Consider the following 288,358-nt stretch of genomic DNA (forward strand, 5'->3'; position numbering starts at 1 on the left):
ATTTGGAATAGACTTGAACTGCACACTTAACATTCTTCTTTAATTATGAAGTTGGAATAAACATCAGTGAATGCCAGACCCAGTTGCTGATAGGGACCAAAGTGCACAGCCAATGGGGAGAGGGGAGTCCATCTTTCTGTGACCACTCACCACATAAAATAAAAATGATGGATCACCTACATCCTCACCCTTTGAGAGGACAAGTTTCCATTTTGGCAATTGTTTTGTTTACAAAAGAAAAGGAAAGGTGGGAGAGGCTTGGGTTCCCACAGCACACTCAGTGTTTCACAACCTCTTTGCAGAGTTGCAAGGGAACCCAGACCCTTGTTCCTAGCGAAGAGTCCTGAGGAGTGGAACCCTAGTGTCACTCAAAGGGCAATGCCAAGCGCTTGCTGAACTCTGTGTTGGCTCTGGGCACTGGCTGGAATGAGCATGGGTAGTCAATCCGCCATGAGTAGTTATCAGTCTCTAGTTTTAAAAGTTGGGGCATCCCTGTCCTCCATAGATAGCATTCCAGCTCCCGCTATCACCCAGCCACGTGCCATCTGAGCTCCTCCTTTGCAGCCCAGTTCCTTACTCTGTGCTTACACTGCCCTGATAGAATGGTCTCCTTTCTCTCCCAGGTGGAGAAGATTAGTCTTCCCCTGGATCACCTGACCCTTATGTCTGCTGGACTCCTTCCTCCATTGCTGCAGCTGCCACACTGCTTGGTAACAGTTACATGTGGAGTTGTGTTCCCATGAAAATCACAGAGGGAAGCCTTAACCTTTTACTTATATCTACAGACAGGACCTTCGAAAAGGTAAGACTGAGTAAGTTATGAAAGGGAAGGCCCTGCTTCAGTAGGACGAGTGGCCCGGTGAGAAGAGAAATGTTGCAATGGGTGCTCAGAAAGAAGATCATGTGAGGACACAGGAAGAATGTCTACAAGCTAAGGAGAGAGGCCTCAGGAAACCAGTCTGCAGACACCTGGCCCTTGGATTTCCAGACTCGAGGCCAGTGAGACAATAAGCATCTGCTGGTGAGGCCAGCCTGGCTGTGGTGCTGTGAGAGCAGCCCTTGCCCACTCCCATGGTAACTGTCTGTTTCCTCCTTCCACCAGTACCAGTGCATCAGCGGCTTCAAGCCGTGTACATTCTATAGCCGTGGTGATGCAGAAGGCCAGCAGCAGCACCACTCCTTGCTAACTTTCTTGTTTTTGTCATCAGTAGAGAAATCAAGTCCTCCTTGCCTCTCATGTTTCCTAAGAATCCCGGGCAGTGAACTCATTTCCCCCCACTCCTCCCCATCATCTGGAAGCCTTTGTTTGATGTGACATATGACAAAAATAAAAAACCCCAGCAGATGTAGAAGAACAAATGTGGCGTAGGGCGTGGAGTCTGAGAGTACAATGGTGTGAACAAATTCCCTGCCTGCCTGCCAGTCAGTAGGTGCTCAGTGGGTGCCATCTGCCCATCAAGACTCCAGTGAGATCTGCAGCAAGACAGGTCATCCCTTGTTTCTTTGGAATGCGAAGGCCCTGTGCTCACTGAGGAAGCACAGCAAGGAATGAGAAACAAGAACCCAGTAGTGAATGAATGTAGTGTAGGTATTGGAGATGAGCAGCACTAGGAAGGAACATGAAGAGGGATGTGGGATGGAGCAATGTTGGCCCTCCCACCCCTGCCTTGTGCCAGGGAGCCACACTGAGCATTAGCTGACAAAGATGAGCTAACCAACTGCTTCTCTCAGAGAGGGCCATGGAGGGGTGGGGATTTCTGTTCCAGGTCCTCCAGCCTCCAAGGCGTCCTGGACACATCCAAACTCAGGGCTCTCTCTATAATTGATCTGCCGAAGCACAAACTTGGGCTAAACAGACCACATTTATAATTTTTAATTTTTTTTTTCATTTTCTCTCCTTCTTTCTCCATTCACAATTAGACCTTTTTAAAATCTAGTATCAACAGCCCTTTGCAGACTAATGATATTTAGGATGGGATATTACAGGATGGGACATGGATAAAACATCATTTTTTTTCATAACCTTTCCCAGAGCAAACAAATTTAATCAACAACAAAGAATAGTCTAATAGATACTTATTCATCTCTTTTTTCTTTACTTTTTTTTAGGATACAGAACTAAGCAAAGATTTAGAGAGTACCCATCTCAATAAGCCAGGCCTAGAGGCACACCCTATTATCATCCCAGCTACATGGAAGGGTTAGACAGGGGGATCATGTTCCAGAGTCAGCTCTGGGGAAAAATTCAAGACTCTATATGAAAACTAAAGAACAACCATGGGGGCATGGCTCAGTAATAGAGCACTTGACTAACAGGTGTTAACACTTGAGGTCCAGCCCCAATACTGCCCCAAACAAATGTGTTTTGCCCTAGTCATAGGAAAAAGGTAGAAGCATTTCAAATGTATAACTACTTGACTTCATCTCAGCTACATGAATGTTTCTGTGGATGCAACCAAATTCAAGACTTCAACAGTGAGTGAACACTGGGCAGTCTCAAGGTAGGAATCTCGTGTATCCTTTCTGGCTTGTTAGGCATTTTTCAAATGAATACCATCCATGGCTGCTGCTATCAGAAAGGCTAACATTTCCTCACAAAGTGTCTTCCTCCTAAACATCTGCTTTTGGTGTGCTCTGGGCCTGTGCTTCATTCCTTCCCTCTCAAGATGGCTTGGTCACAACACCCTCTTACTCCATACAACATCCCTCCCCCACCCCCGCTCCCTCCCCCCACCCCCTCCCCCTCCCACCCCTGTGCTTCCCTTCTTTCTTCATGGGTTTACTTACCACACTTCAATGAGATGCATGTGGGGAAAATTGAATACTCTCTGGAGCCTAAATTTTTCATGATTGTTTCTCCTGGTTTCACTCTTGGGTAGTGCATTGAAGAATCTATTTGTGGAAGCTCTTAAAAGATGCACATTAAACACAGGGTAATTGTCAGCACCGGGAAAACAAGTGGGTGTGAGCCTGGCCAAGTAGATTTGAGGCTCTATGTGGAGTGCACAAGTGAGAATATGTTCAAAATAAAACTGGAAGGAAACTGTTGGCTCAGAGCTTTGTAGCAGCCAATGCAAATAGGCATAAGGTCAGTTATAAAAGGCATCAGGAATGGCCTGCTGGGTCTCATATGACTCACCTGATTTCAGAGGAGTCTTAGGTGACTAGCTGAGGAATGTTCTGTCCTGTCACCCAGGCACTCTTCCCCTCATCTTCCTGGAGACCACTGTCCTAACACGGAAATCTGGACTCCAGTGGAGGGGACCTGCTCAATCAGAGCATTCTCTCTGATCACAGCTGGATCTAGCATTAGGTGACCCCTTTGATACCAAGAATTAAAGGAAATTTGGACTCCAAAGCAGACAAGTCTCATGCTGGGGGAACTGGAATGGAGAGAATGCAGGATCTACACAGCTGTGGCCATATTGCTTCTGGCCAAGGCCCGTATGGACTGGCCAGAACACAGAACATGAAGCCAGACAGAGTTGACAGCAAGGACAGGCTGGGCCTGACCAAGTCCTGACTAGATGAGGCAAAAGAGCAAAATAACTTGTGATGTGGTTGACCCTCCACAATTTCTTCTAACTACTCCTCTTTCTTTCTCTCTTTCTCTTTCTTTTCCTTTCTTCCTTCCTTCCTTCTTTCTTCTTCTTCTCTTTCTCTTCCTTTCCTCCTCCTCCTGTTCTCCCTTCTTTGCTTTCTCCTCTTCCTCTTCCCCCTCCTCCTCTTCCTTCTAGTATTATGATGATGATGATTAACTTTTCCCTCTTTCTAAGCTCACTTGTAGTAGTTTTCCCCAGTAGGCCTTGGAAAAGCACAAGGGCCATTGCATGATAGTGTACAATTATCACCCACGTGGTATAAGCAGATTCTGCCATTGTCTTGTGGAAGGCACCGGCTCCCAGCCCTGGGAAGGGGACTTTTGCCGCATGACCTGTTGTCACCAATGGGCTGTCATTATCTAGGAGGGAGGCTCACGCCTGTAATCCTAGTTTACTCAGGGGCTGAGATCTGAGGATCATGGTAGGAAGCCAGCACTAAGCAGAAAAAGACCATGAGACTCATTTCCAATGAATCACCAGAAGACCAGCCATGGCACTGTGGCTCACAGTGGTAGAGCGCTAGCGTGGAGAAAAAGAACTCAGGGACAGTGCCCAGGCCCTGAGTTCAAGCCCCAGGACCAACAACAACAACAAAAAAAGATGGGACAAGATAGATACATCAGCTTTCAAAGACACCGTCACTACCATTTGTCACAAAGCTCTGCTGCTTTCTCTTCATTTCAAAAGCAGAATGTCCTAACACCAGAGAGGCCCTGTGTCCTTGACTTCAGAAGGATGGACGAAGTGTGGAGCTGAACTGCGTGGAGTGGAGCTGCCATCGCTGTGGTCTTGCAGGGCAGAGGTGGACATTCTTGGTTGGAACAGAGCTTTAGTGAATGATGGCATTGATTGGACTATTTCATTTTGTGCAGCCCCTCCCCACAAGTGGGGGTCCTCTGAGTGCCCCTCCCCAGAAGCGGGGTCCCCTGAGTGTCCCGCCCCGGAAGTGGGGGCCCCTGAGTGTCCCTCCCCGGAAGCGGGGGTCTCCTGAGCACCCTCCCGGAAGCGGGGTCCCCAGAGCGTCCTCCCCAGAAAGTGAGGTCTCCTGAGCGCCCCTCGCAGCCGCTGGAAGCCAGCCGGCCACGGCTCTGTCTTGGCTGCCTACCCTGTCTAGGCAGCAGCCGCTTTCAGAGCCGCATCAGCCGCGGACACTTTCCAGAAACGGGTCGTCAAAAGCAAATGGCTGACGCGTGTCCAGCCTCTCCCTCCCTCTTTCCCGCGCCGTTTTTGTCACGTGACACCAACTTCTGCCATCCTGACATGGGCTGTGAGTCAGGAAAACCGCAGGGCGGGAGAATGGCCGCCGTGAAAAGCCTCCGGAAAAGGAACGTGGCGGCCTGCGGGAGAGGGGTGAGCACCGCTGGACAGAGCCAGGCGGCCTCACGGAACCCTGTTTGGTTCCTTAGCATCAACGTGGTCATGAGTACAAAGCAGGGGAAACCGAGGTTTTGAAGCGGAACAGAGCTCTAGGAGGGCACCGGGGTCATCCGCTCTCAGTCTCAGGACTTTTTCTCTTTTTCTTTTGCCAGCCCCAGGGCTTGGACTCAGAGCCTGAGCACTGCCCCAGGCTTCTTTTTGCTCAAGGATAGCAGCACTCTGCCACTTGAGCCGCAGTGCCACTTCCGGCCTTTTCTGTTTATGTGGTGCTGAGGAATCGAACCCAGGGCTTCATGCATGCTGGGCGAGCACTAAGCCACATTCCCAGCCTCAGGATTCTTCCTTCCTGTGTGCCACAGTGGGGAACCCGGGTCACCGCACTGCTGGAACACACACAGCCTGTGCTCTGAAGAGCTTCCTGAGCAAGGGGCTGAGCGAGTTTTTACAAGTATCTGCTACTACATACAGCCCACTGCTCAGGTGATCATTCATTCCTAGGCACAAGGAAGAGGCCAGAGCTCTGCTTATCCTCTCCTCGCTCCTCCCCTCAGGTATCAGCTCCTTCAGTCTGCCATAGATCCCTGGACTCTGTACAGCTCAGAGTTCCTGGAACTTGGACTTGCTTGCTGGCTCGGCATCCCAGTTTTCCTGCAAACTCCTACGAGTCTGACCCACCATGCCTGGAGTGAAGCAAGCCAGCCATGTGGATAGTCAGCTTCCTGCCACAGGCAGGCTCTGCCTTCCTGTCTTACCTTATGGCAGTCTCTTCTGGTGGTTCAATTTCCCAGCATTGATCTCCTGAGACCCTGGGCCCTGTCACCGTTGCCCTGGTGTGCAGACATGCTCCTCAATAGTGATGGCTGGTGTCTGAGCTAGGTGAAGCCTTCCCTCCTCATGTAGCACCTGGGCTTCTGTGCCCCAGGCTAATGCTTCCCGTTGGGAGCACAACCATTTCTACTCATGGTCCTGAGCTACCCTAGGACCCAGCTGTCTTCTCTCCATGGACCAAGACACCTGGCCTGGCCACACTCAGTGTGTCTTCCTCTCTATTCAGAGGCCTTTGGTCATGTACCATGCTGCTGCCCTCCTGGAGTGCAGCCCATGAATGCTGAGAGGAGACTAGAGATCAACTACACATGGGTCCAGCACTGGGGACAGCCTGGTCTTACCTGTACCCTGCACTAAGGCTGTGAATCCACCTTCAGAAGGCCACTCCATTCGGTGAATGTGGAGGCTCTTGGCCAGGAGGGGCAATAGCAAGGGTAAACAGAGGGCTGGGTGCTACCGGGGAAGCTCCCAAGAATCTCTAGGAAAAGCATGGTAGTAGAAGAACTCGGGAAGATGAACCTGCAGGCAGCTGGCCACAACTCATGGCTTGAGTCTGCATAGGCCAGGTGAAGTGGTTCTTTAATGTCAGGCTGATGGAAAGCCAAGTGCTGCTGACTCATGTGTGTGTTTCTAGCTACTTGGGAGACTGACAATAGGAGGATCGAGGTTTGAGGTTACCACAGGCAGAGATGCTTATGAGATGCCTCCTCCTCTCTGTTCTTAAACCAAGCTGAGAGCAGGGGCATACACCCATCATACTAAACTAAGAGGGAGGCTGAGATACAGAGGATCACAGTTCCAGGACAGCCTGACAGAAAAGTCTGTGAGGTTCAGCAGAGGGAAGCTGAGCATGGTCACACACACACCTCTCACCCCAGTGAAGATGAGAGGCCTAAAATAGTCAGATTGTGATTTAGGAATAATGTACCTGGAAAGGATGCAAATCTCTGCCTCAGGAGTGGAAGTGTGGCTCAGTGGTAGAGTTCCTTCCTAGCAAACAGGAGGTCTTGAGTTCAAACCCTAGGACTGACAAAATAAATAAATTCACTCTAACATACATCAATCTCTCATCTCACCAGACACTGGAGAGATTCATTCTACATGATGGAGATCCCCTCCCTACATGCCAGGCAATGATTTCAGGTACTTCTGGTGGTCCAGGACACCTGAGAAGCTTCAGCTCACAGGTGGTTTGTGCCGATTCTGCCTCCTAGGCCATGGCCCCTTGTAGCAGCTGAGGCACAAATGCCTCAGGCTGAGTCCCCTACGAAACTCCAGCATCTTCTGCACTCAGGGGTAGGAGAAAGCACCAGCTCTGCACCAGCAAGGCCGCATCCACACCTCAAGCTCATCCAAGACTCCTCCAGGGCCAGCACCTTCTAGAAACCAATTCAGACATCCCCTCCTTCTGCCCCCCCCCTTTCTGGGACCCTTGAATGCTATCAATCTAAAGAAGCCACACTCTGAAAGACAAGTCAGCAAAGGAGTATATGCTGTGAAGTGTGTTTGTGCACATGTGTGCATCTGTGAGTGCATGCATGCACTGGTCCTAGGGCCCGAATTCAGGGCCTGGACTTCTTTTTCTCAAGGCTAGCGGTCTACCACTTGAACCACAGCTGCACTTCCGGCTTTTCCAGAGTAGTCTGTTAGAGATAAGGGTCTCACAGACTTTCCTGCCCTGGCTGGCTTTGAACCATGATCCTCAGATCTCAGCCTTCTGAGTAGCTAGGATTGCAGGTGTGAGCCATCCGGGCCCAGATTACAGTGAAAATTTCTGCTTTCCATTTCCCCATTTGAACTGCCCTGAGCACAGGGCACCAATGTGACAGTGAGGGCCCAGAGGGGGGAAAAAAAAACATCTGTAGCAAAGACAGGAAAACATGGTGACGGCTGGCTAAAGCTCCCCAGCCTATGCTGTCTTCTACCTGTGGCCACAAGAAGGCATCCTGGAGCCACATAGAACATGACCCAACACCCTTCTGATAAACTAAGTGCCTCACCCATGCAAAAGTGTGAGCAGTGTGTGTCACTTGCAAATACTTGCAATAAAACTGTAAAGTAGTTGTAGCTAAGTGAGTTCACTTCTGCAAAGATTTCTCTTCAGTGCACTTTAAATCCATCCGGCTAATTGGAAATTGCTTTCTTCCCCTCTGCAGAGCTGCAGTGCTCAGACCAGCACCCAGGAAAGGCTCGCACGCCCCCTGCTGGCCATATGCAGGGCTTTAGGCATGCAGGGCTGAGGCAAGGCTGCAGACAGGTCTCTTCATTCACTCACTCACTCATCCAGACCTCAGGGTGCAGATGCACAGGGCAGGCTCGGGCACAGGAGTTCTGTGACTAAACTCACGGTGAGCCTTCAAAGTGCCAAGCAAGGGATGAACCAGTCCTCTCACTCTGACCGTGCTATTTCTGTCTTCCTTTTGTGCTAACATATCATGGCAATAATGGAGAGACATCTGCAGGAGTCTGCAAATCTTTTCTGGGAATGACCACACAGAAAAGACCCTTAGATACTGGGCTGGCAGATTGAGCTGATGCTGACCCCAGGAAGCCACTGGAAATTAACAGCGCCACTTCTGGTTTTCCAGTGGTTCATTGGAGATAAGACTCTTATGGATTTTTTTGCCTGGGCTGGCTTTGGACCTCAATCCTCAGATCTCAGCCTCCTGAGTAGCTAGAATGACAGGCGTGAACCATTGGTGCCCATTGGTATTCTTTTTAAAGTAAATGTGACTCCAAGCTTACCCTATTCTGATCTGCATTAGGCTCAATCTCTGTCCACCATTCCTTTTGCTGCAGCCCTGCCCAAGCCACACAGAGGGCCTTGGGTCCCCCACTTCCCCCAGGCTGCGGCTCAGTGTGCACTCTGCCGTGAAGCAGATGAAGGTGCAGACCTTGAACATTGGTGGCCACCATTGCTCTACATCCACCACTTGTCACCAAGCCTGTTACATCTAGACAGTGATAAGTGTGAGCACGCACGGCACACACAACACACACACAGTAGAGCAGGCCCTCCGACTCTGAATCCCACCCCTCATTGGTTGAGAGGAAAGGAGAAAGATGAACCCCAAGTACACCTTGCAGTGAATGCTTACCATTTTTTTTGCCACTCCTGGGGCTTGAACACAGGATCTGAGCACTGTCCCCAGCTTCATTTTGCTCAAGGCTAGCACTCTACCACTGAAGCCACAGTGCCACTTCTGGTTTTTTCTGTTTATGTAGTGCTGAGGAATCGAATCCAGGGCTTTGTGCAGGCTAGGCAAGCACTCTACCACTAAGTCACATTCCCAGTGCTTATCATTTTGTGTGGTGCATAATGAATCTGGGTTTAACTCTCTTGTGCCACAAGCAAGGTGTTCACCCAGGACAGTTCCTAGTTCTTTCTCTTTGTGTGTGTGTGTGTGTGTGTGTGTGTGTGTGTGTGTGTGTGGTGTGTGTGTGGTGTGTGTGTGTGTGGTGTGTGTGTGTGTGTGTGTGGAGAGAGAGAGAGAGAATGTGTGTGCTAGTACCTGGGACTTGAACTCAGGACCTGGGCACTGTCCCTGAGATTTTCCACTCAAGGCTAGTGTTCTACTACCCAAGCCACAGCTTCACTTTGAGCTTTCTGGTGTCCAATTAGCAATGAGAGTCTGTCTCATGGACTTACCTGCCCAGGCTGGCTTCAAGCTGTGATCCTCAGATCCCTGCCTCCTGAGTAGCTGGGATGACAGGAATGAGCCACCGGTGCCAGCGTACCTAGTCCCCCACCACTTCCATATTCTTATGCATGTTCATCCTGGACATCTGCTAATTCAGCCACCTCCTGGTGGCCGCATGGGACAGTTACAGCCTCCCAGACTCCTCCACCGACCCCGCACCCCATGGGCCATGCACAGGCAGCTCAGTGACTGCGCTGGCATACAGTGTGAAGCCCTTTGGTTTCAACCCGCCAGTCAGAATTTCCCATGGAAACCCTGCTCAGACAATACCCAGCACAGGTCTCATCCTTGGGTCCTTCTCTCTTGCTCCCATGGGAGGTGAGTATCCCCGACTGCTCTTCCTCTCCTTGGCCCTGCCAGGCCTGCTTCCCTCTTCCTCTCCATCCTTAAGAAAGACATCACTTCTGTCACCTGAGCTTCTCTTCTGGTCCAGGATCCCGAGGAGTAGCCATCTTGAAAGGAATAAGGCCAGGGGACACGTGGTGGCAGGCATGATAGAGATCTGAAGAAATGAGTATTTGTGAAGGTTTGTTGTAGGAAGCTGTGCGGAACGCTAGGGGGCAGGCGCGCCTCACTGCGTTCTCAGCCACCGCCTCCAAGAGCACAACTCCGCTGATGGCATTAAGGACCCAAGTTCAGCCCTGAGTCTCCCAGTCAATCCACCAGCAGAGGGAGGGGCTATTTGACAGGAAATGGGATGAGAGGAGCTGTGGGTGCACAGGTGTCTCCCTGCTTTAGCGTAGGTGTGGGACCTGCCGTCCAGTGGGCTCTGTTCTTGGAGTTGATTGCTACTGACCAGGTGCCTTGAGACAAATTAAACCTAGCTACTCAGAAGGCAGAGCTATGAGGATGATGATTCAAAGCCAGCCCAGGCAAAAAAGCCCAGGAGTCTCTTATCTCCAACTAACCAGCAAAAACAAAGCCAGAAGTAAGTGAAGATTGGCTCAAGTGGTAGAACACCAGCCTTGAGCAGAAAAAGCCAAGTGAGAGTACAAGACCTTGAGTTCAAGCCCTAACCGGCACGCGCATGAGCGTGCACACAAACACACACACACACAGGAGCAATTATAAAACAATTGGGTTTTTTTCCATGTCTGCTCCCTGCCCTTTTCTAGCCCCGCCCTTCACAGCCTGTGCAGGGGTGAGGTGAGTCATGACTGGGCAGCCTGTGAGAGGAAATGTGATGTGGGCACGGTAACTTCTCTCCTCAGAGAGAACTCTGCCACCTACAATTGTTCCTGACCAAGCAGCTAAGGTCACCCAGCATGCACGTTAGGAGCACCACTGAGGCTGTAAAAAGTTAATCATAAGCCTGTTCCTGTCTCCCAGGCTGCATTGTTTGCAACTTTATCTGCCTTAGATAAACAGGTAACCATGCTGATTTGCACGGTGGGGCCACAGACCTCCCCCAGAGGAGGGGAGCTGCTCCAGTGCACTGCTTCCCACCTGGCTGGAGATCTCAAGGCTGTTCTCAGCAGGGGCAGTAGACACAGACATCCCACTAAACCCACAGCATGAGCCCTAAATTTGGAAAAGAATAGGCTCTCATCTAAAGGTTTAATATGGCCTATGAAACCCGGGAGGCCTACCCAGTTAAGAGGTACTTTCCAGTATCTGCCCTGTGCCAACTAAGGCCCTCTGTAGGGCCTCACCTTGCCTTGCCCTCCTTCCCTCCCTTCCTTTGTCTCTTTCTCTTTTTCCAAAATGGTGACAATCAATCACTTGCCTGCGAGAGCCTTGAACCTGGCCTTGCATGGCAATCTTGAAGACATTTCCAATAAGAAGTCTTTAAGAATAAAATAAAGCCAAACTAACTTTTCTTTTAATAAATGAGCTTAGTAATTAAACACACAAACAAGTGCACACATTAGAAGAACTAATTTTCAGTCAACACACTCAAGAGAATAGCATTAATGCCGTGAGTCCCACCCTGTCCCCTCCCAAAAAGCTTCCTGTCTCTCTTCCTCAAAGACTGCCAGTCTGCCTGGTCTCTGAGATTCTACATAGTCAAATTACATTGGAAGCACTCTTTAGCATATGGCTTTTCCAGTTCTTGGTTTCTGTCTAACTTTTGTTTTGTTGCACGTGGCTTAATTGAGTGGCAGTACCTCAGCTGTATCTCAGGTCTCAGTAACTCCTGATAAAGTGATGGGGGATTTCCCAGCCTCTTTCGCTGTGTTTCTGCCAGTGAACAAATAGGTCATCCACTCCTCAGCCTTGAGATGCAGGGTCCCTCCCTCCCTCTGGCCACTCACTGCCATTTATATCAGTGGTCACATGTGTAGCCATCATGTCTCTTTGGACGCCCTTAAGGATGTTTCTCTGCCTTTGTGAGATGTATCATCTTAGTGGTTGATTTAGTTTAGTTTACTCATCTACTTGAACCTACAGATCTGTCATTTACCAAACTTTATTTATTTTTTATTTTTTGGCCAGTCCTGGGCCTTGGACTCAGGGCCTGAGCATTGTCCCTAGCTTCTTTTTGCTCAAGGCTAGCACTCTGCCACCTGAGCCACAGCGCCCCTTCTGGCCGTTTTCCATATATGTGGTGCTGGGGAATCGAACCGAGAGCTTCATGTGTAGGAGGCAAGCACTCTTGCCACTAGGCCATATTCCCAGCCCTACCAAACTTTTTTTTTTTTTTGGCCAGTCCTGGGCCTTGGACTCAGGGCCTGAGCACTGTCCCTGGCTTCTTCCCGCTCAAGGCTAGCACTCTGCCACTTGAGCCACAGCGCCGCTTCTGGCCGTTTTCTGTATATGTGGTGCTGGGGAATCGAACCTAGGGCCTCGTGTATCCGAGGCAGGCACTCTTGCCACTAGGCTATATCCCCAGCCCCCTACCAAACTTTTTAATTGAGTTTATTATGGTACTGGGGATTGAACCTAAGTAGTCATGTTTTGCTAGACTGATGTTCGACTACTTGAGCGATACCTCTAGCTCGAGTACATGTTGTCAAATGGAGACTCTCTGGCTTTTTTGCTCAGACTGACTTCAAACCATTCACCTCTTCAATTACAAAACTGATTTTCCCCATTGCTCAGATTGAGTAAATTCTATTGGTGTGTCACCAATCTCATATTCCCTCACCTCCACTCTGCTGCTGAACACATCTAGGAAGTATTTTATTTCTCTGATATTAGTTCTGCAATTCTGCCTGGTTCTTCAATTTTTTTGTCTTTTTATAATTTAACATAAGTCCTTCAACAGAATTTATATTGGTTTGTGTAAGCATTTTTTTAAAAAATCTATTTAAAAATCCTATCTGGGGGCTGGGAATATGGCCTAATGGCAAGAGTGCTTGCCTCGTATACATGAAGCCCTAGGTTCCATTCCTCAGCACCACATATATAGAAAATGGCCAGAAGTGGCGCTGTGGCTCATATGGCAGAGTGCTAGCCTTGAGCAAAAAGAAGCCAGGGGCAGAGCTCAGGCCCTGAGTCCAAGCCCCAGGACTGCCCCCCCCCCCAAAAAAAAAAAATCCTAGCTGGGTACTGGTGGCTCATACCTATAATTCTAGCTACTCAGGAGGCTGAGATTTGAGGAGCACAATTCAAAGCCAGACTAGACAGAAAAGTCTGCGAGACTCTTATTTCCAACTCACCACAGAAAATCTGAAGTGGAGCTGTGGCTCAAGTGGTAGAGCACTGGCCTTGAGCACAAAAGCTCAGGGACAGCACCCAGGTCCTCAGTTCAAACCCCATGACAAAAAAAAAAATCTTTACCAGATAATTCTAGCATTTGTTTTATCTCTATTAGTAACAAGATATTGATCACAATACTGGCATCAGCCATCTTGTACTCATGTTAAATGTATTTTTCTCAGAATCCCAAATGGTGGTTCCTACTTTTTTTTAGTACCAGACTTGGGGCTTGGTCACTGTGTCTGAGAACTTATAACTCCCTTTTGAAGTGTAATATGGAGGTCAGATCTGGCCAGCACCATCATTGCCCACATGGGGATTTGTACTATCTGGCATCTTGTCTTGATGGGTGTACCTGAATTCCTAGAGGAAGGGAAGTCCTACCCCCAGGGGATGGGTATTCCTGAATCCCTAGAGACAGGGGTGGGCACTTGACCTATAGGTTACTAAACCTCCCAGTAAAGTGCTTGGGACTGGGAGCTTCCTGTGACCCTGCTCCCCAACCTGACCCTATTTAGGGTCAGATCAGCCCAAGCGCCATTCCACCATGCCACATGTCTCCATGTTCATGTCCGGTGTCCTGCCTCCTGGTTCGTCTCTCATCACCGTAGTGTCCCAAGTCAGCTCTCCATTGGAGCTGGATTGGTTTGTTGGTGTTTTTGTTCTTTCTTTCTTCTCTGGCTTGTTTCCTAACAGTGTTAAGTGTATTTGTGGGCTGCAGGCCTTTGTAACAACTGGCAGCCCGCAGACTGCTATTGCTCTAATAAAAACTCCAAGATTCGATCCTTCGATATGTGGCTTCTTGGATAATTTACCTATATAACAGAAGCTGGTGGCAAAGCCTTGTCCAGCGGAGTCCAGCTCACAGCCACTGGGATGTTGACAGTCTCCTGGGGAGCTAAGTCCATTCAGGAGCATGTGGGTGCCCTATGATGCCCAGTATTGTGGTAGACGGTTCCTGGACATCACCTCCGTCCGGCCAGCACTACGTCAGTGCCCTACAGGCCTTGCTGAGACCATGGCCAAGACTCAGGCAGGCAGTGGCCAGCTGTGTGTGGGTGGGAGGGAGGAGTCCACTGGTCCACTATTGCTGTATCTGCCACTGTCTGCGTCTAATGCTCTGAGCACCACCACTCACCTAGACATCCCAAGCTTGTGTTCCTGGGGTAGAGATGAAGTGGGAAATGTGAGGTGAGAGTGTAAAGGGGATCTGGGTCTCTGGGGTCAACAGTGCCAAAAGAACACTGACCGCAGAGATGAGCAGCTAACTGCTCATCAGTTAGGGAACTGGACCCCACCTGTTACTTCTTCCCAGAGCTGCAGGATGACTGGATGGACTATGGACTGCCACCAGACTCAGAAGGGAGGGGAGCCCCAGCAGGCAGAGCTAGCAGGACCCACAAAGCCCTCCACAGAGGGTGAGGAAAGGCCCCACGGGAGGAAGTCTCCCACATCTGCTGAAGGCCAAATGCACTGAACTCTCAGGGTTCTGAGCCCAGGCCAACACCATCAGGGAACATCCTGTCATAGGGGTGTCCTCCAACAGCCAGTGTGGACATGCGGGTCATAGAGCATCAGAATTCATCATGGCCAGGTACCGGTGGCTCATGCCTATAACCCTCACTATGGAGGCTGAGACCTGAGTATTGTGGTTCAAAGCCAACCCAGGAAGGAACGTCTGTGAGACTATCTCCAATTAACCACCAAAAAGCCAGAAGTAGAGCTGTGGCTCAAGTGGTAGAGCACTAGCCTTGAGCTAAAGGCTCAGAGACAGTGCCCAGGCCCAGAGTTCAAGCCCTGGGACTGGTGCAGACAGCCCCTCCCCCCCAAAATACCATAGTTTTTATCAACAATGTAGGCTATTTTTTTTAAATACTTGGATATAGTTTTTCAAAGGTATCTGGGCAACCATCTTTGAATTATATATGTATATGTGTGTGTGGTATATGCATGTGTATGTGTATATATACATATATGTGTACCTGCACACACACAATATACATATGGGGCGGGGAAGGGCCCTGCGGGAGGAAGTATATATGTGTGTATATATATATATATGTACATATATGTATATTGTGTGTGTGTGTGTGCATGTACACGTACACCAGTACTTTAACATGGGGCTTGAATGCTGTCCCTCGGCTTTTTTGCTCAATGCCGAAGCTCTACCATTTGAGCCACACCTCCACTTCCAGCTTTTTATTGATTATTTGGAAACAAAAATCCCACAGATTTTTCCTGTCTAGGCTAGTTTTGACCCATGATCCTCACATCTCAGCCTCCTAAGTATTCAGGATTACAAGCATGAGCCACCAGTGCCTGGTTGTAAATATATTCTTGAACGCCATATGTGAATCGATTAATTGATCACACTAGTCTTTTAAAAACAAAAAACACTAAAAAAAAAAAAAATAGGCACAGAGAAAGAATTAAAAACAAAACAAAGCTTGAGGAGCTCACACATCTAATCCTAACCACCCTGGAGGTTGTAATCTGAGGACCAAGGCTCCAAGTCAGCCCAGGAAGAAGGGTCTGTGAGGCTCCAGTTAACCAGCAATAAACCCTGAATGGAACTGTGGCTCAAGAGGGAGAACAGAGCAGGAGAGCAAGGCCCCAACTGAGTTCAAGCCCCAATACCAGCAGGGAATACAACGAAACAACAACAGGCACACACACAAACGCACACACACATTTAGACATATAAACACGTACATAACACACAGCAGGGGGTCACACAAATGCCTGTCTCATAAGGCTTACCAAGGTCATAATTTTTTATTATACTCTGAATAGAGATGATATTTAAAGAACAGAGAAAATGACTATACAAAGGATTTATAGAACAGTAATTTACATACTGGATATATATTCTTTACAATATCAGAAGAGTAAAAATAGATGCTACCGAGTAAGGCAGGCGAGGACACAGTACAGGGTCTTTGACACTGAGGGTAACCATAGTGAACATTTATTTAACATGGCTATAGCTTAACACTGAAGGAATATGCACTTCTTGAGTAGGTTAATAAGGTCCCTGGCTAGTACAAGAGTTGGCTGGACATGGTTATTTTGAACTCGCTGCATTGACTCCCAAGACAGTGTTTGATCAGGATTGAAGCTCCAGAGGCAAAATGCTCAGGAAAAGGTCCTGAGCACATAAAGTAGAGTCTGAACAACACAGATTTGTCTAACACAGCAGGAAAACCTGCCATACCACCGACGAGGCAGCTTCCTTTGGCTCCTCAGAGGGAGCTGTGTGCTTGGAGCAAAATCCTGGATGGCTTGGACCATTTTACCTTTGAATCAAACTTGCAGGGGGGGTGGTCAGTTGGAAAGGCACAGCAGGGGTACGTCTTGATTGCCCCCAACAAAGGCCTTCCCAGAGGCCCTGGCATCTGAACACAGCTGTGAACGCCCTGCCTGCTCTCATCTGTCACCGGGCCTCATCCATTCAGAAGGATACGGGACAGGGCCCCGTATCTAATTTGGATAGAAACCATCACAGCACTGTTTCCCCTGCAGTGGAGGAAAAACTGAAATGCTAGGAGCCTCAGGGGAACACATCAGGGACTTGCAGAGAATGCCAGAACATTCTCTCTAATAGCCACAAGGTGGTCTGTGAAGACCAAGGCAAACATTTGGCACAGAAACGAGGCACTTGGCATATGGTGCATCAAATAGGAGCTAAAAAGTGGAGTGGTCCTCCAGTTCACAAACATCCTCACACACACACACTCACTCACACACACACACACACACACACATCCATCAAGATTCGATTGCTTCCAACTCTGCCTGAAGTTGCACCTTCCTCTGCCAGCACAGAGAAACTACTGAGCCCCTGCCCAAGCCCAGCTTGGTAACCTGTGTGCCAGGAGTGGCCTTCTCAATGCTGGAAAGAATAGGAATTTCAGAATGGGTCATGATGGGGGGGACAACTGAAGCCCCCACAAACCACAACAGGTTGTCAGGGAAGGAGCCTGAAGCTTTGTCTTCACGTGGCCCGGCTCCATCTTCCAACTCTGGAAAATGCCAGGTTCGGCTGAGCGGCAGCTCCCACACCTCAGAGAGCTGCAGGCGAGCAAGATGGCTATTGGGAAATGTGCCCGAGTGTGAACTGTCGCTGTCATACCCAATTTCGTGGATGACACAGAGAAATGTCACCGTGCAGGGCCTATAAGGCTGGGATTCCTGTTCTCTCCCATGGGTGTCACGTGATTCAGGGAGCAGCAGGTGCTGCCGGAGCAGCAAGGGGACCCCTCACAAAGGTTATTCAGGCCTGCAGATGACCCCAGCCGGGACCACTGGGGGTGCCAAGGCTCACCCCAGAATTCCCAGGACTCCATGGAGGCCTGCAGCCCAGAAAAGGCAAGTCCATGTCCGGAGCACAGGTGGGCTGTCGGGGCAGAGCCACCTGTTGGGAGTACCGCAGGTAGGGGACGTTAAGGTGTCACCCTATAAACCACTGCTTTTCTTCTGGATAGGAGTTGGGGGGCCCACCAAGAGGCAAACATCCTGAACACTGCAGCTTGGCCACTGCAGCATAACATGGTCCTACAGTCCAGCAATGGCAGCCTATATAAATAATTTGGCATAAGTAAAATATAAATTATATAGAAATGGTATTTTTGCTTCCGTCTTCTCCCTTCTTCTCCTCCGGGTCCTTCCGGGCTCTCTCTGGTCCAGCGCTCCACTGGTGCGCAGAGACAGTCTTCCCCACCAGCACTGGGGTCTCTGGCATGGCTCACTCTTCCACACCAGAGGTCCACCAACCCCATCCTCACAGCCCATCGCTGTTCCCCTCATTCATGGCCCCTCCATTTCTGGAAGGACCTGACCTGCTCAAACCTTCTTCCAACATGCGTCCCTTTCTCAGTTTCATCCGCATCTCAGTGGTGGGAAGATCACGGGGAGGGAGATGCCAGCCTTGGGCCTCCATGTACACGATGGCTCCCGCTGAGTGGGTTTGGTACTCTTCGCCCTCCCCGATCCTGGTGTGCTGGAACACAGGGTACCTGGTGTGCCACACTCTCTCCTGACATAGCCTTTCCCCCTGGCTTCCTGGCCAGGAACCCCTGGGTCAAGCTCCTTCTACTCCAAAGTGCTTCACGGAGAAGTGGCAGACAAGAAGTTTGTTCAGGAAAAGGTTGACCCTTGCTGTCGTGACATTGTCCTTGTTCTTGTAGAATGTCAGAGTTATTAGTTTGCCTCACCCCACTGCCATCATGAACATCTATCTTGAGAGGCACCTGGTGGGGGGCTGGGCTATGAGGGGCTCTCAGATCTTCTTTGGGGAGCCGATCATGACCTTTGACACAAAGTTGACGATGGCGCTGGCTGGCTGCTCGGGGTCATGTTCTGCAAACAAGTGGCACACATTGTCTGTGGCACTGCCCTGCTTCCGGGCCACAAATCCGAAGACTCTGCAGGAAGAAAATCTCAGATTAGGAGGACCATGCATGCACACCCACAGGAGGCTGCCCCCTCCAGCCTCCTGCGAGACTGGAGCAATTTCAACCATCAGATACTGAAATCCTACCACGTGCCAAGCCCTGGCAGAGGCCTGTCCATACAACCTGGACTGAACAGGTAAGAAACCTAGGCTGCAGTGGAAAAGCTGGAGCTGGGGAGAGCCAATGACAGCCCCTGCCTGAAATCAAAGCCCAGGGTCACCTTAGTGTACTCCACTCACAGCGACCCCATGGGGTCGGAGCCCAGGTTCCTGAGTTCCAGTGCACATGGGAAACCAAGGTTCAAGGGTGGGGGCCCGACAGGCTTAGGAGCTGACACAGAGGTCCTGGCCCACCCAATCTTGGCCATCTCACCCACAGGGGCCAGAGGGAAAAAGGCCAAGCCACCTTCCCAGGTCGCTGAGCCTCTCTGGCCATGCATAGCCAGTCAAGGACACTGCTTTAACAGAATAGAGTGACTAGTTACTTCCCAAAGATCTGAAGCCCTCGGCTTCATAGGCTTTAAAAGTCTTAAGCTTAACACAATCAGGATCATTCTCCAAAACACAAAACAATTTGGCCAAGATCTCTCTGCTTTTTCTCAGAAAAGGGGGGGGAAAAAAAGGACTTTTGTTTCAGCTTAGCAGTGTCGACACCACAGAAGGGTCAGGTCATTGACACCACAAATTCCAAGCAGATGAAATCCTGCGTTCCTAACAGCCAGAGGCTCAAGGGTGCTGGGAACACAGTCCTTTGGTCCTTCAGAGCTCAGGGGAAGCTACCAGCACAATCCAGACTAACAAGCAGTCTGGGAAAGGATCCTAGGGAAGGAGAGCCCCCACAGGCAGTCCAGCCACTAAAACTGGGCAGAGGACAGAACTGTAGGCAGAACCTCCGATGCGAGGGGAGGACGGAGCCCCTCATTCAGAGGCACACATGGAGGGAATGAGTCCTCTCAGCACAATGCATGAAGAAAGCACACTTCAATCGATGCTGTCTCTCTCATGCTCTTCTTCACAGCACCACTCCCCACACCCAAACTCCCACCCACTGGAAAGGCCAAGCGATTTGTCTCATTACATATGCCCCAGCCAACGGGCACAGAGAAGCTAACCCCACCCATCCATCCATCCATCGATTGATTGGGTGCCAGACCTGGGACTTAAAAATCAGGGCCTGCGCGCTGTCCCTGAGCTCTTTTGCTCAAGGCTAATATTCCACCACTTGAGCCACAGCTCCACTTTTGACTTTTATAAGTTCATTAGAGATAAGAGTCTCATGGACTTTCCTGCCCGAGCTGGCTTTCAACTGCAATCCTCACAACTCAACCTCCTGAGTAGGATTACAGGTTGGAGCCACTAGTACCTAGCCTGTTTGTATTTCCAAGCAAACAATCTTATTGATCTGACTCAGTGGTTTTATTATAAGGAATCTGTTTTGGAAAGCTGGGACCAAATTCAACTTTGGTCTATGATTCTAAACAGAGAGAAAATGTGAAAAATAAAGGCTGTGACTTACTTGGAGGAAGGACCATCTTTGATCCACCTTAGAATTAAAGAGAAAAGAGGTTAATTTTTTAATTAAAAAGGTAAGACAAAGGATATGTCTCAATCAAAATGCAAGCTTCTTACTTCCGGTCTTGCGGGTCCAAAGCACAGAAAATCACGCTGCTCACGGGGTAATGCCTCCGGAAGAAGAGCCTGTGGGGTACATTGAATAGAGAGTGCTCCTGTTACTGGGGTGCTAGGGGAGATGGCACTCCCCGCTTCCCCAGAGGTGAAGATCAGTGAGATGGAAGCTGGCTGATACCTCAATTTGTCAATTGGGGAGAAAGACAAGCTATGTGCTTGGGAACTGTCATTGGCAGAAACGCAGAGGATGCACCAGCCATGTGGGCATGTGGGATCGCGTCAAGGAGCGCCTAGGGACTTCAGGGGAAAGACAGGCACCAGTGAGGCCTGGCCCCCAGGCCCCTCCAGCCTCCTGCTCTCATAGCTGGCACCCATGCCAATCCAGGGAGAAGCCATGTGGGAGCCTCAAGGCCACTCACAAGGCCAGGCCAGGTCTGGCACCTTCCCTCAGCTCTTCTTATCTGTATTGCTGAATTCCCAGGTTTCCTTTTTTTTTTTCTTTTTTTCTTTTTTCTTTTGGTGCTGGTACTGGGACTTGAACACAAGGCCTGGGTGCTGTCTTAGCCTTTTCGCTGAAGGCTGGTGCTCTTCCCTTTTTGAGCCACAGTTCCACTCCCGTTTTGGTGGTTAACTGGAAATAAGAGTCTCATGGACTTTCCAGCCCAGGCTGGCTTCAAAATGGAAATTCTCAGATCTCAGCCTCACAAATAGGATCACAGGTGCAAGCCACATGCACCCATCCCCAAGTACATTAGAGGGAAGACATTTGCCCATGGTCACCGCTAATAATCAGGAGGAGGGAACACTGAGCTCTGAGTCAACCAGCTAAGCCTAAGACTTGCCCTTGGTTCCTGTCTTATCAGGTAAAGGAGTACAAGCAAAATCTGCCCAAACTTGCTTCATCCTAAAACAATGGATGGAAGACCCTGTATTCAACTTCACCCAGTTTAGGCAGAATGCAAGTGACCACTTAGGGAACAGGCCTAGAGCACTGCTGGGGAAGGAACCGCAGGGGGAAGCTCTGTGCACAACGCACATGGGTCTGTGCAGCGTCCTGTGGTGTGTCTGTCTGTTCCTCAGGGGTCCTGCCACCTCCTCCCTGTGACATGGCTGGCAAGCTGCCTTCCTTGTTAATCACATAGGCTAAGACCCTAACTAGCACCTGACAGTTACATTGAAATATCCTGACCTCAGACCAAAAGCACCCCAAAGATAACGGGGGGAGGGTGGGGGCAAGCCTATGACAGTGTGCTCCCCACAGCCTGGGGCTCAATCGATGTCTGCACCAGCAGAGCCAAAGCAGCAAGCTCAGAGAACAAAGGCCTTTATGTCTGGTCAAAGGGAACAATGTATATGAAGGTCCTACTCTTACCTGTAAACTGTGGGCATCAATTACTCACTAGATACTATGTTGAAAATGAACTACACAACTTGTGAATTGGGATGGGAGGGAAAAACTGGGAGAGAGTAAGGGAAGGGATTACATTGTCCAAAAAGAAATGTTCTTTTTACCTGACCTATGTAAATGTAACCCCTCTGTACATCACCTTTATAATAACAATTTTAAAAAATCTTAAAAACAAACAAAAAAACAATGCTAGCTAGGCATGCTGGCTCACATCTGTAATCCCAGTTACTCAGGAAACTGAGATCTGAGAATCAAAGCCAGCAAAGGGAGATAAAACCACCACAAGACACTTATCTCTAATTGACCAGCAGTTCTGCCATAAGGCCAGAAATGGAGCTGTGGCTCAAGTAGCAGAGCTCCAGTCTTAAGCAAAAAAGCCAAGCTAGAACACTAGGCCCTGAGTTCAAGCCCTAGTACTGGCACAAAGAGGAAAAAAAGTAAGGATGGTGATCGGGAAAATAGATTTAACCAGTCTCACAGTGTTTCTAAAACAGTGGTTAAAGTCAGGTACTCGTGGCTCATGCTAGTAATCCTAGCTATTCAGGCAGCTGAGATCTGAGGATCGAGGTTCAAAGGTAGCCCAGGCAGGAAAGTCCATTAACCAGTTAACCATCTACAGTTAACCACTACAAACTGCAAGTAAAGCTGTGGCTCAAGTGGTAGAGCGCCAGCCTTAGTGAAAAAGCTAAGGGACAGCTCCCAGGCCCTGAGTTCAAGCAACAGTACAATATGCATCTGCATATGACATGTGATATTCAGAACCCCAAATACTTTGGATTCCTAAGATAAATGCCTTTAAGTGTTAATGGATTACATGTGGCTCCTAGGACCTGCATAGTAACAGGGAACAAACAGCCTAGAGGAATCAGGTCACTGAGGACCTCAAGGGCTGCTAATGACTTACCCAGACAACTATTCACACAGGAGAAGAGCAAGCAGCAGCCTTGGCCTGCAGAGACCAGCGCAACCACCCCCACCCCCCGGGCTCACCCCTCTCAGAGCCACCCTGAAGCTCCCTCTCAGAACTCACTTCCTCTGATTGTCCGTCAGCGTGATGCCCTGGGTAGACACCTTGAAGTGCACCACCGTGGACACTGGGGCCGGCTCTTGCTCCAAGGTCATGCTCAGGGCCTTCTGCACGGCCTGGTGGCCTGTAAGGGACTCCATCTCCACAGAGTTCAAGTACCATACATTGCAGGCTGTAAGACAAGGGGAGAAGCGAGGCCATGTCAGCCGTGCCGGCTGGGACACCCGTGTCTGCTGGCACAGCGGAGGCGAACATGCAGGCGGTGGGCTCATCAATAGCCTGGCAGGGTGCATTTCACAGCAGGTGTCGCTGGTCCCCAAGTCTGATGACATGGGCAGTAAGAACCAGAAGTATTTGCTCAATGGCGAGGTAGAGGAGCCGTTCTAAGACATTTTCAGGGAGGTGGTGTGTGGTAGAGTCTGCAAAACTCCAGGCCCCAGGTCCTATGAGGCCATGTGGGATGTAGATGCGAATGCAGATACAGGACGCAGAGACAATGCTGGCCTGTCAGAAGCTCAGAGTTGATGCTAGGTCTGTGGGTCGTTTCCTTTTTTTGTGCCAGTACTGGGGCTTGAACTCAGGGCCTCACACCCTCATTTGTTTTTTATTTTTCTCAGGGTGGGTGCTCTACCACTTGATCAATGCCTCCACTTTCAGTAGTTAGCAGGTGAGTGGACTGGCTTGAAATGGCAATCCTCAGATCTCAGCCTCCTGTAGAGCTAGGATTATAGGCGTGAACCACCACACCTGGCCCACTCTCTCTTTTAACCCACCAACCTCCTAGGTAAACATATAACTAACGTGGCATTTTAGACATGGGTGAGGTCAGTTTCACAATCCAAAAGATGCTTGTTCCCAGCAAGAAACAAGGCCCTGAATGGCCAAAAATGGTGAACGCCCCCTCCCCTGGAAGTATACCCACAGAGAACTCTAATAGAATGTTGGTGTCACCGGGACCAGTTTTGGCTGGTAATGTGGCCAAACTTACCAGAAGGATCCGAAGCGCCTAGAACCTACAGGTCCCAGTTTTGAGAAGACTGAGAAGGAAAACATCCCACAGCCAAGGGCGTAAGTGAAACTACAGAAGCTGCTGGGACCACACAGCCATTACAGAGGGAAAACACTGGAAACACATTCTGTCCAAAAAGAAGAGAAGCTTCAATTTGTTCTCTGGGGGAAAGACCAAGGAAACAGCAAACAGCAACCAGGAAAATTATATAGCAACACGGAAAAACAAAACGGCTCACAGGTAATTGGAAAAGCAGAGTCAAGAGTCTCTACTATGAATAGAACTATAAAACAAAGCATGTATGTCCATAAAACCCCCGCTAAATTGAAAGCAGGTTTTAGGAGGGTAAATATTCTACCTATAATTCTACACAAGGCAAGTTGTACAGAAAAGAGATGGAGCTTGGACTCAGGGCCTGAACACTGTCCCTGGCTTCTTTTTGCTCAAGGCTAGCACTCTACCACTTGAGCCACAGCACCACTTCTGGCCTTTTCTATATATGTGGTGCTGAGGAATCAAACCTAGGGCTTCATGTATATGAGGCAAGCACTCTTGCCACTAGGCCATATTCCCAGCCCAAGAAGAGAGATGGAGAAAGAGAATTTTGACAAAACTACCATGAAAATGGCCCCACTGGCACAACCTGGAATGCTGTTCACATAGACCCCACTGACAGAGCATGTGTGTGTGTGTCTGTGTGTGTGTGTGCCTGTGTGTGTGTCTGCATGTGTACACATGCATGCTGGGATTGGGGCTTGAACTTAGGGCCTGGGCACTCTCCCTTAGCTTTTTCTGCTCAAGCTGGTGCTCTACCACTTGAGCTACACCTTTGGATTTTTGGTGGTTAATTGGTGGTGAGAGTCTTCCTTGCCCAGGCTAGCTTTGAATCATGATCTTCATACTTCAGTTTCCTGAGTAGCAAGGATTAGAGGCCTGAGCTACCAGTTCCCTGCCAAGGAGTGGATTCACTAACTGGTGCTGCGGCTGTCCTGCGAGCTACCTGAGCTAGGCCTAGTCCAGGCACATCCAATTTCACAGATGAGTGCTGGCGATCTGGGGGGCTGTGCCCCTGAGACATTAAGCAGGACGGTACCCACCAGGCCCACAGTGGGAGCTCTGTGAAGCAGGGGGCCCACGCAACAGTGTGGCTGACATACTCTAACCTGTAGTCTCACTTCTGCCATTTTACCTCAAGACAACGATGCAGAATGAAGAAAAACAAAGCCAGAGACAGATGAAATGGACAACCAGGAGGAAATGAATTACATGATGGACCACTATACAATGATTAAGAAATGTCGCTTAGATCATGATCATAAAAAACAATCATGCAAAATTTGAAAGGGAAAGTGAAAGAGTGGTCTAGTGGGGGGGGGGGGGGGCGCCATAGGAGGCACAACCCCAACAAGCCCAAGAATGAAAGGAGGCAACAGGACAGATCTGTGATACTCTTCCTCCCGGTATGAGAATGGGAGGGGTGACCCAGCTACGAGCCATCGTTCTTTTCTTTCTTTCTTGTATTATCTTACAGAATACACAACACTCAGGCCAGGTACAAGACCCACAACTGGCACAAAAAACCACACCACATCTTGGGTACTTATGGCACAGGCCTTTAATTCTATCTATTCATGAGGCAAGATCCCGAGGATCTCAGTTCAAAGCCAGCCTGAGAAGTCTGTGAGACTCCATCTCCAAAGTAACCAGCATGACTCAGGTAGGAGAGCACCAGCTGAGCAAGCAAGCTGAGTGAATGGAGGCTCCAAGTTGAAACCCCAGTATCATGCAAAAAAACCAACAAAGAGCAAACAACAACAACAACAACAAAACCCACACAAAACCACAATATTTACAGGAAATCTTAGAAGTCTGGTAGAAGCATTTTTCTTTTCAGGATTATCCTACATTCCTCGACCACAAGAAGAAACAATTAAGAACTGAAGCTTAAAACACAAACAGAAATTGTTATAGAGAGTGGATCAAAGGCATCGTGGCCTCCTCAGTATCAAATGACGAGGGATTAACTGAGTAGGATTAAGTTCATTTCCATCCTATGAGCATCTGACTGCTACGATTTCTGGGTTGTGGCTTCTACGGCCAGTGAGGCTGTGGGACCAGGGGACTTCAGGGGACTTCCTCTCCTGGAGTCTGGGATCCTGAGTGAAGCAGAACGCAGTTTAGCAAAGAACACTCACTTGCAGTGGCTGCATGGCCCTGACCGGGCCCAGCTACAGCCAATCCCGCAGGCAGCATGGGCACTGACTGGGGTTCAACCGGCCCATTCTTTCCTAGAAGCTGCTACCCTATTCCTTGCCTCCACAGTGTAGTTTTCAATGTGTTAGAAAAAAAAAATGAAGATACTAGAACTGGAGGTGTGGCTCAAATGGTAGAGTACCAGTTTTGAGCAAAGAAAAAAAACAAGTGAGAAGTGTGAGGCCCTGAGTTCAAGTTTCAGCACTGGCACAAACAAAACAAAACAAGGAGATACATATAGGCTTATTATAGCTTATCAAGGAGTTGTAGCTATGAAGTAGTGCATAGATATGTAATACGACATGGAAGTATTGCTAATCCAAATTCCCACCAGAGCCAGAACCCCTTTCTCCATCTCTGCACCCACTTGTGTAAAGAACTCCTTTGCAACACCCCTTCCCCCCATCAACAAAATGGAAAACCTTCCAACAACACAGCCACAAAGCAGCCTGGTCTCGCAGAGCTGGCTGGTGCCTCGCGCAGGCTGAGGTGACTCATGTCTACTGATGGCTGGGAATGTTGTTATATCCACAGCTGGCAGGGCAGATCACCACATCCTGTCTTACTGCACACACACCCCCAACCCCCACCCCAAACTAAATCCAGAACTCGCCACTATTCAACTGGATTTGGTCTGGTCCCAAAGTCATGTTTCCAGGCTGTGATGCCCTGGGCTCATCCCCAGACAACTGCACCCCACCCAGCTCTGTGCAGGCTGCTATAAAAGGAAACTTCCTTCAGCCCACAGGAAAGAAGAAAACCTGATAAAAATGGGGCACAGGGAAGGTGTGTCCCTAAATGCCTGACTGCCCAGTCACCAGGAGAGGAAGCCACTTCCACTGACCTGCCCCCTGCTTCAACAGCTCGGCTGCTGAGTTGGTTGCGGTCTGGGGAGAATTCTCCGCCATCTCCTCCATTGGATCTGCAGGAAGGGGCAAGGAAACATAGATGTGAGTCCTCAGGAGAAACTCAAGCCACTCTGAGAACAGAGGTCCCAGACAGTAACGTGAAACAGCTTTGCAGAATGACAAAGAGATGCTCAGAGAAACCATCTGAACCAAGAGATTAGAATATGACCTCTGAATTCATGCTTATGCACAGGCAGCTTTTACAAGGCAAATCACAGCTGCACAATATACTCTGGGGACTGAACTCAGGACCTTGTGCTTTCTCCCTCAAGGCTCATGCTCTACCACTCGAGTCACACCTCCACTTCTGGCTTTTTGCTGATTAGCTGGTGCTAAGAGTACCACAGGCATTCCTTCCTGAGCTGGCTTCCAACCTTGATCCTCAGATTTCAACCTCCTGAGTAGCTAAAATTACATGTGTAAACCACCAGTGCTGGCTTACCTGTATTTTTACAGAAAATTATCTTTATATGGAATTAAATCAGCTTTAGAAAGCTGGGCCAGAGAGCCAAATCACTAATGATATGCTTTTGTTTTTTTTAAAAAACATTATTATAGATGTTTCCAAACAAACATAAAAGAGAACTGTGGACCCATCACTGGCATTCAGTGATATCCACATTTTGCCCATTTTTGCAGAATGATGACAGTCAAATCTCAATGGCGTATGGCAGGCCTGCTGCATGGATGTTTGATATTGCCAGCCACAGAGCATCATCCCCTTGGGACCCAGGAGGCAACCCCAGGTCATCTTCTTGCAGCTCTTTGGCTCAGCAAAACTCCATGGCCCTCTTCGAGCTTACTCAGAGGACATGTCAGAAGATAACATCTAGTCTACTGCCTCACAGTGGCTCCTTAAAGACCCCCTCCTCCCACAGCAGTGTGCAAGGCTGCACAGGCCAGGCAGTGCCCGGGTCACGCAGAGTACCTACCTCTCTCTGGAATAAGCAGCTTGCAGGGCAAGGCCAAGGGCGTGATGGAGTGCTGACACACCAAGGCTGTCAGGCTCCCTGTGAAGGGAACAGAGGCACACAGCATCAATAACCTCTCCTGGTGTGCTCCCCAAATGTAGGTGGGGCGAGGAGGTAACTCCAACTCTGTGTGTGTGTACGTGTGTAGATACATGCATGTGCCAGTACTGGGGCTTGAACTCAGGGCCTTGTGCTCTTACTTAGCTTTGTTTGCTCAAGGTTGGGGCTCTACCACTTGAGCCATACTTCTGATTTTTGCTGGTTAAAATTTTTTTTTTTTTTGCCAGTTCTGGGGCTTGAACCAAGGGCCTGAGCACTGTCCCTGGCTTCTTTTTTTGCTCAAGGCTAGCACTCTGCCACTTGAGTCACAGCGCCACTTCTGGCTTTTTCTGTTTATGTGGTACTGAGGAATCGAACCCAGGACTTCATGTATACTAGGCAAGCACTTTATCACTAGGCTACATTCCCAGCTCTTGCTGGTTAATTTGAGATCAGAGTCTCATGTTCTTTTTTTGCCAAGTCTGACTTCAAGCCATGATCCTCTGATCTCAGTCTCTTGAGTAACTAGGATTACAGGTGTGAGACACTAGGCTCACTGGGCTAACTAGGACTTTGATCAAGTACATTAGCCCTGCTCACCAGAGTTCAGGGCTTTGCTAACAAGGATGCTTGAAGGGTGCCCCTGGGCTGGGTGGCTCTGCCCCTCCCGGGAAGGAAGGGTACCCTGGCCCTGATGAGGCTCTGGGCTCCTCCTTGTGGCTGAGTTTGGGGTCTCCTTGATGGCACCTTGCTAGCACACACGTTTTCTACTCCTGACATGTTGCTGTGCATCTGGTTTAACAGCCTTTGAAGAACCGCTGGCCTCTTAAGGACAATACTTCCAATCTGAGGACTCTCAGTTCTGGGAACCCAAGTGAGTGAATCACAAAATGTGGACGGTAAATCTCAGGTGGGCCAGCAGAGGTGATAGAGTGTGGTGCTCCAGGTATTAAGAGCAACTGTAGGGACTCACCAAAATAAGGCTCGTTGGAACAGCCTTTCAACCGCACTCCTTTCGGGGTACACTCGATCAAGAAGTGCCGGACAAGTTCATTAGACAAATCTCCAGCTGTGAACAGAAATTTAATGATTTTATAGCCGATGCTGAGGGCTTCTACCTATAATCCTAACTACTCAGGAGGCTGAGATCTAAGGATCAAGATCTGAAGCCAGCCTGGGCAGAAAAGTTCTTGAGACTCTTAATCACCAATTAACCAGAAAAAAAAGCCAGAAGTGGAGCTGTGGCTCACGTGGTAGAGTGTCAGCCTTGAGCCAAAAAGGAGAGCAAGAGAACAAGGCTCTGAGTGTGAGCCTCAGTACTGGCAAAATTTAAAGAGAGGGGAGGGGAGGGGAAAAGCTTATGAATTCATCAGATACCTTCACTGGAGAGACTTGACTACAAAGTACTTTGTGCTCAGTTCTCTTCTGCATACCACTGTCAGGCACCAGATGTGGAGGGAGGGGGGGTGGGGGGGAAGCTGGAGTGGGGGGAGAAGCTGGGAGGCAGGGAGAGTACAGAGCAAGCCAGAGCAGATGGGACTGCTCACAATCCAGTGCCAACACACCCAAGGGCACTGGGACAGCCTGAAGGGCACCAGGGGGCCAAATGTGGAGTTTCTAAAGTTTCCCCAAATAATGTGGACGATCCTAACCGGGCTGGAAGGGGTGTGGGGAGAGGGGAGGGTATTTCAAGGTGGGTTTGCTCTCCTGGGCTGCGATTACACGTTTGCCTCACAAGTAGTCACATGTAACTGGCCGTGTTGCGTGTGTGCTTTCAATGCTTATAATTAAAACTCATAAAGCTTTTTATACATCTTTATGAATGTAGTTGTACTTCAAGACATAATGCGGCTTTAAGAAAGGAAACATAGAGGACTGCCATGCTGCTGGGTTCTTCTCGAGTCGATGGTGCAGGAGCAGCAGGCCAGCAGCTGACCATCTCAGGACTTGAGTCTGCTATTCTTGCATCCCTGTTTTTCTGTGTTTGTTTTTATTTTGAGAACTAGGGTTTGAACTCAAGGTTCTGCATCAGTGAGGCAAGCTTTCTACCATAAGAGCCACTGGTCCTTCTAAAACATCTTCTCAGTGTTCATTTGGGCCTGTCTGGACTGCAACCCTCCTCTTAACACTTCCTACTAAGGCTGGGACGATGGGAATGCAGCACTATGCCCCTGTATTGGTTGAGATGGGGTGGTCTCAAGAACCTTTGGCTAGGGATGGTCTTGAATCACGATCCTTTCAGTCTCTACTGAGTAGCTAAGATGACAGGAGTGAGCCATTGCCACCTGGTGTTATATGGCTTTTAACTAATCTGAAGTACTCTCTTGGGAATATATTCGAGTAGCATATACAAAGTGCTACTTGTTCTAGAGTAAGAAGGAGACTGGCTGTTTGTCTGTATGGGCACCCCCAGTGCCTGAACAGCCCCAAGGGAGCAGGGCTGGGGAGGTGTGCTGAATCAATTACCCACCCACTGCAAACAGATTTATAAATCGAACATTCTTCCTTGGACAAAGAGAATACTTGGGAAAATATACCTAAAAATAAGAGATACCGAAAATAAAACCTGTAAGCATGGCTGTTAGTCATTTACTAGCTTATCCCAACAGGCCAGATGGGCCCACCCACCATGCAGGGCCCTTACCTTTCTTGTTGAGCTGCAGGACGGAAGGAGGGGGTGTGGCCACCTTCATGGCCAGCCCATAGGCCCCTCGGAAGGAGTGGCTGTCCCGCACAATGAATGAGCCAGGCTCTTTGTCTTTCAACATGGCGATGGCTAGAGGGAGCAGAGGACAGGAGCGTGAAGCAGGCTGGATGGACCCACTTAGATCCCTGGCATAGTTCCTACTGTAGCTGGAGTATAGCTGGGATGATAGCTGACAAATCCCAGTGCCATGATGGACAGATTCCGCAATCTGGGCATCTAAAGATGTCCACTTCCGGGATTGGACTGGTCATGGTGAGTGACTGGGTTTTTACAAAGCCAAGGTTTCAGTGTGCTCGCTCACTCTCCCCCTGCACATGCTCACCCAACTTGATTCTCTACAAAACACAGCGAACATTTCACAGTCCCAGAAGCAATAGCCTGAGACAGAACAACTGGAACTGTCTATGGTCATTTCTATTTTACTTTTGCTTCCTAGAAGTGTTTCTATGTTCACCTTACAAGACTGTAAAAAAATTAATCTTGGAACAGTAACATGTGACCAAACACAGTTCCTTTCCTTTAGTTGTTGGCAGTACTGGCATTTGAACTTGGGGCTCACACGTGCTAGATAGGCACTCTACTTATTGAACTAAGTCCCTAGCCCTTTGTGCTTTAGGTATTTTCTTTTTCAGGTAGCCTTGCATTTTACACTTCCTGCCTGGGACTCTGATCTTCATACTTGCACTTCTCAAGCAGCTGGGATTATAGGCTTGCACTACCATACCTGGCTCTTAGTGTTCTTTTCTGTTTTTTTTTTGTTGTTGTTGTTGTTTTGTCAGTCCTGGGGCTTGAACTCAGGGTCTGAGCACTGTCCCTGGTTTCTTTTTGCTCAAGGCTAGCACTCTACCACTTGAGCCACAGAGCAAGTTCCGGCCTTTTCTACATATGTGGCGCTGAGGAATCCAGCCCAGGGCTTCACGTATACAAGACCAGCACTTTACCACTAGGCTATATTCCCAGCCCCTTAGTGTTCTTTTCTATCTTTTTGCACATCCCTAAAATGTTTTTTTTCCAGGATTAGCAAATCACATAGTTATAAAAGAAAAATCAAAGAAGCCCAGGGATTGCCTTGTGACATTCAGAGAGGCTGGAACACTCCATAGAATATTACTCTAAGACATGGAGGAACTGTGTTCTAGACTATAACTGGAAAAATCACCATCTAATTAATGTACACACTGGGCACTTAAGATGGGAACAATGCTTTCTAAAATGGGTGCTAAAGGTCAGACAAACAAAGATACCATTGTCTGGATATCAAATCTTCCTCAAAGGCCCCTGGAGCAAAGGACTGGTCCCCAGGGCATGCTGTCCCCAGGGCTAGCAGTTTAAAGTGCTAGAAACTTTAAGGGGCAGGCTCTTCGGGAGGTGCTTAGATCACTGGGTGAGCTCTTGGACGCTGTAACGCAAGCACATTGCTTTACCCACACTTTCTGGACGGTGGACCACCCATGCCGGTTGTGAAACAAAGCAACAAAACAGTATGATCTTGGATCTGAAATTCCAAAACCAAAAGACAAAACAAACCTTTTTTCTTCATAATATTTCGCTAATAGTGATGGAAAGCTGACTAATGGAGATGGCGGGGTGCAGCACTATTTCGTGTTCATCTATCAAGTACCAGCGCCAGCCAGTGCTCTCCACTCAGCACCTAGGAGGCAGGCTCTAGTGCACCCACCATCACGGGGTTGCTCCCTGGTCTGTCTGCTTGAAGAGGCCCTGGCTGCTGTGGTCCTTACACCGCAGCAAAGAGCCGCTCAGCCCAGTCCAGCCCAGCACCATAATCTAGAAGACTGGTGCTACCAAACAGGAGGGTGTACACAGAACCTTCTAGTCCATCCCCCTAGTCCATCCATGGTGGACTCCTCCAACATGAAGCTGGGCAAGTGGCCAAGAGGACTCAGCCCCCAAAAGCAGGGAGCCTGTAAACTTAGTAAGCAGATTTTCACAAAGGCCAATTCAGAGAAAGGAAAGGCTAGGGGCTGCTTTTCTCCCTTCCCCTCTCTTCCATTATCTAACTGAGTGGCAGAATTTCAAGGAGAAAGCTGGACAGTGGATTTTCCAGCCACTTCACTATTCATCTCTGGGCATTCCTGAGGCATGAGGAATGAGCATAAGGAGAATGTGATAACTTGACTTTCATCTGACCTTGAGACACCTGTGCACAGACTAGCCAGGTGGGCTCCTGCTGACCACAGCTACAAACCACTCACCCCCTTTAGGGCCCACCAAGCAGCTTTCGGTTCCCTTCCTTGCTGCGGGGGCCCAGTCTGACTCCTAGTTGCTGTGGACATAGTTAGGAGCCTCCCACACCAAACCCTCCCACACCAAACTCTACCCTGGGACCAGAGCTCCAGCCCAGCCCACAGCAGCCTTCCCAGGAGCAAGTGAAAGGAAGGCAGCTTCAGAGGCAGAGGGTGGCATTACAGTCACTTGTGAGCTCAAGTGCTGGTCACCGGGATGGGAGCCGCCTACAGCTCCTACTGGGTCATCAGAACCTGGCTGAGCAAAAAGGAAAAGGAAGTGGCATGGGACCTTGCTGCTCAAAACTACCAGCGATGTCAAAGTGAGTGTTTAGTAAGGCAGGGAAGCTACTTGCCCCCTTGGATCATGACACATGACAAGGCATATTCATTATAATCACCCCCCAAAACTCTAGGGATATTAGGTATCAATTTAAAAAACACATTCAAGACAGCAGTGATTTCAAAGTTTAAAAAACTGTCTCGAGTCTGAATTGGGAAGATGGATGCTCTGTCTAGTTTTACACTGGTGAAGTCCAAACAGATATTAAGTGCTTCCCCATAGAAACCAAGGGTTTCCCAAGGGTTCAGAAATATGGGGTTTCCAACTTGCTCCAGCACGGCAGTGGAGGGGGCGGGGCATCTCCCTCTCCTCTCTCCTTCCTGACCCTACGCCACATCCAAGGTGGTGACATGGGGGGTGTCTCCCTCCCCCCCCCCCAGGCAGGCAGGAATGAGCTGGCCTTGCTGGCAAGCTGGTAGCTGGTGCAATCAGCTGGTGATTACACTCTACACATGGTTGGTGCCATTCCTCACCAACTTCTCATGAGCCCCAAGGTTCCGGCACTCCCCCAGAGACACAGGATGACCTACACCGCAGCCTCAGTTCTCTGACAGCCCTACTGCAGGGCCCCTGGATCTAAGGTGCCTGTGCCCCATCCCGCACAGCAGAGGTCCCAGGCCGCTGTGCCCCCTCACCTACCTTGCTCCCTGGAAATATCTGCCTTGTACCAGAACTTGGATGTGTCTTGAACAAACTTCACCATCACGAGCTTATCACTTGGACTATCTATTGAAGCAAAATTTAAAAAGAGTGACTGGAACAAGTGTGTTTGGAACCCCCAAGCCTGTGAGGACCCCACAAGTCTGAATCCCATGCCCCCATAAGGGAAGAAGGGAATGTAACAGAAGGAAGAAAGACTATACCTGACCTGGCTGGGTTAGAGAGCCAGCTATAGGTTTATTAGACAACACCGGGTGTGGGTGCTTTACAGCACACTGTTATTTATTTATTTTTGTCTTTTCTGTTTTGGTACTAGGGTTCAAACCCAGGAGGTTGCACTTGCTAGGCTAGTGCTTTGCCACCAAGCAATATCCGGGCCCTGCAACACACTTCTAAGTACACCCAAAGGTGGGTGTCCCCTGATCGGTGTGTCTTAACATTCCTACACACTTGAAACAATTCACAACAAAAGTAAGAGAAAAATCTGTTTGCAAGGCAAAGGGAAAAGGGAGCCGTTGTTCCTTCTTCCACCAAGATGGATCTCAGGTAGACAGTGGCAGAAGTCAAAACTGAGGGGGCACAGAAATGGAGGGACAATGGGCGAACAAATGCAGCAGAGGTACTTACTGGACACTATGCTGAAAGTGAACCATACAGCTGGTAGGTGGGGGTGGGAGGAAAAACTGGGAGAGAGTGAGGAAAGGGGTGACTGTCCAAAAGGAATGCACTCTCTAGCTGACGTATGTAACTGTATCCCCTCTGCACATCACCTTTATAACTAAGAATGAATGGGAAGTACTGCACACATGTCTAGCTTTGGGCCAGCAATAGGGCCAGGCCAAGACCCTTGTAAGACCCCTGGTCCAGCCGTGCAAATGCACACACAGGTCGGTTCACGCAGCACACCCCAGGCCCTTTCCTCCCAGGTGGATACACAGGTGGCAGCACATACCTGGCAAAGCTGAGGCCACTTCGGAAGACTTGGAGAAGTCCGGAAGGACATTCGGGAAGGGGATGCTGATGGTGCTGCCGCTGTGGGGGCTGGAGAAGCCGCTGGAGGAGGGAGAGACGGAGCCCAAAGAGCGATCCCCCTCCGAGGCCCGCTTCTTCTCAGGGAGGGGGGGCTGCCCAGGCAGGATTACCCCCTGACCCTGTAGGCCCGGGCTGTGGTGGCTGCTGCGTCCAGGGGACACCGTGAGGAAGCTGTGGGGCAGGAAGCCGCCATCCACAGCCCCCGCTGAGGCCAGTGGGGCACCGGGGGCCGGCGATGTCCCGTGGCAATTGGCCAGCAAGGCCCCTGGGTCCTCACCAGGCAGAAGGCTGCCTCCAACAGGGGCAGCACTGAGGCCCAGGAAGGCCTGGCTCCCTGAGGGGGGCAGAGCATCCTGGGGTTCCGTTGCAGACAGCTCATGGCTGTGCATCGAGGGCTGGGGTGCTGGCGATGAGAAGCAGGGCTGCACTGGAGAGTCCTTGCCAGGGCTGGAGAACTCGTTGGTGCCCAGGGGACTTCCTGAGGGCCTACGGGCCCCCAGCAGGACGACACTGGCTTTGGGGCTGCTCTCCACCCACTGGCATTCTGCAGAGGGCAGGCTGTGTGAAAGACAAAGCCAAACGGCCAGAGAATTGTGAGCTGTGCTAAAACACCTCAAAATTACCAACTAGCCTTGTTTGTATCTGTTTTATTTATTCAAGGCCAACCACAGTCTGAAAATATTAGGTGGGAAATTACAGAAGGAAGTTTCAAATCACATGCCCTTCTGAGTACTGTGAGGAAATCTTACACCTTGTCACCCCCATCTGCAATTCCATGTCCCTTAGCGGGCACGAGGGTGCTCGTAGTGACCGGGACACTTTGGATATGCCAAGAATAAGCCCTCACATGCTTTCTGTGTAAAGTTTATCACAGAGGCACAGGAGAAACCATAGCTGATATGGGATTTGGTTCTATCCATGGTTTTAGGCATCAACTGAGACTCATGGACTGACTACCTTCTCTGCAGATGTGGGTGGATGACTAAACTACAAATGACCACCCATTTACGAGTACAGAAAGATAAGTAAACTATAACCCACACAACACACACCTATTCAAATTAGCAGGTAAATAATCAGGTAAGTCCTGAAGAAAATCCTCCTTAGTGTAATTAGGAAGGAGGAAGAATCGGGGTGGGGAACAAGAAACCAGGTGCCCAGGAATAAATGTAAAGGAATTGACTTTGACTTTGGCCAGTGGGCCTTGCGCACTATGGACCCTGCCAGGTAACAGAGGACATTCTTGTCTGACTTTCCATTCTTGTCTGACTTTCCATTCTTGTCATCAATCTCTCTGCTGCTGGGCTTCCCATACTTCCTATAAATCTTGTGTCCCCTGAGCAGCTGGGGAGAGCTGCTCCCTGCCCCCAGGGCCATGCCCCGCTCTGGGCAGGAATGTCCCTGCTGGGCTGTGATCCAGAATCCTGCCTCTCCTCTTCCTCTCCTTGAGCTTTGAGGCAATCTGTACACCAGTGTCACTCCTGGCTTATGCCATTGTCTTACCTCTCTCTCCTCTGGCCAGGGCCATTGCTTGAAATTGTGCAGGAAGAGGCGAACACCTGCTGAAAGCTGGGTGTGGTGGGCACGTCAGCCCGAAGCATGGCAGCTCTGGGTCCAATAGGACTCTCTGACATCCCCACGGCGTGGCTGAGAACTTCCGGGCAGCCTCGTGGCTCTGTGGGAAAAAGGGAAAGCAGAGACTGACTATGTGATCCAAAGTATAAAAGCTCAACCTTCAGCATGTGCTATAAGGAACAGCTTCAGTGTCTCAGGCTTTCTGGGACTACAGGGAGCATGACACTACTACTCCCCATAGAAGCTGAAAGGGGTAGCTCTACACCGTCATGCAGGATTGCCATCAGTGTTTCCAAGAGACAGTGGCTCCCTTAGACCCTATATGCAGTGCTCCTCATGCTACCTCAGCTGAATGAGCGAATTCATGAATTCATGAATGCGTGAATACACAGGGTAAATACCCCGTGACCACCCCTGGGTCACACCTGGTCTCCTTAGAGGAGAATGTTTATGTCCTGCTGAGATCAAGTCCATTTGTTTTTTGTGTCTGCTCTGGGGCTTGAACTTGGAGCCTGGGCACTGTCCCTAAGCTCTTTTGCTCAAGGCTATTGCTTTACCAGTTGCACTCCACTTCCAACATTTTTTGGTGGTTAATTGTAGATGAAAATCTCATGGACTTTCTGTCTAGGCTGGCTTTGAACCTCAATCCTCAGATCTCAGCTTCTTGGATAGCTAAGACTACAGGTGTGAGCCACTGGAACCTGGCTGAGGTTTTCTTACAATGATTTGACAATCTCCCAGGAAGACTACAATGAGCATTTTAAACTAAATGGTGAATTAGATAAGTGTCTTCCAAGCTCAGCCTTCGTTTTTTTTCCCATGTAGCTGGGGTAGGAAAACAAAAATATATGGTATTTCAAACCATGCTCTGTATGACTTATTTTCTTTCATATTTGACCTTTTTTCTCAGCTTTACAGGGGATGGAACTCGGGGCCTCATGGTCCACAACCTCAGTCAGTTAGTCAGTATTTATTTTCCATCTAAAATGTATTTGCTCAACACAAACTCTGCAAACAAGGTTTAGATCCATGAGAAGATAGAGAAAGAAGGAAGAGAGAGAGCACTCAAACATGTGAGCACGAACAGCACTTCCTGCCCTTGTGGGTGAGAATCTGGGAGGCCTGTGGCCCGCAGAGAGATTCATCTTCAGGAAATCCTTTCTCCCTGGAGAGGCCCTAGAAGGCTTCTGGGAAGAAGCAGGAAGGTCAGGATGGGTGGGCTTTTGACAAACACCATCCCGCAGGCCCTCACCATTCACTGTGGAGTTTCAAGCACTGAGGGGGCCAGTAAGGCTTGCTGTGTCCGGAGGTAATGAATGAATGAATGAATGAGTGAATGAGCAAATGAAGTCAGCAAAAGATAGCTTAGAGCCTAAGAGGGGGAAAGTTCAAAGCACGGTGCCCTGAGGCCTGGCTCTGAGGAGTGAGCAGAAGAACTGGCCACATCTCATTTCAAATCAGAAGAGCTGTTTATCACTCAAGTGTCTGGCACCTGTGGGGCGGTGAGGATCAGAGAAGTTCAGGTAGGTGAGCAGCTCCTCTAATGACTGGGGTCTCACCCAGAGGTCCCCAGCACCTGTTTGTTTGTATTGAGCCCCAGGGCCACTGAGATCAGAGGAACCCATGCCAGGACTCGGAAGCCCAGGACACATGCACAAGGCATGCCAGAGATGTGCACCAAATGCAAAGAGGCCGGCTAAGAATGAAATCCCACTTTGTTCCAATTATCACACTGTTTGGCCCAGGAATTAGCAAGCACAGCACTTCTCATGAAAGTGGCTTTGTTACCGCTCTGTCAGTACCAACTCTGGGGCAGGCACTGTGGCTGTGTGGTTCTCTCTATTCCTGGCCCAGAGTCAGGACTTAACCCTGCAGGGGAACAAGGTAAAAGCACCAGGCAGGCCCCACGCCGATGCCCGGCCTTTAATACAGAGGCACCTGGCTGTTGCTTCTGCTCCATCTGCAGAGCCCCATACCTGGCTTGTGCTCACAAATGTAAGTCGGTAAAAGCAACCCTCAACCGGCCCAATGCCACAACAACTGATCCTGTGCTGGCTGGACTCAGAATTCATAGAAAAGTGGGGTGCTGGCCACATTTTCCTGTCAACAGTTACTAAGGGAGATGACATGTCGGTGGGTGACCCCACTCCACACAGCATGGGAATCCGACACCCCACTTCCCACCAGGGGCTGCAACTCTGCCTCCCATGTGAGGAGGGGGAGGGGCAAGGGTTGGGTCCAGTCTCTGGTGGAAATGGAGAGCAGAGGACAGTAACCCACAGGCATGGGAAGTGCCTGTAAATCTTACTGACAGAACTGGTCTGTCGGGCAGGCTGCAAGCCCTACCGCACAGGCTGCTAGAAGTCCACTTGCCATGGGGGGGAGCAAGGCTGCTGTGGTTTGAGCTTGTACAGCTGAGGATGTAAGATGTGGAAAGTGAGACAAGTGGGCAGGCTGAGTGGGCTGTCCTAGGGACACAGGAGCCTAGGAATGATCTGGAGTGGAGGCAGTGGGCACACGAACAGCTGTGACCTGCAATGCCGGGTGCAGAGCAATCGAGAGCCATTAGATGCACTGCCGCTTTCAAGTGAGAATGTGGTAAGGGGCCTCCTCCGCTCCAGTCAGCAGGGGACACGGGGCCAGGACACAGGGAAGGGACACGGGGCGATGGCTCCTTACTGCTACTATACAAAGGCTTGGGGCTGCACTTTCCTTCTAAAGCCACACTCTGTAAGACAGGTTTCCACCAGCAATGCGGGCACCCCTAGGTACATCATAGGCAGTGGGTGCCTCAAGCCCCCCACAGATCATGAGTCCTGAGCAGAAGCTTCCTGGCGCCCTCCCGACACAATGTCCTTTCTGTTTCTGGTTGTCACCATCATCTCACTTCTCACTACCCAAGTCCAGAGGCTGCACCACACCGCTGGGGTTAGGAAACCCAATCCCATTTCACTTTCAGGATTTCTGTGAAGCCAAAGAGTGTGTCTGGCACCCCGTGGGCTGGAGATGAGATACCCAGCTGAGATGCTGCACACAGCAGAGACTCTGTGTTTCGTCTGGCGGCTCCTCCAAGCCGGACTGGAACTGGGGGCTGGGGTCCATGCCGCTCTCCTGGGATTGCAGGAATGCCTGCACTACCCTGCCCTCTGTTCCCACTTCCTCCCCTTCCTTTACCAGACACAAGGGTCAGAGGGTCACCGGCTTCCTTCCAAAGGATCTATTTTTGTGCTTTCTTCCAAGCCTGGGGTGGAGGGCTCCGTGGGAAGCTGGGCACGGGTGGCTCCTGGGTAAGTCACCAGAGGAAATTGCTGCACATACACAGCCCCTACAGGCCGCTCACTTGTGTCCCTGCCAGCTGGGCTGGAGCCCCACAGCCTCAACAGAAGGAACCTGCCACACACTAAATCACAAGTGACTTAGAGACATTAAAGTCCGTCCTTGGAGACTAAAAACCTACACAACTTCTGGAACAAAATTTAGACCCTGCAATGTTTAAACACACCCACAAATCTAACTTCTTCTTGTCTTCTTAATTTTATAAAAACACTTTATCAAGACATAAATATGATTCATTCATGGGGCTGGGAATGTGGCCTAGCAATACAGTGCTTGCCTCGCATACATGAAGCCCTGGGTTTGATTAGTCAGCACCACATATATAGAAAAAGCCAGAAGTGGTGCTGTGGCTCAAGTGGTAGAGTACTAGCTAGCCTTGAGCAAAAAAAGAAGCCAGGGACAGTGCTCAGGCCCTGAGATTAAGCCCCAGGACTGGCATGCATAAATAAATAAGTAAATAAAGTACTCATACATCTATTAGGCAGTAATGACAAACTGCCTTTAAATTGTTTATATCACCTTCAGTGAAAAACTAAGTATGTTTAGCTAGGGGTCAGTAGTAGAATTGACTGTCCCGGTGAAGAAATTTGTTAACTACCTAAAAAGTCATTCTCAGCTTACTGTAAGCCTCGCTACTCAGGAGGCTGAGATCTGAGAGGCACAGTTTAAAGCCAGTCCAGGGAATAAAGATGGTGAGACTGTTCTCCAATTAACCACCACAAAAGCTGGAACTGGAGCTCTGGCTCAAGTGGGAGAGCACTGGTCTTCAACAAAAAAGCTGAAGGACAGTGCCCAGGCCCTGAGTTCAAGCCCCAGGACTAGAAAAAAAAAAATCTTTAGTTTATTATTCTTCTGTTATCTATGACAAACAGGAATTTAGCCAATCTTTCTGGAAGAAAAAAAAAAAGAGCAGACAGCCAGACCCAATGAGAATGAGTTCGTGGGGACCCCAAAGAGCTGTGTGCTCTTCCTTTGCTCCTTCTGCCTTCCCATCTCTGGAACTTGAACTCAGAGCCTTATACTTGCTAGGCAGGTACTCTACCATTTGGCTCATAACCCCAGTCCTTTATATTTTGGTTAATTTTTTTTTTTCAGGTAAGGTCTTGTGTTTTGTGTCCAAACCAGCCTGGGACTGTGATCTTCCTATACCTTCACATCCCACAGTAGCTGGGATTACAGATATGTATACCAGCTTGTTTACTGAGATGGCCTCTTGCCAACTTCTTGTCCCAGTTGGCCTTGAACTATGATCCTCCCAACATCCTTCCTGAGGTGCGGTCTACCCTACCTGGCCCATGCATGTTTTTTGATGAGAAGCCAAGTCCTGTATCTCAGCTCTACTGGTTCTCTACATACCCAGGAGCAGCCACTTGTAAGTGGGTAAAAGCCCACTTTTTTGGTGTTGAGCCTCATTTTGTGTGTGTGTGTGTGTGTATGTGTGTGTGTGTGTGTGCGCGCGCGTGCGTGCATGCATGTGTGTGGCCTGGGCACTGTCCCTGAGCTTCTTTTGCTCAAGGCTGGTGTTCTATAACCTGGGCTATAGCTCCACTTCCAGCTTTCTGGGAGATTAATTGAATATAAGAATCTCTGGGACTTCCCTGCCTGGGCTGGCTTTGAAACTTGATCCTCAGATGTCAGCCTCCTGAGTAGCTGGGATTACAGGTGTGAGCCACCAGCTCCACCTGGCTTGAGCCTCATTTTCTGTTAAGTCCTAAGGCCCATAACCCACGATATGCTGTCTCTGTCCTCTCAAAGCAAGCCAAGTTCTCAGTCCCTCAGTAGGCCAGGGGAGTCCAGCCATCACTGGAGTGTCACCCTCATGTGTCAACAGCATCACAAAAACTGGGCCATCCCTTTGCGCTCTTCACCAGCAACACAGAAGGAAGCCAAAGAATGTGAATCAAAGTTCCTTCGGATCAGGGCCCTGCTTTCTCCGATTCTTCAGAGATGTCCCATTTACTGACCCAGGCTTTGATCCAGCAAACTGGAAGGAAAACACACACACACCCCTATTCATATGGTGGTGTGCAGGGAATTTTAATGTGGAGACACTGAAAAGTTGTTCCCTTCAACAGTACTGTTCCCAAGGGAGTTCTGCCCTTGGGGACAGGGCTTGGAGCCACCTCCCTGTGAGGGCTAACAAGCAAGGGCTTTCAGGAGCTCGTCATGCATTGGGAAACCTGTGCTTCAGTTCTGGTTCTCAGGAAAACAAGACCTCAGAGAAAGCTGGCTGCTGACCTCAGAGAGGAACAAGTGAGGTGACGTGGAGTGCACAGAGCCGAGGCTGGGGTGAGGGTGGCAGGGAGAGCTGAGAGACCCACTTGCTTTGTGACACCACACTGGAGGCCCAGGACCCAGGACGCTCAGCTACACCTGCACTACGACAACTTCCTACGATGGCAAGAGACATAACTGAAAAGCAGCAGCATTGCCACTTTTATGTGCACCGTGTGAGTCTACCCACACTCCTGTCCAGCCACCACCCTGACCAACAGCTACAATATCTGTGCTGGTAAAACTGTCCCTACTAAACATCTTCCCCCCCCCCCCCATGGACCTTCCTGTACCCCGTCAACTCCTGTTCTGCTCTATGGGTTTATTCATTCCACTGCTTTAGAGACCCCATACGTGGGATGGCACACACTGTACCGCTCCTGGCACTTTTCACTGTATTATTCTTGGTGGAGATGGGCAGATAGGCTAACTCCAAGTTAGCCTCAAACCATGGTTCTCCCGATCTCTGCCTCTCAAGGAGCTGGCATCTGAGATGGGAGCCACCACCAAGCCTAACCAGCTGGTCAGATGCCCAGTCAAATCCCTAACAGGGACTTGCGGCTCTTATGGTAAGTGGCAGTGTGGTGCAGTGGCACCCTGCTTAGGCACACTCAAGACCTGGGCTTCCATTCACCCTCACTAACAAAAGGGGGAGTCTCACTATGGTCAGGCCTCAGCTGATGAATCTCAGGTGGATGAGCAGGAGTTGGAAAACCAGAAAAGCCCCCACCACCACCCGCCCAGCATCCCCGACAGCAGCCATTCCACGCCTCCTTGCACCTGCAGAGAGCTGTGTGCAGCCCTGGGTGGAACTCGAACACACTCCTCTGGCTTCTCCTCATGGGCCTGGTATCAAAACCTTGAGCCTGTCCACTCTAGATGCAGCTCCAGAGGTGAGGATCCTGAGAGCTCATCACTTGGCACCTTCGCCAGCTCAGTTACTTGTTGAATTTGTTACAACTAATCTGTGGTATCTGATATATTTGCTGTACATGCATGGGGAGGAGAGGGACAGGAAACAGCTGGTGTTGCTCCTGGTCCTGGAGGTCAGAACGCTACAGCCCGGTGCCAGCGGGCCTCGTGTCTCCCGAGGCCTTTCTCTTGGGCTTGACATCTTCTCTTTGTGAGTGCCATTGGGCCATCCTTCCGTCTGTGTCCCCAGCCGTCCTGGCAGGTGCCAACCTCGCAAGGGACCAACTGCTTCTGTGGTGACCCCATCTCCAAACATCACACATCTGGAGGCCGACTGACGGCAGAGTGTGGATCTTGGCAGCTGTGACGTGGGGTAGGATGTGAGGAAGGGCAGCTCATGGTCAGCAGCAGGGGATGGCAGGGTCATCAGGAGACCTGCCTGGCCTGAGTGGGCCCTCCAGCAGCCCTGCCAATGGAAGGCCTGGCTGCGTGGGGGCAACCAGGGTATAGAACAGACCACACAGAGCTTCTTAGGTGTCTTTCCCAGGAGAGTGGTAAATTCTGACCAGGCTGTGGTAGAATTCCCAAGGAGTGAAGTGTGCCAGGAACCTGTGTGTCCCAGGGGGCCCTGGGGCGCCCAGAGGAGCTGGTGACCCAGTGTCCCACAGCACCTTCCTTCTCACTGGACTCTTATGGCTTCCTGCCATAAGGCTGATGAGGAAGCAGAGGAGGCCCCGAGCAGTACATTTTGGTTTTCTACGTGCCAGCTGCTTTGATTTTGGTGTCCAGTTCTGCCTATTTCTAGCACGTGGGCTACTTGTGCTGAGTGCTATGTGACTGGTGATCTGAGCCTGTGTTCCTGTGCGCAGCGCCTGGTCAGCGGCCATGCGGACCTGCCCTGTTCTAGAGCCCACAGAGTCCCCTGGCTCCGGGCAGTTCAAACCTCATGGCAGCACAGGCCCCAGCGCTGTGAAAAGCCATTGGGCTGTGTCAGCATCGGGCGGGACTTCCGATGAAGCTGTGAGCAAAACTGTCCCACAGGCAGCAATGAAGCTAGCTGACAACAAGCTGTAGCTTCTACCACAGGCAGTGGTGCCCCTGCCAGCCTGTAAGGCCTGGGGCGGGGGGGCGGGGGGGGGGGAGGGACCTCCACAGCCCATGCGACAAAGCCACTCCTTGGACTGGGTGCTGGTGGCTCAGAGCTGTATCATACCTACTTAGGAGGCTAAGATCTGAGGATCAAGTTTAGAAGCCAACCCAGGCAGGAAAGTCTGTGAGTCTCTCCAGTTAACTTCCCAAGACAGAAGTGGAGCTGTGGCTCCAGTGGTAGAGCACTAGCCTTGAGAAGAAAAAAAAAAAAAAAAAAAAGCAAAACAAGAAAGCACCTAGGCCCTGAGTTCTCACACCAGGTACCAGCCTAAAAAAAAAATAAAACACTCCAGGGAACTTTGAGGGGGAGGGGAGACAGAGGCAAACAGACTGCCCAGAACAGAATAAACTGCCCTGCTTGCACCTATACTCTTCTTTTCTACAAGGGCCAGCCAATTAAAAGCCCACAGCAGAGCTTAGAACACTTGCTGTCTCGGGCCTTGTCCACCCAGCAGCTCGGGGTGGGTAACCTGTGCTCAGGCCCTGCAGCTCATGATGAATGAGAACCAATAGGACTGGTGCTCCCAGGAGAAGAGCGCTGCCACATTCCACAGAGGATGGGTGCATCATTCAGTGTACCGGCGCATCCTGTGATCCCCAGAATGGGTCCCCACCCAGGAAGAGATCACACACACACACACACACACACACACACACACACACACACACACACACACACAGCATGGGAGGATGGGAGGGGCCAGGAGGAAACGGGTAAAATGAAGTCATGAAACAGACATTAAAACCCATCTCCCTCACCGTGCGGAGTACTTTCAGAAGAGGGAGGGGAAAGACGAGGGGAAACGTTTGTTAAAAAAATCTATCTGTTGGGCTGGGGATATAGCCTAGTGGCAAGAGTGCCTGCCTCGGATACACGAGGCCCTAGGTTCGATTCCCCAGCACCACATATACAGAAAATGGCCAGAAGCGGCGCTGTGGCTCAAGTGGCAGAGTGCTAGCCTTGAGCAGGAAGAAGCCAGGGACAGTGCTCAGGCCCTGAGTCCAAGGCCCAGGACTGGCAAAAAAAAAAAAAAAAAAAAAAAAAAAAAAAATCTATCTGTGCAGTGCGGGGACGACAGAAGGGGTGGAGTTGATCAAGATGCATTGTACTCATAAACTGGCATCTTTAACTGAAACCACTTTGTACAACTGAAAATATTAAAATTTCTATTAAGAAAGAAAACCCATCTGCGGCTAGGTGTCAGTGGCTCACTCACATCTGTAACCCTAGTTACTCAACAAGTGTGAAGCCAGCCTCGGCAGAAAGGTCCGTGAGACCCGGATCTCCAATTAACCAGCAAAAAACCTGAAGTTGAGCCATGGCTCAAGTGGTAAGATGCCACTTTTGAATAAAGAAAGCTGAGGGAGGATGCCTAGGCCATGAGTTCAAGCCCCAGTACCAGCACAAAAAAAGTAAATTACAAACTAGCCATTGGCAAACACGCAGCTAAGGGCTATGGCTTAATAGTCTAAGGAATTTATAAAAATACAATCTGTGAGATAGCTTTTTCCAATCCAAAACCTGGAGGAGCCCTCATCATCAAGAAAACCCTGCTCAAGTAGGGTAGGGGCCCCCCAGGCTGAGGCTGTAATGCAGCCACAAACCTGAACATGGTCACAGCACCCACCACAGGAGCTGGGTCTCATCCACTGACTGACACCCCACTAGGCCAGCCTCACCTGCTCAGGACACATCTGCACGGAGCCTGCCCAACCGCTGCACGCCTGGCTGACCTGCAGCTGACCTGCATTCTCATTTGTGGCACCTTGCACTTCACCTGGCAACACTTCCTCTCTTCATGGCCCCTGCTGGGTTGGTCTGTCTGACAATGTGCTAGCCTCGGATGGTTCACACCTATAATCCCAGCTACACAAGAGGCTGAGATCTGATTATCACATCTGGAAGCCAGTGCAGGCAGGAAAGTCAATGAGACTCTGATGGCCAATTAACCACCAATTTTTAAACTGGAAATAGAGCTGTGGCTCAAGTGGCAGAGCCCCAGCCTTGAGCCAAAAGCTAAGGGATAGTGCCCTGGCCCCAGGACCAGCATCAAATAATATAAATAATTATTTTTTTAATCACAAGGAGGTCAGAGAGAGGAAGCACTGTTAGACAGCACATGGGTGATTATATATTCAGCAAAGCACTCCTCAGGAAGGAAGGGAAAATGAAGACATGATGAAGAATTTGTTGTTTGCAAATCCACCCTTCAGGAACAGCTACAGGAAATTTTCTAAACAGAAAGGAAATCCTAAGGCTTGGAACTTCCCAAAGGAAAGTACTTGGGATGGGTAGTCAGGGTAGATAGGAGAATCTCCTCTGTGTCGCTTTTATATATAAGTTAAAGCACAACACTGGCCTGGGGGAGGGGGAGATGCGCCTGTAGTCCTGGGGATTCGGCTTAGGAGGCACTTGAACTACACCTCTAGCCCTTTTACATACTGATTCTTTTTGAAGTAGGGAGTTGCTTTATGTCCTAGGTCAGCCTGGCCTGGGGTCCTCTTACCTATATACTGCTGTGTATCGCTGGGGCTGACAGATGTGCACCACTGAACCCAACTTCTAGTTGAGATGGAGTCTAAGGAGTCTAGATGGAGTCTTGACCAGCTGGCTTCAAATTGTGAACCCCCTATGTCTGCCTCTTATGTACGATTCCAGGCCTGAGCTGCCCTCCAGAGTTAATCTTATTTTTGATGTGGGAGGGACTGAAACAAGATTTCTCACTCTATTGATACCAGTAGATTAGAATAAGTAGCATGTGCATGTCATAAGCTACCGCTAATAAAAGGTAGATCCTACCCCATCTCCCATCCATATTTAGAAAGTCACTCAAGGCAAGACAAGACATAGGGGGAGGAACAGAAGAACAAATACAAAAGCACAATGCCCTTCCTTTCCATGAAGAACTGAACTTAACATCAAGTCCTGATCCACTTAGAGTCCATGCTGGGTGGAAAATTTCCCTTTTCTGAATGGGGGCCCTTCCCAACTAAACTGGGAAGATGTAGGGGATAGCTTTTCCTCTCTCCCACAGATCAGCTCTCACCATGTGTGGATCTGTTCTACACGTTCACCTGTTTATTGGCTGCTATATTTTAGATCCCAAAGGGCTGAATTCCTATGGGAGCTCCTGGGAGAAGGTAGAGCCTTTAAGGGGTGGGCTAGTGACAGCTTTGCTCATTAGGAGCTTGCCCTCCAAGGGGACTGTGGGTCCCTTCCTCTTCCTCTCTCTCCTCTCTGTGTTTCAGATAAAAAATGAGATGTTCTGCTCCACCAGGAGCTCCAGCTGCCATACTAACTTGCCATGGGCCCTCAGGCAACCCAGCCAACCAATCAGCCTGGAACTCTCAACCAGTACTACCCAAATAAACCTTTCCTCCTGTATGCTTATCTCAGGACTTGTTATAGACAGGAAGCTGGAGACACACTGTCTGGGGGTGCGAGCTCACAACATGTTGGATTCTCTGCATTCACAGCAAGTCCTGGCATCTCCTTACATGCATCTTGGTGACTTAGATCTTTATTTTTGTTGTTAGTGGTGGTCTTGGGGCTTGAACCTGGGTGCTATCCCTGAGTGTTTTCACTCAAGGCTAGTGCTCTACCACTTTGAGCCACAGCACCACTTCAGGTTTTCTGGTGGTTAATCCCTGCCTGGGATGGCTTTGAACCACAATTCTCCGTTTTCAGCCTCCTGGGTAGCTAGGATTACCAATGTGAACCAACAGTGCTCAGCTAAGATCTTTATTCTGTAAATTTTGAATCACTTGACCAAGTTCTACCTCCACAGAAGAAGTTGGTGGATTGGGACTGGGAATGTGGCTTAGTGGTAGAGTGCTTGCCTTGCATGCATGAAGCCCTGGGTTCAATTCCTCAGCACCACATAAATAGAAAAGGCCAGAAGTGGCTCTGTGGCTCAAGTGGTAGAGTGCTAGCCTTGAGCAAAAAGAAGCCAGGGACAGTGCTCAGGCCCTGAGTCCAAGCCCCGGGATTGGAAAAAAATAATAAATTGGTGGTTTTATTGGAAATGAATTGAATTAAATGCACAGATAAAATTGAAAACAGAAAAAAAAGACCTCTATGATACAATCTTCTGATCCCTGAACATTTGTTTATAACTTTTTAAGTGTTTCTTACTAATAAGCTTTGACAATCCCTCCTGTAGCTTCTCTACCTCCACCCAGTAGCAGAGACTGGACAGAGGGGCATTCCCCAGGTGACCACAGTCCGTGGAGACCAAAGGGACATTCCCCAGAAGACTATGACCTACCAGCCCGAATTTCAGTTCCTGATTGCACACCAGCCACCCCTCTTTTCCAACTGGACATCAATCTGCTCTAGGTGAGGCTCAGCAAGAAATCACATAGTTTACAGAAGCCACCACTCAATACCATGTGTGGGGCAAGACTGAAAGTTGAACTACCCCCTTCCTGGCCCTTCTCAGGTTTTGTCCTGGCGAGACGACAGCAGGCTATGGGACAGAAGAACCTGGCCAGTGTGTGACCCGCGACTTAGGCATGCCTTTAAGTCAGTCTCAGATGGGTGAGATGAAAGCAATGAGTGAAGGGGTCTCAAGAGACCCTAGGATGTGGGGCCACCCCAGACCCACCTCCTGTGGGCCATAGGACCAGCTTCTACTCATCACTGGCCCTTGTCATCCCTGACCAGATCCCGGCTCAGGGGCTGCTTTACGCCTTCAGGTGCTGTTATCAGCTTGTTGGTTTACTATAGCACAGGGAAGAGACAAACAGCGCAACCACCAATGAATCAAACTCACTGCCAGTCACTGCAATCCCCGGAATCAGGAGTTCCCACCTCCCACCTCCTGGGGGAGGGGAGTGCTCACCAGTTCCCACCTGAGGGTGGGGGCAGGAGTGCTCACCAGTTCCTGCCTTCTGGGGGTGGGGGGAGAGTGCTTACCAGTTCCCACCTCCAGGAGGTAGGGGGGAGGAGTAAGGAAGAGCTCAAATCTGAATTCTGACAACTTTCAAAGCACACAGTCCTCAGAATCACTAAGAAATTCTAGCATTACACAGTGAGAGAGCAGCCGTTGGGTGAGAGTGTACATGCAGACACAGTCTGCACTCTGAACACCCTCTGGGAGGCATTTCCATGTGCTAATGACAGCTTCTGGCATATGGACCAAGAGTCAGAGCCTGAAAGGCGAGTTCAACTTGTTCAGAGAAGCCATCTAGATCTTTGTCTCCCATCCGTGATTTCTTAAAATCAACCCCCACCAGAGCTAGCTTCCCCCCCCCCTCAAAATGAGATACAATTAATATGTCTCGGTGAGGACAAGAAGCCTGTCACAGAGGCTTGTCCCGCGTACGGGGAAGATATGGTGTCCTCTTATACGATTTCTGGCCCTGTAAGTGTGGGTGCCGCTCAGAAAGGCCCAACAGAACACAGTTCTCAGGATGCCTAGCATCATGCTCTTACAGGTCAAAGCAGAAACTACAAAACTTCTCTGTTGATACAGGGGGACCAATATTTTCTTTCCATCTCCCTTGGACACAGAATATGATTCCCATCACAATCAGACTATTTCAAATCCACTGATACGCGTGTGGAATCCACAGAAAATAAGGACTGTATATATAAGGCATAATAAACCTTACCGTATATAAAGTCACCAAAAGGACAAGAAGTCTGGCGCTGGTGGCTCAGGCCTGTAATCCTGGCTACTTAGGAGTCTGAGATCTGAGGGTGCAAGTTAGAAAGAAGCCAGCTCAAGCAGAAAAGTCCATGAGACTCTTAATCTCCAATGAACTTCCCAAAAGCCAGAGTGGAGCTATGACCTCCAGTCTTGGGAGAGAGCAAGGCACAGCCTTCCATCGGGGAAGAGCAGGGTGGAACCTGACCCTCCCAGGCTTGCCCCAGATTCATGGCTGAACAGAGCTCACCAAGGACAGTGGGGTCTTCTCCTCTCCCTGAACCATCTCCTACCCTTCCCACCGGGGCCACAAACCTGCTCCCCAGGGGCCAGACAACAGCAGATGCCCTGAGCTCACATCCATGGAGAAGCAACTCCCACCCCGGCCCCAGGAAGAACCAACACGCTCGGCTAGGGATGCACAGTCAGTCAGTTAACATATTCTGAGCAGGTTATTTTGGCAAATGTCAAAGCCTTGGACTTAGAAGGATTCCCTTCCAGGGCTCCAACCACAGGAAAGATGAGCCAACCTCACTGAAAACCCACCACCTGCTTTCTGCCTCCAGGAGGGCAATGGCTTCTGAGGAGCCCTGCTCCAGGAGGATGCAGCCTCTGGGCCCAAGAGGTGTGCTGCAGGGTGCAGGGCGGGCAGAAGCTCCTGGCCCTGGCACAGAGCAGGAAGCGGAGCGCTGGCTCAGGACAGCTAGCTGCACATCTGTAAACCAGGCTTGAGCCCCCTCCCCCGGGAATCTTCAGGAAAAGAATGCTTTGTCTTGAAGAAGAGTGGCCTCCCCTCCTCCCCTCGGGGCTCCCTGGGACTCTGTGTCCCAGGGCCTGGGACAGAGATGCCACTAAGTGATGGGGACTGGGTGGTTCCTGAGCCCTGAGCCCTATTCGGGAGGCTTCAACCCCTTGCCACCACCCAGCTGCATCCTCGCCTGCACTCCCACCCCACCCCCACCCCACCCCCACCCCAGATCAGGTTTCAGCAACCCCCCTTGTTGTATGGGAGGTGGGGGCCCAAGGTTGAGACACCAGGAGCAGGATGCGGGCAGAAAGATCTGCCAAGTTCCTCTGCCTGGCTTACCTGGGCACCGGGGGCCTGGTCAGTCCATGGGAGCGCCGGGGAGCTGTGGGCCCAGCAGTGGTGGCCCTGGAATCTGTCCCCAGCAGCCTGGGAGGAGAGGTTCTGTCCCTGCAGCGTCCCCCCACCCACCCAGGGTGTGCTCTGCGTCCTGGCCGGTCCCTAGGGGCCTCAGGGCTGGAGGCGGGGCAGCCACCTCAAAGAGGCCCATTCAGAGGGGAGAGCAGGGCGAGAAAGAATCCCGGGATTGTGGGGCAGCCTGCAGCGGGCTGCTGTGGGCTGTCTGCCCAGTCAGTGCCTCCAGCGCTGGCCCCGCCTGCTCTGCTACTCAGCTTCCTTTCATTCCCTTTCCCTTTTTCCTCCCTCCCCACCCCCCCAACCAGCAGTGACTCTTCCTGCCCCAACCCACCACTCCAACAGCAGCTGGGCCCAACAAAACCACACCCCTTTCCGCCCCCAACCCCCACCCATCCTAGGTCAGGCCTCCGGGTGATCAGAGAGGCCCAAGGGTCTCAGGCAGCTAGGAAAGCCCTACACAGCACAGCACAGGCCTGCCCCAGCCCCAGTCCCTCCAATGGGCCACCCAGCCCTCCCCAGGCCTTGCACTGCAGCCCTTCACCAGGCACCCCAGGGCAAAGCCCACAGGTCCAGTTCTACAGGCCTATCTCCTGACCACAGTGGAGCCAATCCAGCCAGGTCACCCCTGTACCCAGCAGCTTTCTTTCTTCTCTGCTCCAGTGCTTCCCTCTATCTTACAAATTAACCTCTCAGGGAAAGGATCTTTACCAGCACAGCAACAGACAAAGGCCTAATATCTGTCATCTACAGAGAACTCAAAAAACTAAGCCCCTCCAAGCCCAATAAACCAATTAGGAAATGAGCAAAAGAGCTAAAGAGAGACTTCACAGAGAAGAAATAAAAATGACAAAGAAACATATGAGGAAATGTTCAACATCCCTGGTAGTAAAGGAAATGCAAATAAAAACAACCCTGAGATACCACCTCACTCCAGTTAGAATGGCCTATACTCTAAACTCAGGAAACAACAAATGCTGGAGGGGGTGCGGCGAAAGAGGAACTCTTCTCCATTGTTGGTGGGAGTGCAAATTAGTACAACCACTTTGGAGAACAGTATGGAGGTTTCTCAAAAAGCTCAATATAGACCTACCCTATGACCCTGCCATACCACTCCTAGGCATCTATCCTGAACAGCAGGTCCCAAGATATCAAAAAGACATTTGTACTTCCATGTTTATCGCCGCACAATTCACAATAGCCAAAATATGGAAACAACCCAGATGCCCCTCCACAGATGAATGGATCCAAAAAATATGGTACCTATACACAATGGAATACTACATAGCAATTAGGAATGGTGAAATATTGTTATTCACAGGGAAATAGTCAGAACTCGAACAAATAATGTTGAGCGAGACAAGCCTAGAACACAGAAACCAAAGGGGCATGATCTCCCTGATATATAACTGTTAAGAAAGGGTGACGAAGAGACAGTAGAGACCAGGTCTGTGAAACCAAAAACTGCTTGTCAACTGGTATTTCCTACAGGATTGGGGCAGCGACCCAACATTATGTAACTAAAACCAAACAACTACTCAATATATAAAGGTCAAAAATTGACCTCTCAGTGGAATACAATAGCTCAAAAGCTATGTATGTACGTTCATATAAGACTACTGCCGACATATTGTCTAATATGGACATTACATTTAAAGCCCTAGGCGAATTTTCTTGGGCTTAGGCCATGTGGATACTGTATATGTTCTTGATACATTGTGTATTGTATATATGTCTACCTGACCTAGGGAAGGGTAAGAAAAACAGGGTGTAAGATATCACAAGAAATGTACACACTGCCCTACTATGTAACTGTACCCTTTTTGCACAAAACCTTGTCAAAAATTTTGTGTTCAATTAATAAACAAATTTAAAAAAATTAACCTCTCAAGATAACTAGTAAACTCCTTTGCGTTCTTCAAAACCCCTTGCAAGCAACCTCTTTTAGAAACATGGAGTGTTTGGAGCCTTGCCTCGGTCAGTCAAGTGGAAGTAACCGTGTGGTTTCTGGGGCCCCAAATCTGACACTGACAGGTCACACAGCAGAGCACAGGGGCCTGGGAAACATGCTAGTCACTCAAGGTCGTACCAGGAATTCCCCCAACTGGAGGGTCCAGCACAGTCCCACATGGTCTTCCAATACTAGTGCTGACATTACTTCTAGACTTCCAGAAAGTTCTCCCTGCAGAAGGTACGAAGTACAACTCTCTCTCTTTCTTACACACACACACACACACACACACACACACACACACACACACACACACACACGATGCTTCCTGTCCTGCATGTGGGCCAGCACTGTTCTTAGTGGATCGTGACGTGGGGTGACCACCTGTGCAGGCCTCAAGCTCCCCCCCCCCATGCGCACCATGCCACCTTAGCACCCCCAGCCCCCGAGGAGCCTGGGCACACTTACCAACCTGGAAGACACAGCCTGCCCAGGTTCATAGGGCCCATGTCCAGGGCAAGGCCAGGAAAAGCTCAGCGGGACCCCTCCCCCCCTCCTGCAGCCTGCAAGGCACTGGGCTTCCCTCAGCTGTTTATGCATCCACTGGGCAGCTGTTCCCACCGGCCGGAAAGGCCTGACCCCGGATAGAGCACTGGCCCCAGATGGAGCAGGCTCCCCAGAGGAAGATGGGCCAGCCTTTCCTGTGGCCTACTGCTCAGGAACAGAGGGAGGCGGGAACACAGGGAACCAGGCCAGGCAGGGCGGTTGGGGGGGGTGGGCGCGGCATCCCTCCCAGGCTGGTCTGGCCCCTTCGTAGATGCCAGGCAGGGGGAAAGGCTGGAAGAGGCAAGCTCCTTGTGTCCAGATCCACATCAAAGCCGTGACCTGAGCAGTTCTGTGTGGGGCATGAGTTCTACACAGTCAAGGCTGTCCTACCTGCCCCCCCCCCCCCCCCCCCGCGCACTGCAGCCCTGGGGCCCTACCAGCTTTCCAGGCTCTGCCCCAAGTGGATCTATTCTACTAGGGAAGAGCAAACTCCCAAAAAGTTCCTGCCTGTCCCCCCTTCCCCCACCAGTCAGGCCCTGCAGCCTGGATAGGACATGGCTGCTCCTTACCTGCCAGACGCTGGCTACAGTGAGACAAAGCCCTGTGCCAGTGCCTAGCTACAAGCCAGCCGGAGCAAGAAAGTCCCGGAGACCCTTAACTCCATTTAACCACCAGAAAACCAGAAGTGGAGCTGTGACTCAAGTGGTAAAATGCTAGGCTCAGGGACAACACTCAGGCCCAGAGTTCAAGCCCTAGGACCAGTAGAGGGGTGGGGGGGGGAGAGGGGGAGAGGAGGAGAGGGGGAGAGGGAGAGAGGAGAGGAGAGGAGAGAAGAAGAGAAAGAGAGAGAAGAGGCAGTCAAGGGCTGACAAAAGCACATCCAGATCCCCAGAGGACTGAAGTCCCAGGACAGGGCAGGGTCACCCTCCTCCCCCTCAAGAGAAGAGGGGTCCAGTCCTGCCCACCTGGGGTCTTTCTCCCCACACTGAAGATTGGGGCCCTCAGCAAGGCTGATGCACTGGTTCCTAGCAATGAAAGCCAACTCATTCTATTCCTCCTTCCCCTCTCCAGCCCTACCTCTTCCCTTCCCCTCTTCTCCTCCCTACTCTCCTCCTCTCCCCTCCCCTCCCCTCTGCCTATTCTCCAGAAAACAAGACCCCTCTAATCTTGCTATGTGAATCAGGCTGGCCCTGACTCAGCCTCCCCAAAGCTGGGATTATAAGCAGACACCACTGCACCCAGCTCAAAAGAAACTTTTATCTAGAAGCTTCTGTGCTAGATGCTGGAGCACAATCACTGCCCTTGGGATGTTATCAGGCTGACAGAAAGGCTGGGTGCAAACTCCCCTCTGAGGTCACAGCCATCTCCCCCACTCCCCCAGGTCGGTCGGCTGGAGTCCTTTGACCCCAGAAAACTGGAGTAAGTAGCCAGAGGGGCCACAGGAAGTGAGGCCTGGGCCAGGCGGCCTTGCCCCTTTCCGGAACTGGTTAGGGAGAAGGGAGGAGGAAGGAGAAAGGCCAGAGGAGCTTACTTCAGTGGGGAGAAACCAGCCCTGGCCGACCTGGATGGGGCAGCAAACAGCAGGGAGAAGGACTCGCATGGCCAGCTGCCAGTGCAGGTTCCTGAATGAGCATGGGAAGGAGGTGCACCTGGGGCCTGCCTCCCCAGCCCTCAGCGTGCCTGTACCAGGACACGAGCGCGGGGCCTGGGTGCTGTCCCTTAGTGTTTCCATTCCAGGCTGGCTTTCCACCACTTGAGCCACAGCTCTTCTGGCTTCTGAGACAAGAGTCTTACAGACTTTGCTGCCTGGGCTGACTTTGAATCTGATCCTCATATCTTTGCCTCCTGAGTGGCTGGGATCACAGTAGTGAGCCACTGGTGGCCAGCGGAGCCTGTCCCTTGGCAGCTAGCACACATCCCAGCACCCCACCCTGCTGAACTCTAAGACATCTAGGAAATAAAGAGAACCCTAGCTGTGTGCCCACCATTCATGCTGCCAAGTTAGCATGATGCCTTAAGCCTGGATGCTTGGCTTAGCGTGGAGTGGGGGTGCCTTGCATACAAGCAATCATGACTTTGTCTGTGGGTGTCTCTGTAGACCGGGGTAGGCAATGTGGAAACAGTTGTCAAGGGCTGCAGGCCCTGTCTGCAGCAACAGGCTTTGCCCCAAGCCACAGCACCATGAGGATCTTGTAGTGTCCAGAATTACAGACATAAGGGACGGAGGACCTAAGTCTGAGGCCCCTTCCTGTTTGCCTTGGGAATCATTTACCACTAACCCAGGGAAAGGCCCTGGGTCCCAGCCCCACAGAGAATGGGCATGTATGTTTTCACAGAAGATAGAAAGCCAAAGCCAAAGCCAGAGAACAGTGGCTCACATTTGCCATCCTAGCTACTCAGGAGGCTGAGATCTGGTGGACTGTAGTTTGAAATCATCCCAGGCAAGTCCAAGAGACTCCATCTCCAAAACAGCCAGCCATCAGCCAGGCAGGAGGTGTGGCACAACCAGCAGAGCAATAGCCAGGCAAGCACCAAAGCCTTAGTGCTTCAAAACCAGGCACACTCAAAGCCAACCCCATACCTGTCTCCTCCTCTCTTGTGGTCCTCAGCCAACAGTGAAGTCAGAGCCCCATCAGGGCAATGTGCTGAGACCCAGGGGGCACCACATTCACCTCACAAGCTCCCAGGCACTAGGTCATTCCTAAAGCACCAGGAATGGCTTCCTTCTTTCCACACAAGCACTGTCTGTTCCTAAGGTGTAGACCCCCAAGCCTCGGCCTGACAGGGGGCGTGCCTGCAGAACCCTAAGCCTGGGGGAGGGAACCCCCAGACCCCCATGCCAGACAGGCCCCTCCAAGGCCACAGGTCCAGCAAGTGTGGAAATGTTTTAAATCACCTCTCCTGAATATGTTACAGGTCATTTTTCTCATTTTTCCCTCTTTTCTTACTTATCCCCTACATAAGACAGTGTAATAACTCAGGTATAACATCATCCAGACATGACTTAAAGTCCACAGAAGGAGATAGATACACACAAACACCACACCAGATTATAGGAGAAACCAGTGTGCCCAGACACTGGGTCTGGGGGGCAGTCCCCAGAATTAACCCCATAAATACTGAGGGACAGCTACATGCACCAAAATACGATGGGTTTTAAGCTAGGTGGTGGTGGCTCACATCTGTGATCCCATGCCACTCCGAAGGTTGAGATCTAGAGGACTGTAATTCCAAGCTAGCCCCAGCAGAAAAATCCAAAAGACTCCCTTCTCCAATACATAAGTAAAATGCCAGACTAGAGGTATGGCTCAAGTGGTAGAGTGGCAGCCACAAACCAAAAGTTGAGTGAGAGAACAAAGTCCTGAGTTCAAGTCCCAGTCCCCCCCAACCCCCGCAACACAATAGGATTTAAACAAAAGATAGTAGCTTCTAAACACAATCAGGCTGGCCACACCATAAAGGTTCTGATCCTACTGGCTCCAGTGGAAAGCCAGGGCCATGCAGAACGTGAACCCTGTCCTCACATGTCATGGTCCCAAATCCCATGTGTCCAGTTCATCAAGACACTCTGGCCGGGAATACCAACCTGCAGGAGCAATGGCAACCATGTTAGAGAAAGCGGCAGAGATTTTACTGTCTGATACCTGCAGGGTTGGGATGAAAAGCAAGCAAGCAGCACAGGTGAACATCCAGCAAGCACACCTAGGGCCAACTGTGTTCCACTGGGTCCCGTGGGCGCTCTTCCAAGGCCACCCCACCCTGGGAGGCACTGCCTTTGGGTACCACCCTTCCCTGCCCAGTCCTGGGGAGTGAGGATATGTGTTCCACGCCTGCCACTCCAGCCCAGGGCCTCCCCTTGGGGCTTTGGTATGTGTTGGTGGGAAAGTGCATTTTGAAATGAGAAGCAAACTTTCAACACGAATGTTTAGTACATTATCATCTAAGCAAGTCAAAATCTACCCTCAGGCTAATATGGCAGCTGCACATACATGCATGGTGCACAAACACTATGTCCCAGAGGTTAAAAAGACCTGTCAAGAGGTTATGTGACTGGGCAAACTCACAGAGGCAAGAACATAAGTCACCAGGCCTTCCTAGGGCCAATGAGACCTGAAGGCTGTTGGCAGCTCTCTGTCCCAATAGCTGTGACAGGATGTCATTCAAGAACAGCCCACCAGGAGCAGGTCAGGAATGGAAATCCTTTCTCTGAACCCAAAAGCAAGTAAATCAAAGGACACATTCAGTATGGACCGGCTCCTAGCAACTGTGTGTGCGTGTGTGTATGTGTGTGTGTGCGTGCACGTGCACGCGTGTTTAAGTGCCAGTAGTGAGACTTGACCTGGCTTCCTTCTAATTGGCCTGCTCTAGCTGGGTGTCTGAAAAGTTTTCTGAGCAAAATCATGTTCTCATCTCACCCAACTCCTAATGGCGCATCCACCAGCCAATTCTTTATCCTGACCCCTGAGAACCCATCCCTGAGATTTACTGTTAAGCACATTTAAGCACAGTCTATGTTTCTCCATTCACATTTCACAGGAGGCAGGGCACAGAGGTTTGCAGTATCTTTCACACGTTCTCCTTTGTGTGTGTGTGTGTGTGTGTGTGTGTGTGTGTGTGTGTGTGCGCGCACCAGCCAGTCCTAGGGCTTGAACTCAGGGCCTGGGCACCATCCTTTAGCTTGTTTGCTCAAGGCTAGTGCTCTACGATTAAACCACAGCTCCACTCCCAGATCTTTGCTGATTAATTGAGATAAGCATCTCACAGACTCTTCAGCCTGGACTGGCTTCTAACAGCAGTGCTCAGATCTCAGCCTCCCAGTAGCTAGGATTACAGGTCAGAGCACACAGAATACCCCAGGCATGGATACAGACACATCTGCTGCAACCTACTCCTGTACAGCATGTGTATACAGCAGTCCTGGGGCTTGAACTCAGGGCCTGGGTGCTTCCCTGGGATTTTTTGCTCAAAGTTGGCACCCTACCATTTGAATGTCATCTTCACTTTTGGCTTTTTGCATTAATTGGAGATAAGATTCTTGAGGGCTTTCCTACCCTGGCTTGCTTTGACCCTTGACCCAAAGATCTCAATCTCCTGAGCAGCTAAGATTACAAGCATGGACCACTGGCACCCAACTGTCAATGCTTTGTTAAATAAAAATAAAGGCACTGCTATGAGACAATCTGCCTTTCTGTTCTCCTGTTCCTCCTGTCTTACTTTTTGTCTGACTTTGTGTCTCTCTCTTCTTTTGTCAGTACTAGAATTTGAACTCAAGGCCCTGGACTTGTTAGGCAGGCATGCTCCCCTCAGCCCTTGACTTTGCTTGTTTTTGAGATAGGGTCATGTTTTTGCCCAGGCCAGCCTGGATAGTGACCTTCCTACTTTAGGCTTTCTGCTGAGATGGTGGGAGTGCAGTAATGAGCATAGTTTTTTCTGTTGAGATGACATCCTTTGAACTTCTTTGCTGAGACTGACCTAGGACCATAATCTTAACAAGCTGAGCCTCCCAAGCAGCTGGGATTACAGGCATGAGCTGTGGGTATCGCGCGCGTGCGTGTGTTTGTGTCTGTGTCTCTGTGTGTGTGTGTGTGTGTGTGTGTCTGTCTGTCTGAAGAAAAAAATTCCTGGACCCTCCTTTTCTCTATCCTCTGTCAAACCACTTCCCTTTCAGACATTTGCAGGTTTCTGAATGCAAGGGTCCCCAGGAGCAGCCCTGAGAACCGAGGCCCTGCTCTGAGCCAGGATGGAGTACTGCATGCTCCTGTGCCCCCACGCCCTGCTCAGCAGAAGGACTGTCTACCCCTCGGGCCTCCCCAAGGCCCACCTACACCAGAGACAGGAGGATTAGGAGCCACTTGGCAGCAAAAGCCAAAGCATTTTCCAGAAATAAACAAACACTGACAGCAAATCATTTTCACGGAAGCCAGCAATCCTTAGCCACATGACTGTGAAGCTGTTCTGTGACAGGAATGTTCTGGAACTTACACAGGGGCCATGGTTGCAGGACCTTGTCAATGTACTCAATGCCTCTGAATTGCTCACTGTCCAGTAGCTAATTTTAACTTGGGATTTTTGCCTCCACTTATAAAAAAAAAAAAAAACACACAACAATTTTGCAAGGGTCAGATATGTTAGAAACAGATTTTTTTTATCATGCTTTACCTTTCTGATGCAACTATTTCATATTTGGAAACTATGAAGGCTAATTATGAGATACAAAACATTAGGGAACAGTCGGGAAACAGGTCTGGGGTTTGACCGTTCTACTTGCTAGACCCTACCTTGTACTTGCTAGGCCTTTTGCATGTGCTAGTGCTCTCCCACTTGAGTCATGCCTCCAGCTTCTTCTATTTTTGTTTTTCCAGATAGGATCTCACTTTGCTCTTGCCAGCACCAGCCTAGACCAGACCCTCCTATTCACACTTCTCACGTAGATGGGGTAAGAGGTGTCTACATCACAGGCCTGGCTTTGTTGTTGCTATTATTCCTGAGATGAGATCTTGCTGACTGTATTGCCCAGGCTGGTCCAGTGTTATAATCTTCCCAATCTCTTCCTCCCAGGTTACTAGTATCACAGGCATGAATCACTCTGCTTAGCTACACATGATTTCTGTAAGTTGATATTATCTCTTATAAACATGTTGAATCCACTTATTTATTCTAATTTCCTATTCAATTTTCTATGTTATCATAACATAGAATTCATAACATATCATTCATAAATCATGTCATTTGCAAAACAGTTTTATTTCAGATTTCCCTTCAATCTGTGGTCAGATTTTCCTTTACTACATTCTTGCTCTGCAGGACTTCCAACATTATACTGAATAATAGTGGTGTTGACTATAGGAATTTTTAGATATTCCTTATCCACATTAGAAATGTACACGAGGAAACTCCCCTCCTTCCAATAGGAATTTTTAGACTTGAATGTGTGTGAATTTAGCCAAATTCTCCTCTACTCCAAACATTGATTGATATAATCATGGATTTTCTTGTCTAGTTAAGATGGCAGAACACATGGGCAAATTGTCAAATGTTGAACCAGCCTTGCATTCCTCAAAAAAAGGCTACTTGGTCAAGATATATGAAAAATTCTATAAATGTGGGTTCTGTCCATGGTGTTTTATTTACATTCATGAAGGATATTAGACTTCTATTCTTTTCCTCTTCTTCCTCCCTCTTCCTCCTTATCCTTTTATTTCCTTTCTGGGGAAAAGTGGGGGGAAGGCTCTGAAGAGCCAGTCTTCTCTGAGGGTTTTTGAGATACAAATTTAGGAGACTCCTCCTCCTCATCATCATCATCATATCTGTTCTTACATTTAAAAGCAAAAGCCCTATCATCTATGCATGGATATTTATGTGCAGAAAGTATTTAAGATGTGGGGTATACTACTCTATGCTGGCATGTAGGGCCCCACCCAAGTCTCAGGAGAGGGCACAATAGCTCATTGCTAAGCCAGCATAAACCAGGCAGATCCTGGGCACCCCAAAGCTTTTTAGACCTATCTACAGTTTGGAGAAGACTCAGTATTCTCCGGATACTGGATACCAGGGACCCAGAGACCTACAACATAAACTGTTACTGAGCTTCAAAGTTCTTTCTAGTATTTTCTCTCCTTGAGATCATGATTCACCTTGTATACATGTTTGTGGTCTGGTGATGAATGGAATGAAAAAAATTCAAACCACTCCACTCCAGTCCAATGTATATGCTGCATTTAGGAGTCAAGTGTGGTTAACTGAATGAGGGGGAGAATGTGGAAGGTGGAGGAATGCAAGAGAATACATTTCTGTTAGCCTCCACTTACATTGCTGATGATTAGAAGAACACACATGGCCCTGTGTGTGTGAATGGCATGAACAAACCCACATCAGAGTGTCCTCCCTCTTCCTTAGGTCACTCTCAGACAATTCCCAAACAGAAACAAAGCAACGTTCATTGTACACTTTTTTCCCCTTAAACTTCAAATCATTCCTGCTAAAAAATACAGATAACTAACTGCTAAATGCTGTAGGTAACATAAGAGAAGCACTATGGTCCTATGCAAGGAAACGTTGAAGTTTCACTAAAAGTCCTTTAGATTAAACAATCCACACAGTAGATCTGCTGTGAACAGAAAGGCCAGAGGAACTCACTGACATTTCTGTGGCTGTTTACACTCAGAAATGGGTGGCATAACTTAGTGGAGAGCCCTCATTCTCAGAACTAATGGAATGGGATCTCTTACTTGCCCTCCCCTGGCAGCTGCATGAAGAATCTGCAGCGGGGCATTCGATGAGCCACGACCCTCCACCTATCTACACTTGGCTTCCCTGGAATGCTGAGGAAGTTGGCCTTCATGCCTGTCCCTCTTACCACTCCCTTCCAGGGCTGGCTGTGCAGATAGACACAACACACAATGACAGTGTCCCCAGGTTCTGCTGGGAAGACCCAGGCTCAAGGACCATGCATCTAGGGATCAGAAGACCCACACCAGGTACAGACAGGTGCATGGGCAGTTCCAGCAGGAGGCACACACAAAACCTGTCCCTGAGACCCACATGCTCAGTGAACAGGGTGTCGTGCTTGCTCCTCACACCAGCTCTGGCTGGGCAGCAATGCCATGTGGAGGTTACCATTGCCTCTGCCAGTGGGAACCTGCTGATAGCTGAAGCCACCCCTGGTCTGGCCACAAATGCACATCTTGGGACACAGATGGGAAGTGTTGTGCAGGAACACTCCTGCACAATGCTAGGAAGCCACTCCATGTCCTATGGCTCCTGTACACACACTCCATGCCTCCCATCATCATCCCAACACCTTTCCCAGTGAGACAGGACCTCACCGAAGCTATGCAGCCAACACAGAAATGTTTGCACAAGGCAATGCCACTGTGCCAATGACAATCACACCACAGCACCAGGGCTGTGCACACCATATTCTGAGGGCTCCTTACCAAGTCCTTTGCACAGACTGACCGGGCCGCTCAGCTGCATGTCAGGTGGGCTGAATGGAGGGTATCGTGGCGGTGTCTTCACTGGAAAAAGAGAGCAGAGCTGCCGTCACTGGCCTCTTCGCAGTGGCAAGTTGTATCCGCTTAGATCTACTGTGTTCTTACCATACGGTGTTTCAGGAGACACTGGAAAAGCTGGGGTCGAACACGCTGATTCTTTGCTATTTAAAATCCTGCCATCAATCAGATCAAGGTCTGGAGGGTAAGCGGCAACCACCGTCTGGAATCAGCATGGGGAGAAGAACAGAGGAGTGAGGAATCAGTATCTCTCAGTGCCACGCTCCTCACATGGTCGATGGCTCACAGCCCTCTGAGAGCAGGGACATGAAGAAATCAGTGCCTGTGTCTTGTGCTAAGACAAAGGCTTTTATGGTCACTAGTGAAGGGAGTGGGAGAATTGATGCCTGTCTGGCAGGTGACGCTTACAAATGGGCAGCCAGCATGCTCCACTGTGACTGTTCACGGGGAAGGTAAGCCACAGTACAGAATAGGAGATGTTCTGAATAGGAGTGATGGGTTTGTTTGGGAGTTAAGGCCACCAGTGACAGGTGGGCACCGATGGCTCATGCCTGTCATGCTAGCTACTCAAGAAGCTGAGATCTAAGGATCTTGGTTTAAAGCCAGCTCAGGCAGAAAAGTTCATGAGGCTTTCGTCTCCAATTACCCAGGAAAAGGCTGGAAATGGAGCTGTGGCTCAAGTAATAAGAGTACCAGCTTTGAGTGAAAGAGCTAAGGGATATTATTCAGGATCTGAGTTCAAGCCCCAGTACTGAATGGCACAAAGACTACTTAGTTATCATTTCCCACAGTTCTGTAGGTTTTAATTCAACAATGTAGCTCCTATTTGGAAGTGCTAGTGAGGCTGACCTAATGTCTCCTTCTCATTCTGATAAGAAGCCTTAGCCACGGCAGAGGAGCAGGAGGCGCTCTTTCCTGTGGACTTCCTGGGGGTTGCTGTCCCAGATGGGGAGCTTGGAGCCATGGAGTCATCCCACTGAGGCTCCCCGAGAGGCAGCCTCTGCAGTGCCATCTCTGGAGTGCAGTGGGACCCATGCTGGCCCATCACTGACAAACTGTGTCTGGAGTTGAGGTCCAGCTCAAGATGGGAGGGTGCCGGGCCACTGCCCTGAGCCCAGCCCGTACCTCTTTCATGTCTGCTGGAGAAGGAAATGGCACCATGTTTGGTGCTGGGTCCACAGCTGCTTTTCCCCATCCACACTTGGAGAAGGACAGCTGGCATGCAGTGTCGTTGTCATACTGCCCAAGGCTCAGCTTCCGGAGTCTTCCTCCCAGGGGCTCATCACCAGAAAGGCCTATGAGGAGAGAGGGGTGGGCATGGCCATCACAGTGCAGTGTGGAGACTTTCAATAGAAACCCACCTCAGCCCTTCTCCATGGCTGGTAGTGACCACAGTGGCCACCCCTGAGCGGACCCCAAGGCTCTATGAGCAGATCTGAGAGCCAGGGGCGTGTTCCGATGCACAGTGAGCCACTGCCCCAAGTGGGCACCTCCTTCCAGAGCAGGCGTCAGGGGGCAGGGCAAGGGAGCAGGACTCACCCCACAGCACTGGGACAGACAGGGCTGAGCCTGGAGGGGACTGGCTGTCACCAGCCTCAGGCCCTGGTCTGAGAATTCTAAGGACCATGTATCTGCAGTGTCAAGCAGCAAACCCATGGACCTCACTGGATAACCTAAGTCTTCACAAGGAGAACGTTGAGGAGAGCCCAAGGGGAGGCCTGGGGTCACCACTGTACCCCTGAAGAGGACAGTGGGACCAGTCACTAACAACCCTGAGCCAACACCACAGCCACCACTTGACCGAAACACCACAGGCTTCACACAGACACCCACGCTGCCCAATTTTAACCAAATCTGATTCTCCTCACATGTGTGGGGACCGGGGGCTGGGTGCAAGAGTGATAGGGACTGGTACCTGTCACCATTTTTAATAGGTACACTGGAGTTTGAATACTGGCCTTATGCTCGCTGGACAGGCTCTCCATCACTTAAGCTACACCTCCAGCCTCTGCTACGGTAACTTCTGGAATAGTCACAGTACCACCCAGATTGTTCTATACATAGGTCTTCTTATTTATGTGGACATAGCTGAGGTGACAGGTGCCCACTTCTCTGCCCAACTTTTTAATGACTAACTTTTTGCTGGGGCTGGCCATTAACTGCTGCAGCCCCTCCAACCTCTGCCTCTTCCGTGGCTACTGTTATAGGCATGACCACCATACTTGGTTTGTTTGGGTTTTGTTGTTTGTTTGTTTGTTTGTTTGTTTTGGCCAGTCTTGGGGCTTGGACTCAGGGCCTGAGCACTGTCCCTGGCTTCTTTTTGCTCAAGGCTAGCACTCTGCCGCTTGAGCCACAGCGCCACTTCTGGCCATTTTCTGTATATGTGGTGCTGGGGAATTGAACCCAGGGCCTCATGTATACGAGGCAAGCACTCTTGCCACTAGGCCATATCCCCAGCCCCTGTTTTGTTTTTTAAAGCAATTCTTCCAGGGAATTCTTGTCATTAAGCAATTGGGGAAAACCTGGCAGGCTAATAAGATGATAGTGTCTCAAGTAATACTGTAGTCTGAAAAGGTACATTCAATTCATGTTGCTACAGTTTAGATTTAAGTTAGGGATACCTAGTCCTGCTGGGCATCGTGGCTCACGCCTGTAACCCCTGCATGCAGAAAGTGGAGATAGGAGAATAGCAACTTCAAGGCCACCCTGGGCTACACAGAAAGGCCCTGTCTTAGGAAAATAAAAATCTGGGTGTGGCAATGCAACGCCTGGAATCCCAACTATGTGTTCGAAAGACAGGCAGAATGATTTTTATTTTTATTTTTATTTGCCAGACCAGCCAGATTCCAAGACTTTATCTGAAAAATAAAGCAAAAAGAGCAAGGCACTAGGTGCAGGTGACTCATACCTATAATCCTAGCTACTCAGGAGGCTGAGATCTGAGGATCTCGGTTAGAAGCCAGCACTGGCAGAAAAATTGGTGTGACTCTTATCTCCAAGGAACCAGCAAAACTCTGGAAGTAGAGGTATGGCTCAAGTTGTAGGTGCTAGCCTTGAACACAAAAGCTCCAGGATAGCACACAGGCCCAGAGTTCAAGCCCCAGGACCAGCACACACACACATACACACACACACACACACACAAACAAAAAAACACGAGTGTGGCCCTCCCTCACTGACAACAGTGAGCACAGATGAGTGGGCACACAGCCCTGTGTGGTCACAACCACACCAGGTGGAGCCCGGCAGTGGAGCTGCCTGTGGCCCTAGCCTTACTCCCTGCCACCATTGCCTGCCACTTGGTGCTCAGCACCAAACTTAGCATGAAACTGCCAGTACCAAAGGCTGTCAGTGCGGTTTGGTGGCTCATGGAGAGGAGCCTTTCCTGGACTGGGTCAAGCTGCCAGTACCAAGGGCTACTGGTACGGTTTGGCCTTTGCTTGGACTGGGTCAGTGGCAACAATGACCCTGTGGGATCATGCACAGACCTCTTCCTCCCAAGTCCCAGGCCTCTCGCCCCACTGTTGGAGCTCCCCAGCTGCTTTCTGAGCCCTGGCACCCCTTCGGTGCTCACGTTTAGATCCTCTGGTTGGACGACAGCCCACACCTCAACAACGGTCCGCAATGGATGCCTCTCCTTTCTGACCTTTGTAGGCTGTGGAATCTGGGAGAGCACCAAGGAAGTGGACGCCATGTCTGAGGAATGCTGCAAACCCTCGGGGCAAGAAGCCCCTGGCTCTCCGTGGGCGCACATCACCTGCCAGGTTCCTGTCATTGCAGGAGTGATGGTGATGGAACATGAATAAAATGTTTTGACAACATGAGGCCAGAAGCCCTGAGGGCATAGAAAAAGCAGCCTGCTTTTTTGCTTCTACAGAACTATCCATTCCATAGGCCGAGCCACTGTCTCCTGTCTCAGGTGTCATCTGTTGAAATCTCCTCCACTGAAAGCTCTTCCCACCTGACAGCCTCATTCACGGGTGGCTGCGCCAGAGCCGTGAGGCCTGATGGGGACCCTAGAGCAGGCTGGGGGATGGACAACACAGCAGGACCTCCACGGGGGCCAGAAGGGGAAGGAAGCAGCCCACCAGCTCCCAGCCCTCACCCCCTCTTTTATGGGGATATCTCGCTGTACTCAGCAGCACCAAAGGCAGTGGCCGCAGTCAGTAAGGCTGGTGCCCAAAGTTGGCCTCTCTGTTGCCCTGTGGTGGGGATGGGAAATCCTACCCTGTCCTGTGGTAAATGCCACCTCTGTGCCCACATGCAGCCACGTGGGGAGACACACACACTGCCACCTGCCTGGGGGGCCCTTCCCACCACACACCAGGTAAGGTAATGAGGAAGTTATGGGCACTGGTCTCAAGGTGGAAGCAGGGCTGGGCATCAGTGCTCATGGCCCGTAATCCCAGCTACTCAGGAGGCTGAGATCTGAGAAGATCTGGGCTGGTTCAATGCCAGCTCAGGCAGGCAAGTCCATGAGACTCTTATCTCCAATTAACCACTAGAAAAGCAAGAAGTGGAGCTGTGGCTTAAAGTAGTGGAGCACTACCCTTGAGCAAAAAAGCTCAGTGATAGCACCCAGACCCTGAGTTTAAGCCCCACGACCACCACCAACAAAAAAGATGCAAGAAGGTGAGGATAGCAGAAGCAGGGCAGCACTCTAGAGTGGAGGGGTAGAGGTGGGCCAGAAGACAGACTGTGAAGTCAGAATGGCATGGTCACCACCATTAACCCCATTACCAGAATTTTCTATAGCATCCAATCAGCTCAGATGTCACCCTTTGTCATCCGGTCATTTTTCTGCCCAGGCTGCCTTAAGGACCAGATGTTTCTGTTCATTCCCCAACTTCAGACCACCCAGTCACACTGAGTAAATACTTCCACCCCCTGCCTGTCCCTATTCCTCAGTGAGGACATGTTCACCATTAACCCTGTGCCACAGAGTTCCGTGGAAACAAAGGGCTGAGAGAGCAATCCACCTCATGTGGTCTGGCTCCAGACACTCTTCACGGATGGCCTGTGTATGAAGTGAAGGCATGGCCAACCTCTTTCAGCCAGCTGGACACAACCGCTGCCCTGTGCCAACTTCATAGCAAGGCTCTGGGCCCCATTCTTCACCCCTTCCAAATCTGCCGCTCAGATCCCCTGGTGGCATGGGTGCCACACTGATCCAAAGACCCCGTGTGTGGAGAAAAGGCAAAGGAGGCCCCCCCCACCCCGGTGCCTCCAGCCTATGCTAATCTCCTGGCTCCTCCTTGATTCCTCATTCAATGTCCACATTCCCCAGAGTGCCCGCTTACCTTGCCTCCCAGGACTCCTGCCAGGGCCGTCAGCCACGCTGGGCAGCCTGCCACCCGCCCGGAGCCCACTGCCCACGCTGGCTGGACACATGGAGCCGTTGGCCAAGCTGCCCAGGGCATTCATATGGGTGGGGATAGGCTCAAAAGTGGGGTCCAGCTCTAAGATGAGTCTGTTGAGTTGCTCGATAGACTGGTCAATGTCCAGGGTGGGTGAGCCTGGGGAGGGGCCGGAGCTGGGCTCTGAGCAGGCCCCATTCACAGCTCTGTCCTCTGGGAAGGCAGCATGGAGCGCTCTGCTGGGGAAGGACGGCTGCGTGTCGGGAGGGCTGGGCCCATTGCTCATGCCCCTCTGGACAGCCACTCTGCTGCTGGCCCCTCGAGAGGGGGTGGTGGGGACACGGGGCAGGGGGGCTTGGCTGAGGCCAGAATTATCCGTGGTAGCCTGGCTGCACAGCCTGGCCTCCCCATTGGGAGCAAAGCTGTACTGGTGCGCGGCCACCATCTGCTGCTGGCGCACCCAGGTCTGGGTGGAGTAGCTGCTCTGCCCATAGGCCGGCCCCTGCGAGGGCACTGAGGGCTTTCTCAGCACAGGCGGCTTCGGCTCTCGGCCCCCAAACGTCTGCTCCCGCTCATACAGGGGCTCCACACCAAGGCCCAGGTCAGGCGCCAGGGTGCCACTGGAGTCATCACCCACATTGCTGTTGAAGCCATCAGACAAGAGGGAGTTCTGGCTGCTCTGGTGGCAGGTGAAGGGCCCTAGCTGGGCTGACTGCGGCCCCTCCGATGAGGACAGCGTACCCAGGCTGTCAACGCTGTGCAGGTCATGGTGTGGCACCTCATCGTCCAGGATGTCCGTCTCCCGGTCCTTCAGGGCGGCATCTCCGTTTACATGGACCTGGGCTGGCACCACATGACGGGTCCCGCTGTATTTGCTGCGAGCATCAGTCATGTCCTTGAGGGAGCTTCCAGAATCTTCCAGGCCAAAGCCACTGAGCAGCTGGTCCAGCTCAGCCTTCTCCTGGGGGCTGAGGCCCCTGCGTGTTCCAGGGGCTGGGCGTTCTTCTGTCTTATCGGTCCTGGCCGAGGCAGTGGAGTGGCCTGAGTCGCTGCTGACGGATAGCGTGTGGTCGCTGTGGTCGGGGCTGCTGGTGGCTGGCACGGCCTGGGGACTGCCAGGGCCGCCAGCATCCGAGGAGCTCTTCTTTCTCACCTTGGCATAGAGGCTGCCATCCACCGGGCCCTGTGTGTGCAGCACTGTGGGAAGGAAGCAGGAGACAGGCCATGAGCCAGGAGAGAAAGGCAGCGTGAGAGCGCAGAGCAGCGGAGGGCCCTATGCTCATGCAGGAATTACAACCAACAGGGACAAAGACTTCCATCTACCATGTTCCATGATATTCTGCAGAGTGACAGCAGAGAAAATGAGTCAAGACCAACTGACAGAATCACTTCTACCTCTCCATGTTGAACACACACACACGGGGAAGGTGGATGTTTTTTGGTGTGGGGGGGTGTTGTAAGTGTGTGAGAGAGACAGAGTTTATGTGTGTGTACACTTGAACTCAGGGCCTCTTGTTGACCCTTAGCTTTTTCGCTCAAGGCTGGCTGGCTCTCTATTACTTGAGCTACACCTCTAATTCTGGCTTTTTGCTGGTTACTTAGACATAGGAGCCTCATAATCTTTCCTGCCCAGGCTAAATCTAAACCACGAACTTCAGATCTCAGCCTCCTGTAGCTGATGACATGTGTGTACCACACTGCACCTGGCTTCAGACTCACAATCTTACACTGATGCTCTGAGAGGCGACGCTCTCTGAATCATGAATGCCACAGTATATCAAATGCAGAGATCATAAACCCCCAAGAATCTACTGCACTAACCCACTTGTGCATCTACCATTTGCTGAGCAGTGGCTCCCCGCACAGCAACCGATTCTCTTTTGATGGAATGTCACATGAACAAACTTGCTGTCCACTCAGCATTCTTGGATCTGTTAAAATTCCAACTATGTAACTCAACCAAAGAGGAAAGGGGTGGGTGCCGGGTTTTTCTGTTTAGCACGGGTTTTTCTGTTTAGCACCGGGGTGGTGTCCGTGCCTGACGCTTGTGGCTGGTCAGAACCACACACTCCCGCGGCTGACCCACATGCGCTGACCTCCATTCATGCAATGTCAGGCAAGCAAAACCCAGTCCTACAGTGTGGGCAAAAGATGCAAGCCCTCTGCCGCTGTTATTAATTAGGGCCCCAGCAGCGGCCCTCAGCAACTCCCCAGCCACAATCTGCTGACTGGCAGCCCTTTATGGCTGTAGCCACATAGCGCCTCACAGCAAGAGCTGCAGAAATACATTGGAGCAGAGGGTGCAGCCAAACCTCTCCCATGACTTCTGGATTGTGACACTGCATGCATTCCACAACAGGGAACTGCTGAGGGCTGCACACCCAAGCTGAGGGGGAAACATGAAAGTGGAAGTGGAGAGACAGGAGCCAGAGTAACTGAGCCAGAGTCTACTGCACTTGGAGAGAAAAAGCACCAGGACAAGACAAAGGCTTGGACTAGACTCTGAAGCCACCTTCCACCAGCAGCTACCACAGGAAGACGCCACCTGAGGAGAGGCCCGAACATGTCACATGCTTCCCCACAGCAGGACCTAGTGAAAAGTCCAACACCAAGGACACAGGTATCCCACGTGGAAGGTGGAGGTTTACGATCTGGAACAGAACCAGAAGGAAGAGAATTGGGGCGGACCTCTTCACCCCTACCTGTGGAGACCACCACCTCATATTCAACCCTACCTTTAAAATGCGGCGCTGACTGGATGCTGGTGGCTCATGCCTATAAACCTTGCTACTCAGGAAACTGAGATAGGAGGGTTGTATTTCAAAGCCAGACTTTTTTTTATTTCTCCATTTCCTGGAGTTCATTTTGATTAATATTATTTAATATGATCTGAGGTACAGAGGCATCATGCCTTTGTGTTCCTTCCCTAAGAGTATCTTCCTTTTCAATGAGACCCTTATTTCCAATTAACCACCATAAAGCCAGAAGCAGAGCTGTGACTCAAGTGGTAGAGCGCCAGCTTTCCTACAAAGAGGGTAAGAGTTTGCCAGTGATCAAAGAAAGTGGAAAGGACCAAAAGTAGGATGAACAAAGGTGAAAACATCCCTTCCACCATGCCAACCTATGCTCACAGGCACGAGTCTTTATTTCTAGCCAACACAATCAGACAATGGAAAAAGATGTAACACTGGTTTACTACAAATTAAGCTACCCACTGACCAGACACTGGCAGCACACAGCTGCAAATCCTAGCTAATCAGGAGGCTGAGAACTGGATGATCAGTTAGAGACTCCATGTCCAAAATAACCAGTAAACAGGGCTGGGAATGTGGCCTAGCGGTAGAGTGCTTCCCTAGCAACGAAGCCCTGGGTTTGATTCCTCAGCACCACATCAACAGAAAAGGCCAAAAGTAGCACTGTGGCTCAAGTGCTAGCCTTGAGCAAAAGAAGTTCAGGGACAGTGCCTAGTCCCTAAGTTCAAGCCCCAAGACTGGCCAAAAAATAAAAATAAATAACCATCAAAAAAGCTGGGCTGGAGGTGTGGCTCAAGTGGTAGAGCATCAGCCCAGCAAGCCATCAGAGCAAGTTTGAGGCCCTGCATTCAAACCCTGGTACTGGAAAACACACACACACACACACACACACACACACACACACACACACTTGAAACAAAGGAAGAATAACAGTTTCATGAAGCTGCCAAGCATCTTTGTTTCCTTTAATTATACTTTATGGGTCTTAAGTTCTATTTTTGTGATAGATTTGCTTAAAAAACAACCTTTCCAGTCCAAAGAGCTAGTCCTTACAAGTCTTCAGTGGAAACACCAGAAGCTTCTTGTCCATGAGAGTGAGGGCTGACTAAATGCATGCTCACTGCCCGCTGGAGGGGACATACCAAGATTCTCACGTTGCCCTACTATGTGCTGGGAATGGCCTGAGAAGTGGAGGGTGGATGGGGGTGGACACAGGAACCGTGGACTGATCCACAGAGGAGAAAGCTGGATGAAGTACAACAAGTGCCCCAATAGGGCCATCCACCCAGTCTGCCTATCCACCACTGTCCTGCTCAGTGACTCACTCAGCCGAATCAACTCCCATGTCTTGTGAGGAGACCATGCTCTGGCAGCAAGTAAGCCTCAACAACAACCACCAGGAGATCCAGGCAGCTCCCTGGGAACTCCCCCCTCCCTCTGCCCTTTGACCCCTTTCCCTCTTCCTCCTTTGCTCACCTCCCAGAGCCCTCCTCCTCCTACATTCCTGAAATTGTAGAAATGTTATTCTCTCCAGATAGCTGCCCTGGCCCCCTGGGTCTCCGCACTTAGGGGCCCAGAGCCTGGGGGAGGGGGACCACTGGAGTGGCTTTCTTTCCCTCCCTTCTAGACTGGCATTATCCATCAAGACTTAAGATTCTTGGCTTGGCCACAGCCCTGTGACGTCAGATACATGGCTCAATCTCTCTGTGCCTCACTTTTCTTGTGCCTAGATCAGGGACTGGAGAGGAGGACAGTCAGTCAGTGTCAGCTCCTGAGACCAGAGAAAGCAGTGCACAGCACATTGCACACACAGGCGCTGGCCCACATGAGGTTCTGCACTTTGCTCCTGGCTGGCCAGAGTGAAAAACTCCCAGAACTCACCCATGATTCATGGCTGTGCCCCACGGGGCGAGGCTGGGGCAAAAGAGTGTTTGCTAAGTGTGTGGTTAGTGAGTGCTCCCAGCTCAGGTCTACCGATGGCATGGTTTGGTAATAACATGGATGAAATGTTTTCTAAGATAAATCTATAGTAAAAGATGATTTTACTTTTTAATTCATCTAAAAGCTCCATATATCATCAGCCAACGTGACTGGAATTATTCCCGGCATCCATGTTTCTGTCCACACTATTTAACTTTACTGGCAACTAACTGGGCTCTATTTGCTAGGGCAGCTACTACAGGCACTCAAGGCTAGCACTCCACCACTTTAGCCATGTCTCCACTTTTGGCTTTTTGCTGATTAGAGATGAGAGTCACAGACTTTCCTACAGGAGCTAGCTTCAAGCTGTGATCCTCAGATCTCAGCCTCCTGAGTAGCTAGGATTACAGGCATGAGCCACTAGCACCTGGTTCTAACTTCATGCCTAAGGCCTCATAGAATGACCCTACCTGTTGACCCTGTGAACTCAGAGGGACCGAAACCATGCCTGGGAACAGGAGCAATATGTTCCAGAGTGCCTCCGTCACAGGCCAAGAAGCCGTGTCATCTGACCTCTCTCAAACAGAAGCCCTTTCCCAACAGACCAGGTGGCCGATGGGTCCAAATCTGCAATCCACGCAGCAATTGAGGGCAGCATGGGAGCTGGCAGGCCCTGTGCTGCCATTTCTGCCTATGGAAAAGCCACAACCACACCAGGTGGGCTGAGATGGAGACTGCACCCACAGTACAGGTCACAGCAGGGAGTGTCAGCCCAGGCCTTCTTGGATCTGAGATGGGAGGTGATGTGTAGGTGGCTCTGGTCATATTCCGCAGGTCCCTAATCCCCAGGGCCTTTTGAGGGCTGCAGGTGGCAGAGGGCTAAGGCCTCACCCATAGCCATCAGGAGATGCAGGCCAGGGCAGGCCAGGAAGTCTCTAGAAGGGAGGCGATATGTCTCACTGGTCTCACTCATGGAACTCTTTTACCATGTGAACATGTATAGTGAATGCCTTTACAATCACCAACAAACAAAAAGTTGCTTTTATTTTATAGCAATAGGATCCAGCTTCTGTACTAATTAACATTTTTCCCATGTGTTTGAAATGTTTTCCATTCTAGAGAAAAAGAAGGAGCAGCACTACTCCTGAAAGTAGAGACATGGCTCAAGTGGTAAAGCCTTGAGCAAAATAGCCTAGCTGGAGTACAAGGCCCTGAGTTCAAACCTCAGTCCTCCTTACCCCCCCAAAAGGAGGATTCTATCTTTAATCTGGCAAAATCAGACAAACTACAGCTTTGGTGCATTTCAGGCCAGATGAAATGTGCCCTTTCTCTTAACTCGTTCACCAAGACTGTAATAGACTAAAGTCACCTCTACTTCTCTCTGGGGCACAATTCTAGGAATAACTGCCTTCTGAGACCTCTTTCCGGGGGGGGGGGGGGGGGGGGGAGGGGGGAAGGGGGTCAACCTTGCTCTCCCCAGCCCCCGAACACCAAGCTACCCCTCCAAACTGCAAAGCAGGAACAGGGAGAGGGCAAACAAAAAGACCATCCCAAGGGCACTGGAAAATTCCTCCACAGGGAGCACAGCACAGCTTCACACCCACAGGCAAAAAACCAGGCAGCCTGTCAACTTGTGGAGAAATACAGACCAGGAAAAAGGTAACGAAAGCAAGGTGTGGGCCTTCATGCAGACACGCCCACTCATAGCAAACTGCCTCCCAGGGCTCAGGCTCCAGGGCGAGGTTCTGGAATGTGACCTTAAAGGAAGGCTGTGGATACCCGGGGCCTGGAGCAGACCAGTCCAGAATGTAACCCAGGGAGTCCCTGCTCAGTGGTACGTGCATCTAGGCTGGCCAGACCATCTCTACTCTCCCCCCCCACCCCGCCCCCTACACACACCTGGTCACCAATGCATGCACGCTGACCACAGAGCTGTGGCACCTGCTCGGACACCTTCTGACCCTGCAGCCCAGCTCCCACAGACACTCCAGCTGCTGGAGTTCCTCCCAGCTTACGCAGAGAAGCAAGCAAGACCTCTTTCTGTCTCAGGAAAGGCCACTGGAGCAGGCCAGAAGATCCCAACACACACTCTACTCCAAAGAGAAGCAGAGAAGTTGGCCTCCTCTGCATGAAAACAAATAAAGCATTCCCAAACCAGTCCTGCAGGTGTGCTGGCCCCAGCGCCGGCCCCCACCCCTCATGTTCCATGCTACAACCCCTACCGCACCATTCCAGCCTCATTTCTTCTGTCTAGGAGTCTTGGCAAGTCTAAGAGAGTGTGAAATTTGGTTTTAGGCACCTGGAGCCTTTCTGAAGCCACACGGGTGGTGTGCCATGGGCACAGGGGCACACACGTGTGCATGCGTGCACTCAAGCACATGCTCGCTGTGCTGGCTGCTTACCTTCCTTTCCAACACCCAACAGCTCTCCCAGTCGAGATGGTCGGCAGGTGTCCCTTGGACCAAGCCTTCAGCAGCATCCTGGGTGGGGACACCCACCTCCCTCCCCTGGGTGCCAGCCTCCCAGGTCCAGCCAGTACAAGGAGGAGGAGATCTGGCTGCCAACACAGGGACTTTGAATCAGCCAAAAAGGAAAGGAAGGAGAAGAAAAAAAAAAAAAAAAAAAAAAACCAGCCCCGCTGTGGCAATGTAAACACAAGGGCGGGGTTTGATGCAATCAGGTTTAGTGAAATCTGAACCCTGCAGGCTGGAGAGGCGGGGCACAGGGCTCCCAAACACCTACAGCCAGACTCCTGCTCTGCTCTTCACTCTTTCCCTCCACCTAGGAAAAGGTGCTGGAGCCAGGGCACAAACCAAAGTGCTTTTGTGGTTTCTATAAAAGGCATGTGTGTGTGTGCACGTGCGTGTGTGTGTGCTTATGTGTGCCAGTACTGGCTGAACTCCAGGCCTGGGCAGAGCTGTCCCTTAGCATTTATTCTGCTCAAGGCTGGTGCTCTATCACTTTAGTCACGGCTCAATTTCCAGCTTTTTGGTGGTTAACTGGCCATGAAAGTCTCACAAACTTTCCTGCACCAGCTAGATTTTCAATCCTCAGATCTCAACCTCCCAAGTAGCTGAGATCACAGGCCTGAGCCATCAGAGTCTGGCTGTATAAGATTCTTTTCCTGTCAAGCCTCATTACGTGCAACTTTGGTGGGCTCCAGGCAGAAATGGGGATACAACCCTTTACTTGACCTGTCTATCAGTCTCAGGACCTCCACACACTTGAGTGAATAGAAACTGACACAAGAAACAAGGCACGCTCTCTTCTAATATCCATCAGCTTCCCATAGCTCCATTAAACCCTAGTAAAGGTTACCACTCTATCAGTAAGAACGGGAGGAGCTGCCAAGGCTATAAAGGAAAGCAGAGGACATTTTTTTCAATAAATCCACCCGAAACAACAGAGCAGTACACACTGCTCGCAAGATCACGAGAGACCTTCCCAGACCCAGGAGAAAGTCTCTAGTGGGCTTCTTAGGCAAAAAGTTCTGCCTAGTTGGGAATCAAATTTAGCACCTTGCAAGTTACAGCTTCCCACTCCACAGACAGGAAGGCTGCATTAAAGGCAGGTTCTAACTCACCACACATCCTGTTTCTCTTCCAAAGAGTAAGTGTTAAGAGAGGAAACAAACACAAAGTTGGGTATCACTGGCTCATGCCTGTAACCCTAGCTCAAATCTTGAACACAGACTTGAAGACTTGAACACAGATCTTAAAAACACTTAACTTCTGAATCTCAAGACTTGCACAAAACAATAGCTAGAGTACCAGTAACACAAGAGAGAAAAAAAATAGTCTTCCACAGACTGACAAGCTGCCTCCTCTGTCCACCTCCAGTGGAAAGGAATATCAGGGTTAGCTGTGTTTTCTGAATGGGGCGTTTTCCTTCCATGTCAGCTGGGTTGGGTTATTTCAGGGTTCAGAATTTGTCATGTTTTTCAGTACTGCTTTCATGGAAGTGCTTGAACTCAGGGCATCCAGTTCTTGCTTATTAGCTTTTAGGCTCGAGGCTGGTGCTCTACCACGACTCCATTTCTGAAGCCAGTTGGCTTCAAACGGTGGTCTTCAGATCTCAGCTTCCTGAGTGGCTAAGGATTACAGGGATGAGCCACAGGCTTCCATCTTGAGAACGGTTGTATAAATGAGGTACCATGGGTCCACATAAAGTATTCGTCAGCTCACCCGATCTGGGTTCAGCTCTCGCTGCTTATGTGGCTGCATCACATGCAAGTGCTCTCAGTTTCCCTGTTCCCATCAGGTGGGCTTTGATGACAAGGGCCAGTCCAAGCTGTTAGTATTAACTTCTCATGAAACAATGTGATCTTGTGAAGCTTTGCTCAAGTTTAGCCAGAAGGCAGCTTTGTGGCTCAGAGGTTTTGAAAGCCCTCAAATCTTTTAACCCTGAAAAATTATCATTATGTGCCTGGGATTATATACCTAACGTGGCGGGACTGCTTTTCTCAACTACCTCTGAAAGAGGCTGAATGAGGAAGAGACCTGCAGTGTGTTCAGTGTGGTTATTGTTTGGAACTCTTGAAAGGCAGGAGAAAACAACTTGACAGGTGGTCAGAGATGTGAAATCTCAGAAAGTGGTAGGAAAGATCAGAGGTGTGAGTGTCTCCCAAAGTAAACTCCTGTAGAAGAACGTGCAGCCCCAACCCTATTCATATTAGTCCAAAAGTTCAAATGCCGGGCTCTGGTGGTTCATATCTGTAGTCCCAGCAACCCAGAGGCTGAGATTCACCATCTAGGCAGACAAATTAGAGATTCTTATCTCCAGTTAAACAGAAACAAACAAACAAAAAATCCTGAAGTGGAAGTGTGGTTCAACTGGGAGAGAGCCAGCCTACAGTATGTGATTTTTTTTTTGCAGGGAGTTAACTAACCCTGTTGCACACCAGGTGAAGAACACACTGGCCCGTGCACACAAGGGAACATTATTCAGGCATAAAAAATTCCCAGCGGATGCTGACCTGGGCCCAAAGCAGTGAAAGGAGCATCACAGCAGGAGAGGCCATGGGGGTCCTGATTTCCTAGTCAACAGTAAGTCTCAAGCTCAGAGCAGGGTGTGGCTCATGCAGCCATCAGGAGTGGAGATCTGATACCTTCAGCCAGTGTACCAGTATAGACGTGGGGCTTCCCACCCAGCTCCCAGATGCAGCCTCTGGGCTGTCCCAGCTCCCCCGGAGAGGGAAGAGGAAGTCAGGATATCTGGCAGAGCATGTGGCACCAAGGGTTTTTCCCAGATCTCTTTCCGGGGTGGCCTGCCTACATCCTTGGACTCTCCCCAGTCCAACAGCAAAGTAGGGCAACTATGATGTGTCTAAGTATGGCAGATTTCTTATTATCAACACCCAAAACTGCTCTGTCCCTAACCATTTGTCCCAACTTCATTGAGAATAGATTCTAGGTAACAAATCAGTTCACTGGTAAGAAGAAACACTATTCCATTTCCACACAATGTTCTCATCATCAAGCCTAAGTTATTTTAGTTTCCCATAATGAAGACCCAAACACCACAACATCACAAGGCACACCATTTTTGCTACCCATGCATTACTACATTCACAGAAAGAAACATCAGCCATATCGCTGGCTCTTGGTATATAATAGAAATGTCCTGCCAGTGCCAGTGGCTCATGCCTGTACTAGTACTCAGGAAGCTGAGATCTGAGGATCGAGGTTCAAAGCCAGCAAGGCAGGAAAGTCTGTGAGACTCTTATCTCCAGTTAACCACCAGAAAAACCAGAAGTGGGGCTGTGGCTCAAAGTAGTAGAATACTACCCTTGAGCCAAAAGAGCTCAGGGACAGTGCCCAGGCCAAGTTCAAGCCCCATGACCGACAAAAAAGAAAAAAAAAGAATCAGTTCAGCGACAGCACCTAGGCCCCAGAACCAACACACACAAAAAAGAAAAATGTCCTGTGGGTAAGTCTAGCCCATCTGGGCCAGTCAAATGCACAGAGGTCATTGGATTAGGCACCTACCCTGGGAGGTTTGGGGCAAGAAAAACTTGAGTGTTTCTCAGGACACCTCCATCCCTTGTTCATGCTTCCCAATCTCTCCTAACCAATGCCTTTCCCTGCTTTTCTCCTTCAGGGCCTCACTGATGCCTTGACTCTCAGTTCCAGCCAAAGCACCTGCCTGGCTCCAACACCAGCTGTTCCTGTTCCCTCTCTTCTGGCCCCGAGTGGTCCATGTACCTACATGCCAGGCCTCTCACTAGGGAAATGGAGACACACGAGACCATGACTACTACACTGGGGCCATGTAGCGGGGAGGGGGGCCAGGGAAGGGAGGTTTGCACTGCTCTGTCCAATGTGCACCTTCTGAAGAATTCAGCACCCACAGGAGAAAAGAATCCTCTGGAGAAATACAGCTTTACTCACAGGGCAAAACCACTTCCATAGCGTCCATGTTTCTTTGGGTCTGGCTCACTTCTCTTAGTATAATTTTTTCCAAGTCCTTCCATTTCCTTACGAATGGGGCAATGTCATTCTTTCTGATAGACACATAAAATTCCATTGTCTATATGTACCACATTTTCCTGATCCTGATGTACCACATTTTCCTGATACTGAGGGGCATCTAAATTGGTTCCATATTTTAGCTATGACAAATTGTGCTGTGATGAACATTGTTGTGCTGGTGGCTTTAGTGTGTTCTTGTTTGTGGTCTTTTGGGCAGATGCCCAAAGTGGGGCTGCTGGGTCATAGGGGAGCTCTATGTTTAGCCTTCTGAGGAATCTCCATACTGCTTTCCAGAGTGGCTGAACCAGTTTACATTCCCACCAACAATGAAGTAGGGTTCCCTTTTGGCCACATCCCCTCCAACACTTCTTATTGTTAGTTTTCTTGATAAAGAACATTCTTACTGGGGTGAGGTGGAATCTCAATGTTGTTTTGATTTGCATTTATTTTATGGCCAGTGATGTAGAGCACTTTTTCATATGTCTCTTGGCCATTCTCATTTTCTCATTAGAGAAGTCTCTTTTAAAGGCTTTAGCCCACTTGTTGAGGGGGCTGTTGGTTCTTTGTGGTTTTGTTTTGGAGGAATTTAATTTTTTTAGTTCTCCATATATTTTAAATACGAGGCCTTTGTCTGTTGTATGGCCGGTAAAGATCTTTTCCCAATCTGTGGGGTCTCCCTCATAGGAAATAATTAGCACAGGTTTAGGCTAGTCACAGCAGAGGATCACAAGAGCCTAATTGCTATGCCCTTATGAATGCATAAGATAATGCAAAGTGAAATGAACTCCATGTTATGGAAACGACAGTTATATCACTGTTGTAATTACATTCAACATGCCATGTGAAACCGTAACTTTTATTGTTGATGATCCTCTTGTAGCCCCTTCCTGTGGTTGTACCTGCACTATCACTGTATCTCATCTGAGTACAATGGAAACTGTATATACTGGTATTAGAACTAAGGAAGTGAAAGGGAATATCAAAACCGAGAGACAAAGGGTAAAAAGACAAACGACTACAAAAGCAATACTTGCAAAACCATTTGGTGTAAACCAACTGAACACCTCATGGAGGAGAGGGAAAGGGGGAGGGGGGAATGAGGGAGGAGGTAACAAACAGTACAAGAAATGTACCCAAGGGCTGGGGATATAGCCTAGTGGCAAGAGCGCTTGCCTCGTATACATGAAGCCCTGGGTTCGATTCCCCAGCACCACATATACAGAAAATGGCCAGAAGTGGCGCTGTGACTCAAGTGGCAGAGTGCTAGCCTTGAGCAAAAAGAAGCCAGGGACAGTGCTCAGGCCCTGAGTCCAAGGTCCAGGACTGGCAAAAAAAAAAAAAAATGTACCCAAGGCCTAATGTATGAAACTGTAATCTCTCTGTATGTCACTTTGACAATAAATAAGAAAAAAATACCACTTTCATTCACATATAAACCAAGCAGGTCTAAAGAGCCCAGAGGCTCACTTTTCTTGTACAGCATCACATAATGCTATTAAAGTCACCTGTTTTTGCAAGAAATAGTTGATTGCTTTACCAAAAAAAAAAAATATATATATATATATATATATATTTTCTACAGTCTATGCTGATATCTGTTCAATCATTCAAGTAAGCAGCTACCTCCCTTGGCTGTCCTGCTCTTTGTCTTAAAGTCTCAAACCTTGCCAGCCCTTTAAAAACATCTGTCCTTCAGGGGCTGGGAATATGGCCTAGTGGTAAAGTGCTCGTCTCGTATACATGAAGCCCTGGGTTCAATTCCTCAGCACCACATATCTAGAAAAAGCCAGAAGCAGTGCTGTGGCTCAAGTGGTAGAGTGCTAGCCTTGAGCAAGAAGAAGCCAGGGACAGTACTCAGGCCCTGAGTTCAAGCCCCAGGACTGGCAAAACAAAACAAAACAAAAAAGTCTGCCCATCAAACATTTTGCAGAACAGCAGTGGAATAAAGTACTATTCATTTCCAAGGGAAATGAATCTGGGAAGATAAGACTATTTGTATGTAATTGAGTATGTCTGACGTCAAGTGTGTGTATGTGTGTGTGTGTGTGTAAGCACACGAGTGCACGTGCTATTAGGCTCACACTCTCACTTGGCTTCCCCCCCCCCCCTCAAGCAAAAGTGTGAGGCCCTGAGTTCAGGAAGTCTCAGTACCAGCACACACCCAAAAGAAATAGCGCTTGCCAGGTACTGGTGACTCACACCTGTAATCCTAGCTACTCAGGAGGCTGAGATCTGAGGATCAAAGTTCAAAGCCAGCCCAAGTGGGAAAGTCCATAAAACTCTTATCTCTAAGAAACCACCAGAAAACCAGAAGTGGTGCTGTGGCTCAAAGTGGTAGAGCATTAGCCTTGAGCAAAAAGCTCAGGGACAGTGCCCAAGCCCTGAGGTCAAGCCCCATGCCTGGCAAAAGAAAAGAAAGGAGCCCATGGCTGGATCAGAGCTCCAGATTCAGAGGGTTAGCTTCTTCTATTTGGCATAGAGGAGGCCTGTCACACCACACCACACCACACATGAAATCTTGCTCAGGTGTTACTGCTGGAGCCAGGGCTCACTGGAGGGATCTTTGTGGCTCCAGGAGCAGTGGTGTACAGCTTTGAGTCACAACTGAGGGAGGAAAGGGAGGCCCGGGGCAGGGCAGAGGGCCCTTGGGCCCAACAGCACTTCCCATGGCATAGATATATCAGGATAAACCATTTCCCCTGCACTGAGTCTCTCATCACCCAGCACCTACGGAGCTTGCCTGGGAATGTGAAAGTTGTTCAAGTCAAAAACAGCCCCCGTGAAAATGGTCCTATAACTAAAACCACGTAGGAAAGCGAGAGGCTGCAAAGAAAGAGATGCTCCAACCTGCTGTCTCCTTCCTCCAGGTCACCAAAAACATTCTAGAGCAGTCCTCAAGGGAATCTGCCTGCCATTTCTGTTCCACTTCAGACCTGCATCACAGCATGTTCTTAACACTCATGGCCTGAAAATGTCTCATGCTGCTTTTAAACCTTTCTCCTTTAACAGGGGTGGTGGCACACACCTGTAATCCTAGCACTTGGGAGGCTGAGGCAAGAGGATCACGAGTCCCAGTGTGAGGCCAGCCTCAGAGTCACAGTGATTCCATAATATAAAAACCAGGAAACAAAACCAACCAAAACGGACCTTTATTTGTAATTAACTTTGGCCATTTCTGTTCCCAAATAGCTATCATTATTCTTCGGTGAATCACACACTTTTATTTATGTCACCGAGGCATGATCTAAGGAAATTTTCCCCCAGCTGGTGCAGGTCGTGTGTGGCCTCGATAGCCAGACACTGGTGGAGAGGCCAGGTGGGCTTGTGGATGCTGGGGCGGCGCCACCTTCCTGTAGGACGCTGGACTGCGCATGCCCAGCCATGCACAAAAGGCAGAGCTTGGCATGAGGCTTACATGGCAGACCCCAGCAGCCTTCCTCCTACCAAGTTGCCAAGACTTAGTTTGCTTTCCCATCCCTGAGACCCTCCAATTTGGGGAAGGAAAGCTGCTAAATCTACTTTCAGAACAGCAGCACGTGAGTGATGGGAGCCGGAGGTAACGTGCCGTGGCCAACCTTGACTACACCTCGGCCAGAGCCTCAAGATCCCTCCTGCTCTCAGGCAGTCCTGGGGCCGGGCAGAGCCTCCTGAGCAGAGAGCACAGCTATTTTGGGACTACTCCTTATTGCAAAGATGCAGAGCCATCCCAAGTCCCTCAGACTGTCTGGTCTGCCTCAGTGAGAGCTCTAGACTGTTGTGGTTGTCTGGGGAGCCAGGCTATGCTGGGGATGTTTATCCATTTAAAGTGGCAAAGCTGAAACCTGGTGAGGCGAGGCCCCTCATGCTGTTCACCCTTGAACTACAGCAAGCGTTTGTGGCCAGAAAGCCTTAAGTCAAGACCAGGAACTGAAGATGCAGAGCCTTTCTGCAAGCCCCATGCCCAGCGGTACAGAGCCCACTCTTGACACTTCCTTGCCTTGCCAGGCACTCATGGCTCATGCCTGGAATCCTAGCTACTCTGGGGGCTGAGATATGAGAATCATGTTCAGAATTGGCCTGTGCAGATGAATCGTATATCCAACTAACAAAAAAAGTGGAACTGTAGTTCAAGTGGCAAAGCCCCAGTATTATACAAACAAACATAAAGCCCTAGTACCTCAGTACCACACAAAAAGAAGGGAGGGAGGGAAGGGGAAGGGAGGGGAGGGGGAAAGGGAAGGGGGGAGAGAGAAGGAAGAAACTCCTCTGCCCTTGCTCTTCCTTTGAACCACGGTGGAGTCTCATTCTCTATCTCCTGGGAATCTAAAGCCCCCAAATCCTGCTCCATCCTCATAGATGCCTTGCTCTATTGTGCACTGGGTGGGAGGGCTACCCTCTACTACCCCCCCACTCCAGTCTTGGATGCTCCCAGGGTGTTCTCTGATCCTCGAGCCCTGTAGTTTCTCCCAGCATACACCAGTGCTGACACATTCCTGCTTGGTAAACATGACCTGCTCACCCCCACATACACACAACCGCCATCCATCCTGTAAATGAACATGCCCCTGACAGCACTTCCTGCCTGGAAGGGCGGTCTTCAGAGCTCTCTCTAGATTGGAGAAGTAAAGCTGCTCTTTTCCACTTGTCTCTAATTCCTGACCATACACCCCAAATCATGGCTCATTCTAAAGAGACTGTTGAAATATATAAAATGTACAGTCATCCTGAAGGCTCTGGATTCACATTCAACCAACTGTGAAGCTGGGCACCAGTGGCTCATGCCTGTAATCCTATGTAATCCTAGCCACTGAGGAGGCTGAGAGAGAAGACTGCAGTTTGCAGCTAACCCAGGCTACAAAGTCTGTGAGACTCTTATCTCCAATTAACCACAAAAAGCCAGAAGTGGAGCTCCAGCTCCAGTGATAGAGGGTCAGTCTCAAGTGAAAAAGCTAAGGGGCAGAACCAGGTCCCAAAATCAAGCACAGTATCAGCACAAATAAACAGGCAAACAAAAAAACCAACTGTGCATAGAACATACTTCTAGAAAACTTGCATCACAACCAGATGTGAACTTTTATCTTGTCATCCCTCCTTAAGAAGTTCAGTGAAACAAATATTTACGTGGTACTAGGTCTTGGTAACTGTCAGTAGTCTGGAGATGAATTAAAGTCAATGGGAGGGTGTGTGGGAGTTCTGTGTGAATAGGACGACATTTTATAGAGGGGACAGAGGCAACTATGTGTTTTGACATGGGGAAGAGTCTTAGGATAACTTCCCTGAGGATACGGAGAAAAGACTGTACATTCAATGTGTTGGTATTGGTAAAACAACAACAACAACAAACCACAAATTGTATGCACAATAATACAAATCTCCAAATCAGGAGTCAGAATCTGGGGATCAAGGTTCAAAGCCTGCCTTGACAGGAAAAACTGTGAAACGCTTATCTCCAATTAAGCATCAAAAAAGCCACAGTAGAGCTGTGACTCAACTGGTAGTGCTAGCTTGGAGCAAAAAAGCTCAGATTCAGTGCCCAGGCTCTGAGTTCAAGCCCCAGGACTGGCACACACACACAAAAAATCTCTGAATTGGAAAAAGATGTGTTTTGATCATCTGACTAAAGCCAGTGTGGGAATGAAAGGACAGCAGGGCTCAAAGAAGCCAGCTGGGCTTCCTGTGGGCATGGCCGGTGGTAGGGAGGATGTGGGGATCCGTGGAGGTGAACCTTGCTCTGGGCACTGGGGTGGTAGGCTCTGAGAGCTCCAATAAAATCACGACAGAGCAGTCAGGGAAGAACTGGTGTGAAAGCCAGAAGAAGGGAGAGAAAGTGGGACTTGACTCTCAGAGAAGAAAAGACCAGATCAGAGGAGCAAGAATTGTGGCATGGTGCCCCAAACAGCACACTGCACATGGGGGCAGAATAAAGGCTGGGTCCTCCCACAGGCAGGAACTGTCCTGTCTACTGCTGGGGGTGACGCAATGTTGAGGGCCTTGAGCTCCTCTGGACCTTCCTTATCCAATCACAGTCGATCTGATCCTATCAGCCAGGTCAGAAGTCCCACATCCTCCCTGGGTGACAGAAGGTGTTCAACCTCAGGACACCCAGCACAACACCCAGTCCCAAACGAGGAAGTATACCAACTCTGAACCGAAGACAGTCCTGGGCCTGCCGTTAGGACCCAGGGCTCTTTCCTATTCAGCTTCCAATTTCTCTTGGGAACTGCTCCTTGGCCTTTCAAATGGGCTCCGTTAGCTTTAAAACTGTCCTGAGACAGTCTTCCTTGTTGGGGTAAGGGAGGGTGAGCACCCCATGGCACACAAGCAGAGCAAGCCACAGCCCCCAGGACCAGAGAGACCTGCAGGACAAAAGTGACCCTGACCACAGTGTGTCTTCACATGGAACACTGGGTGGCCAACCCATGTGGGAATGGATTCAAGGCCGGTTCCTCCCTTTAGAAAGTAGGGCATCATGTTCGGACGTAAAAGGCAACGCTTTTCTCACAAGAGAAGGCAGCTATGGAGGGCCTCATCCCAGTGACAAGACTTTCTAGAGATAAATGCAGTTTAAATCAACATTTCTCTAATGTTTTATAACCAGGAAGGATTCGCTATGGGGGTGGGTGCAGAACCATTTTCCAGCAAACAGAAGGCATTTCAGAGGCTGCCAAACCTTTCTCTATTCCCTGATGTTGTAGACAGCTCTCAGGACTAACACTGAATGGAGTTTTGGTCTTGGTAAGTATCTGGTTGAGGTTGAGAGACTCCACTTTCTGTCTGCCAGTGCCCTGGCTTTACCCAATGGCACAAGACAGGAATCACTGACTCCAAGCAGGGGCAGAAACTACAGGCAGATGGAGAAAGCCAGTTTTTCCAGCTCCAGGGTGCTGGGGAGGGGGAGGAAAAGGCAGAAAAGAATTCTCCATCACGGATCACAGCTCTGCTCTGGCACTGGCCACGGCCTTGGTGTTACAATGAAAACGCAGAGGCCTCAGAAAAGCATAGCAGTAGGATCAAATGCACTGTGGTCATCATTTTAACAGAATTTTTTTTTTTTTTTTGCCAGTCCTGGGGCTTGAACTCAGGGCCTGGGCACTGTCCCTGACTTCTTTTTGCTCAAGGCTAGCACTCTACCACTTGAGCCACAGTGCCACTTCTGGCTTTTTCTGTTTATGTGATGCTGAGGAATGGAAACCAGGGCTTCATGTATGCTAGACAAGCAAGCACTCTACCGCTAAGCCACATTCCCAGCCCCAGAGAACTTTTTTTTAAACGCACTTCTACTTTCAGAGATATGGACTAAGTAAAAATTCAGGTTCTACAAGAAATACTAACCTGCTCCTGTCCTGATTTGAACAGGATTTGGAAACCAAGCGTCAAGTACCAAAGATAAGATAGGGATTTCCTTCTTCCTTTATTATAGGTTGCATTTTCCCCCAAATCTCATCTAAACACCAGTTGATTTACAAAATGAAAAATATAAAAGTCACTTCACTGAATTCCTTTCTCAACTTAGGTTTCTGGAAAGTTAAGTTGCATTGGAAGAGCCAATGGGTGCTACGATTGCAGGGGTTCAGAGTGGACCCCGGTGAAGCCTGCCTGCCCTGCCCAGGGCACAAAGCCACAGGAGTCAGGAGCCATGTCAGTGCCAGGATGGATGAGCCAGGAGAACCCCCCAGAGTGAGGGTGAGGGTGAGGGGTTCACATAACGCGTCCTCAACAGCTCCCTGAGCAGACTTCAGTAAAACGCCATGAAAAGCCCGGTGCTGGGGGCTCACGCCTGTAATCCTAGCTACTCAGGAGGCTGAGATCTCAGGATCACAATTTGAAGCCAGCCCAGGTGGAAAAAGTCCATGAGACTCTCCAGTTAACCAGAAGAAAGCCAGAAGTGGGGTTGTAGCTCAAGTAGAAGAGCACCAGCTTTGCATGGAAAACCTAAGGGACAGCGACCAAGCATGAGTTCAAGTCCCAACACACATCACCACACCATACCACAACCTTCTGATCAAAGATTCCCCTGCCCGCCTAGGTGTTCTAGCGCAGCCTCACTTAGGTGTCTAAGTACTCTATGGCATTTGCACAGTGTGAAATGTGTTATATGCAGACCTATCCCAGATGCTAAAAGCTATGCATGACCAAATTTCCATAGAGGCAGGTTCATTCACAAAAACACTGAGATTTAAAGTGAAAAGCTAGGCTCTCTGCCCCTCATGCTATCTCCCAGGACAGCTGTGGATCTGGCTGCAGAGTGTACATTTCTCACTGCCAGGTACCCCACACTTGCCACAACCCCACCCTCTCCCAGGGGCAACCTGCCATTCCTTGCACTTCCTTTATAGTTGCCTTCCCACACTGCACACCTGCCCTTTCTCTGATTGCCGTTAGCCCTTCTCTACTCACACCCAAGTTGATAAACCTGTGCCATCGCTCCAGGGCATCCATCCACATGACCCCAGCACCTCCACCTACACAGCCCCCATCCCGTTCACACTGGCCAATCAGGAGACACTGAGTGAAAAAGCATCGATTCCATAGGGCACTGTCCCTTGTCACAGCAGAAGGCTAGTATCTGTTTCCCTCCACCAGGCTAGTATCTGTTTCTTGTGGTGAAACCTAAGCCCCAATTAGACGGCATTAGGAGGTGATTGGATCAGGAAGGTCAAGCTGAGGGGGGAAATGGGGAACTGTTAAGTAACAGGGATTCAAGTGGCAGATTTGTGGCCGATAATATGGATTCCCACAGTGCCTCAGGCTCCGGCTCAAATGCTTCTTCTTCCCATAATGCCCGAGGTGCCTTCTTAACCAACAGAAAGAGCCAGGGCAGCAATCTGTGCAGAGCCTGGGGAGATGTGAAGGGAGAGCCCCCACACTAAAAATCCACCCCCTAAAAGGACTCCATCCAAAGCCTCTTTGGGGCAACTCTACACTCAAGGCTCTCCTTCCACTGTCAAACAGACTTCCTGTTTAAACACTTCCTGCCTTTCCATTCTTTAATGGGTGAGACCTGGTGAAGAGGCTGATGTCCTCCTAGAAGAGGTCGCAGGCAGCCTCCGTCTTTCTGCCACAGAAGACAACAGCAGGACCCAGCAAGGAGTGGTCAGAAGAGTCCCTCACCGGAACCCAACCGTGTGGCCATCCTGCACTTGCATTTCCAGCCTCCAGAACCAGGAAAGCAATTCTATTCCGCACAGCATGTAGTGACTGCGCCAGCACAGAGCGAGACGGTGCCATGTAAGGAGAGATGAAAAGACATTTCTGGAGCCATGGGTAGTTTCCATTTTCTTCCATTGCAAGCAGGTATCTGCTGTCATATGGATCTGGAATGTTCTGCTGTATGGTGTGGATATAAGAATGTCCCCTCCAAAGTTTGTATATTGTTCAAAGGCCCCGTTTGGGGAAAGTGACTGGGTCATGAGAGCTCTGTCTTTGGCAATGGACTCATCCAGTAACTGAGTCAATGGATTCATTCAAAGGTGAACAGAACAGAAGTGTTGACAGAGTAGAGGGAGGTGCCAGAACTGTGAAAGTGAGGCCTGGTCCCAGGAATGCGCTTGTCAAGGATATATCTTGTTCCCCCCCCCACTCTCTCTCTGCTTCCTGGCCCACCCACCATGATGCTTCTGCCTTGCCAACAAGCAAAAGGAAATGGGGCCCGCTGACCATGGAATGAAACTGTGAGGTTTATGAATAAATAAAGTCTCCCTCAAAACATTTCCCTTGGGTATTTGTCACAGCCATGCAAAGTTGAATGACACATCTTCTCAAAGGCTCACGTGTTACAGGCTTGACCCCCAGGGTGGGGCCAATGGGAGATGGGAGATGGTGGAAGGAATCTAGGCTGGGAACTGGCCTTGAAAGGGACACTGGGGCCTGGTTCCCTCTCTCTTTACTTCCTGACCACTATGTGGTCTCTCTGTCAGGTAATCCATCTCACAGCAGGGCCTCAAACAACACAGTCTGAGAGCTCCCCCTTAAACTGTGAATCAAAATAAAATTTAATCCAGTTGTTTGTCTCAAGTATTTTGTCAGTCACAGAAAAAGTAGCCAACATAGTACACACACACACACACACACACACACACACACACACATACTTCTACACACTTTCTATAAATTCTCATGTAAATCCTAAAGAGTATAAGAACACTCAACTGTTTTATTGTCTTTGTTCTTTCTATATAAAGCCATATGGATCTTTAGCAAATTCTGTGTTATATGGCCCTGGGCCCCTATCAGTGCTGGGCCTCTGATTGTAAAACGATAAAGTCTGACTGCATGCAGGTGGGCCACAGTCTCAGAGTCAGTCCAGGAACAAGGCCAGCACACCTGCAGAGAGGAAGAAACCATCTCCGCTCTGCAGCAGATTCCTCACCCAGGTCTACATGGCCACACTGCCCACCAGACATCTACCACCAGCACACAGACTGTGCCCTGGGACCTGCACTTCCACACACCCCTTCTTGTGGTCACAGCACAACATTAAGGGGGCTTTCTAGTCGGGTACCAATGGTGTGACCTGCAACGTTCATTATCTAAGAGGCTGAGATTGGGGGATCATGGTTTCAGATCATGATAGGGGTACAGGTAAAGCCCTTTCTGAACTAACAGCTGGGGGCATGTGGTGAGTACCTGCTGTCTTGGTTGAGTGGGAAGCTACAAGTACCCCGGGGAGCTGGGCACCAGCGTCTCACACCTGTCATCCCAGCTACTTGGGAGGCTGAGGTCAGTGGATCACAGTTTGAAGCCAGCCAGGGAAGAAGAGTCCCTTTGAGACTCTTATCTCCAATTAATCACTCAAAAATCAGAAGTGGCACTGTGGCTCAAGTGGTACAGTGTTAGCTTTAAACACAAAGAGGCTCAGGGACAGCATCTAGGTCCTGAGTTCAAGCCTCAGGACCAACCAAAGGGGGGGGGGGGAATGTGAAGAGGTAGATTTTATAAAGAAAGGCTCATCTCCTCCACAGCTGCCCTGACCCCAAAATTCCATGTGCATTTTCACACCCATGGCAATCATACTCCAGTTCTGAACCCCAACTCAGGTCTATGTGTATTTGATATCCCAACAATTCCTTCTGCTAGAATGGCATCCTACGCAGCCTGAGAGGGCGCGCATCTTTTCCCTGGGAGAGCAAGCCTGCTGTCCCATCTAAGGACACACCAGCATCCCCCACAGCAGCCACAAATGCCGCCTTCTGGAGCCCCAGAAGCTCAGAGACCACAAGGATGCGGCATGCCTCTTCCCACACCAGCTCCTGAGCAGCTGGCAGAGGATGGAATGATCTGATTTCTCCAAGTACATGTTTTGTAACAAGTGATCCTTGCAGTAACCCCAGTAGATGCAGATGGCTGTCCCTTCACCCCTTTTCTTCCTGGAGACCCACATTTTGTACTCTGTGTGGAAAGCAAAGGTGTTCACAGGACAGACTTACACCCACAGGGGCTGAAATGGTACAGCCCCAGGATGGTGACACTCAAAGAACAAGCCAAAGGTGTGCGGCACAACTGGAGGTGGGAGGCTGAGCCTGGGGTTTGTCATTCCCCAAGCAACAAGGAGGGCATAGGCACAGGCCCTACACACACACACACACACACACACACACACACACACACGGTCTCAGCAAGGAGGGGTATGCGTGGAGTTCACTGAGGATCCACTCACTAGGACAGGTTCACCATAAGCCCTGCACTTGGAGCCCCGTGCCGGGTCTTCAGGAACACATGGCCCATGCCTTCTGATTCTGGAAAGGGAAATTTCCCATGTGGTGGCCGTGCTCCCTGCACCTCCCCATCGGCCCCTGCTTAGGGGTGAGAGCACGCACCTTCTCCGTCTGCACTCAGGTTCTCGTACGAGTCCCAGCGGATGAGAGGGTCAGCCGTGTTGTAGTCCACAATCACCCCATGGTCACTGTGCAGGTGCTCGGACCCTGTGGGGCACGTGGGAATGTCAGTCCTGGCAAGGCCTGGCCCCTTCGGCCGCCTGACCCAAAAGGTAGGGAAGCTGAGGTTCTGGACTCCAATGCAACAGTGAAAACTATACTCGCATCTCTCCTTCCACACCAGGGCACTAATCATGGGCAGAAGGCAGGGATTTCTGACAAACTAAACAACACTTGAGACAGCTCAGGGAAATGGCGAGATGGACCTGGGTCATTTGTGGTTCTGAGTGTAACTTCTGGATCACCTGACAGAAGAGGACAAACGTGCCTCATGCCAGACTCAGAGAGTGGCCCTGAGACTCACAAAGCCTTCAGGCATTCAACAAACACCAACAGCATTTTTCACATAAGTATTGGGTTTGTGGTTCCTGCCTAAATCTATGACAAGAAACCTGGGAAAGGGTGATGATTATCTAAGATATTAAAAAATGGAGGGCTGCAGGGATGGCTCAAGGAAAAAAAAAAAAAGGCACCAGTGGTTCATGCCTGAAACCCTGGCTGCCTGGGAGGCTGAGATTAGGAGAATCATGGATCTAGGTCTGCCCAAGCAGGAAAGTCCATGAGACTCTCTGAATGAAAGGTACTGAGCGCGGTGGCATGTACCATCCCAGCTAGGCAGGGAAGCAAAAAAAACAGAAGGATCACTGTTTAGGGGGCACACAGCCAGGCAGGAAGCAAGACTCTAGCTCAAAAATAACCAGTGCAAAAACAGGACTGGAGGTATGGCCCAGCAATGCATCACTTCTAGCAAACATATGGTCCTGAGTTTAAACCCCAGGTCTGCCTCCTCAAAAAATCTCAGAATGCAAACATTCACATAAAGGAGCCCCAGTGTTAGATCTACAGTTCACCTGGACAACACAAATTCGATTTTATGTATTCGTTTGTTTTGACAGTTGTGAGGCTTGAACTAAGGGACTGGGCACTGACCCTGAGCTCTTTTGCTCAAGACTAGCACTCTATCACTTTGAGCCACAACTCCACTTGGGTTTTCTGGTGGTTCATTAGAGATAACAATCTTATGGATTTTCCTGCCTAGGCTAGCTTTGAACTGTGATCCTCAGATCTCAACCTCCTGAGTAGCTACGATGACAAGAGTGAGCCACTTTTGCCTGGCATTTGCTCTCTTTTCAAAGGCTTCTGGGAGACAGGTGAGATTCTGTCTTGCACTCAGGTATTTGCTGTGTTCTGTCCTGTAAGTCCCCTTTGAAAATGTTGTTTGTTAACATAAATATTTGGCATAAGCTCATAGGAGGTAGAATGTAAAGCCAAAAAACATCAGCAGGACACCCCAGCCTGAAGGAGTCTCCAGGGGGCATGGCAAGAACCCCAGCCTGAAAGGATCCCCGTGACATGGCAGGGCACCCCCAATCTGAAAGGGTCCCCAGGGTGTGGCCTTGGTTGACACAGTCTCTGTGAGCTGCCCAATACCTGCTTGACTTTAAAATGTTATTCAACAAGCTGGGCACTGTGGCTCACCCCTGTAATCCTAACTATTCAGGAGGATGAGATCTGAGGGCCACAGTTCAAAGTCAGCCCAGTAGCAAAGTCTGTGAGACACTTATTTCCAACTAACCACCAGAAAACCAGAAATGGAGCTGTTGTTGAAAGCAATAGAGTTCTAGCCTTGAACAAAAAAGCTCAGGGACAGGGCCCAGGCCCTGAGTTTAAGCCCAAGGCCCAAAATAACAACAAATAGAATAGGATGCTATTCAAACTGTGCACACGTGCAAAAGTGGGAGATAGCATAGCCTCAAAGCTCCAGGTCTGTCCTCCACCAGAGCCAACAACCAGCACCCTTCCCAGCCCCACTTCCCTCCCACCCGCCTACCCCGCCTTCCCCAGCTACCCACCTTGGATCTTCTCAGGTGTGGCTGAGAACACTAACTCAATCTTCCCGTAGTCAGGAAATCGATCATCTGCATAAAATAAACAAAGAACATATTACAGCATGGGGGAGATGAGGCCCCCAAGTACGCACTGAATGTGCGCTGCCCTTACCATCAGCATAGTACTGTCCCCAAATCTGGACACACAGAACCTGTGCTTCAGTTCTTCCTTCACAGATCAGCTGTCAGCTTAAACAAGTCTTTGTGTGTGTGCCATTCCTCGGACTTTAAATCAGGCCCTGAGAGCTGTCCCTTAGATTTTTTGCTCAAAGTGTTCTACCACTTGAACCACAGCTCCCCTTCTGCTTTTTGCTAATTATTTGGAGATAAAAGTCTCATAGACTTTTCTTTCTTGTCCAGGTTGGCTGTGAACCATGATACTCATCTCTCAGATTCCTGAGTAGCAAGGGATTACAGGCGTGACCATTGGTGCTTAGCAGTTTTTCTTTATATTGGTTAAGAATTTTGCCAACAAGCATAGTATGAAGGGAGGACAGGGGAGGAAGGACTAATGAAAGCCCCCACCCCAAGGACAGGGCCAGCTCCCCACACACCTATACAGGCATTGTCCAGCTCCTCCTTGCCAAACAGGAGCCTGCAGCCCTGCACAGCCCCTGTGTGGAACTGCAGGCGGAAAATGACGTCCCTAGTGGCCGACCGGTACTTCTTATGGTAGCATTTCACCTGATGAGAGAGAGGGAGAGGAAGCAGGTAAGGAAGAGGCTTGTGGGAGAGCCTGCTACTCGCAGAGGCGTGAGCCGTGTGGGCCCTGTGCCCCCCACCCACCCTCCAACACATGCAGCCAATGAACACCGACATCCTGGAATACTGTGAATGCTGGTCTCAAGATGCCAGGACAGGAGACGGACAAGCACACTGTGCTGCTGTGACAGCCCAGGCACCCCAGTTGCCTCCCGGAGATCCTCGTGCTGTTTCAATGCCCATAGGAGATGGGCCCACCTCCCTACAGCCCACAGAAGCGGCCCCAAGGACAGCTGCAGAGTGGAATCCTGTGGTTTCTTTATTTCCAGATTCGAACAACCCATTGGGATGAAGGTTACCTTTCATCTAAAATCCTGTTTTCAATTTTGATTGTTCAATTGAGAATATCAAGCCAATGGCTCACACCACCAGGGCAGAAAATCCCATGAGACTCTTATTGCCAACTAACCACCCAAAATACAGGAAGCAGAGATGTAGCTCCAGTGGTGGAGTGCCAGCCTTGAGAAGAAAACAAGCTAAGAGACGGCACCCAAGCCTTGAGCTCTAGCCTCAGTGCCAACACACACACCACCACCACCACCTGGCTCCAAAGTCCTTTCTTCTCTGTGTCTTGGAATCTGACTCTTCAGGAGAACTCAAACGAAGACTGCCCTTGCAGCCAGTTATCCTTCCAGAATGTTCTGGGTACAACCAAACCCTTCTTAAAGCCCTTATGATCCACTCTCATCATTCTTGCCATCCGCCCAATGCTTCAGCTCAGGTATCGGAAGGTTAAATCCACATTTCCCATCTCCAAAGGTACCAAGAAGTAGGGGAGATGAGGGCAGGGGATGAAGAGAGCCCAGATCCCAGCCAGCCTTGCTCTCACAATTTTGTGTGTACCGATACTGGGGCTTGAACTCATGACTTGGGCACATTGTCCCTTAGCTATTTTGCTCAAGGTGGCAATCTACTACTTTAGCCACGCATGCACTTCTGGCTTTTGAGTGGTTAACTGCAGATAAGAGTCTCATATACTTCTCTGCTGGGGCTGGCTTCAAACCATGCTGCTCAGATCTCAGCCTCCCAGGTAGCTAGGATTTCAGGCACGACCCACCAGCGCCTGGCTCCATTTCTATTAGCACAACAGGAGAATCAAAGGTTGAAAAGACAAGCAAGTTTCAGCTTGCTGACAGAGAGGAAAAGAGCAAGCACTAGCACAGTACCAAGCACAGCACTGTGTAGAAGCTGGAAGGACTCCTGGAGGAGGTGACCTATAGGTCACAGCTCATTTCTTCAAGAACATTTATTCCTCTTCACCCTGCTCACTTACCCTCGGGCCACCTCCCCGGCCTGCACAACTGTTTCCACATCTGAGCCTCCTGCCAGGCTGAGCTGCCACCACACCATTCCCCAGGAGTTCAGGACCCCTGGGCGGTGCAATGTCTGCTCTCACAGCAGCTACTCACAAACACTGAGGTTCACTCTGAGGCATCCTGACACTCCACACCCCAGGCGGAAGGTCCAGGTCTGGTTTGTACCCCAGAGTAAAGGAGACATGGCAAATGCCTGTCCCCAGCTCCCAGATGCCTCGCACAAGGCACCCCCTGAGCCTGGTGATACTTCTCTCTGGAGAGGACTATGTGTTAAAATCCAAAGTCTATTGGCAAACCTTCACACCGGGAAACACCTGCTGTGCCACGTTCCCGAGGGGTGTGCAGATAAGCTGACAGGCACGCGCGCCTGCACACATGCCCTGCCTTCCACCAAACTTCCCTCCTGACCAGTCAGCTGGCCGTGACTACAGCCCACCACCCAGTGGGCTGCACCCTGCAGCTGAAACCTCCAGCCAAAGAGCTTCCCTGGGGACCTAAGACTGTGAAGTCCAGTCATTATCAATGTCAATAAAACTTTGTAGCATTGATGGCCAGAGATCACAAGTGTACCCCTTACACTCAGCAGACAATGAAACGCTGGGTCTGGTATGGGAGCCGGGAGCCTGTGACTCACACCTGTCATCCTAGCTACTCAGGAGGCTGAGATCTTAGGATCACTGTTCAAAGCCAGCCCAGGCAGGAAAGTCCATAAACTCTTATCTCCAATTAACTACCAAAAAGGCCAGAAGTGGAGCTGTGGCCCAAGTGGTAGAGTGCCAGTCTTGGCTGAAAAAGCTCAGGCATAGCTCCTAGGCCCAGTTGAAGTCCTCAGTGCCACTCCCAAATCACTGCTAAGCAATCATGTCCACCGGCACCAGAGTCTCTGAACACCTGGCTCTCTTTGTGTCTAAGGAAACAGTGTGGGAGCCTCAGCCTAATTTTACTCTCTTAAAGCAGTATAGAAATAAGCCTGAGCCCTACGCTGGATGTTAAGTTAACGGTGAACAGGTGCCAGCCCCTGCTTTGGCCCCATCTGCACTGGAAGTACACCAAATGGGAAAGGCAAGCACATGGAAGTCTCAAGTGGAGAAAGAATCAGCCCACCTGGCCGTTAGGGAGAGCTGATAGGTCAATACTCTTGCTTAATTCTTAGGCCACAGGAATACATTATTTCAAAGTCTCAAAGGCACAGGGGAAGCAGAACCTAGCACCAAGAGCATCAACATTTTAGCAGCAATCCCAGCCCAGGTTGCCTTGAGTTCAGAAGTTAGCTCTCCCACTTGAGTGTCACCTAACCACCCCCCAACCCCGCCCAACACCACCAGCAGCCATTTGTCAAGGGCAATACCTAGTCATAGGTACTCCTCCTAAACTGTCCACGCAAAGCCACAGGGCCGTCAAAGAACCCTCAACAGTGGGCAAAGTGGAAGAAGACCTGCCCCGGCTGGGGAGACTCATAATCATCAAAAAAGAATGCAATGGTCTTTGGGGAATGGCAACTCCTTTGTATAACTACTTAAAGGTAAATACACACACACACACACACACACACACACACACACGCATATTAAGAATGTAATGGTAGGTACAACAGCTATCTAGCCACACAACCTTTCTGGGGCAAAGAGGGGACATTTCTACAACAAACAACACTGCTCTTCCTCTTGAGGAGGCCTCACTGAATGAACAAGCCCAGTAACTGTGACAAGGTCCCAGAGCAGCAACCATGAAGACAAAATACAAGTGGCTATGGTTTGCCCAGGCAAGGAGCAAGATTGAGCATGTAGACAGAAAAGTGTTTACAAGCCCTGGACCTAAGATGTGAGCTGGGAGGGGGCAAGCCAGATCAGGCCTGGGCTCCCCGCCAGCCCCTGCTGGGCCTGAGCCCAAGCAAATTCCACAGCAGGGTTGCATAACCAGCAGGCTGCCCTCACTAAGGTGCTGCCTCTCACCTGCTAACAACCAAGCCGCTTCCAAGTCCTTCCTATCCAGGGAGGGGTGGACTGGCCTTTTGTGAAAAGGGAATTATAAAGATGAAAGGGAACCAAGGGCCAGTGGCTCACATCTGTAATCCCAACTACCCCAGGAGGCTGAGATCTGAGGATCAGAGTTCGAAGCCAGTCCAGGTAGGAAAGGCCATGGGACTCTTAACTCCATCTACCCAGGAAGCAGCAGGAAGTAGAGCTGTGGCTAAAGCAGTAGAGCTCCAACCTTGAAAAAAAAGCTAAAGGATAGCACCCAGGCCTTAAATTCAAGCCCCAGTACTGGCACACGTGAGCATGTGTGCATGTGTGCATGGGGCGCACACACACACACACACACACACACACACACACACACACACACACACACCAGAAGGGGTTAGGTGTAAGAAGGGGCACTGGGAGCAGGCCAATGACACAGAGGCCAAGGCAGACAAGGGTTAATGTCAACTGCTGTTAGCAGTAATAACACCATTTGCTGGTTTCTAGAATCAGAAGAATAGCAAATGGATTTCTGCTTTCCCTTTGCATCTTCGGGAACTTGACCTCACCTCTGCCAACATACCTGAGGGTACAGTCTCTCATGGGCATAGATAAATTTACCTGTCCATAAGGCAGATGTGATCAAATCAAGGAGGACAAGATGTTGTGTGGAAGTGGGAAAATGGAGATTAGGAAGTCAGCCAGAAGGTGACTTTCACCTTGAAGAACAGGCCAGCTTATGAGAGCAGCTGAGAGCAGAGCAGCCCAAGAGCAGAGCAGCCGAGAGCCAGCCGACACCAGCAGCCTCTTGGTACCAAAACAGACATGGAGGGGCATGGCAAGGAGAACTACATTGATACTACTCTTACATTACACCTCAGGACACCTGAACCAATTCAAACATCTCTCCCTAGAGAGCCATGACAGCAGTGGCCTGTGAAGGCATTCCTCCTTCCTGTGCTGACCTCTGAGGTCCTTCTCAGGTGGACCTACGGCATTAAGATGCTTGAGTTTGGGCACAACGTTGACTATAGAGCTGACTGTTGACTGTGACAACCCAGCTCTCCTCTGAGTCACAGCTACAAGCTCTACTCCAAAGCAGCCCCGTCTGATGGGCTAAAAAGGTTACTCTCACCCAGTGTGAATTCAGCTCTCATCGCTGGGCGCGATCAGCACATTCAGCTCTGTATGTGTGAGTTGTGTCCCTGCTCATCTGTTAAACAACTAGAGCTTCAACTCGGGAAGCTAGGCCTGAGCGTGTCCCCACATATCCAAACCCCAAGGGCCACAGGCTTCAGGTATGCTAGCCAGTACTCGCTGGTGACAAGCCATAGCTAGCCAGCAAACCCATAGCACTAGATCCCACCATCAGCCTGACTACACATTCTAGAATAGCGTGGTTAAGGAAAAGAGGTGTGGGGCTGAATCGTGTCTTCCAGATCTATAGGTAGAAGGGCTCAGGACCTCAATTGGAGACAGAGTTTTTATAAAGCACATTTAGTTGACAAAGGCCATTGGCATGGGTCCTGGGGAATTAGGTGAGGCCATGAGAGGGGGAGGTGCTGATATCCACAAGCCCAGCAGAGTGGGGACACTCACTTTCTGGCACCTTGACCTAGAACTGCCAGCTTCCAGAACAATGAAAAAATAAATCCCCATTGCTTAAGACCAGTGTAAGCTGAGTGCTGGTGACTCACACCTGTAATTCTAGCTACTCAGGAAGCTGGGATCTGAGGATCATGGTTTATAGCCAGCTTCGGCCCGCAAATCTATCAGACAATTATCTACAATTAGCCAGCAAACAGAGAATAGTGGAGTTGTGGCACAAGTGACACAGAGCAGCAGTCTCAAGCAAAAAAGACAAGAGGAAGCCTAAGGCTCCAAGTTTAAGCCCCAGCACACACATAATGTGCCTCATCATTAAGCAGCCCCAGAAAAATACAATGGGTTAAAAGTGCTTTTAAGGCTTCCAAAATGAAGACTGAACCTCTTAGTCACATCTAAGGAGGGTACCGGGAAATGTGACTCCCTGGGATGGAAAAATGCCCCTCAGCTGTCACCCATGTCGCCCAGCTCCCATCTGATAACACTGAAGACAGCAAATGTGGAATGGACAAAGAACCACAAACACAGGAAGCATAAATCAAACTATAATGCAATCCTAAAAATATTCCATGCGAGGAATGAACCTGGGTACAGGAAGGAAATGATCTTATCAGACGCTACCATCTCTTGTGCAAAGATCTATGATCTCCCCTTTGCCAGAATCTCTAATGGAAACAAGCCATCATGGATGAGTTGCCCTGTGGCATGAATTCACCTCCAGAGTCACCCGGCTACACCCCATACCCAGACTCTAGACCTCTGGCTTCCCGGTTCTACCAACAGGCTTGCCTTCTGCTTCTCTGTGGGTAGGCCTGGGATAGTGGGGTATCAGAGGTGAATGAAGTTCAAGTTTAGAGTTCAGGTGGGCAGCGAGTCTCAAAAACAGTGACAGAGTGGCAGGGTTAAAGTGAGGGTGGCTCAGCGCAGTGGGTATAACTTAGTGGACTGAGGATATAATAGTCAGAATCAAGCAAAGACAGGGCAGCTTAAGAGCCAGACAGAGTCAGAGGATGGCAGTGTGGGCCGTATTAGTTCAGAGGCAGCAGGGAAAAGATCTGAGGGGACTTGGGGCTGGGGGCCACCAGAGATGGAGCTCAAGGTGAGAGCTACAGACAAGGCAGAGAAGTAAGCCCCTGCTAGCAGATGAAAGGCAACTGGGCCAAACAGCAGGCAGGGGACATCAGACACAAGCTGCCCTTTCATAAGTCTGTGGAAGACAAAGGGAAAGGAAAATGAAAGGCGAAGTGCTGGTTAAAACACAAGCAAAGAGCACTTCACTGGCTTCCAGACAATAAAATCCACTGCAGATAACAGTATTTTTTTCTAAACCACCATCTAAGTTGTCCTATCTTCATTAACATATGTAATAGTAAATTCATTGCTGAATGTTTTTATAACAAATGCTACATAACCAGCCAGGTACATTTTCTTATTTGTTTATAATTCATTCTGGTTCCCAGGAAATATAGGAAATTTTTTGGGGAAAAGAGTTCCTGTTTTTTTTTTCTTCCATAATTCCTATGTTTTTTCAATCTTGAAAAGTAAAAAATTAAAGTATTTACATACATTCTCCTACAAAACAAAAAAACCACAAAAACACAAGCAAAGAAGCACAGAGGAGAGCCAGAAAGGACTCAGCAGGTTTGCAAGGCAGAGAACAGGGGAGCTGGAGACTGAAAGGCCGTGTCCCTTAAGTTCATGTACTAAAATCTTCACCCTCAGTAGTGACCTTAGGTAGGGACAAGGTCAGGATTAGGAGGTAGTGGCCTTAGGTAGTGACAAGGTCAGGAGGTTGGGCCTTCATAAATAGAACTAGCACTCCACAGAAAAGGCCCTCCCAACTACACAGGAAGGACACAGGGAAGTCGCCTTCTGAGTCACAGGGCAGATCCTCACTGGATGCAGAGTCCTGGACTTCTGGCCTCAGCACGATGAGGAACAAGCTGTTGCTTACAAACGCATCAGTCTATGGCCTTCTATAAAAGCAGTCTACGTGGACCTAAGCCGGCTTCAAAGAGCACCCAAAAAAGGAATGAGTGGGACAATGTGCACTAGTACCCCACACCAACACGGTCCTTTCTTCAGGAGACAAAATCTGTATGAGATCCAACATCAACTCGACACTTGACATTCTTCTACATGATGCCCATACTTGGCAATGGACTGGGGGCTCAGACTCAACTACCCTCCACCGTTCTTCAGGACAGCCCTACGGTGGGGGTCAGTGCAGGCACGACCTGACTTCTATAAGCCAGGACCCCCCTCTCTGTGCCTTGAAGAACTCACATCTGGGATCCTCTGGAACTCCCAGGTACTCCTACTTCCAGATCCCTAAAACATTCCACATTCCACTGCTGCTCCCTCGGAGGGAGTGCTGCACGGTGCTACATTCTTAACCGGCTCTACGCCCTCCCAGTTACTAGAAAATGGCACACAGAGCCTGAGAGTGGCATACAGGCCCCGCAGGTAGTGTAAAGAAGGATGCCCACCCCAACCCTTCCACAGCTCCCTCAAACCCCAATCTTGACTCTGTGCCTCACTCCCAGCAGCAGAGAAACAAAAGCTCACGGGCCTGTCCCTCCTGTCCACGGCCTTGCAGAGTCTCTACTCAGTTCCAACTGGATTTTCGTAAGTTCAAGTGAGAGCCAGGCTTCAGTGTCTCACGCCTGTACTCCTAGGTAAGCAGGCTGCTGAGATCTGAGCATGGAGGTTCAAAGCCAGCCAGGACAGGAAAGGGTGAAAGACCCCTATCTCCAATTAACTACCACAAAGCTGGAAGTGGAGCTGCAACTCAAGTGGTAGAGTGCTAGCCTTGAGCAAACTCAGGGACAACACCTAGGTCATGAGTTCAAGTCCTAGTACTGAAACAAAAGAAAACAAAAAAAAAAGTTCAAGTTGGGAGGGGAAGGCTCAAATACCATTGATCCAGTCTTCCTGCTATAGACCAGAACGGTCACTGGACACATTGTGAATGGACTCTTTAGCCCCAGGAGGCCATGGCCCTCGGGAGAAGCTTTAGGCCAGTGACACTGAGGGGAACCTGTGACCTCTGGTGCCTCTGAGGAGGCCTCATCTGTGCCCCGGACAAAATCAGGCACAACAACACAGCAGCAACTGAGCTTTCCTGACATTGAGCGGCTGGTGGCCCCGTGAGCTCCCAGACGCCTCTAGCAGAGTTGAGGGTATCCATCAGCGAGTATCTCCCTTACTCACTCCTGGCTCTTCTCCTCCCCGGCTCCACCCCACTCACTCCACCTCCAAAGAGCTCCCATATTCCAGGGGCCACGGCCAGGCACGCAGGACATCTCCTGAGACCTTGCACTCGGGCTGTGGGGCCTGCTACAGGGCATGACAGGGCTGGAATGTAGACTGGAGGGAGAAGGAATGTGGAGGAAGGCTGCCAGGGGCTCACCCAGAGGGAGGAGGAGATGGTTGCCCAAGGATGAGTCATGGTCTCTCTGTGGCGATGATGGATTGCCAAGCTTCAGGCCCCCATAATATGGCCTTGAGGGCTGGGGATATGGCCTAGTGGCAAGAGTGCTTGCCTTGTATACATGAGGCCCTGGGTTCAATTCCTCAGCACCACATATACAAGAAAATGGCCAGAAGTGGCGCTGTGGCTCAGGTGGCAGAGTGCTAGCCTTGAGCAAAAAGAAGCCAGGGACAGTGCTCAGGCCCTGAGTCCAAGCCCCAGGACTGGCCAAAAAAAAAAAAAAAAAAAAAAAAATATGGCTTGAACTTCTGGCTGTCCTATCCTAGATTCATGTGAGCACACTCACTTCATCTTCACAAACTAAATGTGTGCTGGTGGCTCACATCTGTAATCCTAGTGATTCAGGAGGCTGAGATGTGAGGATCCCAGTTTGAAGCCAGCCCAGCAGAAATGTCTATGAAACGCTGATCTCCAATTAACCAGCAAAAAGTCAATCCTGGTAGAGTACCAGCCTTAAGTGAAAAAGCTAAGGACAGCACTCAAGCCCCGAGTTCAAGTCTCAGTACTGGCACCAAAAAGAAAAGAAAAAAGTATTTCCTAAAATTATTTTACATGTATGAATTCTTCTATATTCAAGAAAGATTAAGAAAAAAAGTAACAATCGCCTACCCCAAGCACTAACACAGTCAAGAAACAAGATTATTTAGAGAAATCGCTGTTTTGATCATAACCAAGCTGTAAAAACAACCCTTGTACTTGGCTAAATACATATTTAATTTTCCACTTGCACTTGGGGAGGCTGATGGTCATGTGACAATTAGAAATTAGGTCAGGAACCAGGAAAGCTCACTAATGTAGTTAGTGACTGAATTAGGATGTTATTTTCAAGTTTACATATATTGAGTATCTCTATGATAATAGATAGACAACTAGCCAAAGGCCTTGAAATGAAAAGCTAGGTACTTTTCTTATGCCTGAGAGAGAGGGGGCAGGGAGAGAGACAGAAAGAGAAAGAGAAAATGTGTGATTGGGAAGGAATGTGTTACTGTTCTAAGACACATACCCTTTTTCCTTTGGGGTCACCGTTTCCAAAAGGGCAAGCAGGGCTGCAGCCCCCAACCACTCACCATGACGTCTCCCTTCAGCAGCTGAGCTGGCTCGATCACCATGCAGATCCTGCTGGAATTTTCTGGGCTAACATTGCTTCAGGATAAGAAGAAGGTAGATCATTATGCAATGGCAGGATTTCATCGGCAGAAGTCACATTGAAAAAAGAGCTATGCATTTGGAATCTCAGAAACTAGGCCTAATGTTCCTCTTGTCCAAGAACCTCCTTTCTGAGTGTCTATCCACTGGAGATGAGATGAGAAGGTTCAGAAATCTCCTGGGCCAGGGTGGGTCCTGACGAAATCAGCAAGGGTTGACAACTGCCTGGGAGGCCCAGGGGAGACTGATACAGCCCGGAGGGAGGGGCTGGAGCTAAGCGTTATAGCATCCATGTGTACAGGGTCCAGTGTGAACCCAGAGATGGGACAATGGCTCTTTTTTAAGGGGTAGAACATTGGTTCTCATTATTACTCATTTTCCATTTGTGCTCACAAATCACACAGAAAAAACATCTGAGGATGTGTATGCAGCTTCTTTGTCTAAAACACAAAGGAGAAATAAAATCCAGAGGAAAATCCTTTCCAGTATCTCCACTGCCAATCAGCAATGGCGCCCCCTCCCTGCCTGGAGGACCCAGGTCCACTAGAGTGGCAGCAATGGGACACCTGTGCCAGGTAGGGGCCTGGCTACCCCAGGGCTTGTGTCCCCAGCATCCTCCAGCCCCTCCACCATCATCCCGGGGCCATCCACAAACCACACTCAGGCACTTACTAGATCCCTGAAGTGTACACGGGCTGCATGGCCTGGTAGAGCTTCAGGAAGGGCCGGCATGCTGAAAGAGACCAACACCCATAAAACTCACATCACTAACACCTCCCCCCTCGCCCCGCTCTCCCTACAAGCCTGGCCCACAGGCCTTCATCTAGAGGGCAACTCTAAACAGTGGGGGGAAGAGACGGGGGGGGGGGAGGGAAAGAGAGAGAGTGCATGCCTGTGTGGATGGAACTAGGGGACAGGGGACAGGGTCCTGACACCATCACTGCACTATGGGCTTCCTTTCCTCATGGCATCATTCTAAAGAGGAGGGAGGTTGGGCTCCAAGGTGATGCTCAGCCCTTCTCAGGCTGAGTGGCACAGAGGAGCTTGGAGACCAGGGGCACAGATGACCCAGGACAGCGCAGGCCTTTGGAGCCCCCTTCCTGGGTGTGTCTGAGGTCCCGTCACTGGTTGCCTGATCCTTATCTGATCAACTGCTTAGTTGGGCCCCACCAAGTCAGAGCTTCGTGCACACGAGAGGGCTGCAGCGTCTGCAGCCTCTGGAGCAGGGCATTGCAGAAGGGACAGGAAAGCTTGTTTTAAGCCACTGGGTCCAGGATCAGCCCCACTGGGCTGGGCTGAAATTTGGCAGGCACCAGGCACAGAGGGCACTCACCTCCTCCTGCATCGAAGCTTGGGGCACCATGCAGGATGACAAAATGCAGGAACAGGGGAGAGGCGTTCATCTTCACAGAGCCCGACAGGAGCCCGCTGAGAAACTGCACATACCTGCGGGAAGCAAGTCCTTAGGATGCCATGCTGACTGTGGAGACCAAGCAGGGCTGGGAGGGGCTGCATGGGTCACTCTGTCCATGGCACACAAAACATGGCTCCCAACCCACATCTTTGAGGGACTCTAGTTCTATCCACAGGTTCCCACATCTGGGAGGCCTCTTCCTCTACTTTGATTCCAGGCAAGGCCAGCACCTGAGACCCAGGCCCTACCACTTCCTGTGAGTGATAGCTGCAAACCACTCCACCCTATGCTCCAGCCAAGAGGCTCTTTAAGCCCAAAGGCCCAGGGCCTCTCGCTGTACCTCACATCCCCTCCTGTGCTATGCCCTCTCCTTGTGGCCCACCTCCAAGCCTGAGGCTACCCATGGTAACCATGGTGGGGAGGATAGGAGTTATTTCCTCCCTGAATTTCAAGCCTGGACTTCATGCATCCACAGACAAGTACACACTCTTCCAACAGAGAAGGTTCTCCCAGGAGTGTGTGGTCACAGGCACTCACGAGGTACTAAGTGGCAACAGTGATGGAAGAGATCTGCACCCGGGTCACATTCTGCTGCTGGCAGCCTGTGGTCCCTCCTCCCTGTGCTCTTCCCTCATTTCCTGAGCACCAGGGAGTCAGAGCCAGCCTCTACACTGAGGTCCTTCAGGATGGGCCTGCTCCCCAGGCACAATTTTCAGCAAAACCTGTCATACCCCTCCAGGAACCCTGGAACCAAGATGCTTCTGTACCTTCCTCCACCAGAGTCTTTAAACAGGGACAGGGACCAAAATTGCAAAACACTGAATCCATTCTGAGACTCTTAAGAGCCTGGCGCAGGAAGCAGGAAGTGACACCTACCAGCATAAGGTCCTCACATGTCCAAATTCCCGAGGGAGGCTAGAACCATCACACCTCAGGATTGGTATAGTCACAGGCCCAAGCTGACCTACATAAACATGCACTAATGTTCGGACCCAGTCAAGACCCAAGCAGCTGAATCTGCAGACAAAGCCAACTAAGCAATAGGAAATCACTGGTAAATATGTTCAAAATGGCTAATCCACATGTAGTAGCACATGTCTGTAATCCGGCCTCCTAGGAAATGGAGATTAAAGTATCAGGGCCCAGGGCCTATTATACCAGGCAAAAGCGTGAGACCCTATCTGAAAAGCAAATTTGAAAAACAAAAAGGATGGGGTATGGCTTAAGTGGTAGAGATCTTGCCTAACAAGTGTGAAGTCCTGAGTTTAATACTCAGTACTGTCAGAGAAACAAAGAGAGATGAGAGGCAAGACAGGAGAGAGACCAACTTATAGTCAATGCTCTAAAAAAGAAAACAATCTTGGAGATGTGCTCTTGACTCATTGCAGTAAAACTCACAGCAAAAAACGGATGTTTTAGCCTTCATGGCAGCAAATTGCTCTTCTCTTTTGGAAAAGAATAAAATTCACACAGGAGCCTGAGTCTCCAGGAGGCCTGTGGAGGCCTGGCCTCCACTCAGCCCCCTTTGGGCCTTCCCTGCCATGTCCTTTTGGGTTTGGCCACAAGATCTCCTCACCCCCACTGTACATAGGTACAGGAATGGAAGACCTCTCTACTTTCCTCACCTCATAGAGGACCTTGTGGTTGCTTAGCTCACTAGCCCTGAGCAAAGGGAATGGAATTGGAAGAGCCTGCATGGAACACCCAAGTCACCCCTGGTAGGTCATTCTTCCCTCCCTCCAGCACTGTCAGGTCCTGGATGCTGGGAAATGCACATCAAGGGTCAGTCCTGGCCATGCAGACCCCGTGGGCTGGGTATGGGCAGATCTGCAGGGAACAGCAGGTGGGACAGCCCTTCACACTCTGGGCCTGCTCATGCCCAGTGTGCACCCCAACCTAGGTATCAGTGTAGACTTGAGGCAGCTGATGTTTCCATACAAACACTAAGCACTCAGTGAGACTCAGCAGGCTGAGGAGTCACCTGGGACTGGGACCAGGAAACCCTCATGCCTTGAGGCAAGCCTCACAGCCCACCTTAGGATGTGGAGGCTGGAATAGAGGCCACTGGCTCTTGTCCCAGGCTTGGACAGCAAGTCTCCCTGTGTGCCCTCTGGAACTGTGGTCCACCTACCACTGCACAGAATAGTTTCTTCCATGGAGTGGCAGGGTGATGGCAAAACTGTTTCCAAAGGAGGAGGCTGAAGTCCAGGGCCACACACTCACTGATGGTTGGTTAACCCAAGTGGAGGAAAGAGACCACCAGCTAAGGTCCTGGGACTTTCCTCTGAAACTGGCTCTCCAGTCACCACCTTCCCAGCTGTCTAGAGATTCCATTCACAGCATAACCAATACAAAAACAATCACAAGCAACCCTGTGAGCCCAAAAGTTGCTGTATCACAAATTCCACCAACCTCAGATAAAAAATATTGGAGATGGTAACATATCCACTGCAGGGCAGTTTATAAATAACTTGGAGATGATTGGAAAAGCAGATGGAAAGACCAGGTACTGGTGGCTCATGCCTGTACCCTAGCTACTCAGAGGCTGAAATCTAGAGATCACAGTTTCAGGCCAGTCTGGGCAGGAAAGTCCATAAGAATCTTATCTGTAATTAACCATGCAAAAGATGGAAGTAGAGAGCTGTGGTTCAAGTGGAAGAGCACCAGCATTGATTGAAGCTAAGGGACAGCGACCGGACTCTTAATTCAAGCCTCAGTACTGGCATGCTCACGTGAACGTGCAAACACACACACACACACACACACACACACACACACAATGCTTACATCTACTCACTCAGAGGTTCTATAAAAATCCTCTGCCATGTCATATGAGATTGAGAATATGCAAATGTTGGTATTATAAATATTCTAGAACCCATTTCTTATGGGTACCAAGGAACCACTGTATTTATAATTATCTTTCTGTCGATGGCTGTGAAGGAAGTTGCTGGTAATGTTTCACACTTTCTCAGGCATAAATCCTAAGCTCATCATCACTCTCAAGATTAATCATTGGAGCTTGGCAGGGCAGAGCCAATCCTAGGATATTCTGTCCACAGGAAAAGCTCAGTGCTCTCAACACAGGGGTCTCTGCCTCTCCATCCAATCTCACAAGTCCCCTAGATTTACCCTACACATGAATTTATGTCTCCTATGTGATAGTCATTTGTCAAGTCTCATGTAATTCAGGCACCAGGCAAGGTAACAGGAAAGGAGCAAGGAGGAGGGGTATTTCTGTTCCCTGCTCTTACAAAGCAAAATGAAGCTTGGCTAGCAACACAAAAATGCAAAAGGCTACAATTTTACATGTGCAATGAACAGGAAAGATGTGTGAAAATTGCAAAAAATATTAAAAGAAGAGGATTCTCTCTCGCTCGCTCTAAGTGTCATTTAAAACCTTTAAAAGCTTTTGGATCTGGGTGTCTGTGACTCACAACTGTAATCCTAGCTACTCAGCAAATTGAGATCTGAGGATTGTGATTCAAAGCTTGCCCAGACAGGAAAGTTCGTGAGACTCTTATCTCCAATTAACTAGCAAAAAGACAAAAGTGGAGTATGTATAGCTCAAGTGATAGAGAGCTAGCCTTGAGCTAAGGGACAGTGCCTAGGTTCTAGATAAGCCCCAGTAAAAAAGGAAAAAAAAAGCAGTTGGTTCCTATAAATCAAAATGAACAAAGAAGAAAATAAGAGCCTATTTGTTTTTCTGGTGTGTGCTAGACATTTCCTATGGATTACATGTTGTTTTCTTGGAATCTGTTCCCTGGAAAAAAACATTCCTTAAGCTAGAACAAAGGTTAAGTTTAGCCTAATAAAATGCTGGGGTTTACACCAGCAACTTCTCTGTGGGGCCTGCTGCTCAGTGGATAGTGGAGCCTGGCTTCAGCCCACAATCCTCACACATGCTCTGATCTGAAGAGACGAACCCAGTCACTGGAAGTGGTCACAACACAGCTATCTTTGGTGACCCAAGATCTCTCTGTATGTCTGCTGACACAGCCCTTGGCTGCACCAGGAAAAACAGATGTGGAGGATCAAATCTCCTCACATCAAAGGGTCAGAAGGACAATTATTCCATGTAATGTCCACAATGGAAAACCATGTTGCAACTATCTGAGCAATTCTTGGGTCAATTCTCTAATGTTTGGCTTAAAATAAAACTGCAGGGAGGCAAGCTACGTGCTTGGCTCCATGTGTGCAGAAGAAAGGCATAGCAAGAGAAAGGACTTCCTTATTGCCCATAACCTCAGCTCAGATGGTTAAGCAGCACAAGGACAATGTCCTGCTTCCCTAGGGCTGTACCCCCAACAATCCCAGGGGCCATTTCAAGCAGCAGGGAATGGAGGGATGGAGTGACTCCATTCCCTGCAAAAGGAAAACTCTCTTTTGCTTCTGAGAGCAGCTGCTATAGTATAGAAGGCCTATGATGACCTGGCTAGGACCCTGTTTGTGTCAATAAAGTTTTACTGGAACACAACCACATTCACTCATTTCCATTCTGCTTGTGGTGACAGAGAACAACAAACTATAAGGCTTGAAGCATATGCCCTCTATCTTTGGTTCAAGCTCATTGATCTTGGCTCTAGCAGGCAAAAACAAGTTCCAGAACCATAGAAACCGACTCAGCCGGAGGGGGAGGACTAACTGGAATCAGAAGGGGGACGTGGGTCCTGGGCTTGCCTATGAGGCAGGCTAACCATGCTGGATGGCTCATTCCTCACTTCTGGTATGACCAACTCCCTCCCTGCTTCTTCTTTATCCTTGTCAGTCATGGGGCTTGAACTTGGGGCCTGGGCACTGTCCCTGAGCTCTTTTGCTCAAAGCTAGCACTCTACCACTTTGAATCATAGCACTATGTCTGGTTTTCTAGTGGTTATTGGAGATAAGACTCACAGACTTTCCTGATCAGCCTAGATTCCAGCCATGATCCTCAGGTCTCAGCCTCCTGAGTAGCTAGGATTACAGGCATGAGCCACCAGTGCCCGCTTCCCCTCATATTCTTTGGCATCAGCCAAGGGCAATGTTGTATAGAGTTGGGGAGTAAGGGAGACAGAGCACTCAGCCTTCAGTCTTCATTTATTTAAATTTAAAATCCCATTGATGTTTCCCCTCCCTTTATCCAAAAGGTAGATACATACCGCTTCTGGGAAGGCTGCATTAGAGATGAAACTTTATCATCATAAAACTTCTTCATTGCAAATCTGTCCAGGGCTTGGTCAGCACTGGGAACAGAGAGGGGTGGGGAAGAGAGAGAGAGAAGATGTTTAAGTCTGTAGCGTTGGGGCCTGTCTGAGGCTGGGTAGACATCACAGTGGTGCAGCCATTAGAGGCCACCAGCGGCACCTGTGCACCAACCCCCCAACATTTCCCTGGTTCTTCAGGCCCAAGAGAATGCAGGGAGCGAGTTCTGGACACACCCATCCACACCCACAAACCCACCCACCCATACCCAGAACACATCCATCCACATCCATGAACACACCCACCCACACCCATGAACACACCCACTCACACCCACAAACACACACACCCACAGACACACCCTTACACACCCACACACAACCACGAATACACCCATCCACACCCACAAACACACCCATCCATACTCAGGAACACACCCATCCACATCCATACCCACAAACACACCTATCCATGCCCACAAACACATCCCCACCCACAAACACACCCACCCCAGCCCATAAACACACCCAACCCAGCCCACAAACACACCTACCCATGCCCACCTCCTGATTTGGACACTGAGCCACTGCCAGGAACAGGCAAGACATGGTTAGAATAGGAGGTCTCAGAGGCCAAATGGCGTCCAAGGGCTCAAATGACTCTATGGAGGGCAACCTGCTTTCCATTGGCCTATCTGCCCTCCATTCCACCTCCACAAAGCCCACAGGCAGTGTCCACAGAACCTCCTAGAAACCTGATTGCAGGGCATTGCTGCCGTTCGGATCTGGTTTCAAAATAAGTGGTGGAATGTGATTGCAGTAAGACTTAATAACCAAGACTTGTGTGAGCCAAAAGCTTTTTTGAAAAATGGACAGGAGGGGAGCTTTCCCCTCAGTCCGTATGTGCCTCTACAGAAACACGATACATTTGGTAATTGTGGCATGATGACAAAAACCCCAAAGACAGGCAGGCATACACAGAAGGAGAAAAGGGAAATATTCAAAATAAACGTGGTTGCCTTTCACAAAAGGCTATGCAGTGACTGGCTTGCTGCTTAGATGTGTCTGAATGAGGGGCTTGGCACAAATGGAGGGGGACGATGAGGCGGCTGTGTTTTACGCACTTAGTGTACATGCTGTAACTTTTACATGGAGATATGAATTTGCATGCTCACCCATTGTCTCTGAGTGATCTCTTTTCCAAAATTCACTGAGTTACTTTAATGGTGATACATCCTTGTGGCCAGTGTTTACCCTTAGTAGCATCACTGGTATTAATATTAGTTCTTTCTTTGTGCTGTTGACAGCTTAGGATTAAGGCTTAAACAAGTGTGTTCCTGGTGAATATTTCCAAAACAAGAGAAAATCAAGGAAATAGTCAAAGATGCAGCCATGTCTATATGAGACCAACCTGGACAAGAAGTGAGAAAGACCTCATCTCAACCAATAATTATGCCAGAGGCCTAAATAAGAGGACTGTGAACCAGGCCAGCCCAGGCAAACTTATGAGCCCCTGTCTAAAAAAATAACTAAATCAAAAAGGGCTGGGGGGATGGTTCAAGTGATAGAACAAATGCACATGTGCATGGGTGCGTGCACACGCAAGGACACACACACACACACACACACACACACACACAGTAGATGTAAGAGTAGGTTCAACATGACAAGCCCTGGAATAGAGACCAATAGGAAGCAATCTAAATACTAAAGAAAAATCTGCAGCAACCTGGATTACCAAATTGTCAAAGACTTGAAAGAATGATACAATATCCATGGAACAGAAAACTGGCCAGCAGGAGACACGGAGTAGAAGAGCATCCATCCACTGAACTGAAAAGCCCTCAGAGCAGCAGCGTCAATGGCTGCTGGCACCCAAGCTGTCCTACATTGAGCTGTCAAGAGCACTCAGAGAGGCCCAGATCTAATGTGCATTGTCCAGGAGGTAAGGCTCAGCGAGATTCATGCATACTTCCCAACATGTGCAACTGAGGAAAACGGGGCTTCCAGACAGACTTCCAGGGACGTGATTTAAGTTAGTAAAGCTCCTCTGCAGACATAGCTCAGCCCGCAGTCCAGGCAGCACTGCATTCTGGGAGTAGGTAGAAACACCCTGGTGGTCTTTGTGCAGAACCCGCCAGGCTACGTGTGGTTATGCCTTTGGCAGAACTGAGGGGCCACTGTCTCCAGAAATCTCCGTGTGTCTGGCAGGCACACAATGCTTGCTCTCACCCAGCAAGGGGGAGGGGGCTCTGATGTTCACTGGGGTTGGGGGGGGGTGGATTTCCTCCCTGGCAGGCACCAGCTCCCCAATTTGTTTCCAGAGAAAACATTCCAAAAGTCAATTTTCACTTGTTGACGCTGGAGAGAAGGTCTGCGAGGTAGGATGAACAGGCTTCCATTTGCTGGGGTGCCTGGACTCACACTCACAAAGCCACCATTGAGAGGCCAGGGAGTGCACCAAGGCAGACCTGGAAGGGGGCATTTTCTTCTCATTTTTTGTGGCACTGGGGGTGGAGGCCAGAGCTTGGAGCTTACTGTGCTAAGCAGCCATGCTGTCACTGGAGAACCCAAGGAAGCTGTTTTCTAAGTGAAATTTCTGTGGAATAGACCTCCACTGCCCGGAGGCAGGAAGATTGGACCGAGGTCCCCAAAGCCCAGCTGAGGGGTGCAGGGTGCTCCTCAGAAGTCCTCACAATCACCTTCTCCCCTCCTGACAACTGAGTCAGACCTGGTTTCCCTCTCTGCCCAGTCAGGGGCATAAGATCATAAGGAACTACCAACGTCTGAGCCTCAGTTTCCAAATCTGCAACACAAGAATAGTAATAACCACCTCACAGGTTTGTTGGGAGAACAGGCAGACATTCAGTAGTAGAACATGCAAAAGTGGATGTCCGTCACCCATCATTGTGGTGCAACATTCAGTGACAACTCTCTCCTTTGTGTGCATGCTGGTCCTGGGGCTTGAACCCAGAGCCCTGCTCTGAGTGCTGTCCCTGAGCGTTTTCACTAAAAGCTCTGCAGCTCCATTCATGGCTTTTGGTGGTTCGCTGGAGATAAGAATCTCATTGACTTTCTTGCCCTAAGCTGTGATCCACAGATCTCTGCCTCCTGAGTGGCTAGGATTATAGGCATAAGAGAATGCTGTGCTTGTTATCAATAACAGTATCTAATTTACTTCTTATTTTCTTAGAGATTACCTGAGCTTACTAAGGTTTTGTTTTGTTTGCTTGTTTGTTTGTTTGTCTTCTCTCCTGGAAAGTTTTAATCATCAACATACATAATAGGGCAAATGGAAGATGCCTTTGTCTCCAGCATAAACCTGAAATCTGGGTATCAGACTCAGAGCAGTAACTGAGGGGAACTTCCAGCAGATAGACCACCCCCACCCTATCGAGTCTCGGCTTTCACCACCCCAAGAGAGCCCGACCCCGTGTCCATCCTACCTGGCTGAGACATTGGTGAAGTGCATGTAGGAAGATATGACCACTCCAATGCGTCCTTTCTCGCCCTGCAAGAGACAAAAGTTGCACCCATGTTGTCTAGAGGCAGACAGGCAATTCAATTGGGGCCAAGACCCAACCATGAACAGAATGTCAGAGGAGCCTGGTCCACCCCTCCCGCTCCCCATAACTGGAGTGTGAGCCCCAGTACAAGAGTAGTTTCTCGTGGCAGAGAACCTGCAGGCCGGGGCTCCTAGCAAGAGCAGGTGCTGTAATTGGGGCATCTTGAAGCCCTGGAAGGCACAAAGAGCTCTTCATTTCACCACGTCCCAATTAGGCTACTGTAGAGTGCCAGAAACAGCAGTAATTAGCATGAATTAATTACCCAAGGGAAAAAAGAGGAATGCTTACCCTGGGGTAACAGTGACAAGAGGTGTAAGACCAGCACTCCACAGCACCAAGCACCAGGGGGCTCCTCCCACCCTTCCCCTTACAACAGGGGAATCCTGTCCCAGGCAGGTCTTCATGGAAATGGAAATCTCTTGAACCATAACCACAAACAAGTAGAGCCCCTCACAGAAACCAATATCACTGCCAGAAGAAGAAGGGGAAACTACACAGTAGGCTATCAGCAGACTCATAGAATGGACCGTGCCTTCTAAAACATTCTGTGGTGACCCACTAAAGAAAAATCACAGCTTGTAAGCCGATTACAGCCACCACCACCTCTTTCTACAATTGGTAAGCTAAAAGTCAGATTCTAAGATTTGTAAACATTATACTTTTGGGGTTTGTTTTTTTGTTTGTTTTTTGCCAGTCCTGGGGCTTGAACTCAGGGCCTGGGCACAGTCCCTGAGCCCTTCTTATGCTCAAGGCTAGTACTCTACCACTTGAGCCATAGAGTCACTTCTGACTTTTTCTGTTTATGTGATGCTGTGGAATCGAACCAGGGCTTCATGTATGCGAGGCAAGCACTCCACTGCTAAGCCACATTCCCAGTCCATACTTTTATGTCAATACCCTCCTTCAAGTCTGCTTAGACCCTGGCTAGACACACACACACACACACACACACACACACACACACACACACACACACACACACTATACACATTTCTCCACCCCACAAAGCAGCAACAGGTGTGAAACACTTAGGCAAAACTACATGGTCTACAAAGCCTAACTATTTGGCTTTCCAAGAAGTTTGCCAAGGGGCTGGGAATATGGCCTAGTGACAAGAATGCTTGCCTCATGTATATACATGAAGCCCTGGGTTCAATTCCTCAGCACCACATATATAGAAAAGGCCAGAAGTGGCACTGTGGCTCAAGTGGCAGAGTGCTAGCCTTGAGCAAAAAGAAGCCAGGGACAGTGCTCATCAGGCCCTGAGTCCAAGCTCCAGGACTGGCAAAAAAAAAAAAAGAAAAAAGAAAATAAGAAGTTTGCCAACCCCTGATCTAGAATCACATAAAACCAAATGGGCAGCTCTCCAACTATTCTTTCCTCTCTCCCCCTAGCAATGGACGCTGGGGGTGGAATCTGGGGCCTTGTGGGTGCAAATAGCTAAGCACTGAGAGGCCACCCTTGCTCCCCAACTCTACCCTCAAAAAGGAGTAACTGATCAAATTCAAATCAAACTTTGCACAAACCAACATCCATAAAGGAACATCAAGCCCACTGCACTTGGCAAATTCATGAGACAAGAATCGTGGCACATAAAGCTACCAACATGTTTCCTGCATGAAACAATTTGTTTTAAGAAGAAAAGTTCACCTAAAATGAACCAACGTCTCAGTCAAAAGCCAGGAACTATGGATGGCATTCTCTGCTGATACCTTTAACCCATCACTTATGCGGCAGTTGTTAGGAGTATATAAAGCAAAGATTAGAGGCTAGAAGTGTGGCTCAAATAGTAGAGTGCCAGTCAAACAAACATGAGGCCCTGAGTTCAAATCCTAACCCCCCTCTCTCACATACACCACAAGAAAACAAATATTGAGAGGTAGAAAGCAATGCAGAACAGTGGAGACCAAGCCAGGAACTCAAGAGGCTGGGCAGGAGGAGTTCAAGTTCAAGGCCAGCCTGAGGGGGATAGTAAGACCTTACCTCAAATAAACAAAGACAATAGGAACAGTGGAGACATCAATATACCATTTGAAGAACAGATAGATGGACCAGGCAGGAAATCAATAAAGAAGCATCAGGCCTGAATTGTACTTTGGATCAAACAGATCTACCAAACATACAGGGAACATTCCATCCAACCACAGCAAAACATGCATTCTTCACAAGTGTGCCCAGAACATTCTTCAGGGTGGATCTTATGTTAGATTGCAGAGCAAGTCTCAACAGATGTAAGAAGACTGAAATCCTATCAAGCATCTCTCTGACCACCATGGCATCGGTGAGTAACGGGAGTAGTTTTGGAAAATTCACAAGTATGTGAAAGCTAAACAACATGCTTCTGAACAACAGTGGAAACAAACAATAAATTTTGAAAGAGGAAAAATTTAAATATGTAGAGACAAACAAAAATGAAAACAACATTCTAAAGTTTATGAGTCATAGCAAAAGTAGTCCTAACAGAGAAGTTTATTGCAATGAATGCCTAGAAAAGAAAAATCTCTAATAAAAAACTTCATTTTTACTTCAAGGAACTACAAAAAGAACCAACTAAAGTTTGTAGAAGGATGGAAAGTTACTGGAAGGAAAGAACTTGCAAAGATCAGAGAAAACAAACTAGAAACTTGGAAAACAATACAAAAGCTGGGAGCTCATGGCTGACACCCTGAATCCTAGCAACTCAAGAGGCTGAGATCTGAGGACTATGGTTCAAAGCCACCTGCGCAGAAAAGTCCATGAGACTCTTATCTCCAATTAACCACCTAAAAGCCAAAAGTGGAGCTGTGGCTCAAATGATAAAAGTGCCAGCTCTGAGTGAAAAAGCTCACAGGAAGCCTGAGTTCAAGCCCCAGTACCAGCACAAAGAGAAAAAGAGAGATGGGGGAGGGAAGGAAAGAGAGAGAGAGAGAGAGAGAGAAGGAAAAGAAAAAAAAATCCATGAAACTAGAGTTCATTTTATTAAACATAAACAAAGAAAACAAGCTTTAAGATGAGAGAGACCCTCTGTACATCATGTCTATATTAACAATCAGGTATAAAATAAAATAAAAAATATATTAACAATCAAAAAATAATTTTAAAAAAAGAGTTGAGAAAAAGAAGACAGAAAAAATAAAGACAGAGGGATGGGACCTGGCCCTGGGGCAGCTCCCATGTGTGAGATAGGACCCAGCCCCAATCACCATCACCAGAGAAATAGAAACGGAGGAGGAGACATCAAAATCAATAGCACAGTTATCCAAAAGCATCAGCTGGGAAGGAGACTCCTATCTGTGATCCTAGCTACTTGGGAGGGAGAGACAAATACAAAGGACATTTACCTCCAATTGACCAGCAAAAAGCCAGAAACGTGGCCTACACAGGAGAGCCTCAGCCTTGAGTGAAAAGGGTAAGAGCACAAGGTCTTGAGTTCAAGCCCCAGTACAGGTATGTGTACACACATACATACACACACACACACACGCCCTCTTAGTTCACAGGTGTTAGGTGGAACTGCCCAGCTGTTATCTTTGAATACAGCAGCAAATTTTTGAACTTGAATGTATTGGTCTGATTTTAACAGAAGCACTAGGAACACCCTCAGCTGGGGTTACCAGTCATCACAGACTCCCAAGCTAGGGATGCGATGAGGAGACAATTCCCAGAAGAAACAGAGGGCCTACTCTGCTCAAGCACCAGCTGGTGCCTGCTGAGTGAGGGCAAGTTTGAGTACACCCAGCAGCCCCTTTGTGGTGAACCAGGAAGGAGGCACAGGGGCAGGGGGCACAGGATGTCCTAGCACACCCAGCTCCTGCCCAAGCTAAGGAGGCAGCCCCAGCTATGTTAGTCATGCCTGGCATGTGGGAAAGGAAATGCATTCTGCACAACAGGCAAATTCCAGCCAATGCCAGCAAATCCACGTTCACATGAAGATGATGACGAACTTCTGTGAACGCTGACATTCCAAATTTCAAGAGGGCTTATCTCTCCTAACGTGTGTGTGTGTGTGTGTGTGTGTGTGTGTGTGTGTGTTTGTGTGAGTGAATACTGGAGCTTTCAATCAGGACCTCTCACTCTTCCTGAGCTTTCTTGCTTAAGGTTGGTGCTCTCCCACTTGAGCCATGCCTCCAGTCCAGCATTTTGGTGATGAACTATAAATGGGAGTCTGATCAACTTTTCTGTTCCAGCTGGCTTTGAACCTCAGCCTCTAGATGCCAGCCTGCCAAGCAGCTGAGACTGCAGATTTGAGCTCCTGGCTTAATGGCACGTTTTGCAGGTGTCTCAAACTGGTGCCAAGCAATAAACATAGCACTGTGGAAAACTTTCTATGCATCTGAGGAGTCTCATCTGAGAGGCAGAGTTGCTTAGAGAAAGGAAGCATTGTAGGGATCTCTTGATGGCCACTGCACCACTCCTGTACCATACATTTTAATTACTACAACTTAATTTTAACTTCATTATAAAAATACACATGTGGAACGGAATGGATGAAAAAATAAAGGTTTAGAAAACTGCCCAATGACCTCAAGCCAATGCATCGTAAAGGCAACTTTGCATGCATGGAAAGTATGAGGGAAAGAAAAGGGAACTGGAACTGTCAAGTGGAAGGAAGAAGTGGCAGGCACAGCACGTGGAGCCCACACGCAACCCATCATGGAACACCTTGTTCACAGCCCTGGGACTCCTGCACAGTGCTCTAGGCATGCGCTCAACCATAGAAAAAGCAGGAGATGGGCACACACCAGCCATCAACACTCAGTGGATTTGGGGGCTCCTCTGGCTACTTCTCCTGGCTTCCCTTCCACTTTCAAATTAACTTGCTGTCTCTGCTTTAAACATCTCCCCATCTCTTGATTTTGTAATGGGTGAAGAAACAAATACGTACCCTGAGTTGGCATGGGTCCTTTCTGTTCCATTTTGAGAACAAGTAGGAAAACCTAGTAGTTCATGCATGCAGAGCACATCTTACTAGCTGACGGTGACCCCAGAGTCCCGGCTCCTCCACTCCTCCATGTGAGCAGGGGGGATCCCATTCTACACACAGCTGAGGCCCAGCTGGAACCCGAGCACAGGGCAGGGGCGACACTCACCCGGCAATGGATCACAACCACATGCTGCGGGTCGCTGTTCAGCCAGGACTCCTGTGCCTTACATATGGTGCACATCTTGTCCAGGGGTGGCGCATGCAGCTCTGGCCAGCCTACGTCCATGATCTACAAGGGAGAGAGAAGAGCGGCCTCAGTTTCCACCTGCTGTAGCCTTCTGAGGTAATCTCATGATGGCTTTGTTCATTTCCTAAAATAATTCACTTGAGAATAAAGAAGGCTGCTGGAACGGGTACCAGTGGGTCACACCTGTAGTCCTAGCCACTCAGGAGGCTTAGGTCTGAGGATTGCGGTTTGAAGCCAGGCTGGGCAGGAAAGTCCATGAAACTCTTTATCTGCAATAAACTTGTCGGAAAAAGCCAGAAGTGGTGCTGTGGCTCAAGTGGTAGAGCACTAGCCTTGAGTACAGAGAGGCTGGGGCCAGAGCCCAGGCCCTGAGGTCAAGCTCTAGGACTGGCAACAAAGGAAAAAGAGCTGAGGTACACATGCACAAGCCATCAATCAATTAGTGCAAAGCCCAGGGGTAAAGACCTGAAAGGAGACCCCTACTCTAAAACTACCTCCAAGAGGACTGGGCCACAGGACCCTTTCTGGATGGGTGGAGAGGCTTGCTACTTTCCTTTGTTAACTTTAAAATATATATATATATATATATTTTTTAAGATGTCTTGTATTCCTTTCCTGAAACAATGAAGAGCCGTACTGCCCAGGCCTCACACCTCTTCTTGGCGCTGATCTGCTCTTCTGCAGCTGGTTATAGTTCCAGAAAGGCCTTCCCCAGGGTTTCATTGTACAAGAGCAAGTGGGCAGGGATCAAGCACTGCGAAGATCACAGTGGGATCCTTCATCCTGGCCACTGCATATGTCTTCAGGCTGGGTACTCAGGGTTCTCTATGCTGCAAGGCAGGGACAAAGGCCTGTCTCACTGGCTCAGGACACAAAATCCCTGACAAACAGGAATGTGCCCAGGAAGGAGGCAGCATCTTCAAAAATTGATTACAGTTGAGTCCCCAAACAGAACCAAAGCTCAGAGAAAGCTGAAGCAGCCCTACAACCCACAGTGGCCACAGGGGGGTGTTGCTTTGCTTTGATTTCCTTTTCTGAAGGCAGACAAAAAGCAGAACTGTATCTCAGAATTCAAGCTGTGGACACAGTGTGAAATGAGATGGAAACTTTGGAAAACAGCCAGGAAGCATAAAAAGTTAAGCACTCTCCACTCAGTTAGGAATAATTACTACTATTACATTTCCATGAATCCCTTTTTGTACAGACACTCCACCACCTGACCTCCGTCTCCAGCCCTCTTGGGTCTCCTCTCCTGGGCTTATCTAACATGGATAAGATTTGTTTTGTTTTTGGTGTTTGTTTGTTGGAATGTTTACATGCACATAAGATACGCTGAAGATGAGAGATAAAGATGAGATTCATTTATGTGTTATATACATTTTATCCACATAGCCTAAAAGCTAATTTTAACAATCAGCTTAAAAAAATAATTTGCTGGGTGTGACAATGCATGCCTGTAATCACAAAACTTTGGAGACTGAGGCAGAAGGGTTTGGAGTCTGAGGACCACCTGGGCTGCAAGAGAGTTCCAGCAGTGAGCTCCAGGAAATGGAAACAAGAGGCTTCTCTTTGTTACCATTTTTGTTTGCTTTGTCTTATTTATTCATGTATCTGCCTTTGGGAGAAAGGGGGCACAGAAATGGAGGGACAAAAGGTGAACAAATGCAGCAGTGGTACTCACTAGACACTATGTTGAAAATGAACTGTGGGGGGGCTGGGGATATGGCCTAGTGGCAAGAGTGCCTGCCTCATATACATGAGGCCCTGGGTTCGATTCCCCAGTACCACATATACAGAACATGGCCAGAAGTGGCGCTGTGGCTCAAGTGGCAGAGTGCTAGCCTTGAGCAAAAAAAGAAGCCAGGGACAGTGCTCAGGCCCTGAGTCCAAGCCCCAGGACTGGCCAAAAAATAAAATAAAAAAAGAAAATGAACTGTGGGAGGGAAGGGGTAATATTGTTCAAAAAGGAATGTACTCATTACCTGATTTAAAAAACAGTAACCCCGGCTGGGGATATAGCCTAGTGGCAAGAGTGCCTGCCTTGGATACACGAGGCCCTAGGTTCGATTCCCCAGCACCACATATACAGAAAACAGCCAGAAGCGGCGCTGTGGCTCAAGTGGCAGAGTGCTAGCCTTGAGCGGGAAGAAGCCAGGGACAGTGCTCAGGCCCTGAGTCCAAGGCCCAGGACTGGCCAAAAAAAAAAAAAACAGTAACCCCTCTGTACATCACCTTTATAATTGCCATAAAAATACATTAAAAGAGAATTCCAGCTTTAATACCAACCAAATAAGCAACAAATGAACATGTTGGTAGGGAAAGGCCGGAAGCCGGGGGCTCAGTGATACACCAATTGTGGGAAGCCTGGGGTTCAATCTCAGTACTGCAAAACCAAACTAAACCAAACAAATAAAACAAAATATGTTTGTGTAGGAAACCAAGCTTCACGGTATAGAATTTTCCACTCATGGCATCATTATGGAAGCTCAGAAAGTTCCAGATTTTCAGGTTAGGACACTGGGCCCCTATGAATGCTGTCCCTGGGGAGACCAGATAAAGGGCATTTGGGGTCCCTGTTGTTTCTGTAGCTTAAAATGATGTAATTATTCCAAATTAAAGTAACGTTAATTAAAGAAAAGCAAACAAGAGGTATGAACAGTTCCTATTGCTCCTTTTCAGGCCACATTTAACAAAAAGCTTTTAATGAAATACTTTTGCATAAGCAAAGCAGGTATCATTTACATTCTATCCAATTCAGGATTTAGAGGAATAAAATCCATACCTTTGGGTTAAGTTTTGCAAGGTCATATCTCTTTTCCGAAAGGTTTAATACCTAAAAAGAAGAGAAAGAAAGCTTTTAGGGCAATCACCCATCCCCAGAGACCGAAGGATGAAACCGAACTGCATCTTCTATGTGTTCACCTTCAAGGTCAGGAGGTTTGGGAAAGGTGGAGGGAGCATACAGATGTATGCATTATGACAAAATCAGGGGAAAAAATTACAATAAGAGAGACAAGGATGGCACAATGAATCCTTATAAATCCAGTAAGAATTCTGTATTCTATTTGGGTCAAGCAGAACAAAAGAAACCTGTCACTTTTGATTCACTGTAATGACTGCAAATATCCTACTGTAAAGAATCTACCTACACACCGGAGTCTGTCCACTGTGCAGAACTTCCAGACATGCTCAGGATAAAGTGCCCCCTGGGGCACAGGGTCCCCACTAGGTGTGGGCAAGGCCCAGACACAAAAAGGCCTGAACTTCACCCAAGCTGTGTGTGGCTCCAAGGAAAGCAAAAAGCCTTAGAGATAAACTAAACACCTCTCACATTCCAGAAATGGGGTGGTTAGGGGGGGTGCATCATGAGGAGGATCTTTCCCAGGTCACCCCATGAGTCCCCCACCTGTGGGTCACATCTGCCTTGATAGGGCACCCAGCTCATTTTTGTTTGGGTTTTGTTTGTGCTTTTTTTTTTTGTGTGTGTGTGTGTGTGTGTGTGTGTGTGTGTGTGTGTGTGTGTGTGTGTGTGTGTTTGCCAGTCCAGGGGCTTGAACTCAGAGCCTGAGAACTATTCTTGGCTTCTTTTTGCCCAAGGCTAGCACTCTACAACTTGAGCCACAGTGCCACTTCTGGCTTTTTCTATATATGTGGTGCTGAGGAATCAAACCCGGGGCTTCATGTATACGAGATGAGCACTTTGTCACTAGGCCATATTCCCAGCCCATCCCAGCTCTTTTTTTTTTTTTTTTTTTTTGCCAGTCCTGGGCCTTGGACTCAGGGGCTGAGCACTGTCCCTGGCTTCCTTTTGCTCAAGGCTAGCACTCTGCCACTTGAGCCACAGCGCCACTTCTGTCCATTGTCAGTTTGAAGGGCAATCTGTTCCTTACAAACCCCACATGGTAAACAATGGACTCAGGTTTGTCCAGTCAGTGCCCAGATCCTGGCCCTCTGCATGGACTAACATGGATGGTGAAGGTGGGGGCTTTAAGAGAAGTCTTGGTGTGCCCTGACCAGTCCAGCTGCAGCTTGTCAAGGTAGAAGCTGGAGTCCTGCAGTGTCTACCTCAGTGGCAGCTCTCTCTGTGTCCATGGCTTTTGCCTGTTATCCTAGCTACTCAGCAGAGTCAGATCTGAGGATCATAGTTCAAGACTGGTTTGGGCAGGAAAGTCTATAAGACACAAATCCAATTAACTAGCAAAAACTCCAAAGTGGAGACATGGTTCAAGTCATAAAGCACCATCCTAGATTCAAGAAGCTAAGCAAGAGCTGGAGGCCCCAAGTTCAAGTCCCAGTCAGGGAAACAAACACAAAAGTGAGGGCAGTCCTGGAGAGGAAGGGCCCTGGTTGTTGACTAGGAGCAGTGAGGCCAATCGAGGGGCTTGAACACCACAGGCCTAGACAACAACCGGCCCCATGGCTAGGATGAGCCTCAGGAGGAAAAGGCACAGAGCCTCTGGGAACCAAGGGGTAGGAAGGGGTCCTCGTATGCTCCTACAGAGGAAACTTCTGGAAGCAGTGCTGGGCTGGGCCAGCTGCTCTGAGGTTGGAGAGAGGCAGCATTGCACTACATCCCTGCACTGCTCCAGTCCAGTCATTGGGATGACTGATAAGGTGACAATAAGCGCCTTGTTGGGTTAGGAAGGATTAGCTTGAGGGTAGATAAGGCGGCAGCTTCAGAGAAAGTACTAGGAAACTATAATGTAATCCAAACAGTGATTACAACTCACAAGAAACAACAGAGACTCTAGCGCCCAATTGGAGGAGGGGAGGCCATTCTTGTACATTCTACCCAAATGCAACATCCAGTAGCACGTGTAAATTAGAAATCAAGCCACACCTCACACCTGTAACCCCAGCCCATCAAGAAGCTGAGATTTGAGGATCATGGTTGGAAACCAGACCCTGCAGGAAAATCTTGAACAAAACAGCTAAATACAGTACCCGGGCCCAGAGCTCATACCCTGGTACCTGCACATGAAAGATGGGAGGGAAAAGGAGGGACTGGCTGCCACGCTGGGGCCAAAGGGAGCCCCGCCTACTTACCAGGTAGTTGTCCCCGTGCTTGGACTTGAGCATGCGTGTCACCTCCTGCAGGCTATGCAGGTAGGACTCCTCAGAGCAGCTGGAGGGGAAGGACACGGCAATGATGCGCTCCGTGATGTAGGTAAGATCCAGCACATGGTTGTCTTCCATGGTGGCACTCAGGATCATAGGCCTGGCAAGAGAGAAGGGCCGGTCAGCCAAGGGGAACAGGGAAGGGAGATGAGTACTTGCACTCCCAGGTTTTCACAGAGAACCTGCACACACTGGGAATCTGGCTCTGTCCCTCTTCCACACTTTCTCAACCCTCCCAGCCCCCCACCCCCGGAAAGCACAGGATGAGAACATCCTTGTAGAGTTGATACAGGCTACTAGCTACTATGGAGTAAGCAGAGAATCAAAGCATAGGATGAGAAAGTCCTTGCAGAATTGATACTAGCTACTATGGAGTAAGCAGAGAATCAGAAAAATGGCACAGGATGCAGGTGCCTGGAGGGGGTGTCCAGGTGTGAGACAAAGAGGGATGGAGGAACATGGGGAGCAAGTGGCTCACATCTGTAATCCTAGCTACTGAAAAGGCCGAGATCTGAGGATTACAGGTCAAAAGCCAGTGCCAACAGGAAAGGAGGGAAGAAGAAAAGAGAAGAAGGGGAGGAGGAAGAAGATGGGGGAGAAGGAAGAAGAGGAGGAGGGGAGGAGGAGATTACCATGGAATAACCTAATGGGCAAGTCTCCCCTCTCCAGGAAGACAGTTCCCCATGTGCACTCACCCTGGCAGCTTATCACAGCGGAGAGCTGAGGACTGAATGGAACTCCCAGGAACCTGCAGAGAACAAGACATGCATCACACGACACCTTTGGCAATGGGGGTGGGGGTGGGGGTGGGGGCTGACAGCTTCCAGGCTTAATCATCAATGGGAAGTCAAACATTGTCACTGCTGGCCCATTTTATCACCTGGGCAGGGCAGGGCAGCAACAAGCAGCAAGATGGGGCGCCCATGGGCGGGGGGAGGAGGGGGGCGGCCAGCAGCAAGGACACCCTCCCACCAAGCCTGGGCGGGCACCAGCTCAGCACTACCAAAGGCTGCCCCCCTGCACAGGAGGCAACCGCACAACATCGCCATGACACCCATGTCTGGATGCTGCTCCGAGCGTGGCGATCCAGAGTCATCTCCCAGCTCTCCTCAGGCAACAACACCACGGGGGCACAGAGCCTGGCCAGGGGACACAGCCCGCTTGGTCCAGTCTGTAGCCCACTGATGCTGACCCACAGACTGGGATGGGAGGTTTCCAGGATGATCTGGGGCTCTACCCCAATGCAGAAATCCACAGACACCCCAGACAAACCTGGCCTGGGAGTCCCTCGCCTCACATCCTGCCATTTGACCTCCACATCTGTGCTGATCTCTGCCCCCCCTGCCTGTGCCCTCGACGCTGGGAAGGGCCCGAGGCCCTCAGGTACCGCCAGACTCAAGCTAGTAGACTCCAAAATTATATTAATTTTTTGGCATATTAAAACAGGAAAAAAAAAAAAAGCCAGACACTGGTAGCTCAGGCCTGTAATCCTAGCTACTCGGAAGGCTGAGATTTGGAGATCGCGGTTCAAAGCCAGCCTGGACATGAAAACCCACCAAAAAGCCAGAAGTGGAGCTGTGGGTCAAGTGGTAGAGCCCTAGCCTTGAGGTCAAAATCACAGGGACAGCATCCAAGTAAGCCCCCGGAGTGTGTGCACATGCACACACACACACACACACACACACACACACACACGGGAGGGAGCAGGGGAACAGCACACATATAAACTTCCAAAAGATTTTTTTCCCATTTCCAAATAATTATTTTATCAGACTGTTTGAACATTTTTTGTTGTTTTTTTTTTTGTTTGAACATTTTCTTTGCACATTAAGTGTATCTTTTTTTTTTTTTTGGCCAGTCCTGGGCCTTGGACTCAGGGCCTGAGTACTTTCCCTGGCTTCTTCCCGCTCAAGGCTAGCACTCCGCCACTTGAGCCACAGCGCCGCTTCTGGCCGTTTTTCTGTATATGTGGTGCTGGGGAATCGAACCTAGGGCCTCGTGTATCCGAGGCAGGCACTCTTGCCACTAGGCTATCTCCCCAGCCCATATTAAGTGTATCTTCATTTGCAATCCAAAGTTAATAAACTTTGGTGTGTGTGTGTGTGTGTGTGTTTACTTTTACTGTACTTCTGTTTTCTAAACTCTTCGGCATAATATTATGAGGGTATTCAAACTGCCATTATATAGGACAGGAAAAAAAAGGGGGGAGGGGAGAGACCCAGTGACCTGAGCACCCCCAACTCCCTGCAGCTGTGGTCTAGCCACACTTCTGGACCTGCTGCCCCCGCTCACCTCAGTGCCCCTTCCCGTGCTTCTGCTCCTGCCTGCCCGGCCCAGGTAGGCTGCACAGGACAGTCCCTGAAATCTTTTCATACTGGGTGCCAGGGCCGAGCAGGGGCAGACCATGCCGTGTTTCCAGCTAGCCAGGTGACAGCAGTTACTGCCTTCCCTGTGACCTGGCCTGCAGGAGTCACGTCATCACTGTAGAACGAATGCATGAATGCACACGTGCACACGTGAATGCACAGCTCGCGCTCCAGCTCTGAAGCAGCATTCATGTCCGGGCTTGAGCCATCATCCTTCACAAATATCAGCTTTGGCAGTTTTGAGGGCCTGTAGAGTCTACATACTTGTTTGTAAGGGTTTGATAGTTACTATGTATCCACTGAATTTCAAGCTAAATACACACTAGATTTTATACTACTGTTTGATAATATAACAGTCAACAGGCCCAAATGAATGCACAGAAATGAGCTCCAAGTGGGCAAACAAGAGGGCTTGGGGTGTGGCTCAAGTGGTAAATCAACTGTCTAGTAAACATGGAGCTGTGAGTTCAAACCCCAAACTACAACAGAAAAGAAGGAGGAGGAAGAGGAGGGGGGGGCAGACAAATGATGTGGTTGAAGCTTATTTTGGCTGAGGCATTCTATCTGAACAGGTAAGGCTAAAAATTAAAGCAGATGAATTCCTAACATGACCCCCATGGGACCCTCACTTTAACAAGAGCCTCGGGCTCTTGTATAGAGCCTGTATAGAGTTGTAAAGAGCAAGAGGAAAAGGCACTGATACTCATTTACCCAGTAGATAATAGACTGACACTCTTACTCAATTTCTTCCATTATCCAATAGTTTCAGGACTTAAATCATGCATACTATTTTTCTGCCATGGAACTTACCAAAAAACATTACAACAACTCACTGGTCAAACATCATCTTCACCCAGTCTCTCATGCATTTCTGCACAGGTGACATCGCACAGACACCACGAATGCCAAACATAAGCACCTGCATGGCAGGGATTTGACAGGGTGTGGGCTCTGTCACTCTCCCTTACAGGTCCCTGGAGACAGAATGGAAAGGGGAAGGGTCTCAGGAGGCAGGAGAGCCAGGAGACCCTGAGGAAATACAGGGCTTGTTTCTTAGCTTAAAGGTAAGAAGAACCAGTCACCGGTGGCTGACTCCTGCAATCCTAGCTCTTCAGGAGGCTGAGATCTAAGGATTGAGGTTTGAAGCCATCCTGGGCAGGAAAGTCCATGAGACTCTTATCTCCAATAAACTACTCAGAAAAGGCTAGAAATAGTGCTGTGGCTCACGTGGTAGAGTGCTAGCCTTGAGCAAAAAGAAGCTCAGGGACAGTGCCCAGGCCCTGAGTACAAGCCCCAGGACTGGATTAAAAAAAAAAAAAAAAAAAAAGGTGAGGAGATAGGTCAGAGACTAAGTCTGTCCTGCTCCAATGTCCTCCAAAGCCAGCGTCACACTACACAGCCTAACAGAGGGTGTGTGTGCCAAATCTGAATAGCATACAGAGTCTACTGCCACTTTATAAAATCAGGAATGACAAAATTTTGAAGGAAAGAGCCAAAAGGAAGAAATACTCAGCTATTCCATTAGAAGTCTAAGCCTGAGCTGGTACAAAGCCAGAAAGAGTTGAACTACACACAGGTGGTCTTGGAAGGAAGGCCACATGTAACTTCTCCATAAAGGGATGAGCACACTTAGAACTAAAGAGAAAGCCAGTGATTCATACCTGTAACCCTAGCTACTCAGAAGACTAAGAGCTGAGGTTTGAGGTTCAAAAGTAGCCCAGACAGGAAAGTCTGTGAGACTCTTATCTCCAGATAACCACTAAAAAGCTGCAAGTGAAGCTGTGGCTCAAGTGGTATAGTGCTAGCCTTTAGTGAAAAGTTAAGGGACAGAGCCCAGGCCCTGAGTTCAAGCCCCAGTACTGCCACCAAAATAAATAAATAAATAAATAAATAAATAAATAAATAAATAAATAAATAAATAAATAAATACCTGAAGCAAATCTCAGCACTCTCCAAGGCCCTCTTCTAGTATCACAGAGAGCTGCAGGCCCCTACATATCCTCAGCCCCAGCCCAGCAAGTGCAGGCCACTCAACTCCCTCGCCAAGGCACAGCAAAGGCCACCACAAGCCACGTACAGTACTTGGCAACAGCCCCAACCCTGCGTGCAGACATCAGCACCCCTGGGTCACAGGCCAGGCCAGGCAGGCGCAATGCCTAGAACCACATAGCAAGGCTGACCCCTTTTAGAATCTCCAGGGCTCACTAGCCCACCCTGGGGGGCTGCCTCAGCTCCAAGGACCCTCAGACAAAGGAGAGTCCTTCGCTGAGGGACAGTGAAGCCCTATGCCAAAGAGGAGAGAAAAACTGTTCCACCCAACCCATCTTTTCTCCCATTGCTCCTTTAGTCTGGTGTATAGAGCCATTCCTGCAGATCATGGGGGGGGGGGTGGTCACTGAGGGGCTGGGGTCAGGACAGGGCTCCAGCACTCCTTGAAGCCCTGATGTGGGCTGAGATGACAAGTATGGAGCCCTAGCTCCCTTCTGTATGGGTGCCGCTGCCAGCTGTTTCTGAAGCAACCTGACATAGGGCACCACAGGGACGTGATGTCTCTGGTATCTTTGACAGGAAAGAGTAGACCTAGATTGGAGATGCATTCATCTAGCGCCTCCATGATACCCACAATACATGTTACAGCTTCCAGAGGGCTGGGACGCTAACAGGTACTAAAGTGCCTGCTCCTAGTTCTGACCATGACCTGGGAAGTCCCTACTTGGAGACACCAGTCTTGCAGATCTGCATGACAAGCTCAGTACAAAGGGCTGTCACTCTGGTCCTCAGGAGCCTTCCTGAGTCAAGGTTGACCTTTCTGAGCCCACAAGCTGCCCAACATCCTGGGGAGAGCTCCCAGGAGAAAGGAGCCCAGGGCCTTGCTGGGTTAGGAGGGGAATCCACAGGCCGCAGAGTGCCCTGCCAGCCTCCACCAGCCCACGCCTCCCTCACCTGCGGCCTGCTTGGCAGACACTTATCACAGCCTTCACTTTCCACAGGTACCCGAGGAAAGGAAGGAGGGGGATGGGCGAGGCAGACTTCACAGTGAAGGTCAACCATGCAAACACAACCCTACCAAGCCCACCCATTCCAGCTCCCAGCCCGTCAAGGTAGTGGCCCCCAGGATCTAAGGCTCCTCCATGGTGTGGTCAGGTGGGCTGATCAGATGGGCTGGAGGAGTCACCGCTAACACAGCAGTAGCTCAGACCCTTAGGACCCCACTTCCCTAGGACGCACATGACAGCTAAGATGCAAAGAAGAAATAATTTTTAAAAACAAGTAATTATTTAAACATTAGTATTTTTTGGAAGTCATCAATACTCATTCCTTGCTGAGGATTTTACTATTTGGAGGAAACGTAGCAACAGCGACTTGGCAACCCACAGGATCTAAATCTCTCCCGAGAACAAGAACTCCATGGGCCATAACAGTCTGTGGGGCCACCTTGAATATCAGTGGGCAGACTCCAGCCAGCACTGGCAGCTTGCGGCTGCAAAACTAGCAAATCAGGAGGCTGTGATCTGAGGATCATGGTTTGAAGCCAACCCAGGGAAGAAAAGTCCTTGACATTCTTTACCTTCAATTAAGCAGCAAAAAGCTGAAAGTGGATCTGTGACTCACCAGCTTTGAGGGAGAAAAGCTAAGGTACAGCACCCAGGCCCTGAGTTCACGCCTCAGTGTACACACACACACACACACACACACACACACACACACACGAGAAAGAATAAAAGAGGCAAAATCTTATCTACACTGCATAAGTTACAAATAGGGTAAAGGGCCCAGGCTGGGGAGCAAAGGGTATTTGTTGGCAGAAACTAAAGTTCAAGTTTGGCCACTGTGTCCTTTCAGCTCCCAGGTAAGGTCCTCTGCCAGGATCAGAGGTGCCACGGGCCTCCCAAGGCTGTGCTCCGGTGCTGCCTCATCCTGGGGATGAGAAAACCATACAGGGCTGGTAGAAAAACTGGTATTCACAGAATGCCAGCCAGCGATCCATCCTTCAACATCACGACCCACAGTGTGACACCATCCTCAGATCTCAGCCTTCTGAGTAACTAGGGTTATAGGCATGAGCCACCAGCACCCAACTACAAACCATTATATGTGAATTAGGAACAATTTCTTACTTTGTAAGTTACCATCAAGACATTAAGCATATGGTTAAAAATTATCTATAAATAGATTATATATGAATGACTATATCATTTTGGCAAAAAAAGATTGTAGCATAAAAAATGCAATTTAAACTGTTAAAAACAAACAAACAACAACAACAACAAAAGAATGAAACCCCAAGTATCAGAACTGCCAGTCTGGATCTTTTGTGTTCCTTAATTACACATGAGGCAGTGATGATAGGAATGGCTAGATAGAATAGCGTAGCATAGCATAGCATAGCACAGCCTAATGTCACTTTATCTCTGAGCTGAACTATGAAAATGAACATCATGCCCAGAATGAAACTCACCTGCTGTCATTTGCCACCCACTCTCCCCAGGGTCCTGCTCCCTGTGTCCTGAAATTCTGGCTAGGTCACAGCCATATGGAAGGGAAGGCCTGGGCTGGCCAGGGAGGAGACCCAGTGTGAATATTTACAAGAAAACCTGGGGCTCGCCTTTGCTCTTTTCTTTGCACAGAATAAGCTTCCTAGGAAGGAGTTAGAAGGCACTGTGGGTGGCAGTAGGACCAGCCACCCTTGGAGAGACAGCCAGGAGCTGGGAACTTACTGTGCTAGGCCCCGGCGGCATGGCTGGGACCGTTTCTCCTTCCATAGTGGCTTTTCCTAAGCCATCACTGATCACTGCTGCTCCTCCCACTGCTGATTGTCAAAGCCCGTCCTTCACACTCACAGCCTGATCAGAGCAGGGGGGAAATGGAGTGGCCAGGCAGGCGGTGGAACCCCAAGTGTGGGAGGCTCAGAGCCACAGGCAGGAGTGGCAAGCAGGTATGCCCAGCCAAGACCAGCCGGCATGTTTGCTCACAGGCAAGGACAATGTCAGCCCAGGCTGTGGGCCAGGCTCCCAGGGCTTCTGGAATAAGAGCCTCCTAACAAGGAGAGCCTTCTGACCCGGAAGTTGAGTCTCTGTCCTGGGGAACAGCCCAGGCCAGGCCACCTGGAGACCCACCGTCTGGGGTGCGGATTGGGCTTGACTATGCAGCTTGTCCTCCAGGAGAAAAATCATCATAATAAACTAAACCTACTGTGAGTTCCAGGGAGGGTAAGAACTCACTTCAGCATTCTTAAACCATGTACAATAACCCCTGCCAGCCCATCTGCCACCTTCTTCCCCACTCTCCCTACCTCTTTCCCTTCCCTCACTATATCTTATTCCAAGCTGAACTTGAAATGACTTTACCAGTGACTACAAAGATAATTAATCAAAAATATTAAAATAAAAACAAAAGAAGGAACAAGTAGAAAGAACCAAGGTCAAAGACAAGCTGGTTAGACCAGAAAAGAAAGAAAGGTCTGTGTGGTAAAATCTTGGTACTGAAGGGAATTGGTGCTTAACCGGTTCTGAATGGCCTCCAGGCCATAACATAAAGAGAGATTGTGGCTGAGGGTGACAGAGCTTGTTGACAGCTAGGACATTAAGGCCACCCACCTGAGGGAGGTGAGGCTTACCTGTCACCTGGCACTTAGGGCACCAATCCTCCAGATCATTCTGGTCACCATCTGTCAGACCCACCATGCCCACAGGAGCTTCTTTATGACAGGTCTTAAACTCACAGGGAGGCGAGTGTGCGCATGCTCATTTGATGATGTGCCTTACATACATTGCTGTTCCCCTCATTTTATTATTTCATACAAAAGCATTTATTCACATAAAAAGAGGTAGAAAGGCCAGGCGCTCGTAGCTTATGTCTGTAATCCTAGCAACTAAGGAGGCTGAGATCTGAGGGTCGTGGTTTAAAGCTAGCCTGGGCAGGAAAGTTCATGAGACTCTTACCTAAAAAAAAAAAAAAAAAAAAAAAAAAAAAAGCTGGAAGTGGTGCTGTGGTTCAAGTGGTAGAGAGCTATCCTGGAGCTCAAAGAGGCTCAGGAATTGTGCCAAACCCTAAATTCAAGCCCCCAAACCTGCCCCCCCCCAAAAAAAAGGGTGGAAAAGACCAGGTGCCAGTGGCTCACACCTGTAATCTGAGCTACTCAGAAGGCTGAGATCTGAAGATCAAGGTTCAAAGTCAGTCTGGGCAGATAAATCTAACAGATACATATCTCCAATTAACAAGCAAAAAGCTACAAGTGGAGCTGTGGCTCAAGTGATAGAGTGCTAGCCTTGAGCAGAAAAGCCAAATGAGAACCGCCCCCTCAGGAGGGGAGGTAAGGGAAGAGAAAGGGAGGGAAGGAGAGGGGAGGAGAAAGGTGAGGAGAGGGGAGGGGAAGGGAAGGAGAAAGAGGAAGGGAGGGAAAGGGAAGGATAAGCCATCCCAGGGCATTTGGAGGCACCTGCTCCATAGGAACATAGCCGGGTCTAGTACCATTCTGAGCTGATGAATGGCCAGGGTGCCCCATTGCCCACTTCAACGCAGGGGCAGAAGGAGACATCGTTTTGGAGCTTAAATAGACAAGTCATTCCTTTAGCAGTCACCATGGCATTAGACTGCAGACACCAACTCCTCTGAGCATGGCTTTTCACATCTGTGCAATGCGTTGATTCAAACTAAGAAGATATCTTCAAAGCCCAGGCCCCACGCCCCAAGGAGGGCAAGCCAGAGCCCACATGCTCCCATCACCAGCCCGTCAGAGCCCACACACTCCCTGTCACCAGCCCGTCGGAGTCCATGGTGCTCCCTGTCACCAGCCTGTCAGATCCCATAGCACTTCCTGTCACCAGCCAGTCAGATCCCATAGCACTTCCTGTCACCAGCCCATCAGAGCCCATGGTGCTCCCTGTTACCAGCCCGTCAGAGCCCATGCACTCCCTGTCACCAGCCCTAAGGAGCCCACATGCTCCCCATCACTACCCCATCAGAGGGAAGGTTCTCATCTTAGGTCCAGGCCTTACTCCTTCACTACCAATGAGCACCAGAACAGGAGCCAGAGTGAAGAGGCTGGGCCCTGAGGACAGCCTGGGAATAGAGAATGAGTTCTGGGGATGCAGGGCCCTCATATGGTAGAGAAGCACATGGGAGCAATGTAAGTGCTAGTTAACAATGACAATGTGCACATCTCAGGACAGCTGGAGAGGCGGTGCAAAGGTTCTCACTACAAAGACGGGATAGATGGATGAGGCAGAGAGGCTAACGACCCTGATTTACTTGTTACAAGCTGTACGCAGGGATGGAAATGTCAACCAGTCCCATGAGCAGGTACAATAATCCTATGTCAATGAGGAAAGCAAAATGAACTAAAGCAGCACCTTCACAGCACAGAAACACCACAGGAGGGCTGTCACCCACCGTCAGTGATGGCCCAGGCTTCAGAAGGAAGCCAACATTCCTCACAGTGCTGCAGTCTCAACGCTCTGGTGGCAGAGGTGGCCACCAATGCTTCAACCTGTCAGCCTGCTGTACCAACATCCTGGCAGATGGCCCTGCAGAGAGCCTGGAGACCCATCTTCAGGCAGAGGGCAGGGGGCCACCATGGATGGAGTCACCAGTCTCCAGCAAGCAACTGCATGATGTATCAGAGCAGCTTATTGGTTGAGAAGGAGTCTTGCTGAGGAGGAGGGAGGTAATCTGCATGATGTAACAAGGCAGCTTATTGGCTGAGATGGAGTCTTGCTAGAGGGACATCATCTGGCCATGATCTCTAGCTTATAACTGTGGCTTTCCCCACTCTTCATCTCCTTACTTTTCCCATTTTCAATTAATTAACTTACTATTCCTGCAAAAGATGTTTCCAGAAGCCCACTCACCATCATGGTTTTCAGCCACTCAACTGAGTGCCAGTAGCTCAGGCCTATAATTTCAGCTACATAGAAAGCCAAGATCTGAAGACTGAAATTTGAAACCAGCCCAGGCAGGAAGTCCAATGAGATTCTTTCTTCCTTTTTTTTTTTTTTTTTTTTTTTGTGCCAGTCCTGGGGCTTGAACTCAGGGCCTGGACACTATTCCTGGGCTTCTTTTTTGCTCAAGGCTAGCACTACCTCTTAAGCCACAGCACCACTTTGGGTTTTTTTCTGCTTATGTGGAAATAAAGGAATCGAACCCAGGGCCTCATAAACACTAGGCAAGCATCTACCACTAAGCCATATTCCCAGCCCCATGTGATTCTTATCTCCAAGTAACCAAGAGAAAAATAAAAGCCAGAAGGTAGAATGCCAGCCTTGAACAGAAAACTAAGGGGCAGCACCCAGGCCCCAAATTCAAGCCCCAGTACTGCCACAAAAAAAAAAGAAAAAAAAAGTTAATGAATGGTTTCCTTCCTTCTGTGGAGTTGCACTGCTCCTGCAGGGGCCCCTCAAACCTGACTGTCCCAAGGCCGTGGTGTGGTCACAGGAGCATATCACATGGAAAAGCCAGAGGGTGGGAACCAGAGCTGGGAACGCTCCAGGGACGAAGCCAGAGCACACATGCTAGCTTGGCCTCTGAGGGCTCAGCCAGGACAGCCCTGCTCATTCCATGTCCTGAGACACAAAAAGAGTAACCCCAACCCACAGCGGTCCTGGGAATGCCATGCCCCCACTCCTAGCTCTGGGCACACTGACATTCCTGCCCTGGAGACTCCTGCTGGGTTTTCTGACTAGAGCCTTGTTCTGTGCCCTGGGACCTTGGAATGCAATTCTTATCTACACTGTCCCCTGACAAAGAACAGCTAAGCAGGGGGCTCTGAGAAGACAGTGGAGTTTTAGACACAGAGAGGTCTGATACTCATTTAGAGAAATGTGACTTCTCAGATCAGCCTTAAAAGCTACGGGCAAAATGAATCTCATAGTCAAATAATGTCAAAAGAGCACATACACTAGTAAGAATCTCCAAATCTGTTCCTTACTGAAATGCTCCCTTTTTAGGGGACCAAAGCTCCCTGATGAATCAGCTGCCCCAGGCCACACATGTATGAAACAGCCAAGCCATCTGTAGCTTTGCATGAAGGCAGCTTCACCAGTCAGGCTGGTCCTTTAAACCACAGGGACAGCTGCCTCCTCCAAAGAGGTGAGACCCACAATAGAAAAGCAGTAGACCCAAGCCTATCACCATGCACCAAGATCAACTCAAAATGGATCAAGGACCTCAATATCAGACCTGAAACCTTGAAACTACTGAAGGACAGAGTAGGAAAGACGCTAGAACTTATAGGCACAGGAAGGAACTTCCTGAATAGAGTCCCAGGGCACAACAAATAGGGGAAAGACTCAACAAATGGGACTACTACAAATTAAAAAGCTTCTGCACAGCTAAGGACATAGCCACCAAAATAGAAAGACAGCCAACGATATGGGAAAGGATATTTACCAGCACAGCAACAGACAAAGGCCTGATATCTGTCATCTACAGAGAACTCAAAAAACTAAGCCCCTCCAAGCCCAATAAACCTATTAGGAAATGGGCAAAAGAGCTAAAGAGAGACTTCACAAGAGAAGATATAAAAATGGCAAAGAAACACATGAGGAAATGCTCAACATCCCTGCTAGTAAAGGAAATGCAAATAAAAACAACCCTGAGATACCACCTCACCCCAGTTAGAATGACCTATACTCTGAACTCAGGAAACAACAAATGCTGGAGGGGATTCAGCGAAAGAGGAACCCTTCTCCATTGTTGGTGGGAGTGCAAATTAGTACAACCACTTTGGAGAACAGTATGGAGGTTTCTCAAAAAGCTCAATATAGACCTACCCTATGACCCAGCCATACCACTCCTAGGCATCTATCCTAAACAGCAAAACCTAAGATATCAAAAAGACATTTGTACTTCCATGTTTATCGCAGCACAATTCACAATAGCCAAAATATGGAAACAACCCAGATGCCCCTCCACAGACGAATGGATCCAAAAAATATGGTACTTATACACAATGGAATACTACATAGCGATTAGGAATGGTGAAATATTGTTATTCGCAGGGAAATGGTCAGAACTCGAACAAATAATGTTGAGTGAGACAAGCCTAGAACACAGAAAACAAAGGGGCATGATCTCCCTGATATATGACTGTTAACAAAGGGAGACGGAGAGACAGTAGAGACCAAGTCTGTGAATACTATATATGTTCTTGATACATTGTATATTGTATATATGTCTACCTGACCTAGAGAAAGGATAGAAAAACAGGACGTAAGATATCTCAAGAAATGTACACACTGCCCTACTATGTAACTGTACCCTTTTTGCACAACACCTTGTAAAAAAAATTTGTGTTCAATTAATAAACAAATTTAAAAAAAAAGAATTTAAGAAGAAAAGCCCCCCCCCCCAAAAAAAAGAAAAGCAGTGACTAGGTTTGGGGGTTTTGTTTTGTTTTCATTTTTCTACTGTCAGAAAGCCCAATATAAACTTGTTCTGAAAGCAATAATAAAATAAAGCCAGGTGACAGTGGTTCACACCTGTAATCCTAGCTACTCAGAAGGCTGAGATCTGAGGATCATGGTTGGAAGCCAGCCCAAGCAGATAAGTCTTTGAGACTCTTATCTCCAATTAACTACCAATAAGCCAGAAGTGTAGGTGTGGCTCAAGTGGCAAAGAGAAAAAAAGCTAATGGACAGAACCAGGCAAGCCCAAGTACTGCCATAAACAAACAAACATGATAAAGCCAGCCTTCCTGGAGTTACAGAGTCAGAGCAGGCTGGATGCAGTGGGAGCAGGAGAGCAGGGTGCAGAAGTGAACTGCAAGTGTGACATTCTGCAGGGGGCCAGGGGCCACCCTGGCCCTTCCTGCAGCCGCCGAAACACTGCTCGGGAGGGAGGCAGGAGTCTCTCTAGCCAGCCCAAGACTCACCAATGGCCAGCTGTAAAAGATCCACAAAGGCTTTTTACAAACCAAATAGTCTCCTATTTTCTTTCCTAGGATATACACATTATTTTCTCATAGGAAATTCAGGAAATGAAACTGAAACAGGTTGGTCCACTGCTCACCATATCAAGACAGCCCTGCTGAGCCATGGTGAGTAGGGAACTTTGACTTTATTCTGCACATATGTATTTAGAGGCAACACTGTACCACACACCTACACCATTCCATTCTCTGATGCTATGTTACTTACTTGTATGTTATGTAACTATTGGGGCTTGTACTCCGGGCCTGAGCTTAGCTTTTCTTGTTTGTTTGTTCTTCCTCAAGGCTAGCATTCTACCATTTGAGCCACAGATTCACTTCTGGCTGTCTTATTTGCTTGTTACTGGTTAATTTGGGGTAAGAAGTCTCATGGACTTTCTTGTCCAGGTTTATTTTGAACAAGGACCCTCAGATCTCAGTCTCCTGAGTACCTAGGATTATAGCCATGAGCTACAATATAACTTTTAACATCTGAGACAAGTAACATCTCAACCTCCTGTATCTGGGCACCACCTGGGCTCTGACATTCCACTCTTACGAATGGCTTGAGGTAGGGAAGGGCAATTCTAGGGCTCAAGCCTTCAAGGCCTTCACAGCTATCCAGGGACCAAGCACTTGGTGGTGCCATTTGCTTTGGGATCTCATCACCAACACTCTTCCTTGAGAGAAGTTGTGCCATTTCTAAGACCAGGCATGCTACCCCAGAGCATATGAACTACCAGAGACGCAAAGGGCTCCTTCCCTCTTTTCTAAGAGGCCTCTCCAGCCTCTTAAAAGAACTTAAGAGTGTCTAAATGGTTATGAGTCCAAAGTCCCAAAGAAGGCGGCAAGAAGGAGAAAATAGCACCCCATCCTCTGCAGGCAAATTCCTTCCCTCCTTCCCAGACTGGCATTCCAGGACAAGATGATCTATGCCAGGAGAATGTACCAGAATATAGGTCCCATCACCAGAGCCAAAGATGCTGAGATCCAAAGGATCAAGGTTTGGGAAACCAACCTCAGCAGGAAAGTCCCCTAGAGTCCATCTCCAAGGGAGTAGAGCAAAGCCTAGCAAGCAGGAGGCTCTGAGTTCAAGCATCAGTACCACCAAAGAAATGTGAGCTCTATCACCAGAAAGTCATGCTGCCCTCCATACCCTCAGAACACAGCTGAGCGCCTGACCTGGGAGGCCCCCGGGAAGTAAGCACTTACAAACTTCAGGGAGTAGTGAAGGAGGTGGCATGCGGGGGAGGGGAAGAGGGGACTTGCCTCTCTAGTGTTTTCTGTAAGAAACCATAATGTCAGGATGATCACTTCCTGCCAGGTCCCAGGGGCTCACACTGTAATTGTAGCTACACCGGAGGCTGAGCTCTGAGGATCCTGCTTGAAGTCAACCCAGGCAGAAAAGTCCATGCAACTCTTATCTCTAATGAACCATCAAAAGACAGAGGTGGAGGCATGGCTCAAGTGGTAGAGCGCCAGCCACAAGGAGAAAAGCTAATCAAGAAAGTGAGGCCCTGGGTTCAAGCATCATTACCCATGCACGTGTACATGCATGCATGCACGCACACACACACGTGCGCGTGCACACGCGCACACGCACACATTATGAATCACTGCTCTACAGACTGTGAGAAAGTCTGTTCCCATTTCTTAAGTGCATTCCTCACATATTCATTCACATCTATCTGGAGACTAGATAGCGCCCCATTACAGGGTGTTTGTAGAATCTCAGAATGTGACTGTTTTCAAAGGTGTGAACTTTAGGGGCTGGGGATATGGCCTAGTGGCAAGAGTGCCTGCCTCATATACATGAGGCCCTGGGTTCGATTCCCCAGCACCACATATACAGAAAATGGCCAGAAGGGGCGCTGTGGCTCAAGTGGCAGAGTGCTAGCCTTGAGCAAGAAGAAGCCAGGGACAGTGCTCAGGCCTTGAGTCCAGTCCCCAGGACTGGCCAAAAAAAAAACAAAAACAAAAAAAAAAAACAAAGGTGTGAACTTTAGGGGGTGGGGTGATGCAAGTTTTGTTGTTGGTGTTGTTCTTTGGGGGATTTTATGGGTCGTAGGGCTTGACCTCAGGGCCTGAGTGCTGTCCCTGAGCTTTTTCGGTCAAGGCTAGCGCTCTACCACTTTGAGTCACAGCGCCACTTCCAGTTTTCTGGTGGTTAACTGGAGGTAAGAGTCTCCTGGACCTTCCTGCTTTCCTGGCTTTGATCCTCAGATCCTCAGATCTCAGCCTCCTGAGTGGCTAGGATTATAGGCATCTGCCATCCAGCTTATACAAGTTTAAATGGAGTCATCAGGAGAGTCTCTAATCCAGTTTTACTGTGGTGTCCATACAGGAAAGGAAGAGATTAGGACACAGACAACATACAGGGAGAAGACATTTATCTACAAGCCAACCAGGGACTCAAAAGGAGCCAAGCCAGCCCACACATTCATCTCCAATTCGTGGCACTGTGAAAAGTAAATGCCTGCTGTTTACGCTGTCCAGTGCCTGCCCAGTGCTTTGTTTCAGCTGCCTGACTTGAGATACCATCTTAAAGATCGGAAAAAAACCAGCAGTCATTTGGAAAGTGACCAAACAATTGGGGCAACTCCCCAGTCTCCCCCAGTATCTGGGGGGGTGGGGGTTCCCCTACTTTCCCCTGTCTCAATGTCCCCTTCTCCTTTCTCAATATGGGTATAAAAAGCTAGCTGGGGGAGAGAAATCTGGAGGGGAAAATGACTGATATAAATAGGAAGATCCAATAGACCTGCAAAGTGAGGAGGAGGAGGAAAAGGCTGAGGTAACAGGCATCTAAGTGCTCAGAGCTCTTCCTGCTCCTGTGGCCTCCGGCTCAGGCCTGAGGACCTTCTTCTCTGTGAGGCTGTCACCCAGGATCACACAATGTTTTTGCTATCTAAGACCTGCCGCAGCCTCTGCGAGAAAGCTCCTTCACACAGCAATGCATCACTCATCATTTTCCAGGACTTGTGGGTGTCTGGTCTACTGCCAGACTAGAAGAACTGAAGTATCATTGTGAATAGTAAGTCCTTAATATCACGAAATATATACTCCAGGGTCAGACTTCTCTAGCACATGTTTTTGCTTTTTCTTTCTGTGCCAGTACTAGGGCTTCAACTCAGGGCCTGGGTTCTGTCCCCTGAGCTTTTTGTGCTCAAGGCTAGTCCTCTGCCATTCAAGCCACAGCTCCACTTCTAGCTTTTTGCTGGTTGATTGGAAATAAGAGTATCACAGACTTTCTTTCCCAGGCCGGCTTCAAACCTCAATCCTGAGATCTCAGCCTCCTGAGCCTAGCAGTTCCTTTTCCAAATGGTTCCGCCTCTTCTTCTTCCTCCGCTTTCTCCTCCTCTCCTCCTCCTTCTCCTTTTCACAACTCATTTTTTTAAAATTTTATTTGTTTTTTTTTTTTGCCAGTCCTGGGCCTTGAACTCAGGGCCTGAGCACTGTCCCTGGCTTCTTTCTGCTCAAGGCTAGCTGAGGCAGAGTGCCACTTCCGGCTTTTGCTGTGTATGTGGTTCCAGGGAATCGAACCCAGGGGTCCAGGCATGCCAGGCGAGCGCCCTACCGCTAAGCCACATGCCCAGCCCTTCACAACTCATTTTAAAAGACTGAGATTATTTTTGTCTGTTTAGAATTTCCCAGTCCTAACATTGCTGACCCTCTCTTGTTACTTCACAGACTGTCCTGGCCCTGGCCTCCTGCCAGGGGCTTAATACGATTCTGGGTTGGTTTCTGGTAAGGCACATGACCTGTACCCACTTCCTTTTTGCAACTGTAGAGGCCACTTAGGATAAGGGCTGCGAAGCCCATAGTTCAGTTATGAGGGCTTTGAAAAGGGGCAGTTATTTCTCAACCCTGAAAGCTGAAATTCCTCTTTCAATACAACTTTCCATCTTCCTTCATCTCAAAAGCCCCAAGGTAAAGGAAAGAAGCATAGCTGAGGATGTAGTAGTCAAGTAGAGCTGAGCTCAGTACAGAGTATTTGACCTAGCATGCACCAAGGCTCTAGGTTCAAATTCCACCACCCTCCCCTCCCCCCAAAATGGGTAAAGGCTTCATTGCTTCTTTTTACTGACAGACTTTTAAAGCACTAACTTTTTAAGCACTAATTTTTAAGTTCCTAGTAACTGAGCTTTTTTATTTGCCAGTCTGGCTGGGGCTTAGGACTTAAGGCCTGAGCACTATCCTTGGCTTCATTTTGCTCGTGGCTAGCACTCTACCTCTTGAGCCACAGCGCCACTTCCAGCTTTTTCTGTTTATGTGGTGCTGAGGAATCGAATCCGGGCTTCATGAATGGAAGGCAAGCATTCTACTGCTAAGCCACATTCCCAGCCCAGATTTTTTACTTTTTCATGCCAGTCTTAGGGCTTGAACTCAAGAGCTTGGATTCAAGCTTTTCTTTCTTTCTTGAGCTTTACCACTTGAGCCACAGCTCCACTTCTGGTTTTTTGATGGTTGACTGGAGATAAGAGTCTCACAAACTTTCCTGCCCAGCTGGCTTCAAATCACAATCCTCAAATTTCAGCCACCTGAGTAGGATTACAGGCATGAGCCACAGACACCCCAGCAGGGAGAAATTTCAGATAATACTCTTTAAAGTCTGTTGTACTCGTCAATATTGTGTCCCAGCCCAAAACAACAAAACTAACGGTCATTACAAGCTGGCCCTCGGCCCACCTTGTCCCTCAGAAAGCCCCCATTCTCCTTCGTCATGGAAAAACTGGCCCAGGCTGCCTGTCCTGCATGAAGCTCAGGGGAAGGCAGGGGTGGAAGGTGTCACCATCACCCAGCCACCCAACTGGGAAAGAAACTGCTGCCCAAATGAGAATGCTTCACCCACATGGAAAGTACTGATGCGATTACACATGTGGTAGAACAGAATGATTTGCATTCCTTCTGTCTGGTCAGCCTCCTCATGTGACAGTTTCCAGTAAACACAAAATATCCTCTTTCTCTTCTGCAGTGTTTTCTAACACTCAAGGGGAAGTACATATTCTAAACAAATCTGTTACTGATACACTTGGAAAATACCATTGTGCCAGCAACCAGGACAAGGCTGGGCTGCTCAAGCAAGCACCTGGCTTTCAGGATGGACAGAGGGACACAAACCCAGAGCTAAGCGGTGGGCAAACAGAGCGAGGACTTCCATGGGCTCTCTTGGTGCCCAAGGAAACAGCCTCTGCACCTGCTTGTGAACACAGGAGCTCTCCGATGCCAGGGCACAAAAGCACACATGAGACAAAGGGCAGGGCAGCAAGGGAAGATCCTAGGACAGGGAATTCTGGCTCCCAGACTGGTTCTGGGCTGTAAATGCATATTCAAAAGGCAAGGCTTGTTTTCAAGCTAGGTGATTTAAATGTGGTGCCAACACAATGATCTGAGGTCAGAATGACACTCAGCCACAGGCTTCTCTTCTTTTCTTTTTTTTGGGGGGTGGGGGCTCCAAGACCAGGACCCAAACTCAGTACCCAATGCTTTTACTCAGTGGCTAGTGGTAAGCCACACCTCCAACTCCATGGTGTACAATTCAAAGCAATAAAGAAGATGCAAACAGATGGCACCAGTAGTTGACCTGTCATCATACCAACCTGAGAGGCTGAGACTGGAAGGATTGTGTCTCCAGGCTAACCTGGGCAGAGAAGTCTGTGAGACTTGCTTGTTAGCCTAGATGTAGTAGGAGGCATAAAATAGAAGAGTCATGCTCCATCACAGACTTAGACAGGAGGTGAGACCCTACCCCCAAAATAACCAGTGCAAAAAAGGGCAGGAGGCATGAGTCAGCAGATAGAGTACCTGCTTACCAAACTCATGCTCTTGAGCTTACACCCAGCACCAAGAAAGAAAACAAAGCAAAGGGGGGGGGTGCCCCACCCCTATCAGTATTTATACCATCAAGTCACCCTCTACACCAGCCCTGTAGCAAGTATGGCCACTACTTTCAAAGCCAGTCACATTAATTAATACACATGATTCCTTGTTCCTTATTCACTGTGGACATCAGCCAGCCAGTCGACTTGGAAACATTCATTCATACAAAGCATTGCTTCAAGGCAAGCACCCATAGCTCAACACCTATAATCCTAACTTCTCAAGAGGCTGTGCCCAGGCACAAAAAAAAAAAATCAGTGAGACGCTTAGATCTCCAGTTAACCAGCCCAGCAAGAACAAGAGCCCAGAAAAAGCAAGTATGGGGCTCTGAGTTGAAAGGGAGGAAAGAAGGAAGGGGGGGAGGAGAGAGAGAGAGAGAGAGAGAGAGAGAGAGAGAGAGAGAGAGAGAGAGAGAGAGAGGCATCTGGGGAGACACATAAACCCCAAATCCTCAGACACAAGTGAGTAGCCATGCCTGTGGGAATCCTGCCCGGGATCAGAGCCCCACACACCTGGTGGCACAGATGTGGAGTCACTACAGGTGTGACCCAGGCCTGTGGGCTTTTAATCATTAGCTAAGGTTGGGTGTAAGGTGACACCACCGGCCAGCACCTCTCAACAGTGCAGGCCTCTTCATTCCCTCCCTGGGCAGAGGGTGACAATGGCTGTGGGGCCCAGTAGAGACAGTGACAAAGGGAGGGGGTGCGGGGGGGTGGGGTGGCGGGAGGGCTCAATGCTTTCTCTTTCCGGTGTAGAAGGTTTCCCGTTTCCCTGTGGAAAGTAAACTGCTACAGATGGTACCAGTAAGGCTCCAGCCAAGAAGCTCAAAACAGGATGCTTTTCCCAGAAATCCAGGCAACTCCCGCCCTCCAAGCTGGGAACAGCCCAGGGCCGGCTGTTATTTTAGGTGTGGGAGGGGATGGCAAGATCAAAGAGAAGTATAGATCAAAGTTTAGCCTGCAAGGGGGTGTTGGGGGGGGGGGGCGTTCTGGGAGCCACAGATATCCAGAGTTCTGCTTATAGGCTTACCAGGTCCAGTGCAGCCTAGGGGAGACCCTGCAGGACAGAGCTGAACCGAGCCTCCAATCAGCAAAAGTCAGGGCCCCTTCTAGGACCATCCATAAGAACTGGCCTGGCTCCAGGAGCCAATGGTTCACGCCTGTAATCCTAGCCACACGAGGGCTGAGATCTGAGGATTGCCATCCCAAACCGGACTGAGCATGAAAGAAAGTTCAAGAGAATCTTATCTCCAATTAACCCCTGAAAAGCCAGAAATGGAGCTGTGGCTCAACTGGTAGAACACTAGACTTGAGAAAACAACAACAACAACAACTAAGGGATAACACCCAGGCTCTGAGTTCAAGCCCCAATCCTAGCAACCAAAATGTTTTTTAACGTCTTCAGTCCCTATGCTGAAAATGATCTATTCAAGTTGTGGATGAGGACAGGAGGGAAAAACTAGAGAGAGCAAGGGAAGGGGTAACATTGTTCAAAATGAAATGGACTCTCTTTACCTGACATAAACCGTAACCCTTCGGTATATCATCTTTATAGTAACAATAAAACATTTTTCAAGTCTCCAATCAGAGAAACAAGTATTATAGCTTTCACCCCATTCCTATCCTAGCTCTCAGTTTTTACCTTAATATTAAGGGTCCCTGAATGCTGAATAAACCTTCACAAGGGACTTGCTCCAAGGACACAGAAGCTGGAACCCTCCCTGGTCCCTCAAGCCACATTTTGAAAGACCAAATGAGATTCTGGTCTCAAGGCTGCCTAGGACCCAGAGCTGGGAAAGGCCATGAGGGTCCACCCTGAGCAGGGACAGTGCTCCCAGGAGCTCCTGGCTTACCAAGACCCCAGGCACGGCACACCTTTGCGAGACGAACCTTAGCATGCTCTCCCTGGCTTGCTTCATCCTACCTGCAGCTCTGCATCTGCTCAGGGTCTCCCCATTTTTTTTTTAAACTTGGACTAGGGCTTGAACTCAGAGCTTGAGCACTGTCCCTTAGCTTTTTCACTCAAGTCTGATGCTCTACCACTTGAGCCACACAGCACCACTTCCAGCTTTTTGCTGGTTAACTGGAGATAAAAGTCTCTCAGACTTTCCTGCTCAGGCTGGTTTGGAACCACAATCCTCAAAGCTCATCCTCCTGAACAGCTAGGACTATAGGCCTGAGCCTCCAGTCCCCAGCAAATCTCCTCTTACAGAGACCCTCCAAGGTGCTCGAGCTCTCCAAAGTTCCAATACTTCATGTTCAGGTTAACCACAGTATTTCTCTAGGGTAACTATGATGTGTCAAGGTACAATCTGTATTACTACTACTACTACTTTTGTTATTATTATTATTATTATTTATTTGGGGGGGGTCTCACTCGGCTTTTGCTAAAACCACAGATGTGTACTTTGGTTCCCTGAATCAAATGGAATGCATGGGCTTTGATCTAAGAGGCCTCACTAGTCTTTTCTCTCTGCTTCTTGAAAGTCAAGAAGATCAGAGAGCCGAGGAATCTGCACGTCTCAGCCAGCTATAGCCCGCTTTCCTGGTGACTGTGGCCCAATCCGTTCATGTGCACACTTGTGTACTTGCAGGAGATTTTCAAAGGTCAGTGGTAAGCACACAGCTGACTTTGTTGTGTATAAAGCTCCAAGTTTTTGTGTGCCAAAACCTTGCCATGGTGGTAGAAGTCACTTGTCACCAGGATATGACCAGTGTCCAAACATTGGGGGCCACAAATTCATACACAGGGACTTATATGAAGTCATTTGGGATAAAAGTCATACAATGAAACCACTGTAGAAGAGAGCTCTTCAGGCCTTGAGCTCTGGGTCAGCAGGCTGACCTCCATACCTCGTTCTAAGTCCAGAAAGGCAAAGCTTAAGTGCTGAAATTTGTTTTTATTAAAATTTCCTTCCTTTCGTCCTTTTCTTTCTTTTTTCTTTTTGGTGCCAACACTGGATCTTGAACTCAGGGCCTTAGTGCTATCCCTTAGCAAAATTTTTTGCTCAAGGCTGCATTCTATCACTTGAGCCACAGTTCCACTTCCACTTCTGGCTCTTTGGTGGTTTATTGGTGATAGAGTTTCACAAACTGTCCTTTCCTGACTGGCTTCTTACTGTGATCCTCAGACCTCAGCCTCCTGAACAGCTTGGATTACAGACATAGCGGCTGATGGATGATTTTTTCACCAATCTACAGCTTATGCTCAACCATCTGGTGGCCATTCTTTCCAAAATAACTGAGGTTCGTGGAGAGACGAGCATGGGTTTCTGGAAAATGTAAGGATGAGCAGATTTCTGAGTAGCTGGTCTGTCCTTCAGGCAGAACAACTGTGTTCTTGTGAGTTTAAATAAACCTTAATGAATAAGGTGAGAACAGGAACCACCCAACACACATACATGCACAGGAGTGACACAGACACAGAAACATCCACACCACGCATGCGCACCAACTTCAGGGGCCTCACAGGCAAAGCCCAGTTTGAGAACTCCAGCCTTACCCTCTACAACTCAGAGCTGCACCAACAGCCTGGCTCACTAGTATCCCTTTAAGAGAACTGAAGTCACTGTGACTGAGAAACTATTCTCGCACGCCTCTCCTCCACATGAGAAACTGTAAAACAGTCTGTGTGGGCGTGCTCCTGACTTGTGGCTGCCACTGGCCCGCACACGGCCACCGGAAGGCCACCAGGAGGCCACCGGAAGAAGCCAGGGACACAGGCCAGGCCTCTTGCATGGCCACTCTGTAAATAGTATGACACTTCTGTAGGGCTGGCTGGACCTAGCAGTGCTGGTGGAGAATCGGCCACATGCGTGGACTCCAGGGTGCCCACACAAAGGCCACTCCCACTCCCCAGAGTGCACCCATACGCATCAACTTGCTGGATGGCAACATGAAAACAAACACAAGATGAAGGAAGACCTTTGCCACTGAAATTGGATGAAAATCTGTCAGGTTGCTTGTTTAGGCCACTGTCAGCCACGTCTAAGGATCATGGAAACCAGCAACTTTACCAATGGGCGCGGTACATGGGCTCCAGAGCCTGGCAGGACACAGAGCAATCTAAGCCTACTCTGTGACTGCCCACCCCCTGGGGAAGCAGTGGACACGGGCGGGGGCTCATCCCACTGGTTCCCTCCCTTCAGAAGGCAAGAGACAAAGATAAAGACAGAAAACACAGTAAGGCTGAAGAAAAACTTCGCTGTCCTCCAGCTCCAAGGAATGGCCTAGCAAGCTCTCTCTGCTCACACTCACCCACATGCATCACCCATGCTGAGGACTTTCATGCGACAGAGGAGCAAAGCAGAGTCCTCGAGAGTGAAAGGACTAAGATCAAAGTCACAGGGTTATCCAGTGCCACAGCCAGGATAGATAGTCCTGGACCTGATGTGAGGAACTTTCTCTTCCATTCAGAGAGAATCCTATTTTCTAGAACACCACCACAGGGTGATACAAGCAGATGAGAAAGCAGCCTTGCTTCCTTTCTATTTCTAAGATGCTGTCTCTGAAAGACAGAAGCTCACCATAGCTTTTGCTACAATGATTGTGGCAGGACACCTATGAACAGACAGAAACATCTGGCCTATAGCTCTGAGCTCAGCGCCTACCCACATGCCTGAGTCAGCACCCTCCAGACCTGTCAACCCACAGGAGGCATTTCCTCTGCTGGTTCTTGCTCTAGTCTCTTTTTTCAGCTAAGAGGCCTGTCAGTAACAGAGGTTTCCTTTTCCCACTGCTCCCAGGAAACTCGGCACCTAGCTCTCTGCTTTGTGGCTATTGTTCAGCTTTACAAAGGCCAATCTGCTTCTGAGCTCCTGCTATCAACCACACCAATTGACAGCCCAGCTTGAAACTCAGCTTTATACTTTTGTAAGCAACAGCAATCAGCCAAAAAAGATTCTGACCCTGGAAAAGAAACAGGAAAGCAAACGTCCCAGGTAAACAGCCACAGGATCACTGCATAGCTCCCATAGGGAAGGTTTCTTCCTCCCAAGTCAGAAAGCCTCCACCCCGCCCCAGGTGCTCATGGGACATTGCTGTCACAAAGCCTCGTCACATCCGGCAGGTGCAGTCCATCACTGCCTCTTCTCTGTCAAAGAGCAAATGATGACGGACAGTTTCCAAATGCCATACCCAGGCCTGGCAGACCTGGAATGCAGGAAGGCTCCGCCCTCAGGTAACCCCTGAAGAACTGAAGAGGCTGGCATGAAGTGGGCACAGGACCAGGTAGAGGAAGAGCTAACCAGGGTGGAACAGAGCAGGCGAGCAGCCCTGGCACCCAGTGGCATGCTCAGGGGAACTCAGATCCCAGGGAGCAGAGGTGTGTGCAAATCTGACCACTGGCCATGGCTGTGAGGGAATGTCAGGCAGGCATTGGCTCCCTACTTGCAAGGCTGAAGAATCACAGAGCTGGAGAAGCCACATCAGCATGACCAGCAACAGCACCAGAGGTCAGAGGGGAAGAGGGAAGGGAGGAGGGGCCCAAGGAGGCGCCTGCTTGCCTCAGCATTAGTAGCACTGAGACCAGAAGTGATCAACAAATCCCTCCCTGCTGGCTGGCTTGCTGCCTGTCATCAGCAGCCAAAAGCAATGCAACCACGGGCACGCTTTCCAACCCTTGCCCATCTCCAACATGTTCTGAGAACAGGCGAGGCACCAAGACCCAGAAACTCAGTGAGTTCTACTCACTGGATGCAAGGGGTTTGCCCCAATGGCAGCATCTTTATCTTTAGAAATATAGCCACAGCCAATCCCAGCTACTCAGGATTTCAGTTCAAAGCCAATCCAGGCAGGAAAAGTCCAAGAGACTCTTATCTTGAATTAACCACTCAAAAAGCTGAAGTAGAGCTGTGGCTCTAGTGTAGAACAAAACAAAAAGAAACTCAGGAATGGTATCTAGGCCCTGATTTCAAGTCCCAGGATATACATACACACACACACACACACACACACACACACACACACACACACACACACACACACACACACACACAGAGCTATGGCTGGGCCATGACTGGCCATGACTTGTCTGTGTCACTGGCTGTGACCTTTGAGACTTCCTTCACTTTTCTAACACAAGGCAGGCACTCATTGGATGGCTATTAAGGAAGATAAAACCCGTTCTCAGGTAACCTAGCCACAAGTCTAGTGGCTCTCAGGTGCCATGCCAGGGTATGGACGTCAGACTGTGTGCCAATTCAAACTGACAGGGCCTATTCCAGAAGGTTCTCAATCCATTCCGTGCCAGGAAAGAAAACAAGATTGCTTGCTCTCTGTCCTGAGAAGTAGCACTGGGCAGGCAAGCACCCCCTCATCCTAGCTCGTCCCAGTTCATCCCAGTGGAAGGGGGGCCCGCCCACCCACACAGGCCCCTCCCCACAAGCCCCACGCAGGGATTCGGCTGGGGCCACTGGGCTGGGGCCACTTTCTCCCCCTGTGTGGATTCCTCTTGCAGCTAAGAGAAAGCAGCTTTAGGGAGAAAAGCTGTCTGCAGGAAAACATATGAGAGAGCTCAGCCTGGGGGTGGCTGAGAAGGGTGGAGACACCTACTTCAGGCTTGAGGCTTGGCTGTACTGACACCCCACCCCTCCCACCAAGAGCTCCCCAGCCCCGGAGCTACTCCAGGTGAGGCTTGGCTGGGCTGGGGATGTGTGGTTTCCACACAACGCTGAGGTGGCTGGCCCAGGGCCACACCTGGAGAAGGGCCCGTCAAAGCAATTTGAAAGAGAGAGAGAAGAAAAAAAAAAAAAAAGGTCACAGAGAGCTTAGTACAGGGCAGAACTGGCATGGTCAGATCACACAGAGCCACACGCTGTATAGTGACACGTCAGTCAGACATAGACCACTGTAGCCCCTTGAGGCTACAATGGAGCAGTGTGTGGGAGCTCACACCTGTAATCCCAGCTACTTGGGAGGTGGAACTAAGGAGGATTGTAGTTCATGCTAGCCCAGGAAAAAAGTAAGCAACAAAAAAGCTGGGCAAGGTAGCTCATAGCCGTGACTTTAGCCACTCAGAGGCATAAATGGGATCACAGTCAGAAACTGGCGACACTGGAAAACCACAAGGTCCTAATTGAAAAGCTAAACCAAAGCAAAAGGGGCTGGGAACATGGCTCACGTGGGAGAGGGGCTGCCTGGCAAGCACAGGGCCCTCAGTTCAACCCTTATGTACTCCTGCTGAGATTACAATAGAGCCAAAACATTCTTATTTTCTAGTGATGCCCCAGCCTTCCTAACACACTGATTCAAGGACCCCACATGTGTGTGGGGCTCCGTGCTGCCACTCGTCTAAAGCAGAGCACACACCATCCTGTGCTTCTCATCGTTGTTCTCTGACTCCATGGTCACCTATAGAACACCTCCAGCAGGTCAGCATGCAGAAGGGGCCCAAAGGCCCAGCCGTGGGAAGTGGCAGGTCCCACAGCTTACCTCCCTCTGACCTTCCAGCAGACTGTAGGTAGAGATGGTGGTTGATATCCTGACCTGGGGCAGGCCTGGGCCTGTGTGTATGTGCGTGCATGTGTGTGTGTGTGCACACTCACATGTGTGCTTGCGTGTGCCAGTTCTTCACAAAGACAGTTAAAAGGATAAACTCATTTATAAAGTAATAATACAAGCCAGGTGGTAGGGGCTCACACCTTTAATTCCAGCTATTCAGGAGGCTGTGATCTGAGGATCACAGTTCGACACCAACCAGAGCAGGAAAGTTTGTGAGACTCTTATTTTCAATCAACTACAAAAAAAAAAAATCCTTAAGTGTTAAAGCTATGGCTGAGGGCTGGGGATATAGCCTAGTGGCAAGAGTGCCTGCCTCGGATACACGAGGCCCTAGGTTCAATTCCCCAGCACCACATATACAAGAAAACGGCCAGAAGCGGCGCTGTGGCTCAAGTGGCGGAGTGCTAGCCTTGAGCGGGAAGAAGCCAGGGACAGTGCTCAGGCCCTGAGTCCAAGGCCCAGGACTGGCCAAAAAAAAAAAAAGCTATGGCTGAAGTAGAAGAGTAACGTCGAACAAAAGCTCAGGGACAGCACCCAGACCCTGAGTTCAGGCCCCAGCACTGGCATACACACACACACACACACACACACAAACACACACACACACACACACACACACACACACACACACACACAGAGAGCAATAGGAGACAAGCGCCAGGGGCTCATACCTGTAGTCTTAGCTACTCAGGAGTCTGAAATCTGAGGATCATGGATCAAAGCCAGCCTAAGCAGGAAAATGTCTGAGACACTCATCTCCAATTAACCACCCGAAAAACTGGAAGTACAGACATGGCGCATGCTAACCTTGAGCAAAAATGCTCAGAGACAGCATCCAGGTCCTGAGCTCAAGCCCCAGAACTGACATAAAAAAAGAAAAGATGGGAGTGGAGGTGTGGCTCAATTAGTAGAGTACCGGACTTAATCAAAAAAGCCAAACAAGAATATGAGGTCATCACTTCCAGCTCTGGTACTGACACATATAGACATGAAATAACATCCAATAGTCTAGGAGGTTACACAGGTAGGGTTTTTTGTATGAGTACACTGTGTTAACACAATAAAATCACTCAAGTATACACATCCCACAAGCTATTCCCATCCTCAAGTGATGTTCATATATCTTCATAGAATCATAAACATCACATGCATAGAGTTGGGAATGTGGCCTAGTGGTAGAGTGCTTGCCTAGAATGCATGAAGTTCAATTCCTCAGCACCACATAAACGGAAAAAGCCAGAAGTGGCACCGTGGCTCAAGTGGTAGAGTGCGAGCCTTGAGCAAAACGAAGCCATGGACAGTGCTCAGGCCCTGAGTTCAAGCCCCAGGACTGGGAAAAAAAAAGGCGAAAGAAAAAAATCACATCATAACAGACACATATAATATATGGATGACGATTACATACTACACACAGAAACTCATGTACACAACCACCAAAATCACATGCTAAATGCATATGCATATGAAAATCATACACAATATATATGCAGATACAGCTAACAGTTATAAGCATAATATAGACATCGACATATAAATATAACATGTGTGTATAACACATTCACATGCAGAACTACACGCGTGTAATATATCCACACGTGAAACCATTACACATATGTGCCTATCCATACACTCAAATACAAACAACAGTGCCACATAGTAGACACACATTCATTTATTCACATACAGAGAGAGTGGCCTAGAAAATGTGCAAGAGCCAGGCTGAGCCCCTCTCCTAGAGACCACATTTGTGTACACAAACATCAAGTGAGGTATGTCCTGATACAGGTAGAACCCAGGCCTAGCTCCTGGCATTTGGGCATGGTGTCCTCAACTCTAAGTTGCCACGGCTGGTAACCAGTCTTGTAGAGACCCCTTTAGGCCTGGTTTATAGATGCAGCTCTCCACTAGGGCTGGCATGGGGCGGGGGGCGGGTGGAGGGGGGAAATGACAACAAAGCTGGGCTCGAAGACCCTCTCAGGAACAGAGCTGGGGCAAGCTGGGGCATTGTAGGAAAATGGGAGCAGCACCCACAGCCTGTCCAAGTGGGGTGCTAAGCAGCTTCATGCTGCACTCCCACTGTGAGTCCCAGAGAGGAGAGGGGAGGCCACTCAGGGCAGGGCTAGACACCACAGGCAGCCTGGATAGGAGCCAGTGTCCCCCACCCTGGGGCCCTCAGCTCACAACATTCCCAATATTTGTCTAACTGGGATCACACCCTGAGACTGAGATCTGAGGATCATGGTTCAAAGCCAGCCCAGGTAGGAAAGTCAGTGAGACCCTTAATCACCAAATTAATCACCAAAAAGAAGGAAGTAGAGGTGTGGTTCACATCCATAATCCTAGCTACTCAGAAGGCTGAGATCTGAGGATCAGAGTTCAAAGCCAGCCTGGGCAGGGCAGTCCATGAGACTTGTCTCCAATGAACTATTCAGAAAACTATTTAGAAAAAGCCAGAAATGGTGCTATAGTTCAAGTGGTTGAGCACTAGCTCTGAACACAAAGAAGCTCAGGGACAGTGCCCAGGCCCTGAACTGAAGCCCCAGGGCCAGCAAAAAAAAAAAAAAAAAAGGAAACTGAGGCTCAGCAGTAAGGCCAGGATCTGGACTGAGCTGTGTCAGGAGAGCAAGCGGTGGGGCATCTGTCACACTTCATCCCACAGAGAACATGGACAGGCATCATGACTGCAGGCCTCCCCACCCACAGAGGCACAGAGGCAGCAAGACAGGCAAAGCCTCAGCAAACCCAGCTGGATGAGTTATGCACCAAAATTTAGGGCTGGAAGCCTGCCACCCAGTCACCAAAGGGACAGCAGCAACAGCGCAGTGGAGGGCGCTCCTTCCCCACCAGCCAGAGGTGGCTTGGAATCCCCTGCCCGAGGGGCCCCTGCAGGTACTACCCTGGAAGCTAGTAAGTCACCAGAAACAAGGTTTAAAACCTGGGACAGAGGAGGGGTGACCTAGTGTTTCATTTAAAAAGTAGATCAAAATTCCTATTTACCTAATGACAAGAGCAAGTGTTATTGCATGTTTACCTTTCATCAGATAAAAATATGGCATTTGTCAGGGCTGAATGTCCACAAATCATTACATCAACTCTCTTCGCACAGCCACCTGTGACGCATGCTCCCTGACTGTGTCGCTTTATCATGAGGACAGGAAGGGGAAAAGCTAGGGAAATGAAGCCCTGGAGGTTAATTTCACCGAACCCAAAGGAAGTTCCTACAAAGGGGCACATGGGTTCTCTCCTTTTAAGGCAAAAAAGTCCAAGTGTCTAGAAGCCAAAGGACCTACAGAGCTCTGGGCTAAAAAAAGGTCTGAGAAGAACAGCTTATGAGGACAAGCCAAACAAAGCATGCGCAGGATGGAGGCTACAATTGAGAGGCTGGTAATTGGAGGCCAACCACCATAGAAAAGTTGGTTTGACTCCATCTCCAAAATAACCAGGAAGAAAGTAATCAGGCTGGAGGCATGGCTCAGGTGGTAGAGTGCCGGCTGAGCAAGCAAGCCCAGTAAATTTGATATTGGTAGAGGGGGGGAAGAGAGGGGGGAGAGAGAGAGAGACAGAGAGAGAGAGAGAGAGAGGAGAGGAGAGAGAGAGAGAGAGAGAGCTACTAGAAAATAAAAGCCCCCAAAAGAAACACAAAGGACTGACCTGTTCCGAGTGGACTTGCACACAGCAGGGCGTCACCACCTTAAAGGGAGAAGAAACAGGTAAGCCACAGGAGAAAACTTAGCTTGAGAAAAGGCAGTGACTGGAAGTAATGGAATCTAGGTTTTTGGTGACTTTTGGGAAGTTCGGATACTTTTTGAGACTTGCAGGGGGAAAAAAAAAATCACAGGGCTGGGAATGTGGCTCAGCAGTAGAGTGCTTGCCTAGCATGCACAAAACCCTGGGTTCAATTCCTCAGCACTACATAAAAAGAAAATGCTGAAGTGATGTTGTGGCTCAAGTGGTAGAGTGCTAGCCTTGAGCAAAAAGAAGCAAGGGACAGTGCCCAGGCCCTGAGTTCAAGCCCTAGGACTGGCAAAAAATAAAAATAAATTTTAAAAATCACAGGTCCTTCCAAGAAGAAGGAATATCACTTCAGAACACCAAATTCCGTCCCAAGCAGCTGGCAGCTTCCGAGACGGAACCACCAGCCCTCTGGCAGAGGCACACTTGGGAAGCTGGGTTCAGAGAGAGCGGAGAGCTCTGCAGAGTGGGATCCAAAGCTGTCTCCACACCACCCCACCCCACACCTAAACCCGGGCACGCTGCTCTCCAGAGCAGACTGCCCTCTGCAGGTAGAACTGGGAGTAGATGACAGGTGCTTCCTGTGGCTCTACCTCAGCCTTCTGACCAGAGAGCTCCTCATTAAGAGGCTAATGCCCAGACAGCCAGGGGCTCACGCCTATAATCCAAGCTAGTCAGGAAGCTGAGATCCAAGGATCATGGTTTGAAGCCAGCCTGGGCAGGAAAGCCCAGGAGACTCTTAGGTAAACTACCAAAAAAAAAAAAAAAAAGGCAAAAAAAACTGGAAGTGTGTTGCTCAAGTGGAAGAACACTAGCCTTAAGAACAAAAACTCAGGGACAGCACCCAGGCCCCAAGTTCAGGCCCGAGTACTGGCATTATAAAAAAAAGGTTTAAAGTTTTTTTTTCAGGATTAAAACGCAAGGGATGGGGATACACCACTGTCACCACATGCAAGCATAAGGCCCTTAGTTCATAGCACAGCTGGGAGGGCATAGGACAGGGAGAGGAAGCTTGCATACACAAGTCAGTATAGCAAGGCTCACGCTTGAAGCCCAAGCAGGAAAGGTGGCCCAGGCATGACTAAGCCAATGGGAGACAGAAGGCAACTTACTCTAGCTAATGTCTGTGGGCCTCAGCTTCCTCGTCTGCTATGGGTAATAAGGGTCTCTTCCTTTGCAGGGTCTTTGTGAGGCTCGAGAGAGAGTGGGTCAGAAGCGCTCCAAGCGTGCTGGCACCGAGCAGGAGCTCTGTTTACAAGGACACTGCATGCCTCCATATGCGTGTGGGGCCAGGGGGTCAGATTAGAACCTGACCAGAAACACGGTGTCTGCAGGAAGGAATTCAAGCCTGGCTCTCCCACTGCTGTTCTCAAATGGTTTTCTAAAAATGTAGAGAGGAGGGGAGATGCCGGGGAGCTGACTAATGGTCACTGCAGTTGGGAGTGGGTGGCAGCGTGGCACTGGTCCTTCCTCTGGCAATTATTTATAGCTCTCTTGCTTATCTTACTCAATTAAGTTCCTCAAGGAATATGTGACACATGGTCATTTTTCTGTCTGGGACATATTACTCCACCAGGATTATGACTCATCCTAGCAGGGGGCAGGGGTCTTCTCTCCTGGCACCTGATCTCCCCTCTAACTGGCTGTCCTATGGTGCATGCACATACACACACGCACACAGCACCTAACAAGTAGAACAGTGTTTTCATCTGTGTGTCCGCAGTGCAGGCACACACTGAAGTATGTGAAGGGAAGAAGGAATGAGTTTCTAAATAAATGTAAAGCAAAACCCAAATGGCTTTGGAAACAGACGGAGCCTTAGAGGACTAGAAGCACTATGATTCTTCTCTCCTTGGGTTCAATGCAGGCATCCTGGTGCTTTGCCACACATGTGCCATGCTTGAAAGAAACGTGCAAGGACCAGTGCCCCTGCTTGTACTAGTGCCCACTATCTGGATTCACTCAAGCGAGTATTTTTCAGTGAGATACAGAAATGCACTTTGTTTTGGTTTGGTTTTTTTGCCAATCCTGGGGCTTGAATTCAGGGCCTGAGCACTGTCCCTGGCTTCTTTTTGCTCAAGACTAGCACTCTACCACCTGAACCACAGTGCCACTTCCAGCTCTTTCTATATATGTGGTGCTGAGGAATAGAACCCAGGACTTCATGTATATGAGGCACTTTACCACTAGGCCATATTCCCAGCCCCAGAAATGCACTTTCAAGGCATGAAAAGACACCAAGGAAAATTAAATGCAAGAAGCCAATCTAAATCAAGCACAACCACATGTTATAGGACTACAACTACAAACTCCTCAAAAAGAGGCCACACTATGAAAAAGGTAAAAAAGATTAGTAGTTCTCAAGGGCTAGGAATGTGGAGGAGGGAACCAGAGTGGATAGAAAGTTGGAGCACAAACATGTTTTAGGGCTGTGACACTATTCTGTTAGAACAGTCTAATGGCAGATGCATGAACAACCACAGCATGAACAACACTCAAGCCACAATGTGAAGCTGGTTTACATACAAGGGATGGGGGAAGGTGTTTAATTTTTCTATTAATCTAAAACTGTCCTTAATTTTTAAAATTAGGGACTATGTGTCATAGTCTGTAAAGTTTTTTTGAATTCATTGTCTATGCTAGCTGTCAGTGGCTCATAAGGATCATAGTTCAAAGTCAGTCTGCACAGGAAAGTCCATGAGACTTTTATATCCAATTAATCACCAAAAAAGCCAGAAGTGGAGCAATGACTCAAGTGGGAGAGCACTAGTCTTAAGTATAAAAGCTAAGGGACAGCACCCAGGTTCTGAATTCAAGCCCTAGGACTAACAAAAAGAAAATTCATTGTCTAGAAACATATGCTTATTGAAACGGGGGTGGGGGGGGGAAAGGTCCTATGCAGTTCTAACAACAGCAGCCACTGAGAGATTCAGCCCAAAGCCCTATGCGCCCTTCATCCCAGATGGATCACATTCCAGGACCAGAACTAGCTGGACCTAGACGTCATTTCCATCTTCCTTCTCCTCCTTTCAAATAAGGAGGACAGCTGGCCACAGGGACAACGGTGGAGCAGCTGTGCCATTAGTGTCCTTTGGCTGCCTGGGTGCCACCTGCCATCCTCAACCTGACCAGAAAGGTACAAGCACACAGCTTCTCTGGATGGAACCACATCCCAGTCACTGAAGCCACAAAGCACTGTGGCTCTTCGCCAGCCCTGAACTGCTCTCTGACACATGTACATTCCTAAATCAAGGAAAGGCATCTTGTAAGGATGGAGAGTTGGTGACAGAACCAGGTTAGCATGTCACCTGCTTGCTCCATCTCCAATTCTGGCTCTGACTTTTCCTTAGAAGGAATTGTCATGGGCTAGGCTGGTCTAACAAATCCTCCTCAACATGAATATGCTAGTGTCCCTTTAGGTCTCACCCCAGGCCACAGACAGACCCTGGAAACTCAGCAGTAGCTGGGTGCACTGAGGGCTAGTGGGGACGGCACCTATCTGGGCTCTGCCTAGGCCACAAAGACAGGTTTTTTGGTTTGTTTTTTTTAATGTCAGTCACATTGAACTCAGAGCCTGGACAACATCCCTCAAGGATCAAGGCTAACACTCTACCACTCTGAGCCACAGCACCACTTCTGGTTTTCTGGGTTAACTGGAAATAAGAGTCTCACAGACTCTCCTGCCTGGGCTGGCTTTGAACCATGATCCTCAGATCTCAGTACTTCTGAGTAGCTAGGATTACAGGGGTGAACCACTAGTGCCTGGCTGACAAGCAGTCTTACAGCTGTCCCACCCAGGGTCCCAGAGCTCAGTGGACTCCCATATGTGGCCCTATTGTGTGTGACTCCACTGGTGCATGACCTGGCAAGAATGGGGTGTGGGACACAGTCCCTCCCCCCAGAGCACATCCTATAACACTGAGCACTAAAAAAGCCACGTTAAAGCTGCCAACTAGCCGAGAACAGGCTGGGCTCCAGACATCAGGGCACACCCTCAGGAAGGCCACGGCCCCTCCATGGCAGACTTGAGTCAAATCCACAGACACGTGACCACAGGTCGAAGCACTGCCTGCAGGTTTTTGTCCTGAGTCAGAGGAGGGGGTCACATGCAAGCCTTGGCAGAGAGACAGAAACAGACCGACTGGGGCTGGGGATATAGCCTAGTGGCAAGAGTGCCTGCCTCATATACATGAGGCCCTGGGTTCGATTCCCCAGCACCACATATACAGAAAATGGCCAGAAGTGGCGCTGTGGCTCAAGTGGCAGAGTGCTAGCCTTGAGCAAAAAGAAGCCAGGGACAGTGCTCAGGCCCAGAGTCCAAGCCCTAGGACTGGCCAAAAAAAAAAAAAAAAAAAGAAAGAAAGAAACAGACCGACTGGGTCTCAATGACCTCAACAATTCTCCTGAAGTCCTAAGAACTTCAGTGGGGGTGGGGAGAGAGCACTGAACTGTGAGCCATGAGCTGGGTCTCTGAGCCCTGGCACTCCCTCTCCTGAGGGTGGCCAGAGCTCCTCAGAGAGGCCTGTGTAAGAGCCACTTTATGGCCTTCTCTCAGCTCTGTCTGGGGCCTAATCTACGGTTACCACGGACAACCACAAACAAACAAGGCTGTGCCCAACCCACACCTGCCTCTGTGGGCGCCTGGATCTCCCAATGTCGATAACTCTCGTCTCCCAGCCAGCAGGTCAACAGGAGGGAGACAGGGGGCCCAGGGCCTCCCACAGGGGGGCTGGGAGGGAGGGGACTGCATCCCAAGGGTGTGTGTATCAGGGAGTGTGTACATTAGGGGCCCTGTCTGAATGTGAGCGTGGTTATTTTCAGTGAAGCAAGGCCCTGGGTTTGATCTCCAGAATGGGTTTGTGTGACAGTGCACATGTACGTGTGTGTGCGCGCACGCGCCCATGTCTGCGTATCTGTGTGAGTGGGTGTGACGGTGGTTGTGAGCTCTCACCAGCGAGTAGCTGAGTGTCTATGGCTGTGAGAACAGGTGACCGTGAATTTGAAATGTGTTTCTTTGTGTCTGTGTCTATATCTGCAACTCTGGACCACAGGTGAATGGCACAGCTCTTTCCCACAAGCACAGTCCTCTCTCAAAAAGGCCTGAGATAGAGCTGCCTTCCATTCCCCCAGGGACCGTCTGTCGCAGGAGAGAAAGGACAATCCTATTCAACTCAAGCATGGCAGACATTGTTTCCCTTATGATCAACACAATTAGACTATGAACTACGCGATTGTTGTTGCCTATTAAATTTTACCTTGGACAAAGCCATACAAAGCTAGATGCTGGTGACTCACACCTATAATCCTAGTACTAGGGTTGATGTTCGAAGTCAGTCTGGGCAGAAAACTCAAGGAGAATCTTATTGCCAATAATAGCAAAAAGCTGGAAATGGACATGATAGAGTGCCAGCCTTGAGAAAAAAAATAAAAGCCAAGGGAGAGAGTAAAATCCTGAGTCCAAGCCCCAGTACCAGCATAAAAAGAAAACAAAACAAAACAAAAAAATGGTACATAGTGGGGGACATTTTTTTCTGCCAGTGTCTAAAACGTCATGGCTGTAACCACTAGCACTATATAGAGAGTCAAGGTAAATTTGAGTTCATTCAACCGTCTATAAATCATTGAAATTCCAATCCTGTTGGGTCATATAAATGAACTTTCTAGAGCCCACAGAAATCTGAGAGGAGAACCCACAAATTCCCAGCATGCTTTCACTCATTCCCACACTACAATGGAAGCCAGAGGGCTTGCATCATCGACCTGCTGTTTGAACTGCTTGTTCTCCACATAATTCTGTCCCACCTCTCCAGCGGACCCCTCCCCAAGTTGGCATCAAGCAGGCATAGAACAATCCTGTTTGTATCAGGATGGCAGAAGGTGAATCAGCTCAGCAGCCTCATGCTTCACTCACTTGAAAGCACTCAATAACTGCACACAGAAACTGGATGTGCAGCTCCATGAGAGCATGGGCTCAAAATGTACCAGGCCCTGAGTCTGATCCCCAACACTGAAAGAAATACAGAAATAAGCCAGGCACTGGTGGCTCATGCCTGTAATCCTAGCTACTCAAGAGGCTGAGATCTGAAGATGGTGGTACAAAGCCAGCCTGGGCAGGAAAGTCCGTAAGGCTCTTATGTCCAATAAACAACTCAGAAAAAGCCAGAAGTGGTGCTGTGGCTAAAGTGGTAGAGCGCTAGCCTTGAGCAAAAGAAGCTCAGAGACGGTGCCCAGGCCCTGAGCTTAAGCCCCAGGACCAGTAGAAAAGAAAAGAAAGGAACACATAAATAAACACACATAGCACAAGTTGTGCACTGGCGGCTCATGCTTGTCATCCTCACTACTCAGAAGGCTGAGATCTGAGAATTATGGTTCAAAATTAGCTCAGGCAGAAAAACCTGTAAGACTCATAGAATTCCAACCTTGAGTGACAGTGTGAGGCCCTGAGTTCAAGCCCCAGTACCAGCACACAAAAATTAGTTTAATTTTTAAGAAACATAAATAGCCCTAAAGCAAATTCATCAACCATCATTCAGATACAAATGGGGTAGAGAAAAAAAGATGAGCCAGCAGCATGTCTCAACTTTTCTTTTTTAATTATGATTCATTTAATGACTTTGTTTGTTTATTTGGTTTCAAAGAATCAAATCCCGGGCCTCATGCATGCTAGTCAAACACTCTACCACTAAGCCACATTCCCAGCCCCATCTCAGCCTTCTGAGAAGCAATTTGATGAGTTAAGCCAAGGAAATAAACATTGCTATGCACAAGTCCTATTATGACATAGAAAATGTGTACGATAAGCTCACAAAGCTAGAGGTAAGGTTCATTTGTGGTTTACTCTTGTGAAGAAACTTCACCATGCAGCCATGCAGGCTGCATTCTCCTTCCAAAACCATAAAAGCGGGAACAGAGCTGGGTGCCAGTGCTCACAGCTGTAATCCTGGCTAATTCAGAGACCGAGATCTGAAGATCATCTGAAGCCAGCCTTCAAAGCTAGTCCATAAAACTCTTTGTCCAATGAACCAGCAAAAAGCCAGAAGTGGAGCGGTGGCCCAAGTGATAGAGCACCAGCCTTGAGCAAAAAAGCTGAGACAAGCCTCGAGTTCAAGCCCTAACACCCACAATCAGTCAATCAATCAATAGATAAACAAATATACATATATTCAGGTATATATACAGATGTACATATATAAATGTGTACATATATACAAATGCATGTGTACACATATACACATGTATCTGTGTATATGTCTGTGCATATGCACATATGTGTATATGTACACACACATACATACATATAGTGAGAGATCACCTGCCCCTCTCCTAGACCTGAGAGAAATGTATGCAGACTGCAGTGTTGTCTGAGCCCAGGTCCCACAGGGTAAGGTGGGGATCACTATTCCCATCTATACACAGAGCAGCAGTCTGTGTGGAAGAAGGGCATGGAAATTTGTTTTTGCCAGTCCTGGAGCTTGAACTCAGGCACCGTCTCTGAGCTTCTTTTGCTCAAAGCTAGCACTCTACCACTTAAGGCACAGTGCAACTTCTGGCTTTCCTGTTTACGTGGTATTGAGGAATCGAACTCAGGGCCTCATGCATGCAAGGCAAGCACTCCACCACTAAGCCACGTTCCCAACCAGGGCATGGCAATTTATAACCTAGGTTATCTATTTCTGAAAAATAAAATAGCAATATGTCTTTATTTGCTCAGTATGACAGACTAGAAAAAGATAAGCTACTTGACTATCCTTGTTTCCATGGTTATCATTTATTATAAACAGGGGATGGGGGATGACATAATAGTAAGATGAAAGTCAGACCTTCCTCTAATGCCGTCACTAAGGGAGGGGTCGTCTTTGCCTGAGTACAACCCCTAGGCCCCAGACTGGGAACTTGAGCAACAGGAATTCTATCTTCTTATGGTCCTGGAGGCCGAAAGATGAGGCCAGGTATGGAGGAAGGGTGGGGAGTAGAATGGGCTGCTCTCTCCTAAGCTTGTAGATGAAACAACTGTCTCCCTGCTTGTGTCTCTTAATCTCGTCCTGAAAGGACACCAGTCACATCCAGCCCTAATGACTTCTTCTTACCTGAATCACTTTTTTGAAGGAGACACTGCCTCTACATGCAGTCAGAGCCTCAGATCCACAGAGCTGGGGGAAGGGGGGGGGGGTCACAATTCGGCCTCTAACAAAAACCAAAAATCTGCCTGGTGGAGAACATTGGCAGGGGCTGAGTCCCTGGGTGGGCATCATGGTGCGGGCAGTCTGTTTCCCAGTTCAAGGCTGTGTCTAAAGAGTTTGTGGGGTGGAGGAGCTCCTCCAAGGGATGGGGGACCCCACCCCCCGCTATCCTGCCCAGAGTCAAGCTTTCATCCAACCCCACGGACAGCAGGGATGTTTACAAAGGAGGAGAGCACAAAGTGAGGGCTTTAGAAACTTTATTAACTTGCCTTGCTTCCTTCAAGAGCTCTCCCTAACTTTGCTTCAGGGTCCTCTTTGTCAGGCTTGACCCTGGGATCTCTAATTAGGTTCACATTCCTCAGGAAGCCCTATTACCCTACCAGGCGTCAAAGCCCAATTTAGCCTGCTCTAATCCCCATGAGAAACAAGGCCGGCAAAGGCAATTAGCCTTCCCAGACTGCCAGCCACAAACCAGCAGAGCAGCCAGGGAACTGAAGGGGGGTACTAGACTCCAGTCTTTCTATTCACCCTGAAAGGTGATGACACAGGTGAAGATCATGCTTTTGGCACAGTGAAAGAACTTTAAAAAAAAAAATCCCAGCATTCTCTGCTCCAGGCCTGCCAATCCTGGCATTCTTCACTCCAGGCTTGCCCCTCTTCACCATCTCAGGTCCCTGCTGCAGGTCAGCTCTTAGAATGCTCATCACTTTCAGGAAAAACTGTGTGTCTATCCCCAGCAGAATTAGGTGGATCCATCTGGAACCTTCTTTTTCCAACTCAGGCTGTGACTCCCTTTACCCAAACTGAAGCAACAGCTCTTGGAGACAGGCCTAAGTCCTTCATGACTTCAGGCAAACAAGACACTACCAGTAGGGAAAGCAATAAAATTAAAACCCAGTTGGGCGGCCTATTAATACTCAAGAGGCTGAGATTTGAGAATGTACTTCAAAGCCAGCCTGCATAGGAAAGTCCATGAGACTCTTATCTCCAAATAACCAGCAAAAAGCTAGAAATGAAGCTGTGGCTCAAGTAGCAGACATGCCTTGAAAAAGCTAAGTGACGGCGCCCTGGTTCTGAGTTCAAGTTCCAGAACCAGCATACACATGCATGCACACATGTGCATACACACATACACACACACAGGCTTAAAACCAAAAATGTACTGCACTGCACTTATCACATTCCCAAGATTTGTCCCCAATCAGAAACAGAACAGAGTCTACTGTTGCAGCAAGTGCTGGAAATTTTCCCCTTGAGACTGTTCTTGTGCCGGCTGGAGTAAAGCTTCGATGAGATAGAACCCCAAGGCAGGACCCAGTTGCTCAGTGACCTGTACACGAACATAGCACTCGAGTCCGTCTCAAGGCCAGAGGGGACAGAAAATCCAAGGCCTTGCTGGACACTCAGCATATAGTTCAGAAAGCTAAGGGATCTTGAGAGGGAAGGCCTATCCAAAAGATAGTGCTGGATGTGGTAGTGCATGCTTGTTTTGGGGTTTTTTGTTTTGTTTTTGCCAGTCCTGGGGCTTGAACTCAGGGCCTGAGCATTGTCCCTGGCTTCTTTTTGCTCAAGGCTAGCACTCTACCACTTGAGCCACAACGCCACTTCTGGCTTTTTCTATATATGTGGTGCTGAGGAATCGAACCCCGGACTTCATGCATACGGGACGAGCACTTTACTAGTAGGCCATATTCCCAGCCCTGGTAGTGCATGTTTGTAATCCCAGCTACTGAGGTACTGGGAGGCCAGCTCAGGCAACGTAAGCAAGGCACTATCTCAAAAAAAAAAAAAAAAAAAAAAAAAAAGGAAGGGAAAGAGATGTGGCTCAAGTGGTAGGGCTTGTTTACCATGGTGAGGTCCTGGGTTCAATCCCCAGTAGGAGAAGGGAAGGAGGGAGGAAGGAGGAAAGGGGTATAACCCCCAATCATTAGGTAAGACCAGAGTCAGGGTCTATAAGCTCTTGGGACAACACTTATTAGACCCTCATATCTTATCTTTCTAAAATAAAAAGATCACACAATGAAGGGTGAATGGTGATGGCTTCCTAAAGAACTAGGGAAAAAAAGCCACAAATCCCACTCGCTGAAGTCTTTTTTTTTTTTAATCTTTTTCCTTGGGTGGGGGAGAGGGGAGCAGTAAATTGTCAAGTAACTACATCAGAATGATTGAATCCATTTCTACAAGGAAAATGCTGGTCTCAAAGCTCATTATCAGCTACATCCTGATCAGTCTAGAAATGTGTCACCGTCAGTTTGTAATTAGTAATAAAGCATAGCCTTGGAGTTGATGAGTAAGTCACTTTAGCTAACTAGAAGAGACTGACATGACCTCAACAGTCACGCCCCAACCTTACTCCCTTCCTGCTCTGAGGAAGACATGCTCAGGAGGCTGTACTTTCAACAATGTACTTGCAACATGAAACCAGATGCCAGTGGCTCACACCTGCAATCCTAGCTACTCAGGAGGCTGACATCTGAGAATCACGGTAAAGCCAGCCTGGGGAAGGAAAGTCCATGAGAATCTTATCTCCAATTAGTCACTAGAGAACGGGAAGTAGTGCTGTGGTTCAAAGTGGTAGAGCACTAGCCTTGAGCCAAAAAGCTCTGGGGCTGAGCCCAAGCCCAGAGTTCAAGCTCCAGAGCCTGCTCCAAAAAAGAAAAAAAAAAAAGATGGCGACATTATATAAGGTTTCTGTGACGCATCTTTGCAACCTCCCACGCAAAGAGGTAGACTATTCTTTCCTCTTGAATCTGGACTTGCCCCAGGCTTGCCTGGTGACCTTTAGTATCAATAGAACACAACAGAACTTCAGAAGCTGGGCCCTGGGGGTGCAGCTGCTGCTCTGCCTAAAGTACCATCAGTATACCCAGCCACCTTGATGAAGAAAAAAAGCCAGAGTGCCCACATTCGCCAGCCACAGGAGGGAGGACCCTTGGGATCCAGCAGTCCTATGCCCACCTCTACTCCCCCATCCCTAGCCCATCTCTGTCAGCTCTCCCCCCTCGCTGTGGGAGGGCTATCATCCTTATGCCTCATCTCTAGTTATGGCACGCATGCTCACACACACTCTACATGGCCGGTCATCTCTGCCCACGGGGAGACAGGGATGTGTGCCACTGTAAACCCTCAATTATAAGAGTCCTTAATAAGCAAGGCTGTGCTCAGGGTCACTGGAAGGGAAACAAGAATGGCTGCCCCCACCCAGTTCCAGAGCAAAAGAAATCATGTGGAAAAGCCATGATCCCCAACCTGTGAGTTTTCTAATGCCTTCCTTCTCAATACAAAAAAAAGTTGGAGGAGGCAATAATTTTTAAAATACAGTGCTGTCTTATTTTTCCCCATAGGCTGCAAGAGTAGCATATACCACTTCCCCCATGGAGCTCTCATTTAGTTCCTGCCAGTAGCTTCACACTCAGAAACAGTGGCTTTGGTCATAGGGCGCCCAACAGAGAAGCTGTGAATCAGGCCAAGGCCTGGCTAAAAGTCCTGAGGAGGAGGATGGCCAGGCGGCTTGTACTGAGGAGCTGTGAAACGGGCCAAGGCCTGGCCAATAGGTCCTGAGGAGGAGGACATCCCTGCTGCTCATGCAGAAGACACTGAGATCCGAGATTTCTACCTGAAAATGGAAACAGGCAGCTTTGGGTCCCTGACTTCCTAGTCGTTTTATTATTTTTTAAGTGCCAGTACTGGGGCTTGAACTCAGGACCTCAGGCTCTTACTTGGCTTTTTCCGCTCAAGACTGGTCCTGTACACCTGAAGCCACAGCTTCACTCTCAGCACTTTCCTGGTTAATTGGAGATTAAGAGTCTCATGGACTTTTCTGCCTGGGTTGGCTTTGAACCCCAATCCTCAGACTTCAGTTTCCTGAGTAGCTGGAATTACAGGCATGAGCCACCAGCACCTGGCACATTGGTCTTCTGAAGGCAGGACAGAGGCAGAGAACTGTTCACCCTTGCTTTTCAGGGGCTTGTAGGAAGTCAAAGCACAAACACAAGACCACAACGGTGACCACGGACAAAGCAGTTATCCTGGCTAGATCATCAATGGACCAGAACCAGCGCAGTCCTTCCTGAGACAGGCTATGGCCGTGCCAGGCGGGCACAAGGGCAGGATTCTGGGGAGGAAGGAATAGACAGACAGACAGATGGGAAGCTGGAGTACCCGGGGGTGGGGGGGAGGACACAGAGCTGGGCAGAAGGGAAAATACCAAAGAGGCTGGAAGATGAAGGGACAAACAAATGCAGATTTGTTTCAGGGAGCACACAGACTATAGACTGCCAAGTGACAACTTAGCATACAGTAAAGGGCAGATCTTCTCAGCATAGCATTGATTTAAAGCTAATATGTAATCCACACAGATGATTATGCAGCCATGCATGGCTGCACGATAGAGATGTGCTCTGAGAACTGCAGGCCGCCGGTTTTGTCTGTGGGAACACCAGGCAGTGTGCTCCCACAATTCACATCCCCACCAGGCAGTATGCTCAGACAATTCACGTCACCACGTCACCACCATGCAATGCTAGCTTACAGCCACCGTCACAGAGCCAGTTGCAATGGCTGTCATTTCCTTTGGCCACTTGTTGGGCGGGGTTAGGAAATCCTACACAAACACAGCTTCAATTTAAGCCATCCTAAAGAACAAATATGTGACCACAAAGTGACATTTACACTGTTAATTACACAAGATGACATGCTCCTGCCAGTCTGGCCACCAGCTTCCAAGGACAGTGAGAAATCTGTGCTTCTCAGGATGAAGACACTTGAAGCCAGCTTCACAAAGCATCAGCTGCAGTTATCTCCAGGAACGGAAGCTTGTAACACATGCTGCACTACACCATGATCCCAAAATGCTTAGGCAAACAGCTGCATATTACTTTGAAATTCACCCTATAGGCTAACAATAATCTATCTATCTATCTATCTATCTATCTATCTATCTATCTACTTACCTACCTATCTATCCACACTCTAGCTTGGCTAACTCTGACATCTTAGATTGAAAAAAACTGGGAGCACTTCTAAAGAGCAAAGGTGTTGATATCTGGGCAAAAATGGAAGGAGGCAATGCTCAAATTTTAAAAAGATGATCCTCCTGTCATAAGCTCCCTCCTGCTTGCCAGAACCCCACTCCCATTCTGGGTCAACCCCCGTACCTCCTTTTCCTCCTTTCTTCCTTACCAACATCCTCATAAAACCTGCTATATATATTTCTCCTCCCTCCCCCACCCTCCTCTTTCATTTTGCCAGTCGGGCCTGGGCACTGTCCCTGAACTTCTTTTTGCTCAAGGCTAGCACTCTACCACTTGAGCCATAGTACCACTTCTGGCTTTTTTGTTTATGTGGTACTAAGGAATCGAACCCAGGGCTTCATGCATGCAAGGCAAGCACTCTGCCACTAAGCCACATTCCCAGCCCTCCTACTTCTTTTATCCCTTATGTCAGTGAGTCAACCAATGGCAAGAAGACAACCAAGTCACATGACTCAAGCAGCTCATGTGTTCAAATGGAATCACCCAGAATTCCAGGTAGCAAAGCATTTGGGACTCCCAAACATGGCTGAGAAAGGGGCTATTTTGTTTTTGCAGAGATGAGGATGGAACTCAGAACCTTGTACTTGGCAGGCAAGTGCTCTTCCATCCACTGAGCTAAATCTCTAATCCCACAAAAGGGTATTTTTATGTGTATTACAGGAGAGTACTGTCACTCTCACCCACTAGAAGAGACTGAAGCTCGAGGCCTATCTTAGTCCATCAAGGCTTTATTAACAAAATACCCTGGGAAGAGGCTAAATTCTAAGTAGATGAGACTAGAGGCTGAACACCCTGAGATCAAGACATCGGCATATCTGGTGCCGGTTGGGAACCTGAGTTCTGATTCTCACATGGTACCTTCTTCTCACTGTGTCTTTTCATGATATAAATGGCAGGCAAGGAAACTCTTTGGGTTTCTTTCATGAGAGCACTAATCCCAATCACGAGGGCCCCAGCCACGTGACCTAATCATCCCTCTGAGGCCCTACCTCCTAATTACCAACACTCTGGGGCTTGGGTTTCAAAATACAAACTTCAGCTGGCGGCACTGGTAGCTCAGATGTGTAATCTTAGCTACTCAGGTGGCCACCAGCTACGCGATGCTCTCTGCAGAGCAATCTCTCCAAGTCCTCAGAACTATCACTGCCTACAGGCCTGGACAGGGGCCTAGATGGGAGCCTGTGCTGGTGAGCCTGACAGAACCCACCGTGGTCATAGTAATCAAGTCTACCACACAAGCGACAGGGGGGCGTGGGCAGCCCTCACACTCAGGACACCAACGAGGGCACACACAGAGCACCTACCATCACCCACGTAGCAGCAGGTAGCACAGGCCCAACAGCAGACCCTCAGCTGCTTGGTACCCATGGCTCACTTAGCTACTTAGTAGGATGAAATCATAACATTGAGATTCAAAGGCAGGGAGGGAAGACCATGAGATTATCATCTTCAATTAAAAAAACAATGAATTTGGAGATGTGACTCAGATGATAGAAAACCAATCTTGAGCGAAAAAGAAGCTCAAGGACAGCACCCAGACCCTGAATTCAAGCTCCAGAACTGGCAAAAAAGACAAACAAAAGACCCAAATCTATAGTGATGGACTTAGGGGACCTGCCTGCCTGGTAGCCCATACACCACAAATAGTCATAAAGAGCCCCAAACCCAAGTGTGATTTATGATACACAGTGTGGCAATGGGGGCAGGAGAAACCTCCTTGCAAAGCTTACAAGGCTGCGCTGCCGGCCAGGCCACGGAACCCCGCCCCACATGTGAGCCACGCCAGGGCCGCTGAGAACTCTCAGCCCTCACATCCCCAACAACGACGGCATTATGGTTTTAGAATAAGAAGGTGCTTTGTTGCTACTGGTGACATTTTCTCCTGCTATTCAATGCTGTACTATCAAAAAAAAAAAAAAAGAATACAGATACATTTCTCCCTGGCAGGAGCTGATAGGCGTAAAAGCTGATCTATCTATCCAATTGCTATGGTTAGAAACACCATCATCAGTGATACTTTTGGAATATTCTTTGAACCTAAGAAATCAACATCTCCCTCCCCTCACCCCGTAAGCTGCCAGAAATGGAAAAAAACAAGGGACAGGCTCATTTCTGCAGCTCAGCCAAGGGAGGCAGGGAAGGTGACAGGATGAGCCTCAGAGCCCATTTCTCCTGCCCACATCAGGGAGGAGACAGGGCTTGCAGTCAAAGAAGCCTCAGGTGTGAGGGCAGCATGTGTGTCCTCGACAGGGAGGAACCTCTTCAAGTTTAAGACCTGAAGGTGGAGGAACGTCGTCTTCATCAGCCACATGATCCCTGGAGGAAGTAAGGAGTCAGTTGTGTCCCAAAGACTTAAGACACGTCTCAGGATCGGGCCTCAGTGCCCTCTCTGCTGTGCCGTGTGTGCATACCCCTGCTAGGAGGAGGATGTCTTCTCCAGAGCAGAGGGGAAAGTGGAGCAGAGTGGTGGCCCTGCCTGCCACCATCACAAGGCCCAGAAGAGCGCCACGGGGCTTCTGGGAAAGGGAGGGTGGGAAGGAGCGGCAGGCAGAGCTCGGCTGCCGGTCTGGGGATGGGTAGCAACTAACTGTATCAGCAGCCAGTGCCACTGCTTACTGCTGCTGCCCATTCTGAAACTGGATAGACATCCAAAGGAAAACTCATTGCTCAAACACATGGCTTCTCTGTGTGCATGGGTATATGTGTATACATGTGAGTACACACATGCATGTCCATGTGAGTATGTGCATGTGAGTACATGTGTATGTGCACTTGCACACACACGTGGTGTACTCACCAGGGTGAGTGAAGCATGAAGGCCCCTTTAGTTCTCATATGGAAAACACAAGCTAGTCCAGAGCACCATGAAATGAAATCTGCTTCTTGCACAATCTTCCGCTCTGAAGCTAAGGACAGACGAGGTCCCTGGAGAAATGACTACCCACAAGCTTTCTAACAGGAGCAAAATCCCAAATCCCCAAAGTCTCATCTCCCCAGATCATAGCTCCAGTAGCCCGCTGGACATCAACAGGGGTAAAGCACTGAAGCCCCATTATACCAGCTAGGAAACCCAGAGGTGCAGACATTGGAATGGAAAAAGAAACTTCAAACTCCTTCCCAACAGCCCACAGCTCCCTTCCTGCCACACCCCAAGTCCAGCGAGGCACAGCCAGGCCTCAGCCATCGGGGGCTCCTCAAAAATATAATCTCTCCTAAGGATGTGCAACGCCAGCCTACCCAGCCTTATGCCAGGGTTCCAGGATCCCTGTGGCAGCTGAAATTCCCAACCATCTTCAAAGGCAGGCAGAGCAGCCCGCCAGGCTTGGGCCCCCACTCCCTCCACGGAACAGGCGCCAAGGCAAGGAGAAAGCAGGGATCACTTGTCACTGAGAAGGAGCTGGCAGTGGCACAGCCAGGAGAAAATTACTATCAATTCTTATCTGAAATCAAATTCTCAAGAATTATTTTCTATAATTAAACACAGGGTTACAAACATCTTCAGTTTATTCTTGAGATGAAAAGTATATACTGCATTCTGAGAAAGCCAGTCTCTTTTTCCTAACAATTCTCTTTCTGTGGCCAGGAGCCCCCTCCCCCCACCTTCTCCACGTCTCACCCAACCAAGGCCAGCTTGCTACAAGAAGCCCCATGGGAAAGCCACACTCCACTTACCTGGCCTTCACATTTCTTGTGGCAGGAATATTTGCAGGCTGGAAAAAGAGAAAAAAAAACAAAAAACAAAAGGAGAATGTGAATGTGCATCAAACAGTCTCAGCAGCAATATTCAATCATTTGCTTCTTCAGAAAGTACAAAAGGAGCCGGGCACCGGTGGCCTCCACCTGTAATCCTCTCTACTCAGGAGGCTGAGAACTGAGGACCAGGGTTCAAAGCCACTCCAAGCAAGAAAGTCCATGAGTCTTATCCCAATTAACCAAAAAAGCCAAAATAGAGCTGTGACTCAAGTGGTGGAGTGCCAGCCTTGAGTGAAAAAGCTCTAAGGGACAGCACCCAGACCCTGAGTTTAAGCCTTAGAATCAGCAAAATGTAATTTTTTTTAAGTCTATCGAAAGTCTCATGGCACCCTTCCTGAGGACAGTTGAGCCCTTAGGACCCAAGGCAGAGCTGGAACAGGAGGTGACCAAGGACATGAAATATGAAAGGACAAGGGGTTACAGGCCCAGGGGTCTATCTGAGAGAGTCAGAGCATGTGTGAGACCCTGGGTTCAATTAACAATGTGAAAAACAAAAGCTAGACTACTCTCCATAAGCAGGTCTCAATTGGCCCAAGTGTAAAATTTGTCATAAGCTGATTTGTTTTTCAAGGGGGCACATCAAGGCAAGTTGGGCTTCTCAAGAAGAAAAGGCAGTAAGTTTAGGCAGTAAAAACTATTCGCACATGCCTACAAATGACAGTTCAATCCAAGAAGAAAAGACAAGAGGAGAGACAATGCCCGCTGTTCCCACTGCAGGCTTTACAGGAGTGAGCAGGTCACGCATTTGATCTCTGTACTCTATCTACTTCCGGGCTAGCTAAGGAGGGACTGTCAGAATAAATTCATGTCTAAATTCCTGCGAGGGGATCCTTCCACAGGGGTCATTGAGTGCACAGGGGTCATTGTGTGCATGGAGCCAGTCCTAGAGACCCTAACAATGCAGATATTGGGGCTGGAACCAATGCGGATTTCACAGGCCCCTCCCTCTTCCCAGGAGACCACAGCTGTGCCCCAAGGCCTGAGACCGGCCACGGTGGGGTGCCAGAGTAGGCCCCACCCTGGCACAGAAGGTAGGATCGGGACACTAGGGAAAAGAAACCCACTACAGCTGCCTGTGAGAGCCCCAAAGGGAGGGTGGGTACCTTCCCTCACTCCCCCAACTCTGTCAGACCAGCAGGGACACCTGCCCAGGACTTCCTGTCTGGGCTCTGTGTACAAATTCAAGGACCTGGGATCTAAGGATGGCGGCTCAAAGCCAACCTAGGCAGAAAAGTTCGTGAGACTCCTATCTCCAACAAACCACAAAAGGCCAGAAGTAGAGTTGTGGCTCGAATAGTAGAGTACCGACCTTGAGCACAAAAGCTACAGGGCAGAACCCAGACCAAGTTCAAGTTCCCTTCCCCCTCAAAAAATAAAGAGTTTGGTTGAGAGGTGAGGCCCTGGAGTTCAGGAAACTTTCCTCTGAGTCCTGACGGTCTGTCTTAGATGGAGAAAGTCACAATGGGGATAAAATGAATCACAATGAGGATAAAACAGGTTAAATCTTCCCAGGGCCTGAGAGTTAGGGAAACCAGTAGATACTAACAAAATTTTGGGGACTGGGAATATGGCCTAGTGGCAAGAGTGCTTGCTGTGTATACATGAAGCCCTAGGTTCGATTCCTCAGCACCACATATGTAAAAAATGGCCAGAAGTGGCACTGTGGCTCAAGTGGCAGAGTGCTAGCCTTGAGCAAAAAGGAAGCCAGGGACAGTGCTCAGGCCCTGAGTTCAAGGCCCAGGACTGGCACAAAATAAAATAAAATTTTTGTGTTTGCAACTTCAACGCACACTTTATCTCTCCCCCCACCCCCTCTCTGTCTGCTTCAGAAGACTGTTAGATTATATATCCAAATATTTATTCCTTATTTGCTAGCATGTATAATACACAAAGATGGCCAGTGGTTTTCTACTGGGGAAAGAAAGGGGGTGAAGTGGAGTTTCCACGATAGTAAAATCCAGACACCGCCATTCTGGCAAGTGAATGGCAGGAAGAACTGAGTTGAAGCACCCAATTAGTGAGAACCAGAGATGCGGGTGGGGAATCCTGTAGTCACAGCCCCCACCCTCCCCCCAGTAGCAAGTACCTGGTCTGTGCCATGCAGTACTCAGGCTTGGAGACAGCACCCACAATTACTGAGTTATCACAGCCTGGATGACACAGAAGCATGGGAGGAGGACAGGGTAGGCAAGATGCTGCAAGGACACTCGAGCAGCCCTAGGCCAGGCTCCCTAGCACCAGCCGGAAAAGAGCCTTCAGGTGACTCCAAGCCAGAACCAACCCCCAACTCCTGATCTATAGAAAAAGTTGGAAATAATGGATGCTCACTATTGTATGAAGGCGTTATTCTACAGGGTAAACTGTAACACAGTGGTAGACAACACAATAGGTCAGCTCAATCCAAAGTGGGCTGGTTGGTGAGCCACATTTACGGTGTATAGCCTACTCAGCCCTGGAGGGGCCACCAGCCAGTGCAGGTCAAAATCATAAAATGCACTAATCACGGGGGCACAGGATGAGATTCCGCAAGGATCTCAGCCATGTGGGCAATAGAGTTTGTGGATATCGGGACCAGGTTTCTATGCCCAGTCGCCAGTGGTGCAGTCCTAAGAACTGGGCCTCCAACCAGTTCTCCATGTGCTACCCACTCACTCCAGCCAGCTGTGCATGATCAGGACCCTGTGCTGACACGCTCTTCTAGAACAGAGATCCTCCTCTGCTTCCCAGAGTAAAATCAACTCACAAAAACATCATTTCTAGGGGCTGGGGGTATAGCCTAGTGGCAAGAGTGCCTGCCTCGGATACACGAGGCCCTAGGTTCGATTCCCCAGCACCACATATACAGAAAACGGCCAGAAGCGGCGCTGTGACTCAAGTGGCGTAGTGCTAGCCTTGAGCGGGAAGAAGCCAGGGACAGTGCTCAGGCCCTGAGTCCAAGGCCCAGGACTGGCAAAAAAAAAAAAAAAAAAAACCCATCATTTCTAGTATGCCACATGGTGTTCTCAAAGGCTGAGTTCTGCCTCCCAAGCCATCATCTGTGGATTCTTATTGTAATCTACTACTTAAAGACAATTTTTAAAGATTATATTAAACTGGGAGAGAGTTAGGGAAGACTGGCATTGCCCAAAAGAAATGTACTCTTTACCTAACCTTGTAACTCCCATCCCTCTGTACAACAATAAAAATGTTGAAAATTATATTAAAAGTGAAATAAATATGCATGTGTGTGTACACTGAAGTTTGCCCAGTATATTCATTTATTATGAGAAAAGAATCTAGGCCATCATAAATGCAAATATAGATGTAGTGTTCCTTAACCAAAGGCTTATAACTAAAATGTTTCAGATTTCAGTTTTTCCAATTATGACACAAATTTCCCTGATTAAATGTCCTTAATCCAAAAATCTAAAATCTGGAACACTCCAGAATGGGAAATTTGGGGAGATTCCAAGTTTCAGATTTGGAGCTACTTTGGATTATAGATTCTCAGATTTGAAATGATCAGCATATATGTCCCTTTCATATAAAAGAGAGCCAGGCACAGGTGGCTCATGCCTGTACTCCTAACTACTCAGGAGATTGAGATCTGAGGACTGTCTTTCAAAGCCAGGCAGGCAGGAAAGTCCATGAGACTCCTATCTCCAGTTAACCACAAAAAGTCAGAAGTGGAACTATGGTTCAAGTGGCAGGGCACAAGCCTTGAGCAAAAACCAAGCAAGGGCTCCAGGGCCTATGTTAAAGCTCCAATACCAGCACACCCCCCCCCCCCACACACCCCCCCACACACACTCCTGGGTAAAGGCATGGCTCAATTGTTAAGAGTACCTGACCAGCAAGGGCAAGGCCTTGAATTTATATCCCAGCATTACCAAAAAACAAGACATAAATTAGGAAGTATATAGATCTAAAACAAACTAGACCTTACAACTGCTGAATGATGTGAAATAAACACAACCTAGAAAAGAAACAAAAAGTAAATGGCTGGAGTGTTTGGAATCCACAAGGTGAAAAGAAATACCTCATTTTTTGAAGGTCAAAGAATATCAGAAATTGGCAAAGAATGTTACCAATATATTTTTTAATGAGTCCTTTTTAAAAAAGTTATTTTAGCATACATTAATGGTACAAAGGAATTTCACTGTGATTTTCCATGCATGCACACACTGTATCCTGGTCCAACTCATTCCCTCTATCAACCGCCCTGGTCTCCTCCCTCTCTACTGAAATAACCTCTGCAGCATGCTGGTAGCTCACTCCTGTAATCCTCAGGAAGCTGAGATCTAAAGATTCTGGATAAAAACCAGCCACAGGAAAGTTCTTGAGACTCCAATTAACCACCAGAAAACTCAAAGTAGATCTGTGACTCAAACTGGTAGAGCACTAGCTTTGAGCACAAAAGCTCAGGGACAGTGCCTGAGCCCAGAGTTCAAACCCCATGACTGACCAAAAATAAATAAATATACACATACATATATATATCAACAGGTTCCGCACATAATATTTTAAGAGATTTAATATCCCTGCCACTTTGAAATCAGGATAAAAAAAAAAGTCACCTAATTTTCCAACAAGCCAAGGCTAGTTTGTTCAAGTAAAAAGAACTGATACCCCACAATAACCAAATAAATAAAAAACATCACTTCCCATTCAACTACTTGCAAAAGTGAAGAGCTTAGGAGTCCTGAATATGAGAGTTGATGGAATCCAAGGCTTGAGGCTGCACTCACCGAACTTCCCTGGAGAAGTCTGTTCCTAATCCTGTCCCCTTAGCCTCTGGTGTCTGCACAGAGGCAAGGCGCTGTGAGGGCCATCTCCCCCGGTGTTTCTGACCCCACGGCTTGCCGATCCCATCTGCCTGCCCACATGCTACACGTCAGCGCCCTCATTAGAGGGAAGAAAGCCATGTTTAAGAATCCTGGCTCCTCCCCAGCCTCTGCTACCGTCGGAGCTGCCTGGCTCCAAAAGGCCCGACATTGTTAGATGTTGTCTTGGAACTGCTATTCTTCAGAATGTCTCCGAGAGCCTTGGGAATCCTGGCTGTGGCCTGATGAGGTTGTTAGAATCTTTTATACAATACTCTACACATATTTACTAAGTGAGAAGTGAGCCCCTCAGCAAGTCAGCCTGGGCTTCTCACGCTCTAAGGCTCCCATGGGTCCTGGGAAGGCTTTGGGCTATGTCTACAGACTCATCACATCTAGCTTCTAGAAACAGAAACCAACCGGAGAAAGAACACGCCCTTGGGCCCACAGGATGGATGGATGTAACGGCTATGCATGTCCTACCTGGGTGACATGCACACCCAGACCAGCACGCAAATGCACAAGACATATCAATACATTGGACAGAGCACTCAGCAATGTCTCCTTCGCCTTTCCTGGTTCCTACATAACGCATTGAGAAAAAGAGGTCTTAGAGGCACTTTAGCCTGCAGGCCATAATAATCCAAACACTGAGGAACCCAACGAGGCAGGCCTCAACTTCTCAGGAATAAGACAGTACTGCATTGTGGGCTCCTGTCTGCACTCCCACAGTACCTGCCTGGACCCAGATTCCAGCTCTGTAAGTAGCCAGCCTTGCTGGTACAGGCTGACATGAAAATCACCATGGACGAGAGGAGCCAGGACAACCTTTCCCAGAATGGCAGCAAAGATGATTTCCTGTGAAGACATAAATCCAACCCCAGCTGCTCCTCGCTGGACCCCACATGGCCTGGTCTGCTTCTGCAGATCTCTTCCCTCCAAGTGTCAGCCGCTGGGTAGTTATGTCCTCCTAGAGCCCAGCTAGGAGCTGAAGACAGGTTAGGCAAGCTAACCCCACAGCTCTACACCAGCCCAGCTCTACTGTTCTTCTGGATATCTCCACAAACCCTCTGCAAATCCTATTCGTGAGAGCCCATGACAGCCCAGGAGCCACAGGCCAGGACACTCCTGCGGCTCTACTGTGGACAGAGGCTTAATTGTATAAACCTCCCCTAGTGAGATCCATTCACAGAATAGGAAGGCCCTCAGAGGTTAAGGGTCATCGGTGTTTCTAACAGAAAGGCTAAAGGAGGGGCTCGCTTGTGGGGGCATTCTTCCTCCACAACAAAGCAGATGTTTTTCAAGTACAAAATTATGGCCTGCGCCCATAGCTCAAAGATAGAACACTTGCCTGGCACGCAGGGGGCCCCAAGTCCTACCCCCAGCACTGCAAAAACAAAAATGAAGTCAATCCAAGCAGCTAAAAGAAAGCACACTAAACATCCTCTACCTGTTATTCCCTCCTTTATTCAACAGATATGCATTGGTCCCTACAAATGAAGCATTCTTTCTACAAACTGCATAAATCTGTACTGTGTACTAACAACAAGGAGGGAGGGATCTGAGAATCAAGCACGCATGCAAGCCAGGCACAAATGGCTCAAGCCTATAATCTTAGCTACTCAAGAGGTTTAAATCTGAGGATCAAGGTTCAAAGCCAGCCTAGGCAGGAAAATCCATGAGACTCTTATCTCCAATTAACAAGCAAAAAGCCAGAAGTGGAGCTGGGACTCAAGTGGCAGAGTGCCAGCCTTGAGCGAAAATGCTAAAGGGAAGATCAAGTTCAAGCATACATGCACATACACATGCCAACACACACACACACACACACACACACACACACACACACACACACACACAAAATAAAGGTAGCTGGAAACTCTAACCCCCCAAAGGTTCCCTCTTAGGCGAGCATGGTTCTAAGTGCTGATACTTCAAAGAAATTTTCCTCAAAGCTCCCAGATGCAGGGTGGTTATTACCTTCCTGCTCCAGGATAAGAAAACTGAGGCCAGGAGACTGGGACAGAGCTAGCAACCTGAACTCACATCTGCCTGGTGGCAGTGACCACAGGCTGAGAGCATCTAAGCAAATTATCAAATGGTTGAAGGCAGCTTCATCTTCAAGCAGGTGGGTGTACCAGCTGCTCACTGACTAACATCACAGCCCTGAGCCGTGCCTGCTGCACACCATGTGACGCACACCTGCTTCTCCCAGGGCCTGCTGTCTCTGCCTTCGTCATGGCTAGAGAATTCGGCTGAGTCAGTGCGGCCCCTGAGGGTCCACTACTCACAGGTTGCTTCTCTCTGACTTCATAGGCTCCCTATTCAAAGCATCTCAATCCGGTACAGGGCACTGGTGGCTCACACCTGTAATCCTCACTACTCAGGAGGTGGTTTGAAGCCAGCCTAGGCCAAGTTTCTGAAACTCTTATCTCCAATCAACCACCAAAAAGACAGAAGTGGAGGTGCCGCTCAAGCGGTAGAGCACCAGCCTCGAGTGGAAAAGCCAAGTGAAGTCAGAACTGTCAGCATAAAACAAAACAAAGTGGCAGTGACCACCCATAGAAGCCTGGTGGCAAATGTCCACTTGTGCATGGCAGCCAGGAGCTCCCGACACTTGTTGGCCACAGAAAGCCATGTGGACCATAGCCACATGTGGCAGTTTATACGAGATGTCTCCCAAAGGCTCATACATCCGGGAGCGTTAAAGAAAATTGGTCCTAAGGGCACTGACCTAATCAGTGGATTAATCCCTTGATAGACTCATAATATGATCTTGAGAGGGGGGTATAAATAAGGACATGGACTCGGGCTCTCTGGGGGGAGGTAGTTCCCTATGGACATGCCCTGGGGAAGTGTTGCCTTGTCTCCTGACTCCTGACCCTTCACCCCTGCACTGTTTCCTGGCCACCAAGAAGTGAGCAGCCCTTGTCTACCATGCCTATCCACCATGATATCCCACCACATTCTGCCTCAAAAACAACAGAGCCAGCCGACTAGGGATTGAAACCTCTGACACTATATCTTTCCTCTTTTTTTTATTTTTTCTATCAGTCATGGGACTAGAACCCAGGGCCTGGGTACTGTCTCTGAGCTTTTTCACTCAACACTAGTATTCTACCACTTTGAGCCATGGTGCCACCCCCAGGGTTCTGGTGGTTAATTAGAGATAAGAGACTTGTAGATTTTGCTGCCTGGGCTGGCTTCAAACCGTAATCCTCAGATCTCAGCCTTCTGAGTAGTTGGGATGACAGGTGTGAATCACCAATACCCAGCTCCCAAAAAGTTTTAAAAATTTAAATCTGCCTACAAAGTAAACTAATGGAACCCAGATGTCCCTTGTACACAGAAACCCCAAACTTTAATCACTTTTAGACCTTTGAAAATCACCTGGAAAGGGGCCCAGGCCTTCTTCCTAGCCTTAGATTCAAAAAACAGGAAGGATTTCGGGCTGGGGATATGGCCTAGTGGCAAGAGCGCTTGCCTTGTATACATGAAGCCCTGGGTTCAATTCCCCAGCACCACATATACAGAAAATGGCCAGAAGTGGCGCTGTGGCTCAAGTGGCAGCGTGCTAGCCTTCAGCAAAAAGAAGCCAGGGACAGTGCTCAGGCCCTGAGTCCAAGCCCCAGGACTGGCCAAAAACAAAAAAAAACAACAGGAAGGATTTCAGTCAACAGCCACAGCTGAGGAATGTATGAAGGCGGCTGTGGGAGGCACCGGTCAGGCTTGAAAATATCAAATGGAATTTATCCAGTTGTTTGGTCTCCCTTCTCATGCTTCTGGAAGATTCTATTTCCTTGCTCCCTCTGGAAATGGCTGAGTCTGACTAGAAGGGCAGAGCCAGCAGGGGAACTGGGGAACTGGGGGAGTCAGCACAAGGAACCTCTTAAGGGAAAATACACGGAACTGTGGGTAGAGGTCAGGGGAGCTGGTCACTCAAACTGTTCTGGGAAGAAGTGTGGAAACAACACCTGTAGTCATTTCACACAAAACGGCCTGAAAAGAGCAGCCAAGTGAGCCAGGTGTTATTGGCCAACCCTAGCTCTGAGGGGAAGACTTAGAATACCAGGAAACAGACTGCCCAACAGCCCAGCACAAGGCTTTGGCCTGCCCAGCAAGCAGGCTGCTCAACAGCCAATCAGAGGCCATCTGGATCTCCCACCTTCCAGGAGTCACCGCCCCTGCTCATGCCTCACCTCTGCTAATGCTAATGCAAGCCCAGCCTCCCACCTACTACACACAGCCTGAGGAAGTTATAAAGAAGTTTATTTTGGCTCATCATGCTCGTCCAAGGTCAAAGGGCCACCTAAGATAACAACAATCTCTTTCCTTTTCCTTTCTTTTCTTTCCTTTTCTTAACCTCCCTCCCCCCTCCTCTCTTTCTGTGCAGGCCCAGGGGCTTGAATCCAGAGCCTGAGCTCTGGCTGGGAATATGGCCTAGTGGTAAAGTGTTCACCTCATATACATGAAGCCCTGGGTTCCATTCCTCAGCACCACATATATAGAAAAGGCCGGAAGTGGCGCTGTGGCTCAAGTGGTAGGTAGAGTGCTAGCCTTGAGCAAGAAAAGAAGCCAGGAACAGTGCTCAGGCCCTGAGTTCAAGCCCCAAGACTGGCAAAAAAACAAAACAAAAAACAATATATCCCAGAGCCTGAGCTATGTTTCTGAGCATTTTTGCCCAAGGCTAGTGCTCAACCACTTGGGCACAGGCCCACTTCTGGCTTTTTTTTCTTGGGGGGAGGGGTTGTTAATTGGAGATAAGAGTCTTGTGAGGACTTTGCTGCCAAGGCACATACCATACACACAGACAGACCTCTGCATTCAAAGATTCTGAATTTAAAATAAAAGCGTTTAAAGGCTGAGCCACCTGTTCTGTTCTTGGTCTTTGCTTTTCTAAGTGCATGGATACTGAGACAGGAGCGTGGCACATCCTGCACTACCTTCTTTAACAAATGAGTGACAGCTAGCAAAAAATAATCTTCACACAGAACACTGTCCAGTCCCTCTTTTCTCTTTTCAAGAACTAAAAGCTCCTGCAGCAACTCAGTCTGTCTCTAGCTAACAGAGTTTGTGAACAGAGAGAGCAGGAGTCACCAAGTTCCCTGAGTCCTGGAGATGCAACCCCATGGAATCTCCCTAAGCAACTCTTGCACACACACGCACACATACAGCAGCCAGTGATGCAAACACTCATCTAACATTTATGAACACACAATTACGCACAATGCATTCCATACAAACCACCATGCATACATGCTATTCATGCACAGTCACAATCACACCTGCATACACTCACATACTCAGAAACACACAACCATGCATGCACACACAACCCCACCTGCACACACTCAGGTACACAAAACCACAGATACACACACATACACCTGTGTGTACTCACATCACACACAGGCACATACAACCACATGCATACCACTGTGAGAAGCTCCCCAACCCATTCTAACATTTCACATCCCACCTATTAAAAATGCCATAAAACCAAGTCTGTGGAATCCAAAGGAGCAGTATGATGAGAGTGCAGAAACAAGACAGACTGCACAGGACAGAGAGCAATACACACCCAGCCATGGGAGGTGCTGTGCCAAGAAAAAAGGTGACTCCCAGCTACCCCTGGATCCAACATCAGGGCTCTCCCAAAAAGCTCTTCCACTGGCTCTATTCAGCTTGAAACTAGTACGAACTGCTTTTAGCTACCCAGCACGTGTCCATCGGACAATCAGAAGTAACTCCAACACCAGCAACCAAGCTGAGATCCCCAAAGCTGGCTGCAAGGCTCCTACCCTCCGTACTGAAGCCTCATCTGCCCTGGACTCTCTGCATTTAGCCTATGCTAGAAGACTCAGCACTTGTGGGTCAAGGGCAGATCCAAGCCCCATCCTGTATGTACCCTATGATCTTCAGTCACACGCTTGTCCCCACGTCAGACAGAACACAGCATACCCAGAGCTGCTCCAAGACCTCATTTCACGTGGAAGCCTGTGATCCTTTCAAGCATGACGTTCCTTCTCTTTATTTTCACACCCACGAATTTCAAATCCTAAAATAGGAGTTTTCTTTTTTATTCTGGTTAATTGGAGACAAAAGTCTCATAGACTTTCCTGCTGGGACTGGCTTTGAACCAGGATCTTCAGATCTCAGCCTCCTGAGTAGCTAAGATTACAGGTGTGGGCCCCAGGTACATTCACAAAATAGGAATATTCCTTGAACTCAAGGATTACAATATGCACAAACAGCGCCCTTGCCCTCTCTGTATTCCTGGAGGAGCTGGCTGTGCCTGCAGCCCCTGAGGGTGGACAAAGACTCACTGCACACAGGAATAACTGGTGATTGGTGTGAAAAAAAAAAAGTCTTAAAAGTTCTTGCCTTGGGGGGCTGGGGATATGGCCTAGTGGCAAGAGTGCTTGCCTCGTATACATGAAGCTCTCGGTTCAATTCCCCAGCACCACATATATAGAAAACGGCCAGAAGTGGCGCTGTGGCTCAAGTGGCAGCATGCTAGCCTTGAGCAAAAAGAAGCCAGGGACAGTGCTGGGGCTCTGAGTCCAAGGCCCAGGACTGGCAAAACAAAAAAGTTCTTGCCTTGGTTGGTATCTTGGCTCTTATTAACAAGCAAAATAGGAACTGCCTTGGGATAAGAAAGGATTTGTAAAATGTAAGTTTTTTGTCTTAAACTGGTTTTTTTGTTTTTCCAAGATTGAATTAAAACATGCTGTTCAAGAAACAGCATAGGGGGGCTGGGATTGTGGCTTAGTGGCAGAGTGCTTGCCTAACATGCATGAAGCCCTGGGGTTGATTCCTCAGTACCACATAAACAGAAAAAGCTGGAAGTGGCACTGTGACTCAAGTGGTAGAGTGCTGAGCAAAAGGAGCTCAGAGATAGTGCCCAGGCCCTGAGTTCAAGCCCCAGGACTGGCAAAAGAAAAAAAGAAAGACAAAAAAGAAAGAGCAGAGGATGTGGGTCTCATTTGAGATTACTTGTGAACTAACTGTTCATCTTATTTCAAAATCACATTTAAATACGTTACCCTACTCAAACTAGCCAATCACAAGCAGACTATGACAGAGCTCAACCAATCCAAGCACAGGGGCGGGGCCTGCTGCACTAGGGATAAATATCATTGCAGACAGCCTGCTCCATGTGGTTGCCAGTGCCAGATTTTTGGCTGAAGGTGTGTGCATCCTTCTGCAGATGAAAATGTGGCCTTGCTGAGACAATTCTTTATTTTCGTGTCTATCATTGTAACTCCAGTGGTTCTTGGAGGCCAAATTTATAACACCAGCCACAGACCCCACAGTGACCAGGTTCTCATGCAGAACTGTTTGAAAACACAGGCCAGAAAGGTTGGAATCACCCAATGCCACACCCATTGTCTGGGAGTAGACAAGAGACCCAGATGTGGACCTGAGTGGATTCCCCAGAGAGCCCCCCACGTGTAACTTCTGGATGGACTCAGCCCTGGGGTACCCCAGAGGTCACAGCCACAAAGGTCAGTGAGGCTGGATACCAGTGAATCACATCTGTAATCCTAACTATACAAAGATCAAAACCAAACCAGGCAGAAAAGTGTGGGAGACTCTTACCTCCAAAAGGCTAGAAGTAGAGATGTGGTCCAAGTGGTAGAGTGCTTGCCTTGCACAAAAGAGCTAAGGGAGTTCAAGGCCCTGAGTTCAAGCCACAGGAGTATACATACATGCCCTCCTGAAACACCAATGAAGTCCCCTCCTCACAGGGTCACTACTGGACAACCAAAGGTCCCTGTCCTGGATGCCACCTCTTCTCAGCTCCTTTCTTCTTCCATCAGGACTGGAGAGGGTGACTGACTAGCTTTCTTCACAGCACATCCCCTGCTCTCAAATCAAGCCCCTCAAGGCAACCCCTGCCCACTCAGTGAGGAACAGCCCACCTCTGGAGGTGAGCCCTTTGAGTCCACCTCAGTCTTCCCCATCACTGCCAGGGCTGAGGACACTCCCTCACCAAAAGCCTTGATGGATCACATGAGGATCTGCCAAAGCAGAAAATGGAGGAGTACTCTAGTCCTGCAGGACTCAGGAAAAAGATAGGAACCTAGCTGCATTCTGATGGCCCTTGCTTTAACCCTAGCTATCTAGAAGGCTGAGTATCTGAGTATTGTAGCCATCCCTGGGCAAATCCATGAGACTGTTATATCCAATTAACCAGCAAAAAGACAGAAGAAGAGATATGTCTCAAGTAGTAAGTAGAGTGCCAGACAGAAGTGAAAAAGCTGAAGGAGAGTGTGAGGTCTTAAGTTCAAGTCCACACACACACACACACACACACACACACACACACACACACACACACACACACGGGCATGTAGTATGCTGAGGGTGGGAAGAAACACCTAGAGGTTCAGGTAGAGGTGGATGCCTAAGCATCCTGGTTGGAGGGGTACCTGGAGGCCTGGACGTGGGGGGAGACCCCTCAGAACTTAGATTGGAAAGTGTTAGCTCATAGGAAGCAGAGAGAAAGAGAAGCAGCAGTGGGTATGGTGCACCTGTTCACAAGCACATCCCTCAGCACCAAGCATGAAGATGCTTTCAGAGAAGAGAGAAGCAAGCAACTTGCCAGCCCGGCACATCTTTCCACATTGAAAGGGCTCCAAGAAACCCAGAGGGGCTTTGGGTTGGATGCCCATCCCACCGAAGCCTAACAGCTGTGTACCTCCCTGTCTATGCCAAAGCAGCGAGGTAGTACAAGGAAGAAACCACTATGCCAAAGCAATGAGATAGTACAAGGAAGAAACCAAGAAGTCCCAAGCTACAAAATCCCACCACCAGTACTGCAGGCTTTCACCAAAGCATTGCTGGGCATGGTAGTACATGCCCGGTATCACAGCACTGGAGAAGCTGGGTACAAGTTCAAAGTCAGCCCAAGCTATACACAGCAGGATCCCATCTCAAAAGACTAAGAAAAAGCTGGGTTCCAGTGGTGTACACTTGTAATCCTAGCTACTCAGGAGGCTGAAGTCTGAGGATCCTGGTTCAGAGCCAGTCTGGGCAGGAAAGTCCACGAGATCCTAATCCCCCAATTAACCAGGAAAAAGCTGGAAGTAGAGGTGTGGCTCAAGTGGTAGAGAATGCCAACCTTGAAGAAAACAACTAAGCAAGATGCAAGGCCCTGAGTTCAAACTCTAGTACCAGCACAAAAAGAGATAACAATAAATTATTTTTAAAGCCCAGGAGGGAGTGGATAACAGCCTCCACTGTGTGCCACCCCACCTGCCCAGACACACACCCATTCTGCAATGTACATACAACATAATTGAAAGCTGCATCAACTACAGGATGTGTGAAGGAATCAAGAAGCCAAGCTGGTGGCTTTAAGGACAGTAGCGATGCTGTATAAAACAGGCTGAAAAGGGCCACATCATAAAATCAACCCTAACTCTGAGGAACAAATAACTTCATCAATAGATCAGAAAGTCCAGCTGAATTAAGTGAAGGAAGGACACTATGGAACAGCCAGACATCGCTGGGGACTGGGGGCTCATGCCTAATCCTAGCTGCTCAGGAGGCTGAGATCTGAGGATGGTGGTTCAAAGCCAATCTGGGAAGAAAAAGTCAGTGAGACTTTTGTCTTCAATAAACTACTCAGAAAAAGACAGAAGTGGTGCTGTGGCTCAAGGGGTAGAGCTCTAGCCTTGAGTACAGAGAGGCTCAGGGACAGCGCCCAGGCCCTGAGTTTAAGCCCCAGGACTAGCCAGAGAGAGAGAGAGAAACCAGAGAACAAATCACAAATTGCCAATAACTGTTTCCTCCCCCATCAGAGTAGCTCTGGTACTGGAAAAATTTTTTGGGCACATACCTCTGTAAATATATAAGTTCCCGCAAGTACAGGTGGAGGGGTGCATGGAGGCAGAAGAGGGAAATTCCACTATTTAAATTTTGGCAACTCCCAAAGGAGTGTTATCACTTTTGCTATTTGCTTGTTTGGCTTCCACTTAGGCAGTGCGAGGAGAATCAGAAGGGAGGACTTACCTCTGCATGAAATCCCTTGACCTTCAATGATTTGTTTGCAGACGCCGCAGGCTTTGGATTTCTTAAAGGCTTTTTTCTTAAAACTGTGAAGACTGGCAGTCAGTTCTACAGCCTACAAAAGTCAAGGAAGAAACTGTCAACACTTCAAATCATGCTGTGTTTTTTTTCTCTTTTTTCTTTTCCCTCTCAGGAGATAATAAATCAGGTAGAATTTATACACGCTCATGCGCGCGCGCGCGCACGCACACACACACACACACACACAAAACCAGGAAACAGAGAAAGAGAATCCATCCCCACCCCACCCCCAAGCTGCAATTCCCAAGGTGAGCCAGGTCACCACCAGTCAGGAGTCTGTGATCCTGGAGTCCCTGGAGTCCCTGTGAGCAGCTCACTCTCTATCCCGCAGCGCTGAGTGACACGACATTAGTCCTGCAGCCTAGGTGATAATATGCTTTCATCCACACTTGTGGCTTACATCTTCTACTCCCATGACAAAGCAACCCTTATGCACATTTCCAAAATATTGTGTGTGTGTGTGTGTGTGTGTGTATACTGGTACTTGAACTCAGTGCCTCTGGCTTTCGCTTACCTTTTACACCCAAAGCTGGCACTCCACCACTTGAACTACACTTCCATTTCCCACCTCTTGCTGCATAACTGGAGAGAAAAGTCTCACTGATTTACCTGCCTGGACTAGTTTAGAATATGGATTCTCAGATCTCAGCCTCCTGACTAGCTAGGATCACAGAAGTGAGCCACCTGTATCTAGTTCACACTGCCAATATCTTCATGCTCTTTCTTCTAGAAGAAATGACCAGCTAACAGGGAAGCTAACCAATTTTCCCCTCAAAGTGTTCAAAGATAACACAAAATTACCATTAAATTGGGAGTCCTTCCAAGCCATACCTTTTCTGCAGATCAGACAGTGTAAGACTACTGAGACACACAAGCAATCTGGCAAGCATTAAGACTGAGAAGAAATTAACTACTTACCCACTAAATTCACATCTGTAAAGGCTGGGCTCATGACTATATCTGATGACCTTTTCTAATTCAATTTGCATTGGAAACCAAATACCAGCCTTATGCCTACTTGCTGATCTGTGCCTAGTGATCAACGCTAGCCACACGCATGCATGTCAGCACACATCCATTGAGGCCATTATGCACCTAACTGAATAACTGAATAACTGAAAAGACAGCAAGCTAACAAAAACATACAACAACTTTGACAAACAGCTTGTAAATGCAAACATACACCTACCCTGTTATGCAGCAATGCCACTCCAATATACAATAAAGTTATGACAGCCATATCTAAAGTGCCCATGCCAGGTGCTGGTGGCTCCCACATGTAATCCCACCTACTTAAGAGCCTAAGATTCCCATCATAGTTCAAAGCCAGTCAAGGAAGACAAATCTTTTAGACAGCTATTTCGAACTAACTAGCAAAATGCCAGGCTATGAGCGTGGCTCAAGTAGCCAAGCACCAGCTGTGAGTAAGCAAAGCAAGGAAGAGCACAAGGTCCTGAGGTCAAGCCCCAAGATACAGGAACATCTAGTGGTACTGCTTAAGATGCTCACGAGCAAGCAAGTTTATCTCCATTAACACAAGCAGCAATGGTTCCCTCTGGGGCTCATCCTCACTGCAAGCAGCAGGTAAAGGCCTGGTGAAGAAGGGGTTACTCAGGATGGTGTCTACGTGGGGGACATGTGGCTAGCCTCATTATGCTGAGTGCTTCACGTTTTTACATTGTACTCACTAAAGACCTACAGAGGGATGGGTAAAAAGTATATGAATAAAATGGCAATCCTGAGATGTTGTCAATTCGGTCTTGAAGATGAGTTAAAACAGTGTTAAGGTTGCTGAGTTCGATTCCTCAGCACCACATATATACAAAAGGCCAGAAGTGGCGCTGTGGCTCAAGTTGGCAGAGTGCTAGCCTTGAGCAAAAAGAAGCCAGGGACAGTGCTCAGGCCTGAGTCCCAGCCCCAGGACTGGCCAAAATAAATAAACAAACAAACAAACAATATTAAGCACTGTGAAGGGGGAAAGAGAAAGGGGGAGGAGAAGGACAGGGGAGGAGAGGGAGAGAGAGAGCCTCAAAGGAGGAGAGGGAGAGGGAGAGGGAGAACATCAGAGGGATAGGGAGAGGCCCAAAGAGGGAGAGGGAAAGGATGTGTTCATGGGGGGAGGGGTGCGTGTGTATGGGGAGTGTGCACGTACACATGTGTGCATGGTGCACATATGTGTATGGTGTGTGTGTGTGTAGTGTGTAAATCGACAGGATCTTCCATTTCTGATACAGATGTAGTGCTGGAAACAGAATTGATCTCCTGCCTGAACTAACCAAACAGGTCCCCCCAAAACGTGAAGACTGCACATGGTGTTGAGCGTGCTGACGCAGGAGATGAAGAGTGGCGATGAGGATCCCTGTTCCACAGCTCAGCTCACAGAGGGCGGACTCATCAGATCATAACGGAGCTGAAAAATCCCCCCACCTAGCGACGCCATGGTGCCCTCGGTCTGCACATGGCAAGCACACTGCCTGACCATGAATCCCCTAGAATGTGTACGGGGCGTTAAGGACATATAGCCATACTGGAGAAGGGGAACAAACAAACAAACAAACATGAATCCCATGATTGGCTGCTCCCCTGCCCTCCCCTGTTAGCTTCCTTAAGAGATATTTCTAGGTTGCCTGGAGGAAAGAAGTAAACAGGCAGAGCCCAGTGTACAACCTGGGTTGAAAAGGCAAGGTGAATTTGCTAGATAGAATCTGCACAAGTCCAAGGATCCTTAAGATCTGTACAAAGGCCAAGCACTGGTGGCTCATGCCTACAATCCTAGCTACTCAGGAGGCTGAGATCTGAGGATCTCGGTTCCAACGCTGTGAGACTCTTACCTCCACTTAACCCCAGAAAACTGGAAGTGGCACTGTGGCTCAAAGTGGTAGAGCACTAGCCTTGAGCACAAAAGCTCAGGGGCAGCAACCAGGCCCTGAGTTCAAGCCCTAGGACTGACAAAAAAAAAAATCTGCACAAAGACAATCTCAAATGTTCATCTCAGTATTGAGCAGAGGGGAAACAGACACAGAGAGACACAAGAGATAAGAGGCAATAAGAGGCAAGAGGCAAGGTAAGAAAAGAACCACCAAACAGGATCAGAGGTGTCAGTGCCTGACATGCACAGAGAGCTGGGGATAGGGCCTGTTTCCACAGTCAGACCAGAACATCACAAAACCCAGTAGTTCTCAGAAAACCCAGAAGGAGCTTACCTAAGCTATGAGAAAGAATAGCCCAGACGGAATACTGTTCTTGCCTTACCCTCCCTATCTGAAAAGCTCTACCCAAAAGGAACTGTAAACTGTTTCCAAGTAACAAAACAGCATTCCAGAATAAAGCTCTAGAGAGGACCAGTAGCAATACACAAAATTTTCAGCATCCAAACACAACTAAACACATGTCTGGCAGTCAGTCAAAAATTATAAGGCACTCAAGGAGACAAGGAAACAAAACCCACATGGAGAATAATCCATTGAAATGAATCCAGAAATGACTGGGATCTGAGAATGAGGAGACAAGAACAGTCACAGAGTCAGTACAACTGCACTGTATGTGTACAAAAGGCATATCCTGGAAAATATAGAAACATCAAATATCCACTGAAGGAAAGCAAAAGTCTCAGGTGAAAAAATAATACACTGGACATGATTACTGGCCATACTGGAAAATACAGAAGTGTGGGCAAGACACCTGTAATCACGCCTGTAATCCTGGTTGCTCAAGAGGCTGAGATCTAAGAATCATGGTTCAAAACAGCCCAGGCAAGAAAATCTGTGCTACCTTGCTTCCATTTAGCCAGCAAAAAACTAGTGTTAGGAACATAGCTTCAGTGGAAGAGTGCCAACCTTGAGTTCAAGCCCCAGTATAGAAAGAGAGTAAGAGAATGAAATCAAAGATATCATAATACAAACTTCCAAAAATTAAAGCACAGAGACACAGGAATCCTAGAGCATCAGGAACTGAGGGAGGATTTTAAGAGCATATTATCCAAGCATTCTGGGTGCCTAAAGAGGAAGAAGGTAAAGATAATTGAAAAATTATTGGCCAAAACTTCTCCAAAAGATAGGGAGAAACTTGTAAACATATAAGGCCAAGAATTCCAACAGATTTTTAAAATAAGAAGTTAGGGGCTGGGGATGTGGCCTAGTGGCAAGAGCGCTTGCCTCGTATACATGAAGCCCTAGGTTCGATTCCCCAGCACCACATATACAGAAAATGGCCAGAAGTGGCGCTGCGGCTCAAGTGGCAGAGTGCTAGCCTTGAGCAAAAAGAAGCCAGGGACAGTGCTCAGGCCCTGAGTCCAAGGCCCAGGACTGGCAAAAAAAAAAAAGAAAAAAAAAAAAAAAGAAGTTAGCAGTAACTACACCAAGGCACATGAAAACCAAATTGTTCCAACCTAATAATAAAATTATTTAAAAAGAAAAAATATGCGGCATCATATTCAGGAGACAAAATATTAGGATAAATGAAGTTTTTCATTAAAAGAAAATGTAGGCCAGGCACCGGTAGCTCACACCTGTAATCCTAGCTACTCAAAGAGACTGAGATTTGAGGGTCATGGTTCAAACCCAGCCCTGGAAGGAAAGTCCATGAGTCTCTTATCTCCAAGTAATCACCAACACACTGGAAGTAGAGCTGTGGCTCAAGTGGTAGACCACTAGCCTTGTGCACAAAAACTCAAGGACAGTGCCCAAGCCTTGAGTTCAAGCCCCAGAACCAATACCAAAACAAAACAAAACAAAAAAAAGGTAGAGACTATCAGATCGTAATTTTAAAAGAAAAGGTAAATACTACAAAACAATATACCACCACAGTGGTATTAACTAAAGGGAGCTTGTAGTACCTAGATTAATATAAGACAATAAATACTTTAGAATAACTATTACCAAGGATAATACAAAAACATTTTTCAATGATCAAGGGATCAATTCATCAAGAATGTCCATATCATGGCTTGGGGAGTCCTGCCAGCATTCTATGAATTTCTGTATAAACTTCACTGTATGAAATTCACTCTATGAATTTCTGTATGAATTTCACTGAATGAATTTCTGTTGTTTAAGTCACCTTGCCTGTGGCATTTTATTTTGACAGCCCTGGAAACCTAAGGCCCCCCTCCATCAATCCCTTAGTCAGAAAATAGAAACATAAAAGATTTGAACAACACTGTGAAACACATTGACCTAATAAACATTTAAAGAACATTTGACTCAATAGCAACAGAGTACACATTATTTTCAAGTATGGAGTGTTTACCAATGTAAACCACACTGAGGACATTATTAGTCAAAATAAACCCCAAAGAATTCAAATCCTACTAAAAATATGTTCCCTGGACAAGATGAGGACTAAATTAGGAAATAAATATCTAGATAGTTCCCCAATATCTGCAAATTAAATAACACAATTCCAAATAATCCACGGCTTATCCTATATAACCTGTATAACTCATGGTATAATATATCATGAGAACCTCACTCCAGTTAGAATGGCCTATATTCTGAACTCAGCAACAACAAATGCTGGAGGGGATGTGGGGAAAGAGAAGCCCTTCTCCACTGTTGGTGGGAGTGCAAATTAGTACAACCACTTTGGAGAACAGCATGAAGGTTCCTCAAAAAGCTCAGCATAGGGCTGGGGATATGGCCTAGTGGCAAGAGTGCTTGCCTCGTATAAATGAAGCCCTGGGTTCGATTCCCCAGCACCACATATACAGAAAACGGCCAGAAGTGGCTCTGTGGCTCAAGTGGCAGAGTGCTAGCCTTGAGCAAAAAGAAGCCAGGGACAGTGCTCAGGCCCTGAGTCCAAGGCCCAGGACTGGCCAAAAAAAAAAAAAAAAAAAAAAGCTCAGCATAGACATACCCTATGACCCAGCCATACCACTCCTAGGCATCTATCCTGAACAACAGGTCTCAGGATATCATAAAGACATCTGCACATCCATGTTTATCGCTGCACAATTCACAATAGCCAAAATATGGAAACAACCCAGATGCCCCACTACAGATGAACGGATCCAAAAAATGTGGTACCTATACACAATGGAATACTACATAGTGATTAGAAATGATAAAATATTGGTATTCACAGGGAAATGGTCAGAACTTGAACAAATAATGTTAAGCGAGATAAGCCTAGAACACAGAGAACAAAGGGGCATGGTCTCCTTGATATATGACTGTTATGGTGGGTGGGTGGGGGAACAGTAGAGACCAGGTCTGTGAAACAAAAAACTTCTTTTCAAATGGTATTTCCACAGGTTTCGGTCAGTGACCTTACATTATGTTTCTAAAACCAAACAACTACTAAACATAAAAAGGTCTAGAATAGACCTATCAGTGGATCACAGTAACTCAACAGTTATGTACATATGATCACATAAGATGAGGATAAGCAAAAACAACTCCAAGAGAAGGACACAGGAGGACTCTATTGTTGATGTTACATTTAAAGTTCTAGGTGAATTTCCTTTGGTGTATGCCACGTGGTTACTGTATATGATTTTGGTACACTGGGTATTGTATATATGCCTACTTGATCTAGGGAAGGGAAAGAAAAACAAGGGTGTAAGATATCACAAGAAATGTACTCACTGCCTTATGTAACTGTATCCCTTTTGCCTAACACCTTGTCAACAAAATTTAATTAATAAAAAAATTCACAAAGAAAAAGAAAAAATATATATCATGAGAAGTTAGATTTGTTCCAGGAATTCAAGGTTGGTATGACATTCAAAAAACATCATAAAGTCTGGCACTGGTGGCTCATACCTGTAATCTTAGCTATTCAAGAAGCTGAGATCTAAGAATCTCAGTTCAAAGCCAACGCAAGCAAAAAAAAAAAATCTCTGAGACTCTAATCTCCAATTTGAAAATGGAGCTGTGGCTCAAATGGTAGAGGGCTAACAAGCATAAAGTTCAAAGTTCAGGAACAGTGCCTGGGTCCTGAGTTCAAGACTGGTACCCCCTCCCCCCGAAAAAAAAGTCATGCCCTGAGTTCTAGCTCCAATACTGCTATACTATACACACGCACACACACACACACATACACGCGCGCGCACACGCACACACAATCAAAATTTAATAAGCAAAAATACACTGGCTTCTAGAGCAATGCAGAATACTGACAAAATTCAGTATCTGTGTCTGATAAGAACTCAAGAGTCGGGGCTGGGAATATGGCCTAGTGGCAAGAGTGCTTGCCTGGTATACATGAAACCCTGGGTTCGATTCCCCAGCACCACATATATAGAAAATGGCCAGAAGTGGCGCTGTGGCTCAAGTGGCAGAGTGCTAGCCTTGAGGAAAAAGAAGCCAGGGACAGTGCTCAGGCCCTGAGTCCAAGGCCCAGGACTGGCAAAAAAGAAAAGAAAAGAACTCAGAGTCAAGCAGCAATACAAAGGCCTCCCTGACATGGACAGAACACATCTCTGTGAGCCCCACGGCCAGTACACTTAATGATGAATGCTTAAATACTTTCCTTTTAACATCTGGAACAAGGCAGAGATATCTGCAATTAAAACTGCTATTGAACATTGTTGCTGAGATCCTGAACAGTACATTGAGGCATGAAAAAGAAATAAAAGCCATTACAACAAGTACTGTGACTGTCCTGTTACTGACAGCATGATTGTCTAGGTAGCTGATTAAATCTACAAAAAGCTTCTTGCATCAACAACTGAGTATAATAGCAAAGAACTTAAGATCAACACACAAACTCATTATATACATAAAATGGACTTCAGAATCTAATTTTTTTTAATTACCAATGCCAATACCATGAAAATAATAAAGACGTAAGAATAAATCTCTGAGCTAGATGCCAGTGGCTCATGATTGTATCCTAGCTACTTGGGAGGCTCAGATCTGAAGATCACCATTTGAAGCCAGCCCAGGAAGGAAAGTCTGTGAGACACTTATCTCCAATAAACTACATAAAGAAAGAAAGAGAAAGGAAAAAAAAAAAACCTGTAAGTGGAGCTGTGGGTCATGTGGTGCTTGAGCAAAAGAAGCTCAGGGACAGCATCTAGCCCTAGGACCAGCACCAATAATAATAATAAAGGAAAAAAGAGAATGAATTTCTGACAAAAGGTATGAGAGGCTTACAAATTAGAAAGCATAAAGCATTCCTGACAAAAAGAAAACATGAATAACTGCAGAGGTCTAACATGTTCACAGGCTGGAAGACTCAACGTAAAGGGCAATCCTTCCTCTATAGTTTATCGATCTCACTGGAAATCCCAGCATTCCTATACAAAGTGGTGAACTATGAAATGCATGTATCAATACAAAGCACTCAGAATTGCCAGAGCAATGGCAAAGATCTCACACAACTTAGCATACAGTTTTATATTTTCTCTACTGTACATTGAAAACAGATGTTCTCTAAGAGGCAGATGCTAGTGGCTGCTGTTTGGGAGGCTGAGATCTGAGGATGGATATTAAAAAACAGCCAGAGTTGGGCTGGGGATATGGCCTAGTGGCAAGAGTGCTTGCCTTGTATACACAAGGCCCTGGGTTCGATTCCCCAGCACCACATATACAGAAAATGGCCAGAAGTGGCGCTGTGGCTCAAGTGGCAGAGTGCTAGACTTGAGCAAGAAGAAGCCAGGGACAGTGCTCAGGCCCTGAGTCCAAGCCCCAGGACTGGCAAAAAAAAAAAAACAGCCAGAGTAGAAAAATCCCTGAAACTCTTATCTCCAACTAAGTGTTAGATAGAGGCTCAACTTTGAACAAAAAGGTGAAGCAAAAATGTAAGGCCCTGATTTCAAGTCCCAGTACCAGCACACACATAAAAGTAACTTTAAAAAAATAACATTAAACTGAGAGCAAAGTATGGTATAATCTAGCACGGGAGACTGAGGCAACAGAATCCCTGGTAGGAGCCCAGCCTGGCCTACATAATGAGAACCTATCTCAAATAAACTAAATTAAATTAAATGCTTACATTTCAATGCAAATATAATATTCTATGGGGTTCTATTAAACTGACAAATACAGGACTTTGATCAAATGCAGTGAATTCTGATTTGGGTTGTTGCTATAGCCTATCTAGCCCTTGAATTCTCATTTTCAACAGAAGAAATCCTCTCCTGAGATGTGCCTCTTTCTGAAGGAACATATGTACTTAGTACAGACCACAACTCCTTACTGTTTACCTATGGCAGACATAACCAGTCAATCACAACCATGGTCCCCAGCTGGCCTTGGAACTCCAGGAAAAACACTGAAAGGATGGGATGTGCAGAGGAGTCAGATTCTGAAGTGCCATTCAACTCGTAAGGCATGCTCCAGGATCATCCCTGTCTTTCCCTGATATTCAAGCTTGTTTTTCTCCTTCCTTTTTTCCTCTTTCCTTCTTCCTTTCCTTCCTTCCTTCCTTTCTTTCTTTCACCCTTCCTCCCTTCCTTCCCTTCTGTATGTCCCACTGGGGCTTGAACTCAGGACTTGAGCACCATCTCTCTAACTAGTTCACTCAAGGTTGGTGCTCTACCACTTGGGCCATACCTCTACTTCTAGCTTTTGAGTGGTTAATTGGAGATAGGCATCTTGTGGACTTTCCTGCCCAGGCTGGCTTGGACACAGCTCCTCAGACCACAGCCTCCTGAGTAGCTAGGATTACAGGCATGAGCCACTGGTGTCTGGTTACTTGTAGTTTTCTACCTGGACCATTTCTATCTCTTCCCAGCCTCCTCCCAGGCCTTCTCAACCACTTCAGGATCTCCAGCAATCTTGATAATTAGTCACATTATCTCCTTGTGTGTATGATGATGTAATCAAGACTGATTCTTTTAAAAAGGGACAGTGTCTTGAACGAAGAAGAAAGCCTTTAAAATGGTTTTGCCACCTACAGTACACCTGAGTGGCAAGCCACAAACCCTGGGAAATGGAAGGGATGCTTACTCTTCCTACCTCTTAGTGTCAACTACCGAACAGGACACAGTGTATCAGCACCAAGGAGTAATTTGGGCAGAGTTTTAGAAAGAGGTTGGCCTGGAGCTCTACGCCAGACCAATGAAATCTGGTGGTGGGGCCAAAGTACTGGAAAGTTTTCAAAGCTCCCCAGGGGGTCCTAAACAGCTGTGATGCCCCCTACGTCCCCGCCTCCCTTGTGGATGTAGACTGTACTGCAAGGCTCTGGCCTGTATTTGGTACTGTGACTGCCGTCTTGTTTCTATGCTGCACCTTGATGATTCCAAAAGAGAATGGGTAACCATACCATACCAATACTAAAATGGAGCTAGGAAAGTGAAGGGGATGAGTGGGGTAGGGAGAGATGGGGTAGAATGACAGGGGTGACATTAAGATGCCCTTTACTCATCACCTGACATGTTGATTTGAAACCTCTTCACACAACTACTTGAAGATAATAATAGATAAATAAAATAATTTTTAAAAGAATATTGTTTCTAGTGGTAGAGTGCTTGCCTCGTATACATGAAGCCCTGGGTTCGATTCCTCAGCACCACATATATAGAAAAGGCCAGAAGTGGTGCTGTGGCTCAAGTGGTAGAGTGCCAGCCTTGAGCAAAAAGAAGCCAGGGACATCTCTCAGACCCTGAGTTCAAGCCCCAGGACTGGAAAAAAAAATATATATATATACATATATATATAATTTCTATTTCTAGTTAAAAAAAAAGAAAGGAAATTCACCTCAAGGCGAACTCACCAGGCATTAAGGCACGATGATCAACACCAGCAGCAGGCAATGGTAGCCCACAAGACATACACAGACAATGGCTGAGGGACAAAGGTACTTGATTGGTGGCATGTGAGCACCAGTGGCTCACGAATGTAATCCTAGCTACTCAGGAGGCCAAGATCTGAGGATCAGGCACTTTTCAAAGTCAACCCAGACAGAAAAGTCCATGAGGCTCTTTTTTTTAATTAACGAGAATAAAAAAAATTTTAAACCATAAATAGAGCTATGACTCAAGTGGTAGGACACCATCCTTGAGCAAAAGATGGGAGGGAGGGAGGGAGGGAGGGAGGGAGGAAGGAAGGAAGGAAGGAAGGAAGGAAGGAAGGAAGGAAGGAAGGAAAGAAGGGAGGGAGGAAGGGAGAGAGAGAGAAAGAAAGAAGAGCCAAGAGCAGGAGGTCCTGAGTTCAAGCCCCAGTACTGGTACCAACAACAACAAGTATTCTAGTAATGCCTCAGCTGGCACACTGGTAGCTCTTCAGAGCACATATCCCATTATTTGTTTACTTGCCATTTCTCCTGTGCTAGAGGGACATCTCCTAGGTGCAGGATGCCAGCTCTGTCCGCTTTGCTCCTGTGGGCCCTGCCCAGCTGGCAGCCAGTGGGCCATGGGCTCCTTCCTCAGTTAACATGTGTGCACCAAATGAACTAGCCATGGAGGGATACTGTGACCTTTCATTCCTTACAAAACACCTTTATTCCAAGCAAGGAGAAAGAAGCAGTATTTCCCTGCCGTTTTTTCTTACCCTCTCCTCCACAGCAAGAGCAGAGATGGAGTCTGAGGTCCAGGGTTCACTCCTTCTACTGCTGCCCCCCCACCCCCGGGGAGTTTGTTTAAAGATGGTGTAATAACACAAACTCCCAGACACAGAGCATAACATCTCTCATGAAAGGAAACTGGACAGGACTAGACTGCCCTGCTCTTCACCTGATGCGTGTTTTCCTTTCACCCACCAGTGGGGGAGGGGGACAGCAATGTGGAGGCAGTTAGCAAGCTCAAAGAATGTAAATTGTGTTTAATAGTTAGAGTCCAACTCTGGAAGGGTAGCTACCAGGCTGCTGGTTCCACAAGGACTCCCGGAGGGCAACTCAGCTAATTAGTCTTGATTATGAGTTCTCCTTTGGGGGGGGGGGGATCTCCAAAATTAGACAAGGAGGTGGAGCTTAAACTCGCATGCTCCATTCTGCCCAAATGCAAAACCCTCCCAGGCAGGGAGCTCCAGGCGAGGGACCTCCCACTAAAGGTCGGCAGTGGCAAGAGTTACAAACCCAACAACACAACGGGGCTCCATCTGCACAGACCCAGCTACATTTTCCTCTCAGGAAATATTCACCCACCACAGGAAGAGAATTTAGGGGCATTTGGGTAGCTGGGGCCCCTGCATAGAATTCTGGGAGGCAGGCCTTGATCAAAAACACATTTTTCAGCTCAACTTGACTCTTAAATTAAACAGACATGAACACTTCCCACATCCTCCTAGTTGATCCCACATCTCAGATAAGTTTCCCATCCCACAGGGCCACCAGTACCTGGGGCAAAGGAGGATGGGGCGCCCTGCATTCATGTGTTCCCCACCATTTCAGTGGGAGAGTTTGGCTGCTACCCCAAAAACCAAAATGCAGCTGCAGTTCGGATCAAGTAAACGAGCTGGCATGTTGACAAGCTTTCCCTCTCCGGGGTTTTACAAAGTTTCCAGGAACACACACGCAATTATGCAGAGATCCTTGGACTCTGAGAGCACCCCCACCCCGCGCCGGCTGTGGGAGAAGTCAGGCTACTCTGGCCCACTGCGGGGCGGATCTGCGGGGCACCAGGCACCGGGTCCCCAAACACGTCCCTGGGCTAAGGCGCCCTTTGCTTTTGCAAAAAAAAATAAATAAATAAACGTGCAGAGCATCACTAATTCCAGGAGAAACGCCGAGGAAACCTTGTCTGCAAACCTGCAGCGTCTCCCACCCCCCCTCCACCCCCCTCGGCAAAGCCCCACCGATCTTCTCCTCTGGAGGAGGGCGCAGGCTGGGGAGCACGGACATGGAGACGCGCACGCTGTCGGGGACGCACGCCCGTCCACGCGCGAACACCCCACGCGGCCCACGTGGATGCGGCTCTAAGAATCCCGCTCGCCTCCCCCCCCCCCCAGCACTTGGCCCCCGTAGTGACCCCGGTCCGGGCTCCTCCCGCTCCCCGCTCTGCGCGCACTCACCTGGCGCCGGCGTCCACGCGCCCCGGCCTCGCGCGCGAACCTGGCCGGTGGCCCCGGGGTCAGCGCGCGCAAGCGCATGGCTGTCCCCCCCGAGGTCGGCAGGGGGCTCGGCGGGCTTGGCGGGGCGCCTCGGTCTCCGGGCCTCCTCCCTAGCAAGTCCCCGGAAAGGGCAAGGCGGAAAGGTTCCAAAGGCTGCGGGAGGCTCGGCCCGAGCCACGCTCCCCCACGGCCACTCCTGCCCGTGCAAGTCAGACTGCAGGAACAAAAGCCAGGCGCGAGCGCCCGGGCCCCGCGCGGCGTCCCGGCATCTGACACGAATTAGCCCTCTCTCCCTCCCTCCCTCCCACCTCCCTCCCACCCTCCCTCCCCGCCCAGACCGCAGCCCGCGCAGGCGGCTCCGACAGACACGGGGAAAGTGGGCAAAGAAACGCCTCCCAGGCAGGGGCCCGCGCCTGCCCACCCCTGCGACTGGAGCTGCACGGCTGGGGTTCCCCCTCCGGAGGACTTCATACTTCCCAGTGAGCTGACCAAGAGGTCTCCAGGAACCCAGACCCCAAACTTCGTGCCAGCCCTGAGCTGTGACAGGCAGGTCCTCCCCAGATCCCAGGGCCCGCCAGCCCAGCATCTCCAATAGAAGGAAAATGCTAAGGCAAAAGGGGGTGGTGGTAGACGCTGATTTTCCAACTCTCCTCTTCAACAAAGTAAAACCAAACAGAGAGACCTTGCTGGAGAAGATGGAAAACCAATGGACATTTCGTGCAAAGCCCCAAGCAAATGTCTGCCCAGGCATACACACCCCAGAGGGCTCCCCTCCCCATCCGCACCCCAGGACCAACACAATCCACAGTGCAGTCCTGGCTTTTACTACATGCCTGAAATTTTAGAAGGAAATTAGAAACCCAGAATGAGGGAGGCCAAAGTCATAAGGATGGAGGAAAAGTAAACTGGGAAACAGGAAATGTGAAAGTCTTTTTAAAAAGCCAGGAGAGGTGTCAGGCACTGGGCTCGCTGGTGTAATCCTAGCTACTCAGGACTCTGAGATCTGAAAACTGCAGTTTGAAATCAGCCCCAGTCAGGAAAGTCCATGAGACTCTTATCTCCAGTTAATCACCTAAAAGCTGGAAATGGAACTATGGCTCCAGTGGTAGAGCTCTAGCCTTGAGCAAAAAGAGCTCAGGGACAGTGGCCAAGCCCTGAGTTCAAGCATGGCAAAAAGAAAACAAAGGACAGGAAGGTCAAGAGGGGAGCCTGGGCAGGACGGCCAGACTGCACAGCTGTGCCACTCGCAGACGCCAGTGGGATTTCCACAGGACCATGTCCTCAGGGGCGTTTGTGGCAAACAACAGACAGTGACCCCCTGCAAGAAGCTCTGTGACAAGTCTAACTTCTGAGAAAACATGAAAGGCTGCTTTGAAGACTGATGATCTCAAGCCAGAGCCACTGTCTTGGATCTACAAGGAGCAGTAAAGACCTCACGCAGCTCTAGCAATGGGGCCCTGGTGGCCTTGGCTCCCGCCCCAGCCTCTGTACAGTTCCACTGACCTGGGTGTCCCAGAGCTCAGTCTCTGAGGGTCTAACACTCTAACTTCAGGTCTGCAAGCCCAGATGCCTCCAAGCAGAGCGGTCTGGGTGGGCCCTGCGGAGCCTTTATGGCTACCACATGTGTAAATTCCAGTCATCAATTCAATCTCTCAGGTTCTGGCACTAAATATCCATCTTTCCGTTTCTGCAGTGGAGTGGCAAAGGCCATTCTTCAACATTCAACCAGAAAGAAAACAAAAAAGGAGAAGCAAAGCATGCTTCCTTGGCTAGAATGCCCCAGCCTGGGTCCAATACCTCACTCAGGGATCACGTGCTTTCCCCATCAATCAAGTGAGACCATTATTCATCCTTGTCTGCATCCAGCCTTCATTCAATTTTCTGTATTCATTCATCATGATTCTTTTTTCCTACAGCTTCCTCAGACTTTTTAGCAGGAGGCTCTTGGTCTTACTCCTCCATACGCATTTTTGTCCTCCAGGTTTCTGGACACCTGAGGACACATCTGTGTTGGGCATTCTGTATTCCTCATTTCTAACCCAAGGTAAGTGCACCACACTGTGCACTGAGCTACTGAGCACACAGCAAAACCTAGCTTGGAGCCACTGCATGGCTGGTGAATTCAAACACCATGGAGGACAGTCCTGTGGCCCACAGGGCAGAGGTGATACCCATGCCGACAGAGATGCTTCTATTGCTGGATCCCAACACACCCGGACATCAGCACAGAGAGAAGCCTGAGCAATGGCCAGCATCCCACTGCATTCCAGAGAAGGGAATAGACCACCTGCACGAGTCAGTGGACTCTGCCATGCCCCTTGCCTGGGCACTGCCCTTGAGCTCGTTTTACTTAAGGCTAGCACTCTAACACTTTGAGTTTTTCTGGTGGCTAATTGAAGATAAGAATCTCACACACTTTCCTGTTCCAGCTGGCTTTGAACCATGATCCTCAGATCTCAGCCTTCTGAGTAGCTAGGATTACATGTGTGAGCACCAGTACCCAGCTATCTTAGGGCTTCTCTGAAAGAACAGATAGTGTGTTCTGACTCCTTAGTAGGATACGAGGGCCTGAGGAAGTACATTTGCTCTCATTTCCCTTCTTCTGGCCCTTCACGTATTTCCTTCCCCCTTTGACTCTGAGAAGTTAAGATAAATTGCTTAGCCTACAAATTTTCCTCCTCCACCTGCTTCTTCTCCTCCCCATTCATAGCAGCAGCCATTCTCCACTAAAGATGAGCAAATGCAGCCAAAGAAATACTGAGTTGTACAACTCTGAAGCCAACCCTGAAGGCCCTGGAAGAGGAGACAGAGGGCTCCTGGATACAGCACCTCCTCCTGGGTTGTGGGCAGGCCAATGAGGTAAGCCAGGGTCTCCTTGCATCTAGGGTCTTGGAGTTCTTCTCCACGGGGCCTCAAACTAGCCTGTATTGTCAGGCACTGGTGGCTCTGGCCTGTAATCCTAGCTATACAGGAGGCTGAGTTCTGAGGACTACAGTTTGAAGCCAGTCCAGTCAGGAAAAGTCCATGGGATTCTTATTGCCACTTAACCACCAAACACCTAGAAATTGAACTGTGGCTCTCAAATGGCAAAGCACTAGCCTTGAGCAAAAAAGCTAAGGGACAACATCTAGGCCTTGCAGCATGCACATACAACCTAGGCTGGACTACCTTTTACCTTTATAAACCCAAGCTCGAGGACTCCCGAGTCTGTGCTGCATCTCTGGCTGGCCAGTTTGCTTTTTGCTTCCCCAATAAATCCATCTTTTTGCTTGAGACTGTCTCTGAGTGATGGACTCTTGGAGGGACATGGAATCCCCTCCCTCAAACCCAGAATGTTACGGGGTCCTGGGGAGGTACCCCAAGTGGGACTCAAACCCACATCCCTCCAGAGTACACCACACAGAGACAGTCTCAACCAAAGACGGATTTATTGGAGAAGCAAAAAGCAAACTGACCGGCTAGGAACGCAGCACAGACTCGGGAGCTGAAACTGGACTACATGAAAACTACCCTGCTTGCTCTCCCAATCAAACCTCCAAGCCCCTCACTGCCCCTCATAATCACGCACTGCCCCTCACAATCACACTCTGCCCCAAAGTGCAGAGCAGCACCTTGTCCAAGTAAAAGAGCCCCCACCAAGATGTCCAAGTCTCTGTGTGTCCCCAAAATTCCTGGGCTGAGTGCCTTCCCCTCTCCCCTTATGACAGTAAGAGAGGTGCCTTGGGGTGGTGAGCAGGTCATGGAACCTTCTTGAAGGAATCTGTGTCCCTACTCCCAAAGACCAAGGAGCCTTCCACCAGGTGAAGACACAGTACAGGACACCCACTCAGCACAGGCCAAATCTGCCAGTGACTCCATCTCTGACTCCCCAGACGTGTGTGTGTGTGTGTGTGTGTGTGTGTGTGTGTGTGTTTTCACAAGCCACCACCAGTCTCAGGCACTCTGTCCCAGAGTGAGTACCACACGTTCCCACATACTCCCAATCACCCCTCCCCTGGGGAAAACAATCTGCAGGAAGATCATTGAAGCAACAAATGTCCTTTTTTGTTTTTTGTATGTAGGGGAACTGGGGCACTGTCTCTTAGGTTTTTCACTAGAGGCTGGCACACTATCACTTGAGCCACAGCGGCCCTTCCAGCTTTCTGCCAGTTCACTGGCTATAAGAGTCTCATGGACTTTCCTGCCTGGGGTTGGCTTTGAACCTCAACCCTCAGATCTCAGTCTCTTGAGCAGCTAGGAGTACAGGTATGAGTCACCAGTGCCCGGCTTACTTGCCCAATGATTAAATGCAATATATGTAAATAAAGTGTTCTCTGCACATATTGAAAAGATCAAAGGAAAGGGAATGGTCCTCCAAGATCTTCCCAAAGTGACAAACCCGAGTAATCCCAGAGCCCCTCAAGTCCCTGATTCCTGCAGCCCCTAGGGGGCATCCCAAGGGCAGAGCAAGAGGCCACAGGACAACCCTAAACACACCTGCCCTCCTGCAAGGTGAGCTGCCTGGCCAGGCACTAGTAGCTCATGCCTGTAATCCTGGCTGCCAGAAGGGTAAAATCTGAGGTTTGAGGTTCAAAGCCAGCCCAGACAGAAAAGTCTATGCAACTCTTTATGTTCAATAAGCCAGCAAGAAGCTCCAAGTAGAGCGTCCATTAGTGAAATATCCAAACGTCCCAGTTCAAGTTCCTGTACCAACATTAAAAATAATACAAAACAAACAAGAAATTTGTGTGCCCAAGATGCAGGTCCCAGGCCTGGTCTCCCCACTTCAAGTTGGTACTACAGCCGTTCTCAGGTAGCAAGATACCCTCAGAATTCTCAGGGAGCTCTTCATGAGCCCCAGCCCTTCCTCATCCTTCCTCTAGCTCTCCAGCCAATGGAGGCTGTGCCACACCTGGGAACTTGGGTAGGGGGCTGGTGAGGAACACTGCACCCCTGTGCTTACTACACCCCTGCATTCATAACAGATCTCCCTACAGGATTCTCATCCGCAGCTGGGTTGTGAGGCCAGGGTAAGGGACTGGGGGACAGAGCAAGGGAAGGGATGGAAGGGAGGAAGGAAGGAAATAAATACTGGAGCAGGCATTGGAAATCGGAGCCACTGTCACTTTGCACACTCACCTGCAAATATCCTTGCCCAAGCTCCTGACACACCTAATTCATTTCTTCTTCGGTTATTTCCCCCTGGGGCTATTTTGGCTGCAAGATAGACTTAAGTAAAATAACAAAGATTTGACAAATAAAAGGAATGCTTAAGGATGCCTTCAGAGTAATCTTGCCAAGCCAGGAAGCTGTCTAGATTTTCAGTGCCTGAGTGAAGTAAGAAACAATGTGCCTGGAGAAAGAAGAAAAATAATAATAAAAACAAAAGCCACTGTCTATCTCCATTTGAGAAAGCAAGATACATACATACCAGCACACACATGCACACTGTATACATGCCTGTGTGCATCTGTGGGTATATGCAAGTATGTGCATACATACATAAATGCATGCTCCCATATGCATACATGCATACTCATATACCCAACCATGGCCAGGTGAAGGCTGTGTGTAGATTGTATGTTCAATTTTCCTTAAACCCTTGGGTGATCTTATGGACCAAAGACCCCACAGCTTGCTGAGCAGCCAGAAGGACTAGTCATAAAGAAGCTGCTCGCAGGAGACCTGAGAGACAGTGTGTTTTGTTTTGTTTTTCTCTTGTTTCCATTTCCTGGAGTTCATTTCGATAAATATTAATGATCAGAAACACATATATATGATCACATTTATATGATCAGAAACACTTCAACTTCCTCTCCTGAGAGCGTCTTTCCTCCCTTGGACTCACTGTGTCTGAATGTCTAGGTTCCTATGTAACTTATCATGTCCTGGAGTATTTTAGGTCTAGCTTCCACATATGAGAGGAAACGTGCCATTTGGAGAGACAGTTTAAGAGACAATTTTGGTTTGTTTTATGTGCCAGGGGGTTGAGATCTGAGGATCCCGGTTTGCCACCAGCCCAGACAGACAAATCTGAGAGACTCTTATCTCCAATTAACCAGCAAAAGGCCAGAAGTCTGTGGCTAAAGTTGTAGAGCACCAGCCTTGGGTGGACAAATCTAAGGAAGTGCTCTCGGTCCAGAGTTCAAGCCCCAGTGCTGGCACACACACACAAGAGAAAATTGTGTCATGGAATTGCCCAGAGGACATCTGTGAATCGGAAGGATGTTTTATTTAGGGCAAGGCCGGGGTAGAGAGCAGGTAGGTAGTTAGTGGACGTCTCCATTTATCCATGCAGCCCTCTGTCCATCTGTCCTCAGGAGCCCTGGATCACTTCCTACCAGTCACTCCCTCCGGGTGTGGTCAGGGGCTGCCCTGCAGAAGGGGTGGGGGGGCTGCCCTGCAAAGGGGGTGGGGGCTGTCCTGCAAAGGGGGCGGGGTTCCCCTCAGAACAGCAGCAAGTGCCTGCCCCTCTCAGCCCGGTGGGTTCCCAACATAAAAGGAAATGGAGAATTTGCTGTCCCAATAGGAGGAGCAAGCTCTGGCAAGCCAGGTGCCCCGCGGATCAAAGCGGCAGGGCCACCTCCCAGGTAATCCCCGCCAGCCAGGAATGCTTCCCCCGCGGCAGTCTTTTCTTTCCTGACCCACCGGCTACAGGTACAGCTCCCCGTCTGGCAGGCCTCAGCCCTCCTCCCGGCAGACACAGCACCGCCCTCCCAGGCGGTCCATCAACGGACTTCAGAGAGGCCGCCGGAGCGCCTCCCGGCCCAGCCTCCCCGCCCAGTGGCGCTGCGGCACTGGGAGGACATGGGGCCGAAGCCCGCTTCCGCCAGCACCGACAAATCCCAGCCGGCTCCTGTTTCCTTAGTGAAGAAACTGCAAAGCTGCGGTGAGCCAGGCGGCAAAGAGCCAGTGCCCTGGGATCACATCTGGGACCCCAGCTACTCAGGAGGCTGAGATCTGAGGAGCGGGGTTCGAGGCCAGCGCAGGCAGAAAGGTCTGTGAGATTCTCATCTCCAATTAACCAGCAAAAAGCCAGAGATGGAGCAGTGGCTTAAATGGTAGTAGAGTGCTGGCCTTGAGCACAAAATTTAGGGACGGTGTGTAAGACCTGAGTGCGCACACATATGTGCACATGCACACGTGTCATGGGGAATGCAGAGGACTAGGGGTGGAGTGTCAGAAAAGAGAAGGCAGGCAATAATCTGCCACAGCCTGGGGACAACTGTGGGGACAGCCACCTGGCCCTGTTAGACAGGAACTGCAGGAACTGAAGGTCACCAGAGGTCACCGGGTAGAGAGAGGAAGGGCCTGGAAGGCCCACACTGAGGGAGAGTTCTGCAGCTGGGCTGCACACCCAGAGCCTCAGGATCCCCAAGTGCATGTGTGAGACTCAGTGAGTGCTGCACAAAGCAGCATGAAGGAATGAGGGGATAAATGAACAGAGGAGCAGATGCAGCACCCCCCTCTGGGCCTCACACAGTCAGTAATTCATGCCACGGGGCCCTGTCCAAGCGTCCACCCTGCGGTGAGTGCCTTCCACCCTGGGGACCAGCCCAAGGTTTAGGAGCCACTGCTATTCCACACTGACCCACACAGATGGTGACAGAAGGGTGCCAGGTGCAAACCCAGACAGATGTGGGGGAGGAGGGCGCTGCACCCACAGGCCACCTGCTGTGGGTTTCACAGGGGGGCCCAAGCCAAGCAACAGCTCAACTGCCTCCGGAGGAAGGACAGAGCCTGGGCTGACGCGGTCACAGGGCACCGGACCCAGCACCTTCCACCAAGGCCAGCAACTTAGCCACATGCTTCCAAGCACCATGACATTTATTACACAGATCCAACATCTCTCCCAGAGGGCTGGGAATATGGCCTAATGGCAAGAGTGCTTGCCTCGTATACATGAAGCCCTGGGTTTGATTCCCCAGCACCACATATATAGAAAATGGCCAGAAGTGGCGCTGTGGCTCAAGTGGCAGAGTGCTAGCCTTGAGCAAAAAGAAGCCAGGGACAGTGCTCAGGCCCTGAGTCCAAGGCCCAGGACTGGCAAAAAAAAAAAAAAAAAAACAACCAACATCTCCCCCAGAGTTGGCAGATTGCTAATGTACACTCTATCCCCAAAATACAGAACCCTCACCCCAGAAGCCTCATGAGATCAGGGACAAATAAATGTACCAAGGAGACTTATTCCCAAGACACAACTGCTGGTACCCCAAACCCCAGAGAACAAAACCTGCACCATCCAAAACGTAAGTGGGGTACTCATACACTGCTGGTCTGTCTGTTTCAGGACTGGAACCCATTTGAGGACAAGAGAAAGGAAATGGTTCTTACCATTTTACTCTTCAGATCTTAAGGAATGCTCCCCACACACTGTAGGCAAAGAATGCTTCTGTGCCACAAGCATGGTGAAATGACAGCTTTGTGTTACCACACTGGGGGCCTTCAGGGGCTCCAGCAGGCAATACCATTAACTCTAAGTAAGATGCAAACTAGGAACATGGCACCTTTCAAACAAAACAAAGCTAGTCACCAGGTAAGGTAGCTCATGCCTGAAATTCTGACCAGCCCAGGCAAAACGTTTGTAAGATTCCATCTCAACCAATAAAAAGCCAGGCAAGGCAGTTCATGCCTGTCATCCCAGGGATGGAGGTAGGGAACATAAATAAGAGACAGCTCAGGCATAAATGCAAAACCCTATCTCAAAACCACCAGAGCAAAAAGAGCACCTACCTAGCAAGCATAATGTCCCACATTCAAATTCCATTATCACCATACACAAAAAAAAGAACATTAGGTTAAATTCATAAACATATCAGAAGATCCAGGCACCAATGGCTCATGCCTGGAATCCTAGCTACTCAGGAGGCTGAGATCTGAAGATCGTGGTTTGAAGCCAACCCAGGCAGAAAGTCTGTGAGATTTTTAATCTCCAATTAACTACAGAAGGCAAGAAGTGGAGCCGTGGCAAGCAATAGAGTGTCAGCCTTGAGAAAAAAAGCCTAACAATGGCACAAGGCTCTGAGTTCAAGCCCCAGTCCCAGAATAATATATAGTTCTGTTCTGTGCTATGCACCAAGTGGCTCAGGAGGCTGAGATCTGAGGATTGCTATAGAAACCCACCCCAGACTGGAAATCCCACCAGACTCTGATCTTTGTTTTGTTTTGTTTTGTTTTGTTTTTTTGTCAGCCCTGGGGCTTGAACTCAGGGCCTGAGCACTGTCCCTGGCTTCCTTTTGCTCAAGGCTAGCACTCTATCTCTTGAGCCACAGCGCCACTTCTGGCTTTTTCTATATATGTGCTGAGGAATCGAACCCAGGGCTTCATGTAAAGGAGGCAAGCACTTTAACACTAGGCCATATCCCCAGCCCCAGACTCTTATCTTTGATAAACTACCAAAAAGCTGAAAGTGAAGCTATGTCTCAATTAATAGAGAGCTAGCCTTGAGCACAAAAGCTCAGAGACAGCACTTAGGACCTAAGTTCAAGCCTTAGCACTGACACTAGAAAAAAAAAAAAAAAAAGTAACTCAGAAAACACTAATGAAAGTTCAAGCAAGAAAATCTCTTTCACTTAGATAAACTAGGAAGATAAACTAGGAAGTTCCCAGCAGGGTACACAACCTAAGGGGGAGGCCTCAGACACAGGGGAGGAACAGAGGATGGGGTGAGGCAAGGCTTGGTCCAAGGACACAGTGCTATAGACCAGCAACTTCCAAAACTCTTATCAGGCTGAAACAAAAGTATTTGCAGCCTTGTCCTTGTCCTTGTCCTTGGAAGTTCAGATCACAGGGAGGAGAACTAGATACAAAAGAACATGATGCAATCATTTCCGAGCATGTTAGGGGGAGGTGGTACCTGGGTGTGGACTGGTGACATCAGCAGCCCCCTCACACCAGGAGAAGGGCATCCGGGCCTGTCTGCCTGGGGGTGCAGGTGTGGGGCCACTGAGGTTTGTGACTTAAGGTTTCATTGGGGTTCCGTGTCCTGAATAAATGTACAGGAAAGAAAAGCAGCTGGGTGCTGGTGGCTCACTCCTGTAGTCCTAGCTATTCAGGAGACTGAGATCTGAGAATAGAGATTCAGAGAGGACCATATGACGCTTACCTCCAAGTAACCACCAGAAAACCAGAATTGGAGCTGTGGTTCAAAGAGCTAGAGCTCTAGACTTGAGCAAAACAGCTGAGGGACAGCACCCAGGCCCTGAGTTCAAGCACCATAACTGACAAAAACGAGAAAAGAAAACAAATTGCAAAATGCCTGGATTTCATTCTGGAAGGCCTTTCCTTGGGTACACTCACAGTTCAGCTAGGTACTAGCTGCTGACACAGCTTCAGTATTTCAGAGTGAACGTCTGTCCTGGGGTCACCAGGAGACAAGAGAGTGGAAGGGGGAGAGAGGGGGGGCTTGTCCTGTGAAGTCTGCTCTTCCCAGCACACAGGCAGCCAGAACATCATCACACTGGAAGCAGCCTCGACCTGCCCCCATTTGTGCAAAAACCATCTGGAGCCAGGCACCAGTGGTTCATGCCTATAATGCTAGTTACTCAGGAGGCTGAGATCTGAGGATCATGGTTCTAAGCTAGCCTGGGCATGAAGGTCTGTGAGACTTATCTTCAATGAATCACCAAAAAGCCAGAAGTAAAAGTATGGCTCAAATGGTAGAGCACTAGTCTTGAGCACAAAAGCTTAGGGACAGTGTCCAGGCCCTGAGTTCAAGCCCCAGAACTGGCACACAAAAAAATCTGGTACTGTAGGAGACCAGAAGCTGATATCCTCACAGCATACAGGTACAAGGACAGTCAGAATAGGGCAGAGACAACCAGAGCCTACAAATGAAAGGACAAGCAGTAATTCCAGGGACCAAGGGGATGCAGGACAAGGAAGATCACGATCAAAGTCTCTGTCAGTTCCCAGCATGTGCCCAGCCCATTTTGGCACTGGAAACTGAAGCTGGGTCTGTGTGGAGCTTAGCTGGGTGGGTACAGGGTGGAAAGCTGAATTCAGCACTGACAACGCAGCTGGACAGCCATCAAGAGCCCTGGCTACACTCAGTCACAGAACCATAGTCAGCACTAACAGCTCGGTCAGCAAGTGGCTGGCCACAGATGGCAGGGCACACTGTACATGGTGTCCTGGGAGCCACTGCAGCCCAAAGGGCCACACCCATCTGGGGCCCTCTGTGAGAAGAAGGCAACTCTCCTGGACACAACTGACCACCAGCCCACGAGGGCCATCCACTGCTAGGGGTGAGGTTCACAGCTACGTGCACAATCAAACAAGAAGCCTAAGTGGCACAGGGGTTTCTGAGAGAGCCGCTGACAAACCAGCCTTGCAGCTAAGGGACCATGCAGGCGTAGCCAGTCCCTAGGTTTCCTCGGAAGTCACTCCAGGAGACAGGAGAGGCCAGCAAGTGCTTAGGGTGGGGTATGGGTCTGTGGTAATGGTACACTGTGCTTCTAAAATGAAACTCTTGTAAACAGCTAGACAGACTGGAAATGCAAATAATCCTGTGTTTTGGTACAGTGTGAGCACAGCACTTTTTTTTTTTTTTGCAGTACTGGAATTAAACTCAAGATCTCACTTGTTTTTGTTTTCCACTCACAGCTAGGATTCTACCACTTGAGCAACAAGCACCTCCACTTCTGTTTTGTTTTTGTTTTTGTTTTTGTTTTGGTGGTTAACTGAAGACTCACAGGGACTTTCTTGCCTGGGCTGACTTCAAACAGTGGTCCTCAGATCTCAGCCTCCTGAACATCTAGGATTATAAATGTGAACCACTGGTACCTGACCAAAAGAAGCTCAGGGACAGTGACCAGACCCTGAGTTTAAGCACTAGGACCAGCAGAAGAAAAAAAAAAAAAAGACATGGTAAAAGCATGTGACCATCAATCCAGTTTGTGTGTTTATTTTTAATCATAAACAAAAGGTCTGAAAAGCACAGTCTGCACTTACCTGACCTGTAGATTGTATTATTACTAAGTAAGTGCAGACAGAAACTGGAGTTAAGGAACAAGGTAAGTAAATCAATCTGTGCAGTCAGTGGCTTATCTTGTATGTTTTTCTGACAGCATCACCTGGCTGAAATCAGGCTTGCAGGGGAAAAGGAGAAAGGTGGGTAGCTGTGGTTTCCTTGGGTATTGGTTGAGTGTGCCCCCCCAAAGGCTTACCATACAGGGAACCCCTCACATGCGGTGTTGAGAGCCAGCAGGCCCCTCTAGAAGGCGGAGCCTAGTGGAAGGTGGTTAGGTTATTGGGGAATGGAGCTGTCAAAAGCTGTCACCGAGAGTCCAACTCCTGAACTGCAGGCTGACTTCTTGTTTCAAGATAGTCTCCACCCCATCCTCACCAGAGGGGAAATCAACGGAGCCTCCCTTTTTCAACTTCAGCCTCCACAAGCACACAAAACATTGTTTTCTTTATAAAGTTAGCCTTCCGCTGGCATTTTGTTATACTAACTCAAAACTAATACCTCCACCCACCTGCCCTTCCTTAGGAAAAGGAATCAGAACTTCAAGCTCTAGAGCTCACCCTGCCTGCAGACCTGTCCTTGTTGTGTGTACTCACAGAAAGTTGGATTTGCTCTGAGGATTCTTCCCAGCCTAAGAACCCACAGTCCTCTAGATCAGTGGGCACTGTGCAGATCCACAGCCACACTGTTGTAAGTACATGAGATAGTGTCCCAGGCCCCACCTTTTCCCCTGGGTTAAGAAGTAGGCTGCCCCTCTCCTGTCTGCAAATCCCCTTTGCTAACCCAGGAACATCCCAGGTGGCTACTACCCTCAGGCATTCTCTACACCTAGCTCCTTTCCAGAAGTACCCCCATTCTTTCTTTACTCTAACATCCTCTTAAAAAGAAGCCCCCGGGGCTGGGAATATGGCTTAGCAGCAAGAGCACTTGCCTCCTATACATGAAGCCCTGGGTTCGATTCCCCAGCACCACATATAGAGAAAACAGCCAGAAGTGGCGTTGTGGCTCAAGGCAGAGTGCTAACCTTGAGCAAAAGGAAGCCAGGGACAGTGCTCAGGCCCTGAGTTCAAGGCCCAGGACTGGCCACCAAAAAAAAAAAAAAAAGGAAGCCCCCAACCAGGCACTGGTGCCTCACACCTGTAATCCTAGCTACTCAGGGGCCTGAGATCTAAGGATCAAGGTTCAAAGCCAGCCCAGGCTGGAAAGTCCATGAGATTCTTGTCCCCAATTAACCACCAGAAAACCGGAAGTAGAGCTGAGCTATGACTCAAACTGGTAGAGTGCTAGCCTTGAGCAGAAAAGCTCCAGGACAGCGCTACAAGCCCCACAACCAGCAGCAGCAGCCCTGGCTGAACACCCCACCCATACCACAGCCATCTCTCTTGCAGGGCCACAGGCCTGCCTGGCCCAGGTGTCTAGAAGGCTCTCAGTGAATGGACACCTGATTCTGCTCATCATCCTTCCTCCAAAGTTGGCCAATTCTTTAAATGACTGAGTAGTTCCAGTCCAATGTGTCCCAAGGAGTGTGTGTTGACATTTCTGACTAGGGATTGTGAACGCATTCTTGGAGGGTAAAAATTAACCAGATTCAGCCATGGAGGGTGGTGGCTGGTCCGCACAAGCTCTGTGTTCTGATCAAAAAGGCAGCTCGGTCCCTCCAGTGCTCAGGGCCCCAGCATCACTCCTCACAGAGCCAAGCCCCAACCAAGGCAGCTTCTACACCGTTCCTTCCAAAAAGCAGCCAAGGAAACCCTGTGTAATTGCTCTCATAGATCATCTACTTTGGCATGTGGTTCCCAGACTGAACCATTTATCCAAATTAAAACCATTCTCCAGAAACAACATCAGACCCTTTTAATTGAAAATAAAACCAAGCAGCCCTGAAGGCTTTTTTTCTTTTCTTATTTTTATTTTTTTAAATGAAAGACATTCTTCCTGCTTTCTCATTCCATTAATCACTGAGTTTACACAATCTGTCAGAATAGCTTGGTAAGAAAGCTCCCTTCTCCCTTGGCAGGTCTAGTTTTCGCTGTGTGTGATGAGCCAGTAAGTGGACGGCATGAGGATCCGGTGAGCACACCACATTCTAGCTGCAACTTGTGTGACAAGGGACTCCAAAAAGCAGTGGTCACTTCTGGCCATCAACACAGAAGGCCTAAAAGTGGAGACCTGCACACATATCTTTAAACACTATTATTCTTTATAATCAAAAGGTTGAAATGGCCCAGGTGTCCATCAACTGGTGAATGGACCAGCATAGTGTGGCATGTGCACACAAGGAACATGACTCAGCCTTAAAAGTAAATCGTAATACATGCTAGAGCATCAACAAACCGCCAGGTACCAGTGGCTCACATCTTCAATCCTAGTTACTCTGGAGGCTGAGACTTAAAGATCAAGGTTCAATACCAGCCCAGGCAAGAAAGTCCATCAGATTTTTATCTCCAATTACCCATCAAAGACCCAAAAGAAGAACTGTGGCTCAAGTGATAAGAGTGCTAGCCTTGAGGTGTTTTTTGTTGTTGTTGTTGTTGTTTTGTTTTTGGCCAGTCCTGGGCCTTGGGCTCAGGGCCTGAGCACTGTCCCTGGCTTCCTTTTGCTCAAGGCTAGCACTCTGCCACTTGAGCCACAGCGCCACTTCTGGCCGTTTTCTGTATATGTGGTGCTGGGGAATCGAACCCAGGGCCTCATGTATACGAGGCAAGCTCTCTTGCCACTAGGCCATATCCCCAGCCCCAGAGTGCTAGCCTTGAGTGAAAAAGCTAAGGGAGAGCTCCCTGAGTTCAAGCCCCACTACTAGCAGGATGGATGGATAGATAAGCAGACAGACAGACAGACCAAAAAAAAAACCTTGAAGGAGTTACACTAAGAGAACTAAGTGAGTCACAAAGAACAAATTCTGTGTAGTTCCACCTACATGAAGCCCATAGAAAGTAGGATGGTGGTCTAGGTGCAGTGGCTTACATCTATAATCCCAGCAACTCAGGATAATGACATTGGGAAGATCCAGGTTTCAGGCCAATCCAGGACAAAAAGATCTGGTATGCTTTCTCAACCAACAGTTGTGACATGATGGTCTGTGCTTGTAATGTGAGCTCTTCAAGCAGCTGAGATCAGGAGGACCACAGTTTGAGGCCAGCCCCCCAAAATCTGAGAATTCCACCCCAATTGAAGAAGTTGGGTGTGGTGAACATACTTGGACAAAAAGTAAAACATCAGTGCAGAAAAAAAAGGACTGGAGGCATGCCTCAGTGGTAGAGCACCTGCCTAGTAAGTGAAAATGTCTGTGCTCAAACCCTAGTACCACTAAAAAAAAAAGGAGAAAGAAAAAAAAGAGGTAGAAAGACACTTGTCAAGGAGTCATTATTTAACAGGTAGAGTTCTAGTTTTACAAGATGAAAGAATTCTGGACAGATAGCTGTACAACACTGTAATGTATTCAAGCACTATTAATGGTTAAAATGTTCAATTTCATGCCATTCATATTTTACCACAATATTTTTGTGTCCTTTGATCTCCAGCCACTAGCAATCTTTCCAAGAACATAACTAGCTCAGATCTTTCCAAGGATAAATGTGCAAAGATACACACAGAACATACTTGACCAATGGAGCCGCGGCTAAACCCATCCTCGTGTCCTCATGCTCTCCCTAGCAGGACTATTTACAAATTGGGAAGTACCTGAATTACTATGGTGATTTTTTTGGCCAGTCCTGGGCCTTGGACTCAGGGCCTGAGCACTGTCCCTGGCTTCTTCCCGCTCAAGGCTAGCACTCTGCCACTTGAGCCACAGCGCCGCTTCTGGCCGTTTTCTGTATATGTGGTGCTGGGGAATCGAACCTAGGGCCTCGTGTATCCGAGGCAGGCACTCTTGCCACTAGGCTATATCCCCAGCCCCTACTATGGTGATTTTAAAATGCAGGGTACAAAAATAATGTAAACAGTATGACCTTAGCTGGGTCAACTCAAGAACATAGGAAAAGGGGCATCTGAGCAAAGGTAACACAATAACATCTAGGGTGTTAGAATTTGGATCATAAATGTTCTCCAGAAGCTCATGTGGTTTCAGGTTGGTCCCAACCAGTGGCACTATTGGGAAGTGTGGACCCTTGGGAGTGGGGCTTAGCGAGCCTGGACTGACATTCTCTCTCTCTCTCTCTCTCTCTCTCTTTGTGCTTTCAGCTTCTATGACAGCTGATCTCCACAATAAGTCTCACACATATACACAGGCCAAAAAAAAAAAAAAATGCAAGCTGGCCATAGACCAAAATCTCTGATACCACAAATCAAAATGTATTTTCTTCGTTTTTTTTTTTTACTTGATTTTTTTTTCATGCATTCTGCCACACGCTGGAAAGCTGGCAAGCACAGAGTGCAGTAATATTTGAAGGACAATGTTTCTGCTTCCTTGTGTTTCCAAACTGTAGCCAAGTCTATGTAGCACCTATTTTGTAAAAATTAGTCAACAATCCCCCAGTTTGAAAGCAAAAGCAGCCAGGCACCTGTGGCTCATCCCTGTAATGCTAGTTGTTCAAAAGGCTGAGATCTGAGGGTCACAGTTCAAAGCCAGCTGGGGCAGGAAAGTCTATAAGACTCTTTTCTCTAATTAAGCACCAAAAATGCCAGAAGTGGAGCTGTGACCGAAGTGGTAGAGTGCTAATCTTGAGGGGAAAAACTCAGGGATAGCACCCAGGCTCTGAGTTCAAGGCCCAGGACCTACACCAAAAATGAAAATTTAAAAAAAGACAGAATGAATGAAAGCAAAGGCACATTCTACCTAGATGGGCCTGATACCTCCTGAACAAATGCTGGACACATTTCTGACCAGCTTATTATACACACACACACACACACACACACACACACACACACACATACACATACACCTGAGCCCCACCACATGTGTACCAATCCAGCTGAACTGGAAGCACCTGTCCCCACCAAAATGACAAATGCTTTTGTCACCCAGGCCTCAGATGTGTCACCAGTCCAGGCCATTACTCCCACCTCCCAGCCAGCAGGCAGATAAGACCTCCAAGAACAGGAAAGGGTTTTTCAGACCCGGGGCCCAGAGGAATTCATCAAGACCACAGCAGCTATGGCCTGGAGTCAGCAAGCACTGGTGGAGCACAGACACCCCATGTGGCACCCTGCTCTGCTCCGGCCCAAGCTCAGGGTTCCATGCAGGTACACCCCAGGATGCAGGTGCACCCCAGGATGCAGGTGAGGGATGACCAGCGCACCTAAGACAAAGAGTGATTTTGCCCTAGGTTGGTGAGATGCCAGAGCTTGGACTATTTCCCTGTCTCTCAGCCTGAACACACCTTTGATCTACCTCCAAGACGGCTAGTGAGGAGAGGGGTGGAAGCCCAGGGAAATCTCTAGGAAAGGTGATGGATTACAAAGCAGAGAGGAACGCCAGGCTTGGGCCCAGGGAGGCCTTTGTTCTGGAAGGAATGTGCACAGGCGCCCTGGCTAATGGCCCAGCCTGGCCCCAGGGCCGCCAGTGGGCCCAGCCAGATGTGGTCTTACACAGTTTATTGGAGCTGTGCTCCGAGGTAATGGGGGAGCTCAGATTCCTGAGCCCTCTGATGGGAATAACCAGGCCCGTGCCTCGAGTGGGCGGGTCCTGCCTATTAAAAAAAAAAGCAAAGGCAGGCAGCCCTGATCAGCCCTGCCCACAGATTAAGGAGCAATTTATTTCTTTTATGCCTGCAATGACTGCATCTGCATTCTCTTGCAGTCAACACAACAAGCACTGGCTCCTAGTTCTCAAAGCAGTTCCACAAAACCTATGCACACCTAGTGCCATGTTACACTGTCTATGCTGCCACAAGGTACATGGCTGCCAAGATAGTGAAAGGAGGAGAAAGCCTTTGGTCCACTTGGAAGTGTCTTGGATGCCATGGGGTGTGGCTCAGTCATGCAGGGTGTGTGCAGTCATGAGCAGGCACCCAACTTCCTGGGTTTAACGGTAACACAAGGAAGGAAAGTGAAGGGAAGGGAAGAGAGAAAGAAAAGGAAGAAAGGAAGGAAAGAGGGAAGGAAGAAAGAAAGTGGTAGAGCAAAAAGAGCTCAGGGACAGGACCCAGGCCCAGAGTTCAGGCTCCATAACACACCAAAATAAAAAGGTAAATTGGCATGGTCACTGGCTCATGCCTGTGGTCTGAGATCTGAGAAACACGGTTCAAAGCCAGCCCGGGTAGATTCTACTCTCCAATTAACCACCAGAAAACCAGAAGTGATGCTATGACTCAAGTGGTACAGCACTAGCCTTGAGCAAAAAAGCCCAGGGACAGCACCCAGGCCCTGAGTTCAAGCCCCATGACTGACAAGAAAAAAAAATAGAGACAGAAACAGAGACAGAGAGAGAGAGACAGAGAGAGAGAGAGAGAGAGAGAGAGAGAGAGAGAGAGAGAGAGAGAGAGAGGCCAGGCACAGGTGGCTCATGCCTATAATCCTAGTTACTCAGGTGGCTGAGATCTGAGGATCCAGGTTCAAGCCAGCCCCAGCAGGAAAATCTGAGACTCTTATCTCCAATAAACTACTCAGAAAAAGCTGGAAGTGGCTCTGTGGCTGAAGTGGTAGAGCATTAGCCTTGAGTATAAAGAGGCTCTGGGATAGCGCCCAGGGTCTGAGTTCAAGCCCCAGCACTGGAGGGGGCGGGGGTAGGAAGGAAGGACAGTGAGGGAAGAGGGGGAGAAAAAGAAATGAATAGAATAGCATCTTCCTTGATGCTACCTGGACATCTACCAAACACATCTTCTAATGCCTTAGAAACAGAAATAAGGCCTACAAAGGGAATTTGAATGTGATTATCTCTCCCAAAAAAGAGGAGGAAGAGGAAGGGCCTGCAACTTCACGCGCCATAATTAGTGCTAAAAGGAAGGAAGGAATATACAAAGGGCTGACCTCAGTGTCTGAGGAAGCAGCTGGGGCCGGCCAGGCGAGTGTCCCAGGCTCTGAGCGGATCTGCACATTCAAGCTGGGTTTGGGTGGTCAGGGACTGGGGTACTCCCTGAAAGACCCAGAATTCAAATCCAGACCCTGGCTTCCAGGCCATGCGCACAAGGAACTGAATGTCACCAAGACTCTGCGAACTTTGCAGAACATAGAGGCCAGCAGAATGACTGGTGAGAGGAGGTGACAGATCAGACCCAATTATGGGTAGACAGTCTCAGGCCAGCACAGGCCATCAAGGATGGGCAGGTGGGTAGTAAGGAGAGATAAGGAAAGGCTTTATTCCAGCGCAGTCTCCCCACAGAGCAGTTCCTGATCTGATCAAGGAATGCTCTGCTAGAGAAAATTTTCCACAGACATGAACCCCTTCAGCATCATCTTTTATTAACTTTCCCCATTTGGGATAAAACATGTTAATCCTAAAATAACAATGCTCTTTCAAAGACATAATCAGCACAGTTCTGTGGGACATTCCAAGGGTTCCTCACTTGTGCCGTCCCTCATCTCTCAACAGATGGTTCTTCATTGCTGGACCCACATTGTCATGTGCAGTCCCCATGGGTGGTGGGTGTCTGCACCACCAGGTAAGAGACCCTGGGTAAGGCTGGGGGCAGGGGAGCTAGAGTCTTCCTAGCAACACAGGGAGGCATACAATGGGTGTTCCCCAAGGAAGACACACCCTAAGGGGGTGAACTCAGCACAAGAAATACAGAAATGCACACAGGACACATTCCTGATGCCTAGAGTTCAAATCGCAAGTTCATTATCTTACTTTTCTTCTTTGACAAGGAATGAATGTGAAGTCCAAGGGCAAGGCCCTCGGTTGGCCCATGCCTCTGACCACCTGGTGGGTGACAAGTATCTGCAGAGTTTTCGGTTCTCAAAAGGCAGAGCAGGTGCCCAGCCCCTCCCACATGCAAGGACAAGAGGCCTCCCCTAGCACTCCAGCTAGGAGCACAGCTGCTGGGGCCAGTGTTCAAGACAGATCCTTAATGGCTCCAGGGATTCAGAAATTTGCCAGGCATTTCCCTCATCAGTAAAGTGGGTCCTTATGCACAGAGCCCCGGGGAGACAGGAGAGGTGATTGACAGGTGGAGAGTCAGAGACTTCTGCCTTCAGTCTCTCCCACTCAGGGCTCCTGCCCTGTAGCCTCCTTCCCGAGCTTCAGCTACTCCTACTGCAGCCCAGGAACACATTTTAACCCCGTGCCCTTTTAGCTCCCAGGTCATATTTCCAAGTAGCTCCATTTTCAAAACATTGGGTGCCAGAAGGATACTTTGTAAAGGCTAATCAATTTGCATTCAGGAGCATGCTGTTCTACTTATCTTCTGTGTGGTTTTCTGTTGTTTTGGTGGATTTTTTTTTTTTTTTTTAAGAAATAGCTCAACTGCTGATCACTTTGGCAGCCTCTGCTGAGAAGTGCTGTCTAGACATGCTTTAGAGTCCGACTGACAGTCAGATATGCAACAAGACCAGAATGGAGCCAGCACCGGGAGTTCTGTCCCCCAATGCTGGACTACTGCGCCATCTCATTACCACATCTCCCGGGCAAGTGTCAAAGCCTTTCTTTGCACATCTGCACAATGGCGTGGTAGTCCCCTCTCCCTCCAAGAGCAGTTATTGGGGTAAAGTACAATGCATACAAGCAAAGCATTTACTAGGAGCCTTTCTGTGTCTTTGGGAGGTTACCAGGACTCTAAGGGCTGGCAACCTGCCGGTTCCCCCGGGTCAGCTCCCAGCACCCAGCTCCAGAGCCAGCTCCTTTCCGTTAGCCCCCCACCCCACCCCAGCCACGTGCAGGTCTACGGAAGGGGGCTCCACTCACCAGCTGCAGCCCTCCCCACCCCCTTCCAGGCCCACCAGGACTCAACACAGAAAAGCCTTTCTTAATACTTGTTGATTGATTTGCAAATATAACCTCAGAGGCCCCCAGAGTGGGGAAGAGTGAAATGCCAAGGACACACACATATCCATTTAAAAGGGAAAGAACTAGCGCACTTTACAAAGAGTTCATGTGCACAGATCAAAAGCCTCAAGAAAATAGGACCAAAGGGTCAAAGGGATTTGTTCTGAAGAACCAGGCGATGTTAACTCGATGATGGTTTTTACATTCAACTTTTCAATAGGAGCCTCTCACAGGTATTCAAGCAAAGGGGGGGGGGGATAAAAACAACGAAAAATAAAGTAGGAAATAAGCGTGAATGGCTGTAGCCAAACTGACCATCCTCCGAGGGGTCTCCCCACACCCCACACCCCACACCCCACGGCGCACGCTCGGCTTTCCAGTCTCGGTGGAGAGTCAGGGTCTAGGCGGGCTCCGGGACGCCGGGAGCGCAGAGCGGACACCCGGGATACGCCGCTGCGAGCTCAGCACGGCCCCGCAGATACCCAGGGCGCTGGGCCTGTCAGAGGCCACGTGCCACAGGTGGCCCCCGGACCCGGACCCCGCCCCAGCCCCCGAAGGAGAAGCGGCACGGCCCCTCCCGGCCCGGGGCGCGGGGCCGGCGCGCTCGGACACTTGCCTGGAAAGGGCGGGAGACGAGTCCTGGGTCCTCCACGCAGCCCGGCGCGCGGGACGCGGGGTCCGGGACGCGTAGCCGGGAGCGAAGTTCGCCGAGCCGTGACGGCGACCCGGATCGTGCGGCTCCGCCCTCGCCCGCCCTGCGGGGCACCCCGGCCCTGAACCGGCCGGCCCGCGCGCCACCGCCCTCCCTCGGGCCCCGCCGAGCCTGCCCGAGAGGGCCCCGCGCTCCCACCCCGGCCCTGTAGCTCCGGCAGCGCCCAGACCCCGCGATCTCGCGGCCCCCGGAGCGCGGGTCCCCGCGCCTGAGCCTGTCTCCGCGGCCAAGTCCTGCCTGCGCGCCCAGATCTGAGTCCTGGGGCTCCGCGTCCGGGCTCCCCGCGTGCAGCAACCCTCACTCGGCCCAAACAAAGCGTGTGGCGGCCCACGGTCGCGGTCCCCGGCCTCCCAGCCCCGTACCTGGGCGAGCCCGCGGCGCGATCCGGCGGGGCGATGGCCTGAGCTGGGCTGGGAGCGGAGCGGCGCGCGGGCGGGCGGGCCCGTCCTCCTGGCTGGAGGCCCGCGCCAGCCGCAGGGCCCCCTCGAGGCGACATGGGCAATCGCCGCCGCAGCCGGGCCAGCCGGTCACCTGGCCTCATCACCCAATATTGTCTTGGTGGGTGCGCCTCTAAGTGCAGCCCCCCCCCCAAGGCCTCCGCCCTCGCTGGCCACAGTGGGGACGAGGGATTATTAAAAGGCCCACGGAGCAGCCCAGGCTCCCAGCAATCAGAAGGCTCCCTGTGCGTGGAAGTGTACCTGGGAAGGCCATTTCGAGTCCAGATTCCTACAAAGCAAGTTCATTCTTCCATCCAGAGTTTCTGAGAAACGTATCTGCCCCCAGCAGTAGCGCTGGGGAGGAAGCTGCAGGTGCCTTAGAAGACCCTGTGGGGTCTGGTTTATGGAAGGCTGGGGTGAGAGAAGACTTTAGACCTCACATGACTTCCTACCTGAGCCCAAACTACCAGGATTTAGGCAAGAGGAATTGATAAAAGGAAAGGCCAGCCGTCTTTCCAATTAACGTGGCCAGCCGCCCCAGACTCTCAGCCTCACTGTCCTCGCTTGGCACCTTTAAGGAGAGGCTGCCAGGCCATTTAACGACAGCATATGGATAAAATGAATGCTCCTAGCTACTGTGGAGGCTGGGATCTGAGGATCAAGGTTCAAAGCCAGCCCAAGCAAGAATGTCTATGAGACTCTTATCTCCAATTAACCACCAGAAAGCCAGAAGTGGAGTAGTTCAAGTGGTAGAGTTCCTGCCTTGATCAGAAATGTTCAGGGACAGCCCCCAGGCCCGGAGTGCTCCAGGACCAGCACAAAAAGTACAAATAAAAGTTTTAAACTTGAAAAAAACAAACAAACATATGCAGCGAGGCACTATGGCTCACAGCTATAATACTAGTTACTTAGGAGCCTGAGATCTGAGAATCACGGTTTGAAGCCAGCCCAGGAAGAAAAGTCCCTGAGAGACTTTTATCTCCAACTAACCACTCAAAAACTGGAAGTGGTGCTGTGGCTCAAGTAGTAGAGCACTAGCTTTGAGTACAAAGAGGCTCAGGAACAGTGCCCAGGCCCTGAGTTCAAGCCCCACAACATACACACACACATACACACATACACACACACACACACACACACACACACATACACATTTGATGTTTTGATGCTCTTCAGAAACAATTAGCAGCTCTATTCCTACTGGGAAGCCATGAGGAAATTTCTTCACCCTCTTCCTGGTGACACACACAGTCCCTCATATCTGGAATACATCCCGTGGGGAACAGAGGCTTTGGAATCCCCAGGAGTCTGGCCCAGGCTTTCATTCCACTCTTCCTCTGAGTCTGTTAGAGGTGCTTCGCAGGAAGCTTTGTCCCACTTGGCAGCACAGAGAACTAGTTAGTAGCCTGGTTTCTCAAAGCAGAAGTTGGGCATTCATTCATTCAAGTGAAAATTTCCTAAGCCCCATGTCCTGAGAGACCCTAACCCAGGCTTCCTGGGTTAGGGGTCTGACACCAGGAAAGAAGCCATAAGGGAAGGTGGGGAAGAGGCCACAATGGACATAACACCTTGGTCAAGGTCAAGGGCATAGCTTGAGATACCAGGGCTACCAAGCTCTTTTCTTAATTTCTTCCCAGCTGCCTGTTTACTCCACCCCCACTGCCGTGGGAATTGGATTGTCTGCTTAGACACTTATCTCATCTGAGCTGCCAGAGTACTACAGGAACTTTGAGCTTTGCAATGTGTTAGCATGTCTCTCTCCGCAGGAGTTCATGCTGGTAAGTTGGCCTAAGAGCTCAGAACCAGAAAGACTCCATGCTTGTGTCAGGCAGCCTCTGCTAAAGTCTCCCCACATCCAAGCCAGGTGGTCCACCATGGCTGCTGCCCCTGCTGCAGTGGCAGGGGTGGGCTCAGATGTCCTGGTTATACCCTTGCTTCTAAGTGGGACTTAGTTGTTTCGGGCAAGGTCTGTTCTTACACTCCCTGTGTCTTCCTGAGAAAGAAGAAAATCAAGCCAGGTGCCAGTATTCCTTACTACTCAGGAGGCTGAGATCTGAGGATTGCAGTTTGAAGAAAGCCTGGGCAGGAAAGTCCAAGAGACTCTTATCTCCAGTTAACTACCAGAAAACCAGAAATGAAGCTGTGGCTCAAAGTGGTAGAGTACTAGCCTTGAGCACAAAAGCTCAGGGATATCACCAGGGCTCTGAGTTCAAGCCATGACCAGAGAGAGAGAGAGAGAGAGAGAGAGAGAGAAAGAGAGAGAGAGACATGAATGGAGAGGGGAAGGGTGTGCAAATGCAGTCATTATATTCAATGTGCATTATGTAAAATTGAACGATATAACTTGAGGGTAGGGATAAGATGGGGGAAAATAGGAGAGAACAATGACATTGATCAAGATGCATTGTACTCATAAGCTCATCTATGGAAATGTAATCTCTTTGTGCAACTACTTAATAGTAAAATAAATTAAATAAAATAAAGTCAGGCACTGGTGGCTCAAGCCTGTGATCTTAACTACCCAGATGGCTGAGATCTGGGATCTTGACTCAAAGAGGCCCTGGCAGGAAAATCTATGAGACTCTTATCTCTAACCACCAAAAAGCCAGAAGTGGAGCTGTGGCTCAACTGGTAGAACACCAACCTTGAGTGAAAAAGCCAAGGGAGAGCTCAAAGCCCTGAGGTCAAGCCCCAATACTGGCAGGCACACACACACACACACACACACACACACACACACACACGGGGGGGGGGGCGGGAGAGAAATAAGTCCTTTTGGTTCTGCTTTTCTAATTCATTGTTTTGATCCCCTCCAAGTGTACTCCCACCCAACTTCTACAAACAAGAGACCTGAGAGCTTATTGAACATACACAGGCTTTGATTCCTTGTGTCACAGCTCAGAATCCATGGAAAGCAGGCCCTGGGATGCAATGGACAAGGCCCCTTTGTGTGATGAGTTCACTCTACAAACATCGCAGTCCCCACCCTGGGCTGTACCCCTGGCTCCCGGCTTCTAGTTTCCCTATAGTGAGCCTGCATGAAGTCACAGTGGTGCTGAGTAGACCTGAGATGCCAGAATCTTCTGGCTTAAGAGGCCCTTGACTTCCACCCTCAAAGCCCTATGTCCCATCAAGGTTCTGAGGCATGATCGTCCAAACTCACAGCCTCCAGTGACCACACTGGCTCCCAGCAGCTTTGCCTGCTGGGAAGTCCTTTCTCCAAGGGCTGCCTTAGCAGGATGAGGCCACACACATGCCCCCTAAAGGCTGAGGACTAAGTGGGAGCATTGGGGTAGGTTCTCTGGAGCAGCTGCCAAAGAAGATGTTTAGCAAGGTGGCAAGGCTAGGAAAAGAATGTGAATTCTGGAGGGCAGATCACAGGATCTGATTAAAAGACCCTCCAGGCACTGGAGAGGTGCTGGATCCTCACAGGCAGGGAGCAGCTGCAAGTGGGGACCAGAGGCTAAGGGTATGCACACTCACAGAACTGCAGCAAGCCTAAAGGAAGGGTTATAGGTCCAGGGCAGAAGGATGGGAGGAAGGGACCAGATGGTCAGATGACTAAGCTTGGCACTTCAGGTTCACATGGACTTGAGAGACTCTTGAGGCAGAACCATAATGATCACCTTTGGTTTGGTTTGGTTTGGTTTTCTATTGTTTTGTTTTGTTTCTGTGTCCGTAAGGAGGCTTGAACACTGTCCCTTGGCTTCTTTGCTCAAGACTAGTTCTCTACCACTTGAGCCACACTTCTACTTCTAACTTTTTGCTGGTTAATTGGAGATAAGCGTCTCATAGAATTTCCTGCACAGGTTAGCTTCAAATCTTGATCCTCAGATCTCAGGCTCTTCAGTGTAAGGTTCACCGGAAAGGAAACCTGCCACATGGTTCAGGCAGAAAGGAGTTTATTGGGGGGAAAGCAAACCGCCAGCCCACACAAGATGGAGGTGTGGGAAGACAGAGGGGAAGGAAGAAGAGAAAAAGAACAAGAGAGAGTAAGAGAGAAAGGAAAGAGAGGACCAGAGCAAGAGAGGGTAAGAGAGAAAAACAAAGAGAGTGGGGACTGTTGAGCCAGATTATATAGGGAAAGGCAGGAGGTATGGCCAGGTAGATTGGATGTGATCTCAGAGAAGGAGGTGGTAGCTGCCTCCAGGTATGCCAGTTACCTAGGTAACACAGATACTGGGCCCAGACTTAAACAGGTGGGGGGCATCTGCATGGAGCCCTCCCAGGGGTGGACCTCACATTCAGTAGTTAGAATTACTGATGTGAGCCACTGGCACACAACTTCCTTTATTTGTTTTTGTGCCAGTATTGAGGCTTGAACTCAAAGCCTTGAGCTCTCCCTCTGCTTTTGCTGTCGTAGCTGGAGTTTTACCACTTCAACCATGCCTCCACTTCAGCCTTCTTTGGGGGGGGGGGGTTATTGGAGATAAGAGTGTCAAAGACTTTTCTGCTGGAGGTGACTTTGAACTACATTCCTCAAATTTCAGCCTCCTGAGTAGCTAAGATTCCAGGTATGAGGGCCCTGCTCACTTTGTTTGCGGCACACGCCGTACCCCTGATTCCAGGTATGAGCACCCCACTCACTTTGTTTTCTGGGCACATGCCATACCCCTGATTCCAGGTATGAGGGCCCCACCCACTTTGCTGGGCACACGCCGTACCCCTGAGCAACATTCCCAGCCCAACCTCAGTTTTCTAATCTGTAAAACGAAGCTGCTGAAATTCCCACCTCAGGATCCCCAGGGGAGCTGGAGGACCTGGAGCCTGACCATGGGGACAAGACATTCAGCTTGGGCTTGGAGCCTGTGGAAGGTGTTGTAAAGCTCTCAGGGGGGCTGGAGGAAGACCTGCCACCAACCCTGAAGAGAGGCTCTGGGCTGATCACAACACCAGGGCTAGCACCCTGGTGATAGTGGATGGTAATTTAGAAATACACATCCTGGAAACTAGACCACTGGCTGGGGGCTTTATGGTTTTGCTTTGGTGTTTTGCAATTAGGCAGTTGTGAATTAAAAAAGGGCCTGTCCACCCAGTGGTGTTATGCTCACTCAGCAGCTACTTAGCAAGAACCGGAGGCACTTGGCAGCTGTGTGAAGGCTGGGCTGGGCCCCATGTGTGAAAAGCCAGCTCAGCAAGACCAGAGACCCTTGCTGAAGAGCCTCTTCTGCCCCAGTCTGCAATTCTCATCAGCCAGATTATTCCAAGAACTGCCCTCTAGTCCACCAGGCTGGTACTAATACCTTCTGGGCCTCCCTCACCTCTGGGCCCTCACGGTGTTTCAGTTGTGTTTCAGTTGTGTTTTGTTATCTGTTCCTGGTGAAGTCAGATCTAGTACATCCTGGTAATGATTTTCATCCCCACAACAACCCTTTCTACATTCCTCAAATGTACATCCTTTGAAAGTATAATGTGGGGCTGGGAATATGGCCTAGTGGCAAGAGTGCTTGCCTCCCATACATGAAGCCCTGGGTTCAATTCCCCAAGCACCACATATAGAAAACAGCCAGAAGTGGCACTGTGGCTCAAGTGGCAGAGTGTTATCCTTGAGCAAAAAGAAGCCAGGGACAGTGCTCAGGTCCCCAAGTCCAAGCCCCAGGTGGCAAAAAAAAAAAAAAAAAAAAAGAAAAAGAAAAAGGAAAAGAAAAAAAAGGAAGTATAATGTGTTTGCTTTTCTTTTTTGTCAGTCCTGGGGTCCTGAGCTTTTGCACTCAAGCTTTGGTGCTCTACTACTTTGAGCCACAGCTCTACTTCCCATTTTCTGGTGGTTAATTGGAGATAAGAGTCTTATGGACAGCCAGGGCAGGCTTTGAACTGCAGTTCTGAGATCTCAGCATCCTGAGTAGCTAGGATTCCAGGTGTGAGCCACTAGCGCCCAGAATACACCATGTTTTTCAGACCTGACCTCCTTACTTCAGTAGGAAGCTTCACCTCATCCAGAAACCGCATATCCTGTCCTGGGTTGATGTCCATGGACTTTCCTGTGCCGCAGGCTGGACAAAGGCAGTGAACCACACCTCTTCTGTTCCTAACCAGCTCTCTCTCCCCAGGTCCAGTTTGTCCACCTAACCCAGCTCCCTGGGTGCCCAGCCTAGGTCTGATAGCCTTGCTGGACTTGAAAGGCTACAATGACCATTTGATTGCTGTGGCTTTGTCAGGTTAGTGAACCTCTCTGTTCCTCAGTTCAATCTATAAGAAATGGAGATGTTCAGCATCAGTGCTACATGCCAGTAGCCTTGCAATTCCTGAGGTTCACAATTTGAGGGTCATGGTTCAGAGCTAGCTCAGGTAGGAAAACTTGTGAGACTTTTATCCATTTACTCAGAAAAAAAAAAAGAAGAAAAAACTCAAAGGGAAATTTGTGAGACTTTTATCCATTTACTGAGAAAAAAAAAGAAGAAAAAACTCAAAGTAGAAGTATAAGTCAAATGCTAGAACACTAGCTATGAACAAAAATGGGAAACACAGGCCTTGAGTTCAAGTCCTAGTACTGGCATACACACACACACACACACACACACACACACACACACACATATAGAGTGCCAATCTTAACCAGGCTGCTCCAATTTCTAAACAAAATACAGAGCATGTTCATGTTATAGGTTCTGTCTAGAGATGGGTTTTTTGTTTGCTTTGTGAAGATCATGTGGCTTGAACTCTGGACCTGGGTCCTGTCCCTAAGCTTTTGTATTCAAGAATAGTGCTATATCACTTGAACCATTGCTCCACTTCCAGTTATTTGGGTTCCCACCCCCCTGCCACTTTGTTAATTATAAGAACCTCATGGACTTAGATTTTCCTGACTTTCTTGCCCAGATTGGCTTCAAACCTGGATCCTTAGATCTCAGTCTCCTGAGTATCTAGGATTACAGGCCTGAGCCACCAGAACCCAGCTCTGCCCGAAGTTTTTTTGGGGGGCCAGACATGGGGCTTGGACTCAGGGCCTGAGCACTGTCTCTGGCTTCTTTTTTTGCTAGCACTCTACCACTTGAGCCACAGTGCCACTTCTGGCCGTTTTCTGTATATGTGGTGCTGGGGAATTGAATCCAGAGCTTCATGTATAAGAGGCAAGCACTTTTGCCACTAGGCCATATCCCCAGCCCTGCCCAAAGTTTTATAGGCTCCTTCAAGATGGGGATTCAGCTATTGAGACAATCTCACCCATGTAGCTGACCCAGTTGTAACTATGGGGTGTGGTGGGGCATGATGGGGGCATCACACCCCCTCTCCCCCCCAGAAGCTTGACTTTGCTAATGGGTCCTTCTTCATTAGCCCAGCTTCTCCTAAACCTGAAAAAAAAATCTGCCTGAGATGAGGATTCCAAACTGTTTAGATCACCAGCAGGACTTTGGGGGTGGAGTGTGCTAAATATTCAAATTCTCGAATCCAGATGCTAAATTCCAGGATGAGGTCCTGGAATATTCTGTTAAAAAAAGAAAAGTTTTCCTTGTTTTTATAATTGCCAAATGTAAGAAAAGAGTGTGCATCCACATTCCTGATCCTAGCACTCTCATTTATTAACCCAAGCCTCTTTCTGTTTAAAAGTCTTTCTTTCTTTCTAGGCTGAGAATATGGCTTAGCAGTTGAATGCTTGCCTTGCATACACAAAGCCCTGGGTTCGATTCCTCATACCACAAAAACAGAAAAAGCCGGAAGTGGTAGAGTGCTAGCCTTGAGCACAAGAGGAGCTTAGGACAGTGCCCAGGCACCGAGTCGAAGCCCCAGGACTGGCAAAAGAGAGGGAGAGAGAAAGAGAGAGAGAGAGAGACAGACAGACAGAAAGAGACAGAGAGAGAGACAGAGAGGGACAGAGAGAGACAGAGAGACAGAGACAGAGACAGAGAGACAGAGACAGAGACAGAGAGTCTTCCATTGCAGGGTAAGGGGGAAGCAGGAAATCTGGAGATTTCAACTCACTTGGAGAATTAGCTGAGTACATTTCCGGCAGCTGTAAGGCTGTCCCAGAACAAACTGTACTGTGCCCTGAGAATCAGCAACTGGCCAGAGCAAGGGACACCTGCCATGCAGGACTCGCACACAGACCTCTGCAGGGATGGTGCAAACCTTTGCTCATTGAATGGACTTACAGGCCGAGAGTGGCAGATGCACTAGACACAAGACACTATGCTGGTTTTTATTTTCAGGGAGACGTTGAATAAGTGTGACACAAGGGCACCGGAGCTCCTCTGGTGCAAGGTGGAGGCTGTAAGTCCCTGCTGGAGTGGCTCTTCCCTCTCCTGACCCTTTAAGCCAGGATGACGGGCACAAACCACCATGTCCAGATATGGTTAAAAAATGGTCTTGTGAGCGGGGTGCGGATGGCTCACATCTGGTAATCTGGTAATCCTAGAACAGAGAAGGCTGAGATCAGAGAAATGTGGTTTAAAGCCAGCCCTGCTGGACAGGAAAGTCCAAGAGACTCCTACCTCCAATTAAACACATAAAAGCCTTAAGTAGAGGTGTGGTCCAAGTGGTAGAGTACTAGCTTTTAGCAAGAAAGCTAAGAGACTAGTTCCTGAAAGGCCTAGTATAGGCATGGGGGGGGGGTGGAGTGGGGAGAGCGCACCTTGGGAACTTTTTACCCCAATGTTGTCCTCAAAACACAATCTTCCCTCTCTCTCAGTCTCCGCAGTTGCTAAGAATGGATCATGGACTACAGGAGTGAGCCACCTCTGCTTGGTTCCAGTTCTATTGTTTTGTGTGTGTCAGTACTGAGGCTTGAACTCAGCACCTAAGTGCTGTCCCTTATCTTTTTCCCCTCAAGGCTACCATTCTACCAGTAGAGCCTGTTTTGGTGAGATCCTCCTGAATAGTTGGGTTCTTTTTTAAATCTGGAGGGGACTATTCTGTGGTTCTGTGGCTTGACTCACCAGAGAGCAAACTCAGGCTAAAGGGCAAATGAGCCCCCAGGGTGGCCACCCACATTCCTTCTCCTCTACTTGGTGCTATCTCTTGACTAAGTCCTTCTCTGGGGCCAAAGATAGGGGCTGACCTACATTCAAACTTATTACAAATGCCACCTGTCTTTGCTAAGATCAAGTCAGCAGACTAAATTCTAAGGGTCACACTTCAGAATGCTCCACTCCCACCCTGAAGGACACAGGGATACTCCTGCAAGGGGGTGGGGGGAAACAAAAACCTTCAGCAAATGAAAACTATGAGCTATTGGCTCACCTGTAATCCCAGCTACTCAAGAGGCTGAGATCTGAGGATCACATAGTTCAAAGCCAGCCTGGGTAAGTCTGTGAGACTCTCCTCTCCACTAAACTATCAAAAAAAAAAAAAAAAGCTGGAAGTGGAGCTGTGGCTCAAGTGGTAGAGCACCAGCCTTGAGCAAAAAAAGTTCAGGGACAGCGCTCCAGGTCCTGAGTTCAAGCCCCAGGAGTGGCAAACACAAAAAGAAAGAGAGAGAGGAAGAAGGAAAGAAGGAAAACTGCTCTCTCTCTGGCCAGCTCCCCATGGGTGCCACTCCAAAAATAATGGCCAAAATGGAAGGAAAAAAACAACCATAAACATAAACAGAGAGAGAGAGAGAGAGAGAGAGAGAGAGATTGAGACAGAGACAGAGACAGAGACAGTAAAACATCACTGAAAGTGTTTTAACTTTCAGCTTCAAGGTGAAAGGCATGAGAGATGAAAAGGATAACTTGTAATTCTTTTTTAGTTTAATCAGTCCATTATCCAGCACTAAATCAGAGCTGCCCTGCCCAGAGGGATGTGGTTTGCTGGAAAAACACTAGAGGTTGCTTCCCTTTTCCTGCGACCCAGGGCCCTGCCTAAAGGCATTTACATATAAAGACCCTCCTTTAGGCTGTGCTTACTTGGAGTTTGGATGTGAAATCTCTGGAGCTGGCTGGGTGGGCCTGAGTGATGCATTGTTACTGTGGAGAAAGAAATGAAGGAGCCTCCTTCAAGACCCAGAGCCTTTTGCTTACTTCCCAGGGATCAGCCCCATCTGCTCCTAAACCCCAGGAAGCCCCGCTGGGGATAAACCCAGGCCGGACCTAGGGGCATATCCTGTGAAGGTTGCCAAGGACAAAGCAAAGCTGGCTTCCCGGGAATGTCAGCTGCTACCTGCTCTGGTCCTTTGACCTAAGGATTTTTTTGTTTGGTTGGTTTGAGATTTTTTTGTTTGTTTGTTTGTTGGGGGGGGGGGCATTGGGAACAGTCCTGGGGCTTGAACTCAGAGTTTGGGTACTGTCTCTGAGCTCTTTTGTTCAAGGCTAGTGCTCTAACACTTCGAGCCACAGCACCACTTTCAATTTTTGAGTAATTAATTGGAGATAAGAGTCTCTTCAGGACTTTTCAGCCTGGGCTGGCTTCAAACCACCATCCTCCCATCTCAGCCTCCTGAGTAGCTAGGATTACAGGTCTGAGCCACCAGCACCCAGCTTGACCTATGTTCTTTTTTTTTTTTTTTTTTTTTTTTTTTTGGCCAGTCCTAGGCCTGAGCACTGTCCCTGGCTTCTTTTTTGCTCAAGGCTAGCACTCTGCCACTTGAGCCACAGCACCACTTCTGGCCATTTTCTGTATATGTGGTGCTGAGGAATCAAACCCAGGGCCTCATGTATACGAGGCAAGCACTCTTGCCACTAGGCCATATTCCCAGCCCCTTGACCTATGTTCTTAACACTCTGCCTAGGGGAGAGATCAGAGTAAGGCTTAGACTTCATAAATCATATGGACAAAGAGGAGGGTAGACTCAACAGAGAACTGGCAATGCCAGACAGACACTTGGAGACTCATAGCTGGGATGGCAGGAACGACCCAGGTGACAAAGCCCCATTAACAGTGACCCCTGAGCTGAGCACTGCAATTCTAGCTACTCAGGAAGCTGAGATCTGATGACTGTGGTTCAAAGCCAGACCTTACAGGAAGTCCATACGACTCATCTCCAAGTAATCACCAGAAAGCCAGAAATGGAGCTGTGGTTCAAAGTGGCAGCACACTGGCCTTAAGCCTGAAGGCCAAGGCAGAGGGTTACTGCTGTCATTTGCTCCAGAACCAAGGCAGGAATGGAGATTGGACAGTGATACTCACAGAAGGACAGGACTATTAGGAAGGGGCTCTATACCGTGCAACTACGCTCACTTCTGAAGCCATGCTGTTGCATTGCTGGCCTGTGACTGCTTGAGAAATGGTTCTGTTCTCCAACACAGGAGTAACCGTCAGCCACCTTCCCTGGCTTCCATTTTGTCCCCTGGAAGAAGGACATCATTCCAGCTGTTATGATGAAACCTTCAATTCCTGGAGCTGATCAGCACCACCTGAGATCTAGACACCAAGAATGTTCAGGGCTCTTGATGGTGAGAAATACAGCAATCTGCAAACACTTCTTGAGGACAAATCATGGGCAAGAAGTACTGTGTTGTATTTTTTTTTTTTTTTAGCTCCAGGCTAGCATTCCACCACTGGAACCACACTTCTACTTCCCACCTTTTGGTGATCAATTGGAGATAAGTGTCTCTTGGACTTTTCTGCCCAGGCCTGCTTTTGGAACCTTGATCCTCAGGTCTCAACCTCCTGAATAGCTAGGATTACAGGTGTGAGCCGCCAGTCTCCTGCATGGTTTGTGTTCTCACATAGCTTTTTTGCTTATGCCTGACGTTCTCTACTTGAGCCACATTTCTAACCTCAATTTTTGCTAGCTTTGAATGCAAAACTCAGATCTCAGACTCTAGGGTTGCTAGGATTGCAAGAGTGCCCCATTGGTTTGCATGTTTGTTGTTGTTGTTGTTTGTTTTGTTCTGTTTTGAGCCACAGCTCCACTTCCGGTTTTCATGCAGATAAGAGACTCACAGACTTTTCTGCCAGGGCTGGCTTCAAACTGTGATCCTCAGATTTCAGCCTTCTGAGTACCTAGGCTTACAGGAATGAGCCACCAGCACCTGGCATGTTTTCTAAATGATATATTCTTGTAGTCAGTCACTTCTTTTTTTCTTTTTACTGGCATTATTGGGGTTTGAACTAGGGCCTTGTGTATGGTAGGCAGGTGCACTACCATTTGAGCCACCCCACCAACACCACGATGCTTCACTTGTGAGTATTTCACCAGAGGCCGTGGACAGAGCTTCTATAGATTCTACTCTCTGTGGGAAACCTTCAGCTCCTACTTGGCTAAACTGTGAATATTGTTTCCAAGGAAAGCAAATTTTATTTCTGTAAACCAAAGTGACATGAAACAGCCTTTTCACCCTGGTCAGCTCTTGCCACATACTTGGCATGCCAAAATTCTTTCAAATAGCATGGAAAGTCCCAAGGACCAATCTAGATGCTAACCTCTAAGTAAATAATTTCTCTTGCCAACATTCCTTTCTGGGGCAAGCCTTCCAACTTCTTCATGATATTCAGTCTACACGGCATCAAGCCCTGTAAGACTGTAGTATGCACACAGCTGGCTCCCCATATGTCATAGAGGGTATGGAGTCCAGTTTCCTCTCCCTCTATCACCCTTACTTCACCCAGAGTGTGTGTGTGTGTGTGTGTGTGTGTGTGTGTGTGTGTGTGTGTGTGTGTGTGAGTGAGTGTGTGTGTGTATGTGTGTATGTGTATGTGCCAGTACTGGAGCTTGAACTCAGGATCTCTTACTCAAAGGCTGGTGTTGGACCACTTGAGCTATAGCTCCAGTCTAGCATTTCTGGTGGTTAATTGGAAATAAGAGTCTTATTGACTTTCCTGCCTGGGCTGGCTTTGAACCTTGATCCTCACATCTCAGCCTCCTGAGTAGCTATGATTTCAGGTTCAGCCTCCAGCTCCTAGCCTCTCACTTCAGCTTTGAGAAGTATCATTTATTACAAGAGTCATCTACTAAAAATAATCTACTTGGAAGGCAATGCAGGCAAAGAGTCAAGGTAATGTCTCCAGCAATGTGGTTCTTTTGTTTGTTCATTCATTTCTGTGTCAGTACTGGGGCTTGAGCTTGGGCCCTTGAGCTCTCACTTAGACGTTGTTGCTCAAGATTGATTGAGTCTCCACCCCTTGAGCCACTCCTCCACATCTGGTTTTAGCAACATGGCTCTTACTCCCTCTCCTGTTGGCGGGTGTTCTTGGGGAGAAGGTAGAATATGAACCCACAGAATGCTGGGTCAGCAGAGGGTAATGCTGCCCTCTATCGGGTGTGCTGTGGTTGGATGGAAAGATGGAGAATTCCAGGCGTTCCTCAGTGAAGAAGAGGCCTCCTCCATTCAGCGTCATGACTGCACAATGACATGCATCCTGGATGACCAGGGTTCACCAAATGGCTTGGCATGCCTTTGCCTGGGTTGATGGTTGGTTTGGTAGATTCAGGACCTTCTGATAAGATGTGGAAAAGCCAGTAGACATTAGGGGTCTGGAAACAGTGGGGCAAGATTTCTGATGTTTGGAAATGCAGAGCGCTCTGAGGCAGTAGGAAAAAGGTCTAGAACAAGCAGCATAATGATCAGCTGACCAGATCTCTTCCTGGTGGACTTAAATGCCCTGGGTGAACATAGGCAGCATGAACCACCAGCCTTCACTGATCACAGTTGTGATGGTTCACTGTTCCATGCCTGTGATTAAATCACAGTTGAGCATTGTAACTCTTGTCTTTAATATAGCTTCTCAAGAGGAAGAGATATGGAGGATCACAAGCTTGAGCCACCAGTGCCCAGCAAACTATATATTTCTTTGTATTTTCTCTTTGTTCACTCCATGCCATGCCCCACCTACTATTTCCCTTCCTTAAAGCCACAGAATCCCAGCCTGTGGCCTCTACGGTAGAGCGTAGGACTTCACAAATATGTGTGTATGCACAGCACTCAGTCACAATGACACTTGTGTTTGGGGTCTGAGAAGCAAAGGGCTGTGGTCTGAGTCTTCAAGTGACTCACCTGACAGATGTGTTTGCTGATCACATGATCTCAGAGTGAAGTCCCTGTGCTGACCAGAAGTTTATAATGCCCTTGAGGAAATGGCTTATCTTTCCTTCCATCTGTAGACCAGCAGCCTTGAATAGGAAAGTTAGATCAACTGCGTACATGCCAAGTATTTACCTGGCTTCTCACCAGTGATCAGGGGAATGCTATCCTCCTGACAACCACAACCTTGAACATCAGATATATATCCGATGGAACAAAGTTCCCGAAGCCTGCCCTTCTCTGAGTGGCCCAGAGTAGATGACTACAAGATAGAAACATGATTGGACCCATGGTGGACATGAGCTATGGTTTAAATCTTTCCTCGTAAAGTTTATTAAATTGGAAACTTAATCTCCAAGTATACGTTAATGGTAGTTGGGCATGGAGGCTCCCCTAATCTTCACATCCACCCTGGGAAGATGGGGGCTTCCCTGTGTCTAACGTGATAGAAAAGCTGAAGTCGAGGCTCATGCCAGTGGGTCACACCTGTAATCCTAGCTCCTCAGGAGGCTGAAATCTGAGAACCAAGGTTCCAAGTCAGCCATGGCAGGAAAGCCCACGAGACTCTATCTCCTTGCACAAAAAAGCTCAAGGACAGCATCCAGACCCCGAGTTTAAGCCCCAGACCAGTGTGCGCACGTGTGTGTGGGGAAACCATCAGGAAGAACCCTGAATGATGGATTCCTCCTGGCTGGCCTGGGACAGAGCACCAGCCCTCCACAGCTGCACCCAGAGTGAGATGCTCTTGAAGTCTGAGGCATTCTAGCTAACCAGGTGTCATCTGTGCTGGCCAAGGTACTTCGGGTGGCCAGGAACCCTGGGAGAGGGCTGGTGGGCCTGCATCAGCTTTTGGGAGAAGACAGAAGGGGCTAACTCCCACCACCCTACACCCTTGAAGCTCCAGCCTGAGGGGCTCTCTGTCTGTGTGTATGCCCAAGTAGGAAAGTGCTGTCAGGATAAGACAGCCCAAGTATGGTCCCTGAGCTTTTGTTGCTCAAGGCTAGTCTACTTCTGGAGCCACAGCTCCATTTTCAACTTTTTGATGGTTAATTGGGAGATAATTGTCTCAAAGGCTTTCCTGCCCAGACTAATTTCCAACAAAGATCCTCAGATCTCAACCTTCTAAAGTAGCTGGAATTACAGGTGTGAGCCATCGCATCCGGCATAGATTGTTTCCTTCCTTCCTTCCTTCCTTCCTTCCTTCCTTCCTTCCTTCCTTCCTTCCTTCCTTCCTTCTCTTTCTTTCTTTCTTTCTTTCTTTCTTTCTTTCTTTCTTTCTTTCTTTCTTTCTTTCTTTCTTTCTTTCTTTCTTTCTTTCTTTCTTTCTTGTAATTGTACAAAGAGATTGCACTTCCATACATCAGGTTATGAGTACATTTATAGATCAATGACACCCCTTCCATTGTTCTCTAATATGTTTTCCCTCCCATCCTTCAAGTTGAGTTTCTTTTCCTTTCTTTTCTTTCTTCCTTTCCTTCTTTTTAATTTTTATTATTTTTTATTTGTAGGGTTTGAACTCCGGGCCTGGGCTCTGTCCCTGGGCTCTTTTGCTCAAAGCTAGCACTCTACCACTTTGAGCCATGGCTCCACCATTTTCTGGTAGTTAATTGGAGACAAGAGTCTCACAGACTTTCCAGCCTGGGCTGGCTTTGAACCACAATCCTCACATCTCAGCCTCCTGAGTAGCTAGGGTTACAGATGCGAGCCACCGGTGCCAGGCAACTTTCTCTTCTTCTCAGGTCCTGGAATTTGAACTCAGGGCCTGGGCACTGTTCCTGAGCCTCTTTGTCTATGGCTCCACCACTTGAGCCACAATACCACTTCCAGCCTTTTCTGAGTAGCTTATGGAAGACAAGAGTCACATGGACTTTTTCTGCCTGGGCTGGCTCCAAACCACATGTCGCAGATCTCAGCCTCAAGAGTAGCTAGGATTACAGGGGTGAGCCACCAGTGCCTGACTGAATTCCATTTTCTTAATCTTTTATGTATACTATAAGATCGTCTTGCTCTAAGTTGTACTTTCCATGCTCTTCAGGTTTTGTATTTTTTGGAAAGATTTTTTGGGGGAAGAGATTTTTTTTTCCTCCCTGCATGGAGGATTACTGGAAAGTAGTTGCTGAGCAATCTGGAAAAATAGTTGAAAGAAATGAAGTTTCCTTGTTTTCAGGTTTGTAGATATAACACCCCCGCTCTACTTTATATGCTACTATTATCAGCCCATGTGTCCTGACCTCCCACCAGCCTGTAACCATGACAACATCCTTTCCAAGGGGCCAATGTTACTGTATAAAACAGAAAATGTCAAGGTTGTGAAGACTGAAGGACCACTCCCCTTCCTTTCTATGTTAAATATTGTTTAAAATTAGTAGTAGTAGTAGTAGTAGTAGTAGTAGTAGTAGTAGTACTTAGGGCATTGTTTTGGTTTTGTTGTTGTTGTTGTCTCTGAGGGTTGACTTCAGGGCCTGGGCTCTGTCCTTGGGCTCTTTTGTTTAAGGCTAGTGCTCTACTACTTTGAGCCAGAGCTCCACCTCTGGTTTTTCCAGGGTTAATTGGAGATAAGAGTCTCACAGACTTCCCTGCATGGGCTTGCTTTGAACCACAATCCTCAGATCTTAGCCTCCTGAGTAGCTAGCATTATGGACATGAGCCACCAGTGCCCTGCTACTCAGGCATTTTTGAGACTGAGTCTCACTGTGTAGCCCAGGCTATCCTCGAACCAGAATCCTTCTGCCTCAGTCTCCTGAGTGCTGTGTATACCACCACACTTGGTATCTATCTTTCCTTCCTTATTGTCTTGTTCCCTTATTCTCTCCCTTCTTTCATTGTACCTAATCCTTGTCCTTCCTCCTTCCTTCCCTCCTTCCCTCCCTCCCCCTTTCCTTTCCTTTTCCCCTTTTCCCATTCTCCTTTCTCCCTCCCTACCCTATGTTTTGATCCATATACAGTCAAACTGCTCTGTTATATTAAGGAACATCATATTAACTTTTTTCAGTGTTGGGAATTCATTAGATCCAGATCCTTTTAGATCTCTCCCTCCAAGTGTTCAGGATTTAAAGCCCATATTGTCTTTTTCACCAATGAGGTCAACTGTTGTAGGGAGCAGAGCTAATCAAGAAACATGGTAGGAAATGTTGGGGGCAGTAGATTAGGTCAACCTGACCCCAAAATTCTGCTTCTGCAAATGGCTTGCTTAACTTGTTTGTTGCTTGCTCTATCCCCTGCATCAACCTCCTACATCCATGCCATGCTTGTTTGTTGCTTGCTCAACCCCCTGTGTCAACCTCCTACATCTGTGCTATGCTTTGCTTTTACCTTTATAAGCCCCAATTTGAGGACTGCTTGGGGTCACGGTGGCAACTCCCAGGTCTGCCCTGTGTCCCTGGCCAGTCATCCCGCTTTTCACTGTCGCAGTTTCAGCTCCCGAGTCTGTGCTGTGTCCCTGGCCAGTCAGTTTGCTTTTTGCTTCCCCAATAAGCCCATCTTTTTGCTTGAGACTGTCTCTGAGTGGTAGACTGTTGGAGAGACGGGGAATCCCCTCCCTCAAACCCCTTAACATTTCTAACCCCGTAACACAACAAGTGCAGGAGACGTGATCCATGAGCTTGAGTATTCAGAGCTGGATTTCTGCAGGCAACAGGGAGTCCATGCAGTTAGAAAACTTGAGCTGCCATGAACACTATCCTGCCTGGGTGAAGCAATCCAGCTTGCTGAGATTCCAGCAGAATTCTGTTCTCATTCATCCTAGGGGATTTCCTACAGTCAGGAGCAGCTGCTTCTTCTCATTTACCCGCTAGTGTGAGTCCCCAGGCTCACTGCATGAACTCCAGGAGCCTGGCAAGTTCTGCACAGAGCAGCCACGCTTTCCAGGATTGAGTCAGACTTCTTCACAACTGTTTCTATTTGTCTCTAGAACACTCATGACCCCTGTGGCAACGATGGAGTCATTCATCAGAGCTTTCTAAGAACACACAGTTGCTAAGCACCTACCAACAGGGGCACCACCATGTCCCCAAGTTATTTTGGAAAACAGATTCCAGAGTGCTCCCCTCTCCTTCACACTGGAGTGCAGAGGCAAGAATTGCTTCAAGTTACTTCTGTGTTTGCTAAAGTAGAGTGTGCACACAACAAAACCCCAAATATATCCAGCCACTGGGATCTCCCACCTGTAATCCTAGCTACTTAGGAGTCTGAGATCTGAGGATCAAGGTTCAAAGCCAGTCCAGGCAGTCAAATCCAAGAAACTCTTATCTCCAATTAATCAGCCAAAAGCTGGAGGTCAAGGTGTGGCTCAAATGGTAGAGCACCAGCCTGAAACAAAAAGCCAAGTAAGAACTTGAGGCCCCAGTACTGGCACACACACACACACACACACACACACACACACACACACACACACACACACACACACACACCAGAAAGGATATGGAAGACAAGTTCATTTCTTGTACCCATATTCTTGGCTTGTCTCTTAGGTGTCAGAGATTGAACCAGGGCTTTGTGGCTCTGGTTACATTGCTGTTTCTGGGGGAAGCCAGCTCTGCATGTTAGAGAAGCCAATATGGCAAACAAACAAAACAACACAACAACAACAAAAACTGAGGCTTTCAGCCAAGTTTCAAATTGAGTACCGGTGCCTCTCACCTGTCATCCTAGCTACTCAGGAGGCTGAGATCTGAGGGTTGCAGTTTGAAGTTAGCCCAGACAATGAGACCCTTATTTCCAATTAACCACAGAAACACTGAAAGTAGAACTGTGGTTCAAGTGGTAAAGAGCTAGCTCTGAGCACAAAAACTCAGACATAGCACACAGGCCCTAAGTTCAAGCCCTATGACCCGCACAAAAAAAAAAAAAAAAAAATTGCATCAGCTCCGCTCTGGGTCCCTCGAGCCTTGGAAGGGTACCCAGCAGGCAGCTTGACCACAGCCTCGCGAAAAATGTGAGCCAGAACCTGTCAGGTAAGCCGCATCTGAGTTCTTGGCCCACAGAAATTATGTATAAATGCATTTTGTTGTTTTTTTTTAAGCTGGAAAATGATAGAGTAATCTGTTATGACAAAATAATACAATTTCACAAACACATGAATAATGCCATGTATACACGCAAATTATGCTGTGTGAAGACATTTGGCCTATTGATGCTAACAGTTGAAGAGACTTTGAAGTTTGTAATGATCTCACCAAAGTGACCAGTGTTGTGAGGACAGTGGTGTGGTGTGGGCAGGGCCAAGCTTCCAGGTTCTTACCTGGACGGGCCACCAGGCATGGGTGTGGGGTATTGAGCTCATTATTAGCTTGTCTTACTGTACGCATCCTTGAACACCTTTCAGTGCTAGAAGACTTGGTACAGCCGCTGACCTTCAGAGAAGGCCAAACTCACTGGATAGGTAAATGAATAAACAAACAGTCTAGTTTAGTTAGTACCCTGATCCCGGGTGTACATAGTGGGATGGGAGCCTAAGAAGGAAGAAAGTGGACTCCTCCAGCGCTGGGGTGCTCTGTGTCCTCTGCCTTAGATCAGGAAGAGAAGGAGGCAGGAGGCTTCCTGGAGGAGGGACTCATGCAGGTGTCGGGGGTGGGGGTGGGGAGCCAGGTTGGAGATGCTGAGCATCATGCCCTTGGCAATGGGGAGCCTTGGAAGGGGTTGGAGGGAGGGGTGGGGCTGTGAGCGGTCGGCTAGATGTTTCAGAAGTGGATAGAGTCTGGCTAGATCAGGTTTAGAGGATTTCTGAAGAGTGTCTGGAAGATGAAGGAGGGAACAGAAGCCACGCTCTGTGTGGTAGAAAGAGACAGTGAAATGGACCAGTGCCCCACTTTGGGCTTATGTAGAAACTCTATGTCTATGTCAAAGTTCTCTACTAAAATGCAAATCTCTCTCATACCCTCTGAGCATTGCCCCCAGACTGTACAAAGTGTGCACGCCATCTTAGCAAATAAAGAAGGAGAAAAATAAGTCCAGATTCACTGAGTACTCTTTATGCAGTAGATATGGTAAGGTTTGATCCTTGCTTTAGTCTTAATCAACTTACTTTCTTCTTCTTTCTCTCTTTTTATCTCTCTCTTTCTTCTGTGTGTGTGTGTGTGTGTGTGTGTGTGTATGTGTATGTGTGTGTGCGCACTAGTTCTGTGATTTGATTTTTTAAATTTTTTTTTTGCCAGTTCTGGGGCTTGGACTCAGGGCCTGAGCACTGTCCCTGGCTTCTTTTTGCTCAAGGCTAGGACTCTGTCACTTGAGCCACAGCGCCACTTCTGGCCATTTTCTGTGATTTGAATTCAGGGCTTGGACACTGTCCCTGTGCTTTTTCCGCTCAAGGCTAGCACGCTACCCCTTTGAGCCACAGCTCCACTTCCTCTGTGGAGATTTGGATTTTGTTTTCAGTTGAGTTTGTTGCCAACCTTTAACAATGGAAAGTATAATATAAAACCCAACACTATTGTTTTTTGTTTTGTTTTTCTGTCAGTCATGGGTCTTGAACTCTGGGCCTGGGCACTGTCCCTGAGCTTTATTCCTCAAGGCTTGCACTCTACCACTTTGAGCCACAGCTCCACTTCTGGTTTTCTGGTGATTATTGGAGACGAACCTCATGGACTTTCCTGTCATGGCTGGCTTTGAACCTTGATCCTCAGATCTCAGCCTCTTGAGTAGCTAGGATTACAGGTGTGAGCCACCAGTGCCTGGCTCACTATTTTATTTGTGTGTGTGTGTGTGTACATGTGTGCACATGTGCGTACCATTACTGAGGCTTGAATTCAGGGTCTTTGTGCTTTGTTTGGCTTTTTTCGTTTAAGACTGTCACTCTACCACTTGAGCCACACCTCTACTGTTGACTTTTTTCTGGTTAATTGGAGATAAGAGTCTCTAGTTTTTATTTTATGTGTGCAAGTACTGGGGGTTGAACTCAGGGCCTGGGCACTGTCCTTTGTTTGTTTGTTTTTTCATTCAAGGCTGGTACTCCATCATTTCAGCACAGCTTCACTTTTGGCTTTTTACTAGTTAATTGGAGGTAACAGTCTCTTGGGTTTATCTCTCTGGGCTGGCTTTGAACATTGATCTTCAAATCTCAGCCTTCTGAGTAGCTGGGATTACAGGCATGAGCCACAGGCAGCTGCCAAGAATATTGTTTCTTTTTCAACATGTGCCATTCTAGATCCTAAAGCCCAGGTGACAGCTGCCTGGCTGTCCAGAGGGTGTGATGTGTCTAGTGCAGGCAAGGGGAGCCCAGGCTAGACCAGTGGGTTGACATCACAGGGGGACCTTCCTCAGGACTGCATGGTAATCCTTCCTAAACTCCTCCCAGCTGGGTGCCCAGACCCACTTCTAGGACAACCCGTGTACTCAGATCCAGGGCTGGGAATCAGGAGCAATTTCAACTGGTCCCCTCTCCCATCCCCCTCAGTGTCACCAACGGACTGTGTCTGGGAGAAAATGGGGCTTTGAACAAAGGCACTCATCCAAGAAAAGCCAAGTCGAATGCTCTTAAGGGTGCCCTGGGCTCCATTCTGCGCCTTCTGCACAGGCCAAGATGTTTCTATTCGTGTGTTGTTCTTTTTTTCAAGACGATGTCCAGCAGAAAGACTTTTCCAAGTGGCTGGCAGCCGGTGGCATGGAATGCACCCCTCCGCCTTGGCATTAGCTATGCCTGTCACTGAGAAGAAAATGAAACACGCCGTGTGATGTCTGATGGCCCCCAGGCACTGGCTGTGTGTGCTGGATTTGGGGTCTGGAGGGCTCAGCCAACTTGGAAAAGCCCGTCTAAAAATGAACTCTTTTATGTTCAAACGTTTTATATATAGAAAGAGCCAAGTTTTGAGATGAATGCCATAAAACGCCATGCGCTGCCCGCCAAGCTTTGCTGCCTTCTTCTAGCTCCAGCTGCACTTCTTCCTTCCTCAATCAAATGCCGAAGAACTTTGGAAATGTCTCATGAAGGAAAATAGTAGCAAATAAGTTTCAGAGACCTATGCATAGAGCAGGAAAGCAAATGGGCCTTTAAAATTTTAGTTTTAATTTTTGTGCAGTCCTGGGGCTTGAATTCAGAGCCTTGTCTTCTAACTTAGCTGTTTTTGTTCTAACACTTGAACCATAGCTCCACTTCCAGCTTTTTAGTGGTTAGAGTTAAGAGTCTCATGGACCTTCTTTCCTAGGCTGGTTTTGAACCACAATCCTCAGATCTCAGCATCTTGAATAGCAAGTATTACAGACATGAGCTACAGACACAGCTATCTGATAATTTGTTTTTGGTCAGTCATAGGACTTGAACTCTGGGCCTGGGTGCTGTCACTGAGCTCTTCAGCTCAAGGCTAGTACTCTACCACCCACAGCACTACTTCCGGTTTTCTGGTGGTTAATTGGAGATTAGAATCTTAGGGACTTTCCTGCCTGGGCTGGCTTTCAGCTGAGATCATCAGATCCTCTTGAGTAGCTAGGATTATAGGCATGAGCCACTGGCACCTGGCTTATCAATAATTTTTTTAATTATATTTTATTGCCATTAAGGAGTTGTACAAAGGGGCTATAATTCAACATGTCTGTTTATGAGTAAAATGGATCCCTGTCAATATCACCCTTTTTATTGTTCTCCTCCATCCCTCTCAACACCACTTATCCCCAGTTTTCCTAGTTTCATAGGATATACATTGAATGTTATGACTGCACTCTCCCCCATTTCCTTTGTTCATTTGCCAGACAATTCTTGAAAGAAGTACAAATGCCTGGCTTTTAAATTCATGGCTGGTGTTTTTCCATTTGAGTCAAGCCTCTACGTCTGGCTTTTTGTTGCTTAATGTGAGATAAGAATCTCTTGGATTTATCTGCCCAGGCTGGCTTTGAATCTCAATCTATAGATCTCAGTTTCTTGAGTAGCCATCTCCTTAATTTGCTTATTTAAGAAGTAGGGACAGAGTCTTGCTACGTAGCCCAGCTGGCCTTGAACTCATGATCATCTTTCCTCTGGCTCCAGAATGCTGGGATTGCAGGTGCGGCTTCTCAGCTACTATGTCTCCCTTCCCGTGTCTTTTTAATCTCGGGAACTATCTCTTCTCTATTTATTACATGTGGTTCAATAAAAGCTCCTGATCGCAGTGCCCAACTACTCAGATTCCTTTCCTGGGCATTTAGACCAATATTTTACAAACAAAATCCCCTAAACACACATTATGGGTGGTGTATTATGAAGTTCAATATGACCATGATACAGAGAAATTAACTTTTTTTTTTTTTAACCAGTCCTGGGCCTTGGACTAGGGACCTGAGCACTGTCTCTGGCTTCTTTTTACTCAAGGCTAGCACTCTGCCACTTGAGACACAGCGCCACTTCTGGCCATTTTCTATATATGTGGTGCTGGGGAATCGAACCAAGGGCTTCATGTATACGAGGCAAGCACTCTTGCCACTAGGCCATATTCCCAGCCCGATACAGAGAAATTAAGTCAATGTCTGGGAATCAGAGTGGAGGGGAGACAGGGATGTAAAGATAAGGGCCAAGTGGAGATTTGCTACAGACACTTGAGATGTGATACTCCAGTCTTGTACCTTCCTCTTCTCCAGATAGAACAAATCCCTTCCCTGCTTATGAGTGATTGCCTTGTTGTTTTTTGCCAATCCTGGGGCTTGGACTCAGGGCCTGAGCACTGTCCCTGGCTTCTTTTTGCTCAAGGCTAGCACTCTACCACTTGAGCCACAGCGCCACTTCTGGCTTTTTCTATATATGTGGTGCTGAGGAATCGAACCCAGGGCTTCAGGTAAACGAGGCAAGCACTTTACCACTAGGCCACATTCCCAGCCCCATGAGCAATTGTTTTTTTTACACTTTAAATATTGTAGTAAAATGTAACTAACATGAAATTTTATTTATTTACTTTTTGGACATGGGCTTGAACTAGGCGCCTGGGCTCTCTCTCTAAGCTTTTTTGCTCAAGGGTAGCGCTCTACTACTTTGAGCCACAGCACTACTTCTGGTTTTCTGGTGGATAATTGGAGATTAAAGTCTCATGGATTTTCCTGCCCCAGCTGGCTTTGAACTGTGAGTCTCAGGTCTCATCCTCCTGAGTAGCTAGGATTATAGGCATTAGTCCCTAGCACCCTGCTAAAATTTTATCTTATTTTGTTTTTTTTGCTAGTACTGGGGTTTGAACTCAGGGCTTTATACTTTGGACTTGGCAACAGCTAGTGCTCTACTACTTGAGCCACACCTCCAATTCTGGCTTTTTGCTGGTTAATTAGAGATAATAATCTCATAGAAGCTGGGTGCTGGGGCTCATGCATGTACGTAATCCTAGCTACTTAGGAGGCTGAGATCTGAAGATCACTGTTCAAAAGCCAGCCCAGGCAGAAAAGTCCCTGTGAGACTCATATCTCCCATTAACCATTCAAAAACTGGTGCTGTGGCACAATGGTAGAACACTAGCCTTGAACCCAAAGAGGCTCAGGGACAGTGCTTAGGCCCTGAGTTCAAGTCCCACAACCGACAAAGACTCTCACAGACTTTCCTGTCTGGGCTGGCTTTGAAAGGAGATCCTCAGATCACAGCTTCCTGAATAGCTAGGATTATAGGCTTGAGCTATCAGGGCCAGACCCTAATATAAAATTTACTAAAGGAAACTTTAAAGTTTGTGGTTTGGGGGCATTAAATACACTCACATTGTGATGCAACCATACTACCATGCCTCTCTAGAACACCTTTCATTTTTCCGAATGAAAACTAAATATCCAACAATACCTCCCATTCCTTTTCCTCAATTCAACACAACTGTCATTGTATTTTCTGTTTGTATGAATTTGACTATCTAGGAACCTCATATAAAGCATAATTCTTCAGCATTTTTCCTCTTGCATATGGCTTATTTCACTTATTCTTAGAATTAGCTCACTCATTATATAGCCTGAGTTCACATTTCCTTCCTTTTTAAGACTGGGTAATATTCCATTTCACATACATGCCCCACTTTTTCCGTCCATCCATCTACCCACCCATAGATGAACCCCTGGGTAGCTTCAGGTTAAATACGGAGAACTGAGGGCAGGGGACAGAAGGTATGCATAGTTAAAATTGCCCCAAATTACAGGTATGGCCTGATTGCCCATTATCTTGATCTTTGTCTTTGGAGATGTCTGGATAAGCTGTAGTCAATTCACCATTGGAATGAAGACCAGAACAAGTTGCTTGGTGACAGAGACTGATCACCTGTGTTTGGGGCTGATTTCTTTACGATAATAAGAAGGCACTGCCCGTTGGAGGGGGGGTTATCTTCCACACACGATGTTTATCAGTGAACTTTCTTTTCCTTGGAGCCCAAAGTGACAGCAGCAGAGAATAGCTCAGACCTAAGGACACAGACACAGAGCAGGGAGATTTTTAGTTAATTCATAGGGCCTACCAAAAGTATATACATACCAGTCTTGGGACTTGAACTCAGGGCCTGGGCACTGTTCTTGATTTCTGTTTTCTTAAGGCTAGTGCTCTACCACTTGAATCATAGCCCTTCTTCTGGCTTTTTGGCGGTTAATTGCAGTTTCATGCACTTTTCCTTCCTGGGCTGGCTTTGAATCATGATCCTCAGATCTCAGCCTCCTGAGTAGCTAGCATTACAGGTATGACCCACTAGTGCCAGTTTTTTTCCTATTTTATCTGAGATAGGTTTGCCATTTTTGTTGATCTTTTAATGAACCACCTCTTAGCTTAGTTGATTTTTCCTGTTGTTTTTCTATTTACTTTTTTTTTTTTTGGTCTGGGGGCTTAAACTCCAGGCCTAGGTACTGTCCCTGAGCATTTTGCTCAAGGCTAGTGTGCTACCACTTTCAGCCACAGCTCTACTTCTGGTTTTCTAGTGGGTGATTGGAGATAAGAGTCCCATGCACTTTCCTGCCTAAGCTGGCTTTGAACAGCTATCCTCAGATCTCAGCCTCCTGAGTAGCTAGAATTACAAGTGTGAACCACCAGCACCTGGCTTACTGTTTTATTGATCTGTTTTTTTAAGAGTGCTCTGGCTCTGAGTTCACACTTGCAGGCAGGAAATTCTGTAAGACTATTTCCAATTAGCCACCAGAAAGCCAGAGGTGGAGCTGTGACTCAAGTGGTAGAACTAATTCCAGCCTTGAGCAAAAAAGCTAAGCAAGAGTATGAGTCCGGGCTGGGGATATAGCCTAGTGGCAAGAGTGCCTGCCTCGGATACACGAGGCCCTAGGTTCGATTCCCCAGCACCACATATACAGAAAACGGCCAGAAGCGGCGCTGTGGCTCAAGTGGCAGAGTGCTAGCCTTGAGCGGGAAGAAGCCAGGGACGGTGCTGGGGCCCTGAGTCCAAGGCCCAGGACTGGCCAAAAAAAAAAAAAAAAAAAAGAGAGATAGAGTGCTAGCCTTGAGCAAAAAGAAGCCAGGGACAGTGCTTAGGCCCTGAGTCCAAGGCCCAGGACTGGCAAAAAAAAAAAAAAAAAAAAGAGTATGAGTCCTTGAGTTCAAGCCCCAGTAACAGCACAAAAGAAAAGAAAAGAAAAGAAAAACCAGGTGCTGGTGGCTCATACCTGTAATTCTAGCTACTCAAGAAGTTGAGATCTGATGATCATGGTTCAAAGCCAGCCCAGGCAGGAAAGTCTGTAAGACTTTCATCTCTGATTTAGCACCAAAAAAGCCAGAAGTGAAACTGTAGTTCAAGTGGTAGAGTTGCTAGCCTTGAGCACAAAAGCTCAGGAATAGTGCCCAGACCCTGGATTCAAGCCCCAGGACTGGCACAAAAAACAAATAGCAAAACCCAGTGAGAAACAGAAGCTGCTGCATGTGATGCCACTTGGCATTGTCCCTTCCCAGGACATGCACGCGTTTGTAGAGGTACGAGAACTGGAGGGGAGGGAATGTCTTGTGCCATGGTCTCCCATTGGCTTGCCTCTTTTAGCTTCTCATTCATCTCATGGGCGTTTCATAATTAGAGGGTCCCACTTGGCTCCATAGACATCCTCAAGACAAACCACACTAAAGAAGAGAAGCTGGTGAGCTTCTAGATTATGAAACAGCATGGACCAAAACAACCCAATTCAAAACAAAACCAAAAATCACTGGCAAAGGATATGAGCCCAAATCCTGCTTTCCCAGGCAGAGCCATGGAGACCAAAGCTCTGGGAAAATCTTGGACACGCCCAAAGAGACTCAGTTCTCCGCAACCCAGACCCATATGTGGGTTTAATGTTTCCTTGAGGCTTTATCAAACCAAACCACACAAGACACATGGGCTCTCATGCCAAGACTCCTTCTTTAACTTTTATGAGAGGGGTCGTGCTGAGGTTTAAAAACTACATATGAGAACTACATGTGAGCTACAGGTGCTGGTGGCTCACACCTGCAATCCTAGGTACTCAGCAGGCTGAGAGCTGAAGATTGTGGTTTAAAGCCAACCTGGGCAGGAAAGGTCTATGTGACTCTTATCTGCAATTAAGCATCACAAAAAAACAGAAATGGAGCTGTGGCTCAATGGTAGAGTTCCAGTCTTGAGCACAATAAAAGCTTAGAACTGTAACCCGTCTGTATATCACCTTTATAATAATAATAAAAATTGAAAAAAGAATAATTCATAGAAAAAATAAAACTTAGAGTTCAGGCCCTGAGTTCAAGTCCCAGGACCAGCACAAAAACAAAACAAACAAACAAAAATGTGTCTGCATGTTTGTTAGTTAATTCAGAAATACATCCACAAAGTTTGAGATGGAAGAAAACTAGCTATGACAAAAACAAAACACCTAAGTATTCATCTTCCTCTACCACTCCAGGAAAATGGAAATAGGAAACTATTTAAGGAAGACAGTGGGCTGGGGATATGGCCTAGTGGCAAGAGTGCTTGCCTCGTATACATGAGGCCCTGGGTTCGATTCCCCAGCACCACATATACACAAAATGGCCAGAAGGGGCGCTGTGGCTCAAGTGGCAGAGTGCTAGCCTTGAGCAAGAAGAAGCCAGGGACAGTGCTCAGGCCTTGAGTCCAAGCCCCAGGACTGGCCAAAAAAAAAAAAAAAAAGAGGAAGACAGTGACTCAAGACCCAGCATAAAATATGAAAGACAGTCACCGTAGGTGGCTTCTTAGGGATTCTGAGCCTCTGAAATGTCCACAGGAATTCCATCCACCCTGTGCACCCACCCCAAGGGCCTTTGTTTGTTCTCCAGGTTTCTTCCTGCTTGAGCTAATTTCTCACAAGTGTCCCTGAAAAGTACAGATTCTGTACCTTGGTCCTGGACCTTCTGAGCTAGTATCTGGGAATGGAGCCTGCCATGTCTTATGTCATATGTGAACCATTTCCAGATACTTTTTGTGAGTTAACTGGAGATGAGAATCGCTCAGAGCAGGGCTGGAATATGGTAGAATGCTTGACTAGCATGCATGAAGCCTCTGGGTTTTGAGAAAAAGCTGGAAGTGGCACTGTGGATCAAGTAGTAGAGTGCCAGCATTGAGGGAAAAAAAAAGATCAGGGTCAGTGCCCAGGCCCTGAGTTCAAGTCCAAGGACTGGCAGGAAAAAAAAGACAGAGTATCCCAAAATCTATCTTCTCTCATTGGCTTCACACTACGATCCTCAGAACTCAGTTTCCTGAGCAGCTAGGACTACAGGCATGAGCCATCTACCACCCAAGTATTTTAGATTTCCAACTACTTGTGTTTTTGTTCACAATCTCTAGCACATGCACTAGACACTCTGGACCTGAGCCCGTAGGTACAACTCAGCTCCTTTGAGGTCCTCTCAGGTCCCAAAGCTCCCGAAGTTTCTCCCACCTCACTCAGTGAGGAGGCCAGGGGACCCTACAAGATGAGACAAGAACATGCACATAGGTACCACTAAATCGATCCACACAGGTCCCTGATTCGCCATGGCCTGGGAACTCAAGGGAACACAGGAACTTAAGATGACCCCTGTTACAGGCCCCCCTTAAAATATCCCTAAAGACAGCTTGCCGCAGAATGTCATGTCCAACTCCTTGCAAATTTCCTCAGGAAAACCCCAGTGATTATACACTCCTGTGAACACAAAACCTCAAAATAAACCCATGTGAATTCTGGCTTCAATGTTCAATTCACAGGAATTTTGGAAAGTCATCTAAAAGATTTCATGCCATACTGGGCACATCAGATAGAGCCAGCACGACCCCAGACTCTCAATAACATCAGATAGACCCAGCACGACTCCAGACTCTCAATAACCAGTTATTTTCTAGGCACAAAGAAGGAAAAGCACACCATGGCGGATGGCTCACACTTACAATCCTAGCGACTCAGAAGGCTGAGAGTCGAGGATCATGGTGTGAAGCCAGCCAGCGTGCACACACACACACACACACACACATGAACGACACAAGTTTTATTAATGCTGTTACTGACTTAAGAATAACCCAATAATAAGGTTACAGGGGAAAACAGAGAGAGAGAGAGCAAGGGAAGAGGTGACATTTTTTTTTAAGTACTCTTTGCCTGACTTACGTAACTGGAATCTGTCTGTATATCATCTTTGTAATAACAATAAAAAAGATGACATAAAAAACCCCAACACTAGAGTATAGCTCATTGGTTGTGGTAGAACTCTTGCCTTGGATATGAAAGACTCAGGGTTCCACCTTTAGCACTGTAAAAATAAATGAATAGAAATTAGAAATAAGCTCAAAATGTGCCATTGTCCCATTAACTGACCCCCGACCCCGTTCCCTAGCGCCAGGCCTAGTGGTCCCCAGTATTCAAGAGTAAATGGCAGCTCTGCAAAACAGCACTGCATTTGGATGTTCTCAGCAAGAATTCCTACATCCCCGAAATAGATGCAGAGTGCTGAAAATGACAGGATTTGAGTGCAATTTCAGGACTACTAAACTCCCCACAGGAACGTAGCCCTGGCCCCAGGGTGTGTTTGAGGCTAAGACCTCCCAGGCTCCCACACTTACTGGGGAACCAGGGATCTGTCCTGTCACAGTCTGCCACAGGGCTCTTGTCCCCACGGAGCACACTCAAAGGACCCTGAGGGAGCCCCGTTTTGTGTGTCCCCAATCTCCACGGTGCTCACACCAGTGGGTGTCTAGACCCATCTCCCTATCCATTTCTGGGTGTGGCAGGATGGTTTTCCAGGCACAGGGATGTGAGCACCCACCACATAACAGCTGGAAGGCAGCTCTGGCTGGGCCAGAGTGTGGATGCAGAGGTCAGGACCCCAGTCGATTGCATGAATGGGGAGGTTAGATTGGGGGTAGCTGTAGGGTGGGCCAGCATAACTGCTGGTTCTCCTGAATCTGGGAGGAGGGTGCATGGGTGTGCCTACTGCAGGATAATTTATGATTTTTGTGATCTTTGGTGTATGTTTGCAAATCATCAAGGTATGGAAAAACTCCCAAGACCTTAGGAAAGGTCCCGGGCCAGGGGAAGGGGAAGAAGGGAGCCCATGAACTGCAAGACTGAAATGCCCAGCACTGTAGAAAAAGGCGGACTCAGAGTTGTATAAGATTTGTTCAGAAGAAATGAAAGAACTGGATGGGTCCCCCAGGGGAAAGAGCTTTCTTTGCCACCATCTCGGGCACACAGACTTGGAAAGTGGATCCCTGCAGATCTTCTGATTCCTCTGGATGCTGGGCCATGCCAGCTGCTCCCTGGGTCTCCCTGTCCATGCTTTCAGGCCACGAGGGCATTGGGTAGCTGATGCCCTTGTGTGTTCAAGGCTCTCTTCTTCTGATGAGCTCAGTCCTTCTATGATCGCCCCAAAGGGGGCAGAGAAGGGAGCTCACAAAATTAACTCAAGTTAATATTGATGTAAATTTTCTTGGACACTTACTAGGGAGAGAAAATCTATAAACTATGAGATTATGTGTGTGTGTATGTGTGTGTGCGTGTGCCAGTATTGGGGTTTGAACTCGGGGCCTTTTGCTCAAAGCTAGTGTTTGATTACTTGAGTCACCCCTCCACTTCCAGCCTTTTGGTGCTTAATTGGAGATGAGAGTCTCATGGGCTTTCCTACGTAGACCGGTTTTAATCTGTGATTCTCAGATTTCAGACTCCTCAGTAACTAGGATTCCAGGCAGGAATGGGCAAGTACCTACTCCTTTGGGCAGCTTTTCCCTTCAGTGGCTGATTTGGTATTTTCAATAGAGACTGTCAATCTGGTTCATAAAGTCTAAAATAAAGATCAAACACTTCCGGCTTTTTTTATTTCTATGGTACTGAGGAATCGAACCCAGGGCTTCATGCATGCTATGCAAGCACTCTACCACTGAGCCACATTCCCAGCCTTTTTTTTTCCTTGATCCAGACCGATACCCTACCACTTGAGCCACATGTCTTCTTCCAGCTTTTTGCTGGTTAATTGGAGATAATGAGGCTCTCAGATTTGTGTGCCCCAGCTATCTTGGAACCTTGTGTGCAGCGAGAATGAGCTGCCAGCACTAGGCTGTGTGGGATTAATTTTTAACATTGCCCTGTATGGTTCTGTCTTTCACCACAGAGGAGCACTTAGGTTCCTTCTTGCCTTTCTGGGACATCTCATAATGCGTGACTCACCTAGTGGTGCCACTTCCCTTCCCAGAAGGCACAGCCTCCATGTCTTTGGCTGCCCAGGGCACTCCTTTGCCTTTCATGTTGTATTTTGGAGACAAACTACTGGTGGGGGGTGGGGGGGTAGCTAGGGTTGTGGAGGAGGGGAAGACTCTGCCTCTAGGGAGGTGACAGCAGGGAGATGCTGATCCTGTGTGGATTGCAGTGGCCACAAATCTTCCGATGTGTTAGAATGACACCTATGCAGGCCTTGTAGTTGCTGTTAGGGGAGATGGGGGCGGGGGTGATACATTATTGGGATGTCTATTATCTTTGCAAATTTCTGCGGATCTGTAATAACCTCCAAATAAAAAGCTGCAAAAGCCCAATAAAACAAAACAAACCTTGGTACCAGTTAGTCAGGCTGATCATAGATGTCATAAATGCATCATTTGTCATTTTACTACCTCCCCCCCCCCGCCCCCGCCTCTAATTGATTATTTGCTTGTCTTCCAACAGCCAAACCACAGCATTTGACATTTGCATTCTGGCTTTGTTCCTCGAGGAAAATGCACAAATTCATCTTATCTGGCCACAAGGGTCCCATTTCACCTGAGGAATGTGACTGTGGAGATTGGATTCTGATCCCTCTCCCCCAGGTACCAGGAATTCAGGAGGCTGAAGAAGCTGGTACCCCATGCCCTGGGGCACATCTGTGCTGAGTGACAATCTCTCTTAATGAGAAGCAATCAAGGTTAATTATCCCTAGGGTCTGACAGGCCTTTCTCAACACTTTTGCATAAAAGAGCAAGGCCACCCAGCTGGTCCCTAGATTGTAGACTGGGGGAAGCTGGTGGTTGTGGTGGTCAAACAAATGAGAAGAAACACATCAAAGGCCACTCTACAAAGGTCCCTGGGAGCCATGGGGATCTGGTGGTGGCTTCCAGCTGAAAAGCAGCCATTATAAATGGGGACACCAGGTGGCCACGAGAAATGAAAGAAACCTTGTTGCCATCAATCATTCTCCTCAAGCAGGGACATGCTGGAGAGGGAGGGGTAAATGTAGGAAGAGATTATTTCTATGTGTGGTGAACCAGCCTATGTATAAAAGCATGATAGGAATGAATACAGGCATCCCACCATTCATCTAATGTGAATTCAATGCCTTACAAATCTCTAGGGGGGCAGTTTGTGTTAAATCTTGCTCTTGGTTCAATTCTCTTGCCTTGGCCATCTCAGTGTGCCTACACATTCAATGGGTTTAACAACAGCGACCCCTCATTGTTAGAAGGACTGAAGGGACAGGGGCACTGGCTATGTAACCTCTGAGTGAACTGTTCAATCATGATGCTTATAAGCTATGTTGAACACATCTTCTGTGTTAAATATAGTGGCGGGTGCTTAAAAAAAGCAATTAGAGACAGATGTGGCATCTGCCTGAGAGGTTAACTCTGTCACCTTGACTGAGCCACGGGATGCCTAGATAGCTGATGAGACATCAGTCTTGTGTGTGCATGCCTGTGAGAATTTCTCTGAAAGTGATTTGATATTTGGATTAACAGACTGGATGAAAATCCATCCTCATGAATGTGAAGGCACATGACCCAAATTGGACACTGATAGAAGAAAGGGCTAAAGTAGACAAGTCTCTCTGGACATCTACTTTTTTCCCCCGTGTTTCAACAGCAGCTCCCCTGCTTCTCAGGCCGCTCTCTGCCTGGTTCTCCAGCTTGCAGACAATGGCTCTTGGGATTTGGGCCCCAGTGATCTTGGAAGCCAATTTCCACAATAACACACCTTCTCCTTTATAATTAGGTATCTCCAAGAATTCTGTGTGGCCGAGCCTTCTGATTCATCCACTGCCCTCTTGGAATTTATAGTAATCACATGGGTAATTTAAAATTCCAGTATGGTTGGACCTTTTTGAATTTCCCTGTCAGCTCCCTTCTTCCTTTCATGCTTGTTATAGGAAAGTGAGGGCACCATTTCTCTGGAAACTGTACCCTAGCCTCTGCTGGGGACCATGGGATGACACTCTATCGCTTGAATCACATCTCCCATCCTTTTTGCTTCAGTTATCTTGCATTTTTTGCCTGGGGCAGACCTCGGCTTCTGGTGGAAGGGCATCCTGTATAGCGTGGGTAACAAAGCAGACAGGTGACACACTGTTTTGAGCAGATGCTAACCTCCTTGATCTCACCTAGGTCCAGAGTCCACAGGGGAGGACCAAAGCCCAAGTCCTAGCAGCAAAACCACTGCTCTTCATTCTTGGATTATTTGTTGAAATGTGGTCTCACTAACTCTGTGTGTGTGTGTGTGTGTGCGCGCGCGCGCGTGTGCGTGGCATGCGCCAATCCTGGGGCTTGAACTCAGGGCCTGGGTGGCATCCCTAAGCTTTTTTGCTCAAGGCTAGCATTCTACCACTTTGAGCCACAGCTCCACTTACGATTTTTTAGTGGTTAGTTGGAGATGAGTCTCTTGGACTTTCTTATCTGGGCTGATTTTGTGAACCATGATCCTCAGAGCTCAGTCTCGGAGTAGCTAGAATCACAGGTGTGAGCCACCAGGACCCAGCTGATATATTTTCTTGAAAATAGATTTGGTGAGTCTGTCAGTTCTAGGAAAGCAACCAGAAATATTGTGAAGCCAGTAATAACATTCAAGCTTCCCAGGGATAAATTAGTATTTTGGATTCTTTACACAACTTTATCAGCTCCTACATATGGAGATTGTTTTGATGACAGAAGTACTCTAGACATATGTGTGTGTGTGATTTTTTTTGAGTTTTGCTTTGCTATTAAGTAATGAAATAAGCCCATATTTAGAAAATCTGCTTAATTTAAGTGGATCCATACAAATTCATGCATAGGTTAAAAAAAGATCATACCAGGAGCTGGCAGCTCACATCTGTAATCCTAGCTACTCAGGAGGCTAAGGTCTGAGAGTTGCAGGCCCAAGCCGGCTGGGACAAGAAAGTCCTTGAGACTCTTATCTTCAATGAACCACCAAAAAGGCAGAAGTGGAGGAGGTGTGGCTCACCAGCCTTGAGTGAAAAAGCTAAGTGGGAACACAAGGCTCTGAGTTCAAGGCCTAGTATTTGTACCAAAATAAAATAGCATACAATTCAGTTGGCCCATAGAGCACATGGCTCCAGAAGGCCTGGAGTCTGACTGCAGGAGAGAAAGAAGGGGCCATCGTAGCTAAAGACCAGATTCTCCTGATTTGAGCACACAGTCACTGAAATGAACCCCAGATCCAGAGGGATTGGGGCCCCCATGTGCCAGAGCCAGGCTGAGGGAAGTGTTTTCCTGGGCCTTCCGCGGACCCCTGTCCTTGATTCTGCTATGCCTGTGCTTCTGGAAGCTGAGTCCCCCCCCATTTTGTGTGAGTGGCTTGGTTTTACATAGCTGCAAAGCAGAATCCAATGTCAGCCCCTCACTCTTCTGCCTCCACATTCTGTTTGCTGTGGCGCTTCAGACAATAAGCAGAAATTCTTTCAACTGGATATATTGTTCTACAGTCAGTAGGTGCTGAAACAGTTTACAAAAATGGTTATCATGCACTAAAAGTACTAAAAAGAAAAAAATTCACTGGGAACAAGTCCCATGGGGAAGTGTGTGACTTTGAGGTAAGGTGTGAACAATACCATCTTCACTCATGCTTCCTAACTTTCTAGCTGCTTCCACAGATATTACCCATAGTCCTGCGGTGTCCTGGAGGGACTGTCACCCAAGATTGCCCACGTGAGAACCGGCATTAGGAGGCAGTCTGTGTGGCCAGGCTGCTCTGGATTTCAAGTTCTTGTCTCCTCTCCAAGGTGCTGATGACCACTGGCCATGGCTCCAGTCCCGCTCCCCCCAGGGCTGTGGGTGTGGGTGAGGGAGACCCCAGCACTCCCCTCTCCTCAGTGACAGTGAAGCCTGGGAAGGCTGGGGCTTCTGACATTTGTGGCTGTCACCAGTGGTCTCCACCCATGTGCCAGTGACAAGACCACAGGGCCCTTGTCTGCAGAATGGGAAGGAAAAGGCCTGCTGCAGGAATTGGAGGAGAGCATGGCCACAGTGCTCTTCTGGCTCCATTCTCCTCACTGGGATTATCTCCCCAGAGCATGGCTTTTCTTTATTCTCTTTGCACTTCTGTGGCTGATGTAATTTCATACTGCTGGTCTCCTACCTGAAAGGCATGGGGAGCCTAAGCACAGCCAAGGCTTAGCTAAGCCTTATGGATAAAGACTCAAGTTTCCTATATCCTGATCCACTTGTATCTAACCTGAGGAGGTGCAATAGAGCATGATGGCCAAGGAGAGAGGATGGAAAAGCTGGAGACTCCCAATGTGGAGGATTTAGTCGTCAGGAGTGTGGGCCTACTCAGTGTGCATGCTTGGCAAGTCCTTGCCCTGAACCAGGAGACAGTATGGCAGACAGACTGGCTTGGACAAGCCCTCCAGTTGGCTAAATACTTTTTTTTTTTTTTTTTTGCCAGTCCTGGGGCTTGGACTCAGGGCCTGAGCATTGTCCCTGGCTTCTTTTTGCTCAAGGCCAGCACTCTACCACTTGAGCCACAGTGCCATTTCTGGCTTTTTCGACATATGTGGTGCTGAGGAATCGAACCCAGGGCTTCATGTATGCGAGGCAAATACTTTACTGCTAGACCATATTCCTAGCCCAGCCAAATACTTTTTTTGGTGCCTGAATATTCCCAGAATCCTATGGGGTTACAGCATATGGGTCATGGATTCAAGAGTTCTGGAGTCGAGTCATTTCATTTGTCATCATGAATCACAACACTCATGTAAAAAGAAAAAAGAAAAATAGGACAGTAGGCAAGATGGAGTATGCACAAAACTTAGCATGAAATAAGAGAAACGAAAGTATCTTCTCTCAGTAAGTGATCTGAAATTCTACATGGGGTGTCTTAATCTTGGGGAGCTTGCACAGAGTTACAGCTGAGACACCTAGAAATGTGAGCACGGACAGATTTTAGTCTGATTTAGCAGGAAGCGAAGCCCTTGCCCAGTGGGAGGAGGTACTGCGAGAGGAAGAGGAAGGTGAAGAAGGGTGACAGAGGCCAGGAGGTAGCAAACTCCCCAGTCACTCAGAAAATGAGGTCTGAAAATGTGCAGAAAATGCTGCAGGGGAAGCAGTGGGGCAGATCACTTGGCTCCTAGGAACATATGAGATGAGAAGAGAAAGCCTTAAGGAAACAGGCCTGAAGCAGAGCCCAGAGGAATTCTACCTGAGCCACACTGGTCCATTCTGAGCACTGGCTCTGGCTACAGAGTGCACAGCACCGTTGTTTGAGGTGCTTGGGGATCTGGAGGCCACTGGGTTCCTTTTGCCCATCACATTGATGTCTAGGATCAGACTAATCACACCACCAAGTGGAGAAAACAGCCTCTAGGCTTTTAAAGAATTCTATCCTCCACACCAGCAACCAAAGACTGGAACATGTTCCAGGACACAGCTCAGGGACAGCCCTGGCAAGTGGGGTACCTAGGTGTTTATTTCTATTTGCAGTGGTTAGGATTACATTTAGGAGTCCTAATGCTCAGTGTGATGGGGTTTGAGGGAAACACCTTTAGGGAGAAATTGGGCCATAGGATGATGCTCCAGGATTGGACCAGGGCCCTTCTAAGAAGAGGGAGGGAGACCAGAGCGCTCTCTCTCTCTCTCTCTCTCTCTCTCTCTCTCTCTCTCTCTCTCTTTCTCTCTCTCTCTCTCTCTCTCTCTTTATGCCTTAGTAAGACTGTGAGAAGGAGGCTGTGTGCAGACCCAGAAGGGAGCCTTCACCAAGAGTCAAGTTTGACGGCACCTTGATTTTTTGATTCCCAGACTCTGGACCTGTAAGGAATCATCTGCCATCTCAGCTGTCAGTGTATATTGCTTTGAACCACAGTCCTCAGATCTCAGCTTTCTGAGTAGCTAGGGTTGTAAGTGTGAGCCACTGCTGAGCAGCCTGGTTTACTTTTTGATGTGACATAAATTTCTGTTTATATATTCTGTGGAGAACAGATGTGTTTCTAGCATATTCTTTTTCTAGCATATATTTTCTTGTTGCCAGTCCTGGGGCTTGAACTCAGGGCCTAGGCATTGTCCCTGAGCTTCTTTTGCTCAAAGCTAGCACTCTACCACATTAGCCACAGCACCACTTTCAGCTTTTTCTGTGTATATGTGGTACTGAGGAATCGAAACCAGGGCTTCATGCATGCCAGGCAGGCACTCTACCACTAAGCACAATCCCAGCTCCTCTAGCATATTATATTCTGTCCTCATTGTTTGGCTGACCTAATCTTAATGTTGCAAGCTTTCCTCAAAGCAGCCAAGCTGTGATAGGATTAAAAAATTAAATTGTTATTATAAAGGTGATATACAGAGGGGTTACAATTATACAAGTCAGGTAAAGGGTACATTTCTTTTTGGACACTGTCACCCCCCCCCACTTCCCTCACTCTCTGCCAGTTTTTCCCTCTCATCTCACTCACAAGTTATATAGTTCATTTTCTTTTTTTTTTAATTTTTTTATTATTAATTGAACATAAAATTTTTTTTACAAGGTGTTGTGCAAAGAGGGTGCAGTTACATAGTAGGGCAGTGTGTACATTTCTTGTGATATCTTACAACCTGTTTTTCCATCCCTTGTCTAGGTCAGGTAGACCCATATGCAATATACAATGTATCAAGCACATATACAGTGTTCACAGACTTGGTCTCTACTGTCTCTCCATCTCCCTTTGTTAACAGTCATATATCAGGGAGATCATGCCCCTTTGTTTTCTGTGTTCTAGGCTTGTCTCACTCAACATTATTTGTTCGAGTTCTGACCATTTCCCTGCGAATAACAATATTTCACCATTCCTAATCGCTATGTAGTATTCCATTGTGTATAAGTACCATATTTTTTGGATCCATTCATCTGTGGAGGGGTATCTGGGTTGTTTCCAAATTTTGGCTATTGTGAATTGTGCTGCGATAAACATGGAAGTACAAATGTCCTTTTGATATCTTGGGTTTTGCTGTTTAGGATAGATGCCTAGGAGTGGTATGGCTGGGTCATAGGGTAGGTCTATATTGAGCTTTTTGAGAAACCTCCATACTGTTCTCCAAAGTGGTTGTACTAATTTGCACTCCCACCAACAATGGAGAAGGGTTCCTCTTTCCCCACAGCCCCTCCAGCATTTGTTGTTTCCTGAGTTCAGAGTATAGGCCATTCTAACTGGGGTGAGGTGGTATCTCAGGGTTGTTTTTATTTGCATTTCCTTTACTAGCAGGGATGTTGAGCATTTCCTCATATGTTTCTTTGCCATTTTTATATCTTCTCTTGTGAAGTCTCTCTTTAGCTCTTTTGCCCATTTCCTAATAGGTTTATTGGGCTTGGAGGGGCTTAGTTTTTTGAGTTCTCTGTAGATGACAGATATCAGGCCTTTGTCTGTTGCTGTGCTGGTAAATATCCTTTCCCATATCGTTGGCTGTCTTTCTATTTTGGTGGCTATGACCTTAGCTGTGCAGAAACTTTTTAATTTGTAGTAGTCCCATTTGTTGAGTCTTTCCCCTATTTGTTGTGCCCCTGGGACTCTATTCAGGAAGTTCCTTCCTGTGCCTATAAGTTCTAGTGTCTTTCCTACTCTGTCCTTCAGTAGTTTCAAGGATTCAGGTCTGATGTTGAGGTCCTTGATCCATTTTGAGTTGATCTTGGTGCATGGTGATAGGCTTGGGTCTACTTTGAGTTTTCTGCATATGGCTGCCCAGTTCTCCCAGCACCAGTAGTTGAAGAGGCTATGTTTATTCCATTGTATGTCTTTAGCTCCTTTGTCGAATATCAGTTGGCTGTAAGAGTGTGGTTTTATTTCTGGGTCTTCAATTCTAATCCACTGGTCTTCCGATCTGTTTTTATACCAATACCATGCTGTTTTTGTTATGATGGCCTTGTAGTAGAGCTTGAAGTCTGGTATGGTGATACCTCCTGCACTATGTTTTTTGCCTAGAATTGCTTTGGCTATTCTAGGTTTTTTGCTGTTCCATATGAATTTATGGATTGGTTTCTCTATTTCAGTGAAGAATGTGGCTGGGATTTTGATAGGTATTGCATTGAATTTGTATAACAATTTGGGCAATATGGCCATTTTCACTATATTGATTCTGCCTACCCATGAGCATGGGAGGTCTTTCCATCTCCTTGTGTCTTCTTTGATTTCCCTTATTAGATTTTTGTAGTTTTCATTGAATAGGTCCGTCACGTCCTTGGTTAAGTTGATCCCTAGGTACTTTATTCTTTTTTTGGCTACTGTAAATGGAATTGTTTCCATAATTTCCTTTTCTGTTTGTCTATTGCTGGTGTACAGAAAAGCTGCTGACTTTTGTGGATTGATTTTGTATCCTGCTACTTTGCCAAATTGGTTTATTAGATGTAGGAGTTTGGGTACTGAGTTTTTTGGGTCCTTGAGATATAAGATCATGTCGTCTGCGAATAGGGATAACTTGATTTCTTCCTTGCCGATGTGGATCCCTTTGATGTCCTCCTCTTGCCTTATTGCTATGGCTAGGGATTCCAGTACTATGTTGAACAGAAGTGGGGAGAGGGGCTGGGGATATGGCCTAGTGGCAAGAGCGCTTGCCTCTTATACTTGAAGCCCTGGGTTCGATTCCCCAGCACCACATATACAGAAAATGGCCAGAAGTGGCGCTGTGACTCAAGTGGCAGAGTGCTAGCCTTGAGCAAAGAGAAGCCAGGGACAGTGCTCAAGCCTTGAGTCCAAGGCCCAGGACTGGCCAAAAAAAAAAAAAAAAAAAAAAAGAAGTGGGGAGAGTGGGCATCCTTGTCTTGTTCCTGTGTTTAGGGGGAATGATTTAAGTTTCTCTCCATTTAATATGATATTAGCAGTTGGTCTGTTGTATATGGCTTTTATTGTTTTGAGGAATGTTCCATCTATTCCTGTTCTCTCCAAAGCTTTTAATAGGTATGGATGTTGTATTTTGTCGAAGGCTTTTTGGGCATCGACTGAGATAACAATGTGATTCTAGATTTTAGTTCTGTTTATGTGGTGAATTACATTGATTGATTTACGGATGTTGAACCATCCTTGTGACTGAGGGATGAAGCCTACTTGGTCATGATGTATGATATTCTTGATCACTTTCTGGATCCTGTTAGCTAATATTTTATTGAGGAGCTTTGCATCTGTGTTCATTAGTGATATTGGTCTGTAGTTCTCTTTTTTTGTTGGATCTTTGCCTGGTTTGGGGATGAGTATGATATTAGCTTCGTAGAATGAGTTTGGGATTTCTCCCTCCGTTTCTATTTCGCGGAAGAGTTTGAGGAGTATTGGAATTAGCTCCTCACTAAAGGTTTTGTAGAATTCGTTGGTGAATCCATCTGGGCCTGGGCTTTTCTTAGTAGGGAGGTTCTTGATTACCTCCTGTATCTCACCGTAAGTTATTGGTTTATTTAGTTGATTTATTTCTTCTTGGTTCAGTTTGGGCAGTTTGTACTTCTCTAAGAATTGATCCATTTCTGTAAAATTATTGTTTTTTGCTGAGTAGAGGTTTTGGAAATAGCTCCTTATGATTGTTTGGATATCGTGTGTACTTGTTGTAATGTTTCCTGTGGAGTCCCTGATTTTACGAATATGAGTCTCTTCTCTTCTTTTTTTTGTGAGTCTTGCAAGGGGTCTGTCAATTTTGTTTATTTTCTCAAAGAACCAGCTTTTAGTCTTATTTATTTGTTGAATGGTCTTTCTATTTTCAATCAGATTTATCTCTTCTTTAATCTTTGTAATCTCTCCCCTCCTAGTCGTTTTAGATTCTGTCATTTCTTGTTTCTCCAGTTGTTTTAGTTTCATCGTGAGGGTATTCACCTGCTCTGCTTCCATTCTTTTAATGTGGGTACTGAGTGCAATGATCTTGCCCCTCAGTACTGCCTTAGCTGTGTCCCATAGGTTTCTTTGTGATGTGTTTTCTTTGTCATTGTGGCTTATGAATTCCTTGATTTCATCTTTAATTTGATCTGTGGCCCAAGTGTTGGATAGCAGCATGGGGTTTAGCCTCCAAGAGTGTGTATAGGCTCTGTGGTATCCTTTGTTGTTGAGGGTTACCTTTAATCCACTGTGATCAGATATAATACATGGGATGATGTCAATACTTTTGTATTTGCTGAGGTTCTTTGTGTGGGCTATGACGTGGTCTATTTTGGAATATGATCCATGGGCTGCTGAAAAGAAGGTGTATTGGGTCTCTGTAGGGTGGAAGGTTCTATATAGGTCTGTTAGATCCATTTGGGAAATGGTGTTATTTAGGTCCTCAGCTCCCTTACTAATCCTCTGGGTGTTGGATCTGTCTCTTGGAGAGAGAGGAGTATTAAAGTCACCCACTATGATTGTGTTTGCATCTATCTTGCTCTGTAATTCTGTGAGAATTTGCTTGACATATGTCGGGCCTCTTTTGTTCGGTGAGTATACATTTATCACCGTGATGTCTTGATTCTGGATTTTTCCTTGTATTAATATGTAGTGTCCTTCTTTGTCTTTTTGAGTGGACTTTAAAGAGAAGTCCAGCTTGTCTGAGATCAGAATGGCTACACCTGCCGTTTTGGTGGGTGCATTTGCTTGGTAGATCTTGCTCCATCCTTTCATTCGAAGCCTGTTTTTGTCCCTTGCTGTAAGGTGGGTCTCTTGTAGACAGCAGATGTCAACTTTTTGTTTGCGGATCCATTCTGCCAGTCTGCTCCTCTTGATCGGGGAGTTTAAACCATTTATATTTAAAGAGATCAAGGATAAGGGTGTTTTTTCTCCTTCCATTTTCTTGTTGGGCTGTTTTTTCCTGTTTTTTTTTTTTTCTTCTTGTCTTTAGTGAGCTGGTCTTTCTGCTGGACTTTGGCTATTGAAGTTTCTTTCTGATTCTGTCTGTGTGTCTTTTACGATCTCTGTTGGGTGGGCTTCCCCTCTTAATATTCGCTGTAGGGCTGGTTTTTTATTCACATACTCCTTTAGCTCCTCTTTGGTGTGGAAAGATCTGGTTCTCCCTTCGAATGTGAACTCCAGTTTCGCTGGATATTTGATCCGAGGTTGTAAATTGTTATTCTGAAGTACTTGGATGGTGTTCTTCCACTCACTTCGAGCTTGGTAAGTTTGTGTGGATAAGTCGGATGTTATTCGAATCCTCTTCCCATTGAAAAAAGTTTCCTTCTTCGCTTTGGCTGAATTCAGAATTTGCTCTTTAATCTTGAGGTCTGTAGTCTTGAATATTATGTGCCTTGGGGTGGTTTTCCTGGGGTCTGGCCTGCCAGGTGTCCTATAGGCTTCGGTTACCTGGATGGGGTCCCCTGTGAGATTGGGGAAGTTTTCTGCAATAACTTTATTGAGAACATGATTAAGCCCTCTGCTCTGATATTCGGCTCCTTCTTCTATTCCAATTATGCGCAGATTATATCTCTTGTCTTTGTCCATTAGTTCCTGGATTAATCTTCCCTGAAGCTTCACCTTTTCTTGGAGTGCGGTCATTTTCTGGTTGTTGTCAGCTGCTTCATCGTCCAGGCGAGAGATTCTGGATTCCATATGGTCAACTCTTTGTGTTATGGTTTCATTTGCGGAGTTTATGGATGTCAGAGAGCTATTCATGGTTGTCATATCAACTCTGATCGTGGAAATTTCTTCCTTTAAAGAGTTGTATTTTAAATCTATTTTTTCATGCATTTCAATTCTCAGGGTGTGGAGATTTTCTTTAAAGGCGGCTTGCATTGTATCCATTTTTGCTTCCATTTCTTTAAACGAGGCTTGCATTGTATCCAGTTTTGCTTCCATTTCTTTCTTGGCTTCCTGGGTGTCCTTCCAGATTTCCGCTCTAAACTCCTGGAATTGTTTTCTGATTTCATTTCTGATGCTTTCGATCATTCCTGTTAACATGGCCTCATTTGCTTTTTTATTCTCCATCTCCTCTTCAGTCATGCTGCTTTTTGGAGCTGGCGAGTTGGCTTGTCCTTTAATGAACTGAGTTATGTTTCTTTGTGATTTGCGCATCTGGAGGTGTGTGTAGATCTTCCCTCCCTTCTGTGTAGGCGTGTCTACGGCAGCAGGTGCTGTCGCTGTGGCCCCGCCCACCAGTGCAGGGCACGCCTACCAGAGCGGGCGCTTTCGCCGGGGCCCCGCCCTCCTGTGCACTGTGAGTCCCCTACAACAGGCACTTTAGCGGGGTCTGCCTCCCAGAGCAAGCCCTGGGTTGTTGGGTTGTGCTTGCGCCCTCCCGCGAGTCCGTTGGGGGGGGAGGCAGTATGTGTGGGGCCCAGTGGGATCGACTGTCCGGGTGTGGCTTGGCACCCTCAGACCTCGCCTCCGCTGCGAGGAGGGGGAACGAGATCAGGCTCAGGTGACCCTGCTGGGCTGGTATTGCCCACCAGCGCCTGTGATTTTAGTTGTAAGAGTCCGCAAGGTCTAGGCGCCTTGGGTGGGGCTTGCCCTGCCGGCCGTCCCCCGGCCCCTGTTGGGAAGGGGACGGGGCCGGTTCTGCCAGTTCAGGAACCTTTGGGGGCTTGGGGCTGTTCCGCCCTTCCCCTGCTAGACTGGCTTCCCAGCGCCTGATGGGAGCTTCCCGCCTGATTTGGGGGTTCTTTGTTCCCTCGGGAGTGGGGAGGGGGAGGGTGGGAGATCTAGCTTCTTTGTCAGGCTTGGGTCTCCCGTTGGGGGAAGGGATTATGGGGGACTCACTTTTGCTGCTTTGTGTGTGTGTCCCGCGCCGCCGTTGGCCCTTCAGGGGTTGGCGAAGTGTCGTGGTGGCTTCCCCCGTTCCCTCTTTCTGCCGCGCTGGGTTCCCTTGTCCGAATCCGGTGTGGACCCGAACTTCTCGTCGCTGCCGTGTGTGTCTTGGTCCGCACCCTGCCTTGTGTCCGTGGGGTCTCCCGCTATATGGATTCTGTGCTCCTGGCAACCTGTCTGCCGATCGCCGAGTTTCCCTTTCCCAGCCTGACCCTGTTTGGGCCAGGGTCGGCTGGTGGGGGGAGGGTGCCCCGATGAATCTCCGGCTCCGTGTAGGTTTTCGGTTCTTCTTTTTTTCTCCTTTTTGTTTTCCTGCGTTTCTCCACTGCTTCTGGATGCTGGTTTTGCTGGGTTCTTGGTGGAGTGTTGGGTGTTGGAGTTCCCAGTTCGCTATTCAGTTGGTGCGAGTCGGGGTGCCTCCCTATTCTTTCGGCGCCATCTTTCTTGATCTCTATATAGTTCATTTTCAACATAGTCTCTAGTGAGAGTGATAGGACTTTTAAGAATATTTTATCCATCTTATCTTGAGGCCTTTGAGTCTGGGAGAAGGAAGAAATGCATTCTCAGGGATACCACAAAGCTGTGATTGGATCCAATCACCATTCTAAAAATGTTCCAGACAAGCCAGGCGCTAGTAGCTCACAGCTGTAATCCTAGCTACTTAGGAGTCTGAGATCTGAGGATCATGGTTTGAAGCCAACCAGGGCAGTAAGGTCTATGAGACTCCAATTAACCATCAAAAAGCTGGGAGTGGAGGTGTGGCTCAAGTGGTAGAGCATTAGCCTTTGCCAGGCTCGGGTCGCCTCCCCTGGCACGGGGGATCAGGCTCTACTCTACTCTAATCGCTCCCTTTCTCACCCTCTCCCCTGGTCACCTGACCCGCAGGTAAGGCCAGAGTGGAGTGGGGGGCTCAGGAAAGACCTCAGCTGCACGCGGCCGTAGGAGATCGCTTTTCCTCCCTCCTTACCCTTGAAGAAAGCCAGCCGTACGCGGATCTCGAAGACGCTTCAAGAGCAAATCTGATTTAATAAGGGAGTGGCTAGCAGTTGATATAGCAGGGGGCGACGAGAAAAGGGGTGATTGACCAAGAGCTGGCGATAGGCTGGAGAGCTTGTCATAGGACCCCCTCATGAGCTAACTCCACTTGCTTAGCACCACCCCAGGGGCAAAGCCCACGAGAATGGGGAGCACATGGGCTGGCGAGAAAGTTGGGGGGGCTGGTCGCAAAGCCAGTTCTTCTGGTTCCGGACCCAGAGACTAGTGACCTGCTTCCGCATTCCCCCAGGGCTGGGGAAATGGCGGCGTCTCTGGAGCACTCTCCTCTGCCCTTCCCCCTCAAGGCCAAAGCTGAACCCCAACAAGCCTTAAGCACAAAAGCTCAGGGACCGAGCCCAGGCCCAGAGTTCAAGCCCAGGCCCAGATTTCAAGGCCTAGGACAGGCAAAACAAACAAATAAATATAAATGCTCTGGAAAATCAGAAAAGAGGATGGAAGGGAAGGGCCTCCTACTGCCAGGCACAACACACAAAAGAGATCTGTTCTCCAGCCCCCAGAGCACCCTTCTGCTTCTTGGGCTTCAGTGGTTGTCAAAACAGAGAGAACATTCCTCAGCTATCCCAGGACACAAAGGCTAGTAGTCTTGGGCCAGGAGCAAGGAACTAGGTAGTTTTATTAGTCTAGGCAAAGTCATAAATCCTCCCTTGGAATGCTGGCCTGTCCCAGACTTCTCTCCCTTCACCTCATCTTAGCCCAAGAATGGGGACAAGCTGTGCAATTCAAGATGTTCTTGTTTTCCTTCATTGTTCCTTCATCACTATTTGGTCATGCTAATGCTTTATTATGGAAAAATCCCAAGTAGCCTCTATATGCAACAATAGCAACAGAATGCAGACATGATATATGTGTACATATGTGCACATGTGTTTTAGTGCAAGGTATATAGTTTAATAAATACTTATATGGAGCCTTTGACACAATGTCACCAAAGACTCCATGAGACAATTTCTTCTCAGCTATCCCAACTTTGCCTCTTCTATTTCTTTGTGGTTCACTCTCTACTTACATATCCCTAAACAGTACAGTCTCAGTTTGGACCACATTTGGATAGAACTTTTATATCTTTGTTTTGAGTATCTTTGGCCCAATTTTGTTTGAAAGATGGATTCGTTCACATTTTTTAATGTAGTTCACTCCTTCTCACAGCAGTAAATGATTCCTCAGTGTGTAGCTCACTTCCTAACTTCCATTTATTGTGAAGGACATTTGGCTTCTTTCCAGTGCTGGACTTGCGGACAAAATGTTGTTCTGGTTTCAATGACCATGTGCATGGACTTCTTACTGTGCGTACTCTTCAGACCAGACATGCTCTGTCACGAGGCTTCTAAATGAGACGCTGCTACTTGGGTGACTGAGATCCGAGGATCACATTTCCAAGCCAGTCTGGGAAGACAGTCCATCTAATTATAACCAAAAAGCCAGAAGTGAAACTATGGCTTCAGTGCTAGAATGCAAGCCTTGAGCAATAACGCCCAGGAACAGTCCCCAGGCCCTGAGTTCAAGCCCCAGGACTGGCACAGAAACATGACCAAAACCATTGTAATGGGGTCCCCCCAAGGGAGGGGACCACAATGTAATGGGGTCCGAGGGTGGGGGGAATCCCCCATCCCTCCAAGCGTCTCACTCAAGAGACAGTCTCAAGTAAAAAGATGGATTTATTGGGGAAGTAAAAAGTATACTGACCAGCCAGAGCCGCAGCCCAGACTTGGGAGCTGCTCGGGGTTGGGTTATAAAGGCAAACACCACATGGTCAAGCTTGCCACACGCAGGTGGCCAATGAGGTTACAACACTTACAGAGCATGCCAGGTCACACACAGGTGGCCAATGGAGTTACAGTCTGCCTCATAGCAACTGTTTGAACTAGCCTATCATGTTAGACTTGGCACATGGATTTGGCGGGGCTCACGTGATGCAGGCAGATACACCTACTCATGGGGGGGCACAGGTTTAACCTTGAACTTCCATTACTCGGGTGGTCAAACAGTTTACACAATGTTATCACAGCGAAGGGGAACTTCCCTGGATAGGGCGGGGAGATCTTGGTGAAGATGGAGTTGGCTTCTGGTCTTTTAATCTGAAATGGAGTCAATCTGATACCCCTCAACAGCCAATGATGGTGCTGGCCAGATCTGACCTCCACATTACAACCACGATCATTCCAGAAGGCAACCCAACAGCCTTAGTGAAGGGGGAAATGAAGAGTTAAAGTAAACCCCATTTTCAGACAACCCCCGTTTTGTTGTCTGTTTAAACTGTGAGCAAACCCAGGACAAGCTTATTAGGGTCCAGCCAGTTGAGAACTCTAACCACCTGGGAATGCTTAACTCTAATCGCCCCTAGAATGCCTTGAACCCTGAGCCAATCAGATTTGTACCCCTAATCTTGCTTGCTTAAACACCTGATTGCTGTAACTTTGTTTTTGGCCTTTATAAGCTCTGTGTAATCGCAGCTCGAGGCTGCCTCCTAACCTCCACTGTGTCGGTGGGTAGGACAAGGACCGGGCCGCGGCCCCGTTTGAATAAAGTCTTTGCCTTGCTATTGCATTTCGGAATGTCTGAGTCTCGGTGGTCTTCTTGGTGGTGGTTTCGCGACTTGGCATAACACTTAGCAGTAGGGCTGGCAGGGGTCTGCACCCCTGTAAGGAGGCTTCCGGGTGGCAGCAGGACGGGCTAACACCCCACAGATTTGCAGGCCAGACAGAAGAGCTGCTTGGTGTTTTACAGATCCCTCGAAAAGGCTTATAGATTAACTGACTTTGTTTGAGTCGGATTTAGTTTCTACAGAACTACTACATGTGAACAATTGTTAAGACAAGTGATAAGGATATTTATTTATGTCTTTGCTATTGTAGTTTTGGACTATTTGATATGACCTCTGTGGATCCTCTAGTTAGAAAAGAGCCCTAGTTTATATTAGATGCAGGGAGAAAATACAGGCTTTTTCCAAGAGCAGCACATAATTTTTTCATCATATTTTGCTTGTATTAAACATGTGGTTAGTGCATTAATAAAAATTTCAAGATAATTTATGACTTTTAGAAAATCCACAAGGCTGGTCCTTATTACAAGGAAAAAATGAAAAACCCAGCAGCAGCAGGGTGGTGGCTGGTGGAAGGGATTTTCTGTTCAAGTTATTTTTCTTTGGATATTTTTAGTGTGTCTCATAAAAATCTCCTAAGTAGGGCTGGGAATGTGGCCTGGTAGTAGAGTGCTTGCCTCCTATACACAAAGCCCTGGGTCCAATTCCTCAGCACCGCATACATAGAAAATGGCCAGAAGTGGCGTGGTGGCTCAAGTGGCAGAGTGCTAGCCTTGAGCAAAAAGAAGCCAGGGACAGTGTTCAGGCCCTGAGTCCACGCCCTAGGACTGGAAAATAAAAAGCTTCAAAGCAGAAAAACAAAATTTTGTTTTTAAATTATAGAATAGGATTTCTCCATTTCAAAACATGAAGTTTTTTTTTTTAACATTTCAAAGCTTCTTTTTTCTCAGTACAATCATTTGAAATGTAGTTACTAGAATATTACAAATGATTCATTTCAATAACTAGTGAATTAATATCACTTTTTGTTTCTCAATGTATTTGCTTTTGGCAGGTGCTGGTGGTCCACACTTGTAATCCTAGCTCTTCCGGAGGCTGAGATCAAAGGATTGCAGTTTGAAGCCAGCCAGGCAGGAACACCTGTGAGGTTTATCTCCAATTAACCATCAAAAAGCTGGAAGTAGAGCTGTGATTCAAGTGGTAGAGCACCAGCTTTGTGCAAAAAAACTTAGGGATAGTGCCTAGACATTGAGTTCAAGCCTCAGTACCAGAACACACACACACACACACACACACACACACACACACACACACTCTTTTTTCCTATATGATGGAATTAGTATTTGAACAATAGGTTGAGTGTCTACAAGCTACAGGCTGTAGGAAGGGTCCTGGGCGGGGGAGGGTGGGGCTGGTACCTCAGCCGTCATCTCTTGCAGGCTGTGGCTGTCTCCCAGATCACCATAGGAAGGCTGAATACTTGATCCACTGAGGCACAGCGCCATCTTCCTCCTCTCATAGAGAACTAGAAAGGGCCCATTTCCACCTTCCAGTCCTTCTCTGTGCCGCCTGGGATAGCTCTGCTCCCTCCTGTGACTTGGGTGGCCCTGAATGTTGGGAACACAAACCTTATATGAGTCTGGCTGCTTGTCTGGTGGCTCTTCTGTGGGTGCCATGAGCCACTTCCCTCGTACCCTGCTCACATCTCTCCCTCTTCACAAGGGGCCCTGAGCCGCCCAGCATGAGGGTGCCACCTCACTTTCCAGTCTCCATTGCACCCCAGGGTTGACTTCCAACCCTGGGACGCCGGGTTCAGCTGGGTTCCGTCATCTCAGGTCACTGTCTGCTCACTGGCAAGTGCTAGACACTTAGTCCATGGGTCACACAGGCCACCCCGGGCCCTGAACTGGACGAATGGGTCACACTTTTCTATGTGCACTTCACTCTCTGATTAGTCACCATTTCTACTCTGTGGACTTTATTTCTTAATTTTTACTCCAATTCACCTATTTTTTTTTTCTCTCTCAGACCAAGGCTTATTTCAGAGTCTACTTGGTGATCTCTTCCTTATTTTTTCCTCCTAATACCAAGGTTTGAGCTCAGGGTTAGTTTGCTTGCTCATAGCTGGCACTCTACTGCTTGAGCCATACAATCAGAGGTGTGTGTGTGTGTGTGTGTGTGTGTGTGTACTGGGATGTGTTTGAACTCAGAGCCTGGGCACTGTCCCTTAACTTTTTTTTCTTAAGGCTGGTTCTCTTATTTGAGCCACAGCTCCACTTCTGGCTTTTTGGTGGTTCATTGGAGGTAAGAGTCCCACACCCTTTCCTGCCCAGGCTGGGTTCTAATCATGGTCCTCAGATCTCAATCTCCTGAGTAGCTATGATTACAGACGTGAGCCACCAGCTCCTGGTCTCCTCTCATTTTTAAAAAGCAGATGAACTGGTTATCTCTTTCTATTTTCCCTCTCTAATCTACAACAGAACCAGAGCTCTCCCCAGAATCCTAGCTTTCATATACTTCAAGTGGTTGAATTGTTCTCCATTTCATTGAGAAGGAGCCAGACTTCTCCACATCTTGAGTAAATTGGAAATCCTTGGAGCAGACATCAAGTTTTCCTGTGTGGATAGAGCTGGACTCTGTGATGCTGAGTTCATGAGACTGGAAACTTCCTGGCTGCCCCTCAGGTTCTGAGACAGACTTAGATACGGTACTCCAGGGAGCCAGGACTCCACCAAGCAGGGAATCCACCAAGCAGAGACCGAGGAAAGACACCACAGGGCAGAGCTGACTGGCACACTTTCTGCACATGTGGGGATTTGCACTAAGAACTTAGATAATATTTCACATAAAATCATGGTGGAATTTATTGTCCACTACAAGGATCCTGGCAGTAAATTCCTCTACCAGTTCCCTTCCAAGAACTATTTAGTCTCTACAATTGGAGTCATTTGTTCTCTGTTGTTAAGTATTTAAATCTCTATAACCTGAGGTTTCCTTTGACTTGAAGTGCCAGAAAACTTGGAACTAGATATACTAGTCAAGAATTGTAGCTTAGTTCTTTCTTTTTTTTATTTTATTTTATTTTTTGCCATTCCTGGGGCTTGGACTCAGGGCCTGAGCACTGTCCCTGGCTTCTTTTTGCTCAAGGCTAGCACTCTGCCACTTGAGCCACAGCGCCACTTCTGGCCATTTTCTGTATATGTGGTGCTGGGGAATCGAACCCAGGGCCTCATGTATATGAGGCAGGCACTCTTGCCACTAGGCCATATCCCCAGCCCAAGAATTGTAGCTTAGTTCTGCTGAGCACAGAGTGTGCACCCCATTAGCTTTAAAAAAAAAAATTTTTTTTTTTTAGTCTGTTGTGGGGCTTGAACTCTGGGCTTGGGCCCTGTCCCTGAACTCTTCAGCTCAAGGCTAGTGTTCTATCACTTTGAGTCACAGCACTACTTCCATTTTTCTAGTGGTTAATTGGAGATAAGAGTCTCATGGATTTTCCTGCCAGGGCTGACTTTGAACCGTGATCCTTAGATCGCAGCCTCCTAAATAGCTAGGATTACAGGTGTGAGCCACTGGCACCCAGCTTCCCATTAGCTTTTGAAAAATAAATTTTGCTCCTTAATCCCCAACTTCTAAGGACTAGGACTGGGAGAAGTGCTCAGAACACTTCTTTTAACATTTTTATTTTTAATATTTTACTTATTACCTTCTAGTTTGACATTTTTTAATACTTGCAATTTTCATATACCCTGAAAAGGACTAAGAAACCTTGGTCCTCCAGCCTCATGCATAGTTCAAACCTTCATTTCTTTCCAGCTTAACCACAGACCTCCTTTTGGACTGCTGCATCTAGACTGTCTTCTATTCAACCAACTTCTTCTTCTTTCCTTTTTTTCCCCTCTCTAGTCCTGAACTCAGGACCTGGACATGTCCCTGAGCTTCTTCTGCTCAAGGCTAGCACTCTACCACTTCTGGCTCTTTCTGTTTATGTGGTTCTGAGGAAAGGAACCCAGGGCTTCATGCATGCAAGGCTAGCACTATACCACTAAGCCACATTCCCAGCCCAAATCAGCTTCTGAATCACCATCAGAGCCATGTTTCTAAAAGCCAAGAGATGGGTCAGAGACCTGGAGAGGTGAGGCTTTGCAAAGAACTATTACGTGGAGTCTGAATTAATTGGCAGAAGGGAGGTAGTGATAAGACAGATTAAAATATACTTCAATATGCAATACTTGGAGTAGTTAAGTGAGCCTTGATACCCAGAGAGACATCTCAAGGCTGAAAACTGCAAGCAAAAGGCTCCCTATTGTGAAATTTGCATGGGGCTCACAGCTCTTACCTTCTCCAGGATTCGTAAGAGAAGCCAAAGGGGGCTGGATACCCATGCTCACATCTGTCATCCTAGCTACTCAGGAGGCTGAGATCTGAGGCTAGCAGTTCAAAGCCAGCCGGGGCAGGAAAGTCCGTGAGACTCCAATTCAATTAACCACAAGAAAACCAGAAGTGGAGCTGGTGGCTTAAGTGGTAGAGTGCTATCCTTGAGGAAATAAAAGCTCAGGACAGTGCTCAGTGTTCAAGTTCCACAAATGACTAAAAAGAAAGCTGAAGGCATTGTGGAATCTTTCTCAGAGAGAATGTTGGTTTTTCTTCTTTGTCTACTCTTTTACTTTGGGTATTTCAATCTCATGGGATCTAATATAGGCCGAAAATATTTAATAGGATATCCTATGTTCCATGAGAAATGGAGAGAGGAAGAAAGGGGAGACAGACATAGAGAATTCATTCATATAACTTTATGACATTATATTGTCATAATTGTTCCATTTTATTATTTTATTACTATTTGTCATTCTTAGTTATTGTTAATCTCTTATTGTGCCTGAGTGACAAATTAAACTTTGTCATAGATGCATATGCATAGGAAAAAGCACAGCACATATAAGGCTTTGCGCTGTCTGTAGCTTCAAGCATCTAATGGTGAAGGCAGATTCCACAGGAAGGGACTACTGTGTTGCGCATTGTGCTTCCTCCATAGAGAAGCAATGAGATCCTTCTTCACAACTGCAACCTGCCAACTGAGGATGGACAGTCCAAGAGAGGCCTGGGACCCTCATGGGCAAGCTCAGCACCTACAGGCCAGAGTCCTGTGCTTGGCTCTCATTTGGAAGGTCTTGAGGAAGGACTGGAAGCACTGCTGGAGGGCAAGGAAATGAGCGGCAATGGTCAGATGTGCTGCCAGATGGAATCACCTGCCTGGGGCCTGGCCACAGAGGGTGGACACTTAGAAGCTTCCCTCTTACAAACATCAGGAAGGGTGCACTTCCCCCATACCATTCCAAGCTGGATTATTAGCTAAGGTCTTGATCTGACCATGAACAAGGAAGGAGGCAGAAAGGGTGTGGGCCACTTAAAGGTGGAAGCTCTAAGAGTCAAATGAGGGAATGGGAATGTGGCTTAGTGGTAGAGCGCTGGCCTAGCATGCATGAAGCCCTGGGTTTGACTCCTGAGTACTACATAAAGAGAAAAAAGCCAGAAGTGGCACTATGGCTCAAGTGGTAGAGTACTTGCCTTGAGCAAAAGCAGCTCGGGGACAGAGCCCAGCCACTGAGTTCAAGCCCCAGGACTGGCCCCCCACAAAGTCAAATGAATGATTTCTTTTTTCTTTGCATCATCAGTATAACCATCATCATCATCATCACCACCACTACCATTTATCATCACCATCTCCATGAAGAACTTTGTCATCCACTGGCCAAATACTGAACTATGTAAGCAGTTTCAGGTACTGGCTGTGCCTAAACATCTTCAATTAGCACATTCACATTTTTTTGGGCAGAATTTCAGAATGCCAGGAATGAAGAAAAGGTGCAAAAATCTTACAGAGAGGATAAAAAGTCATTTGTAAACATAAAGAGTATTTCTGGCACTAGAGTGGCTGTGAATGCAAGTCTAAGATTTTGAAGGAAAATCACTTCAAGTTCTACAGAGAGACTGTCAATTAACTATAAGGCAGAAAAATAAAAACTGAGGCATTGAAAGGCTTGTACTGATGTATTCCAAAACAGAAGAGGAGGAGACTAGACAGGAAGTATCCCAGACAGGGCTGCCTGCTCTGGAGGGTGGGCTCCAGGGACTTGCCACTCTCAGAATGGATGGTAGGCCTAGTGCTTGAACCCACCTTATGACTGTTCTCTAAATGTGATAGCTGAATGTCTGGGGACTTTACAAACCCACCAGTTGCAGCCACTGTATGAGAATTTATAGTTCAAACAGGCAGGTGATAGATATAACAAACTTTCGGAATGGGGTGGGGATCGGATCTTGCTCTTCTCGCTTTACTCCCCTCCTTTATCCTTCTCTCCCTTTTCTCCCCTCTCCTTTGTCTCCTTCCCCCCCTCTCTCTCCCCTCCCCTCTCTTTTTCTTTCTCTTCTCTGGTCTATTTTACAACCTGGGTGAAAGGGATGTAAGACAGATGAATGATCCCATCAGCTCTGGGCAGTCTCTGACAGGTAACCACATGACCTGGGTGGGAACTATACTGTGTCTCAACTGAGATTTCTCATCTTTGGCATACAGCAGGGGGCAAACCTTGCTCTGTGAGGGGAAGAGTCATAACCCCTGGCTTCAGGACAGAGTCTCACACTGGTGGAATCGGCTTACCTGTGGTTGCTAGGGCAGTGACAGGTCTGAAGACACCACACTAAAAATGACAGCACTGCAGGTACGAGTGTTAGGGAGCTCTTGAACTCAGAGCTTGAGTGCTGTCCTGAACTTATTTTACTCAAGGCTAGTGCTCTACCACTTGAGCCACAGTGCCACTTCTGGATTTTTCTGAGTAATTTATTAGAGATAAGAGTCTCACAGACTTCCCTGCCTGGGCTGGCCTGGAACAACAATCCACAGATCTCAGCCTCCTGGGTAGGTAGGACTATAGGCTTGAGTGCCCAGCTCAGGGAGCTCATTTGAAAATTCATACAGAGAGATGGGTATGATATGACAGGAGGAATAAACTCTGATCTTCTATAGCACACTAGGGCAGCTATAGTACTGTTTATCTTAGAAGAATTAGACAAGAAGATTCTAAAAGGCCTCACCACAAAAAATGGTACATATTTGTGGTGATGGATATACTAATCACCCTGATTCAATCATTTTGCATTGTACACAAATGCCAAAACATCATATTGTACCCCACAAATTCTTACAGTTATTATGTGTCAATTAAAAAGTAAAAGGTAAACTGGGTGCTACTGGTAATCCCAGCTACTAAGGAGGCTAAGATAGAAGCCAGCCTGAGCAGGAAAGTCCAAGAGACTCATATCCAATTAACTACCAAAAAGCTGTAAGTGAAGCTGTGGCTCAAGTGGTGGAGTGCTAACCTTGAGCCCAGAGTTCAAGTCCTAGGACTGGCCAAAATAAATACATTAAATAAATAAATAAATAAATAAATAAATGAGAAACAAAATGCAAAACTGTAGAGGAAATGTAAATGCAAAAGCAAAATGTAAGACCAAAGAAGATAACCAATCCTAAATTCTGCTATGCTTTAAGTCTGACAAAGGCCCATGTCTTAAAGGACTGGTCCTCAGCCTGTGGCACTATTGGAAGGTCGTAAACTTCCTAAAGAAGAGGTGGAGCCTCGTGGATGGAAGTTAAGTCATTGGGGGTATAGGCCCTGTGAGGATTTCCTGGGACCTCAGCCCCTCTTTCCCTCTTCATATTTCGCCACTGTAAGCTGAGTAGCTTCTTCCACCATGCACTTCCTGCCAGGAACTACTGCCTCTTCAGAAGTCCAAAGACACAGGTTCATACCGGCATGGATCGCAACCAGGAGCCAAAGTAAATATTTCCTTCTTTTAAGTCCATGGTGTCAGGTATTTTGTCCCAATAATGGGAAGCTAACAGTAGGTACTAAGTGTTATTTCTATGATGGAAATGGCACAGGGTGGAAGCAGAGAAAAAAAAGGAGGGATGGGAGAGTGATGTGAAGAGAGGAGGTGAATGCAGGGGAAGAAGACTCAACAAGACAAGCTTGAAAGAAGAGAAAAAAAGAACAGAGAGAAGTAGGTAAAAGAAACTCCATCACAGTAAACTAAGGCAAGTGCGCCGTGCTGCTCTACAGGAACCCTGGGGTGTCCCTCTTGACACATCGCAGCTCTCTGGCTGTCTGGACTGTAAAATACATCAACATCTGACCTCAAGATGTCCCTATAAAGTACACTGGATGACAGAAAGCAGCACAGTAGAAGGCTTAAATGTTCTTTCTTTGGCCCAGGGATGTGAGAACATAGGGAAGAGAAACAGATGGAGCTGTAGAGTCAGCATTTTATCATCACAAAAAATTACCAGACACAAAAGATATATGGTTTTCATAGATTGAAACAAAGTGAAGGAAAGCAGAGAGAGTGTACCTTCAACTGCATAACATTTCACAGCGATTTTTGCTTTCTTAAACATCATCTGTTTAAAATTTTATTTATTTTTAGTTTTGTGTGTGTATGCATGCGTGTACGCACGCATGTGCGCCAGGACTAAGACTTGAACTCAGGGCCTGGGTGCTTTCTTTTAGTTTTTTTGCTTAAGGCTGGCACTCTACCACTTGAGTCACATTGCCATATCTGGCTCTTTCCCAGTTAATTGGAGAAAAGAGTCTCAGAAACTTTTCTTCCAGGGCTGGTTTCAAACCTTGATCCTCAGATCTCAGCCTCCTGAGTAGACATGCTTATAGGAAGGAGCCACCTATGACAGGCTCTTTATTATTATTATTTACCCAAAATGAACCAGGGATGTAGAAAATCTTATTATCAAGTCAGAGGAGGTTGTCAGGTGCTGGAGCCTCATGCTTGCTATCTTGGCTACTCAGGAGGCTGACATTTGAGGTTGAAGTTCGAAGGAGCCCCAGTAGGAAAGTTTGTGAGACTCTTCCTTCCAATTAACTAGCAAAAAGATGGAAGTGAAAGTGTGAATCATGTTATATCAGTTTTGAGTGAAAAAAAGTGGAGATCACAAGGTTCTGGGTCAAGTCTCAGTATACCCCCCTCCACACACATATACACAACACATAGAATAGATGAAGTTGCTTCCCGTTCTGGTAGAGATCTACCCTATGAACTGAGTGCTGTTACTCCACACTGACAGTGGTGGTGGCTTGTGTGGGTACCCTGAGAGAGCTCCCTCTGCAGCTGTGTTTCATGCCTGGGCAGGCCATGTGCACCCTGGTTCTGCCCTTACTTGAGCCTGAGTCCTTGGTGCCCACTCCTGGTCTTTTCTGGCACGGATACCCATAGAACACTCTTAAGGTCATCATTACTGCTGCACATCCTGTTCTGCTGCACACCCATGACTGCCTTGCACAGCCTTGGGGACTGTGTGAGGCCCTTAGCCAGCAAACGCTGATGACCACTGCCTGTGGAGGGAGCCTAGCTGCAGGGACTCACTGGGTCAGAAGTTCAGCAGTTCAAGGCTGTTTTGGAGCCCAGTTTCCACTGTGGACAGTTGCCCTGGAAGGGAGGACTGAGAGACAATGTTCTATTTGAAGGAAATGGTAGGAAGGGAGTCCATGATAAGACATATGATTCAGACTTCACATCACAGGCCATGGGCAAGCACTGGCAATGTCACATGTAATGCCATGGAGATATGTATGGGAGCCACATGGCCTCAGAGAGGGTGTGGATAGCCAGGAGTAGAAGGAAGGTAGTCCCAGGCATGGGCTCAGGGCCCACCCCACCTGCCATGTCTGTAGATTTTCCATTCTTTTGGCTACTGGAGAAAGAGGTACACTAGCCAGGTGCTTTTCCTAGTAATGTTCTGTCCATATTTGGCGTGGGGGGGGTCTTTGCGGTGACCCTGAGACCCTTTCTCCTCTTCCTGGGGACAGCTGGTCTGTGCAGTCCAGCCCACAGAGGCCTGCTGCTCTGACAGTAAGAGGATCTGGGCACCTCAGTGGGCCACGACTCCTCACTGACCCAGAGATTTGGGGGACCCAGGTTACATTCTTTGGGCCAAACACCCATGAATCCAGTACCTGTGTGGGCAGCCCACCTCGGGAGCTCCAGCGGCTCGCTCTCAGCCTGTAGCCCGGCTGCCTCTCGTCTCAGGGCATAGTGGTGGCTTCTGCAAGAGCCGAGGCTAGCCGAGACAGGGAGTGCCTTCCCCGAGATGGCGGCAGTGAGAGCCAGCCTTGATGGTCACCCAGACAGGGTGGGCGAGGGCCTCTGATCTGCTGCCAGGAGGAGTCAGCGGGCCCCTGATAGCCAGGGAGGAGTGGAGGAGAGAGAGAGGCGTGCGCACCCACGTTCTATGGAGATTTCTCCACAGTGGACTGCAAGATGGAGCTCAGACTCAGATCACCCGCCCAGCAGGCGCCAGGGCCAGGCTCGATCCTCAGCGCTCATGCATGCACATGCGCACGTGGGCTTGAAGGCGCACTTGGGGGCACGCGCATGCGTGCCTGGAATGCGCACACAGAAAGCTACAGAGGAAAAGGGAGAGCGCCATCGTTTTCCAGCTGAGACCCAGGCGGAGACCACGGCGGTGGACCTCGCACTACCGGGGAGGACGGGGACCAGTGACTCTCCTGCGCTGCCAGCCTAGTGGGGACCTCCAGGCAGGGCCAGGCCTCCTCCGTGGTGCCCGGCAAAGTGAGGGAGGACAGACATGGAGCGTGCACACCCGAGGCGTGAACACAGCCTTCATGTTAACCGTCACGTCTGGGCATGGCGCCCAGGCAGGGCCGCATCCGCGTGGCTTCTCTTGCCGTGGGCCACCAGCACTGGGGGCCCAGCTGCTCAGGAGGTGCAGACCCCAGGCCGACCTGGGAGACAGATGAGGACGCTTCTATCTCCAGATGATCAGCCAGCAAGAAGCCAAGGTGGAGATAGGGCACGATAGCAGCATGTCAGCCCTATGCAAAAACAAAGAGGGAAGGAAGGCAAGGGAAGGAGGGGGGAGAGATGGAGAGAGGGAGGGAGGAGGAGAGAAGGAGGGAGGGGAAGGAAGAGAGAGGGAGAGGGAGGGAAGAAGAGAGAGGGAGGGAGGGAGAGGCGGAAGAAGGGCTAGCTCACCAGTGTCTGTGAAGCATCTTGAATTGCCAGGCACACTTGATTGGGAAATCTTGACTTCAATTTTGCTCATAAACTTCAGGCTCCCCTAAATACAAAGTTTCCATCTTGGCTAAATTAAAATCTTCAAAGTAAATTCTTTAAAGTAAACATTAAAAAGATCATCTTTAAAATAGCACAAAGGATGGTTTGAATATGGCCGGTTGTCTCTCCCCACTGAGTTCATGCAGGAGTTTAATTTTCTAAATCAGACACCTCTTAAGAAGCTGGAGTGGGGCTGGGAATATGGCCTAGTGGCAAGAGTGCTTGCCTCATATACATGAAGCCCTGGGTTTGAATCCTCAGCACCACATATATAGAAAAAGCTGGAAGTGTCTCTGTGGCTCAAGTGACAGAGTGCTAGCCTTGAGCAAATGAAGCCAGGGACAGTGCTCAGGCCCTGAGTCCAAGCCCCAGGACTGGCAAAAACAAACAACAACAACAAAAAAGAAGCTGGAAAGTGGCTCTGAGCTTGGTGCTCAGAGCGGTGCTTCTGGAAACTGTCATTAGGGATCCGGTTGTTAGGGTGGAGGATCTGGGTCTGAGCCCCTGTGGCTTTGTAAGAAAAGGCACAGAGCTGAGCACAGGCTTGCTCATACCTGTCATCCTAGCTACTCTGGAGTCAGAGATATGAGGATGATTATTCAAAGCCAGCCTGGGCAAGAAAGTCCATGAGATGCTTATCTCCAATTAAGCACCACAAAAACTAGAAGTGGAGCTCAAGGGGTAGAGCACTAGCCTTGAGCAACAAAGCTCAGGAACAGTGCCAGAGTTCAAGCCCCAGGTCAGGTACCCAAAAAGGGGGTGGGCACAGAGATGAGACACAGATATAACAGGGTGATGCTGTGATCCCTTGGGACTGTCCCAGAGGATGGCTGCCTTAAACCTTCAAAACTCTGAGCTCCCTGGATACCTCCGTATCTCATTTCGTAATGAGAATGTGACTCAGCACAGGAAGCAAACGACTTGCACTTCAGGAGCCCCAGATAGGTATTGCATACATTGTCAAGAATATCATATCATAGTGTTTTTCATTTAAAAATATGTCTACTTTCTGGGCTCTGTGGTCAACGTGTCTGTAGTTCCAGCCCTTTGGGAGGCTGAGGCAGGAGTATCAATGAGTCTAGCAGTTTAAGGTCAGCCTGGACAACATGGTGAAACCCCATCTCAAAACAAAACCAACACCAAACAAAAACCCTTCTACTTTGATGCTAGTAGATAGAGGTGCAAAGTATATAACCTGGTGTGGCTCAGGTGGTAGAGCACCAGGTACTATATCAGACAAAAAGAAAAATGGGAGAGCTGGTGGCCCACACCAGTGATCTAGCTAGCTTCATAGGAACCTAAAGACTGAAGATTGTGGTTCAAAGCCAGCCTAGGAAGACAAATCTATTGGACTCTTAGCTCCAGTTAACTAGCAAAAAGCCAGAAATGGAGTGTGACTTAGTGGTAGAGTGCCTACCTTGAGCAAAAAAGCCAAACTAGAGCTCAAGGCCTTGAATTCAAGCCCCAGTACTGGCACAAAATTAAATACATAAAAAGATAATAAATAAATTAGAAGAAAAACTTCACTCAGTGATTATTGAGGGAGTTATGTTTGAAAAATTTTTAAGAGATTAATTCAACCATTAAAATATTAAAGTATTTAAAATGTTCATAATAGTGTTGGCATGAAATAGTTATAACCAGGAATGAAAATTTATAACTGACTTTTTTTTTCTAGTCCTGGGGCTTGAACTCAGGGCCTGGGCACTGTCCCTGAGCCTCTTTGTGCTCAAGGCTAGTGCTCTACCTCTTTGTTTTGTTTTGTTTTTTGGCCAGTCCTGAGGCTTGGACTCAGGGCCTGAGCACCATCCCTGGCTTCTTTTTATTTGCTCAAGGCTAGCACTTTGCCAACTTGAGCCACAGCGCCACTTCTGGATTTTTGTATATATGTGGTGCTGAGGAATCGAACTCAGGGCTTCATGTATATGAGGCAAGCACTCTTGCCACTAGGCCATATTCCCAGCCCCGAGCTCTACCTCTTCAGCTACAGTGCCACTTTAAGCTTTTTCTGAGTAGTTTATTAAAGATAAGAGTCTCATGGGCTTTCTTTCCCGGGTTGGTTTCGAACTGCAATCCTTAGATCTCAGCCTCCTGAGTAACTAGGATGACAGGTGTGAGTCACTGGCACCTGGCTTGGAATATTCATTTTAATACAATGTTATTGTTATTCCTAAGGTGCTGTACAGAGGAGTTACCATTTCATAAATTCAGTAATGAGTACATTTCTTTTATTTGGACAATATCACTTTCCCCCAGCTTCCCCCTTCCCTCCCTGCCCACAGTTACCTAGGTCTTTTCCACATAGTGTCTACTGAACAGCATGATTGCATTTGTTCACCCTTCCTCCCTCCCTTTCTTTTTTTAAAATTTATTTGTTAAACAAAAATTTTTTTGGCAAGGTGTTGTGCAAAAAGGGTAAAGTTACATAGTAGGGCAGTATGTACATTTCTTGTGTTATCTTACGCTGTGTTTTTCTTTCCCTTCCCTAGGTCAGGTAGACATATATACAATACACAATGTACCAAGAACATATACAGTAGCCACGTGGCCTACGCCAAAGAAAATTCACCTAGGTCTTTAAATGTAATGTCTACAATAGACAGTATGTCGACAATAGTCGTATATGAACATAGCTTTTGAGTTATTGTGATCCACTAAGAGGTCAATTTTTGACCTTTATGTGTTGAGTAGTTGTTTGGTTTTAGTTACATAATGTAGGGTCGCTGACCCAAACCTGTGGGAAATACCATTTGACAAGAGGTTTTTTGTTTCACAGACCTGGTCTCTACTGTCTCCCCATTACCCCATCTTAACAGTCATATATCAGAGAGATCATGCCCCTTTGTTTTCTGTGTTCTAGGCTTGTCTTGCTCAACATTATTTGTTCAAGTTCTGACCATTTCCCTGCGAATAACAATATTTCACCATTCCTAATCGCTATGTAGTATTCTATTGTGTATAGGTACCATATTTTTTGGATCCATTCATCTGTGGAGGGGCTTCTGGGTTGTTTCCATATTTTGGCTATTGTGAATTGTGCAGCGATAAACATGGAAGTGCAACTGTCTTTATGATATCTTGGGACCTGCTGTTCAGGATAGATGCCTAGGAGTGGTATGGCTGGGTCATAGGGTAAGTCTATATTGAGCTTTTTGAGAAACCTCCATACTGTTCTCCAAAGTGGTTGTACTAATTTGCACTCCCACCAACAATGGAGAAGGGTTCCTCTTTCCCCGCACCCATCCAGCATTTGTTGTTGCCTGAGTTCAGAGTATAGGCCATTTTAACTGGAGTGAGGTGGTATCTCAGGGTTGTTTTTATTTGCATTTCCTTTACTAGCAGGGATGTTGAACATTTCCTCATATGTTTCTTTGCCATTTTTATATCTTCTCTTCTGAAGTCTCTCTTTAGCTCCTTTGCCCATTTCCTAATTGGTTTACTGGGTTTGGAGGGGCTTAGTTTTTTGAGTTCTCTGTAGATGACAGATATTAGGCCTTTGTTGCTGTGCTGGTAAAGATCCTTTCCCATATCGTTGGCTGTCTTTCTATTTTGGTGACTATGTCCTTAGCTGTGCAGAAACTTTTTATTTTGTAGTAGTCCCATTTGTCGAGTCTCTCCCCTATTTGTTCTGCCCCTGGGACTATATTCAGGAAGTTCCTTCCTGTGCTTGTAAGTTCTAGCATCTTTCCTACTCTGTCCTTCAGTACTTTCAAGGATTCAGGTCTGATATTGAGGTCCTTGATCCATTTTGAGTTGATCTTGGTGCATGGTGATAGGCTTGGGTCTACTTTGAGTTTTCTGCATATGGCTGCCCAGTTCTTCCAGCACCAATAGTTGAAGAGGCTATGTTTATTCCATTGTATGTCTTTAGCTCCTTTGTCGAATATCAGCTGACTGTAAGAATGCGGTTTTATTTCTGGATCTTCAATTCGAATCCATTGGTCTTCCAGTCTGTTTTTATACCAATACCAGGCTGTTTTTGTTATGATGGCTCTATAGTAGAGCTTGAAGTCTGGTATTGTGATACCTCCTGCACTGCTTTTTTTTTGCCTAGAATTGCTCTGGCTATTCTAGGTCTTTTGCTGTTCCATATGAATTTATGGATTGCTTTCTCTATTTCAGTGAAGAATGTAACTGGGATTTTGATAGGGATTGCATTGAACTTGTATAACAATTTGGGCAATATGACCATTTTCACTATATTGATTCTGCCTACCCATGAGCACGGGAGGTCTTTCCATCTCCTTGTGTCTTCTTTGATTTCCCTTATTAGATTTTTATACTTCTCATTAAATAGGTCCGTCATGTCCTTGGTTAGGTTGATCCCTGGGTACTTTTTTTTTTTTTGGCTACTGTAAATGGAATTGTTTCCATAATTTCCTTTTCTGCTTGTACATTGCTGTTGTACAGAAAAGCTGCTGACTTTTGTGGATTGATTTTGTATCCTGCTACTTTGCCAAAATGGTTTATTAGGTGTAGGAGTTTGGGGACTGAGTTTTCAGGGTCCTTCAGATATAAGATCATGTCGTCTGCGAATAGGGATAGCTTTATTTCTTCCTTGCCGATGTGGATCCCTTTGATGTCCTCCTCTTGCCTTATTGCTATGGCGAGGGATTCCAGCACTATGTTGAAAAGAAGTGGGGAGAGTGGGCATCCTTGTCTTGTTCCTGAGTTTAGGGGGAATGGTTTAAGTTTCTCTCCATTTAATATGATGTTGGCAGTTGGTCTGTTGTATATGGCTTTTATTGTTTTGAGGAATGTTCCATCTATTCCTGTTCTCTCCAGAGCTTTTAATAAGTATGGATGTTGTATTTGTCAAAGGGTTTTTGGGCATCGACTGAGATAACAATGTGATTCTTGATTTTAGTTCTGTTTATGTGGTGAATTACATTGATTGATTTATGGATGTTGAACCATCCTTGTGACTGTGGGAAGAAGCCTACTTGGTCGTGATGTATAATTTTTTTGATCAGTTTCTGGATCCTGTTAGCTAATATTTTATTGAGGAGCTTTGCGTCTGTGTTCATTAGTGATATTGGTCTGTAGATCTCTTTTTTTGTTGGGTCTTTGCCTGGTTTGGGAATGAGTATGATATTAGCTTCATAGAATGAGTTTGGGATTTCTCCCTCTGTTTCTATTTCGCAGAAGAGTTTGAGGAGTATTGGTATTAGCTCCTCACTAAAGGTTTTATAGAATTCATTGGTGAATCCATCTGGGTCTGGGCTTTTCTTTGTTGGGAGGTTCTTGATTACCCCCTGTATCTTGCTGTAAGTTATTGGTTTATTTAGTTGTTTTATTTCTTCTTGATTCAGTTTGGGCAGTTTATACTTCTCTAAGAATTGATCCATTTCTGTAAAATTATTGTTTTTTAGTGAGAAGAGGTTTTGAAAATAGTTCCTTATGATTGTTTGAATATCGTGTGTACTTGTTGTTATTTTTCCGGTTTAGTCCTTGATTTTACGTATATGAGTCTCTTCTCTTCTTTTTTTTTTGTAAGTCTTGCAAGGGGTCTGTCAATTTTGTTTATTTTCTCAAAGAACCAGCTTTTAGTCTTATTTATTTGTTGAATGGTCTTTCTATTTTCAATCAGATTTATCTCTTCTTTAATCTTTGTGATCTCTCTCCTCCTAGTCATTTTAGATTCGATCATTTCTTGTTTCTCCAGTTGTTTCAGTTTCATTGTGAGGTTATTCACCTGCTCTGTTTCCATTCTTTTAATGTGAGTGCTGAGGGCGATGATCTTGCCCCTCAGTACTGCCTTAGCTGTGTCCCATAGGTTTCTTTGTGATGTATTTTCATTGTCATTGTGGCTGATGAATTCGTTAATTTCATCTTTAATTTGGTCTGTGGCCCAAGTGTTGGATAACAGTGTGGGGTTTAGCCTCCAAGAATGTGTATAGCTTCTGTGGTAACCGTTGTTATTGAGGGTTACCTTTAATCCACTATGGTCAGATATAATACATGGGATGACGTCAATACTTTTGTATTTGCTGAGGTTCTTTGTGTGGGCTATGACATGGTCTATTTTGGAGTATGATTCATGGGCTGCTGAGAAAAAGGTGTATTGGGTCTCTGTAGGGTGGAAGATTCTTTATAGATCTGTCAGATCCATTTGGGATATGGTGTTACTTAGGTCCTCAGCTCCCCTGCTAATCCTCTGGGTGTTGGACCTGTCTCTTAGAGAGAGTGGGGTATTAAAGTCACCCACTATGATGTGTTTGGGTCTATCTTGTTCTGTAGTTCTGTGAGAATTTGCTTGACATATGTAGGGCCTCTTTTGTTCGGTGAGTATACATTTATCACCGTGATATCTTGATTCTGGATTTTCCCTTGTATTAAAATGTAGTGACCTTCTTTGTCTTTTTTAGTTGATTTTAATGAGAAGTCCAGCTTGTCTGAGATCAGGATGGCTACTCCTGCCATTTTGGTAGGTGCATTTGCTTGGAAGATCTTGCTCCATCCTTTCATTTGGAGCCTGTTTTTACCCCTTTCTGTAAGGTGGGTCTCTTGTAGACAACAGATGGCAACTTTTTGTTTGCGGATCCATTCTGCCAGTCTGCTCCTCTTTATTGGAGAGTTTATACCGTTTATATTCAAAGAGATCAAGGATAAGAGTGTTTTTTTCTCCTTCCATTTTCTTGTTGGGCTGTTTTTCCTCTTTTTTTTTTTTCTTCTTGTCTTTAGTGAGCTGCTCTTTCTTTTGGGCTCTGGCTGTTGTAGTTTCTTTCCGTTTCTGTCTGTGTGTCCTGTACGGTTTCTGTTGGGTGGGAGTCCCCTCTTAGAATTCACTGTAGGGCTGTTTTTTTATTCACATACTCCTTTAGATCCTCTTTGCTGTGGAAAGATCTGGTTTTCCCCTCGAATATGAACTCCAGCTTCGCTGGATATTTTATTGTAGGTTGGCAATTGTTGGCTTGTAGGACCTGGATGGTGTTCTTCCATTCTCTTCGCACGTGGTAGGTTTGTGTGGTGAGGTCTGCTGTTATTCGGATCTTCTTCCCATTGTAATAAATTTCTTTCTTCGCTTTGGCTGCATTCAAAATTTGCTCTTTATTCTTGAAATCTGAAGTCTTGAATATTATGTGCCTTGGCGTGGCTTTTCTAGGATCTGGTCTGCCAAGTGTCCTATAGGCTTCGGTTACCTGGATGGGGTCCCTTGTGAGATTGGGGAAGTTTTCTGCAATCACTTTATTGAGAATATTTTGAAGCCCTCTGCTCTGGTATTTGGCTCCTTCTTCTATTCCAATTATGCACAGATTATATCTCTTGTCTTTGTCCACTAGCTCCTGGATTAGTCTGCCCTGGAGCTTTACCATTTCTTGGAGTGTGGTAATTTTCTGGTTCTTATCATTTACATCATCATCCAAGAGAGAAATTCTGGCTTCCATATGGTCAATTCTTTGTGCTGTGGATTCAAGTGTGGAGTTTATGGATGTCAGAGAGCTATTTATGGAAATTCTGATCATGGAAATTTCTTCCTTTAAAGAGTTGTATTTTAAACCTATTTTTTCATGCATTTCACTACTCAGGATGTTAAGGTCTTCTTAGACGGAGGTTTGCGCTGTATCCATTTTTGCTTCCATTTCTTTCTTGGCTTCCTGGATGTCCTTCGAGACTTCCACTTTGAACTCCTGGAATTGCTTTCTGATTTCGTTTCTGAGGCTTTCCATCATTTCTGTTAGCATGGCCTCAGTTGTTTTTTTATTCTCCATCTCCTCTTCAGTCGTGCTGGTTTTTGGAGCTGGCGAGTTGGCTTGCCCTTTGATGAAATTTGTTGTATTTCTTTGTCATTTGCGCATCTGGAGATCTGAGGGTGGCTTCCCTGGTTTGGCTTTGTGCTGGTTCCCACTGGCCTGTCAGTGGTAGACTTGTTTGTGTCCTGTCTCTGGGTTTGAGTTTGGCTATTGAACCTTACTGCCTAGTGGGTGAGCGTGCCCGTCTTGGTTGTTGCCGAGGTGGTCACCCTCACTGCACTTGGGGGTGGGTAGGTTCTGTGTCTTTCTCTGCGGGATAGTGTCCTGCTGCTGTGTTGTGCTGACCCTAGCATGTCCCTGGTGGGGGTTTGTTGGTCCCTGATTCAGCGTGGCGTGGAGGCTTTTCTCTTCTTCGGTTCTTTTTTCCACTGGGTACCTTGGTCAGAGGAGCTCACCTCTCAGATTAAGAATTGCCGCTGAGAGGCGGCTTGCCCCCCTGTGAGGAGTGCGCCTATCGCGGGTGCTGCCGTTGGGGGGCCCTGCCTGCCTGTGTGGCGCATGCCTTCCAGAGCAGGCGCTGCCATTGAAGGGCCCTGCCCACCTGTGTGGTGGGTGTTGCAGTTTGTCTGCTTGTGTGCTCCCGCAGGGGGTTGGGCAGACGATCCTTCTGCTGGAGGACTAGCACGCTGGCCCACGCTGGCCCTCCAGGGGGCACGTGTGTGTGCACTCTAGTGCTTCCTTTGGGGGCGTGTTGACCCGCGTTGTTGGAGAGTGCTTGTGCCCTCTCGCGAGTTTGCTGTGGGGGGTGGTATGGGTGGGCCCCGGTAGGATTAAGTGTCCGGGTGCGGGTTGGTGCCCACAGACTCTGCGCCTCCGCTGTGAGGGGGGCGTGTGATCGGACCCAGATGTCCTGCTGGGCTGGTATTGTACACCTGTGAGTCTGTGGTTGTTGTTCAAAAAGACCGCGAGGACCAGGCACCTCAGGTGGGGCTTCCAATGCCTACCAGACCCCGGGCCCCTGCTGGGGAGGGCTCGGGGCCAGTGCGGCCAGGTTCTGGCTCCTTTGCTGGGGGCTTGGGGGGGGATGCTTGGCATGGCTCCTTTGTTCCCTGGGGGTAGGGAGGGAGCTCTAGCTTCTTTGTAGGTTTTGGGTCTCTGCTAGGGCTGGTCTCCCGGTTTTTTTTTGGGGGGGGGGGCAATGGAAAACTTACTGGTCCTGGATTGTGTGTGTGTCCCGCGTTGCTGTGGGCTTTTCAGGGCTGGGTGCCGGGGTGTGGCCC

The 288,358-nt window shown here is 48.3% G+C and overlaps 1 protein-coding gene and 1 long non-coding RNA gene across 7 annotated transcripts; one reads left to right on the forward strand and one right to left on the reverse strand.

Moving 5' to 3' along the window:
• Positions 1-15,913: 15,913 nt before the first annotated feature.
• On the reverse strand, positions 15,914-220,598 carry Tns3 (tensin 3). Of its 6 annotated transcripts, none has more exons than XM_048339395.1 (31): positions 220,479-220,596; positions 185,582-185,693; positions 170,679-170,716; positions 153,713-153,751; positions 124,109-124,161; positions 123,342-123,513; positions 121,078-121,128; positions 118,215-118,337; positions 113,026-113,090; positions 109,538-109,621; positions 104,319-104,431; positions 103,658-103,718; positions 102,907-102,982; positions 93,254-93,383; positions 92,664-92,729; positions 90,694-90,798; positions 67,699-68,952; positions 63,524-63,693; positions 62,486-62,600; positions 62,324-62,404; positions 36,338-36,509; positions 34,755-35,392; positions 33,782-33,871; positions 30,494-30,625; positions 28,823-28,918; positions 27,772-27,849; positions 26,776-26,853; positions 22,673-22,841; positions 20,235-20,303; positions 20,122-20,148; positions 15,914-18,576 (listed from the first exon to the last, which is right to left on the reverse strand). In XM_048339395.1, the coding sequence occupies exons 6-31, from the start codon at positions 123,507-123,509 to the stop codon at positions 18,432-18,434; spliced, it is 4,356 nt and encodes a 1,451-aa protein (XP_048195352.1). In that variant the 5' UTR covers positions 123,510-123,513; positions 124,109-124,161; positions 153,713-153,751; positions 170,679-170,716; positions 185,582-185,693; positions 220,479-220,596; the 3' UTR covers positions 15,914-18,431. The 6 variants fall into 6 exon arrangements, with proteins under 6 accessions (XP_048195352.1, XP_048195351.1, XP_048195347.1 ...); XM_048339394.1 differs by lacking the exon at positions 220,479-220,596 and adding an exon at positions 220,021-220,154; XM_048339390.1 differs by lacking the exon at positions 220,479-220,596 and adding an exon at positions 198,553-198,841.
• On the forward strand, positions 46,124-49,138 carry LOC125346643. Its single transcript, XR_007209989.1, has 3 exons — positions 46,124-48,294; positions 48,334-48,860; positions 49,002-49,138. It is a non-coding gene; the product is annotated as an uncharacterized LOC125346643 (long non-coding RNA).
• Positions 220,599-288,358: the final 67,760 nt, after the last annotated feature.

This window comes from Perognathus longimembris, chromosome 2 (genome assembly GCF_023159225.1).
Source record: "Perognathus longimembris pacificus isolate PPM17 chromosome 2, ASM2315922v1, whole genome shotgun sequence".
NCBI classification, from domain to species: domain Eukaryota; kingdom Metazoa; phylum Chordata; class Mammalia; order Rodentia; family Heteromyidae; genus Perognathus; species Perognathus longimembris.

Excerpts from the sequence above, each read along its gene's own strand:
- Tns3 (XM_048339390.1), bottom strand. The coding sequence starts at position 198,630 with ATGCGCTTGCGCGCGCTGACCCCGGGGCCACCGGCCAGGTTCGCGCGC. Across the intron at positions 124,162-153,712 it reads TGCAAGTCCACTCGGAACAG|GTTCCTGGGAGTTCCATTCA; the intron begins GTCAGTCCTTTG and ends TGTTCTCTGCAG. Across the intron at positions 123,514-124,108 it reads CGCTGTGATAAGCTGCCAGG|GCCTATGATCCTGAGTGCCA; the intron begins GTGAGTGCACAT and ends CTCTCTTGCCAG.